This window comes from Sorex araneus, chromosome 5 (assembly GCF_027595985.1).
Source record: "Sorex araneus isolate mSorAra2 chromosome 5, mSorAra2.pri, whole genome shotgun sequence".
Classification (NCBI taxonomy): Eukaryota; Metazoa; Chordata; class Mammalia; order Eulipotyphla; family Soricidae; genus Sorex; species Sorex araneus.
This window is the reverse complement of record NC_073306.1, coordinates 73,615,791-73,904,148: the sequence shown is the minus strand read 5'-3', so window position 1 is coordinate 73,904,148 and position 288,358 is coordinate 73,615,791. Positions and strand designations below refer to the sequence as shown.

Below are 288,358 nucleotides of genomic sequence, written 5' to 3'. Positions count from 1 at the left end.
CTAACTTCTACCAATTTTGAATTGCCTCAACAAGCTTTCACCCTTTGTTCTTTAATTTGTATTCTGTTCTATCCAAGAAATTACGTAGAGATTTTTGAAGTCAACAACCCTGCCATCTACTTTTGTTCCATAGTAGAGTCGGTATTCTGAAGAGAGATTAATCAGCAGAGACTACTATCCAACAGAAAAACACGTGCTACTTTCATAGACTCACAGAACATGATGTTTCACTTAGATTACAGGAGCTCCTAATGAGTTTTGGGATCTTACACACTTGCTCTCCTATAATTCAGTCTCAGCATAGATCCAACATTGCCTTTTAACAATGTAATAAGACAAAATCATTCCCATTTGAAATTTTGCAGAGCTTCTTTCTGTATTTAGAATAATGTTATACTATTTGTCATAGTTATATAATCCCCACCTGCTCTGGGCTAATCTGTCTGCCTATTCTTATCTTCTTTCCTCCACTTGCTTATCTGATGCTTTCCTCCATTTGGTTTTTAATCCCATAATCCTGCCTTATTTTCTTCTGATCCCTTGCCACTGTCTGATACTGCATTGATCAGTTACTTTATTAATTTGTTCATTGGAAACTCCATACGAGCAGGAATATTGTCTGATATTTCTATCCTTGAGCACAAAATCTGATAAACTTCATGTTCTCATTATACGTTTGTTACATTGAATAACTTTATGCAGATAAATTAAAAATATCTATAAGAGACCAGTCATTTTTACTTTTTTTTTAAAAAAGAGGAGTCTTTGTCAAATATAATATTTGGTTTTAAATTATTAATTTGTATTTGTTTAATTATTTAACTTATGTCTTGACAATTATTAAAATCCTATACTCATACATCTCTTAGCAAATAATGAAGGATTTAAAGAGTCTTTGTTCAATGAGTGTTACCTCCAGGGGGAAATCAATCCTTTGACCACTAAGTGAACAGGGCTAGAAAAATCTGACTATAGAAGCAGATCTGACTCTGGGGGACAAGAGCAGACAAGAAACTCAGTCTTCTGGCAGTAGGACTCCCCTGGCATTCGCCTGCTGTTCTGAGAAGACAAAGCAAGACAGGCAGGGCTCAGCTGGAAGACTTAGAGGACAAACAGCAAGAGAGGGGTCAGGCTGCAGCCAGCAAGTCGCTTGACCTGGGGCCAGTGGATGAACATCACGGAAAGGATGGTGACCGCAGTGGAAGCGATAATGTTACAACAAGAGCAACACGTCAGAGAAGTAACTGACAAGTGTAAAAACATGTCTACAGTCTCAGGACATTGATGGCAGGTGATTGGACGGGATTCCGAGAATTGAAACTTTAACCTGGGAGCCTGGGTAATCTCAGCCAGAGTCCTTGGCCTACAGTTTCCTTTGGGATTCTGTTTAACTTTCAGTATCATTCTCAAGGACAAAAATCATCAAAAGAGGATAGGAATTTGTAATCAACAAGCAAGGATTTTTTTTTTTAATTTGTGTCACACCTGGCAATGCTTGGGGCTTACTCCTGGCTGTGTGCTAGGGAATAACACCTGGCAATACTCAGGAAGAACATACGTGGTGTTGGGGAGTAAACTAGGTTTGGTCCTGTGCAAGGCAAGCCTGCACTAAATGCCTAAATGCGTGCATCACTCTCTGGCCCCTCAAAAAGAAAGGACATAAAAGAGCTCTTACAAATACATTTAGGAGTTTGTGGATTCACTTGAATGGGAGGGATGCCTCACTAGAAGAGTAAAAAACTATTTTTTTTTCTTTTTGGATCACACCCGGCAATGCATAGGGGTTACTCCTGGCTCTGCACTCAGGAATTACCCCTGGTGGTGCTCAGGGGACCATATGGGATGCTGGAAATCGAACCCAGATAGTCCGCATGCAAGGCAAACACCCTACCCGCTGTGCTATTGATCCAGCCCCAGAAAACTATTTTTTTTAAAAAACTAGATATGCTATAACTAAAAGAAAAAAATCATTAAGAGACCTGTGTATTTTTACTGGACAGTCTTAACAGTTACTTTGATTTTACAGAAGAAAAAGAAATTGTAAGTTGAAGAGAAAGCAATATAGCATTCCAAAACTCAAGTACATAGAGAAAAAAAAAACCTGAAAATAAGAGTAGAATCCTATTGACTTGTGGGATAATGTGAGGTGATCTATAATCCAGAAAAAACTAGAAAGAAGAGGAAAGAATGTGAAGGAGAAAATATCTGGAAAAAAATCCAAAATGGGGCGCTGTGTTGCTTGGGTCACATCCAGCTCTGCTCAGAACTTACTCCTAGCTTGGTGCCCAGGGATCCCTCCTGGTGGTGCTAAAGAGAAGCCACATATGACATTGGGGATCAAACTGCAGCCAAACATACAAAGCAAGTGATCTAACCTTTGTACTATATCTCTGACCTTAAATTCAGGTTTTAGTAAGACATGTTAACTCATTGATCTAAAATCTTCAATAAATTTTAATCAGAATAAAAATAAAGAAACCCCATTAGGCACATTATAATCAAGGTTCTGAAAACTAAGAATCAAAAGTAAAATCTAAAGAGCAGCTAGAGAGAGAGAAAAGCAAAAGACTCATTCTGCTCTGAAGGAACAAGCCAAAGAAAATGCAATAGCAGGGACAGAGAGATAGTACAGTAGGGAAGGCATTTGTCTTGCATATGATGTACCTGGGTTCAATCCTCAACATTCCATATGGTTCTCCCAGCCCTGCCAGGAATGATTCTAGAGAGAAGAGTCAGGAGTATTCCCTGAGCACAGCTGGGTGTGGACCCAAACAAACAAAAGTACTTTTTTAAAAAAAAACAAAGAAAACACAACATCTCTAACATGCTGAAAATAATAAAAGCTGTTCACTTAAAATTAGAAACTTAGTGAAAATATCCTTCAAAAGTGAAGATAAGTGAGAGAGAGCACAGCAGGTAGGGCGTTCACCTTGCATGCGGCTGACCTGGGTTTGATTTCTCCGTCCCTCTCAGAGATCCCAGCAAGATACAGAAAGTATCCCGTCTCCACGGCAGAGCCCAGTAAGCTACCCATGGCGTATTCGATATGCCCAAAGCAGTAACAACAAGTCTCATAATGGAGACATTACTGGTGCCTGCTCGAACAAATTGATGAGCAATGGGATGACTGTGAAGTGAGAGACAGAGGAATAAAGAGAGGAAAAACATTTTCAAGCAAGCAGCTGATCTGGGATCCATCATAATTAATAAAAATTTAAATTAAATTTGATCAAAAAATTGTCAATTAAACTTAAGTAAAAAAAAGGAAAAAAGGTCAAACCACCATAAATTTTATGTGGTCTCCTGAGCATCTCCAGGAGTGTTTCCTGAACGCAGAGCCAGGAGTAAACATGAGCATCACTGAATATGATCCAATTGCCAACTCCACCCCACCAAAAAAAGAATTTTTAAGTTCAGATCTTCAATTTAGGAGGTGCTGCTTCCTGATAAGACTGCATAAGTTAAAAGTATCATAAATCAAAATTGCATGTAATATACCTAACCTGCTGAACAGCATAATTTAGCCGTAGCCTACATTAGTTATGTTTAGATTACTTATCTTAGCCTGCAGTTGGGGAAAATCATTTTACACAAAATCCTATTTTATAAAAAAGTATTAACCACATAATTTAGTTCATCAAATATTATACTGGAAGTGAAAAAAATCATCTATAGAGCACAGGTTGTTTATGAAACTGAACGTATGTCTGACTGGAAGTTGCAACCAGTATCTAGTGCCCACCATCAGGAGAGTGTTGCATCACAGCTTGTTTGCACAGCTTGGAAAAAAAAAATCAAAACTCAAAATTCAAAACACAGTTTCTTTCACACAAATGTAAAATCAAAATACAATAAGTCAAACTACCATAAATTGGGGACAATTCCTATCCCATTATATTTCCTCTATTGGTCTAAAATATGTTAGTTTTATTAAAATTATATATTCTTCAGAATATACTGTGTCCATATTATGTCACTGCACATATACCAAAACCTCAAAGAGCTATATGCCCTGTTCTTCAGTTTGTCCTTATCAATAACTATTGTTAAATTTCTATATAAATTTAAACTATATGTTAAATTTTTACTTATCTTAAAAGATTTATAAGTTGTTACTATATTGGCTTAAATATTCAGTGGCATTTGGATCAATTAAAGTTGATATTGGAGCAAGCTTGGAAACATCTCAATTTACTCTCTGTTTACTGTGTTTTCCAAATCTAGTATGTAAAATCCTGAAGTCTGGCTTAGCATCTTAACTATCTGCTGTGTTGGATGAAGTGATCCTTCAGAAAAGTCAACACTGCTGTCCCAATGGATATGCCTCAGAATCCCATTTTTGTTTAAAAAAAATTATCTTTTGTTGTTTTTTGCTTGGGAGCCCAAAACCAGTCCTGCTAATGGATTACTTTGGGAGGTCTCAGGCTCTGTATAGGGTGCTGGGAATTGAACCTGGTCAGTGACATGGAGAACAAGTGCCCTACCCATTGTACTGTCATTGTGCCTCAGAATCTCATCAAAATTTCAATTGAAAAAGAGGAATATAGGGGGGCTGGAGTGATAGCACAGCGGGTAGGGCGTTTGCTTTGCACGCGGCCGACCCGGGTTCGATTCCCAGCATCCCATATGGTCCCCTGAGCACCGCCAGGGGTAATTCCTGAGTGCAGAGCCAGGAATGACCCTTGTGCATCGCCAGGTGTGACCCAAAAAGCAAAAAAAAAAAAAAAAAGAAAAAGAGGAATATAGTATGTTAGAGAAGTGGAAAATACTGGCGAAAGGATGAAGAAAATGAAAGCCTTTGAAATTTTTCTTTTAAAATTTCTTTAAGCTTTACTTGCTAAATTTAAAGGACGCATTTCTTTTTAGGAATCAAAGTGTAAGGCACTTGGGAGTTATTTCAACTAGGAAGATGCTGAGAGTCATATTTAAATTGTTGGTAAATATGCTATTTTGGATAGCAAAATCCAAATACTTTGTTGAAATCTCTTGGCTTAACACTTCTACTTCCTCATTAGATTATCTGGAATGGGAATAATGATTTGGGGGGAAAAATGTGTCTTTGATGGGTTTTAAAATACCTTAACATAAGAAATTATATCTTGTAATCTAATTTTTTACATATAAAACTCATATTACATTAAATCTGCAAATGGCATCTTTGGATGAGAATTATAGACAATAATATGCTATATTTCCTAATCAAGTAAATGTTAGTAGTCATTGTATGTCCCCATTAAAAATGTATTTACATTGTACTTTATGTCTGTTGCCGATGTTGTGGATGTCTCCCTTGTACAACAGAACGGTCCTGCTGGTTTTTCACTGGGATGGAAGCTTGCATTCAGACAGGTATTGTGTGAAGAGCCGAGCCAGTGTATTGACGAGTACTGGTGCCTGTTGTTTGTCGTCTATAAGTTGTTCACCTGAATAGAATAGGCAGAACACTGACATGTAATGTGATTTAGAGATTACTGCTAGACCAGAGATGTTACTGACTGGATTCCATGGGATGTCGAAAGACCGTGTGGCTGCCCACCTACGAGATGGTCAGACTTCTTCGTCAAAACCCTGAACAAATGGTTTGAGGCTCTTCGTGTTCCTGGAGCAAGCAGATACCATTGGGCTACACTAGCACATGACAGGGATGAATGGAGACGTTACTGGCGCCTGCTCGAGCAAATCAAAGATCAACGGGATGACAAGTGACAAGTGACATTGTTTCTACTATTATCATCCTATTTTTTGTAGTTGTAGGATTTCTATGTTGTCATATTACAAAACCATTTATTCTTTAATCATACATTAATGTTGGGGAACAGTTATCCCCAACATGCCAGGACACGTTGCATACCGGGTCAGGGAAGGAGCCTGGCTACGGGGCAAAGGAGGATGAGCTTGTGGACAAATCCCTCCAGGAGCAGTTGATCACAGCTCACTTTATTGCCAAATACACACATTTTTTATAGAGGGTCTTGGCTAACAGGAAGTCCAATCACATAGAACTTAAAACTCTTGGCCTATCACCTTTTCCTCTCTGCTTTGTCCTTGGCCCAACCCCTTTCAAGGCTGTGTTTTGCGGCAAGGATGATTTGTTTAAGGTGTATGTGATGGTTTCTCCTATTTTTGGCAGATATGACTAAGGGATGGAGTGAGACTGAAGGCTGGACACATGATGTAGGTACCCTGTTCTGCTATCTCTGCCTAGTTATTCCCTCTTGCAAAGTTCCACTTCAGGGCTGCTTTGCAAGGTTGGGTGTTTTTCACTCCTGTGCTTGCTGCCCTGCTCTACACTTTAGTTTTATTTAGTCTATTCACAAATTATGACTTTAATGTACTCGTTAGTATTTAAGTTTGTGATTTCTTAGCTATTATAGTTGTCTTATACTTTGGGGGGAGTTTTATGGACTTTATTGAGATAAGTAAGCAAAAATCAAGTCTTGTGTGGACCATCTATTCTGAACCATGTAAACTTAGCAGAGAATTTGTCCGTTAACATAATATGTAGTACTGTAGCACTGTTGTCCCATTGTTCATCGATTTGTTCAAGCGGGCACCAGTAACATCTCCATTGTGAGATTTGTTACTGGTTTTTTTTTTTGGCGTATCGAATACACCACGGGTAGCTTGTCAGGCTCTGCCACGCCGGAGGGATACTCTCCGAGAGGGACGGAGGAATCGAACCTGGGTTGGCCACATGTAAGGCAAATGCCCTACTTGCTGTGCTATCACTCCAGTCCTGTATAACATAATATATATAACATAACATAATATATATAATATAAAACAATCCAACAAAATATAATTTTCTGAAACATGTGCCAACTAACATAGAGTCAATCAATTTTCCCTTTCCCAAAATGTTTTAGAAAATGAGTCTTCACTATTCACTCCTCAGTGGAATTGCTTCTTATGATTCATTGTCACTGTCATCCCGTTGTTCATCGATTTACTTGAGCAGGCACCAGTAATGTCTCCATTCATCCCAGCCCTGAGATTTTAGCAGGCTCTCCTTACTTGTTTTTCCCAACAACTGGAGGCTCTTCTCAGGGTCAAGGGAATGAGACCTGTTACTGTTACTGTGTTTGGGACATTAAAATTTTTTCTTTTTATTAAATAAAAATAATTATTTTCAAGTTTTGTGCAAAAATATGGAACAATGACTAGTTTCTTTCAGCTATCATAAACACACAATGTGATTGATACATATACACACATATGTTTTTCTATGTCACTTTTATTTTATTCATTCACTAGTGAGTATACATATTGTTTCCATACCTTAGCTACTATAAATAATGCTGTAGTAAAGATGAGAGTATAGTTATATTTGAAGGACTGTAATTTCATTGACTAATGAGTGTTTCTTTTAAGAAAGGTGTCATGGAACCTATTAAGTAAAGAAACATGGAACAACAACAAAAAAAAAACACTAAAACTGCAAAGAAAGTCCACAAATGATAACTTGTGCTCTTTACCATTATATCTCACACCACAGTGATCCTAAAGCCACATTATTTCCAAAAAATGAAGGACTATGGTACACAGTAACATGTTGGAAACATTTTTAAAAAGCTGGCACTTTTGGGGCCAGGGAGACAGCTCAAAGGACTGGAGAGCATGTTATGCATGCACAAAGCCTTGTATTAAATCCCTGGCACTTAATGCCCTCCAAGCAAAAATACGGGTAGCCCTAGAGGCTTCTGAACACCATCAAGTACAAGTGACTGCTTTTCGAGTACCTCTTGGTCTCATGGTTTAATGCTCAGTAGAGGAGGTATGACTGGGAATAGTCCCCAAGACCCAGAACATAGTTTGGGAACTCCCCGCCACTTCACAAAATCAGTCCTTTTTATATCAATACTGTACTTTACTAGTCTATGCCAAAAAAGGGTAATAAATGTTGAGATGGCTCCAATTTTCTATTTTATACTGAGAGTGATTCAGATGTTAACTATGTTTCCATTCCAATTATAGAAAAATAAGGCAAGCTTTCTGCTCTTACAAAATTATAATATCCAAAGGGAATAAAGACTTAAAGTGTCACTTGTCATCCCGTTGATCTTTGATTTGCTCGAGCAGGCACCAGTAATGTCTCCATCCATCCCTGTCATGTGCTAGTGTATCCCAATGGTATCTACTCGCTCCAGGAACATGGTTTGAACTACTGCTCAAACCATTTGTTCAGGGTTTTGACGAAGAAGTCTGACCATCTCCTAGGTGGGTGGCCACACGATCTTTTGACATCCTGTGGAATCCAGTCAATAACAGCTCTAGTCCAGCAGCCATCTCTAAACTGAATTACATGTCCGGCCCATTTGATTTTCGATGCCTTGGCAAACGAGACAGCATCCCTGATTCTTGATCATCGACAGAGGTCGGAACTCCGGATTCCTTCTCTCACTTGAGTGAGACATTATATTCCTAGCATAGCTCTTTTGATTCCTCTTTGGAATACCCAAACAGCGTTCTAATCCTGTTTTATTAGGGGCCAGTCTCTGTGGCCTATGTTAGTGCAGGAAGAATGGTGGAGTCGAAAAGATGTGCCCAGAGCTGGAAGTTCTTGGTCCTCTTAACAAATTCTTTGATGCTCTTGAAGGTGTTCCACACTGCTCTCTTCCTCCTGCGCAGTTCTGGTGCCAAGTCGTTCCTCATGTTGAGTTCTCGACCCAGGTACACATAGCTGCTGCATTCGGAGATGTTCGTTCTGTTGAGAGCAAATGGAATGTCAGGGACTAGTTTGTCTTTCATGAACATTGTTTGAACACCCTGTTTGGCCAGGGCTTTGATTACTGCTTCAGTCTCAACAGAATCAAAGACCTTCTTTAAATCGATGAATGTTAGACAGAGCAGCACCTTGAACTCTCAAGAAACCTCAATGAGCTTAGTCACCATGTAAATGTGGTCAATTGTGCTGAATTCATTTCGGAACCCGGCTTGCTTGCATGGTTGTCCTTCATCTAGTGTTCTGCCTATTCTGTTTAGGATGACTCGAGTGAACAACTTGTAGACGACGGACAACAGGCAGATTGGGCGATAGTTGCCAATGTCGTGGATGTCTCCCTTCTTGTACAACAGAACAGTCCTGCTGGTTTTCCACTGGGATGGAACTTTGCATACGGACAGGTAGCATGTGAAGAGCTGAGGCAGTGTATTGATGAGTACTGGTGGCAGATTCTTCAGGTGTTCGGGTCTGAACTTGACTGGATCGGGTGCTGTCCTTTGTCTTTGCCGATGAAATGGCGTGTCGGATTTCAGAAGGGAGAACATTGGGAATGATACATTCATCCTTTGTAATTTGGTATTTAGGCAGGTGGACGTGGCTGTCAAAGAGATCCGAGTAGAAGTCGTGAATAATCCTCCTCACTGCCCTTCTGGAAGATGTGATAGATACATCAGGACATCAGAGGGCAGTCATCTTGGTCTTGTAGTTGGAGAAGGACAGGTGAGCATTGCAAATACTTTTCCCAGCGTCTGCCGCATCAGCCAACACTGCTGCTCTTCTCTCTTTGAGGTCTTCCTTTATCACTTCTTTGCACAGCTTTCGAGCTCGGACGTTAGCTTGTGGTTGCCTGAGGCTCGTGCCAAACCACGTTGGCAAATGAGCTCGAGAGTTTCTGAAGACAGGCGTCTGTTTGTGGCTTTGCCACTCTTGGCATTCCTCGTGGAGGTCATGGAGGTGCTGAACCAGTCGACTGTATTCTGCAACATCTTCCCATGTTGCCACAATAGTGCCAAAGAGTTCCCAGTTGGTGGTCATTCTGGAAATTCTCTTCTTAAACTTAAACTTTGCAATCCTTTCTCCCTGCTCTGTGAGGTAGAATTTTGCACGAAGGAGACGGTGGTCCAATCCCTTTTGGAAATTTGAGACATTTGTCAGGCAAAACCGTCGATTGAATATGATGTGGTCAATTTCATTGTGGAACTGTCCACCGGGAGACTCCCATGTCCAATGTTTAGATTCAGCCTTCTGGAACTGTGAGTTACCATGGATGGTCTTGTCGACATGATGAACTCAGACAGTCTCTCACCCTATTTGTTCCATTGTAGGCCATGGATCCCAATATGGAGGTCTTGGTGCAACCTTCTCAGTCCTAGCTTGGCATTAAAATCACCAACAATGGTCTTGTAGAAGGTGTGGTCTTCTTTATAGAACTTCTCCAGCTCCATGTAGAACTTATTAATTTCTTCTTCATCGTAGAGTAGAATTAATATATGTAAATATTTTTTCTTCAATTATTCCTATTTTTTTGTCTATTTTATTTGTTTGTTTTGTTTTTAGGCCACACCCTTAGATGCTCAGGGGTTACTCCTGACTCTGCACTCAGGAATCACTCCTGGTGGGTGCTCAGAAAACCATAAGAGATGCCGAAGATCAAACCTAGATTGGGTGAGTTCAAGGCAAATGCTCCACCCATTGTACTATCATTCCAGCCCCTTCAATGTATTTGAAGTAGTGCAATTCATGGCAGTAGTATTATAATTTTGAGGTTGTGATATTTGTATGTATATAGGTAATTATGATCGGTTCTAATTATATCATAACTTTGTGTGTGTGTGTCTTTTGGGTCACCCCTGGCTATGCTCTGGGGTTACTTCTGGCTTTGCATTCAGGAATTACTCCTGGTGGTGATCACGGAACCATATGGGATGCTGGGGATCAAACCCAGCTTGGCCATATCCAAGGCAAATGCCTTTCCTGCTGTACAATCACTCTGATTTCTTATCTTATATTCTTGAACACCAGAAATTCTCAGCATAGAAGAAAGAAATACTGATGTCAGAGAGATATAGGTTGTATTCTTGGATTTGAATTGGAAGTATGAAGCAAAATTCAGTTCTCATGTCTCATATACTGTATGTCAAACCATGGATTCTGTGGTCAACTGTCTGTCATCAGCCAGTGCACACAGGAAAATGAACAGAATTATTAAGTTTTATGGTGATATTCTGTTAGATTAAATACCCCCCAACTTCAGGTTATTATTATTTTTAATAAGATTCTTTTTTCTGTTTTGGATTAATGAAGCAGAAGCACAAGCTGTGGACTCTCTGTAAATAGTTTTAGTTCTAGTGAGACTGTCCTCAATGAGCATATTAGTCAGGATAGTACATGTTATATTAGTTTGATAATAATTGCACAGAATGATTGCAGGAAGACCAACTCATTTCTATTTCTTATTGACTATTCTTGGTTGATGAAATTCCCATAAGAGCTTATAGTATTAGCTTAAACCATGTGAAACTGCTACTTGAATAGGCAATTTTGTATGATTTTTTCAGAAGACACATTCTAATTAGTTTTTTCTACATATAATACATAAAGTATTTGTGTATTTTCTACATAAATACACAAATACTTTAAATTAATACATCTAATTAGAAGATTAGAACTTGAAAGGCAAAACTTTTTCTGTTCTCATTCTTGCTCTTGCTTTCAACAAAATGGAGACCATTTCCAGAACATCTCCAGACACTTGCCATTCTGTATCTTTCCACTGTTGGGTGGTAAACAATTTAAATAACCCACAAATATGACTTAGGTGGGTTAAAATCATTTCTAAATCATCCTATGTAGAAGAAAACTCTGTCACAAAATGTATTAAAAGTATTGAAGTATTCGATATTGAATTATTGAAGTATTCCTTTTCCCTGTTCCATATTTCTCCCCTTATACTTTCTTGTAAAGGATCTGTAGCTGAGATCCTTTTCAGTAGTAAATGCTTCAACAAACAAAAGCAGCTTGGTCAAAAAGTGTTTTTAAAAAGACCGATTTTGCAAAATTCTGTTCAGTTAAGTGAAATTTCAGTTATCATTCCTTATCCTTAAAAGTAAACACATTTGATTAAATCATGTCAATCAAATGTATTTGCATTCAAGTGTTCTTATGTATCGGTATTCCTGCACGGACTTAAAATTCTATTGACAGAAAATGCCCAATTCCTCACATTATAAAACTCCAAGCAATTTCAGAACATGGTGTACAGCACGGGTTTTTTTTTTGGTTTGTTTTTAGGGTTTATTTTTCTTGCAGGGGGCCAGAGAGGGTGTAATCTAACCAAGGCTGATCTTGTTTTTCCTTTATTCTTTAAGTCAGAAGCAATTCCTTTTTATTTCAGGATTAAGCGGCTGTAACATTGCCATCAGTCGCTGAGGCTCCTGGTTTCAGCATGTCTCCTTGGTTCTCAGCCAGTCCTGCATGTTCAGGTAGCAGCTGTGACTGGGAGTGCCTCTCTAGCCTGCATTCCTTGGCCATGAATTTTGCAGCCGTGTTTATCTGATGAAGACCTCCCCGCACTGAATTGCTCAAGACATTGTCACATAAACCTTAATGAATGATGTGGAAAGATACTGAATATTTTTCCTCCTGGAATGCCAACCAATACTAAATTTCCTACTCCCTGGCTGATCTGATGCTGATCTCGTGAGACCCGTCCTTCAGGCAGCAAATTCTAAGAGGATGCCTGTAGTCTCCTCTGTGATTCTTTTCAGAGAATGTTCACAAGTTCATTTTGTCCAAACTTTGACTCTCACTTCTCTTCAGAAATTATTTACTTCAATTTATGCTCTTAGTCTACAATGAATATTTCCAAATCCAGCAAAGCCCTCTCCCCTGTTCTCAATACCATGGATTTCAGGTAACTTGGAATCTCAAGAAAGTCAAGCAGAGCATGACTTTCTCATTATTTTGTTTGTCTTCATTTTCCTTTTCCAAACCATGTAACAAAAAGTCCGAGAGAGGAGACCCTAGTAAAACCATCCATAGAAAAACAGAAAAGACTAAAACACAAGAAAAAAACAAACCATCGGGACAAAAAAAAACCTTTGTTGCTTTCAGTAATCCAGATAATTTGCCTTAACGTGTTCAGCAGACTCTAAATCATCTGTTGCAATCTATGCCTCCTCTCCTTTCCTCTGCCTGCCCTCTGCTGGAACCCGCAAAGAGATGGCCAGAGCAGGACACTGGAAAGGAATGTGGGGAAAGCAGGGACTTGTCTGACTGCAAAATGAGTTGGTGAGTCTACAACCTAGGACTTGGAAGCTCCTTCCCACACACTTTTGAAAAACTAACAGTCTCCTTATAAGACCCCCTTATTGGTTCAACCACACACAGGGATGTGATTGTGTCTGTCATCATGACATGGGCCTAATGACCTTGTGTGTTCTTCATTTCTGTGACTGTATCATCTCCACAACCATCTAATAGAAGCTAACTGGACAAAACAGTACCCTTTCCTAAACACAAATGCTCTACTGCTCACCAGTCCTTCAAAAGGCTTCACCATCTTCTTATGTAACAAGGACCTGGCAAGACGATCAGATTGGTAATGCAATGCAGGAGATAAGTTTGAAACTCTAGACTGGTTTCCTGTTTTGAAGGACTGCAGGATGTGACTGTGACAGCTGCTGAGGCAGCCCATTTGCCCTTGGAGAGGAGAAGCAAGAGTGTCTGATCACAAGATGACTGACCCTCCCCCCACCACCTCCTGCTAGCGTGGCATGGCCAGTCCCTCCACCCCCTCCTGCTTTTAGGTGCCTAGATGTTATGAAAAAGAGGAGGAAAAACATGTGTTTTTGCCTCTTTTATTATTGAAAGAAGGCACTCTCTGAGGAAACAGAATCCATTAGCTGAGTACATTTCAATATCTATGGTTAATTAATTTAGGCAACTTTAATGTGCTTTTATTATGTAGCCTTTTAAGAGCTGTTCTGGTAAATGTCCATCCCATAAATACTAGCACTACTTTACATGTTTGATATCCTTTTTTGGAAGGGTGACTCTGAACTATTATCCAAATATTAATTTGCACACAACCCTACACAATGTAAATGTGTTTGCTCCTAGTTTAAACATTGTCCAATATAGTTTGCAAATGGGGGAGCTGTTCAACATTTAAGTCAACACATAAGATAGTCTGGTTGCCTTCCCAAACATAATTTTGTAAATTATTTTTCCCATGCTATGAACTGAATATTGATTTCCGTATTGTTCTATAAATACTAGACTGAATTTCTAGATGAAATAGCAGTTAGCCAATAAATCTTTCATGTAAAATGACATTTAAGTTTATCATATGCATTAACATTATTCCAAACTGAGATCTCATAAATTTTTTGGTTTAAAAATGTCTGATGATAACAATGGAGAAATGCTGAGTTCCCATAGCAGTTTTTGAAAGGCAGCATGTCTTGTGTTCTGGGCATATGTTTAACTGAATTATAGCAAATAATCTCTATGATTTCAATTATATCCCCACGTTTTAAACTATCTACCTTATGACTTGACTCTATTGGAAGTCAGCATTTTACAAAGGAAATACTTAGGCATGGAGCAATAGGACAGCAAGTAGAGCAAGGCTAACCCAGGTTCTATTCCTGTCATCCCTTCTGGTTCCATGACAACCACCAAGAGTAATTCCTGATTATAGATCGGGGAGTAACCCTTGAGCATTGCTAGGTGGGTGACCCCTCCCCAAAGGAAAATATTTAAATTTCACTGCTTAAGAGGTTGTTAATTGTGTGATCTCCAGGTGGTTAGGAAAACCCCAGCGGCTCTCTCTCGATGCCTGCATTTGGTGGTCTCGAGCCACTCCCCAAACCCGGGACAGGTGATGCCATGAATGGATAAAGGAGGAAACAAGGGCCAGGCTGGTTGGTGATCAGTTGCCATTTATTCCATTCTCCCCATGCACCTGTTCCAATCTCCCTAAACTCCCTGTTCTAGTCTCATACTGCCCCTCATTCCTGTCTCCTCCAGTCTCTCCCACTCATCTCTCTGCACTCCCACCCACCCTCCTGATCTCTCTTTAGTCTCACCCAACTCCCCTGCATTGGGGGTAGCATATCAAAATATCAAAAGCCTTTCCTGATCGCTGATCAGGCTCAAGGGTGGAAATACCACGTAGGGGTGTTTCTCCTCTGCTTGGTCCAACAACTTAATTAACATCTTAGTTCGGTGCCGGCCGACATTTAAGCACAGAGCCATGTGGGGACGCTCCTTTCCAGCCCTGCGCGAGATCGACCCCAGAGGCAACTGAACCACTTTGGACACGAGCGGCGCCCCCAAAATGCCTCCAAACTGTGTGCTCGGAGCTTCTGGCCCAGGCGCTGCCGGCGAGTGATGCAATTACCAAAAGAATTTTCCCTGGACTTCATATAGAAATCCAAAACCGAGCGGCTGCGGTAGCAGCCGCGCAACCTAATATCTCTTGATTGTCAGCAACGTGTAAATGTTCCTTTTTGGCAGGGCTTACCGTGGGGGGAAACTCCAAACAATGGTACTGAGTTTTTTGTTGAAGGGTAAAAGATTGTAGCGATAGAATTTTAGGCAGAATTTTCCCTGGACTTTATATAGAAACCCAAAACCGCGCGGCCGCGGCAGCCTAATGTCATCTAATCATCAGCAATATGAAATGGTTCCTTTGTAATGGGTTGGACTTTGGGGGGACCATAATAGGGTTAAAGTTTGTAGCGACGTGTAGTTTCTGGCTGTACTTTCCCTGGACTTTATACAGAAATTCAAAGCCGCGAGGCCGCTGCCATGGCCGCGCAACCTATTGTCATTTAATCATCACCAATATGAAATGGTTCCTTTTTAACGGGTCGGACTTTGGTGGGAAATCCTAACAAGAATAGTAAGTCCTTTGCTGAAATATTGAAGGCTACCAAGGTGGTAGCCATCTCTATAGACTGAACTAAGCCATATCCCTACACCGGCTGAGAAGAAATATCCTTCTTTCTCGGGAAGAAACGCAGCGTGGCGTTAACCATAGTATGATGTCCATTAAGCTGATATGGACCTGGTGGTGTGGGAATGGGATACAAGGGAATAAATTATTATGTACTAGGAACAGCGGGACGCTGGTGGAATCTCGAGCCGGGGCCGATACCAGCGTATTACTTTTGGTTCCAGAAACTGCTTGCAGACATTCTACCAGACTATCAACTAAGCCAGAGCCCCATGCTGGCTGATGACGGGAAATAACCATCTTTTTTGGTTTGTTTTCCCTTTGTCAGGCAGCGTGGTGATTACTAAACAGGCATGATCTCGGTGGCGCGGGACGAGGGGGGAAAAAAATAGAAAAGTTATGTAACAAACAGCGGGACTTAATATCTCTACATTCTCTGCAATGGAGAGCCATCAAAAGCTTCCTTGACAGTGGGACTGTCTTCTCTTTTTTGGGGGGAAACCCTAGCAACAATAGTGAGTCATGTGTTGAAACATGGACTGTAACCAAGATAAAGCGTAAAGGAAGTGAAACTTATCACTTACAAGGGTGGGGACTGGGGGGGCGGGAGGGGGCGGGAGGTATAATGGGGTGGTTGGTGATGGAATATGGGCACGGGTGAAGGGAAGGGTGTTTGAGTATTGTATAACTGACATAATCCTGAGAACTATGTAACCCTCCACATGGTGATTCAATAAAATTTAAATAAAAAAAAAATTAACATCTTAGTTCTACATCTTAATGTTAGTTATTTTGTATGGACACAGTAAGAGATACATTAAGCTTTTAGGGTGACTCACCTGGGGAATCTCACTATAGATCTCAGACTACAGTGCTCAGGCCAGATTAATCTTTCTTAACCCTAGCAGAGTCCTAATCCACCTGTTACTTTTTGGATCATGACAGAATTTGTCCATGACCATGCTCTTAACTTATAGTTAAGTATTATGGCACTTTGGCCTGGCCCATTTAAACGCCAGGGTAGCTCACAGTTTGCCCTGGGTCCATCCAGTCCCTGGGTCCAAAAGGACCCTGCTTTTGGAGTGCTAGGAAATAAGGGTAACTGAGCTTAAGTCAAGAGAACAGATGCCCCAGAGTGAATATCATCCGGAGTCAATTAAACCTAAGTTACAAAAACATAGCATTAACTGTCTTCTTGTGTCTATAAAAGAAGAATATTGCTCTGAATTAACTATGCAAAGGACTTAAGGAGAAGAGAAAAGCAAGATAACAGTCTGATTAGGAGACAAAGTGATTGACTGGTTGGGGAAGCAGAGAACAAAGAAAGGTTACAAATAAACACAGAGGAATATGATCACTGTGATGGGAGTAACCCAGTAAACCTAAGCTCCTTATGGCAAGGCTGAAAGGACCAATGTTATCCTACAGTTAATAAAATTAATGTCCACTTAAAATCATTTTAATTAAAAAAGTATATTAAATATATATCAGCATTATGGGCTGGAGCAACAGCACAGTGGTTGGATGTTCGCCTTTCATGTGGCCGCCCCGAGTTTGATTCCTCCGCCCCTCTCGGAGAGCCTGGCAAACTACCTAGAGTATCGAGCCTGCGTGGCAGAGCCTGGCAAGCTACCCGTGCGTATTGGATATGCCAAAAACAGTAACAATAAATCTCTCAATGAGAGACGTTACTGGTGCCCGCTCGAACAAATCGATGAGCAACGGGATGACAGTGACAGTGATCCTATATCAGCATTAACTTATCCATTGTTAGCATATGAATAGCGCCTGGAACCTATCACATGTTAGGTATGCATTGAAAATGTCTTCATTTCGAGCCTCCGCCAGGGCCGGGGCTCTGCTCCGGCCGGCCGGGTTTTCGGCCCGGGTGCCCATGTCTCTGCAGAGCCGGTGGATGTGCAACGAGCGGGAACCAGAGACAGCTTTAGAAATTGGGGTTCCAGCAAATGCTTGCACCCGTGTATGGAGACTGTGAACTAAGCTTTTGCCCCACGCCAGCTAATGGAGGAAATAACCTTCCTTCTTGGTCTCTCTCCCCTCCGGGAGACGGTGTGGTGTCCGACATTTTGTGGGTCCGTTGAGAAGGTATGAACTTTTGGCGCGAGGAAAAAAAAAAAATGTGTGCTTTGAACTTGAAACAGCCGCGGGATACAGGGCCAGCCCCCGCCAGGGCCGGGGCTCTGCTCCGGCCGGCCGGGTTTTCGGCCCGGGTGCCCACGTCTCTGCAGAGCTGGTGGATGTGCAATGAGCGGGAACCAGAGACAGCTTTAGGAATTGGGGTTCCAGCATCTGGCAGAATTTTCCCTGGACTTTATACAGAAATCCAAAACCGCACGTCTGTGCGACTTTACATTTATAATTGCCAGCAATGTGAAACGGTTCCTTTTGAACAGGTCTGACTTGGGGGGGAAACTCCAAATAATAACAGTAAGTTTTTGTTGAAATATTGAATGTTTTTAATGTAGCAGCCAGCTCTCTGGACTGTGAACTAAGCAAAAGCCCCATGCTGGCCAACGCGGCGTGGTGTACACCATACTATGAGGTACTGGAAGGAGGATGAGGGGGAAAAAGGAAAAAAAAAAAAGGGAAAAGGAAAAAGGGAAAGAGAGAGAGAGAGAGAGAGAGAGAGAGAGAGAGTGTTATGTACTTGTAGCAGTGGGGCTACATATATCTTCATTTCCAGCAATGAAAAACTAATTATCAAATGTAGTAGGTCTGTCTCTCTTGCTTGGAAACTCTAACAACTATAGTGAGTTTTGTGTTGAATTATGGAATGTAATCAAGGTAAAGAAAAAATGAAGTGAAATTCATTAGTTATACAGTAGGGGATAGGGGGTGGGGGCGGGGGGTATACTGGGGTTTCTGGTGGTGGAATATGGGCACTGGTGAAGGGATGGGTGTTTGAATATTGTATAACTGACATATAAACCTGAGAACTTTGTAACTTTCCACATGGTGATTTAATAAAAAGTTTAAAAAAAAAAAGAAAATGTCTTCATTTCTTTTCAAATTACAAGAAGAAAACTGAATTTTTTTTGAAGAAAAAGCTTAGATATTTAAAATGTTCATCTCTATAGAAACATTGCATATTTTTAATATATTAATGGAGAAAGAAGCCTATGAAGACTCAAGTACCATGGACCCATGAGTATCACAATATAGCTTATGACAAAATTGTGACAAAAAGGAATAGACATGGTTTTTGTACCCACAGGTCTCATAATCTAATGAATAAAATAAACTTAAAGTAGTTCATAATGTGGTTTCCTTGAAGTTATTTGAAATAGTAGTTATAGCTTGATGCACATAAAGTTTTCTCTATTGTCTGACATTTAACTTATGGATTTTGCCTTGCTCTTCTTGCTTGTATAAGTCAAATTTATACAAAAAGTGGGGTTGCATGTATTTTAATGGTACATAGAGATTTGGTATGACTATATATTTCTTTCAAACATCACTGATATTTGCCATCTAGATATGCAAGTCAAATTGTTCATAGATTATAAGAATACTTCATAAATAAGACCACAAAACAAACTCCAGATACAAGGTATTGATGGTTTAATGAGAAAAATGAGGAATGAGGTCTGAATTCACTTGCTAGAAAAGATTTCTGAATCTTATTAAGGCTTCCAAACTGGAACAATCTTGGTAATACTTTTCTCTTCCTAAAATGTCTCATTTATAAAAGATTCTTTACCCATTTTTCTCAATCACTGTTTCTAATGTTTTAACTGTGACAATCAGAATGTTCTTCTTAACCTAAATCTTTCTTCATAATACTTGGATCCACCTTCATCACACATTTGCTATCAACTGGAGAATAATTTTTTAATATTTCTATTTTAAATAAATTTTACCTGCATTAATTTAATGTGCACACAAAAATGGTTTGAATAAGAAAGACACCATAAGACACTGGGAAGAGAACAGGCTCAGATAAACCTGAGTATGAACCATCTCAGCTTCCTCATTTTACACTGGGATCATTAGCTGTGTTTTTAAAAGTTGCTGTTGTAGGAATTATGTAATATTTGCTAAAGCATTAGGCCCGTCCATGGAATATAATAGATGTTAAGTAAGTACCAATAATGTCATTATTTCCTACATTTAAAAAATTAGTATATAAGAAACACAGACATATTAAATGACGTTGACCAGCATCAGGAAGCTAGAATACACATTTTTCCCGAAAGACTGTACTCTTAGCTTTGATCAAGCCTTATGCAGAATGAGAGGGCAGTATCGAACACAAAGTGCAGAAGTAAAAGATATAGGAAAAAAAATCCCTGACATCTCATGATTTGAATAATCAATATGTATATCTTTTTTGCCTTGTAAGTACAGCTATTTGGTGCACAAACTGGGTCACTCTTTGGGTCACAAATGACAGAGTCCCAACTTGCCCGCATGAAAAAGGAGAATTTATTATCTAGTATAATCCCAAAACAAGATGCAAGGAACTCACCCCGGAGATATCAGGACGCCATGGTAGGCACACTTTTAGATCCCATATTCTCTAATCTGATTTTCCTTGCAGATGACTGTCTCTGTGTCACTGGACTTACTGGTACATAGCAACATGGATCTTTCATTTCATTCTGAGCAGCAATTTTATCAGAGTACTGGGCTTCAGTCTAAAAATCAATCTCAGGCTAGAGCCCACTAGGGCTGAAGTCAGGGTCAATTTAGGTGTTTGGATCAAGTTCATTGATATACTCCTCCTAAAGCCAGTTATGCAACTGGGAAGAAGGGATGATATAATTGAGGGAATTAAGAAAGCATGTGCACTTATCATTAGAAGATTGTTTTCTTCCCCCATAGAGGGAGTTATTGGGTAAGCTAAGAGAATAACTTTGACCTTCTATGAGATGGAACAGAAAATTTAATATTTTCATGGTAGAGTTGGTTGAAAGAGCCAACACCAGGACCTCAGAATATCCGACTAAGATACCCTAAAACCCAAGTGGGCTTGTCATGTGAAATTTTAGCCCAGAAGATAAACTGAATTTATTTTAGTCTCCCAATAGGTTAGCTCAGAGACTACAAGCTTAAGTTTATTTTTATTGTATGCTTTTAGTGAAGAAAGAATGAACATCTGGGTACTATCTTAGATAGAGCAGAACTTTGTCAGTGTATATAAATCATATATATTTAATGTATAATTCATACCTCTCGTTGCTGTTGTTGCAGTGACCTGGGGCCACACATATGCTCGGTTGTCATACTTGCACTCTCAATTATGGTGCTCACAGGAGTTGCACATCTGGTTTAGGTGCTCACATATTCAGCAAAAGTGACTGCCAGAGGCGGGGCACGGGGAACTGCAAATTTTTAGCTGTCGCTCTGGGAGATGAGTTCACTGGGACCACACTTCTAACTGTGGGGCTTGGGCACATCTTGGCTGTTTTGCTTGCTGGGTTTGCTTTGGTGCTCACACATGTGTTCACTGAGGTTGTGCAGCTTCGTTGTGGGGGCTCTCACAACTGTCTATGGTGGACTTGAAGTTTCACGATTTGAGTGCCAGGGGTTCCAGACAACATAGTCTCTAGGACCACATTTGGTTCATATAGGTGCCACTAAGGATTAAACTACTGGTTTTATGCTTTTTCATTTATTTTTACCCCATTCTTTTTATGTTTCTGGGAATTGAACCTATGGCTGTGTACATAAGAGGCCATATGAAAGCAGGCGAATTTTGCCCCTGATTCATCAACTTGGCTCCCAGCAAAAGTCTAAAGTTGGTGATTAGTGTCTGGGCCACTAACTGACATCTTATTTGTATTTTTTTTACTTCAATACCAGCGGAGTAGAGTGGGATTGATACTTAAAGCACAGCTATAAATTGAATTATATAGTGAATAAATGTATCTTAAAGTCTTCCCAAGGGCTACATTAGACACTGAACTGTGTTCCAATTCCAGTACTTTGATTTTTTGTTTGGTTTTGGGGCCACATCCATGATGCTCAGAGTTTACTTCTCGCTCTGCGCTCAAGAATCACTCCTGGAGGTGCTCAGGGATCATATGGGAAGTTGGCAATAGAGCCCAGGTTGGCTGTATGCACGGCAAGTGCCTTACTGGCTGTGCTATGTCTCTGGACCCCTGTCTCCAGTATTCTAATATTCACTTACTATTACATTAGTGGGACAAGCACTGCATTGTATCAGAAATCTAGAGAGCCTGTAAGTAGATGAAAAGTCAGTATTGTAACTTCTTTTTTTTTTTTTTTTTGCTTTTTGGGTCACACCCAGCGATGCTCAGGGGTTACTCCTGGCTCTGCACTCAGGAATTACTCCTGGCAGTGCTTGGGGGACCATATGGGATGCCGGGGATCGAACCCGGGTTGGCCGCGTGCAAGGCAAATGCCCTACCCGCTGTGCTATCACTCCGGCCCCCAGTATTGTAACTTCTTTACTGCAACATCATTATTTCTCCCACTCAAATTGTGTTTCTCCTGTCTTTTGGACCCTCAATTCAAAGTTATCTTGAGTGCTTTCAGGACTTTATTTGTCCAGTGAAATAATCACTTCAGAAGAGATAAATTCCAACTTAATAAAAGACAATGCTATTCAGAGACAAACTAGGCCGGGAGCAGTCAGCAGATTTTTTCTGAATGACTGGCTTGCTTAAACAGGGTTAGTTTCATTTATATAGGTAAGTTGTATGCACAAAAAGAACACATAGTTGTATGTTAGAAAATAAGATTATCATGTTAATTTCTAACAGTTCCATTTAACCAAAAGCAGGTTGGTGTCTAATAGACTTGTTAATAGCTAAAGTAGAAATACTGGTATACTGTATAACTTCAAAGAAATCTCTTGATCTTACAGAATTAATTTAGGCACTTATTTCAGTCTAGGAGGATGTAAATATCAGAGTTTATTTGATTCTCTTATACTAAAAATACTCCTTTATGAAGCATCCAGTCAGTCTGTTACCTCATGCTGCTTCTTCAAGCAATTCATAAATGTGATGGAGTGGACTTGGATTGTGGCCTCACAGATGTTTCCTCAGCTTTTCTCCCCAGGGTTCTTCACAACAAAGCAAGAATCATGGTCTTGTTGACTTCAGCAGCCTCCGGGGTGGCTTCTTATAGGCAGAGCAGACATTTTCCAGCAGAGTAAAACATAAGCTCTGTTGCAAAACGTTGGGTTCACATAGTCATGAGCCTTTCTAGACTACTTTTAATTTCAAAATGTTCTTGTTGTTTCTTTTTTTTTATTTTTGGTTTTGGGTTACTCCTGACTCCACACTCAGGAATCACTCCTGGCGGTGCTCAGAAGACTACAAGGGACGTCAGGGATTGAACCCTGGTCTGCCACATGCAAGGAGTATACCTTCCCCACTGTCTCTCGCTCTGGTCCTGTTCTTGCCTTTTCACAAATCACTTTTTCTTCTTTCTATCTCAAAATTAGAGGCTTTCTACCCTTGTTCAGCAGCAGACCTTTCTATCTTTCACCATCTTAGGAAACTGATTCCATCCATGAGTTAATATTCTCTTTGCATCTTCAATTGCCCCTCTCTGCTGCATCTTTTTCTTGCAAACTGTCTGCTTGAAATATTTCAGATGAAGCAATGTAAGTGGAAGTACTTTTTTACTCTAAAGTGCAATGTACACATGAAATAACACCATTATCCTTTCTTTTTTCTTTACTCCACAATTATCTGATAAACTGTCAATAGAAGGTATTTCTTGAGTTTACTTTCTCACTAACTCATTGTTTAATGTCTTAAAAATGGACCTTTGGGGATGGAGAGATAGTACAGAGGTCAAAAGCGCTTGTCTTACACATGACCAGCCCCACTTCTGTTCACAGTCACTCAGCCCTGGCAGGAGTGATCCCTAAGCACAGAGCCGGGAGTAAACCCCCAAATCAAACAGAAACAAAATTTGAACTTTCTCCTAACATGTTATAACATGTTATTGCTGGGTGACACATTTGGGGAGGGGTCAAATTTTTTATCTTCCAGCCATTGTCCTACTCTTGGTTTGTAGGAGCCATGCTGCTTTGATTTACTTCCAGTATCTTTCTCTCCCATCCTCCTCCCACTTCTTTTTCCTTTGACCTTTGAATGAGAATGATTTCATCATTCTGTATTTGCCCCCCCTCTCTCTCTACACCCTAGGGCTTCCTTTCTTTCATCCTCAGAAACAAACACTTCAGAAACTCTCAGTTAAATTGAGAAGTTTATCATACAAATAATACTAACCACCAAATAGAAATATATTAAACTCTTACCCCATCCTATCTCAGTCACCATGATAATTGGTCACCTAGGTTGAAAACCTTAGTTCCATCTTTTATTCTTCCCTCTCAAGAACTGGCATTTTTCTCTGCCAACTGAAAACACAGTGAGAAGCCTCAAACCCGAAAGAAGACTCTTACCAGAATCAGGTAGGCCATGTCAGAACCCTCATCTCAGATATGCGAAACTAATAATGTTTGTAACTTGTCTTAGGGGAGATAGAAACTTTGCAAGTAGAGGCCAGGAGTGGAAAAAAGATATTATTATGTTCCTTTTTTTTAATTATCTTTTTGATCCTTGAACTATGTGAATGTGCTACACTTAACATTGTATGACTGAAATGTAATCATGAACAATTTTGTAATGCTCTCTCACAGTGATTCAATTAAAAAATAGAAGAAACCTTTCTATCAAGCAAGTCAATAAATAAAAAAAAATAAGCCAAGGGTCTCTGTTAAAGAAAGCTGGTGTTCGAGTGGTGTTATGTTGGAGCATTGTATACCTGAAACTCTATTATTGACAGGAATATAAATCGTTGTGACTAATAAAATTAAAATAATGGGGCCAGTGGAATAGTACAGCTGATAATAATCTTTCATTTGGCACAGGGAATATCCAATTTGATCCCTGGCACTCCTGACCATTGTCAGAAGTGGTCCCTGAGCACAGAGCCAGGAGTAAGCTCCGAGTATTTTCAGGTGCAGCTGGAAAGCAAAGGAAAAATCCTCTTGGAAATAAATTTATGTTTTAATAAGTATGAACTAATAAAGGGAAGATGAGAAATGGTGGAGCAAATAAGAAGTGGTCTGGAAGTCACATAGAGGCAAGGCTTAGGATCTTGGGCTTTTCTCTGGTGTAGAGGTGAGGTTTCTAGGTTTATCTAAACCACTAGAGCAAACACTGCTGTATGCAGTAGAACCAAGCTACAATAATCAAACATAAGAAGATGTCTGTCAAGAAGACAGTGGAGTTGAAAGCTGTGTGCCGAAAGTAGACTATAGACTGAACATGATGGGCACTCAATACCTCTATTGCAAACAACAACATCCAACAGGAGAGAGAACAAAAGGGAATGCCCTGCTGCAGAGGCAGGGTGGGGTGGTGGGTGTTGGGTGGGGGTGGTGGGAGGGATACTGGGATCATTGGTGGAGGAGAACGGGCCTTGGTGGAGGGATGTAAACAAAATGTAAACATGAAAGTTCATAAGTTTATAACTGTACCTCATGGTGATTCACTAATAAAAATTTTTTAAAAAAAGAAGACAGTGGAGGAGGGTGGGAGGGCGTCTTTGGTGGAAGGATACAGTCTCTGACATGGTAGGATTGGAGTTGGCAACATGGTATGTCTGAAATTCTATTGTCAACAACTTTGTAAATGGCCATGTCCAAATAAAAAATTTTTAAGAAAAAATAATGAAATCTAATTTAAATAAGTAAAAATAGGTTGAGGAGATGACACAGGGGGCAGGGGAACATGCTTTGCATGCATGTATGGGATCCTGGTTCAATCTCTGGCACAGCAGGCCCTTTCTAGCCGGGCCTGATAAAGCCCCCCAGTGCTCTGCTTCAGATCCTCCCCAAATATAATAAGAATAGAAATGCATTTTATTATGAAAAACAAGACTATAAGCGTATTTTAGAGATATTGCAAGTTCTATTCCAGACCATCATAATAAAGTGTCTCAATAAAGAGATTCACATGAATTTTTTTGTTTCTCAGTGCATATGAAAGCTCTATTTATATTACACTATAATCTGTTACTTGTGCAATACCTTTATGTCTTAGAAAGTAATGTACATTCCTTAATTAAAGGTGACAGAGCTATGAAGAGAGCACATACTGTTGAAAGAATGGCAACCAATAAGCTTGCGTGATGTAGGGTTGCCTTGAGCCTTATTTTGCAAAGATATAATTACCTATGAAGTGCAATAGAGCAAAGCATAATAAAGCAAGGTATGCTTTGTTTACATAGGGAAAGTTTGTTGACATAGGGAAAGCAATTATTATATTGAAAGAAAATCGCTGATTGGAAGAATAATAACAGAAGTTGACGTGGATGCAAGTGCAATATGAAGATGAGGTGCAGGAGGAGTTTATGAAATTGCTGTTTTCTCTTCTTTGCCACGGTTGTAATAATCCCGATGACAATGTAGCCTATTCTTGCCCATAGTCCTTTCTTTTGACTGTGCATAGGTCTGTCATGAGTTTGCCATGGTCTCGCAGTGAAGCCCTGATGGAGAGTAAAGCCTTTCCCTTTAGCTCCTCTCAGTTACTGGTCTCTATAGAAAGATAGCTCCTGCTGAGGGAGAACTTTTCATTAGATAGCAATCACTGTCCCTCTGCAGTGGAAGCTACAAAGTTATAGCTATTTTCAGATCTAGTTTTGGTCAATTAAACATAACTGTGGACATTAAATTATACTATCCCAGGGCTGGAGCGATAGTACAGCGGGTAGGGCATTTGCCTTGCACGCAGCTGTCCCAGGTTCGATTCCCAGCATTCCATATTGTCCCCCAAACACCACCAGGAGTAATTCCTGAGTGCAGAGCCAGGAATAACCCCTGTGCATTGCTGGTGTGACCCAAAAAGAAAAAATAAATAAATAAAATTATACTATCCCAACCCATAGACCTTCTATGTAATTCTAATCATTTCACTTATTTTTATTTAACACCTATAACGTTTTCTTTGTTGGGCAGCTGATCTTTGCCTATCTACTCATTTTGAACTATTTTGTTATGACTTCAACATTCTTTCTGTTTTTATGCCTTCATAAATGCCACTTCCATTGCCAGAAACACACTTCTCTATTTACTCTTTTTGATGAAAATGAGGTGAGTGGTTTTCTTGATATAACTCTAGGTTCATTGAACTCTCTGACATTCTCTGTATATTGTTCTTTACCATTAGCTTCAAGAACTTCAGGGGACATAGCATACTCATTTTTGATCCTTACTGTTGAAATTCAGAAGACATTTGATGGTTGAGTGAGTATATATACAGTCTGACTGAAATGTTAAAAACAAAAATATTATAGTGCCCTATAATAAATCCTGACCAATGCTTAGGAAAAATGCTTCTCAGAAATATTCTATTTGCTTTGAAAGTACACTAACTTGTAAGAGCTGAAATCTGTCAGAATAATTCTCCATGAGCTTATAGATTTTTTTGGAAACATTTTTTTAAAATGTGTATGTGTGTATGTATGTGCAGTGTAGTCTGTTTTCTGTGTGTGTGTTTCTAACACTCTTCTGGGTGTCCACATACTAAGGCTTTTGAGAATCTTCTGTTTAAAAGTGTTTTATTCTTGACATTCTAAAGAATAAGTGGCAGTCCTCAACTGGATAAATTTATATCCTTATCTCTCCAAAACTACGTTTTTTACACTTTGTGGTTAAGTAACTTACATATCTACAAACATCACTATTTTGGAAGTAACCAAGATACTTCTTTAGTCAGAACCTGAGATTTACATTTCCTTGTTAGAGAGCAAAAGAAATAGCATGTAATCTCTACTACTCTGTAGTTAGATATTTTTCTCATATCTTTCTCAGACATGTCTTTTTAAAAGTTCCGAAGTTTTCAGAAAACAAATTATTAAAAATCTTAGCTAAAAAAATTCACTTTTAACTGAAGGAGTTGATATCATAGAGCTTCTGCTGGGTCAATAGGACACTGAAACAGATTTTAGAATTAGGTTCATTATATTTTATTAATTTACTTTACATGGGAAAAGCAGATAAGATAAATGCTGAGCTCCAGTTACTCTGGCAAGCTTATATAAACATGACTTCATAATAATTTGTTATCAGAGTTCATTGACTTTAATTGTCCTATAGATGCTATTAAGATGTGTGCATTGATTTATCTAGTGTGTTAATAGTTGTTTTTATTAATATCTAAATATATAGTGTGATAATAAACGTTACAATATTGTGTATTGGAAAGTAGAAAGAGGTTTTAGGTGCTCTGAGAAAAATGGCAAATATGTTACAAAATGGATATATTACTTATCTTGATAATTAATAATTTCATGATGTGTCTATCAAAGCATCTTGAACTTGAATATATGTATTTGCATTGTTAAAAAAACAAGATTTATAATAGAATGGATGCATATAAGATTTTAAAATTCAGCTGAGTCTGTTTTGTATAACAAAATAATTTCACTTAACAAATTCCATTAGTTTTTGACATTATGGTCACTTTTTCACAAAAAGCATATCGTAATCACTTAAATGAAAGTGAACATACATATTCTATGATGATGAAACTCACAAGTTTGGATTCAATATATATTTGATGACAGTCTTCACACTACTTTCAATATAGAAAGCACAACTTTTCTAGTAATTTTGTGAAACCTCAGTTCTGTTGCCATTATCTGCAACATTAAAAAAAAATGGGATAGAAATCCTAGAATATTTTCCTACCCTTGAATTTTAGTTACATTGTGGTCACCAACTTGAAAAAACTCTAGATATTTTCCCTTCTCCAAAGAATTTAGTTTAAATAATTCAATTACTTAATTTAATTAATTAATGAAGCCCCTTTAAGCAGGAGATCCCCTGAGGCCTCCTTCTATAATTGCCTCAACTATAATTGCCTCAGATCCTCAACTGGAGATCTATCTAAGCTGTCTTATTTATTTCTAATATAATGCTTTTTCTATTTTATTTGTGCAAAAAAATTTGGGTGGAGAGAGATAATGCTTTTGTGTCTCTCTTTGTTGTCAGTTTCCATTCAAAATGTTACTATTAGGCCAGAGAGATAACTCAGGAGTTGGGGCTACATGCCTTGTATGCAAAGGACCCTGGTTTATAGCAGTGTTTATATACAGTGTTTCTGTATAGCACTGTTTATCCCTGGAAGCCGCTTGAAACACCACAAACAACATTAAACAATCTCCACTCAACCCTCTGAGCTCTGCTTTGCCTCCCTACCCCCAAACTGTAAAGTCCCAAAAGACATGTCTTAAGTATACTAAGTTTATTTCCTATGGAGTCCACACAGCATACATAATATTAAGCAGGTCATAATTATTTTTAGTGTGATGATGATGTGCAATCTGATAAAGTATTACTTAGACATAAATTTTTTGAAGCTCTACTCATGCTATTCATAGTACAGAATAGCTGTATTGGTTGAAGAAGTATTAGGTGAAAGCAGTGATGAACATACTCAAAATAGCCAATTCCCAATGACTCAAAGGACACACATGCCCCTAAGTGCTTATCTGCTTTTGCCTTAGGACAATGTTTCTGCTTTTACAGTTCTAATCAGGGACTGAAAAGACATATATGGAAATCGATTACACCAATTTTCTAAATCGTTATAGTTTTATCAGTGGTAGTGACTCAAAGAGAGACTGTGGGAATGATGGCTAAAATTACTCTTTTTGAGGAACTATTGTGAGGAACTATTGTATGGTTGGGCTTCGGAGCCTGTTAAGATCTGGCCCTGTAGAGCAGAGGGTCCGTGTAGTGTCACTCCTTTTCAGGGGGTAAATGGTCCACCATACCTTGAAATCAGTGTTTATTAAGTGAGCAAACAGGAGTCACCACCACTCCCTGCTATTTGTACCCATGACCTCTACTGTCCTGTTAAACCCATCGCAGCGTTCGCTCACTTTGGGAAACACTTACCTGTAACAGAGCTTGTCTTGGCTGGCATGGTCCAGTTTCAGGGCAGTGGCAGCTTTTGTTTTATTTTGTTTTGTTAGGACACAGAAAAGCCTGGCAAGCTCTCTGTGGCGTATTCAATATGCCAAATACAGTAACAGTAACAATAACAGGTCTCATTCCCTTAACCCTGAAAAAAGCTTCCAATCATTGGGAAAAACAAGTAAGGAGAGGCTGCTAAAATCTCAGGGCTGGGACGAATGAAGATGTTACTGGCACCCACTTAAGCAAATCGATGAACAACAAATGACAGTGATATAGTGATTGTGGAGTTTATGTCTTGATTGTCAATTTATGTTAATAAATGATATTCATAGAATTTTTCCTTTGTATATTATTAGAGAAATTCCTTTTTTCCTGTCAAAATCACCGTGTGAAACTACGACTATATGATTTCTTTATTCACATGAGAAAATTAAATGGTTCGTCTTGATTAAGAGAGACCAGGGCAGCAAGGTTTCAAGACGAAGCAGTTTTCTAAAACTTGTGAATTTAACCTTTCTATCAGTATTCTCTACTATCAGCCTCATCAGCAGAAAAACTGTCAAGCCTGATTTCAGATGAATCATCTTTGGCATTTTCCCCGCTAAACCGCTTACTGGTCACTTCATGGAAATTGCTACTTATCCTCAGTACTATGTAATATTAGCTCAGACGTTATACATAGTACATTATGCCACAGAGTTGGGGGAAAACCACATTGTATATATTAAAAATAAATAAAATAAGTAAAACATCTTCTGAGTTGGCAAGGTATCAATAAACTCAGCAATTTTCTGGTTAAGTCTGAAACCGCAACCTTCTGCTCACTTAGCTGCCAGTGTTCTTCCAAGAGAGATTAGGAAATGTTTGGCTTAGACACAATGTTTCAAAGTACCAAGAATGCCTTTTTTTTGCCAGCTCTATCAATATTTATTTTCTCTTGCTAGACACACATCTTTCTTGATTTTTATGTTTATAAATTTTATCTATAAATACCTTCCTTTCTCTCTCAGAATAATCATGGCCCACTGAGTGCTTGTGTCTTCAAGACAGAATGATAGCATGATTTTGATAAACAGCTGAGAAATAGAGAATGAATAATACCTTGCACAGGCTCTGGTATTGATTCGGTTTCACTCAGATCCACAATCCCTTATTTGTAATTTAGAAATCCAAAGAGTGCTGAAAATCAAGACTTTTTTTTTTATTTGGTTTGGGGGCCACATTTGGCAGTGCTCAGGGTTTATTCCTGGCTCTTTGCTCATGGATCACCCCTGACAGAGTTTGAAGAACCATACGGGGTACTTGGGATTGAAGCCAGGTTGGTCACATATAAGAATACCTACCTACTGTATTATCACTCTAGTCCCTGGAAATCAAGACTTTTTAGTAAACACATTTAATGATTAAAAGTATTTTTATCCTTATTCTACCAATGGTGCTTCACTGAAAGGAAATATTAGTGTTGTCAGATTCCAGGGTACTGCCTGAGACCCACTTGGGAATCTTATGAGAACACATTTATTCATGTTACCTTTCTAAAATCCAAAATAGTCATTTTGAAAGACATCTGAAACCTGATTCTGAATAAGGAATTGTGAACAGTCACTACAAAGTCATAATCAAAGACTTGGAAAATCACTGGGAGTCATCCATAAAACATGGATATTTAATGAAGCATTTCTCAACCAGGGACAAATGACTCACTGCATGCCTCCATTTTATTCCAAGGGAGCCACAGGTGAGAATTGCACAAATGGGTGGGAGGGCTATAGTATGAGGCTAGGGAGCAACCAGTTAGCTTGGAAAAAGGGTTGGAAGGAGATCACAGTCAGAAACAGATTGAAGCACTACTGTGGTTGATCAGATATTATCTCTTACATTGTAACACTTAACCATAACATAGTAATGATTTGCTTTCAATTCACTATTTTCTGATAACTCTCCCTGAGAGAAATTGCCTTTCAAAAAATAACAATTCCTTGTTTTCTGATAATTTACATATATGCTCCTTTAAGAAATTTTTTAAAGTACATGAGTTTGAATAAACTAAAAATTATGTAGAATTCTATTTCTTGAAAATTATCAAAGTTGCTATTATATTTTAGTGGGTTTTTCCCCTATGTATATTTCTAAGTAAAACTGGAATCTACTAAAACATTGTTTTCAGAAGCATTATTATCATGATTTTTAACATCTATTGAGTGTTCCTCAGGTATGGATAGCACCATGATTTAAAAGGGCCTTTCAGTTGTTCACATTTTTAAACGACTAAAAAAAAAATTTGACTTAAACAGATTATTATCCACAATTCCTAACTAAGTCACTCAATTAAAAATATTGATTTATTAGGTTTTCTTTTTAATCTACTAAGATCTCAGAACAAGCAGGCTTATAGGTTTATTGACACAATTAGTAGCAATCTGATAAAATGAAATTCAAAGCTAGAATATCTTGACTTTGGAAGGAAGCAATTTAAGTCTGAACTATTAGAGGCAATGCAGGGATAGGAGCATCGAATTGTGTTGGGAATGAGGAAGTGGAGCATCAACAAAATTCTAATAGATGTTTTGATGGTCACAGTTTGACTACTGATAGAACTGTTAGAACTGTCCATAGTCATTTCCTTCTCTGTCTCTTCTGAGAACATAGGTGTTTCATGTTTTATTTTGCTCTTAATTGCCTACAGTTTTTTCTATGAAAGCAAACATGTGTTATTTGAATTTAATTGACTGTCTGCTTTAGAATATTATGGCATGGAAAATTTATCTTCTTACAGTCTAGTATGTATTGAGATGAGTAGAGTCATTTCTGAACTTTCCCAAATCAGATCTTTGGAAATTCTCTCAGGAAATGTGATCAGCTCAGCCCAGCTAGACTCTTCCCCTAAGTGGGGCTAACAGAGAGAAACTAGAAGCCACCTTAAAGGTAGTAAGACAAAGTCCAACATGTGCTTTTTGGCCATTTGCATTTCTTTTTTGAGGAAATTTCTGTTCATTTCTTCTCCCCAGTTTTTGATGCGTTGGAGGTTTTTTTAATGGATAGATGTGGAGAGTACCATGCTAAATGAAATGAGTCAGAAGGAGAGGGACAGACATAGAAGGACTGCGCTCATTTGTGCAGTAGAGAATAACATCACATAAGGCTGACACTCAAGGACAGTAGATACAAGAGCCAGGAGGATTGCCCCATTACTGGAAGGTTGCTTCATGAGTGGAGGGGAGATGGCAGATGGAATAGAGAAGGGATCACTAAGGAAATGATGGCTGGAGGAATCAGTTGGGATGGTAGATGTGTGCCGAACATGTGGACCAAACATGATGACCTCTCAGTGTCTGTGTTGCAAGCCACAATGCCCAAAAGTAGAGAGAGATTATGGGGAATATTATCTGCCATAGAGGCAGGGGGAGGGTGGTAAAGGAGGGGTATACCGAGGATATTGGTGGTGGGAAATGTGCACTGGTGGAGGGATGAGTGTTTGGTCATTGTGAGATTGTAACCCAAACATGAAATCTTGTTACTATCTCACAGTGATTCAATAAAATGAAAAAAATAAATAAATTAAAAAAAGACAAAGCCCAACAAACTTAACTAGTAGTATTTTACTGTGTGATATTCTTATAAGACGCAAGCACTCTACCTTCAGAATTATTATTTTTATAACATGTAGAACTAACAGAATCTCTTTTGATTTGTGACCAAACTGACTCTACTTTCAGATTGTGTGAACATTGTTGTAATACTTACTAAGCAGTTAGCGGAGCAAATATCGGTTGTGGTAATATTAGTGTTCAGCTAATCTGTTTAACTTAATTAAGCATTTAATTTCCTTCTGGCTTTTTTTTTAAAAAAAAGAAAACAGAAGGTTGGAAACATAGTCTTGAATGATCAAAGACTTTGAGGTTTTTAGTTACTTCCTTTCAGGCTATTGCAAATCATGAATCCTTTAAAAGCTAAACATAAATTAAAGTAAAATAAAAATGATCTAATCTTCCAAAAGGCAGTGGAAATACAATATATTTAAATATATTCATCATATTACTTAGAATATTGTGAATTCATCTTATTCCCAAGATAAATATCATAAGATATAAAATCAGATTGAATACCATATAACATAGTGAAATAAGACCCTAAGGACTGTTCCCCTAAATATTAGTAGTTCATTCCTCATTAGTTGGTATCATCAGTATTTCCTGACAATAGCCAGTCCCTGCTGTTGACATCTCTTACCATCGTAACCATTCCTGCTGCTATTGCAATGAGGTAGACCATATTGTAAAGCTCAAGAATGAATACATCTAAAAATATTATTAAGAATGTCAGAAAAATGCATTGGCAAAAAGTGGATTATAGGTGAAACTTCTCTCTTGGAGATATGTCTTTTGTGGGAACTCATGGATTTTCCATAAAGATAGTATTGTGATATTTCTATCCAACATTCTTGTCTCCCTTCCTTAAATGTTGTGTCTACCATAACATTCCTTTGGGAGAGACTTTCCTTTCTAAAGTTTGTTTAGCCCCCCATTTGTGGGAGAGCCACACCTGATGGTGCTCAAGCATTATTCCTGGCCCTGTACTAAGGCATCACTTCTTGTGGGCTCAAGGGACCTTACATGGTGTTTGGTATGTAACCCAGGTTGGCTGTGTGTGAGGCCAGAGTCCTCTCCACCGTACTCTCTCCAAATTGCAAAGAATTGAAAGAATAAAATATCTCAGGCAAGAAAATTATAAATAATCTGTGAAGCATTTTATACTGCTGCACATATTGATTTGATAAGAGGAACTGTTTCACAATTCTCTGAAAACTTACTAAATGACTGTATATGTAACCTATAGAAACACAAGGTATCATATGTCTTCTAGCTTTCATATAAAAGTTGAACTATACTTAATTAATGTACTAAATATGTATTTAATTATCCATATTACTATTAGAAAAAGATGTATACCTGGGTGCTGAAGATGATGTTTACCAATGTATTTTTTTCTTTGGTGCTAATTTCTCTGAAAATACATGACTTTCAAAAAGATACCATGAAGTTCGTAAAAGATACTAGTTGTGAAAAGTTGGTGAATGAACCTTCTTAAACTTTTCCCTCTCACAACTCCTCTTTGCCTAAAATATGCTCTGCTAGAAACAACTGAGATTCATCACTCTCTGGGTTTTAAATTAATTTTGGCCACTGCATGTTCAAAAACATTGTCAACTTTTTTGCAACGACCACATTAAGTTGCTAGGCTGTGGAAGAGGCTCAAGGGCAGGTGGTGCATCATTAGGCGAGTCCACATTAGTTGGTGGAGCACTTATTGTATTAGGCTCTCAGCAGGGAGCTGCACCTGGGTTTTCTTACTTATAAAATAAGGTTAACAGGAGCATTCATAAAGCAGCTTTAGCATAAGGATTTTTCTCTTACCTCCTCAAACATATCAAACTTCTTTATCTTTTGTCATATGATTCTCATAAACTCCCTCACAGTACTCCACTGTGTAGAATATTTTATATAGTCTTTATTAATACCTTCAAATATCAACTCCTCAGAGAAAGTGATTCCTCAGACAGACATGGTTTGTATTAGTGTATATGCTCAAAGTGCCCATTCTGCTTCATTTCTTGGTCAACAATAGTACTGGTTGCATAAATAAATATATATGTTTGGATCCTGATTTTAATTCAGGAGAAAACCATATGGAGAAGAATTAGAGGAAGAGTCTCATTTGGAGAGAGAGAGAAGTGCCAAGGAACAGGAAGTCACCAAAGAAACGAGTGAGGAAGGAAGATTCTCCAATTCCACTGGCCTCAACTAATTCCACATGAATCAGAGATGAGCCACCTAAAAAAGCCCTTCCCAAATTTCTGATTACAAATTATTGGCAATAAAAATGATTGTTTCACTTTACTGAACTTCAGAGTAATTTGTTATGTGGTAAAAGATAAGTTGAACCAAAGTATGAGAATAGTATAAGCGTAACAGGCAATGCTGAGGCAAGATGATCAAAGAAGTAAATGAATGAAGGGTGAAATACAGACATGTGTAACAGCCGCACCAGAGGCAAGAATTAGGAAGAAAAGTTAATGGAGATGTCTTCATGAAACAATTGAAGGTTGCAAATTTTCTCCCCATTTATGGATAATTCAAATTCCTATTCATAAAATTATCTACTATAATTGTATATTGTATAACGGTGCTGACAAGAAAAAAAACCGGGAGGAAATAATATGACACCATTTTTGAATGACCTTTATCTCAAAAAGTTATGCCTCCATGTTGTTAAACACAGAATATAAGTAACTTAAATTATATTTACTTAAAATGTAGTAAAATTTTCACCAATATGAGGATACTAGGAGGGATACTGGGGACATCAGTGGTGGAAAATGTACTCCGGTGGAGAGCTGGATGTTTGATCATTGCATGACTGAAACTCAATCATGAAAGCTTTGTAACTGTATCTGATGGTGATTCAATTAAAAACCATTTTTTTCACTAATATTCCAAACAAGCACGTTCCCATTTATCAGGGATAGTTGGACACAATCTTGCTGTAATGAAATTTGACTCTATAATCAGTAAATTAAGTTTTTTCCAATCATGAATGGAGTGAGAAAGAGGGGAAAAACATTTTCATTGAAAATCATTAATTAAAGACTGGAGAGATATACATCAGGTAGGGCACTTGTCTGTCATGTGGCTGACCCTGGTTTGATCCCCAGCATCCATATGGTTCCTTGAGCTCTACCAGGAGTAATCCTTAAACACAGAGCCAGGATCAAGTCCTGAGCACTGCTAGGTGTGGCCTAAAAACCAAAAGGGGGAGAAAAGAAAATGATTAATTCAAAAAGATGTAGCACTGTAGCACTGTTGTCCTGTTGTTCATTGATTTGTTTGAGCAGGCACCAGTAACGTCTCCATTGTGAGACTTGTTGTTACTGTTTTTGGCATATCGAATACACCACAGGTAGCTTGCCAGGCTCTGCTGTGTGGGTGGGATACTCTCGGTAGCTTGCTGGGCTCTCTGAGAGGGATGGGGGAATCAAACCCAGGTCAGCCATGTGCAAGGCAAACCCCCTACCTGCTGCTCCAGTATGCACACTAATGTTCATTGCTGTGCTTAATACAATAGCCAGTATATGAAAGCTATCCAAATATCCAAAATAAATATATGAATAAAGAATTTATGGGATATGTTCAAAAAGATGGGACTAGAGCAATAGCACATTGGGTAGGGTATTTGCCTTGCACACGGCCAACCCAGGTTCAATTCCTCTGCCCCTCTCAGAGAGCCCAGCAAGCTACCGAGAGTATCCTGCCAGCACGGCAGAACCTGGCAAACTACCCGTGGCATATTCGCTATGTAAAAAACAGTAACAAATCTCACAATGGAGACGTTACTGGAGCTCACTTGAGCAAATTAATGAACAACAGGAGGACGGTGCAACAGTGCTACATGCAAAAAGATGAAATTTTGCAGTTGTCTGCAACTTGGATAGAACTTGAAGGTATGGTGTGAAGCAAAATAAGTGAGTGGGTGAAGGACAAGTACTGGATGAACTCACTCACCTGTGGTATACAATGGAAGGGAATATTCAGTACAGTAACCAATGATAACAAACCCTAATGGATTACAAAACTAAGATTATCAATGGTGGGAGTGGATGAGTGGGGGCAGTAAAGAATTGCCTAAGGCCAGTAACCTAAGGAGAGTCAGGGATGGTCTTGGGCAATTTGGTAATGATGAGGTGTGGTAATTATACACTTAGACCATAAACCACAAACAGTAACACAATTATAAACATGTTAACTACAACAATACATTTTTTAGAAAAGTCATGGGCCAGAGAGATAGCACAGGGGTGGAGTTGTTTTGCCTTGCATACGGCCAACCCTGGTTTGACTCTTGGTAGTACATGTGGTTCCCTGAGCACCACCCTGAGTACTGCCAGGTGTGGCCATTCCTTCCCCCCACCAAAAAAAAGGAACCAAATGACTCTATTGTCAGGTTTTGCATCATTATCTTTCTCTTCTTGCTCTTCTTCATTATCATCACATCATCATCATCACAGAAGCTGGTAACATTTGCTGAAGGCTCACTCTAACTATTCATTGCAAAACTTCATATGGAAAATGTCATTAAACTTTTACCATTTTAAAGAAAATGTCATTTTCATTTTACAAACATAAAGTGAAGCTTTGCGTATAAAATGGATTGACCGGAATTGTACAGGAGAGTGAGCATTGGATTTGAATGAGAGCTACCTGAATACTATCTTAATTTGTAGGAAGGATAAGAGAACATGTTTCAAATGCTTCAGATCATTTTATTTAATCCTATTAATATTCATATAAAATTGATATTACTCTTCCTACTTTACACATAAGAGTTTAAGCAAATTGTTCAAGATCATATAGCTGTGGCAGACGCAGGGCTCAAACTCAAATCATGACCTATACACCTTCACCCATCCCCTCTGCAATTAACAATCATTTGGTGCAATTGGATTATAGATTTTTGGAAGAGGAAGTAGTATTAATACAACCATCATATTTTATAAAAGTTGAAATAGTTATTATAAAGATAGAATGATGAGAGTAAGAAGAGGTAGATGCCACCCCTTGCTTTAACTCAGTCATCTTCTGAACATTTGAAATGAAGTTTTAACAATAAAAATATGTTACCTGAGAGTTCCTCAAATAGTATGTAGTACAATACTATGTAATGGAATAAATTGGGACATTTGAATGGTAATGTACATAGACTGAGGACATTGCAAAAATGCTAGAAATTTGAGGCAAAAAAGTGGCATGGTAAAATAAGCAGTTTAGAAAGCCAGAACTCATTAGTTTTTAACCTGGTTGTAATGATGTAGACTGATATCAATGGTCTATTACATTGTTCAGAGAAATTAGTAAGAAGTGTAGGAGAAGAGTATAAGAAGAGTTACACAAGTTAAGAAGGGGGAAATATTGCATGTGTGGAAGGAAGTAGGGAGAAGAGTAGGCTGAGTTTTGAAGAGTCAAGAACTCGGGGCTGGAGCAATAGTACAGTGGGTAGGGCTTTTGCCTTGCACGAGGCTGACCTGCGTTTGATTCCCAGCATCCCATATGGTCCTCTGAGCACTGCCAGGGGTGACTCCTGAGTGCAGAGCCAGGAGTAACCCCTATGCATTGCCAGGTGTGACCCAAAAAGCAAAAAAAAAAAAAAAAAAAAACAACTCTTACTGACTGCTCACTGTGTGCTTGTTACTAAAGATAGGCAATTACTATGCCACCTCACTGGAAAAACTTGAGTTTGTTGAATGGTAGAAATGCAGGTTTATATAGAGGCAGATGGATGCTTTGGTATTCATTTAATTCTCTGGCACATGAGCACAAGCGCTATTAATATTTGTGATTACTGTGTATTCAAAAAATACATTTACAAAAAGCTTCACGGCAGCTCTCTCTCCCACCACATCCTGCGTTCAGTGGTCTCACACTGCTTCCCCCATCCCAAGGAGGCGATGGGCAAACGAAGGAGGAAATGACAGTCAGGCTAGTCAGTATCAATTGCAGTTTATTCCAATCTCACCTCCATTCTCCTCTGATTCTCCCTCTGCTTCTGCATCCCCTGATCCCCGTCATCCTCCTGTTGGGTCCTGCTCCTTCAGTCTTCTCTCTCCTGATTCTGCCTCCCCATTCTACTTCATTCTCCTTTTGGATCCCTCAGCCCCCTCTTACAGCCTAGTTAAATCCCAATGCATGAGGGGTTGGGGTAATAATTACACATAGGTGTGTTCATACAATCAACAGAGGTAAAGTCCTTCCCTCCAGGGAAGCTTCTTTTAGGACAGATTCTCATTCAGCAGGATGACCCACCCAAGAGTAGAATCCTATGGGTGTACTTCTCCTCTCCTGGCCAAAAACATATAAATATTCATAATATTCATCACTTTGTATGGACATAGTAAGAGATATATTAAGCTTATAGGATTGCTCTCCTGAGGCCATCTCACGATACATCTCAGACTACAGTGCTCAGGCCAGTTTAGTTTTTCCTAACCCTAGCAGGGTCCTAATCTCATCGTTACTTTTTGGATCATAATAGCATCTGTCCATGGCCATGCTCTTAAATTATAATTAAGTATTGTGGCTGTTTGGCCTGGTCCATTTCGATGCCAGGGTAGCTCACAGCTTGCCCTGGGTCCATTCATTCCCTCGTTGGGAATCTGCTTTGGAGTGCTAGGAACTAAGGGCAATTGAGGCTTAAGTTGAGAAAACAGATATCCAGGAGTGAATATTATTTGGAGTCAATTAATTCCCAAGTTAGAAAAGCATTATATTAACTGACTTCCTGTATCTATACACAAAGGACATTGCTTTCAAGTATACTATGCAAAAGACATAAGGAGAGGAGAAAGGCAATATTTCACTCATGAATACAAGTCAAGTGTCCTTAGAAGAATCTGACCTTACAAGTTAACAGAGTCTGATTAGGGGGGAAAGGTGATAGACTGGTTGAGGCAGAGAGCATAGAGAAGAGTTCACAGAGAAAAACACAGAGGAATGGGAGTGACTCAGGAGCACAGTGATGGGTGTAACCCGATAAACCTAAGCTCCCTGTGGCAAGAGAGAAAGAACAAACCAATGTTATCCTACAATTACTATTAATAAAATACTTCTTGCTGCCACGTTCAATGCTAAAATGTTTTGTCCATGCTGTCATATTTCAGCTTTACAACTTAAGGAACTTGGAATCATAACTCTCACTTTAAACAAATTCAAGTGACTCACCCAAATAAGGTCCCTGGTGAAAAATAAATGGCATACTCAAATAAGAATTTGGAAGAGGACATTTAATTAAGGGTATGGTTTTCTTTTCACTTATTCAACTTTTAAAATTATAGTTTAGGTAATATGATTATAATACTATTAAAAGTTTATGGTATTGAACTTCAAAATTACCATACCCAACCACCTCAAGAATGCCCGTGACCCTCCACTTTTGTCCTTATGTCAACTCTGTTCCAATCTTCATTTCCCCTCACCCTTCCCTATGTCTTTTTAATCAGTTTTGTAATCCAAGGCCAAGGGTGTTTTGTTTGTATAATACTTTCAATTCCTTTGGTTTGTCTCTATATTTCACAGATAAATGAGATAACCCAGTATTTGTCCTTCTCCAAAGGGGATTTTTTTTTGAGGTGTGGGATAAAGAGAACCAACAAAGGATGCAGTAGCATTTTAGAATTAGCAAAGACAAAAAACCATGACCACCATGCAGTACAAATAATTTCAGGAATAATATTAACTAGTTCAAGCTGAGCTGCATCTGATTGGCTCCTTCTTCCTAGAGCATAGAAGTCAGAAATTCTAACTTTGATACTTTCATTTACACCTTCACATCAAATATACATGTGGTAGTTATAAGGTTTATCTGCTCAATTCTTTCAATACTAGAAAACACCCTCTTTTTTGAAATTTTTTTGGTCACATCCGGTGGTGATTAGAGCTTATTCTTGAGTATGTATTCAGGGATCATTCCTGGGGTTTGGGGTGGAGGACTCAGTGTACCATATATGCTGGATTCAAATCCTAGTTGTCCACATGCAAGGAAAGCATCTTTTATTGTCCCCACTCATCCTGCTGTACTATGTTTCTGACCTTCAAAACCTTTCTTGACACATTCTTTCTGTTTTATTATTTATAATGTAATGTGTTTAAAGTAACCTTTGACCTCCTGACCCCAAAATGCCCAAGCATCTAGTAATTTAAGGAGGACTTTAGACCAGAGAATCTGGGACTTAAATATTTTGGATAGTTTTTTTTTTTTTTAGCTCTGAGACCATCAACTTAAAGTAAATAAAATTACTTTACCTCTCTAATCCCTTTCCTCTGTCTCTTATAGTCATTTTGGAATAAATTATTCCATGTAAAACATGTAGTACTATGCCTGGCATCTAATAATCTTCAGTAAATGGAAGAATAGTTGATGCTATTCTACAGTTCCATCTTTTTAATCCTCCATGTTGTTCTCCTAACTAATATACCTCTTTTCATAATAATAAATTACATTAATTTGTTTTAATTAAAAAACATATTTTGAGGGGCCAGATTGATAGTATAGGGGCTTAAGTGTTAGTATAGGGGCTTAAGTGATAGTATAGGGGCTTGCCTTGCTGGCCACTGACCTTGATTGCTTGCCACAGCCTTTGAGTCAAGGTCCATTTGCTTCTCTCCCACAAAGGAGCCTCTGAAATTTGTGCTTAAGTAGTTGTAATTACACCATAATTAGTGACACAGCACCATCAGAACCAAAGCTGAAATTACCAAAGAGGTACTACCAGAAACTGGTTATAGATGAACATGGCTATTTTTAGAACTGTATAAAAGTAGAAAGGAAATAAAAGGAATATCTGTGTTGACCTTTTTATCCTCTGGCCCTTCAATTTCTTACAAGTGCCTCTTATTGACCAGAGTAATAATATTAAAGGAATTACAGATAATACAGTCCTTCAATGTCAGACTTCAATGATCTTAGATCCAAAAAAAGAAAGAGGAACATGAATTTGACAAACTCAACTAGAATCCAGGAAGGTCAGCAGTCAAACTCAAACTTATCTAGTCTAATTCACACCTTTTTGTGTATTACTCTATGACACACATGGTAAGTGGGTAATAAATATTTATTTAATGAATTATTTCATAAATACAAATTGAAGAAGCCTAGATAGAAAGCAATGGATCTTGGACTTAGGAGCTAAAGCTCTGGCTAACCTAGAAACATCTGATCAATAAACCATTGCTTGCCCTATCACCAGACATTCTCATTCTTTGGGTGTCAAAGTAACTCTGCAGTAATGGATTCTCTTTAGAGTATACTTTTTGGTGTCATATTTAATGATTTATATGTGGAAACAACCAGAATTTAGTGTCAAATTGCTTGGTCTTATGTAGTCAATACGTGTGAGGTGAGGATATCCTTGAGCCCTCATGTCGTTTTGGCATTTTCATCCTGGTCCCCCAAAACCCTTCCCCCAAAATAAGTGTGTCTCGTATCTGCTGAAATGAAATAAGACCGGAGCAAGGTCAGCATTCCTTCACCCTGAAGTGGTTTCATCTGAAATAGAATTAAAATGCAGGTACCAGATTTATTATTAATGAAAAAATTACCTCTATCATTTAATATTGATTCATCAAGGAAAATAATAATAATCACAGGTTTTTCAAACAGGTGGAATTTATCTATTTTATTTTTAATTTTATTTTTTATTGAATTGAAAAATGTGAGATACTCAGTTACAAAGCTGTTCATGACCGAGTTTCAGTCATACAATATTCCAACACCCATATCTCCACCAGTATAAAATATACATTTCCTACCACCAATGTCTCCAGTTTCCAGTTTCCCTCCTGCCACCATCCCCACCTCTCTCTCTGTGTCTCTTTTTCTCTCTCACTCTCTCTCTCTCTCCAAATAGGAGGAATTTAAGAATTTAAACATAGAATTAGTTATAGATTTTCTTGGTTTGACCAGAAATCCTACATTATCCATGATGATTACACCTCTGGAGCTTATTTAACACAGAACCTGGCATATATCAAAGTATTCAAAATACATTGAATTATTATTGTGTTTGTGCGGAACCTGGTATGTCACCCTAGAAGGCCATGAGTTGTGTTGGAAAGCAATTAGAAACCTATATGGCTGATGATTCATTGAATAAGGATACGTGGTTTAGTCTTGACTAGGAATTAATCTTCTAAACTGTCTGTTGAAAAGCTGTCAGCGAATATTTACTGAGTATCTATCAGGTGCTGAATAGGTACTCTAAGCAATTTGTCAGGCCATTGCATTATTCACTTCACCTTCATAATAACTCTATAATGATGGGTTTATCATTCACCTTTTTGTTGATGAAGATGAAGAGCTTTTAAACAGCATATTTTAAACAGTATATCCAAGACAACACAACTATAAAAAAAGAGCAAAATCAAACTTCGAGCCAGAAGTTCAGCTTCAAAGACTACACTTAGATCCATACCAGATGCCTCTCTACTGTTCAAGTAATGAATAAAATGGCCCTGCAAAAGCCTTCAAAAAGAATGCCTTGCAGAGTCCCCATTTCAAAGGCTTGTTAGACTGAGACCCTCCTTGCTAAGATAACCAGCTGTGCCTAGGAGGCTCTGAAGGCCCCATCAGTGCTCCTTTCTGCTCCAGAGCTCCTAAAACTGCCCTAGGCACCCATGCCTTATCAATTTGACCCAGAAAGACATACATTCTATATGTTCTTTGCCACTGAAATTCCCAGAATTTCCCCACACTACTTCCTTCTGGGATAGGCTAAAATTTATTATCTTTATTTGATTGGCTCAGAACATCTCATAGTTGATCCAAATTACTATATGAATTTCTTAACCTTCTTATGCGGTGGGTTTAGAATGTTATATACATATATACACCATTTACTTCCCCCACCCCCCCAATTTGGTACATGTCTTCTGCGCACCCCCTCCCAGGGACTAACTAATCTCTAGAAAGCAGAAGTTTTCTGCCTGAAGCAGCCCAGATGATCTCCTGAGAACACTAGGTAGGCCTCTCTCTTTAAGGGCCTTGGTTGCATCAGCCTGACCAGTGGACTTTCTTTCAATGAACTGACTTTGGTCTGTTTGAACCATCTCACTCCTGGTAAATTTTTTACCACAACACTGTTGGACCCAGGGGGTCTGAGTTTGAGCACCTCTTCTGGACCCATCAATGAGCATTTGGTCTACTTTCTACCTGTTTCCCATTATTTTCTTGTACTTGCAGACAGGCACCGAGTATTTTCCCAGCCCATTTCCTCTTCTCTCTCAATTGACAGATGACTCTGTTTTTCACTTCATTCCTATGGTTTCAGAAACTGTGTGGTTGAGGTCTAGTCAGAGGAATGTGAGCAGAGGAACTCTGTGTTGTTTTCTGGCTTGAGCCATTAAGCCTCTTGCACACCATGCTGTATGCTCTTTCCCTTTCTTTCTTCTCAGGGAGGTAAGCCTGATGAAACTAGATGCTAGACTTTGAAGAGTTGGAGTCACAAAATGGAAGAAGGATAATTTCATGTCCACCCCTTCCCATTCCCCCAACACATTTTATTTAAACCCTGTCATTTACAAAGTTGTTCATAATGGTTTGTTACAAGCATTCAATATTCTGACACCAATCCAACCACCGCTGTAACCTTCCCTCCACCATTGTCTCCATTTTCCCAGTGACCCCTCAAGACTGCCCTTGTAGCAGGCTCCAAATAATTTATTTTATATTGCTTGTTACCACTAAATGGCTAACAATGTCACTGTCACTGTCATCCCGTTGCTCATCGATTTGTTGGAGTGGGCACCAGTAATGTCGCTCATTGTGAGACTTATTTGTTACTGTTTTTGGCATATCCAATACGCCATGGGTAGCTTGCAAGGCTCTGCCGCATGGGCTCAATACTCTTGGTAGCTTGCTGGGCTCTCCGAGAGGGGCGGAGGAATTGAACTCGGGTGGGCCGCGTGAAAGGCGAACGCCCTACCGCTGTGCTATCGCTCCAGCTAACAATGATCAAAAAATATTCCCATAGAAGAAACTTTGTGAAAATTGTTGTATCTATCTCCTCATGGGAACATTAAGTCCTTGTCTGAGGGTTTACTGCATTGTTGTTGCAAGTTAAACCTTCTGTGTGAATGTTTTTGTTAGTTGAGATTGGTTGGCTTCTGTGTTACATCCAATCCAATCTGGCGTGCTACTACTGGAATGTTAGTGTTGTAGCATTTAGCAATGTTACTTCAGAAAATCAAGAATATTTATTTAACTGGGCAGAGAGGCTGGAGGCCTGGTGGTAGCTTTGAGGTGTGGAATCAGCTTCCCGGGACCTTGTTAGGGTGGGAGCTCGCCCCCCCAACTCCAGAGAACACCCTGGAGGTCTCAGCTGGGTATAGGTAACTGAGAAAGTTTTGTGGCTAGTTGATCTCTTTCGAGATTTATTTATGAGTCTCTGGAACAAGGGGCATAGATGAGCTTACATGACAGCAGCATGGGTCATGAGTGTGACTGTGGGGGCTTCCAGGAATATGGGGAAGTGATATGAGGTTGCTCATCCCAATTCCGAGAAAGTTCATTTCTTGCACATTGTTAGGAGGTGTCAGAAACCAATCTGAAACATCTATGTTTACATTTAGGTGAACAATAGATAAATTTCTATCATTTTTGTGCCATTGTATGGGTTGGGATTGTTAGCTGCCAGCTTTACCGCTACCTTTACTAACTCTTATGTGAATTTGGCTCATTTAATTGTTCCTACAACTGCCTCTGGCCTTCACTCATACTTTTACTCAGAATTCTTCTCTTGCTAAAACATTCCCCACCTAAAAATTATACAAGACAAACCAAGTCTATGCACCTTCAAATAGCAAAAGGGATAGCTTTTTTTCCATCTTTTCCCCTAAATTAGCTGTAGCATTTTGTTATGTATTCCTTCCAAATGCTCTTATCATAGCTGCAATTTTGGAAATCTTATTTTCACAGTGAGACTATGAGCTCCACAAGGTCAAGGATCATGTTTTTATGCTACTTATATGACTGAAATTATGCTCTGGAAATTTTCAATTGATATTCATAAGGGAAGTGGATTTATCTCTGTATTAGGTTCAGTAAAGTAAATTTTCTTTTAAAAATAAAAGCTCTTTATTGCTCAAGTAAGAAAGCATGTAAACTATAATTTGCTGGAATGGGATTTTTTTTTATTATTATTCATGCCATCAATATATCCATTCTAACACATTTTGACAACTTCTTAGATTATAGGCATGCTTATCAAATTTTAGATAACACAAACTAGGAGAAATAAATAATGCATGAGATTTCAGAGTCAAAACTACACATTGGAATGAAACAGATAACATTGAATAGGGATAGCTACAAATTTGATTTTTGAAAAATAGAACAATTTCATTTTGGAATGACATGGCTAACACTAATTTATACAGGTTTCTATTTAGTTGCAGGGCTGAACCAAGAGAAACAGCTGATCTTAGTCACAGAATCAGGGCACTGAGGTATGAATTAAGGTTACTTATGGTGGGAGTTAGTGGAAGTGGTTGGACCTTAATGTTGGGTAGAGGGGGAAACAAAGTGCCATAATTTTACCAGGCTAAGGGACTGGAACGATAGTACAGCGGGTAGGGCATTTGCCTTGCACTCGGCCAACTGGGGTTCGATTCCTCCGCCCCTCTCAGAAAGCCCGGCAAGCTACCGAGAATATCCTGCCCACACAGCAGAGCCTGAAAAACTACCCATGGCATATTCGATATACCAAAAACAGTAACAAGTCATACAACAGAGACATTACTGGTGCCCACTTGAGCAAATTAATGAACAAAGGGAAGATAGTGCTACAGTGCAGTGCTGAGGTCACAAATAGGTCAGCTTTTACCTGTAGCATTGGAGGGAGTCCCCTGCCAAAGGGCACTACTTATTGATTTCTGACATTAGCCTGGAAGTTTTATCCCAGGATTAGAATCTAATAAGATTTAAAGGTTTGTTATTATTATTTCCTTTTTGTCCTATCCATCAGCACCAGGATCTGAACTATCTTTCAATTCCAAGCCATCCATTTTGAAACTGAACTATGCTGTGTTATCCAAGTCACCCTTGAGACAGGAGATGGGAGAGAAGTCAGATCACATTTTCTCTGGTCCCAGTTGGGGGCATTATTCCAGTGTCCTGGAAACTCTCAAGCTCAAAGGTGGTTGGGAGGGTAGCTTCAAGCAGCAGAGATATCAGGAATGTTTTCAAATATGTGAACGGTGTCTTGTGGAAAAACACTGGCATGCTAGAGAATGCCAGAGACAAAACAAGGGTTTTTAAAGGTCTCCATAAGGAAAGATGAAGTCATGTAGTGTGCTGTTACATGGATGAATCTGGAGAGTATCATGCTGAGTGAAATGAGTCAGAAAGAGAGGAACAGACACAGAATGATCTCACTCATATACTGGCTATGAAGAAACATAGTTGGGGAATAGCTAATGCTAAAAGGCAACAGAAACAGAGCAGGTGAACTGGTCCTTAGTAGGAAGCTTGAGACTTGAGGAGGTGGAGGAAAGGGGGGGAATGAGGAAGGGTTTGGATAGGTCAGGGAAGGGACCACTATGACAATGACAGAAGGAAGTGGTCACTCTGGATGAGGACTGGGTGCTGAAGGGAGGCAAAGTGATATGCATGATACTGGATCAGCAACAGTACTGCAAACCACAGTGCCTGAAATAAAGGGGGGGAAAGGGAAAAAGAAAAAAGTGCCTGCCATAGAGGCAGACCAGGGGTCCACAGGGAAACTCTGGGCATTTGGTGGAGTGGATAGTGTGATAAAGGAATTGGTGTTGGAACATTGTACTCTGGAAACTTAAATCATGAATAACTTCATAATTCACGACGAATCAATATAAATAAATAAATAAAGATTCTAGTAAAGATCCAATGACTGTCTCAGATATTCTAGCTGGAATTGAAGGACACTGGATGGGAAGTAATATGACAAGTTTTCTAAGATCTCATTTAAATAGAATGTTCATAATACAATTGATCCTTAAATTAGAAAGGTACTACAGAATGTCCGAAATGTCCAAAATAATCGTGCCTTAGATTATTTTGGAGTTTCAAAATGTATCTTCATTTTTGAAAGCTATCTACTCTTCATAAAGGGCAAAATCTATATCATCATCATCATCATGATCCCATTGATCGTCGAATTTCTCGAGCAGTCTCACTAACATCTCCATTCGTCCTAGCCATGAGATTTTAGAAGCCTCTCTTTACTCGTCCTTTCCAGTGGTGCCGCATTGGAGGCTCTTTCAGGGTCAGGGGAATGAGACCCATCATTGTTACTGATTTTGGCATATGAATTCACCATGGGGAGTTTGCGAGGCTCTCCCATCGGCACAGGAAATTCTTGATAGCTTGCCAGGTTCTCCCAGAAAGAGAACTAGCCTATAAGAACTAGGCTATAAGCTTCCGGGAGCTTGGTTTTATAGATTCTGGATGTCGGCCGTTGGTGGGATTACATGGCGCCTGGGGCAGTCCCTGGGTGTGACCTCCTAACTAGTGAAAAACGGGGAATCTGGGCGGAAGAGGCCCAGTCCTGATTGAGCAGGCTTGGAGGTCTCAGCTCCGGGTCCCACACACCTGGGGCCCTCTTCCATTTTCTTCATGCATGAGGCTCATCGGAACAAAATCTATATAGATTATTAAATCTGCAGTGTTTGAGTCGAAGGTGGAACAGGAGCTTAATATTAGGAGGGAGAAGCAACTCCTTAGGAGTATGAAAAGACGAATCAAGCACAGTCCAGGAAATTCCAGATTCTGTATAGGTGTGAAGGGAAAGCCAAGAGTGAGGTTGGAAACCCTTTTCCCCAGTGACCACGGGTTACAATGTAACCGACAACAGTGCGTGCTGAGCCCACCACCGTTTCTATTGAGAAACGAACCATGTTCTTTGCCTCCATCCCTGCCTCCGTGTGTCCCGGAAACAAACATGCCTGCTCCGGATTGTTAATGAGGAACATCCTTGCAGTGCTGTGACTTTCTCTCTGTCTGTGTCTGTCTGTCTGTGTCACACTTTTCTAACAGATGGGAAGTAATAGTATTTAACAATCTCTAGTGTCACGAGGGTGGGAAGTCATTTGCAATTCTCGGTAATAAACTCGGGCGCTAAGGCAGTTAGATGATCACTCTATGAACTAGCGGGTGGGAGAGGGTAGTACCAGGTGCTGGAAACCTAAACAATGGCCAGTTGTGCCCCAAGGAGCCTGGAATTGAACTTAGGTCTGCCGCATGCAAGGCAAATGCCTTATCCCCTGTACTCTTTCTCCAGCCCGGGAGCCGTCCAATTCGGCCCCGGGAAGCCCTCCAGACACTCTGTCCACACCACCGAGCGCATCCTAGCCCACGTGAGCGGGGGAGCGGGGAGGCGGTGCACCTGCCCGGGAATACAGGTAAGGGCGGGTGCGCGAAGGTGACTTTGCCCCGCGGTGCCAGTCTCGTGCACACACCTCTCGGCGCTTCTCCGCCCGCCTCCTGGGGGCCCGGGACCCGGCGAGCCTGTGCGGCGGCCAAGCCCGGGGAGGCGCGGTGGGCGCGCGGGCTGCGCCCCGGAGCTCTGGGCATGCTCAGTCGCGCGGGCAGGGCTCCGGGCGCGAGCCGGGCTCCCGCCGCACCGCATTCCCCCGCTGCCCAGGCGAGGCGCCGGCCGCTGCCCGCCCAGGACCCCCGAGCCATGGCCGCGCTGGGCCAGCCCGCCGCCTTTGGCCGGGTCACGCATGCCGTGGTGCGGTCGCCGCCCGAGTCCCTGTGCCGCCACGCGCTGCGGAGCTCGCCGGGCAGCGAGGTGGACTTCGCCCGCGTCGAGCGGCAGCACCAGCTGTACGTGGGCGTGCTGGGCAGCAAGCTGGGGCTGCAGGTGATGGAGCTGCCGGCTGACGAGAGCCTCCCGGACTGCGCGTTCGTGGAGGACGTGGCCGTGGTGTGCGAGGAGACGGCCCTGCTCACCCGGCCCGGGGCGCCCAGCCGCAGGAAGGAGGTAACCGGCCGCGCGGCCCGCCGAGGGGCGCGGCCCGGCCCGCCGTGCCCCGACCTCCCCGGGCTCCATTCAAACTTGTCGTTGGGGAAAGGGGCGAGGGATCGGGGAGGGCACGGGGTAACCGAGAGAGCTAGAAGTTCATTGCGGACGCCTCCCCCCCTCTGCCCCCCCCGCCCCTTCCCCCCGTTACCCCTGCCCGCGGGGAGCCGACTCCCCGGAGCGGGCGGGTGCAGACTCGGGCAGGTGGGTGGGCTGGGGAATCCATCGCACAGGCGCTTTTGTTCCTGGAGATGGACCAGCAGCAAAGAGAGGGCAACTCCAGGGTTTTCCCAGGCAGCGGGCTGTAGGAGGGGGTGCCAGTGCTGACCGGAAGGCCCCCCGCCCCCCCACCCACCGCACCCCGAGTCCTGGCTTGGAGCTGGAAAAGGGCGAGCATGGGGTGTCGGTGCCCTCAGATCCTGGGCGTCCTGAGTTACTTTTTTAGTGGTAGCGAGTGAGTCGCGCAGAAAAGGGACTGGTAAATGAATGGATGGAAAGTGATATGTTGGCGATACTTGGTAAATGTGCACTTACAGTCGAGGGATGAGAAACTGTACTCAGTTGTAGTGTAGGGTGTGTGTGTGTGTGTGTGTGTGTGTGTGTGTGTGTGTGTGTGTGTGTGTGTGTGTAGAAAGGTTTTGCAAATTCCACAATTTGTATTCTTTCTGTATTTTAAAATTCATAGCAGTTTGAGTGTTCTGTTCTCAAGGGATTATGACTACTTTATTGCAGCTTGTGAAAATGGCTGTGAGTGCTGTAAGCATAAGGTAGGATAGTAGGGAGAGACGAATAGAGATAGGATTTTGAAAGCCACCTAGCCTGGGATTCCTTGGGCTGCCCACTAAAAGCCCAGGTTTAAGATTCAGATGCTGTTGACATCAAGTGGCATTTCAAGAGCTGATAGTTTTCTTTAATATTTGGAGATTTAGGGTAACCCTCCCTTTTGTTTTTTCTTCACATTAGCTGTGTCTCATACAGCTTTGGGTTAAAATATATTTTACTGTACATGCTTCACTCCTCGGTTATTAGAACCTTACATGCTCTGAGAGAATACGCATATTCCATTTAATTCCCCTTGTGATATTTAGTGTTTTTCTCGCCCTGTTTGAGCTGAAACCAAAAGTAACAAGTGTCCTTCTTTTAGTCCTTTGAGCTCTTCTGTCTTCCTTCCCTCTCCATCTTTGATTTTGTGAAATGGTCCAGTCGTTTTTCATTTTTGTTTTTTTATCCACATCCAACAGTACTATGGAGAGGGATGGCTTCCTCTTGCTCTCTCCCTTTTTCTCTTTCTCCCAAGTGGTGCCCAGGATACCATGTGGTGCCTGAGATAGCACCAGGCTTCCCTCATACCATCATCCTCTCCAGCCCTTTGAGCTATCTCCCCAACCAGGCCCAGCCTCTAAACTGATGAGCGTTTACAACTTGCCTAATGTGTTGTAGACCAAATGGCAGAACTGAGGTTAGAACTTAAAATAGGTCTCAACAACTCCTTTAAAATGTTACCAATTTGTTGAGGTTTTTAATTTCTTCTCAATTAATTACCTGTCACCCTATTTATTCATTTATATCCGCCTATTCTTATAATAATAACACTTTCCAGATGTTGAACTTTCTTCATACGTAAGCGGATAATGTTCTTTCTCCCAGTGATATCTTGAGGTATGCATTTTAAATTGGCTTCATTCTAATTTTCTTTGTGGCACTTTGCCAAAGACCACATAGAACAGTGGATCAGGAGATCAGATTGAATATAATTTTGTGACCTTTGAGAATTTTCTTTCACCGCAGTTTTATTGCCTCTAAAGGAGCTCTGATAATACTGATTTCATAGTTACTGTCATAAATACTAGTCCATCTAAATTTTATAGAACAGGACAATTAATGAATAGTGGATGTTATTATTCAGTTAGCAATAGGCCAAAGAATTATATTGGGTCATACAAATTATATTGTACGCTGGTGTACGTAGAATGACATTTCCACTCTTCAATGTGAAGGAATCATATTTACACCTTAGCTTGCATCCTAATTGACTTCACAGTGCTGCCTCCCACAAACAAACAAACAAAAAATAACAACAAAAGAAACTTCCAGCAGGAGTTTTAGTCTCCTGCTGCTTTGTGGTGTCTACCCAGAAAGCCTTTGCACATGATCCTGGATCCCAGTAACAGATCTTCCAGCCAGAGAGAGAGAAACACAGACTTGTTGAATGGAGTGTTTTTAGGGAGCAGGGCCAAGTAGGCTGGCTCTCTTTGAAAGCCTTTACAATACTAGTTCGTTCACTGCATTGCTTCGTGTTAGTAAATGCCCGGTGAGGGAATGAACAGATAAATGCATGAAATGATACTAAATGGTACTAAATGTTACTAGCTGATATCACAGCTGGTAATAATTACTTCGAAGCACTCCTTGGATTATTTCACATATTTTATCGACTGCCTCCCTGAATGTGAAATTCCACAAATAATATCACTAATCTCCCTGCCTCCAATCTCCTCACGCTTCGTTCCATTCCCGACACTATAACCAAAATGGACTATAACCTAAATATGGCCCTTTCCATCCTCTGATTAACATTCATCAGGAGTCTCCATTGAATTTAATAAACCCATTGAACTGAACTCTATTTCCCATTTAAACTTCAGCTGTATCTCTGACCGTGCTACAGACGCTTCCTAACCCCATGGCTCCGACAAGGTTCTTTCCCTCAAACTCACCATGCTATTGACTTTTCTCTGTGCAGGCTCAATTTTTGTTTGTCGGGGAGGGGCCCACACCCAGCAGTACCAGGGATCAAACGCAGTTGGCCACAGGCAAGGCAAGCACCTTAACCCCTGTACTGTCTCTCCAGCCCTGCACTCTTATTTATCTGGTTATTTCTATTCATGTTTATGTTCCCAGCATACTATTATGTTTCCAGTCTGCCATTGTGTCAGATTTATAAGTGGATTTCATTAACTTCCCACAGCAGCGAGGACACTATTTTTATTCAGATTTTAAAATTGGTAAAACCTGAGGCATCCAGCAATTATATAAATTGGCCAAGAGTGCAACCAGTGATACTGAAGTTTCTAAATCTCCCTTTTTAAATTCTGAGATATTAGCTGGCACTCTCCCAAGCACAGGATTGATTCTCATTTTTTGAGTTCCTATAATCCTTTGTACTTCTTGTATGATAATTGTCTGTATCCTTCAGTATTATAAAAACTGAGTGCAGATATATGTCAGCATCATTCAAATGTTATTTGTGGTCTTGCACACAGAAGTTATGTAGCAATTATTTTGTGAATAAAGGTGTCCATGACCTTCGGTCAGTTTTATTTTTCCTTCAATGATATATTTGGTGTTTTGCAACAGTTCAAATCAGTAGAGTCCTCAAAATTTTATCATAAATTTGGGTAGTTTATAGTCATTTCTGTCTGCCATTTCCTTTCTCTTTCTCTATTATCAGTCTCTTGTTGTTATTTTTTGTTTTGTTTTTTATAACAAGCCTGAGATGCTATTTCATAATCAAAAACATCTTGTTATAGTTAATGACTGCTTCCCAGGAAGAAAGGACTGAGAACTGGACTCAATGCTTCCTTTCCAGCAGGTCTGACTTTGGGGTGGGGGAAATTCCAAACAATAATAGTGAGTTTTTTGTTGAAATATTGGATGTAATCAAAGTAAAGAGAAAGTAAAGTGAAATTTATCAGCTACACAGGCGGGGCGGGGGGCTGGGGAGTGGGGGGTGGGGGGAGGTCTACTGTGGTTCTTGGTGGTGGAATATGTGCACTGGTGAAGGGATGGGTGTTTGAGCATTGTGTAACTGAGACTTAAGCCTGAAAGCATTGTAACTTTCCACATGGTGATTCAATAAAAAAAAAAAGAAAAAGAAAAGAAAAAGAAATTAACCCCTCTTTGAAAACTCTGTGTTTGCTAGTGTGGGGTCTCCAGGGTAAAACAACTTGTGTGCAGGAAATTTTCAGTTTGTGAAGAAATATGTATATACTAAATATCAGTAAGTAGTGCGGTTTCATGACTGTCTTCAGGAGTATGAATACTCTACTATGTGTAATACTTTGAAGACAAATAAATTAGCCTTGATAATCCAACTTAGTTTTAGAATAAAAAAATAAACTAAATGTTAACATCCTATAAACCAATTCATCAACACTGAAGACAGTTGATAGGGTAAGGATTTTTTCCCTTTTGGTTTTTGGGCCACACCCAGCAGTCCTCAGGTTCTACTCCTGGCTCTACATTCAGGGATCACTTCTGGTAGTGCTCAGGGACCATATGTAGTGTTGGGCAGTGAACTGAGTCAGCCAAGTGCAAGGCAAGTGCCCTACCCAGTGCACTATCCATATGGAATTTTTTAAATTATATTTTTGTGTAAGTTATATTTGCTTATCATAAAAAATCCAAGCATACAAGAGAATATGCAATGATATTCCCTTCCCTCACCCTACTTTTATTCTGACACTTCTTTATAGGAAAACATTAATACCTTTTTTATGAGTTTCCATTCAGAAGGTGACTAAGAAATGATTAACAGATAAAGGTTATTCTATCAGAGTTGTGAAATGCATCCTGTGCCCACCTCCTGCCTTCATAAGCATTTTATCATTTCCCAGGTACTGAGTATTGGGATATTATGTCTTACAGGAAAAACCACATGAACTCGAACTCACAAGGTGATAATGGCTTTAATTATCCTTTCTTGGGATATTTGCATTTTTAGGTACTTAGGAAGAAAGCAGTGTTTAGCACAAGGTCATAAATCCTTGAAGTTGAATTAGGCATTAGGTAGCATGAGGAAATAAATGGAAGGGGTGGATACTATATATTCACATTGAACATCTTTTTCTTTTTAAATTACCTGACTATTCAGACCTACATATTTTGATTCCAGGTTTGTTTTTCAGTTAGAGAAAAGCACAATTACGTTGGCTGCAGAGGCAGAGTGAACAGCAAGGTCATGTACTGTGTTATCTTAGATGGGAACCCAAACAGGAGGTATCATTACTAGCTCTATTTAGAAGATAAGTAAAATGAGTCTCATGGGGTGGTGGTGGTGGAAGAGTTACTGGGAACATTGGTGGTGGAGAATGGGCACTGGTGAAGGGATGGGTACTCGATCATCATATGACAGAAACGTAAGTCTTCAAGTAAGTTTGTAAGTCTGTAACTGCATCTCACAGTGATTCATTAAAAAATTTAAAATATTTTTAAAAACCAAAATGAGTCTCAGATAACTATAGTAACTTGTACAAAGTCATACATGGTTAATAAGTTTATGAAAACTGAGGTTTTCATAGGATGTGAAGGTTACTTTTATTTGACATCAGTTGTGGATAATCATAAAATGACTCTAAATGAATGTGGAATAACTACTCGAATCACATTTTAATTAATGACATAGAATTAAACTAAACTAACAACTAAAAACAGTAATTTTCTTTTACTTCATAAATGAGGGTAGTTGCTTTCACTTAAATCTGAGAAATAATTCAATCAAGTGGTCTAGATGTAAGAACAGTGGTAGACTATAGTCTACAGTCTTTGGCAGTTGTGGAGTTTTTGTATGCAAAAAGCATAACATTAATGCTATTACAATTATTTTGCCTTAGCGTCAATAACAATTAAAATAACAAAATTAAAATGATCTAATTAATTGTCTAGGCACAGCTTATGTATAATTGTGTTGTTTTTTAGCAAACTGGATGATTGCTTTGTAAAATATACATATTGCCTCAAATTTCTGTGTAACTTAGTTAAGAAATTGACCTAAGCCGTGATCAGAAATTACTTTGATTTACCAAGGTGGAAAGTGAATGTGCTGAAGGCCATTCTCATGCAGATTAATAATTCTTGATAAATTGTCCCTTCTTCTTGGTTAGAACAATTGCTCCTTTTCAGAATGTTTCTTTTCCAAGTCTTCTACTTGGCCTTGGAAATAAATACTTAGAAATTGATGTGTCTTGGAAACTGGGATGCATCTAATAACATAATATATTTCCGTGCAGTTGATCTCAAAAGCCTTGAAAATAAAGAACATAATGATTGACTTGTTAGACACTATTAACCAAAAATAATGCTTCCTGCAGAGAGTCCTAGAGTCATTAGAGAGTTGTTATAAGACTAAGAAGGCAGGGATCATATCTCTTTTAATTCAGATATGCTAGAAAAATTTCTTTGCTGCAACCTGAATATTCATGTGCTTTTTGTTGAGGTTTCTTCATATCATGTTTCATGTTAGTAGCATAATTCTTCATTCTCTAAGTCACAACAAAAAAAAAATTCTTGATCACACAGCTTTTTCTCCCAGAAGGGAGCAACATGACGCCCTCCATAGCCAGGCCACCGGACTTCATGCCAGGCTGTTTCACTCGGGGTGCCCCAGAGGGGGCCAGGTGAGAGCCCTCCCCACCCCAAGGGACCCAACCCAAGTAGCCAAAAACCTCCAGAACCCAACTGCCACCACGCTTAAGGCCCCTCCCCACACACTTAGACCGAGCCTCATGCATGAGTAAAGTTCGGCAAAACCCAGGTAATGTGGAACTTTGTGACCTTGAACTCTGGGCTCAACAGGACCAGGAGTGGACATCCTCTGCCCGTTTCTCCCAATCTCCAGTGACCCAGGGGTCACGCCCATCAGCCACCTCCTGCTGGTGCCAGATAATCTTGTCATCGGCCACCATCCAGATCACACGGCTTTTTCTCCCGGAAAGAAGCAACATGACACCCGCCATAGCCATGCCACCGGACTCCATGCCACGCTGTTTCACTCGGGGCGCTCCAGAGTGGGGTGGGTGAGAGCCCTCCCTGCCACGAGGGACCCAGCTGGGGCAGCTGAAAACCTCTACAACCCAACCGCTGCCACACTCAAGGATGCTCCCCACACGCTCAGGCTGAGCCTTACACACGAGTGAACATATTCATTAGACACTCCATTAGACACATCATTAGACACTCCCTACCCATTCTCCCTAAGTACCACACCACATTTGACGGGGTTCAAATAGTAGGCAACAAATCATAGAAGGAAATATATATATATACATATACATATTTTCAAATATATATACAAAATATCACATCACTCAACCTTTAACAACATGTTAGTGGTATCCTAAAGAATGTCATAATGGCCTCTGCCAAAATAGAACAATCTTCACATTGTTTCCTCTATGGATACTTTTTGTAGCATTTTCAGTGGTTTTTCATAACAGACAATACAAAATATATTATTTCGGTTTTTCTTTGGGACAGGGATTGGGACAGGGTTTGGGGCTTGGGATGGAAACATCCTAAATTTGGTGGTGGGAAGGTGTAATGGTGGTGGGATGGGTGTTTGAAGATTAAATGTAATCAAATATTGTGAACTACCTTATAAAATAAAAAAATTAAAAAAAACACACTTAAGACATTTGTTCATATTTTCTCCCCCACCTTTGCATCAAAATAAATCATTGATAACCTATTATGAACTTCAGTATAAATTTTGGAAATGCATAGTTTTAAAGTGATGGTTATTATTTTATGGGTTTTGCTATTAAAATCTGTGACAACTTCAGAAAGTATAATTCTCTGGGCTGGAATGATAGTACAACGGGTAGGGTGCCTGCATTGCATGTGGCCAGCTTAGGTTAAATCCTGGCACCCTAAGCAATTCTCCAAGCCCATCAGAAGTGATCCCTGAGCACAGAGTCAGGAATTAACCCTGAGCATCACCTGGTGTGGTTCCCCCTTTCAAAAATAAATTTTAAAAAGTATGGTTTTCTGACAAAAGATCTGGACATGTTGGTAGAGTTCATTCCCTAATCACGTAATCAAGGAGCATCATTATTGAAGATAAAATAACTGAAATCTTAAAGGGAATGAGAACGGTTTCACTTATATTATCCATAACACAGTAGACTATTCACTCCAAAGAGTCTGAAAATGTTAATTCACCATCCAGAGTTCCATCATAATTGTCAGTTCCACTGACCATTCAAATTAGTCTTCATTGCTTTTCCTAAATTGGTAATTGTATAAAAATAAAAAGAAAGGAAAGGGAGCGGGAGAGGGAAGAGATACCTCACCGCACCGAGCCAGGCACAGGGCCTAGGGCAGCAGCTGTCTCTCCCGCCACCTGAGTTCGGTAGCCTCCAGCCGCTTCCTCCACCCCGGGGAGGTTGATGGCGAAGATGTGGCAGGCGAAGGAAGGAACGGAGCCAAGATGGTTGGTCTCACTTGCAGTTTATTCCAATCTTCCCTCTATACACTCTCCTCTGGAACTCTCCCCCTGCCCCCTCATACAGCTACCTTAAATCTCCCCGTCCCCCAGCAGCCTGGGGAGGTGTGGTTACAATCCATAGGGGGTTTAGTTCTATCTCTTAGGGGAATGCCTTCACTAGGACAGAATCTCTCTTTCAGCAGGAAGACCCACCCAAGGGCAGAGTCCCATGAATGTGTTTCTCTTCTCCTCAGCCAGCAAACATATAAGAATTCATAATATTAATCATTTTGTATGGACACAATAAGAGATGCATTAAAGCTTATAGAATTGCTCTCCTGGGGCCATCTCAATCTCAGACTACAGTGCTCAGGCCAGATCAGTCTTTCCTATCCCTGGCAGGGTCCCAGTCTCATAATTACTATTGGATCATGACAGCATTTGTCTATGATCAAGCTCTTAACTTATAGTTAAGAATTAGGCACTTTGGCCAGGCCCATCTCGATGCCAGGGTAGCATATAACTCACCGCTTGCCCTGGATCCTTCCCGTCCCACGTTGGGGACCCTACTTTGGGGTGCTAGGAACTGAGGGCAACTGAGGCTTAAGTGGAGAAAGCAGATGCCCAGGAGGGAATATCGAGGCCAATTAAGTCTTAAGTTATAAAAACATAATATTGTCTTCTTGTGTCTATACAAAAAAGACATAGCTTTAAAGTAAATTATTCAAAAGGCATAAAGAGGAGAGAAAGGCAATGTTATAATATTCAGTGTCCTAGGAAGTTCTGACCTTACCAATTAACAGAGTTTGATTAAGGGAAGAGCAGATAAACTGGTAGAATTGGTTACAGATAAACAAAAGAATGGGAGTGACTCGGGAGCACTTTGATGGGTGTGACTGATAAACCTAAGCTCCTTGGGCAAGGGGAGCAAGGACGAACCAAAGTCAGGCCTAACATATTTAGAGCTATATTCCAACAGTAATTAGGTATTAAATCATGTCCACGTTCTTAGGCTCATTTCATAGTACAGACATTTTTTGTCCAAAATGGACTAACAGGAACAATCTCAAACTACAAATTCTACTAAACAGATTTGTATATACTGCTACCCTACTTTATTTTATAATTATCAAATAATCTAATAATGTACATTGTCTTTCTGAATCTGATGGTGAGGGAATGGTTGCCTCACATACAAAGAAATAAACATCTTCAGATTTTAGACACTAGTATGTACTCTAGATCATCCAAGCAGAGAAACCAGCACAATAGGGTACAAAGACAAGAACACAAATTTTGAAATATTTAATTTTTCCTGCCAAATCAGCTTAGGCAAATCTTATTTTAGATGAACAAAATAGAGAGATTATAACTTTAACCTAGTTTTATAGTTGGATATTATATTGGTAAGTAGTTGTTCTAGTAAAGATGACTATATTAGTATTTTGCTTGATTTTAATATGTATAAGTAAATAAATTTTTGCCTTCATTAAAGTAATTTTGCCTTAATTCTTTCATTCTTATTTTAAGAAATACTTATTTTCAAATTTGTTTATGGCAGTGATTATGAATGCCAAGATTATATAAAATGACTGCCCTTGAAGATAAAGAAACAATAGTTATATAAATTCTATGTTTATATGTTCATTAATTCTTACTGCAAGCCAGAGCCAGTGTTGGTCTAGGAAAATGGTGATGAATTAAGTACCATTGTTGCTTTCAGAACCTCCAGTCAATCCATTTAGGGAGGCTAACCTATGTCAGATCCTTGCCTAATAAGGAAAGTTTTATCTGATGCTGTTGAAACTCTGGGAGGCATTTCCACACCAAAACTTCAGAAAAGCAATTACAGAGCTAGAAATAACCAGAGTTTGGTCGAGAGGGTCAGCCTTCCAAAAATAGTGAATACCTTGAAGTTGGATGAGGATCATAGTCTAGTTAAGAATAAATATTTCATCCATATTGGAAGTTTGTAGTAGTAAAGTAGTGCCCTCCACCTCAAATCTTTGAGGTTTTTGAGCCCCTGATTTATTAAAATAACCAAACTCTTAACCTTTTTGGCCTAGGCTAGGGGTGTTGGTACCATTTCTAACTATGTGTCTATATTTTCTCCTACCTACCTGTGTGCTCCATAACAATCTAAAACTCCTTATATATTGCTGTGAGCACAGTTTGAGAACAGTAAAGTCGGGGCCGGAGCGATAGCACAGCGGGTAGGGCGTTTGCCTTGCACGGGGCCGACCCGGGTTCGATCTCCGGCATCCCATATGGTCCCCCAAGCACCGCCAGGAGTAATTCCTGAGTGCAAAGCCAGGAGTAACCCCTGAGCATCGCTGGGTGTGACCCAAAAAGCAAAAAAAAAAAAAAAAAAAAAAAAAGAACAGTAAAGTCTACTTCAAGTCTGAGATTCATATCTTGAAGTTGCTGAAATATCTTTTATCTGGACAGTAATTTTAAGAATCACTGTCACTGTCACTGTCATCCCGTTGCTCATCGATTTGTTTGAGCGGGCACCAGTAACATCTCTCATTAAGAGACTTATTTTTACTGTTTTTGGCATATCCAATATGCCACGGGTAGCATGCCAGGCTCTGCCATGCGGGCGTGATACTCTCAGTAGCTTGCCAGGCTCTCCGAGAGGGGCAGAGGAATCGAACATGGGTTGGCTGCGTGAAAGGTGACCGCCCTACTGCTGTGCTATCTCTCCAGCCCCAACTTTAAGAATATTTTATTATACTTAAGGTAATGTGTTTGCAATGGTGTTGAATATAGTCTAGGTAAACAGTCATATTATCATCATTAAAGTAGTCAGTAACTTTTCCCCTTAACCCCAGATGTTCCACATAAAAACATATCAGGCAAACCTGGTATTCCATAATTTATAGTTACTTATAACATTACCCATGTCAGTGACAGGTAAGAGAAAGCAATTTCCTGTTTGATGTTGAAATGTGTTTTAATTCACAAATCTCTGCCTTAGCAATAGATCTTATTGAATCTCACAGTAATTTAAGTGCTGCCTAAACTGAGCAGACAACTGCAGTCATGGATGGAATTTTGAGTGCCCTACAGAAGGCAGCATGATAAAGATACCATCCTGGCTGGATGTCCCTCTTGAAGAGCCCGGCAAGCTACCAAGAGTATCCCACCCACATGGCAGAGCCTGGCAAGCTACCCGGGGCATATTCAATATACCAAAGACAGTACCAACAAGTCTCACAATGGAGACATTACTGGTGCCCGCTCAAGCAAATCAATGAACAATGGGATGGCAGTGCTACGGTGCTACAATGCTACTGGTTGGATATGCACTGGTTTGGAATTTTTGTTAATTAAAATTGATGTCTAACATTCTTTCTACCTTGAGGATGCTGTCCTTTCCTTCTAGAATTCAGGTTGTGTTGGAGTGGAAAGTGAAAGGTAGGAAATAGGTGTTGGGAAATATAGATAGGGATAGGTGTTGGGAAAAACGAAGGAGAAACTGATAGCAATTTACACTAATGAGACAAGATTGAGGCTTGATGAATAGCAAAATAATGCTTTGCACTTAACCCAAGACATTATTTAACTTGGTCTGTTTAATTATCCAATCATATACATTCATGCTTTGCTAATCATAACCCATCACAAAATGAAGTTGAATTTGCTAACTAAAATTATGACCTATTCCAAAGTTCTGCCTGCTCAAACCATTTATAGCATATTAGATGTATAATTTTTCTTATAGGAACTTTTAAATAAAAACCAATAAAAACGCATAAGATCCCTAGACTCACATAATTTCTCCCATCACATATTGCTTACATCAGCATCTGCCAGTTGATGTTTCTGTAGTAAATGTGAATTGATGGTCTGAAGAGATGGAGAGCAAGTGGACACAGGTACTACTATAAATTGTGTTTTCCTTTCTGACTAGAGTCTTTACTTGCCTATGGATGTTTATTCTTCTTTTCCTCCTTTTCTTTGTTGTACTGGCGATGGGAGGTGGGACACATACACTTGGTTGTGGGGCTCTAACACTCAGCTGTGGTAGTCCCCTGAAAGCACATACCATCATTGCAGTGATGCACACATTCTGGCTATAGTGCTTACTGAGAGTTGCTGCGATGCTGACACACATTCTCCCCGTGTTGTGATTCCCTAACTGCTGTAGTTTCCATCATTAATTGCAGTTTTTAATTGCGGTGCTTGGCAGCACTACATGCTTGGCAGTTGCACACTTCATCTGTGGTACATGTGCACATCTAGCTGCCATGCACCAGAGATATGACTCTCCTTCCAGTGCAAAAAGTCCCAAACAACAGAGTCACTAAATGGTACATACAGTGTTTATGGAAGACACTAGGAATCAAACACATGGCCTCAAACCCTTACCATTGACATGGTATTTCTTTTTTGTTGGGGGTCTTACCCAGCTATGCTTAGGGCTTCCTCCTGGCTCTGTGCTCAGGGATCACTCCCTGTGGGCTCAGAGGACCATATTGATGCTGGTGATGGAACCCAGGTTAGCTATGTGCAAAGCAAATGCCCTCTTTGCTTGCTGTACTATTGTTTAGGCACCCATCTTTCTAAGCTCTTCATACATTTGTGCTGACTTCCTTTCCTGTTGCTAAAATTTTGTTCCCAAGTTTTCTAATTGGTACTTTTAATTGTTTTTTTCTCTTTGGGTCACACCCAGTGATGCACAGGGCTTAGTCCTGGCTCTGCACTCAGGAATTCCTCCTGGCAGTGCTCAGGGGACCTTATGGGATGATGGGATTTGAACCTGGGTTGGCTGCGTGCAAGACAAACACCCTACCTGCTGTGCTATTGCTCCAGCCTGGCACTTTTAATTTTTAAAACTGCAGTTAGTTTTCCTAGTAAAGGTGAAAAGTAAAGATAAAAAAATACCCAGTTAAGTATAACTTTTCTGTAGTTAGCTGTGCACAAATTAAGATTATGTTAGTAAGATATTGATGTAGTTCTTAAAACTTGAAGATATACTATGGTAAAGTTAGATTTTTTTTTAAATTTGCTTTGGAACCACTCCTGGTTCTGCCCAGAGCTTACTCCTGGCTCTGCCCTCATGGATCACTCCTAGTGGGCACAGGGGTGCCAGGGATCAAACCCAGGTTGACTGTGTGCAAGGCAAGTCTCTTACCTGTTGTACTATCTGTTCCCTAAATTTAGATATATTTAAAATAAAATCATTTTTAAAATTGATTTGTGTGTTCTGAGTGTGTTCACAAGATAGGAATAGAAGTAAAATGCATTCATTTTTATCCTATAATTTTTGTTTGAGTTAAGAGAGAGCCATTGTTTCAGGAAGAAAGAATATTTATAGTTTGACTTGGAGTCATATTTTAGGGCATTTATCATATAAACAAAATATGTTTGAAATAGAAAAATTTAATCTAGTGCTATATTTTAAGATATACAAGTCACTTTACTCTTACCTTTGATTCAGTTAGAACTTCTTTAATGTAGTTAGAAATTCTTTAACAGGCCTTCTTTAATCACTATTGGAGCCCTGATTCCCCTCTTTCTCTTGCTTTACAAAAGTTGGGAGAGGAATTCTAATCAAAAGGATCCACCAACCCCACGCCCCCTTATTCTTCTCTTACTCTCAAACAGAAAATCTCTAAGGCTTTAAGACTTCCTTTAACTCCATACTTTTTAAAGCCAGCCAAATATATAAGCAGTTTAGAAATGCAAAGAGCACAGCTTTCAGTTAAGACTTTAAAAAAAATCTTTATTGAGGCGCTGTGATTTGCAATATTGTTAACCATAGTTTCATGCATTGATCATTTTAATTTTACACCCTTAACCAGAGTGTCACTTCTCTCCACTAAAGTCATAAAGGCCCCCCACCTCTTCACTCCCCCACCCTGCCCGTAAACTCGGTTCTGTAGACCAACTCTTCAGATCTGTTGCCTTTGGCCATTTGTCGGTCCCTTATAGTGTATCTTTAAATCCCACACTTAAGAGATTATTCTGTATCGATCCCATTCCTTCTGACAGCACTTTACTCAGCATGATACCCTCTTGTTCCATTCATGGACTGGTAATTGCTTGATTTTGTGCAGTCTTCAGCTACATAGTATTAATTGTGTGTATATATACCACGATTTCTTCATTTGTTCAACCATTGGTAGGCATTTTGGTTGTTTCCACATCTTGGCTATTGTACTTAGCATTGCAATGAACATAGATGTGCGTGTACTTTTTGAATTAATGTTTTTTTATGTTTGGAGGTAGATGACAAGAAGTGGTATCACTGCATCTTATGTGAGCTCTATTCTTTTAAGAGAGGTCTCCATTCTGTTTTCCATAGAGGTTGTACCAGCTGATAGTCTTATCAAACAGTGAATATGAAGGTTTCTTTCTTACCCCTACCAACACTGTCTATTTCCAGACTTTTTTGATATAAGACAGTCTCACCAGTGTCAGGTGATACCTCATTTTTGTTTTGATTTACATTTCCCTAACAATGACTGTGCTCAGTGGACCATATGGCATGCCAGGGATTGAACCCTGGTCAGCTGAATGCAAGTAAGTGTCCTACCATTCATTCTGTTATAGCTCTGGTCCTCCTTTTTGATTAATTTTGTGAGTGTATTATAAGTCCTAGATATTAGCCAATCTGATGCAATGAGTGCAAATCTTTTCTTCCATTTATTATGGCATATAGTTTATGTTTCCTTTACCCTGCAGAAAAGTTTTAACTCATTGTAGTTCCATTTATTTGTGTTTTTGTTGTCTTTCCCTCAGTGGTGAATTCATTAAAGAGAGTTTTGAGGTCCATTTCTTGAAGAGTTCTGCCTATGTTTTCTTCAATGTGTTTTATGAATCCTTATCTAATCTTGAGGTCTTTAATCTACTATTCATTAAGTTTTACAACTTGTATGATACATGATTCCAATTTCTTTTTTTTTCTTTTTGCACATGGCTGTCCAGTTTTTCCATGGTTACCAGTTACATAGTTACCCAGGCTAACCACGTATTAAAAAGACTTTCTTCACTCCACTTCAGATACTTAGCTCTTAAGTCATAAACTAACTGCCATATATCTGAGGGTAACTCAGATCTTTCAAATATGTTTTATTGATCTGCTAATTTAACTTTATTCAAGTTCCATGCCGTTTTGATTATTTTTAGTACAATTATTTTTGTAGTACAATTAAAAGTTGGAAAATAATACCTTGCATCTTCTTTTATTTTTCCTTCTTAGAACTGCTTTGGCTATTTGGGGTGTTTTATGTTTCCAAATAAATTTTAGTAGAATTTGCTCCAAGTCCTTGAAGTATATCATTGGAAATTTAATGGGCTCTGTGTTAAATCTGTATCATTCTTTGGGTATGATGGTCATTTCGATAATGTTGACTTGCTCTATGCATGAACAAGGAATGATTTTTCATTTCTCAGTATCTTTTTCTTTTTCTTCCAGCAGTGATTTATATTTTTCATTATATACCTTTTGTTTTACACCTCCATTTTTAAGCTTATCCCTAGATATTTGATGTTTGGGAGCACTGTTTTAAGGGGATTGTACTTTTCAATTTTTTTCTAGTTAATTATCTGCATACATAGAAATGTAGCTGTGCATAGAAATGTACAAATTTCTGCATGTTAACCTTGTAACCTGTTACCTTATATATTAGTTTATTGTTTCTAAAGGTTTTTATGTGGATTTTTTGGGGGGGGGTTCAATGTATATTATCATGTCATCTGCAAATAGTGATAGTTGAACTTTATCTCCGGTATCTTTTCTTGTTTTACTGCTGTGGCCAGAACTTCCAAAACTATGTTTAATAAGTGGTGAAAGTGGACATAATTAACTGGTGCCTGAATCTCAGGAGAAAGGTTTTCAGTTTTTCACCATGAAGTATGATATTGACTGTGGGTTTGTTGTAGATGGCCAATAATATCTTGAGGTATATTCCTTCCTATTCTTATCCTATCCTTATTGTGAATGGATGTTAGCTCTTAAGACAAGGCTTTTTGACTATTTGGTGGGGGCCATTTTTTTTTTATTTGTTTGGGGGCCATTTCTGGCAGTGCTCAGAACTTACTCCTGGCCATTTTTTAAATTTATTGGGGGCCATTCCTGGCAGTGCTCAGGACTTACTCCTGGCTCTACACTCAGGGGTCACCTCTAATAAGGCTCAGGGGACCATATATGGTGCCAGAAATTGACTCAGGTCAGCTGCCCAGGACTTACTTCTGGGCTCTACACACAGGATTCTCCCCTAATGAGGCTCAGGGAACCATTTGTGGTGTTGAGATTCACTCAGGTTAGCTAAGAGCAAGCCAGATGTCCTGCCCTCTGTACTATCACTTCGGCCCCATGACAAGGATTTTTGAAAAGGAGTGTGCGTGTGTGTGTGTATGTGTGTGTGAGTATATGTGTGTGTGTGCATTTGTTCAAATTGCTGCTGTCTAAACCCATAGTGAGATCATGAAATTAATTTAGGTCATAACTAGATTTTATGTTTTTAGAAATGTCAAAGACATGTTAATGTAGTAAGGTAAGTATTATTTCATGAAACATTTCTTTTGTGTATATTTCCACTTGTAGTGTACTAAATAGGTCACTGTCACTGTCATCCCATTGCTCATCGATTTGTTTGAGCGGGCACCAGTAATATCTCTCATTGTGAGACTTATTTGTTACTGTTTTTGGCATATCCAATACACCATGGGTAGCTTGCCAGGCTCTGCCATGCGGGCGTGATACTCCCAGTAGCTTGCTCTGGTCAGCCACGTGAAAGGCAAATGCCCTACCATTGTGCTATTGCTCCAGCCCACTAAATAGGTATATACAATATATATCTGTTTAGTATATACATATACAAATATGTGGATATTTGTATATATACACAGAAATATATACCTATACAAATTTATTTCTTAATTTGGGTGATGGTTTTTTTTAAAAGTATGCTAGATAATAGAGAAATGAAGGAACATGCCAAGCATGCACGCAACTGCAGTTCATTCTGCAGAATCACATGATCTGTGAGCATCTGAACATTGTGGAGTACAGGGGATGACCTGGGAGATATCCAAGAACCTCCTTTAAGAGATCCCCCATCCCCCCAAAAGTGTCTCTTTTCAGCCAGTTTGTGCCACCAGCCTCATTATGGAAATTTTAAAGAAGCATGCTATGTGGTCAGTTGAGTCCTGGGAATCATAGTCAAAATCCCAAATGTTTTTCTGTGCATATGAGGTTACACTTGATTTCTGCTTACCTGAAATTATTTCTTACAGTGATTGTGTCTTAACGAGTTGAATACTTATCCATCCAAGGAAAAAAATAGTATAATTGAGTATCTTTTCTTAGGGGTGGGGGGTGTTACACCCGGTGATTCTCAGGCGTTACTCCTGGCTCTGCATTCAGGAATTACTCCTGGTGTTGCTTGTGGGACTGTATGGGATGCTGGGAATTGAACCTGGGTCGACCACATGCAAGGCAAACACCCTATCCACTATACTACCACTCCAGCCCCAATAATTGGGTATCTTGAGAAAGACTTTGAGCTTCAACATTTACTTCAAAGTGATTTTGCACTATTACTCAAGGACAGTAGAAATGAGGGGTAGGATGACTGGTCTACAGTTAAAAGCTGGCCACAAGTGGGTGGGTGGGGATGGGGGAGAGGGCAGTTAGGTTAGAGAAGGGACCACTATGACAATGATAATTGGAAATGATCACTCTGGACAAGAATTGAGTGCTGAAAGGAGCTGAAGGGATATACATGATAACCTTTCAGTTCCTGTAATGCAAACGATAATGCCCACAAGAAGAGAGAAAGAGAGAGAGAGAGAGAAAGAGAGAGAGAGAGAGAGAGAGAGAGAGAAGTATAGGATTGGGGGGGGAGGCAGGAGGGAAACTGAAGATGTTGATGGTGGAAAATGTACACTGGTAAAGGGACGGCTGTTGCAAAACCTGTGACTAAAACCCAAACACGAACAACTTTGTTAACTGTATCTCTGTGAGATTCAATTAGAAACAAAACAAAAAAACAAAACCCAAAAGTGATCTTGTATCTGTCTTTGGTGACATTCTAAACTAGTTTAAAAGGGTTATATTCAAAGAGGAAAACATGGTTTCCATCCGAATTCTCAACTTTTTTTTGGAATAAATTTGGTGGCAGCAGCATGCTGTGAACCGTTGTGTTCAGAGAACTTACATCCTTCCATCTTCCTAGCAGTAGCCTCCAAGTGGAAGCTGGGATGGTCACTGACCTTAGAAGGCCTCAGGCCTTTGGCTGGGGCCACTCTTGACACCAGGACAGAAACTCAAAACACTTTGTTTTTGTTGTTATGCTTGAAAGAACCCAGAATGTGAAAAAACTCAGAATGCGCTAAAGCACCATTATAACACTAATGTCATTCTCAAACCACAGCCTGAAAGCCTATACAGGATCTTAAAAATCACGGCTTTCACCACTGTTTCCTTCACACTTCTGCAACGCCATTTAAATAGGTGGGAATGCAGTTGTATGTGAGAGTGCCCAAAAGAAATTTAATTTTCTTCCCTAAATAATCCATTTTAACAGTAATTTTTGGTGAGCATGCCCATTAAGTACGAGGCATTGGACTGATGTATAGGCTGGGGTTCATTCTGATCAAATATATGTTAGTAAGAAATTAGTTGGATTTTTGAAAGAGAACACTTGATTATCAATGGTTAACTAGCCTCCTTTCCAGAGATAAGCAGTCTGGCTCTTAGTGTGAAGTATAGACCCATATATACATGTTCTTTTGTCTCTTCCCCTGCCTCGCCCTTGCCAAAGGAGCATGTGTGTTTAAAGCAGTATGTGTCTGTGATGGGAGAAATTGTTTGTAGGAAAAGGGCTTGAAATTGTTCATCTTTGAGCTATGACTGCATGAGGGGAAGAAATGACAATGTGATTGTCATGGTTGTGTTGCTTTTTTGTTTTCGAGCACTGAGCTGGATAACTGAAGCCTCTCATTGGTTTGCAAGAAAAGTGAAGATTGATATTTCTTCTCAACTAGACCCCAGAGAGAAGGGTCTTGGTGAGGGGGAGGCGTAATAAGGATTTAAGTTGGAACATTTTCTTGAGAGTAACTGCAGAAAACAAACAAACAATGATAGATACATGATAGAACTCTGGTGGCCTCACCTCGGCTGAGGGCTCCATTATGATTCAGTACACGCTCTCTGAAACACTTGCCTGCCCTGAGGTCAGCCTGGCGGCTGGAAATTCTGCAAATGTAACAGCTACTGTCCCTTGGCCTGTTTTAAAAACACCCATCCACACAGAGTTTATACACATTCTGAGTCAGGTTTGAGTAAAAGCAGCTTTCCTACAATACCTTCCTTGTGAATCATGCTTGGTAGTAGTGTGGGTCCATGAAAAATAGATTCTCGGGTTACATTATTTTGGTGAACCTCTCGTCAGGAGAGTTTTGTTTTGTTTTAATTTCTGCTTTTTCACTAGGCTCTTTCAGCCTGTTATCACCTCTGTGCTGCCCTCCACTCCTCTGGGTTTTACGCTTGTCTGGAGCTGCCAATGGAGGAGAAGGTGCTGGCGCAGATCCTAGGCCAGCAGCTTAATACTAGGGACCGAGAATTCAGTGCTCTGGGGTCCTGTGGTGCCAGAGCCACCAGGACCACACAGCAGCGCTGGGCTAACCACCAGGACACTAAGAAAATAAGAGATAAAAACGTCTCTTGATGAAGATAAGGTTTCAGTTCAGCAGCTAGCCATCCCTCTGGACATTTGCCCTTGATCAGAAAAGTTGAACATTCCAGGAGCGGAAGCAATAGGACAGCAAGTAGGGGGGTTTGCCTTGCACTTGACCGACCCAGGCTTGTTCCCTGCTGCACAGGGTCCCTTGAGCACCACCAGGTGAGATTTCTGAATGCAAAACCAGGAATAAGTCCGGAGTACTTCTGGGTGTGGTCCAGAAAAGAAAACAAAACAAAACAAAACAAAAACAACACAAAGCACTGTAGCACTGTAGCACTGTCATCCCATTGTTAATAGATTTGCTCCAGTGGGCACCATTAACGTCTCCATTGTGAGGCTTGTTGTTACTGTTTTTCGCATATCAAATACGCCATGGGGAATTGCCATGGCTCTGCCATATAGGTGGGATACTCTCGGTAGCTTGCTGGGCTCTCCAAGAGAGATGGAGGAATCAAACCTGGGTTGGCTGAGTGCAAGGCAAACGCCCTACCCGCAATGCTATCACTCCAGCCTATCATTGTAGGGCAGAATTCACCAAGCGTTGGATTGTTCACAACACAAAAGAAGAATCAGAAATAGTCCTATTTGTTGCATAGCTTGTGTTTTAGATTTGAGAGTTCTAAAATAATTCCATAAAAGTAAATAATAGAAGCATTTCTAACCCTTCAGATTATTCTACCAAATCCTACCAAATACAAACCTTTCATTTTCTCATGGGAAACTGGATTTTTCACCCGTGAGACAAGCCCCCAATCCTGTCCACCCTCAGAGAATTGAAGAATTTGCCAATGTCTTGAATCATGCATTTAGCTTAGCCTTAATATTTGCTGGCAGGGCGCCCTACCATATTCTTTAGCAACCCACGGAGAACACTGGCCTTTACTTGTGAATACAGGAGGGCATGCTGAGAGTCTGGGCAGGAATCCTGGGAATGGCCCGGGCTCCAGGAAGGAAACCCTCTTGATCCTTTGGAGTACAAATCAAGGGTAAATTCTATCATTTCACCCACAGTAACTCTTACTCAATTTCTCAGGAGTCAAATTAAAAGAAAAATTATGAAAAAAACACATAATTATGAAAAAGGATAGGGACACATCTTATTACTATTCTGAAAATAGATGTTAGCATAATCCTTCACGTGTCCTGGTAACATAAATTCCAGGTCAGCAATAGACATAATAGCATAACCCACCATGCAGGCAATCACACTGGTTTCTAGCTATTTGTTTTTATTTCTTGTCCCTTGGTTTTGTTTGGAGGAGAGGGGATACTCATAAAAGTATGCCTGGATCAACCAGGAAGGAGGCTAGAATGACATTCCTGACTTTGAGTCCTAAATCTCTTAATTCCACACCTAAATGTTTGCTTTCCATGATGGTTTTGATGAGTGCTGGGCTCATTATCCTTTCTATTTTTTTTTTTTTAGTTCTTAGAACCAGTGTTACCCAACTCAAGATAAATTAATACATTACCATGCTGTTGTATCTGTTGAAAGGGCTCTGCTTTTTTTTTTTCCTATTCTTTCTCTCTTCCATAGACAAGACTCCTACCTCTGTATACGAGAACCTGTCTTGGCCCAGCTCTGACATCTGGTTCGTAGAATTCACCTGTTTGTCCATCATCACTACACCTTCTCTCAATGCTCAATCTCACCTCCAACTTGTTCCTGTAGCCATACTTTCAGGAAATTCCACCCTGCCCCCACACGTACTGTCAATTACAAGCATGTCTTTGTGTGCTTGTGTCTAGTTTTCAAGGGCATAGATCTTTTCCCATGTAACCTTTTCCAGCTAATAATTTATCATTTATCTATTGTGTGTATACATTTTTAATCTATTCTTCTTGCCAACTTTCTTGTTTCATTACACACTCTTGGAGCAGTCTGGCTATTCTCAGAAGATATTAAAGGGCCCATGGTTCATAGGTCAGGAAGATAACCTCATTATTTTTACTGCCGACCTTGCTTTGATGTGACCCTTGCTCATTTAAGATTCTCAAGATACAAGCTAGTTCTATCAAGTGAGTTCATATTTAGGAGATGGATGGTTTGGGCTCAGGCTATTCTTGGCTCTGTGCTCAGGAGTGACCCCTGGCAGTCCTCGGGAATCATGTGATGCCAGGGCTCAAACTCGATCCCGCTATGCTATCCGGCCTAAAGTAAGTTTATATTTTGACCTTCTTTGCTGCTTTCCTATTTCCAGTATTCTGCTACAGCAAAATATTATTATTGCTGTAGTTGGTTTGTCCCTTTCCTTCCCTTTATAGTTGCTGTGATGACCAGGGGTTGCACACATGTTTGGTTATGATCTCACTGGAAGTTGCACATCTTAGTTGTGCTTGCACATATGCTCATCTTAGATCACACTTCTTTAATTGTGGTGCTCCCACACATTCTAGTTGCTGTGCTCCTTAAGGGTCACTGTGATGCTGAATATGTGCATGTTGGTAATCACACTTCAGGCTATGGTGCTCACATACTTTTACCTGCGACACTTTCACACACTTAGCTGCGGTGTCCCAGTGATCATACTCTCTGTTGTGGCATCATCATTGAAAGAGCAGAACCAGTGGCACTGCTCTCAGTGTATGGAGGTGGCACTGGGGATCAAACTCATGACCTCGTGCTTGCTAGATAGGTGCTTTCTGTCACTAGTCATTCCCTAGATCTATACAACTGACATTTAGCTCTCTATGACAGAAACTCTCTGAAAATTAATGCCACACCATCTGTTGACCTTTTGTACCAGTTTCTCCTATAATCTGGCTGATATATCGGGTCAGAAGTCAGTATATTTTGTTGGAGGGTGAACCCATAAATAGCAAGATCCCATTTACTGAGAACTCTGATGCCATTATTTTTTCTTTTTGCCCACAGTTGGAACTATCCCATCACTAGTCTTGTGTGGAAGGCCATTATACTAAACTGATCTAACAAAGCCTTTTATATTTAAAGTATTTATTGGGTGCAAATCTAGTAGGAAGTTTGTAGTAAGGTGACTTGACTAAGGTATTCCTAAATACCCTTCTCCCCTTCTACCCTTCCCCAAACACACATCTTGTAGCAATAAGCTATCAATTAAATGCTGAATTTTCTGGTTCCATTTAATAAATTTGTTATTGGAACTCTCACTAAATTGATTTTAATGTGATTTAAGTTAAATGATATTTTCTAATGTAAAAATAGTACTATGTTTAATTAAACAGTAAGAAAAAAACAGTGCTTGTTTCAACAGTCAAAATTTTTCATAGATTTTCTGTGTTTTGTGGGAACTTTTAGCAAAAGAAAAATTATTCACATTATTGTAATTCCATATAGTACAAAACCGGAACAAAGGAAATGATGCAGATCCTTTCACAGAAAGGTCATTTGAGTCATTGCAGTGTCCTGAACCATGATGGAAACTTAGAGCTACTGTGGATGCAGAGGCATATTTCTTCAAATTATGACAGAACTTATTTATGTAGTTGTTTTTTCATAAGAATATTTGACTAAAGGAGGGCAATAGGGGGAACTTCACTTGTAAACAACAGTGGGTGGTGCGAGAAGGAAATGAGACTAAAATAAACTAGCTTCTTAGAACCTTTCATTCTTAATAAGAATTCTTGCCATTCTGTATCATTTGGAATAGAGGCAAGGGAGAGAATTAAAAGAGCAGACTTAGCAATGATAAAACATGATTTCTGGTTGGTGATTTGGAATAACAACTTCAAACTAATAGACCTTGAAGCTCTAACTAGAAAAGATGATGAAGATTTAACCTCCTGTTCTTAATTGGTTGATATTTACTGATGAACAAGCAATGCTGCACAAGGTCTTCATGTCTTCTTCAGCTTAATTAGAATAAATGATGACTACATGTTTGGACATAGCTGACTCCTCATTTTGATGATTGATCGTGAAGGAAGAAGATAGTTTTGCAAAAGGAGAAATCTTTCCACTGTTTCTTTCCATAGAACATTGACTTTCTGATGAGGAAATTTAGAGAAGAACAAAGACAGTTCAATGTGTGTTTAACTTTTTGCATAATGCAAAATGACTAACCCTACGATTCCTGGTAACCTAATTTGCATGTTTGGCAAGCTTTAGAACTAGATAAAAATTTAAAGTTAAGATTAGCGGTCATATTACTAGGTCAGTTATTTTATCTGGTCGGAGTATTTTAAGTTATTGTACATAACAGAGACCACTCACATCTGCTATAAGAAACAAGAAATTTAAGGACAAGAGAGATTCACTTGAACCCACAAAAAATTATTAAACTACAAAAAAATAGTCAATTTTGATTCTCATGCACTCTCTTCAATTTATTTCCTTTATTTTACTGCTTACTCATAAGCTTGACTTCCTTTAGTACAGATTTTACCTCCTATCATCATAATTTAGCTGCCATATCAATTTGACTCAGACCTCCAATTTCTCAATTTCTATTCCCAATTGGAGAGTTTTGAAATTTGATGATAATTTTTTCCCCTACTGTTGAAAGATGATCTTTTCTATATTCCTTTACTGAGAACACTTTTTTTTTCATGCCCTCACATAAAGCTTAAGTCTTGCTTCAAGGAAAGTGGAAACTCAGAAGAAAAGAGGAAAATGTCAAGAGAAGAGATGAACAGAAGAGCTGGCTGGAAATGAGATCATACCAACTACCTCCACAGTGGGTATGTTGCTATGATATTTAGCCACAAAGTAGATGATAAAGGAGTAAAGGAGGAGACATGTTAAACAAGGGAGCAAAGACTTTTAAAAAGAGACTTTTGGATATTGGACTCAGAAGTTGGGGGATTTTTACCTTGATGTCTTTGATGTGATATTGCTAAAAGATAGAACAAAAGGTGGACTTGAAACAGAGATGAGCATCTGAGACAAGCTGGTTTTCATCTTTCCTTGTTCTAAAGCCCACTGGTAGACAAGTTCATGAGCAATCTCTGGGGCAGTACAGCTCATCATTAGTGTCTCATTCAAATCAGAAAGCAAGCATCTGGATATTCCATATTTTTTAATTGAGTTGTAATGTTTTGGTTTGCCATTCTCACAAATGGTCGGATTTGTGAGATTCAGATGACATTTTGGGATAAATTAATCTGACTTTCAAAATATTATGTTATTTTCATTGAGCATTTTCCCACTGGGAAGGAGAGAAAACCTTCTCTTTTGCTTTTGTGTCTGTTTGCTGGCTTCTGCTAATTTGATACCCTGTGGTCTGGCCTGTGAAGATACATGTGTCAAGCTTCCTAATTAGTTGGTCTTGGGAACAGGACTTGCTTACCTTTAATAGATTACTAATCTTTTAACCCTTATTTCTTATCATGTGAAAAACCTCTGCTTATTGAACTCCGATGTTCATCCAACTAAACTAAGCTCTTTCTTTAAGCTTTCTTAAAGCTAGAATTATTGGGTCTCTTGTACTTTTGATCAGCAAATACCACTTGGATTGTAATTATTTTTGTGCATGATGGTCTCCCTCAGTAATCTACGAACTCCTTTCCCACATCATCTGTTACATGTTCATTTCTGAACCTCCAGCACTGAGCACAGTGACTGACATACAAAAGGTGCCCAGTGAATGGTAGTTGAGTTGAGACAATTTATCATTAACAGTATTTGGGGGAACCATTCTTCGGGACAGTCTGAAAAGTGGCAAATTTAATATAGTTAAAAGAGTACAGGAGTTGGAGTCAGGCCACTGTGTCCAAGTCCTGAGTGTGTGGTTTTGGTCACGGTGACCTAGTGTGTCAGTTTTTTCATATGAAAAAAAAAGGGTGACAATTATTGACACTTAAGGCTTTTGTGAAGATGAAGTGGAAAAACATGTGAAAGGCCTTGGTAATACTTAAGTACATAATACATAATACAATACATAATATATAATACAAATACATAAGAAGATACCAAAGTTATCATTTTGGAAATTAAAATGAATCCTTTGGTGTGTTCCAAGATAGACTTGTTTTCTGTCGATCTCACTTTATAGCAAGCATGTCATGGATCTAAAATTTATGTTCTTGTGAAAATAATAAGTACAAAACATCAAGTAACATATAGTAGTTACCCAATAGATGAGAGTTACTATTGTGGATATGAATATCACTGTCACTAGAAGAATGTAGTTTTTGCTTGAAAGAAAACCACTGAATATAAAAGAAAGAGTGATTCTTCTGTCTTCATGTATTTCTCTAACCTCTATACACAAACAGGCAACCGATTTTTTGTGTGTGTGCAGTGAGAACTTGAAACTCAGAGAAGAGGAACTGTAAAAATCCCAGAGAACATGCAATCCTCTTGAGCATGCACTTTAATTCTCTTATTTTCAGTGACTGTCAGCAGAGCCCTTGCTGAGGATAATGAAGCTATTAAAAATGTGGACATTTATCAGTGAGGCTTATATGCCACTTTTTTTTGGAAGTTGAGGTGGTGATGGAAGTCTTTCAAGTACTTGATGCCATTGAGCCTTGTTAATTTGTGAAAAGGTTTTGTGCTTGCCCTCTTTTTTTTTAACCATTCTTAATTTTCCAATCCTGCTTTTTGTTGGCTTCAAATGTGCTCACCAGAGTCCTGCCAACTTTAGTTGGAAAGAATGTATTTCCGAGCTTAGCTGGACATCAGTTTTTTTTGGGTCCTGCCCAGACTTTTGACAGAGAAGGTAGTGTTAAGGGGGTTAACGATGTCTAGACAGTAAAATCAGAAACTGTGTAATTTATGTTGTATTACAGACAGCCACTTCCCGGCTTGGAAAAAGGAAACTGGTTTTTATCTAAGGAAGTTACATTAAAAACCAAAGCCCCTGGGCATTCTGACCTATGAAAAGTTGAAGCTTGAATAGCTTTGCATAACATTCTTCAGCCCCTTCAAAGTCAAGAATTTTACTGGGTACAACCAGAGATGAAAAATAAACTTCCAAGTTTCAGGAGACAGTTCATAAAAACCATATAGTGATTTTTGCCTAGTCACTCACAACTGCATAGACCCCTATAAACTCACACAATGCAATTTGTGTGTTGCAAGTCAGTTTCAGAGGCATATTGGAGTGCAGATGAAGGGAACGGCTGATAGCAAAAGAGTTTCACATTGCTTGGAACTGTAAAGAAGATTAAAGATCTAACTCAGGGATAAAAATCAAGTCAGACACCACCTTAAAGAAAAGGCATGCTTTTTTTTTTGACAGTTAATATTTATTTGTTAGAAAAGGCATGCTCTTGACTAAGAAAAATATAGTCGAATTTTCATTTATTTTTATTCATTATACGCATGTGTGTATGCACACATATGCAAAAGATTAAACCCAGGGTCTCACACTCTTGCAGAGCTATATATCTGGCTTAATAGAATAAAACACTTAAACGCTTTAATTATAACACAGTAATTTGTGTTTCTTTTTAGATCTAGGAATTCTCATAAATATCAGATGCTCAATGTTCAATAGTGTGGAACACAAAGGAAAGATAAACTCAGTTGATAGGCAAGGCAAAAATTCTGTGAAACTAAGGTTTTTCTCAAGTCCACAGTGACTTTTCTCTTATAAAATTTGAATATTTTTCCGGATTTTTAAATAAAGATGTTAAATTATTTTTTCAACATTTTAATTAAAGCACTATGATTTACAAAGTTATTCACAGTTAAATTTTAGACATATGATATTGCAGCTGGACCAGAGCGATAGCACAGCGGGTAGCGCATTTGCCTTTCACGCAGCTGACCCGGGTTCGATTCCTCCGTCCCTCTCAGAGAGCCCAGCAAGCTACCAAGAGTATTCCGCTTGCACGGCAGAGCCTGGCAAGCTACCCATGGCGTACTCGATATGCCAAAAACAGTCATAACAAGTCTCACAATGGAGATGTTACTGGTCCCCGATCTAGCAAATCCATGAACTGGACGACAGTGCTACAGTGCTATGATATTGCAGCACCAGTCCCACTACGAGAGTCAACCTTTCTCCACTACTGTTCCCAGGTCCCCTGGTAGAGCCCCCACCCCTCCAGCCTGCCCTCTTCACAGGCACCTCTTTAAGTTTGATTATTAAATTTTGGGTTTCTTAATTTGTTTTGTTGACTCTGTGTTCTGGATATTTGACCTTATCTTCCTTAACTCCACCTTTGTACCTATCTCCCTGACCTGGCCCCCATTACTTCTTATCTGGTTCTTCTACCACTGTCCCCTGCCCCCACACCTTTGATCTTCTTCCCCCCTATACTCTGGGGCCAAAGGTGATCAGGCACCCCCTTTATTTTTTTTTAATTTAATTTCTTTTTAAAAATTTTCAAACTGAAACACCATGAGATACAAACTTTCATGATTAAATTTCAGTCATCAATGATCAATCACCCATCTCTCCATCAGTGCTCATTTTCCGCCACCAGTGTTCCCAGTATCCCTCCTACCACCCCCACCCTAGAGAGAAAGAAGGAAGGCAGGCACCTTCTTTCTTATTTTTTCTCTATTTTTGAACATCCCTCTTTTAAAACACTGCATTGCCTCATCCAGCTATCCTAAACACTACATATAAGTGATATCATCCTGAGTTTATTCTTTTTCTTCTGGCTTACTTCATTTAACATGATGTCTTCCATTTCCATTTATGCTGCCTCAAATTGTATGATTTCCTCATTCCTTACAGCTATGTAGACTTATCTGTCATTGGGCATCTAGGTTAATTCCAAACATTAATTTTCTTTAAGGAAAGTGTAAATTCTTTATGTACAGCTATAGAAGATTATAACAAATGCTCTATCTGAGCTGTTTTATTAGAACACATGCTTTTAAGATATATCGTTTTATTAATTAAACTTTGTTTTTCTGCCATTCTTTTTAAAGTTACTAAAATTTCTTAAGGCTGGAGCGATAGCACAGTGGTTGGGTGTTCGTCTTTCCGGGGGGGGGGGAGAGGGGCCGTGTTCGATTCCTCCGCCCCTCTCGGAGAGCCCGGCAAGCTACAGAGAGTATCTCGCCCTCACAGCAGAGCCTGGCAAGCTACCTGTGGCATATTGGATATGCAAAAAAAAGTAACAAATCTCACAATGAGAGACATTACTGGTGCCCGCTCGAGCAAATCAATGAGCAATGAGATGACAGTGACAGTGAAAACTTCTTAAAATAGTAAGATTCACAACTTCGATTTGTTATCAAACAATTTCATTATCCTTATTAAATAATAAATTCAAAAATTCAGTATAATAATTTTCAGTCAGCTGAACCTGGACCCTAATAGACAATAATTGTTAATTGAACTATAAAATGAAGATAGTTTCAGAAATGTTTGTACTAGTTATTAATATTATATAGTATTAAAAATAGATAAAAGTATAATGTATAGATTTCTAAATTGCCCACAATTTTATTTATGTATATTTATGTATATATAATATACATAAATATGTTTGAAGTGTAGAAATCTCCATAGCAATCAGGTACAAGGATAAAAATTTTTTCAAAATGTATTCCTTTGGCAGATAAATTTGAGATTATATCCACATCACACACCAGGAAAGTTGAAATCACATGCTAGCATGTTCTTCCAGTATGGGCTATTCAGACAGTGGGTTTCTCTAGGTGAGAACCTACATCTTGTACATTTCATCAATTAAGAAGTTATTGATGAAATGGTGAATTATCTATGTAGAAGAGTGCTTTGGTAATCAATGTATACTGGTATATTCGTGTTCTACCACTGCTAATCATGGTAGAAAATAACAGTGAGAAAATTACAGAAATAACCATGGTTACCATTAACAATGGTAACAAAGGTAACAATGGTCTGGAACGATAGCACAGCGGTAGGGCATGGTAGGGCATTTGCCTACCTGGATTCAGGCCGACCTGGGTTCAATTTCTCCATTCCTCTCAGAGAGCCCAGCAAGCTACCGAGAGTATTCCGCCTGAATGGCAGAGCCTGGCAAGCTACCCGTGGCATATTTGATATGCCAAAAACAGTAACAACAAGTCTCACAATGAAGACATTACAGGTGCCCACTCAAGCAAATCGATGAACAACAGGATGACAATGCTACCAATAACAAATGCTACCAATAAAAAATCATTATTAATAAACACATACCATTAGCTCACTTAATCTTTCTAACTCCACTTTCCATTTGATGGTTATTGTGTTTTTTTAGAAGAACAATAAAAATACTAAGAAATTAAGTAACTTGGGGCTGGAGCCATAGCACAGCGGGTAGGCATTTGCTTTGCACGCAGCCAACCTGAGTTCAATTCCTGACATCCCATATGGTCTCCTGCACTGCCAGGAGTAATTCCTAAGTGCAGAGCTAGGAGTAACCCCTGTGCATTGCCAGGTGTGACCCAAAAAGCAAAAAATAAATAAATAAATAAAAATAAGTTAAGTAACTTGACTGAGGTCACTGACATAATAATTTTTTGTGGATTTGGATTTGATTTGTCTTCAATATAAAACCCATTACTCTAAGATTTTGTATTTACCTTTACACTACTTTCTCATCAGAAGCTATTTTTTAACCTATTATTAGTCTGCCCAGTTAGTTCTAAAGGGATCCATAATCATACTCTAAAGCTAAAGGACCTTTAAAAATTGATTTCCCAGTATCTTCTCATTCCAAGTACTTATTTTTTAATGCTGCATAAAGCATTTGTTTTGTTTTGAAGCAAAATATTCTAAAACCTAATGGCTTAGAGCAATGATAAAAATTTTAATTGTTCGTGAATCTGCAATTGGGGCAAGACTTAATAGGGATAGCTCATGATTTTGTTGATACCAACAGTGACTGTTCAGAGAGAAATAGAATAGTTCTCTACACTGTGGCAGTTAATATGGAAAAATCCAAATGATAAGAGCCTGGTACAGTCAAGGCTTTTTAGATCTTTCTTTGCATTTCTATATGAATTTCCCCTGCATTCTTTCCAAAATTACAGCGTCCGGTTTGCCAGATTTTCCACACGTAAGTTCAGCAGCACCAACAGTTAGAGCTAGGGTAGAAGAGGAGGCTGAAAGAGATGAAGAGGGGCAAGGAGAGTCGGGAGGAATCAGGTAGAAGCTCTATTACCCATTTATAATCATTATTTAGCTACTGTAATTTACAAAGTTTTTTGAAGTGAGATGGGAAGAGGGGGCATTGTTTGTTTTGGGGTCCACCTTGGCAGTGCTCAGGTCTTACTCCTGGATATGTTTAGAAATTACTCCTGGAAGATTCAGGGGACTATATGCGATGCTGGGGATTGAACCTGAGTTGAGCACAAGACACACACCTTATCCTCTGTACTGTTACTCTGGCCCTGCAACCTTTTTCTTTAAAAAATTTTTATACCTTGGGTTACATGTTACAGTAGTAATAGAATTCTTATGATTATGATGCACTTAGTATCTCACTTCCAAACCTCTGAAATGTCCAACACTCTTTAAACCTGGTTTTATTTTTTTATTTTTCATTATAAGCAAGGCATTAAAGTCAGCCTACATGCAAAAAAAGAGGGATTAGTGTTCACATTTTGCTGGAGGAATGTCAAATAATTTATGAACTTATTACTTATTTATTTATTTGGGGGGGGGCTCACCTGCTTATGCTCAGGATTTACTCCTGGCTCTGCTCTCACGGGTTACTCCTGGGAGCCTTGGGGGATCAAACCTGCATTGGCCGCATGCAGGGCGCCTACCCATGTACTGTCACTCCGGCTATTTTATTTATTTAGTTATCACTCTGTAATTTACAAACTTGTTCCTAGTACAGTTGTTTCAGGCATCTAATGTTCAGTACCACTCCCACCATTAGTGTGACCTTGGTCCTCCGATATCCCTAGCTTTTCACCCATCCCACAAGTCTGCCCCCTAAGCAGGCCCAAATTTACTTGATATTGTTTGTTACAACAAAATGGCAAAAGGAATTTCAAAAACTAGATCAGTTTATGAACTTCTTTGGAAAGTGCCATGGTACTGTGACGCTTACTTGAGTGGGTCTCTTCTATCTTAACTGTAGGTGTTGGGGCAAGGCCTGGACAGAAATGTGGAAGAATCTAGCCCTCTGCAGTTGTTGCCCTGGTCTCCAGTAGGGACTGCCCTGGCCACCAGTGATAACTTTGGGAAAGAATAGCAAATACTATTTTAAGTTTTATTCTAGAAGAAATTATTATAGTCTGTATTGTCTTTGTGTCCCTTGCCTTTTTTCTCCCAAACATCATAACATCATCCTTTTCTTGAAATTATGATAAGTGGAATTGATGGTATGAGGGTCCAGAACATGATACTTTGTATTTATAGATCATCTTATAAATGTTAGAGTGGTCTATGTAGCCAAGTACATTTTCTGATTTTTAAAAGTATGATGATACTTGATTTGGGGGATTATAGACATGCCTTTCAACTCCTCATTCTGAATCATTTTGTGGTACACAAGCAGCAGTCTTACGGCATATTAGCTCCTTTCCATAAGCAGCTGTTTCCAATTTTTGCAGTCACACCAGGGATCCTGGTGGGATGTGTCACTGCAATGCCAGGTTACGTGGCTAAACTCAGACACAGTCAACTATGACCATCACTAGTGTTTGCTGTGTGCTAGGAGCATGAGATGTTGTTGTTGTTTTCTGTTTTATTATTATTATTATTATTATTATTATTATTATTGAATCACCGTGAGAAACAGTTATAAAGCTTTCATGTTTGAGTTTCAGTCATACAGTGATCGAACACCCATCCTTCCACCAGTGTACATTTTCCACTGTCAATGTCCCATATATTCTACAGGCAGGAAAATCAAGAAACTACAAGAGACAAAGGAATTGAACAATGTTGCATACTACTAGTATGTAGAAAAATTTTGAATTGGGCTTCCTGACTTCCCAGCCCTTGCCTTTGGACTTACATTCAATTATAACCATTGTTCTCATCCGTTTACGCCCTCTCCCAGTACCTTATCATAGTACAGAAAACTCAAGTTTTTTGTAGTACAGAAAACTCACTGTACTGGAGAAAGCTGTCTTTTCAGTGGGGCCATACATACTTTTTCACAATGCACTGTGAAACAATATGCATAGAAGAAAAGGTAGCTCAGATAGAGAAGGGAACACCAAGTAGAGGATGTCGGGAAGACCCATTAGGGTTGGAAGATGCGAGCTGAAAGTAGACTATAGACCAACATGATTGCCACTCAATGCCTCTATTGCAAACTACAACACCCAAAAGGAGAGAGAACAAAGGGGAATTCCCTGCCACAGAGGAAGGGTGGGGTGGTGGGGGATGGTGAGAGGGATACTGGGATCATTGGTAGAGGTGAATGGGCACTGGTGGAGGGATGGGTAAAAGATCACTGTATGAGTAAAATGAAAACACAAAAGTTCATAAGTTTGTAACTGTACATCACTGTGATTCTCTAATAAAAAATTTAAAAAAAAAAGAACAGAATCCAAATAGAAGTCAGAGAGCTTGTGTATTTCTATTTGCATATGGGTCAAATAACACTCTGGGCTTCAGTGGCAGGCACTGTTTAGCACATAACTAATATTTTTTTCCTTGAAAAATTTATGTTTATTAAAACATCGTGATTTACAGAGTTATTCATAATACAGTTGTTTCAGGCATATGGCATTTCAACACCAATTCCACCACCAGTGTGACCTTTTTTCTACCAATGTCCCCAGTTACCTTCCAACCTCCAGTCTTTCCCATTAGCAGGTATATTATACATTTATTTTCTATTACTTGCTCCAAGAAAATGTAAAGAATGGCAAATAGGATTATCAGAAAGTAAATCAAAAAGTGTCAATTTGTAATGATTTATTTTTATATGATTTTAACATATGTAAATAAATTAAAATCAGTTAATATAATATATTGCCTAGCCTCATTTACAGAAATAAGTTTTCAACTATGGCATCTAAATATAAATATATTGAATTAATTTTTATTATGCAATGTATTTATTAATTTATTTGCATGATATATTGCAAAATATAGTGCCTGATATTTACTTTGTACTTGGATTCCCTTATGGTATAGTCTTGTCTTCCCTTCCATTAATAAAAGTATTTTTTAAAAAATCATTGGTAATATATTTTGGAATTTATATGAAATAAGTAAAACCTATGACTATAAATTTTAATAGGAGTGAAAAGAATTAAGAAAAAAGAAAAAGTCTGAATAGGCCTATAAAATTACAAAGGGTTTTATCCTAAGAAATGGAATATTTTTAATATTAGAAAATATATTATAGGGACTGATTAGGTTTCTTATAATGTAGACAAGAGATTGGAAAACAATCTCTCTAGATGTAAAAAAATAAAAAGACTAATAAGGCATAGAGCATCCAATACAAACGAGCTGTTCATCCATTACTAAAAATGTGCAAAATTCCCTAGCAAGCTGGGAGTAAACATATTGTAAACATAGTTTCCATAATCTAGTAGAGGGAAACCATAGTACCATGAGTGAGTGCCATACTCAATGCCACGTGCCAAGAAGTTCGTTCCGTCCTTTAAAGATGCTCTTTTAACTCTTCTTGTAAAGGTGGTTTTGAGGCTATGAATTCCCTAAGATGTTGCACTGCTGGTGTGACCCAGCACTGGAAGGCCCAAGCAGCATGGTATCCTTGGCACTTGCATTGAATCACTGGCCCAGTTGGCTGAGAATTGCCGGATGGGCCCCCAGGCCTCCTGGCATAGCGTGGGAGGCCAAAGCAAATATCACTGAATTCACTATTTAAGTCTCATGACCCAGAGCTTTCTTTCTTGGAGGGATTTTGATTACAGCTTTGATCTCTGTAATTTTGATACATTTGTTGAAGCTATCGATTTTTTTCTGGTTTGGTCATAGAGCATTATTACTGATCCATGACTTATTGCACTGACTGGAACATCTGCAAAATTTTTACCTATTTTTTTTTTATTTTGTAGGGGCAGACTTTCAAATTGCAAAATGCAAACTGGTATTTGGCATCCCTAGCCCTACATTTTAAAAATGCTGTTACATCTTTATTTTAATTTGATAAATCAGAAATACTAATGTGTTTTGGCTTTTTCTTCCATTTAATAGTTGCCTAGTATTTTCTTCCATAGTTCATAGTTTGGAATGTAAATAGCATAGCTAGAGTAGATTGCATAGTTGTTAGCTTTTTGACGTAAATTGTGTTGTTAAGGAAAGTGGAAAATCCTATTGGTGTTCTTTTTGATGGCAAGATTCATTTTGAAGAATGCTACAAAATTTAGAAGTTTGGTGGTTTTAAGTTTTTGTTCATTGTTTCCCAGTTTAATAATTTAGTATAAGCATTTGACACTATCTGCTTGCCTATTTGTTGGTTTGACAATAATACTTGTGAAATTTCTTGTAATTTTGTATATTAAATACTGAATTCTGAAATATCATAATGAAGTTTATAGTCACTGTTTGATGTGTATTATTATGTTGTTATTTTTTAGTATTAAAGACAGCAATCCTACAGATATCGACCAAATACTTGATGTGTTTTCCAGGAAGCATTGAGGGAGGTAAATTTCATATGCAACAGTGAGAAAGACTCTCTCTTCTCCCTCCAGACAAGCTCAAATCCACATGGTTCCCCTGTTGCTCCCTTTCTCTGAATCTGCCAGCTCACAAGCCCTGCCAAGTCCTTGATGTTTTACTTCCTAATTATTATTCTTCTTGGAACCTCAGCATGTCCATGAAAAAAAAAATCAACAAGTGAGATATTTAGGATGTTAAAAACAAAAACAGAAACAAAAAATTGAATATTTTATATAGTTAAAAACAAAAAAACAGTTTGTTACACAAATTTGTATCACACAGTATAGAAATCGGTGTCAGAGAAGGGATTCCACAATTTGTGGAAGAGTCATCCTCTTTGAGCCAAAAAGTTTAAACCATATTAAAATGGAGAATTATAGCATCTGGATTGTTGTCTCATTGGTTTGGTTTTGTAGGAATCTACTCAAGTCTTATGTTTGGGCGGTGGACCCCACCCAATGATGCTCGGGGCTTCCTGATGGGGTTCAGGGGACCATAGTGCATGCTGGAGATTAAACCCAGGTCAGCTGCGTGCAAGGCAAGCACTCTACTTGCTATGCTATTGTTTTGGCCCCTCCACTCAAGTCTTTACTTCATGCGGCTAATTTGTTTTCACTTCACTGTGCCTTAAAGATGCTAAAATGCTAGAATTAGAAGTGAAAAGTTTTGCTGGTTTTGTAGATGTTTAAATAGTAAGCATTTAAATCATCTGAAGGAAAGTAGAGTAGATAAACCAACTTATATAGCAAACTAAAATTCATCTACATTTATTTCTGGAGAATGTTATGTGATACTTTTCCTGGTAAGATTCATATTCTTAATTATGTTTGGTTTACAGTAATATCAAAATAACCACATTTCCTGAGTACAATTCAATTGTGTCATTAAGGATGTGTTATTTCATCATTCCAGGCAGAAGGGAATCCACTGGGGATAAAAACTGGCCATGACTAAAATAAAGAAAAAACAAAATAATCTAGAAGCATCTATAAATCTAGAACAACAGATTTCATAGTTATCTCTGTGTTCTGGGGTTGATTAGTATCTCAGAGGCATTGGTTGGGGAGAAACATTAGAATCATCTCATTGATTAAACAAAGGTTAGTAAAATCTGCTTTATACCATGTTAGGCCGTGGTGAAAAGAAATATGAGAGATGGGGGAGTCAGACACTCACAAAGCCTTTCTTTATTTGTTCATATTCCAGGACAACCCCAAAGAGCTGGACCTCTGCCCTCCAAGAGCTGGCAGTATAAGAGAAAATATAGGAGATTGGATCTAAAAAATGGGAAAACATCCCACATGGTCTTTCTGCAAAGTCATCTGACATTTCCTGAGACTCTTTCAGAAGTGCCTTTTTTTTATGGGTGTATAGCATATTGAACTGTGAAGCTTATCACATTGGGTTAACATAAATAGTACCTGCTAGGTATGTTAGCACAGATCAAGTGCCTGAGGTTGTGGGAAGATATATATCATCCTCTGGAAGTCCTGCTTCCTGCATTCTAAAAGCAGCCGCCTGTGCTGGAGGGGTACTTTAAGATCATCCACCTTACCATGCATGGCTCTTCTGCTCATTTTATGAAGCTATAAATAAGCATAAGGAGGATTGATTATGCCTCCAAACTTCGTCAGGATGGAGGTGCTACCGCCCAGCTTCCCCACCTCCCATCCCCAGTAGCAACACATGGAGAGGTGGCTAAGCGAGTCCTATGTGTCACTGAACAAGGAAGAAGCAGATGCATTTTTAAGCATTATTGTAGAGCTTTTTCAAAATGAGGGTGAGGAAGTTTTCCTGGTCAGTAGACCTAGGGAAAATATTTGAACTAAAGAGTAGTCTAGGAAAGGACAGTGACAAAGATGGTTGTAAATGATCACTTTGGATAAGAGCTGCCTGCTGAAAACAGGTAAAGGAACAAACATAATACCTCTCAGTACTTGTATTGCAATCCATACTGCCAAAGAGAGAAAGAGAGAGAGAGAAAGGGAGAGAGAGAGAGAGAGAGAGGCAGACAGGCAGAGAGGCAGGCAGACAGACAGACAGATAGACAGAGAAAGAGAGACAGAGAGACAGGAGAGACAGAGACAGAGAAACAGAGAGGAGGAAGGTGCCTGCCATAGAGACAGGCTGGTGGGGAGGTGGAAGGGGTCGGGAGTGAAACTGGTGGCGGGAGTGAAACTGATGGCGGGAGTGAAACTGGGGACATTGGTAGTGGGAAATGTACACTGGTGGAGGAATGGGAGTTGGAACACTGTATGACTAAAACCAGACCATGATGAGTTTTGTAACTCTGTATCTCAAGGTCACTCAATAAAAAAGAAAGAAAGAAAGAAAGAAAGAAAGAAAGAAAGAAAGAAAGAAAGAAAGAAAGAAAGAAAGAAAGAAAGAAAGAAAGAAAGAAAGAAAGAAAGAAGGGAGGGAGGGAGGGAGGGAGGGAAAGAAAGAAAGAAAGAAAGAAAGAAAGAAAGAAAGAAAGAAAGAAAGAAAGAAAGAAAGAAAGAAAGAAAGAAAGAAAGAAAGAAAGAAAGAAAGAAAGAAAGAAAGAAAGAAAGAATAGTCTGTGGTATCCTTGAAATTAATGTCTTCTCACTATTGGACCAGAAAGGTAAGGTGATTGCTTGGACCCGACTCTGCAGACCTACCCTCACTATCTTTACATTAATAGGACTCAAAATCTGCATATGTCCACGGGTGTCTTTTCTCACCCCATCCCCAGTTTCTCAGTCTTAACAACTGCTGTCAACTCCAGGACTTGCCCTCTTTGTTTCACTTCCCTTTGTGGGTATCTCTAGCCCTGTGGTCTTCTCTGTTAGCCTATATAATGAGAGGAAGAAGACTTAGGTAGGCAATTATCACCCAACAGCTCCCTAATTCTCTAAGGCTAAAATGCTTTGTCATCCTGCATGAAGCATTGCTTTCTTTGCCGTCTAGGTTAGCAGGAATAAACAGGCAAGCTGCTGACTGTGTTTGTCTGGATTTGTCTAGAGTCGACAGCAGGAAGTAACTGTGGAACAAACTATTCCCGCTACCTTCTCAGATATCCACTAGCTGACCTGGCAGCAACCTTACTATTCCTGGGAAGTATTCACCTCCAAGCAGTCCCATTATTTCATCAATTCCAGGCAGGATGGGGGAGGAAGAAAGGGGGAAGCCGACCTAGTGGTGTTCAATGCTTACTCCTGGTTCTGTGCTCAGTGATCACTTCTATTTGGCTTGACATCGTATGTAGTGCCAGGGATCAAATCCAGGTCTGCTACACTCAAGGCCTTACCCACTTTGCATTTGTTCTTTGTTTTCTTTTATGCTTTTGGGTCACACCTGGCAATGCACAGGGGTTACTCCTGGCTTTGCACTCAGGACTTACTCCTGGTGGTGCTCAGGGAATCATATGGGATGCTGGGAATCGAACCTGGGTCGGCCGCGTGCAAGGCAAACCCCCTACCTGCTGTGCTATCTCTCCAGCCCCTGCATTTATTCTTAAAAGTCTAAAAAGGGGGGCTGGAGCAATAGCACAGCGGGTAGGGTGTTTGCCTTGCACGCGGCCGACCCGGGTTCGATCCCCGGCATCCCATATGGTCCCCCAAGCACTGCCAGGAGTAATTCCTGAGTGCAAAGCCAGAAGAAACCCCTGAGCATCGCTGGGTGTGACGCAAAAAAAAAAAAAAAGAAAAAAAAAAGTCTAAAAAGATAACTTGTCAGGACCTAGGTAGCACAAGGTGTTTGACTTTAATATGGATAGACAAATTTGTGGTAGTAACTGGATTCAGCATTTGATTGCCACAATAGTTTTCATTTTCTTTAAGAGAGTGACATATGGGTTGGTTCCAAGAATAAAGCTTTGGACCTCATTTTCTTGAGTTCATGCCTCTCGTTAATTTTTATATGTCACTTTTAAGAAGGCATTTGACATCTGATGTACCTGAGACTTTTCTTCCTCGTGTAAAATTTTTTTTTGGTGTGGGGGGGATGTTTCATTCGGAAGCACATAGATGTTTATGATGTGGGAGGGGTACAAATGAAAAATTATATTCAAATGTCAAGGGTCCCTGTTTTAACATTTTCTATCCCTTCCATTCTTTTTTCTTCTGCCATATCTTTAGAGAGAAGCAAGTTACTTATACCACATTTGTTTGTTTTTCCAAGAGCAGTTGACAACAGAGTCATGTAAACACATAGCTTAATGATCAGTAAGAAGATAGATGACTTTTCCGGCCTATCCCTCTTGGCTTGCATAGCCTGGCACGACACAAGTATTTTGTAGATGCCATTTCTATATAGAGAGCTCACAGCTGTAGAAGTCTTGCTTGAGTCCAAGTTACCATATGAACCAGTTGGAATAAAATCCCCAAACAAAGTTCCATAACTAGCTTGTTTCTTGTAAGCAGCTAGAAATCTGACGCCTCGTGTAAAATATTTCCGGAAGCGAGCAGATTTTTAAACACGTTGTGGTCCTAATATTCTCTTTCCTTGGTCTCATCTCTTCTACTTTTCCCACCAAGATACCTGGGGGTAAAAAACAATAACCAGAGTGGTGAACTCTGTACCTGCTGCAGAACGAACTACGGTTTAAATGAAAATTGGAGGTTTCAATTATGTTTTATGTAAATGCACCTAGTGTATTCTGTTTGTTGGAGACAAGGAATAGGAAAAACACAAATAGGAAAACTTTCAAAATAAAAGTTTATTGAAGCACCGTGATTTACAAGGTTATTTATAGTTGCAGTTTAGACATATTATGTTCCTGCACCAGTCCCACCACCTGTGTCAACTTCCCTCCACCAATGTTCCCAAGTTCCCGCCACTACCCTTTCACCCCAGCCTGCCATTTTGACAGCTACCTTTTAAGTTTGGTTATAAAAGTTTGTGCCTTGTAATTTCACTCAATTTGACTCTGCTCTATCATTCCTTAATGGGCTGTAGCAATAGCACAGTGGGTAGGGCATTTGCCTTGCACGTGGCCGACCCGGATTCGATTCCTCCGTCCCTCTTGGAGAGCCCAGCAAGCTACCGAGAGTATCCCGCCCATACGACAGAGCCTGGCAAGCTACCTCTGGTGTATTCGATATGCCAAAAACAGTAACAACAAGTCTCACAATGGAGATGTTACTGGTGCTCGCTCAAGCTAATTGATGAGCAACAGGATGGCAGTGATACAGTGATACAGTGATCATTCCTAAACACCACTGATAGACCTGAATCCTATCAACCTTTAGCTCCTGTTGCTTCTCATCTATCTCTTCTCTCTTCCCACCCTCCATTTGATTTCTTCCCTTCTCCTATTCTGGGGCCAAGGGTGATTTAAGAATTCCCTTTTTAAGCCATTGCATTTTCACATCCAGTTTAAATAAGAAAACTTCTTCTTTGGGTTCAGTTTTTGGACCACACATGGCTGTGCTCAGAGGTAACTCCTGGATATATGCATGGGGGAATTACTCCTGGTGGGCCTCTGGATACCATTAGGGATGTTAGAGATTGAAACCTAGGTCAGCTGCTTGCAGGGCATATGCCCTACCTGCTGAACTATCTCTCCAGTCCTTAAATAAGAAAACTTTTAGGACAAGAAACATACTAAAGCTGGTCATTTAGCTCAAAGGTAAAGCACATGTTTTACATGCAGGAGACCTAGGTTCACAATCCCTAGCACAGAAAAAAAAAGTGTTCTGATGATGACAAAGATGATGATAATAATGATGATAATAGCTAATATCATATACTTTCTATATTTCATGTGTGTTAACCAATGTAATTTTCCTAATAAGTTTATAAGGGAAACACTGAAATCACCACAACTGGTAATGAGTGTAATACAAGCACCACAAGAATGGAATATTTTTAGGTGCTACACCCAGCTGTGCTGAGGGCTTACTTCTGACTTTGCACTCAGGGATCACTCCTGTCAGGCTCTGGGAACCAATTGGGGTGTTGGGGATTGGATCAAACCCATGTCAGCTGTATGCAAGGCAAGCACACTACCTGCTCTGTTATCATTCTGATCCCCTGTAGCACTGTAGCACTGTCGTCCTGTTATTCATTGATTTGCTTGAGCAGGCACCAGTAATGTCTCCATTGTGAGACTTGTTACTGTTTTTGGCATATCAAATACGTCACAGGTAGCTTGCCAGGCTCTGATCCCCTAGAGTTGAATTTTTAAAATCTGTATTGTTTGTTGCTGTATTCCCCGTAGAAGTGCCAAATCTAAAATGAATATCCCATTAAAAATATTTGAAAGATTCGAAAATATCTTTCATATAGAGACACTTAGGCATCATATAACTGGGTGAATGTCCTTCACCAACAGAATTCAGTAAATACATAGTGGCTACAAACCTCTTAGCCTAGTCCATAATTTGTTCAGACCACAAGCAACACAAACATTAAAACAAACAATCCACCAAAGTGGATTGAGATGAAGCCTAAATTACTTTGGAAAAATCATAATAACCTCTTGATTTGCCCTCTATCAAGGAAATACTTAATTGATATTAAATTTCAGACCTGTATAATTATTATTGATGGTTTTTATAACTGGAAAACAGTTGTTTTACTGAGAATCCTGCCACTACTTCTTTAGAATTAATTCTCTAATTTAAAGTGTTATGTTTTATGTTTGTGCTCATTGAAGACTAAAAGGACCTAACTTTAATTTAACCGTTTACAAAATATAAATGCCTGAGAGATGTGTGAATAGTCCTAGAGCTTAATAAAGGTGTGGGGTCAAGGAACGCAAACCCATGTCAGTTAAACCAAAATACTTAAGAAAAACCAAGTTATCAGAAGGCTACTAGCTTGCTAAAATAATCCAGTAAAATATAGAAAGAAAAATAAGACAAGATGTGATGGATTGCCTTTGAAAAAAATATAAAATTGAAACATGCAATCCCCCAAATGAGATTTCAGTTTCACTGTTAAAGAATTGCAATGTGAAATGTAACACCTGATTTCATACAGTAGTTAATATGACATGACAGCTCACCTAGAAATGAACTATAAAGAAATTCTTAATTTAAAAATTATATTTTATGAACTCCAATAATTGAAGATATTGAAAGCTTCTTAACAGATCACAAGGGTCACAAGTGAATGTTTTGGTAAAAAGCACGTATGATCCTTTGTGCACCGCCAGGGGTCACTCCTGAGAACAAAGCTAGAAATGAGTTCTGAGCACAGCCGGGAGTGGCCAGAAAAAATGGAAAAAGGAAAGGAAAGGAAAGGGTATAAACTGCCTATAAAATAGTAGGCTAGATACTGTGATAATTTCATTATTGTTTATATAGCTGATGCAGTTCTTACTCTTTGTGTGTTTTTTATGCTAATAAGCTAAGTCCTTCCTAATTTTCCTCCCTCTACTCCATTATAAAGCAGATTTGTCAGAGAAAATTTGAAAAATATATTTTTATCCTGTATCCTAGAATTTATGATTTTTTTCATAAAAAGTAAGTTATATGACTAAGTTAAGTCCTTTAAAAATAATCTAGTCATTTCTAACATACAGAATGTGAACTAAGGAGATAATGGTCCCATTTTTACACTTGAGAAAATAGAAATGGTAGCTAAGGAAAGAAAAAATAAGTAATATAGAGATTTTATGTACTTACGTCTGTTATTACATCATGTGATATAAGTTGACCAGTAATAGTCTACATTTGTATAGAAAAATATTGGTATGTGAGGTTGTCTAATTTATACAATAATCTACCTTAGTAGTCTCATAATTCCTTCACTAAACTGATCCTGATGCATTAATAACTTTTTGTAATTGGGGGGATATTTTTGGTTATTGTGAGTCACATCTGGTGGTTTCCAGGGGTCACAACTGACTTGACGCTCAGGAGTCACTCCTTACAGTTCTCAGGAACTGTGTGGTACCAAGTTTCAAACCCAGAACTTTCACATGCAAATGCCCACTGAGTTATCTCTCAGGTCTAATAACTTTTTATTTAAGCACTAAAGTCCTTTTGTTTCACTGATGAATTCTACCCAACATTTAGGAAAGAAATGACCCAAGTTCTCATAATCTTGCCCAGAAGAGAATTAGAGGAAAAGCTTTCAACTCATTCCATGAAGCTCATTCATTATTAACCTCAAAAGTAAAATAAAATATAAGAAAGAAAGACCAAAGTCTAACCAAAAAAATTAGCTAACATAATATTAGCAACCTGACTCCACCAATGTGTAAAAGAAATTATTTACTATGACTAAGTGGCATTTATTTACAAGATATAAATTCAATACAATAAAAATTTGGAAATCACTCACTGTAAACCCACTTCATGGACAGGCTAAATAAAATCATATTATCATATAAATAACCTCAGATAAAGCATTTGACAGAAATCAACACTCACTATAAAAAATCCTAGCAGGGCTGGAGCTATAGCACAGCGGGTAGGGCGTTTGCCTTGCATGCGGTCAACTGGGTTTGATTTCCAGCATCCTATATGGTCCCCTGAGCACTGCCAGGAGTAATTCCTGAATGCAGAGCCAGGAGTACCCCTGAGCATCGCTAGGTGTGACCCAAAAAGCAAAAAAAAAAAAAAAATCTTAGCAAAAATTGGAGAAAAGAAAATTTCCTCAACATATACCCCAAAAATCCTATAGTATTAGTGAAAGCAAACTGAATATTTTCCTCCTAAAATCAGAAACAAGATTGTTCTCTCTCATCACCACAGTTTAGCATTATCCTAAGTGTCCTAACTAGTTAACTAGTGCAAGACATGAAAAGAAAATAAAAGATACAGTGATTGGAAAGGAAGATATAAACTTCACAGGTAACGTGGCTGTGTACATATAAAAATATGAAAGAATTAACCATATATTAAAAACAAAATCAAAATTCTGAACCTAGTAAGGAATATAGCAAAGTCCCAAAGCACAGTATTAGTATGCAATATCAGTTGTTTGCCTACATACCATTGATGAACAATTTAAAATTTAAAAATTGTATCACTTACAGTGAAAGAAAGAGAAAGGGAAGGAAGGGGGAGGAAGGGAGGGAGGGAGGGAGGGAGGGAGGGAGGGAGGGAAATCATAGGTATAAATCTAACAAAATATGTACTGGATACCTATGTGGAAAATTAAAACAGTGACGAAAGCAAAGAAGTCCTGTAGAGAAATTCCATATTCATGGTTCAGAAGACTCAGTATTGTAAGATGCTAAGAATTCTCTGCTTGACCTATAGATTTGATTTGCGTTCCAGATAAAAATCCTAGCAAGCAATTTTCTCTTCACAAACTGATTCTAAATATGTAAATGAATGAAATCTTAAATAGTCATCTCAATGATGACTAAGAACAAAGTTAGAGCACTCTCAAAATCTGATTTTAAGATAATGTAAAAATGTGGTAATTAAAACGGCATGGTATTGATGAAAGAATAGACACAGATGTATGGAACTAACTAGTTCCATAAATAAATAAATAAATGCACATAAATAGAGTAAACTTATTTTGTTGCAGAAGAGCAAAAGCTGTTTGTCTTTGTCTGCATGGACTCCTGTTGCAAAATACCACAGACAAGTTTGTTTAAACAACAAAATCTGTCTTATACTTCTAGAGGATAGAAATATTGAGATCAGAGTGTAAAATTGAGTTCTGTTTACTTCTTGCCTTACAGATGTCTGCCTTCTCACCACATACACACATGGCCTTTCCTCGGGGCATGCATGTGGAGAGAAAGATCTTTAGTGTCTTTTTGTGTAAGGGTACTAATCTTATCATGAAGACCCCACCCTCAGTTATCTCCTGTTAACTCTGCCTATCTCAAATGCATGTCTCCAAGTAACATCACGTTGGTGTTAAAGCTTCAACAGAGGAAATTTGGGGAGACACAATTCATTCAACAATAAAGAGTAATATTTCTTAATGATGATGGAATGATTATAGATCTATTAACAGAGAGAAAACAATCCAGACATTTTATTTTTTATAAAAACTAGTTTAAAATCATAGACTTAAAATTTTTTTAAAAAAATTAAATTCAGAAGTATAAACTACCTTGGAGAAAAGCATAGGAAAGCTGACAAAAAGTTTTTAGATCCAACACTGCAAATAAGATCCTTGAAAAAATATACGGTAAAAGTAATTTATTAAAATTAAACATTTATGCTCTGTGAAAGAAAAAAACTATTAAGAGAAAATAGCGTTACGTAGTGGGGAGAAATATTTGTAAAACATAAATCTGATATTGATCTTGCGTTCAAAATATATAATGAGCTCAAAACAGTGAGAGAACAACTTAATTAAAAAGTGGGCAAAAGGTCTAAACAGGCTGCTCAGCAATGAAGATATACTATTGGCAGATAAATATGTATGATCTTCAATATCATTTTTTCCATTCTCCTAACCTCATTATTAAGGAATTGCAAATTAAAATGGGTTACTACTACTTACCTGTTTAAAAATGACTAAAATCCAAAAACCTAGATAAGATAAAATGAACCCTATGGTAATCATTAGATACATCATCAGGAATTCATGTCTGATTTGATATAAGTATAGATGTTTACATAAGGAAATATTTTTAGAAATGTGTGTAAACATGAACTAATATATACAAATATATTTATTACTTGTTTACTTAGAGGACATAGAGATAACTATGCCCCACCAACAATAAGCATACCTGTCACTACTGAGATTCTTTTTTCTAATACTCTTCTTCAGTAAAATGAGCCATACTTCTTAGAGAATGAGATTACTCTAGGCAGGAGAGATCAGGAAATATACAAGATGAGCCTGGATTTTCTTACAGTATTATAAGAGAAAGTGTTTTTTTTTTAAATACACATATAAATAAATAAATAAATAAATAAGTAAAATACATGATGATGATGTAAATACAATGATGTCAAAAGGACACAAGAACCAAATGAAATAGTTCCTTGGTTCTAAAGGTGGAACAATTTGAGAAACTGTATCACTGTATGACTGTCATCCTATTGTTCATCAATTTGCTCCAGTGGGCACCATAATGTCTCCATTCGTCCCAGAGGTGAGACTTTAGCAGCCTATCCTTACTTGTCCTTCCAAACGGTGCCGTATTGGAGGCTCTTTCAGGGTCAGGGGAATGAGACCCATTACTGTTACTGTATTTGGCATATCGAGTACGCCATGGGAAGCTTGCCAGGTTCTGCTGTGGATTTAAGGAACCTATCACTGTATCACTCACTGTCATCCCATTGATCATCAATTTGCTCAAGCGGGTGCCCGTAACATCTCCATTCATCCTAGCCCTGAGATTTTAGCAGCCTCTCTTTACTCATTCTTCCCAGCGATGCTGCATTGGAGGGTCTTTCTGGGTAAGGAGAATGAAACCCATCATTGTTACTGTTTTCGGCATATCAAATATGCCATGGAGCGCTTGCCAGGGCTCTGCTATGCGGGCAGGATGCTCTCGGTACCTTGCCAGGTTCTCTGAGAGGGAGAACTAGGCTATAAGCATTGTTTTATAGTCTCTGGATCTTGGTCATTGATGGGATTACATGGCGGCGCCGGGGGGCGGGGGGGTAGTTTGTGGGTGTGACTGTCTAGCTACTGGAAAATGGGGGATTTGGGTGGAGGAGGCCCAGGCCCTATCCCAGCAGACTTGGAGATCTCAGCCCTGGGTCCCGCATACCTGGGTTCCTCTGCCAGTTCCTTCATGTGTGAGGCTTGTCTGAACGTGTGGAGAGGGGCCTTGAGCATGGCTGTGGCTGGGTTCCGGATTTGAGGAACAAAGTAGATAAATATCTTTGAGTCTATACTGATATGGCTGAATAAATAAATGTGGGATAAAAGACAAATTTCTTTGCCAGAGACATGGTAATGGAATAAGGTGCTTATCTTGCATGTGACCAACCCTGGTTCAATCCTTGGTACCATATAAGATCTTCCAGAATTACAACGGCCAGGAATTATGTGCAAACATAAAGCCAGGAATAAGCTCTGAGCACTTTGTGTGACCTAAAAAAAATAATAAAAAAAGAGATTTCTTAAGCATAAAATTTCCAAGTAATTTATAATTCTCTGCTCTCAAGAAGAAAGCAACCCCCCTAACTACCTACCTGCATACATACACACACTCATACACAAAGACAATATTGAGTGTGACTGCATATAGTGACTTCTTTCCAAAGGTACAGTATGGAAAAAAAGGCTAAAAAGCAACTTTATAGTGAACTTGTAGTTGCATCGTCTTAGCTGGGCGATCAGGGAAAGATCAAGTGTGATATTATATGATATTATGTACTTTTTTTATTTAGAGGGAGCGCTCACAGCAGTGCTTGGAGACCAGGTGATGCCAGGGATTGAACTCAGGACTCCTGCATGCAAAGCATGTGCTCCCGCCCTTTGAGACATCTCCTCAGCCCACTGTGGACCTTTGATATAAGATGGAAATAGCATGTCAATTCTGTGATACTCTCCCCCCACAAAAAAAGCATATGCTCAGTCTATTCGAGAGAAAAATAGGCAAATGCAGAGAAGCATTCTATAAAGTATTTGATCAGCATTTCTCAAAATTTTCAAGGCCATTGAAAACAGAAACCAAACAAAAAAGCCAAGATTTTTCTGTTTTCTACGGTCTGAAACACAGTGAAAGCTAAGAAGAACCTAGATGTACACAATGACTAACTGCAATGAAGGGTTCTGGGTGAGATTCTGAAACAGAAAAAGAATGTTAAGTTAAAACGGAGGCAGTCTAGGGGATCAGAGAGATAGTACAATGGCTTAGTCATTTTCTTTGCATGCAGATGACTTGGGTTTGTTCCTTGGAACCTCATATTCCCCTGAGCCCCCCTAAGGAGTAACCCCTAAGCATGAAACTTGGAGTAAGACTGGAGCACCACCTGGTGTGGCCCAAAACCAAAACAAAAAATCTGAGGCACTCTAAGTATGGGCATCAGCTAATAAAATTATCAGTATTCATTCTATAAACAATGTACCATGATAATAAAAGGTGCTAATTATAGAGGAGCATCGCTGGGTGTGACCCAAAAAGAAAAAACAAAACAAAACAAAACAAGAAATTATCAGGGAAGAAAACAAAGCTTCCTGAAACCAATCCACCTGACACTTTTATCTGCTCTTTCAATTTTTTTTTTTTTTGGCTAGACCCTGTGATGCTCAGGGGCTACTCCTGGCCCTGTACTCAGGAATTACTCCTGGCGGTACACAGGGTACCATATGGGAGGCTAGGGGTCGAACCCTAGTTGGCTACATGCAAGACAAGCGCTCTACCCACAATACTATCTCTCTAACCCTTTTATTCACTTTCAATTTGCTCATATGTTATATCTTCTGAATCATAGAGCACAATAATAATAACAAAATGGTGTTTTATAGAAAACCAAATATATTTTTAATGTTTATGTTCAACATTCAGGTAGTGGATATGATATTAGAACACTATATGCATGAACTCTATTATTAACAGGGCTGGAACAATAGCACAGCAGGTAGGGCGTTTGCCTTGCACTCAGCCAACCCGGGTTTGATTCTTTCACCCCTCTTGGAGAGCGCGGCAAGCTACTGAGAGTATCTCGCTCGCACGGCAGAGCTTGGCAAGCTACCCATGGCGTATTCGTTATGCCAAAAAACAGTAACGACAAGTCTCACAATGGAGACTGGTGCCTGCTGGAGCAAATCAATGACCAATGGGATGACAGTGATACAGTGATACAATTATAAAGAAAACTACATTATAGGGAATATATGATAAATGTCTATATATATGATAAATGTCTATATAAATGTCTATATAGACTCTAAGTGTCTATATTAGAGTCTATAAATGTCTATATTTCTGTAAATCTAAAACAAATCTAAAAACATTTAAAAATATTACCCACAAACTCCAGGAAACATGAGTCATAGAATAATTTAGTTTGAATGTTCTCTCCCATGGATTGTGCAAGGCCGCAAAACTCCAATTTCAGTAGGGGTTTTTTTTTCCCTTGAAGAAAAGTGATCACTTTTGCAACATGTTAACTTATGTTTTCCCTGTAAAACTTTCCAAAAGTCGATTGCAAAATATATCTCCAGTGAAGTTTGGACTAGGACTTTCTCAGCCTTTTCTTCCTGTTCAGTGGACATACACCTGGATACAAATGAGTTAGAGAAGAAAGGTGCAGCCAACATGAGGGTGTCTAACAGATCTATGGCTTTTACTCTTTGTCCCTCTCTGACCGTGGTTAATGGTGTCAGAGCGTCACAGCAAGAAAGAGTGGCAATCCTGGTGCTGTGCTTCAACCTTCTGAACCAGGGTCCTTCCCAGTGGGTCTGGACAACGCAGGGAAATGGGAATTGAAAATGGCAGCAGCAGCAGCAGTAGCAGCAGCATTTTTTAACACTGGGAAGGGTTTTTCCAGCATCTGAAGAAATGCTACATTTTCCAACTTGCTTTAGTGAAAACATGAAAGATAAAAACTTTGGTTGATGATCCTAAAAACTTGGGCATTGGGCTGAAATAATAAGTCTTCATGAAATGTGAGGTCTCCCTTGGTATTTGGTCCATAAATCGTGTCCCACTAAGTTTTAGATTATAAAGTTTCTCCATTTCAGACCAAACTAATGGCCTTTCACTCTCTGTTCTTATAAATTATAAACCTCAGATGTTTAAATTATGTAATGAAAATTTTATGAAAAGAAATGTGTTTTTTAAAGTGACCATGAATTTCTCATTTTGTTGAGGTTTATTTTTTTTAATGGGACACAAGAAATATCAACCTTTCATGTTTTCACTTTTGTCCCCAGTGAGAGCGTACCCAAATTGTTAGGGCAAAAGGGGGGAAATGCAAATGCTAGATTCAGGGCACATGCCAGTAGACTAGGGCCAATTTTTTTTTAAGCCAAAGTTGTTCCAGTTGTTGAGATTAGCGTCTGGATGAATCAAATGTATGTTTTTGTGTTTGGTCTTGGATCTTATCTGCCAGAGCAGCAGCAAGTTTAATAACAAATGTGGTTCAAAGAGATGAAGCTGCTATTTCTTCCTCTTATCCTCGTGTTTTCAAAGCGCTCTGTAGACTTGGTTAGTATGCCCATCCTAATCAAACCCTTTGAAAGCTTATCTTCTGCAACCATTTCCTACAGTCTTTCCACAAGGCAGCTATTATTTATAATCATTAGAATGGCATGTGTTGTGCAAATATACTTAAAATTTTAAGATATTTAAGACTATCTTAATAATCTCAGTTTGACATAATATTTGTCTATTTTCAGTTTTTAAAGAAAAGCATTTCACAGTTATTTTGCATACATTGCAGATGAATTCCAAAATTTGCTCTTTAGTTCATAAGAAGAATGACATTTATTGTGCAACTAAGATAGATGCCATTTAGGGGGCATAGATGCAGATTAAATATATGTCATTTAGGAGGCAAAGCAGTGGTTTTGTTGTTTTTGTGTTGGATAATTCCATGGGGATATGGTGCATGGGGAAGTTGATGAAGGAAGAATTTTTATTTTTCTTAAACAGGTTTGTTAATTATTTTTAGTATGAGCACTTTTAACAGTTTAAAATTATTTGCATGTATTGTACAGCATTCAATCATTTTCCCCAGTTTTATAGTTATAATTGACATAAAACATTACATTTATTAAATGTGTATAACTTGGTTTGAAATATAAATATATTTGTTTTGCAATCATCACCATAAGCTTAGTTAGCATCCATCACCTCACAGTTAGAAATTTTTCTTTGATGAGCTTTTTAGTGGTTTGGTGTTTAGTGGTTTCTATCCCATCTTTCCCCATTCTTTTGTCCCCCTCCTTCTCTTTTGTTAGCTTCAGTTCTATTGTAAGAATTCAAAGGGTTGTTTTCATTAGCCAATCCCTTGCTTTGTTTATTTATATTCCAGACATAAGTGAGATCATCTGTGGTTGTCCTTCTCACTCAGCTTATTTTGCTTAACATGACACCCTCCAGATCTTCCCAAGCTAACAAAAGACAAGATTTCATCATTTCACACAGTTGAGTAGTATTCTGTTGTGTCTCTATATACACCATAATTTCTTTTTCCAGTCATCTGTCATCAGACTTCTGGGTAGTTTTCCAGATCTTGTGTATTGTACACAGATACTACACAGATAAGTGTACACATACAATTTCAAATTAATGTTTTTGTATTCTTTCAGGGGGTCAGAAGAAGATTTGTAGCACACCCAGCTTTGTTCAGGATTTGTTTATTCCTGGCTCTTTGCTCTGGAATCACCTAGCATTGCTTAGGGGACCATATGCAGTACCAAGATTTAACCAGGGTTAGCCAAGTAGTTGGGAAATCATCCCTAACAAAAGCCCCAATGTCAGTATAATCCCCAGGTAAAATTTATTTATTTATTTATTTATTTTACTTTTTGAGTCACACCCAGCAATGCTCAGGGGTTACTCCTGGCTCTGTACTCAGGAATTACTCCTGGCAGTGCTCAAGGGACCATATGGGATACTGCAAATTGAACTTGGGTCGGCCTCGTGCAAGGCAAACGCCCTATCCGCTGTGCTATTACTCCAGCCTCCTAGGTAAAATAAATTTAGATAAGGGATAGGACATCAAGCTTGCATCCAGGCAAGAATAGAATACACTGGGGGCAGAAAATGTGGGATCAGGTCAGAAAAGACTAGGAAATTGTCATTTATATTTTAAGGGTACCTAATGACTGACTATATGAAATATCTCAGTTTCTGCTTTTAAAGTAACCTGTTAAATTTTGATGCACCCACTGTTTGTTATGTCTCTATCAACTTAAACAGTAACTCACATGTTGGGAGCTAGGGTGGGGAGCAATATTTAATCAATAAATTGCTGGCCTATGAGTTCACTCATGACTCTTCAGGTAACCCTAAAACTTTGGGTCATTCTCCTTTGTGTTTGTCTCATTGTCTGGGATCAATTCTACTGGATGGATGTTGAGGGACCATTGAATTGACTTGATTGTGGTTAATCACCCCAAATTGGCGACCCCAACATAAATCAAATCACATGCTAAGCAACTGATTTACCCACTGTGCTATTTCTCCAACACCCTTCTATATTCTTGGGGTAGAAGCCAAGGAATAGAATCTCTATGTTATATGGTAGGTATATCTTTTTAGCAGTCTCCATAGTTTCCATAATGTCTATATTCTACAAGAATGTGATTGAACCCAATGATAGTCCCACCAGTATTTAAATGACTATTGCTTTTTTACTGCATACTGCACAGGCTGCTTCCAAGCTTTTTGATATAGGCCATTTTCACAGATGTGAGGTCAGATCAAATAGTTGTTTTGATTTGCATTTCCTAATAACCAGTAAGTAAACAAAGAAAATTTTTAACAAGACTCGGCATCCATTCAGGATAAAAATGTTTTTTCAATCAAACAGTGATAGGAGGAACTTAACTCAAGATAGTAATGGCTATATAAATCAAACCCACAGTCAGCATCGTACTTGGTGAAAAATTGAAAGCCTTCCCTTTTAGAGCAGGCACACAGCAAAGATCACTATTTCACTATTGTTCGATATAGTTTTGGAAATTCTTTCTTGATGATCAGAAAAAAAAATGAGAGGGCTGGAGTGATAGCACAGTGGGTAGGGCGTTTGCCTTGCACAAGGCCAACCTGGGTTCGATTCCCAGCATCCCAGATGGTCCACCAGCACTGCCAGGAGTAATTCCTGAATGCAGAGCCAGGAGTAATCCCTGTGCACCACCAGGTGTGACCCTAAAAGTAAAAATTTAAAAAAGAAAACAATGAAAGGTCTCCAGAATTGAAAAGAAGTTAATTATCACTATTTGCAGTTGACATGATAATATAAAAAATATGTAGAACACCTTACAGACCCACTAAAAACATCTTAGAAAATATAAAACATTGCAGCAAATTAGCAGACTGTAAAAGCAATGCACAAAAATCTGTTTAATTTCTATAGGTAGATAATGAAGTAGAATAGAAAGAAATAAAAATGAAAAATCCCTTTAAATATCCCACTTAAGATAGAGTCCAAAACATAAGATACCTTATAATCAACTTAACAAGAATGTGAAAGACTTATGTCTCCATTCCGCTACTGGAAGAAATAAAATTAGGCACTGGGCAAAAGAAAAAGACTCCATGTTCATGGCTTGGAAGAACAACATTGTCAAAATGATCATCCTACCTAAGTATTACCCAGGTTCAATGAATTATCAATAGCATTCCTCAAGGACTTAAGATAAAGCTGACTGAAATTTGTGTAAAATCATAAAACTACCCAAATAGGTAAAATAAGCAAAAAAAAAAAAAGGTGGAGGATATTGTTTTCCTTGACCTTAAGTTATACTACCAAGCAATAGTAATCAAAACTTTGTGGTACTAGAATAGATGGATTCTCAGAACAATGGAATAAAATTGAGAACAGAGAGATAAAACCTTAGATTTGTGGATAGTGAACCTAAGAACAAAGAGTTGGGTGCTTGAAATGGAACAAAAAATCCAGTCCAATAAATTGTGCTGGGAAAATTGAATAACCGTATGCCAAAAAATAATGAAACTGGATCCATATCTAATGCCAAACACAAAAGTTAATTTAAAATGAATTAAGTATCTCAATATTATACTAGAAAACATAAAACACATCAAAGAAAATATGATCTTAAATAAAATAAATCTTAAATCTCAAATCAAATATAATCTCTTGAGGATATGAAATTCAGAGGTGTCTTCAACAATTTGACTCCTGTGGCAAAAATGCCAAAAATAAACAAATGGAGCTGTATTACATTTTAAAAGACTTGCTTAGAAGATACTTGGGCTAAAATCAAAAGACTCTTTACTGAATAGGATAAAATAATTGCACACAATGTATCCATTAAAGGGCTAATGTTCAAGATTTAAAAGATAATCACAAAGCTGAACAATAAAAAAACAAGAATTCCATCAAAATTGGGGAGAGGAAATGAACACTTCCCAAAGAGGCCATGTAAACAGTAAGTCATCATATAAAAATTACACATTATCACTTCTTATCAGTATAATTCAAACCAAAACAATGAGATATTATCATAAATGAGAGAGAATGGCATATATCAAAAAGACTAGAAACAACCAGTGTTGGTGAACATGTGGTTAGAAGGGAGCCCTTATTCACTTTTGGTGGGAAAGAATATGATTCAGCCTCTATGGAAAAACACTATAGGAATTTTTCAAAAAAATATAAGAATAGAGTTTCCATAAGTCCCAGAAGGTCCATTTTTGACACATATCTCAAGAACAACAAAAAAAGTATATATATATATATATATATATATATATATATATATATAAAATCTTTGTCAAATGTCCCACAACAGATGACTGGATAAAAAATATTGTGGTACTTCAACAGCTAATTAGAGAGAGAGAACAGAAGGGAATGCCCTGCCACAGTGGCAGGGTGGGGTGGGGGGGAGATGGGATTGGGGAGGGTGGGAGGGATGCTGGGTTTACTGGTGGTGGAGAATGGGCACTGGTGAAGAGATGGGTTCCCGAACTTTGTATGAGGGAAGCATAAGCACAAAAGTGTATAAATCTGTAAATGTGCCCTCATGGTGATTCACTAATTAAAAATAAATAAATTAATTAAAAAATATATTGTGGTACTAGATACACAGTGGGATACTTTGCAACTATACTAAAAGACCAAACCTTACAGTGTGCTGTCACTTGGATGGAACTGAAAATATAATGTTAATTAAGCTAAATAAGTCAGAGGGATAAGGATAAATACCAGATGATCTCACTCATCTGTACTGTCTAGAGAAACAACAACAACAAAAAAGGAAATAGACAGTAAGATACAGTTACAAACCCTTGACATTGTATTTCAGAACTAAGATTACTAAGCAGTGCGGGAAGGATTGACGGCCAAGGAAAAGGTAGACTATAAATAACATAAATAGCATAAACACAGAGGTGGGGTCTCTTAGTGGTGGTAAGGTACAGTAACTTTGTACATCAAAGCTATAAATGTTTGTTGGGTGTTTGTCTTTGTTTTAGGGCCACACCTTCCGTGCTCATGACTCACACGCCATGTAGTGCTCAGGGGATCCTATGCAGTGTCAGGGATTGAACCAGGGTTGGTTGCATGCAAAGTACCACCTTAGTCTCTATACTGTCTTTCCAATGCAAAACCATAAATGTTAGAATTATTGAAACCCAGGTTGCCTAAACTATAGTAACAATAAATAAAATCTAGCTTAATTTTTAAGTCAAGATATATTATACTTTTGATAGGGTGCCACACATCAAAATTTAGACATCAGTTGTATAATCCTCTTCCATCATAGTTATCCCTCCACAATGGAATAAAATTTACCTGAATTTTATCTATGCCCCTTAATCTATGCCCCTTCTTTTATAACTTAATCACTAACATCTTTTTCCCAACTAACATAGTGCTTAGATTTATATTTCAGTGTTTGAATATATCCAATTTAAATATCAATTCCATTGCTCATTTTATTTGAGTCATTTCTGGTTTCTTTCGATTAGATGTAGGAGGGATCTTACATCTAGTAGTATAAAACATATTTCCTCGGCCACAGGTGCAAAATATTTTCTCAGATTAAGGTGACAATCTAGGTTATGAGGTGTATGTACTTTTTGAAAGGCACTGTGGTTTATAATATTGCTTATTATAGAGCTTTATGCAAACATTCCAGCACCCCACCCTTCACCTTTACCCTCTACCAATGTTTCAGAGTCCCCACCTGGCTCCTACCCCCTGAACCTCATCCTTAGGAAGCTCAGTTGTGTAGAGCAGTGCTCAGGTTATATTTCAACCGTATTTGTATTCCAACTATAATTAATGCCAAAATATGGTCTCAAAATATTGTTCTTACTAGTTTTCACAAGCATGAATGAAAGCCCCCATTTCATCACATCCACCTCCCACCCCCACTTGATAATTTGCTTTTTTCCGGAATAGTGATTATCAAATGGTATCCCATTGTGGGTTTCATTTTTATAACTCTGGTTATCAGTGGGGTTTGATGCCTTTTAAAGTTTTGAAAGAGCATTTGTATTTTCATTCATTCAAATAAAATAGTTTGAATTCCTCCCATGTGCCAAGTACTTTTTGATTCTCTCTTTCACGTCTTTGAAATGTCTGTACCTATCAATTGTCCATTTTTCCGTGGGTTGTTTTCCTCTTGAGAGTTCTTAATATGATCTGGAAGCATCCTTTGTTTCATCACCAAGTTTGTGACTTTCCTTTTTTACTTCATGGTACTTTTTTTTCCCTTTGTTTTTTTGGGCACACCCAGTGTTACTCAGGGCATTCTCTTGGCTCTGTGCTCAGGGATCACTCCTGGTAGGTAACTTATAGGATGCCAGGGATCAAACCCTGGTCAGTAGAATGCAAGGCAAACACCCTACCCACCGTACTATCACTCCACCCACTTAAATGCTTTTGATGAACAGAAACTTAATGTGTTGCGATCACACTTCTTATGAGCATGTTTCTGAAACTTTAGATTTGGGCCTCAGTGAACTGAGTGCCAGCAACACAGAGCCAAGAATAGGCCCCAAGCACTGCCAGGTAAGACCCCTGAATCAAAACCAAAATATAATAATAATCATCATCACTGTCACTATTATCACTATCATCCTGTTGATCATCAATTTGCTTGAGCAGGCACAGTAACATCTCCATTCATCCTAGACCTGAGATTTTAGCAGCCTCTCTTCACTCGTTCTTCCCAACGGTGCCAGAATTAGAGGTTCTTTCAGGGTCAGGAGAATGAGACCCTTCACTGTTACTGTACTTGGCACATAAATACACCATGGGGAGCTTGCCAGGCTCTCCCATGTGGGCAGGAAGCTCTCGGTAGCTTGCCAGGTTCTCCAAGAGGGAGAACTAGGCTGTAAGATGAACTTGGTTTTATAGTCTCTGGATCTTGGCCATTGATGGGATTACACGGCGCCGCTGGGGGGTAGTTTGTGGGCGTGACCACCTAGCTACTGGGAAATGGGGGATCTGGGCAGAAGAGGCCCAGTCCTGATTCGAGCAGGCTTGGAGATCTCAGCCCCGAGTCCCAAACACCTGGGTTCCTCTACCAGTTCCTTCATGCGTGAGGCTCATCCAAGCATGTGGAGAGTGGCCTTGAGCATGGCTGTGGCTGGGTTCAAGAGGTCTTTGGCTGCCGGGGCTCTGCTCAAGGTGGGGAGGGAAACTCAACCCACCTCTTTCGAGGAGCCCCCGTGAAGACAGCCAGGCACGGGGGTAAGAGACTCTTAATAATCTAAATTTGCATGTAAGGCTTATTAACATTTGAATTATATTTTTATATGTACCATGAAAACACCCAGGGACTGCCCGCGGCGCCATGTAATCCCACCAACAGCCAACATCCAGAGACTCAAAACCAAGCTCCCAGAAGCGACATTGACATTTTATAGCCTACTTCTCCCTCTGGAAGAACCTGGCATGCTACCGAGAGCTTCCTGCATATGCCAAGACCAGTAACAAAGCTGGGTCTCATTCCCCTGACCCTGAAAGGGCCTCCAGTGTGGCATCGTTGGGAAGGATGAGTAAAGAGAGGCTTCTAAAATCTCAGAGCTAGGACGAATTTAGATGTTACTTAGGCCATTCGAGAAATTCGACAATCAACGGGATGATGATGATGATGATGAAAATGAGATCCATCTTCTTTCTTTTAATCTCCACTGTCCCATGTGAAAAACTAACCTACTAGAATCATTATTGAATCAACTCTCTTTCACATTCTGATCTGCCATGCCCTCTATCATGAATTATGATCCTGAATCAGTATGTGGATCTGTTTTTGAATTCTCCCTTCTAATTCATTGTTCTACTTATCTTTCTCTATTCTAATTGAACTGTACCGGTGTACTATCTACTCATTATAAAAGGAAAGGATAATAATTATTTTGGAAGGTAAATGTACAGTGCCTGGCACATGTTACATGTTTTAGTAGGTAATATTTTTTAATATGTTGTTTTAAACAATATTATAAACTATGTAGAGAATTCATAAATATTCAGTAGAAATAACCATTACTTTATGCTTTTGTTCTGAGTTACCTATCTGTTCAGAGACAAAAATTGCACAATGAATTTATTTCATTGGCTTTATCCTCTTCTTGAATAAGTGGGAGAATGTGAAAGATGAATTCTCTATATGCTTTTTGCAGTGGCCTCTTAGAAAGGCTAAATGAAGTAGGCTTGACTTTGGTCCTCTGTACGCTTTATTTTTTTATATTTATATTTATATTTATCACCGTCACTGTCATCCCGTTGCTCATCGATTTGCTCGAGCGGGCACCAGTAACATCTCCATTGTGAGACTTGTTGTTACTGTTTTTGGCATATTGAATATGCCACGGGTAGCTTGCCAGGCTCTGCCGGGCAGGTGAGATACTCTTAGTAGCTTGCCAGGCTCTCTGAGAGCGGCGGAGGAATCCAACCCGGGTTGGCCGTGTGAAAGGCAAATGCCCTGCAGCTGTGCTATCACTCTATTTATATATTTTTTAAATAATGTTTTAGAAGAAAAAAATCTGAAAAATCCCAAAGCCGGCTTGGGAAAGACTACAGTGACAAATATCTATAGCATCCAACTTTCCATACCTTACTTCTCTTTCATATTTCATTTGCTGTAATCCACCGTAGAATCTTTACAAAATAAACCCATTTATTTGATGAAGGAGAGGGGAAAGCCACATTTTAAGTGTTATTGAAAAAAATATTCTTTGCTCTGTTGGTCTTGGACTTCTACAAAATACTTGATTCCAGATGTTAAAGTGTTTTTTCAGAAGCCTCGTTAAAGTGCCAGAACATTAGATTTTTTTTAATGCATTTCCAAATGACAGCTGATTATCACAACACACAGGAATCCAAACTTGCAAAGTTCACCTTTGGGTCAAAAGTGTATCAATTGCTACAAGAAAAAAAAAAAGAAGTTTGAAAGTTCAGGTTCACAGAACTGAACTGGAATCTAGTATCCTTATGAGCTAAAACTATAAGTAAATTTCCTTGCCTGCCTGGTATTCAGGACTCCATTCAGTTTTATAAAGGGTACTGAATTTCGCTGATTATTGATTATAACTTGATAATGATAATAGTCAAATAGCAGGCTGATGTATTTATCCTGTTATAAGGTACATTTTTTATATATTTTATATTTTTTCATTTTATCGACTCTAACTGAAGTATTCACAATGATGAAATTATTTTACATTTTATTCCAGCCACATATTCCTAGGTTATTTTAACAGTGTAACTTCCCTAAAAATTATTATAGCATCTTCCTTCTTTGCACCCTTCTTGAAAGGCTTATCGTTACTTATGGAAATGACTTTGAGCTCTCCCAAGAATGGATGGAAAGGTCTTCTCCATTGTTACTCCACCTCCCTCACCTGCTTGTACAAGAATCAGCAGCATATGTACTCAACATAAGATCAGAAAGAGAAGAAATTAAGGTCAGACCAGAGAGTCACTTCTGGGCTACATTTTATCAATTGAAAGTGAAAGAAGAGAGGAAGATTTTTTTCTGATGGAGGAAATGACTCCATAAATGAATTGGCAATAATGACCAAGAGATGGTAGTCATAGGTAGATGGTCTGGACCTAAATGGAGAAAACATTATGGTTAGTTCAGAGGGATGGGATAGGGGAGGCAGAGGAGACTAATAGATCCTAGAAGGTAAAATTTATGTGGTCTACAAGCAGACCAAATATTTCTGATTTTATTTGTTATCATTTAACAAATGGCATTAGTTCTTCTCACATATTATAACATATAGGAGATCCCTTGCTCAATTAATTCTTATTGTCAGAGAGAATTGAATTAAAAGCATATTTATAGTGAATGAGAGAATATTCTCTCATAATAATGAGATACAATATCACTGTATCACTGACATCCCATTGCTCATTGATTTGCTGAGTGGGCACCAGTAATGTCTCCATTGTGAGACTTGTTACTGTTTTTGGCATATCAAAAACGCCACGGGTAGCTTGCCAGGCTCTGCCATGCAGGCGGGATACTCTCGGTAGCTTGCCAGGTTCTCCAAGAGGGGCAGAGGAGACACAATATTAGCCTTAAAATGTTTAAAATTAAGTTTGTTTTCTCAAAGTCTTTCCCACTGTTGGCACTATGCCCACAATTTGGTGTATGTAGGAATTTGAAACATCAGCCCAGTGACTGTTGCTCTCCCACATCTATAAGCACTACAATGTAATTTATAGAAAAATTTAGATGGAAGCTAAAATGTACCACAATCACACAATCACAATATCCCGTTAATCACCGATTTCTTGGGCGGGCTCAGTAACAGCTCATTTTGTCCTTTCCCTGAGATCTTAGAAGTCTATCTCCACTCAGCCCTCTTAACAATGTTGCACTGGGGGCTCTTCAGGATCAGGGGAATGAGATCCAGCTTGTTACTGGATTTTGCATATGAATACACCATGGGAAACTTGCAAAGCTGTCCCATGGGGGCAGGAAACTCTCAGGAGATTGCCAGTTTCTCCCAGAGGGAGAAGTAGGCTAAAGATATCTTCTGAGAGCTTGCTTTTAAGTCTCTCTGGATGTTGGCCATTGATGGGATTACACACACCTGGGTTCCTCTGCTGGTACCTTCATGCATGAGGCCTGTCCGAACGTGTAGAGAGGAGCCTCCAGCATGGCTGCAGCTAGGTTCCGGTGGTCTTCGGCTGCCGGAAGCTCTGCTTGGGGTGGGAGGGAAGCTGGAGCCCATCCCCTCCGAGGGGCCCAGGGGAAGACAGCCAGGCGTGTGGGCAAGAGACTCTCTGAAAATGTACCAGCACAGAAAATTCCTTTAGGACTGAGTGAGTGGAGGTCCTGTTCTCATTGCCTTTTAACTCCTTTTCCGAGCTATTGATTGGCTTCTTTTAGTGCTGATGTCCTGGTATCATCTAATCTTTCTCTGGTGTCCTTGAAATTCCTCCCTTTCTAAGCAGAAATCATCATGGCCAGAGTACTCCTATGGAATCCTCAGAGCCAGTCTCCATGGGGAGTCTCAGAAAGAGGATGAAGCTCCAGTCTTGCCCTCCAATGGCTCCGCAGTTGTCATCAAGGCAGCTCTTAGGAAATGCAGATGTCTCTTACACAGTTCTTATCTTTAGGACCCAGTGGAATTAATAAACATCTGCCTTCCTGTCATCAAGACTCATATATACACTGAGTAGCCACTTTGGTAAGGGCTGGAATCTGCAAGTGAAAGAAAGACTAATAACAACTGCGCGAGTGGTTAGACACAACATCACTCTCCCCATTCGGTCATTATTCACTTTGTCAATCAAAGGAGAATTCAACTTTCTGAAGGTCCATACTCTTTCAAATTGTTTCTCCAATTGTATAAAAAATGCTTGTGTCCAACTTGACATTACTTCTTGTAGGTTCTGCTTTTAAAATCTTACTTAAGCTACTTATTGCAATTCTTCCAGATGCTTAATGCTTCATTCTAGGTCCTGTGATTCCATTCTCAAAGTAATTGATTTTTAAGGCTATGCAAAAAAAAAAATTTTAAAAAACCCAAATTTGTCTTTCTTGAAACAATTTTTAAGAGCTGTGTGAAGATCTGATACAGACACTTCAGAATAATTTGTTGTGATTTCTTAGATTCTAGTTCCTCTCTGTCACCGTTACCAGTCTGTTTCATGGAGGGTGGTAGCTGAATATTCTCACATGTTCTAAGTCCTTCATCTGATGCTGTGATAACTTGTGGGGCATACCAAGACGGATTCAACTAGCTTTCATCCAGACACAAAGCCAGAGGACCTATGAAGACTATAGTTGGCTAGAGTTGTTCTCAAGACATTATCAGTCCCACAGGTGAAAAGTACTATTTACAACAAATTGACATGGTGCCTTTCTTACACAATTCCCATCCTTTCTACTTACCATTCCTACTTTTTCGTGACTGGTACCAATTGTTCAATGTTAACAGCTTATTCACTTCTTCTGTTATTGTTAGCTCCAGCAAAGTCAATTAGAAATCAAACTGAATATTCTCAGTTATTTGCAATGTTTGGTGGATTTCCAGTTCATTCACTTTTATTTGTTTCTAAATTGTCCCTTTTTATGAAAGTAGTGTACATATTCTGAAATACTTCTCAGCAAATTTTGAAGTAAAATAGATTTCTATATGCAAATATGAAAATATTCTTAGGAGTGATTTTAAAAAAATAGACTATAGCAGCTGAAGAAAAAGTATAGCTGATAGGGTGCTTACTTTGCTTGCCTTGCATGCAGCCTGCCCACCTTTGAACCGTGACATCCCATGTGGTCCCCTGAGCACTGCCAGGAAAAATTTCTGACTACAAGAGTAACTACTGTGTGCAGAGCCAGGAGCAACCCCTGAATATTGGCAGGTGTGGCCCAAACCCAACCAGACAAACAAACAATTAAATTTGTAACAGACTGGAAGTAGCATAAGGATCATAGTGGTGGTGAAGTATAGTAACTGCATCAAATCGTAAACTTTAACCCCATTGTAAACATGTCACCTAAACTATAATAATTACATCTATTTATTTGGGGTTTGGGACCATACCTGCAGTGCTCAGGGTTTACTCCTGGCTCTGTGCTCAGGGATCACTCCTGATACGGCTAAGGGTCCATAATGGTGCCAGGGATCACTCCAACCTCTGTTATAATTGAATTTAATAAGATATTAATTAATTGATTAATTAAGTTTGGGCCCACACCTGGTCATGCTAAGGGCTTACTTCTGGCTTTATGCTCATGGATCACTCCTGTTTTCTATTTTCTTTTTCTTGGTTGGTTACTTTGGATTTTGGGCTATATCCTGCAGTGCTCAGGACTTACTCCTGGTTCACACAAAGGAATCACTTCTGGGGCACTTGGGTGGGGTGGGATGGGCACATATGGTGCCAGAGATTAAACTGAGTTGGCTACTTGAAAGGCAAGCACCTGATCTGCTGTACTATTAACTTGTCCCTTAATAAGATTTTTAAACAGTTTAACAATAACTCACATTCTTTAGACCAACTAAGACTTTTAAAATAAGTAATTTGTAGAACAGAATGAGATAAAATATTGAACAGAAACAATTTTTTAAAAATTTAAACACAAACCAGTATTTCATATGTATTTATAAAATTGCATAAATACCCATAAAGAATAAGAAAAAGAATAATATCAATTAAGAAGTGGTTTCTCTGAGGGAAACACCAGAAATGGAAAGATCTTTCAATTAATCTTTATTATTCAAATATTTTATGCCAGAAAATGTAAGGAAAAAAAGGGGGGGAGAGAAGGATGAAGAGGAAAAGGAAAAGGAGAAGGATAAAGTAAAGCAGCCAAAAAAACAGTTCTTTCAAGGCAGACTTTTTTTTTTGCTCTAACCTTATGTGCCAAAAGCAAAAGAAATATGGAAACATGTCTTTTTTCAATGCCATGAAAATGGTTTTGTTTCATGAATTATTTGTATTACTATTACTCCTTGTAATGGTGAAGTAGTGCAATGAATCTAATACCCAATTTTAAGCTAGAAAATTTGTAGGGAAAAAAAAAAAACCAGAGCTGCCCTTTACTACCTGTGAGTTCACAATTTAAATTCCATTTGAATTCTCTTCAAACTAATGCAGGAAAAATAAGATCCCTAAAGAGGAAGTTGAAGTAGCCAAATAAGGGATGTAAACAAAAGAACTGCTCTCTAAAATTTTATCTAAACATAAAATTGGATGCTCTGGTGTAATTACATAATGCACATACTGACAGAAATGGGATATGTGTTGCATAAAATTTACCAATTTCAAATGTGCAAATTATTGTGTTGAGTAATCTTACATAATCCTTAGGTCAATATTACAAAAAAAAAAAAAGAAAAAGAAACAACAACCTAACAACCAGTTCTTTTAGTTTCAGATTTTAAAAAGCCTCCTTTCAGATATAAATTGAATGGGCAATTATTATTTTTAGTGCTTAAAAATACAGTGGCATCCCCTTGGGAACCAACCCCCAATTAGTAGCAATTATTACCTTATTAAGTGAAAATGATAATCTAAGAAAATCTATTGATTGTTATAAAAAGCAAGATATAATTCAAGCATATTTCCAGATGCCTGTGAATTTCTGGAAAGCTACAGATTTAACTTTCTGCTCTAATAGAGTTTTAAAAGAGGTCAGAGTACATTTTACCATAGTGTCTAGCAATGTGAGTTTATTCAGACCTTTTGGCAGACATTCCTGCACACTCAAGCTAAATCAATGAATCACCCTTTGTTGGCCAGCCCCACTCTTAGTTGCTAAGAGATTTTTCAAGCACACCGACGTTTTATTCTACATGGTCTGGAAAAAAAGGAAAACTACTACATTTTAGAATGGTTCATCTTTCCTAAGTTAGTAATTAAAATTTTGTCATCATTTTAATAGTGGGGCAATGGGAAAGTGTAACCAGAAGATTTTCTACTTTGAAAAACATAGGGGGGAAACTTCCTGTTCCTAACACTTCAGAAATATAAAGGAAATGGAAACATTTAAAAAACTTGACACAGACACCAAAATCAAAATCTCAAGTAGAAAAGTCTAGCCTGTTTTAAAGGAATATAATGTATGTGTATATGTTCTTTTCAAACGAAGTTGACTTTATTTCATCTATTTATTTTAATGGAATGGAGTGATAGCACATTGGGTAGGGCATTTGCCTTGCATGCGGCAACCCGGGTTCAATTCGAGAGTATCCCACCCGCATGGCAGAGCCTGGCAAGCTACCCGTGGCATATTCGATATGCCAAAAACAATAACAACAAGTCTCACAATGGAGATGTTACTGGTGCCCACTTGAGCAAATCGATGAACAACGGAACAACAGTGTTACAGTGCTTTTTATTTTGATAGTCATTAATGAAATATACCATGAATTTTTAATTTCTTTTTTGAATCATAAATGCTATCATTGTAATTTGTCATGTTATCTTAAAACATTGAAAGGAGTTTAATATATAAGATTATTTATTTATTTATTTATTGGGGGTTTGGTTTATACTTAGCAGTCTCAAGACTTATTCCTGGCTCTGTGCTCAGGATCATTCCTGAAACTTCTCAGAGGATCACATGTGGTGCCAGGAATCAAACTAAGGATGACCATGAACAAGACAAGTGCCTTAACCCTTGCACCCCAGTAAAAGAATTTTAGTATAAAAAATTTTAACTTTAATAGAAAATGATGAACTTTTTCACTTTGTTCTTCATGAATATGTAAAGTATATTCTGTTCTGTATGTAACATTCCTAAATATTCCCATTTAAAAAGTATATAGTAGTTGTTTCATTTATGTTCTTTTTGACTTGGTTTTTGACTTGACAATGTCACATTATTGAGAGTCCCACTGTTTTAACAGAATTTATTTCTGTGGTTTTTATTTTTATAAAGTTGTTCATGATTTATTACATTCATTATTCCAACTGCAATCCCACCACCATTGTACCTTCTCACTACCATTATTTTCAATTTTTCTAACCACTCTTCAAACCTATACCAATAGTAGGCCCTAAATAATTTATCTTATATTGCTTGTTATAATTCACTAAAAATAATCAAAAATATTTCCACAGAAAAAAGTGTGTGAATATTGTTATATTTCACCATGGATCCATTAAGCCCTTGTAGAACAGCTTACTAACATGTTGTTACAGGTTAAGCCTTGCGTGTTTATATTTTCTTAATTAAGATTGGTTTTAACAGAATTTAATGCTTCATTCTGATATGAGGAAAGGGATAATTTGGATTATGTATATATAAAGATAATGTTCTATCTAAAAAGCTAGAAAGATTGAATAGAATTTTATCCTAGAAAATTATAAGATCAAAATTCAATAATTTTAAAATTTTGATCTCATAATTTTCTAGGATAAAATTCTATTCAATAAACCTTTCTAGCATTTTAGATAGAACATGGCTTTTGAGGATGGAGAAAGCCCGAGTTAAGATCTGGCTACCCCATGTTCTAGATGGTTGTGATATTGAGCAAGTTATTAACCTTCTTTGAGTTCCAACATCAGCATCTATAAAATAACACAATCATCGGTTGTAGTAATGTACAGTGATGTACAGATGTGGGTAGGGTATTTGCTTTGCCGCCAACCCAGGTTCAGTCCCCAGCACCACACAATTTTCCCCCAGGCCTGCCAGGAGTGATCTCTGAGTTCAGAGCCAGCAGTAATCCCTGAGTACCACCAGATTCTGACCCAAAAACCAAAACCAAAAACCACAATTATGCACAATGCACCTGGAAGTAATGGGATTCAAGTGGCATCACAACCCAGACACATCACGGGTTCTGGATAAATTCTGGTTTATGTCCCCAAAACTATTCAAGGCTAAAATTAATTAGTACTTATTTTATTTCCAATTTCAACAGAGATTGATTTGTGCAAATAGGAGAAAATACGCATCCTTGTTGGAGAGCTTGGGATAAAAGAGCATGAAAAAGTCTTACATTTTAGTCTTTCTTGCAGAGCAACTTGTGATAATTGATTTCTTGCCTCCCTCCTGTTTATAAGGTTCTCTGGTCCTTCTTTTAGGACCTCTGCTCAGATGTGTCATCTCCAGTTTGCTCTTCACTCCTACAAAGCAGGGCTTCATTTCCGGCACTTTAGTTTGATCCATGGGCCAAGTATTTTCCTCAGCCAATGAGGTGCAGTAAATTAACAGCACCTCAGTACCAGCCCTGTCCTGTTCATACAGAACAATACTTTTTTAAGACTTTAAAGTCAACTCAGTTTACAGAAAAGTAAGAAGTGACCCTATTTATATACTTAATCTTCCTAACACCTGTGTTTGTTTAGAGGAAATCTCTCTGTGTCTGTACTAACAAATTGATATCATACAAACTTTATAGAACCAACCACATTGTTTTCATTGTGTTTGTTTTAAATGCCAGGAAAAAAACAAATCTTTTCCTCAGGTATTTGACTTATTTCCCTCTGTAATCTTAGATACAGTTTAAACTCTATTTCTTTTAGGTAATCTTTGTTATTAGAGGCCACATGGGATAAAATGCATTTGGCCTAACTTTTGAATTCAATGAAAGAGAACTACTAGCATCTGTGTTCCAGAATAATATGGGATGGCAGCTGTATAGAACTGATAGAGAAACTTGTAACCCCAATATAATTTTTTGGTTTTTGTTTTGTTTTGTTTCTTTTTGGGTCACACCCAGCAATGCACAGGGGTTACTCCTGGCTCTGCACTCAGGAATTACTCCTGGCGGTGCTCAGGGGACCATATGGGATGCTGAGAATCGAACCCGGGTTGACCACGTGCAAGGCAAATGCCCTACCCGCTGTGCTATTGCTCCAGCCCCAACCCCAATATAATTTTTTAAGAGAAAAAGGAAAGTAATTTTTTTTAAATTGAGTTTGCTTAGGGGGCAGGTGGGAGAGGGGGCATGGGTCATTGGCAGACACAATGACATGACAGTGGGTTTGGAGTTGGAACACTGAATACCAGAAACTCTGACTTAAAAGTAAATCATGGCCCCAAAGTGTAAAAAGAGAGAGAAGGCCTTTTGGAGTTTTGCCATTGTGTTAGCAAAAGAACATATTCGTTCCTACCAAGAAAAAAAAAATAAAGTTGAAAATGACCAGGGGAGGGTTTTGATACTCAGGTTCTCTGAGATTAGATTTTAGTCATTTCTGAGCTTAAAAAAAAGAGAGAAACATGCACAAAGAAAAGAGAACTTGGGCATGATACCTAAAAAGAATATTCCCCAAATAAAATTGGTAAGCCCTGACTTAAATTGCAGTGGGGCTATGCAGTAAGACCATGACATGAAACACTTGTAGCTTTATTCTAGGGTTTTGTTTTTCATTTATAAATTTTGTATTATTCAACTTGAAGGCATAGGAGTGGGGGTGGGGCTAGAGGAAGAAAGAATTTTCCTCACTTTCTAAATCACGGTTCAGTAGTGTGTTATAAAACCCAAGAACGGAAAAACCATTACGTGGAATATAAAGAAATACTTGAGTCTACAATATCATTGAACTCTTGGATTCGGTTTCAGCAGACATGCTCTGTATTCCCACAAGAGTCTGGAAAATGAACTTCTATTCTTTTCTGTCTGGAGTTGCAGTTAGTGTTATTATTTGCTCCATGGCTCAATCCAGGTCAGACTGTCCTGCAGTAATACAGGTGGATGTTCAAACAGGGAATCTGTTGAAAAGATTGCAGAGGAATTGCTTCCCCAAAACAGTTTTGGATGGCAGATTGATGGCAGTCAGCTATGGTAAGGACAAATGAATCTGAGTGATACACTCTAGAATGGGGCTTGCAAGCTTGTCACTTGTAGCCCTATAGACAGATTTTATATACATATAACGGATCATTTTGACCAAGTGGCATCCTCTATGAAGCCTAGCAATGGATTAAATTCCTTATACTTATGAACTGTATAACTGCTTTTAAATTTTCTAATTAGCTTTATGTATGGCATACAATATGTGCTTCTAAAAGGAAAATTCCATAAACATTTTTTCTTATATGTGGGCTTAAAAATATTCTAAAAATTCACTGCTAAAGCCTATTCTTAGAAAGATGACTTATTATATTGAAAGAAACAAGAAGAATATTGCTGTGATTTAAGATACAGATATTGTATTTTGCATTAACCAAAGTGTTTTATTTCTGCAATTATGTTGTTATAATGTACCATGAAAATTCTGCCAAGATTATACATGTACTCACTGTAAGCAATCAACAGGGAAACTATATTTTATGCATCCTACTCACTGAATTATTTTCCTTATAAACAACTTAACATAAAATTGACTGAAACACACATTTAACAAATATGTTCAATTATAGATCAGTGGTCCTAAATAAAATGTGAACTAATTTAATACATAATTCAGGACTTGAGAGAAAGCATCTTTTTCCATCTCAGGACAGATATGATATTTTATTTTATGAATAACTTACTTTCCCCTTAATAAGATTAGAACTTCCCTGAACCACACAATCAGCATTTGGAATCCTTTTGTTCAGATGGGTTCAGTGTTATTTTCACTGAAAAGCAACTTAAATGTTGAAAAATAGATCAACTGGCTTAATACTGTACTTAAAGCGCTGAGAGTTCCAATTGAAATTTTGCAAATGCTTCAGTTCACTGTGCCTGGAAATAAAATTCCTGAACAGTGTTGCTGAGGCTCCACTTACAGATCTGAGCCTTCTGGTACATTTTAAGTTCAGTGTTTTTTTGAATGGTTCTCCTTAGATTTTTCTTGGAAATAACTTTCCTGTTTTGTTTGACTTCTTTTCTATAATTCTATCCAGTAAAATACAGGAGTTTGCATGTCCCTGGGAAAAGTTCCCTCGGGCTTGCTAGGATTACACTCCACATTCATATTCTAGGAGGCCCTCAGGGAAGCCCAGTCCTCTGCCAACACACACAGATACCTTCTTATCACTTGAAACAGACTCCCCTCCATTGGCACACACACAGCTTTCTTAAGAGAGCAGGTAATTTATTGAGGTTAAACTAATATTTGGGGGTCAAAAAACTAGAATTCTGAAAAGACTTTTTTTCATTAGTTCATTGTATTTTCTAGAAATGAAAACTTTCACAAATGAAAAATATGAAAATACTTTTCAGCTGTGTTTACCAGAAAATCCACAAAGCACTTTGACTTATTGTCATAGTCACTCTCAAGAATTCAAAAGCAATCTCCACACAGAGTATCACTTTTGTATGTTTGAAATTGTTTTCTTTTCATTTCAGTGTTCTGGCATTGTACGATATAACTTCAGAAACCCCAGACATTTGCCTACTATATCATTAAAGGGTGTGAATCAACTCTTTGCTTAAATTTTTTGTTTTTCCTTAAGTACCATTATGCTATGGAAAGGGATATAATACAACTAAGAACACTATCTAAAATACAAGGTAGAATTTTAAAATATGGGGAGTAAAATCAGTTTCTGTTCTTGTGACCGACTGTCTATAACACAATTACAGAGAATAATAAATTTCATTCAAAGGTTTTCAACACCACCATTAAGAAATGAACCTGGTAGATATTCTGTCAGTGAGGACCTGAAGATACAGGCAAATCATTCGCTGACGAGAATTATTGTTAAGTTCAGAAAGGAATTCTCTGTTGAGGACCCCATGTGGACAGTATTTGAGTACATAAACAGCTTCATCTATTACATTTTACAGTAGGGGCAACTCAATTCAGTATTGCAGTAAGTAAATCCTCTTTACTTGAGCCTATGTTTTAAAATTTCTGAAAAAATAGGTTGTGAGTTATTTAGACAGCCCTCCCTGGTTATATTTTATAAGTAGTGCCATTAAGCCCAGGATTTTATTATGAAACAGTGACAGAGATACTACAAAATAAGATCACACTTTTTCAGATTAAAAAAAAAACAACTCAGACACAGAGACCAAAAACAAGAGGACCATCATACCCCATAGTTCTTTCTGTTCCTTCAGCTTTTGTATAATCTTAAAATCACATCCAGTCTGGGTAGGAGAGATCTCAAAAAAAGCCAGCATAAGGGCTTTGCCCTTGGTAGACCTCGGTCCAGTCTAAGTCTCAGAACCACCTGCTTCCCAGCCAGAAGTGACCCAAGCAGTACACCAGGAGTTGCCCCTGACCATAAACCCTGTGCCTTCAAACAAACAAAAATCAAACATATGGAGTTCTTTACCTTCATTTTTCATGACTAGATTAAAAAATCAATAAAGCATGTAATGATCTTGGGTAATATTGAGGCCAAGAAAAACAGTTGAGAACAGCACACCCAGACAACTAAATGATTCACTCTCCACCCCTCCCCGATTATTATTACAGGAGAAGAAATAAACAAAATAACTTTAGCTTTAGGACTTTGGTAAGTTGTAGACTTTGTTGTTTTCTTGTTATTACCGGTAGTAAGTTTGTTTAATCAGGCCTTTCCTTATAGACCAAATTAGAATGTTTGACTTTCTGCTATTAATTGCAGAAGAACAAGCATGTATTTCGCCAAAACCAGTATGAGAATCTTCTCTCTTTTAAGTAAAAGATTGCTCTCAGTCTGCAGGAGGCAGGAAGTGGCCAGTCCCGTTGGCCAGTCACATTTTTTAGTGAATTGACAGATTACTTTACCCCAAAAGTAGGAAACAGGTTCCACCTTTCCTTCTTTGCTCAGCAGAGAACACCCTGCTCCTTTGTTTCCTGTTTCCTTGTGAAATGTCTTGGACAGGTGGGTGGAGTGCCGTTGGGATTGGAAATGAAATTTGCCCTTGTCATGGATCAGACTGTGTTTAGTTTTTACTGGGACGTAGGGACCTTACCAGTTTTACACTTCTACTATGACCAGGAAATCTGGGTAAAGCTGATAATACGATCTTTATTTGCCCCCGGTCTTCGTGATTGTCCTGATTCTTTCTAATTAGCCATAAGATAGAGAAAAGAAGAGAAGAGAAACTAATTTGTTTTCTTGGTTTAGGTTTGGGTGTTGGTGTTTGCCCCTGGTGATGGTCAGGGCTGACTACTGCCTCTGTATTCAGGCATCACTCCTGCAAGGACTCAAGGTACCATAGGTGATGCTGGGGATCAAAGCAGGACTGGCCTCCAACAAAGAAATCCCCCTACCCCCTGTACTATCTGTCACTCCATCCCTGAGAGTACTGATATGACTGGCACTTTCAGTCCCCAAGAATAGGATTAGATTCCTGGGGAAGGATTGGACTTGGCCTCACGATAGTACATTCCTTCTTATCCTTTATAAGATATAAAATTGACTAAATAATAAAAGTTCTTATTATTTTAGAAGTTTAAAGCTCTTCTAGTATGTCAAATTCTACTACATATTATTCTGCATTAATTATGTCAGTATAACTGTCATCATAATTTCTGGTATTTTACTTATGGTGACTGTGCTACTTGAAATTTTCTCCTAACCCTCCCAGCTTCCATTCCCTTTAACAGGACCTGAAGTTGTGGGTTTCTCTTAACCATCCTTGTATTATGTATTTTCATACCTTAATTATTCATCCATTCACAAAGAACTAAACGCTTACTCTCATCTCCTATTTGATGGTCACAGCACTGGTCTTGTAATGATGCAACCATCAACATGAACTGAGCTGACAGTCTCTGGTGAAGACACTCATGAAAAGGGAATTTCAGCTAAGCTACTCAGTTGCAGAGCCTGACACAGCATCACATCTTGAGCATCCATCTGATCTGTTCAATATGAATAAATCAGTATGAAGGAAGTGGATCATAATAAGAGTCCTAAAAATTCTCTATGTATGTCTGGATTCCTATACTAAAATTAAGTAGATTATAAATAATATTTAATAAACATTTTTATAAATAGAGCATTATGTTTAGTGCTTTTTTGGGGGAATGGGTGGGGGCACACCCAGCAATGCTCAGAGCTTACTCTTAGCTCTGTGCTCAGGGATCATTCCTGGTGGCCTCGGGGAAACATATGCAGGAAGAGGAATGGAATCTGGGCTGGCTGAATGCAAAGAAAGCAGGCTACCCTCTATACTGTCACTCTGGCCTCAATGCTTAGTGCTTTTTATATATTATTTTGTTCATAACAACTACCCTATCAGGTAAAAACTGTTTAATATTTATTTACAAAAGAGAAAACTCAGTCTCAGAATATTAGGAACCTGCTCAATCAACTAGCAACTCTCAGAACAAGGTTTTATTTATTGTGAAGCAAGATCATTTTTTATTAAAATTTATTTAGAAAGATGTGAAGGGAGGTGGCTGCTTATGTGGCCATGCCATCGATTTACTCAACAATTTGCATGCTGTTCACAGTTATTCTTCCAGCTATTCTGTAAAGATGGGCAAAGAAGACAGAGAGTAATCTCCAGTTTAATCTCTCAGCATCTTCCAGGGGGATCAATGCAAAGACTCACTCTCAGCACAGCAAGAACAGTAAAAAACCAATAGGAAAAGCACAGAGAAGCCCATCATGCTCAATGAGTAAAAACAATGTCACTGAAATCATTTATAAACAACTCTAGTAAATCCTCAGAAATGTCTTTAGTGACACTATGTTGAGGATGTTTGGTCAGTTAAAAAGGGGGGTGGGGCTGGAGCAATAGCACAGTGAGTAGGGCATTTGTCTTGCACACGGCTGACCTGGGTTAGATTCCCAGCATCCCGTGCCAGTAGTAGTTCCTGAGTGCAGAGCCAGAAATAACCCCTGTGCATTGCCAGGTGTGACCCAAAAAGAAAAAGAAAGAAAAAAGCACAGGGAGTCAGCAAAGCACAAAAAAGTATGAGAATTGAAATGAGGAACTACTTCAGTCAAAAATGACAGAAATGAAAAACACGATAGGTGATATAAAAAAGTCAATAGAAGTTCTGAGCAGCAGAATAACAGAAGCTGAACAAAAGATTGAGGAGCTCCAAGATGAGAAGGAAGGAACTGCTACAGCTAGGTAATAGCAGAAGGTGGGAAATAGTCTGAAATGATCAGCATACCAGAGAAACACGAGAGGAGTTCAAGAGTAACAGTATAAGTATAAGAACAGTCATAGTTCCTGAAGAACAGAAAGGCAAATGTGTTGAAGAAACAATAGTTAAAGTAATCATCAATAAAACCTTTTCAGTGGTGAGATTTATGGGCACATAGACGCAAAGAGGCCTAAAAGCTCCCAGTGGAAGAGATTGGTGAGGTTGGGGCCGGAGCGATAGCACAGCAGGTAGGGCGTTTGCCTTGCACGCGGCCGACCCAGGTTCGATCCCCAGCATCCCATATGGTCCCCCAAGCACTGCCAGGAGTAATTCCTGAGTGCAGAACCAGGAGTAACACCTGAGCATCGCTGGGTGTGACCCAAAAAGCAAAAAAAAAAAAAAAAAAAAGAGATTGGTGAGGGGAAGGGGACATTGATGGTGGGATTGGGTGTTTGAACATTATATGCCTGAAAAAACTCTCTAATGAATTTTGTAATACATGGTGTCTCAGTACACATTATTGAAGGGAAAAAAAAAGATGGGAGGGGAGAGAAAGAGAAGTATGTGTTTGAGAGAGAACACAGGCTTTTTCAGAGTAGAAATAAGCAAAGAAACATAGAGATAAGCAAGTGGGATACGTGTTCAGGGGAGAACATGGGCTCGAAAAGTGAGATTTTCAGAACAGGGTTTTAAATGAAGTTGTTTGATATAAAAACTTGTGCACCTGAGCATTTTTAAAGCCTCTTCAAAGGCTATTTGAATTCCTTTTAGTGAATCCTGAGTTAGTGGAACCTTAACAATTGCATCTAATCATTTTTATAGTCTCTTCAAGGCTGTTTGAATTCCTTTTAGTGAATCCTGAGTTAGTGGAACCTTAACAATTAAGCCATCTATCAAGAAACCAAGTATTCTGCATTAAAAGTAGATTAAAAATAGATTTCTCTGGACTGCACTGAAGATATACTTTATTCTATTTTGTCAATTATTAAGTAAGGCATTGATTGTTTAGTGTGGTTATATATATTTATATATAAATATATACATATATTTATATATACACACATTCTATATTCTATATCTACACATACTAGTGCAAGTGCTGCATCCATATAAGTTAAAGAGATAGCAATGGATAGTACATAAAATATTTTCTTACAGTGATATTTTGTGAATTTTTAATATATATGCTTTAAATATACACTGTCACTGTCATCCCATTGCTCATAGATTGCCTGAGCGGATGCCAGTAACATCTCCATTCATCCCTATTGTGTGCTAATGTAGCCCAATGGCATCTGCTCACTGCAGGAACATCAAGAGCACGTTGTTACTGTTTTTGGCAAATCAAACATGTCATGGGTCGCTTGTCAGGCTCTGCCATGCAGGTGGAATATCCTCGGTAGCTTGCTAGGCTCTCTGAGAGGTATGGAAAAATGAGTAGGGAGTGTCGGCCCATGGTCCAGTAATTTGTTCACTTGTATGTGAAGCTCAGCCCAAGCATCTGGGAAGCGGCTTGGAGTATGGCAGCAGTTGGGATGTGGAGGTCAGCTGCCGGGGCTGGGTCCCTTGGGGCAGGGAGGGCTCTCACCTGCCCCCTTCTGGGGCACCCTGAGTGAAAACAGCCTGGCACAGAGTCCGGTGGCATGGTTATGGGAGCCTCATTTTTTGCTCCCTTCCAGGAGAAGCAGCTGTGAGTTCTGGATGGTGGCCGATGAGATAGATTATCTGGCGCTGATAGAAGGTGGCTTATAGGTCACCGGAGACTGGGGGAAGCAGTCCAGAATTCACGGAGGTAATTGCTCTGAACAGTACACATAGAAATAGAATGGGAGAAGACTAAATATCTGTGTGTTCCCCCCGCCCGCCATGTTTTGAATATTTTGAATTAAAGCATTCTAAAGGGAAAGAATGAGCAAAGGCTTAAATTATTTTTTACATAATTATAATTCATTAAGCCAGATTATTTCTGTAATCTCATATACTGTGATATTTGCTGTCTAATTATATAACTATTGCAAATTTTTTCCTGGGGCAATTTATGTTTTAGCAAATAGTATTATTAACAATAGCTAAATGAGAATTTGTTCTAGGCCATTCTTTATACTAAGACTTCTACATGTGTTATTTAATCATCCACAGCAACCTTATCCCTGTTATATAATATCAATTTATTTTTATTACTTTATTGAAATAAAATTGCCATATAACATGTGTTTCAGGTGTGCATCATTAAAAATCAACATGAGTATACACTACATTAAAGTTTACCAGCATTGGGGCTGGAGCGATAGCACAGCTGGTAGGGCGTTTGCTTTGCACGTGGCCAACCCGGGTTCAATTCCCAGCATCCCATATGGTCCCCTAGCACCACCAGGAGTAATTCCTGAATGCATAGCCAGTAGTAACCCCTGTGCATCACTGGGTGTGATCCAAAAAGCCAAAAAAAAAAAAAAAGAGGGCTTAAGTGTCACATCACAGAGACTTGCACACATCCAAAAGAACAAAAGCAAGCAATGTTGACATGGATGTGGGGAGAAAGGGACTCTCCTTCATTGTTGGTGGGATTGCTGACTGGTCCAACCTTTTAGTAAAACAATATGAAAATTACTCATAAAACTAGAAATTGAGCTCCTATTTGACCCAGCAATATCACTTCTGGGAATATACCCTGGGGATCCAAAAACACACAACAGAAACACCATCTGCACTCCTGTGTTCACTGTAGCACTATTCGCCATAGCCAGAATCTAGAAACAACCTGAGTGCCCAAGAACGGACGAATGGATAAAAGAACTATGGCACATCTACACAATGGAATACTATGCAGCTGTTAGGAAAAATGAAGTCATGAAAATGGGTGGACATGGAAAGTATCATACTGAGTGAAATGTGTCAGAATGAGAGGGACAGATATAGAATGATTGCATTCATTTTTGATATGTAAAAATATATATAGTAAAATAATAAGATCCATGGCCAGGAAAACAGGGGTTAGGAGGATTGGTCAATGGTTGGAACTAACCACAGTGTGTGTGAAGATAAGGGTAGTTAAGATAGAGAGGAGACCAGTATGACGATAATAGCTGGGAATGATCACGCTGGACAAGAATCTGAGGGTTAAAAGTAGGTAAGGGATATTCTTGATAACCTTTCAGTATCAATATTGCAAACCACAATGCCCAGAAGGAGAGAGAGAAAGAAAATTTATATATATATATATATATATATATATATATATATAGAGAGAGAGAGAGAGAGAGAGTGTGAAGAAAAGCATTCTGCCATAGAGGCAGGCAGGGGGTGGGAGGAGGGAACCTGGAGACACTGGTGCTGGGAAATGTATATTGGTGGAGGGATGGGTGTTGGAATACTGTTGACTGAAATCCAATCATGAACAGCTTTGTAAGAGTCTATGTCACATGATTCAATTAAAAAGTGAAAAATAAAAAGAAAAACTCAAAACGTTAAAAAAAGAGGGCTTACGGAAAGAAATTGGAGGGGAAAAAAGAGATAGATGGGAAATAAAATGAGGAGGGGGTCCAGGAGATTTGGATAAAAGAGTGATGTAAAGGAGTGGTATAGCTGAATATCCAAACTATAGAGTCAACAACACTGAGAACATGAGATTAAAATTTCATTAACCAAGCTTAAAATCGTGCCTGAGAAGGTGGCATACTGAGGGGTTGGTGGTTGGAGGGAACTTGGGGACACTACTGGATGAAATTTGACAATGGTGGTGCAATTGGTGTTGTAACATTGTTACAACATTGTAACATTGCCTAAAATTCAGTTATTAATAACTTTGTAAATCATGGTGCTTTAATGAAAGATTTTTGAAAGATTAACCTAAGGGTTGGAGATTGAGGTAGGATGATTCCCTGAGCACAGCTGGCCCAGATTCAGTCCCTGGCATCTCATTTAGTCCAGGATGCCTGCCAGGAGTGATCCCTGAGTACAGAGCCAGGAGTAAGCCCTGAGCACACGTATGCCCCCCCCAAATAAAACCCATAAAATAAATAAATAAAACTATTTAAATTCCAGGTGTGTATCAAGAAAATCAACATGTAAGACAGAGCAATAGTATAGCTGATAATTTGATTCCCAGCATCCCATATGGTCCTCTGAGCACTACCAGGAATGAGTCCCAAGTGAAGAGTCGTGAGTAATCCCTTAACATCTCCAGGTGTGCCCCCACCCCACCCTTTGAAAAAAGAAAGAAAATCAAAAAGTGCATTCCCTTTGTCTCAATCCGCACCCCACTCTGCCTTTTCAGGCTTCTTTTTCCCCTTGGGAAACAATTTTTTCTTTTTATTTTTAATTGAATCACTGTGCGATACAATTACACAGCTTTCATGTTGAGTTTCAGTCATACCATGATCAAACACCCATCCCTCCACCAGTGCACCTTCTCCACCACCAATGTCTCCAGCATACACCACCCCCCACCGCCTCTACGGCAGATAATTTCCCCATACTTTCTCTCTACTTTGGGGCATTATGGTTTGCAATATAGATACTGAGACGCTATCATGTTTGGTCCTTTATCAACTTTCAGCACACATCGCCTATCCCAAACGATTTCTCCAACCATCATTGCTAGTGATCCCTTCTCTATTCCAGTTGACTTCTTTCCCAGCTCATGAGACAGACTTCCAACTATGAAGCAGTATTCCTGGCCCTTGTCTCTACTGTCCTTGGGTGTCAGTCTCATGTTATTTTATATTCCACAAATGAGTGTAGTCATTCTATGTCTGTCCCTCTCTTTCTGACTCATTTCATTTAGCATGATACTATTCATGACCATCGACATATAAGCAAACTTCATGGCTTCATCTTTCCTAACAGCTGCATAGTATCCCATAATACCACTTCTGGGAATATATCTGAGAGTGTAAAAAAGCACAATAGAAATGACATCTGCACCTGTATGTTCACTGCAGCACTGTTCACAATAGCCAGAATCTGGAAACAACCTGAGTGCCCAAGAACAGACTGGTTAAAGAAACATTGGTATATCTACACAATGGAATACTATGCAGCTCTTAGGAAAGATGAAATCATGAAATTTCCCCTCTGGAAGCAATAAATCGCCTTACAGTCCAAACATTTACTACTATTTTATTTAATTCATCTGTTTGTTTTCTCTGTGCACCAAATATGAGTGAAATTATGCAGTGTTAGTATTTCTCCAGCAAGCTTATTTTCACTTAGAATAGTACCCTCTAGATCTGTCCATGTTTCAAACATCAGAATTTTGTCTTTCTATAGAGTTGAATAGTATTGTATATCTATATCACCTCTGTTCACCAGTTGATGGGCACTTGATCCACTCATCAGTCAACAGGTTAGTTCCAGTTCCTAGTAATTATACATACATATATAATAAACATAGGATTGCATATATCTCTTTTGTATTTTTTATATAAATGGCCAAAAGTGGGTTAATAGTATCATACAGATTTTGTTTTTAATTATTTTAATGAGGAATCTCATTAAAATTACTGCTTTTCCTAATGGCTCCACTGATGTACATTAAAAGGATTATCTTCTCTCCATACTTTTTCAAGCACATGTTGTTTCTTGTCTTTTGGATAATAGCCATTTTCTTAGTGTGGCTGAGATTATATATCACTGTGAATTGATGATGAACATCTTCTTTTGTCTTAAGATTTTCCACCAATTTTTTAAATCAGGTAATTTTTATTGTTTTCTATTCTAAGAACTTTATTGCATTTTGGACGTTAATCATTTCGTGTATGCATAATGTGCAAATATCTTCTCCCACTCAGTAGGCTATGCTTTTGTTTTGAGGCAAATTTCTTTTACTATGCAGCAGCTTCTTAGTTTGATGTAGTCCCATTGTTTTCTTTGTTTGTTTTCCCTGCCATTGAAATTGTGTTCCCAAACTTCTGTAAGGCTGGTGTCCGGGATTATGTTGTTTTTTTTCTTCTATGTATTTTATGGTTTCACATTTTTCACCCACAACTTTGTTTACTTGCTATTGATTCTTTTACTGAGACACCATGATTTACAAAGTTAGTCATAAGCAATTTCGGACATACAGTGTTACACCACCAGTCCCGCCACTGGCAGGACCTTCCTTGACACCAATATCCCTACGTTCCCTCTTGCATCCCAGTCTGTCTTCTTGACAGCACATTTTTAAGTTTAATTATTATAGTTTGGGCCTCCTGCTTACACTGTTGTTTTATCTGTTGTTGATTTAAATGTACACATATACATTACCTCTAGAAAACCAATGTAACGGAGAGCCCTTATCTGTGTCCCTGTAACCTTTGCCTCTTCTCTCCCTGCTCCCTCTTGATTTCTTTCCTTCCCATTCTATAATCTAGGGCTCAGTGTAATCTTGAGTATACCCCCTTTCATACCTTGCAATCTCTTTTCCTGTTATTCTGTATGCCACAGATAGGTGAGATCATTTGGTATTTTTCTTTCTTTTTCTTTTCAATTTTAATTTTTATAAAGTTGTTCATGATGATTTATTACATTTAATATTCCAGTACCAATCCCACCACCATTGCACCTTCTCACCACCATAATTTCTAATTTTCCCAACCACCACCCAAGCCTGCACCAACAGTAGACCCTAAATAATTTATTTTATATTACTTGTTATGAATAATTAACTAAAAATAAAGGTCTTCTTAGAAGAAAGTGTGTGACGATTGGTGTAACTCAACCTGGAGCCATTAAGCCCTTGTATGAGAGATTTATAAAATATTCCAAGTTAAGCCTGGTGTGGTAATATTTTCTTAATCAAGATTGGTTACCTTCTACACCTTCTACTTATATCCCATCTAATGTGGTGTGCTATGCCTAGTATATCAATGGTGTAGAGTTTTAGATGTCATGCAGCCACACAGTGCTCCAGGAATTCTAGAGTATTTCTCCTTCTTATACTGACTTGATTCACTTAACATGATATCCTTTTTTTACAACCAAGTTGCAGCATGAATCATCATTCCTTGCAGCTGTGTACTATCTGTGTGTGTGTGTGCCTTCCTATCCGCTCTTCTGTTAGTAGACGGATGATTTCATATACTATCTCTTGTGCTAAGCGCTGCATGAACAATGGTACATATATATCCTTTGAATGAAAGTTTTTATATCTTAGGGGTTGATACAAAGAAGTGAAATAGCTGGGTTGTATACTTACTTTTCTTACTTTTCTGAGAAATTCTCATAGGGTTTCCATAGAGATTGAACCACTTTCCCACCAGCAGTGGAAGAGAATTCCTTTTTCACAAGATCTCTGCCAACACAGATTGTTTACAGTATTATCTAATATATGCCATTCACACTGGTGTGACATGATATCGCATTGTCATCTGAATTTAGAGTTCTCTGATGAGCATTTTTCGTGTGTATATTTCATATGTTTTTCTCCTTATGTAAGTGTCCATTTTCTCTCCTCATTTTTCTGATAGAGCTTTAAAATATTTTGTTATCTTTGTCAGTGCTTTATATATCTACTTCCTTCTTTCCACATGTTTTGGTCTGTGTTGGTGGCCTTGATTCTTTTAGCAAAGCTATGGTCACATGTCAGGATTTTCTTTTTAAAGAAATTATATATTTTAGAGAACAAAAGGGAAAGCATCAGCAGAAGCTATTTGTGCTTCCAAATCTCTGTTAATATTGCTACAAAGGTAAAGTTTGCTTATTAATCACCTTGTAGCAGCCATATCCCAAAAGCCCAGAGGTAGATTGCTATGCAATTAAAAATGACCTCCTTAATCAGCTCCCAACTTCTATTAGAGTTAACAGTTATATGAAGCATAACATTTTAAGTAGCAATTAAATAAATTCTAAAGAAAATTTTTCATGCACTGTCAACTTCTTCTCATGCCAACATAGCCACAATCATCAAGAATAAGTATACTGGTTCTTACAGAATAACTTACAGAAATTATTTCTGGACCATTCATTTATCTGTTGAAGAAGAAAATATTTATCCTCATTATTTTATTATAAAAGTAGTCTCTTGGGTTATGAGAAATTATATAATGTTGCCTCAAAGATTGTCAGACGAACCAAGTAATAGTGTTCGTGTGCAGGTTTGAACCTTTTGTTTATCTCCATGAAAGCCTATGGGAATTTCCCAAGCAGCTCAGATAGAGAAGGGACCACCAAGCAAATAATGCTAGGAGGACCTGCTCAGGATAGGAGATACAGGCTGAAAATACACTATAGACTGAAGATGATGGCCACTTAGCACATCTATAGCAAAACATAACACCCAAAAGGAGAGAGAGAGCAAAAGGGAATGCCCTGCCACAGAGGCAGAGTGGGGTGGAGGGGACAAGGTGGGAGGTGGGAGGGATGTTGAGCCCATTGGTGGTAGAAAATGGGCACTGATGGACGGATGAGTAGTCAATAATTGTATGACTGAAAAGCAAGCATGAAAGAGTCTGTACCTGTACCTCACCGTAATTCACTAATAAAAAATTTTAAAAAAAACTTAAAAGAAAAAGAAAGAAGAAAGCCTATAGGAATTTCCCTTTTGGTATAAACAATTAGAAATCTGAATATAACTGTATTACAGTGATTTTAAGACAGTAGCCAATAGGAAGTGAGGACTGTGATCACTGTAGGGAGAGGAAAAATGAAGTGACATCCATCTTCCTGTTCATACTGTTGAGGTAGTCTTCAGACCTCAGGGGAGGGAGGGAGAACAGAACAGTCTAGTAAAGTAACTCAATTGAAAGGACTAAGATTAGAGTTTGGGGAGACCAAGATGGTAAAATATACAGTGCAGTGTACTAGAGATGAAGGAGTTTTCAAAGGTACGATGAATGGCTCCTTTCATCTTTCAGAGTTTGTGCATACATTGTGGATACACAACACTGGAAAAAATAGGTCAGACATTTCTCAGAACAGACAAAAAATAGATACATCTCATATTCCTGTCATTCTTAAAGGAAAGGCTTTGAAAAATTTGAGTGTAGGGTCTTAAAACAGTAATGCCTTTGTAGTGAGGGGAAAGCAGTATAGGAATAAAAAAAAACTTTTCAGAAGTCACAATAACGAGCCCAAAAACAATCCTTAAGAAGCACAAATGAGGGGCCGGAGCGATAGCACAGCAGGTAGGGTGTTTGCCTTGCACGCGGCCGACCCGGGTTCGATCCCCGGCATCCCATATGGTCCCCCAAACACTGCCAGGAGTAATTCCTGAGTGAAAAGCCAGGAGTAACCCCTGTGCATCGCTGGGTGTGACCCAAAAAGCAAAAAAAAAAAAAAAAAGCACAAGTGATCTGAAGTTATTTAAATGCACAGCAAAACAAAAACCAACACTCTAAATAAATACAATAAAATTTACACGGCCTACCCGGGTTCGATTCCTCCACCCCTCTCAGAGAGCCTGGCAAGCTACCTAGAATATCTCTCCCACCTGGCAGAGCCTAGCAAGCTCCCCATGGCATATTGGATATGCCAAAAATAGTAACAACAAGTCTCACAATGGTGACGTTACTGGTGCCCACTCGAGCAAATCGATGAACAACGGGGTGACAGTGACAGTGACAGTGACCCAATGAAAAAGTTTACAGTGGTTGGTGGGAGGTATACGGGAGTTCTTGGTGGTGGAAATGTGCACTGGTGAAGGGATGGGCTTTGATCATTGTATGACTGAGACTTAAACCTGAAAGCTTTGTAATTTTTTTCTTGGTGATTCAATAAAAAAAGGAAAAAAAGAAAAAAAAAGTTTACAGTGTCTGTCAACCTTGGTGAAATCTAGGAAAATCTTAGTAGAGTAGAAATACCTACTCTACTATTATCTACTATTGTCTACTATTAGTAATGATCCCAATTATCTGTCCTTGACCCTTGCAACAGTGTGGTCCATGTCCTGTGACCTTACTATCCATGCATCCATCCCTGTGCAAGTTGTCCCTTCCCCATGAGTATGAGAGAGAGAGAGGATGGGTGGCTGGAGAAAAGAGAAAAGAGAGAAAGCAACTAAATTACACAGGAAAGAGAGCTTGTGTCTTGAACATGTGTCTCACTTGCTTGTCTCTGCTGCCTGTAATCTCTCTTGAACCATTTCCCCTCTTCCTATTCCCTCACATCTTTGTAAGTTTCTATTTTTAAAAAAGTGTACCTTGCTTCACACAAAAAAAAGAATAAAGAGAAGGAGGTTCAGGAGGAGGAAGAGGAGGAGGAGGAGGAGGAGGAACTACAAAAGTACAAAAGAACCTTACATTCAGAATGAAAATGTATCACTGAAAAAGGGAGCATGAATGGTGTATGCAGAACCATTGATGAAGAATCTTGGTCACGGTGGAGTGATAGTACAAACTGAGGGTTACCATCCTGGATTTCCTGTAAATAAAAATGGAGAGTCAGAGGAAATATCTGAATTTAACCTAGTTTTAAATTATTGTGAAATTAGTGAACTTGACTAATTTATCTGTTTTTTTCTGTAAAAATATATGTGCTGTAATTAGAAAATAGTTACATTTTCATAAAACAATTTGCAGCTTTAAAATTTACTACTTACTGCTTAATATCATTGAACTTGGCTTATCATCTTTGAAACAGGGAAAATAATACCAACTTTGTATAAAGTATGCATGACTTCAGGGAATAATTTGTTGAAAGAAGTAAAAAATACTGTATCACTGTCATCCCATTGTTCATCGATTTACTCGAGCGGGCACCAGTAACATCTCTATTACACTCACCCCTGAGATTTTTTACTAGTCTTTCCTTATTAGTCTTTCCCAATGATTGGAGTCTCTTTCAGGGTCAGGGGAATGAGACTATCATTACTGTTTTTGGCATATCGAATACACCATGGGTAGCTTGCCGGGCAGGATACTCTTTGTAGCTTGCTGGACTCTACAAGAGGTATGTCTATATCTTTCACTGTATTTGGGATATGAATACACCATGGAGAGCTTTCAAGGCTCTCCTGTGTGGGTAATAGACTCTTGGTAGCTTATCAGGTTCTCCAAGAGGGAGAACAAGGCTATTAGATGTCGCCAAGCTTCCAGGAGCTTGGTGTTATCGTGTCTGGATGTTGGCCATTACACGGCGCCGGAGTCAGTTTGTGGGTATGACTGCCAAGTTACTGGAATATGGGAGGTCTGGGTGGAGAAGGCCTAGTCCCAATCCGAGCAGGCTTGGAGATCTCAGCCCCGGGTCCCTCACACTTGGGTTCCTCTGCTGGTCCCTTCATGAGTGAGGCTTGTCTGAACTTTATAAAAACTTTATAAGAGAAAATTTCAAATGTGAATATTAGGTAAGCTTAATATTCAGCCTTAGAAAACTTACAGGTATTTTAATGTGCATGATGATTTTAAGGTAAGACTAGTGGGGGGAGAGTAGCTGGAAGGCTTTGCAATTATTTAAGCAACAGGAGTGGGGCCAGGATTGGATTATTGTAGATATACACGTGGGTTCAAGAGCTTTCCAATACTTGGAATTAAGAAAAAATCAAAGATGAATTCCAAGATCTGTGCTTGGTGACTAAGAGAATAGTAATGACATTAACTGAGCTGGAGGTTGGACCCTGCAGATTTGAGGGGAAAATAAATTTTGTTTAGAGCACAAAGATAGTCCCCAAAGAAAATTCAAAGTAGTGTAATGATTAAGATTGAGCTTGTAGATAATCTGAGCAAAAGTTGTGTGAGATCTAAAGACTTTTGCTTCAAGACCTCCCTCACCTGTTCCCTCTCTCCAAGCATCTTTCAATCACAGTTCTATTGATAGCATCTCATAGTTTCCATTGGGAATTATGAAGTCTGGTAATCTCTTCTTGAATCTAAAAAGACAATTTAAATGTATATGTATAATTATGAATTACATATAGTTGATAATATATTAATTCTAAAATTGTGAGCACAACGACTTTATTTTATTTTTAATGATTTGCACCCTCAAGACCATTTCTATTGAGCCAAAACTCTTGGTACGTATAAAAAGACTCCATGACTCCAGTTTAGTCCCTTGCACTGCATATGGTCCCCTGAGAACAGAGCCAGGAGTAAGTCCTGAACAACACTGGGTATGGCCACAAACCACTGTATCACTGTATCACTGTCATCCAGTTGTTCATCAATTTGCTCAAGCAGGTGCCGGGTAACGTCTTCATTTGTTCCTGTCAAGTGCTAATGTAGCCTGGTGGCATATGCTCACTCCAGGAACATGAAAAGCACGTTGTTGTTACTGTTTTTGTCATATCAAATACATCACAGGTAGCTTGTCTGGCTCTGCCGTGAGGGGGAAAAAATAAATAAAATAAAAATAAAGAGGTCATTCTGCCACACATTCCAGGGAAAATTGCATCACTCTCTTCCAGGAGCTTTGTTTTATAGTGTTTGGATCTTGGCTGTTGATGAGATTACATGGGGGGAAGGAGTAGTTTGTGGGTGTGACTGCCAAGGTACTGGAAAACTAGGGATCTGGGTGGAGGAGGCCCAGTCCCGATCCTAGCAGGCTTGGAGATCTCAGCCATGGGTCCCGCATACCTGGCTTCCTCTGTCAGTTCCTTCTTGGGTGAGGCTTGTCCAAAAGTGTAGAGAGTGGCCTTGAGCATGGCTGTAGCTGGGTTCTGAAGGTTTTTGGCTGCCAGGGCTCTGCTTGGGGCGGGGAGGGAAACTCAACCTGCCCCCCTCGGAGGGGGTCCCGGTGAAGACAGCCTGGTGTAGGGGCAGGAGATTCAAACCACTACACCTTAAGAAAGAGAAAATTTCAGATATAGTCCTGCTTTGACCTCTAGGACTGGAGAAGTTTATTTATACTCAAAGGGATGTAGTCTCCCTTTCTGTTTGACTGCTAGCACCACTTCTGATCTAAGCATTCATTATTCTATAAGTTACACATCCTGTGCTAGTTGCTTTTAATATAATTATCCATTCCAGAACTTTACCATGCATATATCAACATCTAGTTTGGGCATGTCTTTGGTGATCAATAAATATTTCTAAAATAATGGTGTGCTTTGCTATTCTTGGCGGCTTATAGAATTATTGTAATTTCATAGCCGTTTATATTGGGCTGTTATTCATTTTTAAAAATTAAATCATGTTATTGTGCTTTCGCATTGGAGATGTTACTGGTGCCCGCTTGAGCAAATCGATGAACAAAGGGACGACAGTGCTACAGTGCTATTGTTGCTTTACCATTCATTTACTTTCCCTCTACTTTGCTTTTTGTATGATTTGCAGTTGGTTTATATGCATTCTCATTAAGGCATTTCAGAGAGGAAGCTTCAAGAAAAAAAAACTTTCAGTACACCTAATCTTGGTAATCTAAAAAGATAAAATCAAATATTTCAGAATCATTTTGTAATCTAGGAAGGGAATTTTATTTTTATTAAGCTTGACTTTGCTATTGAAAACAAACCAAAAACCAATTCTGCTAGGTTATTCCAAACCAGGTTCCCTATGGAATGAAGTACTCCCCAACTCCCCCACTGGAAAGATGTCTGATTAAAAATAAACATTTGCTATCCTGAGCTTGGGGAGACCTATTTATTCTTTCTTACATGAACATAATTGCTTTCCCATTTATTTGATGAAATAGTATTTAAATGGAAACGTTTGTTTGCCTTCATTTTTTCATCATTTCTAATTAACATTTAAATGGAGGAGAAACTATTTAACAAAGTCGGTCATTGCGTAGACTGTGCCTTTTAAACTGCTAATTCTGTAGGATATATGTCTAGCTTCATAAATTTGCAGTATACAACAACATATAAATTTGCAGTGGTTTAACATAAGTAATTCCACGACATTTCATTAGTTATGTCTGTGAAAGGCAAAATTTCATGGATTTAGTCCATTGTATATTATTATTTGTTCTGAGACTAACAAGATTTATAGGGTTTAATTTTGAACCCCAGGATAAATGAAGGGAAGGGAAATCAAAACTTCCCGGGTATTCAGAGGGGGAAAAAAAACCCTTGCTTTCTAACGTCCTCTGAATGGCAGTATTGTTCACTCCCAGTAGTAAGTCCAGGGAAGCAGGACCTTGCCACTCCATACTTAGCCTTGTTTTTATTTTTAAAGAATGTCGGAAAATTGTGGAAATCAATGTTTTTTTCATTCTTCCCCCCCCCCCCTTAATACCTCATGGATTCTGACCTTTTTCTTTAAACTGGTTTAGTATGTGTTTCCTTTCAAATTGGTCGTTGACCCAAAAATAAGTTTGGTTTTCTTTTTCCATGATCCTTTCTAAAGAATTCTGTTAATAGCATACTAAACTGGAATACAAATTTACTGAATAACTGCTTTGAATTCTGGGCGACCTTGAAATAAAGGACACAGAAAGTAATATTGCATTGAATGGAATTGGGCAAGTTGATATAAAGAATAGGAATGTACCAGTGTGGCTGATGTGATCAACGTCTCCTAGTAAGTTTAGTAGCAATTTAATGAAATATGGTTATTCAAGCATAGTAACAGCCTCAATTGAAATGTCTTCTTTGCTCTTTAACATAGTTGTTGGAAGGAGTTGAATTTAACAGAGTGGCTTTCAACAAGCTTCATGAATTTTAAATCCTTTCTAGTCCAAAATGTGGCACATGGCACATAATATAGTCAGCTCTATAATTGGCAGCTTCTTTGGGTATTATGAGATATTAGTTGTCTTCAAGATAATGAGGACTTGGATTCACCAGGCACATTCTGTGTCGGCCTTGTCTGTCCACACAGAACAGAGGACGTTTCTCCATCCAACATTTTTACAGCTGTAAGATTTACCTTCCCTGTGAAATGAGTCAGAAAGAGAGGGACAGACATAGAATGACTGCACTCATTTGTGAATATAAAATATCATAGTATGAGACTAACACCCATGGATGGCAGAGACAAGGGCCAGGAGCATTGTTCCATGATTGGAAGCCTGCCTCAAGTGCTGGGGTAGAAGGCAGCTGGGATAGAGAAGGGATCACTAAGTCAATGATGGGTGGAGGGATTGCTTGGGATGGGAGATGTGTGCTGAAAGTAGATAAAGGACCAAACATGATGGCCTCTCAGTGTCTGTATTGCAAACCATAATGCCCAACAGTAGGGAGAAAATAAAAAGGAAAGTGCCTGCCATAAAGACAGTGGGTGTGGTGGGGTGGGGATGGCAGGAGAGATATTGGAGACATTGGTGGTGGGAAAGGTATACTGGTGGATGGATGGGTGTCTGATCATTGTATGACTGAAACTCAATCATGAAAGCTTTGTAACTGTATCTCCTGGTGATCCAATTAAAAATAAATAAATAAAGTTAAAATTTTTTAAAAATTTACTTTCCCAGCATTTGGTCAAGACTTAAATCTGTTTCATCCCAAAAGAAAATCTGTATTAATATCTCAGAACAAATCATTTGACCAGCTAAATATTTCTTTTTTTTCTCCCCATATAACTGTTTGGTGTATTTTGAAAGAGAATGCCCTATGATTTGTGGCATAGTTTTGTCTCCTCAAAATTTAGCATATATCCTAATTAGTCCTGAAGTATTTCTCTAAATATTTAAGTACCTTATGATGTTCTCAAGTTCTGTTACCACCATAAAAATCTGAATCTTTGCTTAGGGTTTTGTTGAAGTATTCTAAATTTTAGTTCACTTCTACTTTATTGATTTTAGTACAATAAGAAACATTTTTCAGAAGATAATTTTTCAAGGAGTGCACTTTAAAATAGTCTTAATTTAAAGTATAAATTTATTTTTAATTCCCCCTGTAATATTCCACAGTTAATAAATATTTACTGTGTGCTTATAGTACAATATATCAGTTTATGAACAAAATATGTTCTTATAAATAAAAGAAGTTATGTAAGTTTATGGGACAGATTTTTAATAATAGTGTCTACATATGATATTGAAATACAAGATTTTTTTACTTTTATGTTCTGTACTTTAATTTTTTACAGTGAATATGCAGATGTGATGTACTAACTTTTCCACCTCAAGTCTAGAGGGGGTGGGTTTTAAAAAGTCTTCTTAGGGAGTTAATATACATTCCCTGCCATCAAAAGAAAAACATGAACAGGAGTCTAGTTGGTCTCTGGGGTAAGAAGCTAGTTGACAAATACTAAATAATATTAATCACTAAAGAGGCAGTATTTTAGAATTTACTCTAAAGATTTGAAAGAGTTGACTTACTTTTCAACGTTTTTGAAGTACTATCTTGGAAGGAAAAAGTCATAAAAATCTGGCTAAATTTAGTATGTCAGTAAGAAATACATTTTATGGTACATTTACATAGTAATAAATGCACTTAGTTTTGACAGTTTAAACAAAACTGTCCACTGGGGATTTATTTCAAGAATTTAATGTCAGTTTATATGATCATATATTTAGTTCAGATGCACAAAAAACTTTACAAACTATACATAATATCAAAGTTTCTCTTACCAACAAACTGTGTGCTTTGTTAGACTATAAACTTTGTGTATTTTATAATAAGCACATTCCTGTTGTGAAGTGAAATGAAATGCATCTGATCCACAATAAATTTGGTTGAGAGACAAAGGATCTTAGCCAGTTCAATCCTAGTTAAGGGAAACGACAATAAATTTGGGGCTGTGACATTTATGAGAATCTAACTTCATCATGCTCTGTCTCATGAAAAGAGAATTTAGATGGAATTAAGGATGTTGTACTTTGAGAATTACTCAAAGCAAGATATAAAATCCTTTTTATGTTGTAGCTCTTATAAATATTCCTCAAATAAATATTTTCTTTTAAGGCTAGTTCTTAAAATTTCAAAGATAAACTTATTTTTAAAGAAGAAAATCTCTAAGGACAAAAGGTTACCATATTTTTTAAGTAATTTGGGAAAGGGAAAACTCATTAAGTACATGGTAATTAGTTTTCCATAATGTTGATTGGAATGTTTCTATTAAGAAAATATTATTGAGCTATTCCAGCCTCAGCCTCATCTAAGGATGTCCAAATTTGATAACAGTGAAATTACTCACTATTTTTGTTACTATCATATGAGAATATGGACAACTGTCAAAAAACAAGAACAGTTTCTTAAAACTAGTGATTCAGTACAAATTTAATTGGAAATAAGCCTTCACTCATTATCCATAAGTATGCAAATATTTAGCTGATGGTTTTTCACTAACTGATTTTAAAGGAGCCCCAGGAGAAACAAATGTTTGAACATATGACCACGGGTGTATATTTACAAAATCGTTTGCCACACCACTGCCTGAAATCAGAAGGCCACATCTCAGAATGAATAGTTATGTACTAATCCTTACTGAAGTCTGCCTCAATCATATTTAATAAAGGCTCAAATCAAAACAAAAGGAAAATTCTAGGACTAGGAAGAAAAAAAATTAAAAAGAAGAAATACAGAAAAGAAAACATGGCATTTTAAAAACTGCATTGAATATTGTGTTCAAATACTGGGTAATGTGGTATAACCAGAAAACAGAAATTTGTACCAATTGTGAAGAAAGCTTATTTCAATTGCTACAAAACAAATGAATTCACTATACTTCATTTTTTTAAAGAATTTTGTTTTAAGTTTTTATTGAATCACCATGAATTACAAAGTTACAAAACTACAAAGTAATTCCTGATTGAGTTTCAGGCATGCAGTATTCCAACTCCAGTCCCTTCTCCAATGGCCACATCCCTTCATCCATGTTGCCAGTGGCCCCCATCACCCCCACCCCACCCAACTGCCTCTATGGAATGCACGTTTTTCCTTTTTTCCTTTTTTAGGCACTTTTGTTTACAGTACTGTTACTGATGGGGTATTGTACCTATTCCTTAGGCCTCCTCTCACCACCTCACCTCCTCGGAGTGTCCACTTCCCTTGACCTGTGTTTTCTGTGTTTTCTCCGTGACCTTTCCCAACTCCACCCAGTGGTAACCATCCCACTCTCAGTCCTCGTGGTCTTTCTGAAACCTTTGGGCATTTGTTTTTGCTCTACTGCTTTATCTGAAAACAACCTAAATTCCCAAAAACTGGAATTTAGGGACTGGATAAAGAAACTATGGTACAGAGGTATAGATACACAATGAAATACTATTCATCTGTAAGGAAAGATGAAGTCATGCTATTTGCTGTCATGTGGATGGATCTGGAGAGTATTCTGCTGAGTGAAGTGAGTCAGAGTGAGAGGAACAAATACGGAAAGAATTTTTTTTTAATTTAGTCTTACTCATTTCTAGCACATATACAATAGTCATTGGGAGTATACTAATTGTTTTTCAGTTAAATCTTTAGAAAACCTACCAAATAAGTGTATATGAATGTGTTTTAATTAGAACAGTAAGTATTCATTGTGTCCTGCTATAAAAAAAGTGTAAGTGTATGTGAACAAGCTGATATTTCAAATATATTTAAAGATTGTTTTTCCTACTGTCTTGCTTACTCTATTTGCTTAACGAGGTTTGCTCTGTCTTCTGTTCAAGTGATTTACAGTTTCAAAATTGACAGTTTCTGGGGAAAAAAACTTTATATCACTGTCATATTTTATAGCTTCCACAAAATTGAATTTAACAAGAAAATGTGTGTACAAATTGCAGAAAGTATACTTGAAGAACTTGCTATACCTATTATATCCAGAAAGTTCATTGCAGTCTCTACTTCCAAAGCTTTTCTATTGTTATGGTATCTGTACAATTATAATGAATGTATATTAAGTAGTTATTCTTGCTAGAGGGAGATCTTTCCACTGCTACAAACAGCCATTACCTTGCAACTACAATGGAGTAAAAAACAGCCCCTGGGGTTGCTTTCTTGGGAAAATGTCACTAAGAGGAATTGTCAAAGCTGCACTTCATTTCCTTCAAAGTGCGGTATGAGGCCGTTCTAATGCCTCCCAATTTTACATACTGCTGTATGTTATTGACTCTAAAATCGTATTTCCACTTCTGATGACTTCCTAGAAATCTAGGCTACGGATTCTTAAACTTTTTTCACTTGCACCCTCTTTTCACTCAAGAAATACAACATAGGCAAACGCTGCCAGGAACACCTCAGGTTCATTACGTGGTTGATTCTGAATTAACTTTGAGGTTTTGTATGTTCAAAAAGACTTGACTGCTGCCAAATTTTTGTAAACCCCTCAGGTTCAATCGAGTGACCCCAGAGGAGATCACAAGCCACACTTTAAAAAGTTAGGATCTAGACCAGGTTCTCAATATATTGACATCTCTATGTGAATATCTTCGAGGTACTTCAACCACAACATGACCAAAACAGAGGTCTCACAGTTTCTCCCTAGACTGAGTGCATTTCATCTGGTTTTTTTCCAGATCATAATTTAGTACCACCTTCCATTTCATGGATTTCTTCCTTTACCCCTACTTATAAGTGTTGTTATTCCTTTATTCCACTTATAAGTGTTGTTAACTCTCCTTCAGTATAGAACAAAATTTAGTTCATAACCCTTGCCTTATTAATTTTAGCCTCGTACTGTACTTTTCTATTCTGGTATAATTAATCTTGTTTGTACTTTCGGGTCTTTTCATTGACTCCTATTGGAATGCTCTTACTCCCTGGAAGGAACCAGGTTGGTTCTTTCAGTTATTCAGGTCTCAACACAGATACCACATTTCAGAATGGTTCCTCCTAATCTCCCAATCTACAGTAACTGCCGATTCATTTTTTAATCGCATCCTCTGAGATGGATCTCTACATTGTAGCTACCACTATTCTTTTTACTTTGACAACTATCTTTCCTTATCTCTACAAGAATATACAAAGGAATCTTTTCTTTCACTTAGATATTTCTATAAACTAGAACAAGGCCTCATGGTTTTTTACATTTTTTATTTATTTATTTTAGTTTGGGGACCATACCTGGTATCAGGACTGACTCCTAGCTCTCTGCTGAGGGATTACTCCTGGCAAGCTCAAGGGACTGTATGGGGTGCCAGGGGTCAACCGTGGATCAGCCATTTGCAAGGCATTTGCCATACGCACTACACTATCTCTCCAATAATATGCCTTGTTATTTAAAATGCTGGATGGGGACAAAAAGAAAGTACAAGGATTAACATATATGCCTTGCATGTAGCGCCCCCCCCCAACCCTGTTCAATCCCTAATACCACATAGTCCTCCAGAATTGCCAGGTATTACCTAGGAAGTCCTGAGCACCACTAGGGTGACCCAGTACCAGGTACTGAATGACCAGAATCACTATTCAGCAGAAGTTGCTGAATAAATGAATGAATAATTAACACATAAAATTATTGGAGGATGTAAAGAGAAGAGTTATGATAAATAGACTGAGTTGTTTTCTCAGTTGGAGATTTTGTTGGATTTTTTTTTTTGCAGGGTGAGGGCGGTGAGAGGAGATTGCTCATACTCAACAATACACTGGGCTTACTCCTGGCTCTGCACTCAGAGATCACTTCTGTCGGGGCAAGGGTGCCAAGAATTGAGTGGTTGACCATATGCAAGGCAGCAACCTACCCCCTCCTTCAGTTGGAGTTTTTTTTTTTTTTAATTTGAATCATCCTTGAGATACAGTTACAAAGCTTTCATGATTGAGTTTCAGTCAGTCAATGATCAAACACTCATCCCTGCCATTTACCCTTCCTACCACCTATGTCCCCAGTATTCCAGTTGGACTTCTTAAGAAAGAAAAATATAGGTGAAGCGTACTGGTGAAATTACTTGCACGGGAAACCATCATCAACAGTATTGTAAGTCACAGAACCTCAATCAATAAAACAGAAAAAAGAGAGAAATAAAGAAAAGAAACAAAATAAAGGAAGAAAAGAAGGGAGGGACAGAGGGAGGGAGGGAGGAAGGAAGGAAGGAAGGAAGGAAGGAAGGAAGGAAGGAAGGAAGGAAGGAAGGAAGGAAGGAAGGAAGGAAGGAAGGAAGGAAGGGAGGAAGGAAGGGAGGAAGGAAGGAAAGAAAGATTTGTCTATATTATATTACTCCACCTGGTGACTAAGTCTTAGCAAAAACAATGTGGGTATTTTTGCCTGTCTTAATTGCCCTAACCCTTCAGAAGCCATAATACTTTAAGAAATAATATCTGGATTATTACATTGTTTAGCTAGTCATTCCGTAAACTTATTTATAGAGTGTACTAAGGGTCATGCATTTTGTTAACAGAATGTCCTGAGAACATGAGAACACACAGAAAGCATCTCTAACTCAGCTGGAGCCTGTGGTTGGGGTGGAAGCAAGGGTATGTTGGAATTCTTTTAGGGCAACTTAATGCCTCTGATGGATTAGTTGTGTATTGAGCATGTGAACTATTTTCCTTCTTAAAGTCTGCTTACCTTCACAAGTGGCAGCATGCAACTCCTCTGAATTTATATTTCAAGCTCTATGGCTGTTGTTTATTTTGGATGGTACCCATAGTACATTTTTATGCTTCTTAACTTTGAGAGGAAATAGTCAAATTGTTGTTAGGAACCGTTCAGTTCCCCAGTTTTTAAATATGTTGAATTTTAAGAACTGTTGGCATCTGGCACTTTCATTTGGTATTTAGTGATAAAAAAATCGTATTTGGTTTGTTCTCCAAAAACAGAACATCAGTAGCCCTTAGATACTCAGTGTGTATCATCTTTGTTTGTCACCAGAGAAATAGACCACTTGAGTTAGTCCATTATGTGCTTTGAGTGACATAACCAGAAGAGCTCCTGTTTTGTTTTTTATTTAAAAAGCTAAATGTTGCTTCCAGCCTTCTTCCTGGAAACTGTCTTGCTGTGACATCTTTAGGCAAGGGCCTTTAAACAGCTGGAACTTTGTTGTTGTGTCCTCTGCAGATAATGAGAGGGTTCTTTGCCATTAAGCTGTTTCTATTTCCCCTGTGTCCTCTGGTCACATTAGTTTTCTTCTGAAGTTCTTTCCAGCGTTCCTGTTCACATGCCCCCCATATCTGAGAGCTGCTTCACAGATGAGAGTGTTAGAACAATAACACAATTCTGACAAATGGCTCTCTAGTAATTTGCTTTGTCTACAGAATGGGATATCTGGAGTAATATTTAGCTTCATGATTTTTTAACATAATCTGTTTTCTGCAAACACAGTGGTCTTAGTGTTCCACGTGGAATTTGATCAACATATTTGTGTCAAGATAGCAGGCAAGATAGACAGTTAAAGTCACCCCTGAGTTTATTTTATAATTTCTGGAGTGTTAATTCATAGTGTATTCCTAAGAGGAGTAGTCCTCCATTAATATTTTTTCTACTGGAAAAATAATAAGAACTCAGGTTCTTTCCTTTGTTTGTTTTTTATTTTGTTTTTGGATCATACCCATAGAGTTCAAGTCTTATTCCTGGTACTTTGTTCAGAAATAACTCCTGAAGAGTTCTTGAGACCATATAGAGTGCCGGGGACCAATGCAAGTGCTTACCAGTTCCACTGTCTCACTGGCCCCAGAACTTAGATTTTTTTTCCATCTCTCTCCTGCCTTCTTTGATGATGGATGTGTTCTCAGACCAGCACTAGTTCCAAGTACCATATCTAGACATGATGTCCAAAGGAATAAGGTAGTAACTGTTTCTTTTGTTGTTGTTTTGTGGTTTATTGGTTTTTGTGGGGTTTTGTTTTGTTTGTTTTGTTTTGTTTTGTTTTGTCTTGTCTATACAGCCAAGAATCTCTCAGCAAATTTCCTCTCCCTGGCCCAAATTGAGCCATGTGCACCACTGTCTGGCAAGACAAATGGAACTGCCAAAACTAATTTTGACTGAGAGGCACCTAAAGGGATATATAATAATGATTTAATGAGATTATGCTTACAAAATCACTTGACCCAGTGCTTTTATAAAACCACTTACCACAGTGTTTGGCACTTTGAAAGAGATTAAGAAATTTTACTGGGCTGGAGTGATAGCACAGCAGGTAGGGCATTTGCCTTGCACATGGCCAACCCAGATTCAATTCCCAGCATCCCATATAATCCCCCAAGCACCGCCAGGAGTAATTCCTAAGTGCATGAGCCAGGAGTAATCCCTGTGCATTACTGGGTGTGACCCAAAAAGAAAAAAAAAGGAAATTTTACTTACTATTGATGATGGTAAATTGTCTGTGGTATTAAATTATGTTAAGAGCAAGAGTTACAAGTAGTTGAAAGGTAGATTGTAAGATTTTACTGATTTCTAAATTGTATTGAAGCTCAAATCTTTGGGGAGAATAGAGGCCTTTGGTCTGGATCTCATTAGACCATTCTTTTCTTTTTGTTTTGTTTTGTTTGTTTAGAGGGCACACCTGACTGTAGGATAACATAGCCTCAGTAGTTTAGGTTTATTGGGTTACTCCCGTTACAGTACTCCTATTCCTCTTTGTTTATTTGTAGCTTCCTTCTTGGTGTTCTGTTGACTTGTAAATAATGTTTTTCTCTTCTCCTTGAGTCCTTTGCATAGTTTATTCAGAGCAAGTCCTTTTTGTATGGACACAGGAAGACTTAACAAATGTTATGCTTTTGTAACCTGGGAGTCATTTGACTCTACATGATATTTTCCTCCAGGGCATCTGTTCTCTTGACCTAAGCCTCAGCTGCCCTTACTTCCTAGCACCCCCAAAGCACGGTCCCGACGTGGGACAAGAAGGACCCAGGGCAAGCGGTGAGTTGTGTGCTACCCTGGCATCGAGATGGGCCTGGCCAAAGTGCCTAATGCTTAACTAACTATAAGTTAAGAGCTTGATCATGGACAAATGCTGTCATGATCCAAACAGTGATACTAGATTTGGACCCTGCTAGGGTGAGGAATGATTAATCTGGCCTGAGTGCTGTGGTCTGAGCCTGTGGCAAGATGTTGCCAGGAGAGCTGCCTTGCAAGCCTCAATGTATCCCTTGCTATGTCCATACAAAAATAACTAGTATTGAGATGTTAATAAGTTCCTGGACTAAGGAAAAGAAAAAAACCTTAAGAGTGAGGAAGGGCTTTGGAGTGCCCTGCCCTCAGGAAGGGCTTTCTTATGTTGATTTGGCTACCTGGCTGGTTGTAGCCTAGAGGGCAAGGTGGGAGAGACAAGTAGGAGGAGAGAGAGAAGCCAGAGAGAAGTAGCAGTTGAGCAGTAGATCCAGAGAGAGGCCAGAGCTGGGAGTGCGGGAGATGAGGAAGTTTGAAGATTGAATAAACGGTAACTAATCAGCAACCAGCTTGGTCCTCGTTCTTCCTTCGCCTGTCCTTGACCACCGGCCATCCCGATCCAGTCCACACACTGCGGTTCCGGAGCACCGAACGCGGGTGGTGAGACAGAGCCGCCCGGAGAGCCCGCGAGTGCACTCGCCCCTCGGCGTTCTTTAGTTTTTTACACCTGACAATTAATTTGCACTCAGGAATCACTCCTGGAAGACTTGGGGGACCATATGGGATGCCTGAAATCATGCTCTGGTGGCCACATGCAAAACAAGTGCATTACCCACTGTACTATACTGTCTCTCTGCCCCTATATCCTCCTTTTTTTAGGTTATTATTGATCCTTAGACTCAGATAATCATTAATCCAAAATTGACAAAATCCACTTAGTATATAAAGATTATCTGAAATTATGTAGTAGTTAGAAGCCAAATGGTTCTAGCCTACTATCTGTCTTCTCATAGGAAAGTAAGGCATTATGGAAAGTTTATATGGTATAATTATTCTCATTGTTGGCAGGTAATTTTAATTTCTCACACAGATTACACTACTAATAAAGTATAAATATCATAAGTTAGTATTAAATTAATACGCATACCTTGTTTTCTAGAAATAGTTTTTCTCCCACAGAAGAATAATCCTTCTGTTCAGTCCTTCTGTAATTCCAGTCCTTCTGCAATTTTTTTAAATCTATGTTTTGGTTTATCCTATCTTACCTCCATACATATACTGGGATTCTTCTAATTGCATTTTTTAGCACTAGAGTACTTTACTCATGAATAACCATCTGGGGTATTTTCCGTAAACTCTTTGGGGAAAAAATAGAATTTATGAATGCCAGAATTTTTTTTGAGATACAACTCTTAGAAATGTAGAGCTGGAAATGATCTCATTTTTAAGCTCTGCCCCCTCATCTTACAAATATGAAACCAAGATGTTAAATATCTTGGTTAATTTTTAGAACTTGTTACTTGAAATACACCAGTAAGTTTTGAAATCAAAGAAATCAGTGGGGGGAAAGGCAATGGGCATTTACTACTCTGTGGGAAGTGTTTCAAGAGATCTTTTTCATGTAATAGTTATTATTCTAAAAGGGAAATGAAGTAGGTGGTTATAAAATTTTTATTCATGTTGATCATTCTGTAAATAAGGTGACTTCCCAGAATATCCACATAATTAATGACATTTACTTAACTATGATAACTTTTGAAGATTTTTAATATAGTAAATAATTGTATTTATATAGTTAGTCATTATAAGTAGTCACCACAATTTACTATTTTACAATATTGTTAGTGATAGGATTTCATGAGTACAATATTCCAGCACCATTTATTTATAAAAATGTTTGTCTTTATTTAGGTTCAAAAGGTAAAATAGAATCCAAAAACCAAGCATGAGTTCATCTGAGGGCAGAATAATACTGATAGTAGCACCTATTGGGCATATTTGGGTTTTGTTGTTATTCTTGTTTGGGGCCACACCCCAAAATACTCAGGGTTATTCCTGGCTCTGTGTGCAGAAATTACTCCTGATGGTACTGGAGGACATATGCAGCATTGGGATCAAACCAAGGTTGGCTAAATCAAGGCAAGTGCTTTAATCTCTGTACTCTCTCTAGCCCAGTTCAAAACTACTGAGTTTTGAAGACAATATGCCAGACACTGTAAGAGATGCTTAATGCATATCTATTTGTTTCTCATTTGATCTCTGTCAGAAAACATTATCCCATCTCCAAGTTACAGTCACAGAGCTAGTACAGGATAGAGTCTGTTTTCAAAACCCAAATTCTTTCTTCTGCCAGTGATGCCCAGAAGCAGTGGAAGAAGATAAGACTGTGATGAAAATGTGATAGACAAATGAGGGAACAGAAATGAAAGAAGGTAAAAAGAGAGTAGAAGGAAAAAGGTAGGCAAAGGAGACCAGACCTTGAGAAAGAGAGGGAATTCCTTACACTATTTGGGACCACTAGAGTGGTAATGTCTTCAGTGCTGCAGTGATTCCATGTCATCTCGTGGAGCACTGTTTTTTTCCCTTGGAACATCTTATCAGACAAGCTCACTTTCTATTTTATGCAGTTACCTCCAGAGACAATTTCAAAGCAGAAATTGCATGAGAAATCTCCCACATGGTCTGTCAATTTCCAGGAGTGAGAAGGATATCAAATAGGAATAATTTAAATTTAAATGTGTTCTCACTGTAAGTTGGGCTGGAGCGATAACACAGTGGGTAGGGCGTTTGCCTTGCACGTGGCCAACCCGGGTTCGATTCCTCCATCCCTCTCAGAGAGCCTGGCAAGATACCAAGAGTATCTCTCCCGCATGGCAGAGCCTGGCAAGCTACCTGTGGCAAATTTGATATGCCAAAAACAGTAACAACAAGTCTCACAATGGAGATGTTACTGGTGCCTGCTCGTGCAAATCAATGAACAACGGGATGACAGTGATACAGTGATACAGTGTAAGTGCTCTAACTTTACACTGACTTGGTAGAAAGACTGAAATTGTTATTTACTGGAATGCAGGTGAGATCCATCACAGAGTGGTAAAGCACAAAAAAGTGTCCAAGTATAAGAAAACAGTTTTTCTCTTCTGAGTCTATTTTGTACTATAATTGTCACTGGATGCTCACAAGCTGGTTCATGATTAATATTCAAAAAATATTTTTTAAATAACTTGCAAGGTTGGGATTTGAATACATGTCTTTAATCATAACATATATTCTGCAATATTCTGACATTCCCACTGTAGTGATGGTGAATGTGTAATTCCAATCCTCTACATATTTGAACGCTGACTTCGGAAAAGAAATAAGAAAAGAAAAAAGAGAGGAAGTGGGAGAGGAATAATGGGAAAAGAGACAAAGAGACAGGAGAAAAGAAGGGGAAAGAAGCTAATTACCTTGAAACTAGTAACCACTCTTGCAGTAAAGGGCATATGGCTTGGATTTTTAGAAGCAGCAGAGGTAGCCTGAACCTACTATGGCCAGGGAATGAATCTTAGAGTGAATAATAGAAAGAGAAAAGATAGGGGATGGGGAAATGGGAGTATAAGGTGAAACAACTTAAGACAACTTGTAAGGACCAGAGCAATAGTCCAGTAGGGAAGACATTTGCCCTCCATGCAGTCAACCCAGGTTCAATCCCCGGCATCCTATATGGTACCCTGAGCACCACCAGGAGTGATTCCTGAGTGCAGAGCCAGGAGTAACCCCTGAGAATCACCAGGTGTGACCCAAGAAGGCAAAAAAAAAAAAAGACAACATGTAGTACATGTTGCATACAACACTTGTACAGTTGAAAACAAAAGCAAGATTTTAAGTGGTAAGAAAATAAAAATTAGGGGCTGGAGTAATAGCACAGCAGGTAGAACGTTTGCCTTGCACGCGGCCGACCTGGGTTCAATTCCCAGCATCCCATATAGTCCCCTCAGCACTGCCAGGAGTAATTTCTAAGTGCAGAGCCAGGAGTAACCCCTGTGCATTGCCAGATGTGACTAAAAAAAAAAAAAATTATATAGTTAATGTTAAAAGTTAAGAGCATTTCTTTTATTTTATTTCCTATTACTTTGGCTAAACTGACCCATTCAGCTCAGCCTTTGGAACTAATATTGTTTGTTCTGACAGGCCCTTCCACCCTGAGTAATGCTAAGTTCCACTCTGGAAGGTTAGTGTCTTGGTGTGAGGTGGGTGGTTGTTTAGTCTTTTCCCCTCTCTTGAAAGTTCAGTCAACATTAAGCATGGCTGTGTAATCAGAGAACAGGCAGTTTCCTAAAGGCTCATGGTTTAGATCTTACCCTGCAAAAACCCCCACTTCTGTAATTATATGTAGTGTTCTGATTTCCCAAAGAGGGGACTTGTCATGGGTTTATGTAGCAGGGCAACACTGGGCTTTGCCAGCATCCTGGTTTATCTTTCTTGGAAACCTATGCCAAGAGTATATCATTCTCAATAGATAGCCTTCAGGTTCAGTCTCCTTTTTACTCTAGAAATTTCTCTAGGATTAGCATTGGGAATTTAATTCCATATGGTCCTGTAATTCTCAAAATTGTTCAGTTGATGTTTAAATTTTAACCTGTCCAAAACTTAACACTGAAAGCAATAAAATGGCACCAATATTTGTAGTAATGAATCTGTCTTTATGAGTTTGTTTATTAGATGTGCTTATATTTATTGAATAATAAACCTATACACAAAAGTCAGTTTTTTATTGTCAGTGCAACTGTTTTCACTTTAAAGGAAGCAAAAGTTTGGGGATTGGAGAGGTACCCCAGCAGGTAGGGAGTTTCTCTTCCACATGGCCAACCGGGGTTTGACCTCAGATACTGTATATGGTTCCCCAAGCCCTGCCAGAAATGACCCCTGAACAGAGTGAGGAGTAATCCCCGAGCAACACAGGGTGTGGTCCTAAAGCAATAAAATAGAATTTAAAATACATACAATTGCTTATTCTCTAAAAGTTTAATTTAAGAGACACAGGACTTTTAAGAAAATAAAATGTTTCTAAAACTGGTACAAAAAATAGACTCTCCAGTTCTGTTCTCTTTGAATTTTTAAAAGCTGAATGAAGTTACTGGGTTGAGGTATTATATAAAAATTTTATGCATGGTATTGACGAATTCCCATTAGTTAATAAATGTTAAATCACACTGGAAGCAGTGGCATTTATAATAGAAGAAAAGGTAATAGTACCATGTTCTCATTATCCCTCTCCTAAGCTCAATGATTTTTCCATGGACACAGAATCATGCCCACAGAAACAATTGTGTGTTTTCCTGGGTTCTTAGTAGTACAACAAGTCATAGTAATGTTGTTTGGTTTCTTTTATTTTGCTGTAACAACAATTCCACTTCCTGTTACATAAGTCCACCTATTCTGATGTTAAAAGAGGACACTCGTATTTATTACAACATTAAGACCATTTTGTCCATGGAAATAATTTTTTATTGTTCTGAGTCACTCTGGCTTGTGGAACTTTTTTTTCATTCCAGGACAAGGATGAGATGACATATTTGTTTTATTTTGTATCATCTTTACTGTTATTTGATTGTACTAATATCAAGTTTGTTGTTTAAGTAGTTCAATATTTTTATTACTTTAGAAGTTACTCTACTATAGTTATGTCCCCTGAACACATCATTGACAATCCCTGCGTGCTGGGTGTGCTGTATTTTGGGAGAACGACCTGCTTTTCCTACAGTCATGCAGTATTTTTCCCTCTTATGCCTCATTCATGTCTTCTCAGTGTATGTTTTTACTGTGTAGAAAGGTAATACCAACCTGCAGAAGTAGTTGCATTGATTTTTTTGAGCTGCTGGAAAAAACTTAAATTACAGTGTGAACTTTATAGGGCATTTGTAATGCCTTAATTATTTTCTTGTATTAAAATAAGCATTACTAGAAGTGTACCTTAGTTCTGTCCAGGATATCTCTTTGCTCATCAAAGAATTATAACAAGGCTCTGAAATTCATTTTTGATCTAATGGTAATTACTGTAATTGGTAGTCACTTCTAGGAGCCCACATTATTAAAGATGGGCGGACATTTTAACTTTGAGCATCAAGTTAAATAACAGTTCAATATACAGAGAAGCCTTGGGTGTTTGACATCCTAGAAAATATTTGAATAGAAAACAGTTATTGTGTTATGAGGTGAGGTATCAATTCCCTGGTTGTCTTTGAAATTCCTCTCTATTATTAACCAGTGTGTGTGTGAATGATTGATTGATTGATTGATTGATTGCCTGCCTTATTGACTTAAGGTTTAAAATTAGATCTTGTACTTTTTGGCAAAGGTAGGAGGATTTAGTATCCACCTCCCACCTTTCTTGACTCATGGGCCACAACGAGTCACTGCTGCAACTGTGCCCTGTTAGTCAGCTTCAGCGGTGTCGGTGTCATGAGTCTTCCAAGAGAAAAGGAGGCTGCAAGGCTGTACTGCTGGCTTGAACTCAGACAAAATTAACCAGTTCTTTAGCAAATTTCTTCTCTTGCAAATGGTTCTGGCTGGTTCCAATTAAACTACAAATATTCATATGTTTACTTGCATGTGCACAAGGGAGAATCACAAGTTTTAGATGGTTGATTTTCTTGTTAGGAAATAGTAGGATATTAATGTGACTTACTTTATTTTTAACAGGTTGATATGATGAAAGAAGCATTAGAAAAACTTCAGCTCAATATAGTAGAAATGAAAGATGAAAATGCAACCTTGGATGGGGGAGATGTCTTATTCACAGGTATAGTTGTATTTATGTATTTTGTCCAAAAACATTTTTAATATCTGACTCATATAATTGTTTGATGAACATTTTTTTTAATTTCCCAAGGGAAATGCCTAAAAAAGTGCAAAAAAAATATGACCTCCCAAATATCACTTTAATAACTTGGCTATATGTCCTTTCAGTATTTTCTATGCACATATTTGCATATTTTTCACAAGAATGTTGTTCATATACGTATCATTTTGGAGGTAGTACCTACAACAGTGCTGTATATTTTTGCACGTGACACTATATGTAGTTTGTATTTAAAAAATTATTAATGAGACAGAGAGAGAGAGGGAGAAAGACAAGAGAGAGAGAGGGAGAGAAGAGAAGAGAAGTACCTGCCATAGAAGCAGACAGGGAATGGGTGCAGGAGGGAAACTGGGGACATTAATGGTGGGAAATGTACCTCTACATTGGTGAAGGGGCGGGTGTTGGAACATTACATGACTAAAACCCAATCATGAACAACTTTGCAATTGTGTATCTCACTGTGATTCAATTAAAAGAAAAGTTTCAATGTCACTGTCACTGTTATCCCATTGCTCATCGATTTGTTTGAGCTGGCACCAGTAACATCTCTCATTGAGAGACTTATTGTTGCTGTTTTTGGCATATCCAATATGCCACGGGTAGCTTGCCAGGCTCTGCCGTGCGGGCTCCATACTCTCAGTAGCTTGCTGGGCTCTCTGAGAGGGCCGGAGGAATCGAACACGGGTCGGCCGTGTGAAAGGTGAACCCCCAACCACTGTGCTATCGCTCCAGCCCAAAAGAAAAGTTTAAGTCTAAATATAAATAAATAAAAACTAAAAGATTCTTAATTTAAGATGTGTCATTTACAAATGGGGCCAATATTATTATTGATTTTTGAAATCATGTGCTAAAATATGGCTCTTCCAATTCATTCCAGTTAAATTAATAACCAAGGTAATGATGGTTATGAATTCATAAAACTTACTTTCTCAAAAAAATGTAAGTAAAGTAATACCGGTTTCACAGTTATAGCCCTGACAGCAGATACTGGTCCCCAGGGAATGGGAAATATAGCCCAAAGTGGCTTAGGAGCCTATTATTTTAGCTATCTTTAATTTATGGAATTTTGATTTTGCTTTTTATCTTTAATTGATTGAGGTACTTTGTTTTATTGTAAGTGTTGGTTTCACATGTATGCACTTCCAACTCCAGACCCATCACTAGTGGATCACCTCCCTCCCCCAGGCCCCCAAAGCCCCTCCTCTTCACTGTCCCCCTCTCCCCCATCAAACTCAGTTCTGTGAATCAATTTTTCTTTTGTGATTCCTTTGGTCCTTTGTTGCTACCTTGCTGTGTATCTTTAAGCCCCACATATAAGAGAGAGATCATTCTTTTGCTTGGAGAAATCTTGATTTCTTCTCTGGTTTCCTCTTTGATTCAGGTGTTATTTAGCACTCTGTTGTTTAGTTTCCAGATATTTCATCTTTTCCCCCTTTTTTTTTCTTTTTTAAATTGATTTCTACTTTTGTTGGCTTTGTGGTCTGAGAAGACACTTGGTATGATCTCCGTTTTTGTGATTTTGTGTCCCAAGCAAGTTATCTGTCCTGGAGAATGCCCCATGTGTTGTGTAGATAAATGCATATTCAGATTTTTGGGGGATAGAGGGTCCTAAATATGTCTATTAGACTAAATTCTTTCTGTTTCTCATTTAGGGATCTCTCAAAGGCTATATATTAAGTTCCACATACATAAATAAAATATAATTATCTTTGTTTTTATATAAAATAATGTTTATGGTATTTATATATTTATATAATTAATATTCCTAAAGGAGGAGGAGTATTTATCCTGTGATACTAGATAATTTCTTGTACAATATCACCTATAGATAGAGCCACTATGTTACCAAACTCCAAGAAGTCCAATCTTATTATAGGTTGTGTAAATAATAGCCCCTGGAATTGTCACTGTTGTCAACCTAAACTGTCACTGTTCTAGGTACTGGCCTTGCCTTGATGTGGTGTGATTCCCCATTAAACAATAAACACACACACAATATGGATTCCCAGAGACTTGAACTGCATTTGCAGCTCTGATTATATCCAGCAGACTCGAATTCTTTGAATCTGCCTTATGATAAGTTAACTTAGAATAGTCTTTGTGTCTTTTATTCATGACACTTTTCATTCTTTGTTGGCAGCATAGGACAATAGTCTGTTTCTCTTTAAGTAGACTTTTGTCACTTACAAAGAATGTGTTCACAATGCCCAAGTAGGACTCTATGTGTAAACCAATACAAATAAACATTTACAATGCCCCAGAAAGACTGTATATGAAAATCACACTTCCTTAGAATAAAACTACTTTTTTATCCTAATATACACCTTACTTAACAGAAGCAAGTTCTGATAAAAAAAAAACCAGCCCTGTATGCCTCAACATCTGTGCTGCGCAGCCTCTCAGAGCTATGGAACAGCTTCTACAGGGAATCTTTTTCCTTTGTTCAAACATTTTCCACTGCACTTCAAGCCAAATACTTTCCTATCTTCTAATTAGCTACCAAGTATCAGGCTTGCCTTTGACACTACCTGTAAACATTCACTGTAACATAAAAATTAATGTCTTAAAAGTTATTTCAATAGAAGGTGGTATAGCTATATTAAGATCTTGATTCCCTTCTTATCACATTCACAACTACTGTCTGGTCCTGCCTTTTATCTCCTTACTTCTCAGGGATTTTTTTTTCAATTATGGTAAAACATATATGAGATACATTTTACTCTTTTCATCTTTTTGTTTTGCTTTGTTTCGTTTTGATTTTGATTTGGGACTACAGCTGGTGGCTCTCAAGGGCTTACTCCAGGCTCTATGCTTAGAAATCTCACTCTGGCAGGCTCTTGGAACCCTGTGTGGGTGCTGGGGATGGAACCCAGGTTGGTGGTGTGCAAAGCAAGCCAGCTACCCTCCCTACTTTCTCTCTGGTCCCCTTTCAATCATGTCCATGTGTATAGTGTAAGTGGTATTTATTAGATTTACAATATTGTACAGCCATCTTCACCCAGCGTTTGGAATAGGCAGCATTGGGCCAGAAGCAATTGCTTGTATGTTCCAAATGTTCTTCTTCTACTTTCTTCTGTTATTTAGAGCCTCATTAATAGTTGATGGGTAAATTGACAGAAGAAAGTACTTTCCAAATCTAGTTCCACCAAGAAATCTGTCAGATTAACAACTCCTGGCAAAAAAAAAGGGGGGGGGGGTGTCTTAATCCTCTTTCTCTTATGTAGACACTAACTTACCTCTTTTTTTTTTCATGGAATATGGAGCATGTCAGAAAAAGATACATGGGGCCAGAGTGATAGTACAGCTGTAGGTTATTTGCCTTGCATGCGGCTGACTTGGGTTTGATCCCCTGCATCCCAAATGGTCCCCCAAGCACCACCAGGAATAATTCCGGAGTGTATGAGCCAAGAGTGTAACCCCTGAGCATTGCCAGGTATGACCCAAAAAGAAAAAAAAAAGAAGAAAAGAAAGAGATACAAAATTGTTTGCACAGTTTAAGATCAATAACAAAATGAACATTTATTTAGTCCACCACCTGCCTTTAAAATGATGTATTTTGAGAAGTTGTATTGTGGAAGCCCCCACCAGACCCTGTCCCTCTCACCTACCCGAAATAGCACTATCCTTCCTGAATTGAGTGTCAATCATTGCCATCTCTTTCTTTGAGTTTTCCACAATATATCTATTATTAAGCTATATGTTGTTTAGGAGCTGGAGCGATAGCACAGGAGTAGGGCATTCGCATTTCACGTGGCTGACCCGTGTTCGATTCCTCCGCCCCTCTCAGAGAGCCCGGCAAGATACCGAGAGTATCACGCCTGCTTGGCAGAGCCTGGCAAGCTACCCGTGGTGTATTGGATATGCCAAAAACAGTAACGATAAGTCTCACAATGAGAGACATTACTGGTGCCCGCTCAAACATATCGATGAGCAACGGGATGACAGTGACAGTTGTTTAGATTTTCTTGTCCTGTGCGTTATATGATCTAAGTGTAGTTTCTTTGTTTGATTTTCCCGGTTTGGGTCTGAATTGATGAAGGTAGCTATGGTTCATCTATCCTCACTAATATGTGATGTTCATGGTAAAATTGCATGTAGCTCAATGTAATTATTCATTTCAGTGCTGATATGTGTTCTAGTTCTTATTTCAGTGTTTTCCAATTCTTATTTCAGTGTTTTCCAGTTTTTAATTTGTGCCTTCAATGCTATGAATAATCGTGTGTGTGTGTGTGTGTGTGTGTGTGTGTGTGTGCGCGCGTGCGCGCACGCCTTTCCTAGGGACATATACATGTTTCTCTTAAAATAAAACACCAGGGGGAAAAGTTTAAGATGATAAACTCTTTCTGCTTCAAAGATTTTGTCTTTTGATATATTAGGTAGTTACACTGTCTGGTATTAATTATTATTTTTTTTTGTTTTTGACCCATCTTTCTGGGTCTGGGACGAAATCAGACTGGATCATGATAGACTTCTAATTTTAATTACAGTGTTGGATTAAACTGCTAATTTTTTTCAGCCTTTTATTTCTACAATCTATCATTTTTCAATTACCATTCTTTTCAGGCTTCATAAAAAATTATGTTAATCTCATAAAATGTATTAGTGAGAAGCTGAAGAGATAGTCTAAGCTGGTAAGGCACTTGCCTTGCATGTGAGTGACCCAGGGCCTATGTCAATACCACATACGGTCCCCTGAGCCCCGCCAGGAATGATCCCTGAGTAGAGTCAGGAGGAACACCAAGCACAGTTGGATGTGCACCCCCGCTCAAAAATTAATGAATATTCCCTGATTTCCTTACATTTCAAGTTGGAATTTTACCTGTTTGATTTTGAGCACCCGCTGTGCTATTGCTCCAGCCCCATTGAGCTTTCAACTTCTTAATGTAAGCATTTGAGGTTATATAACTTGCCCTCCAGCTGCTGCTTTCATCAAATCTTTTGTCTTTTAATATTAATCTTTTTGTTATCATTAGTTATTAATGATTTCTAATTTCTATTTTGATTTAATTTTACCAACTTATGAATCTGATGACTTTTGAAAAATATATTGGCCATGACCATAAGTGTCTAACTCATTACTCTGAAAATTTATATATAAACAAGACATTTTCTCTATCTTTCCATTGTTAATTCTGTTTCACATAATCAAATATTTGATTGAGAAACTTTATATATTTCATATAGCAAATATGGAGTCTCAGTAAACTGTGCATTGATCATCAAAGTATGTTAAAATCATTTTATGAAAGCCTGATGGTAATTTTATAATAGAGGAATCAGGCCAATACCACTGGAACATACTGATCGTTCTAGCACCATGAAATATGATATTCACATGCTTTGTGATGCAATGCAGTAGAAGTACTGCCATCTCTAATAAAAGAAAATCTTCCCAAAAAATTAGAAATGAGCATGGGATGAAAAAAATCAAAGGTCTGGAAAGCATGCTTCACATGTGAGAGGCCTAGGCTCCATCCCTGGCAATACCTCTCAGCATCATTCAGACTAAAACCCGTGCACTGATCTAGTAGCCCCTGAGCATTGTTAATTGTGTCCCTAAAACAAAAATGAGAAAATTAATCACTGTCTGTCACTGTCACTGTCATCCCATTGCTCATCGATTTGCTCAAGTGGGCCCAGTATGTATTTAAACATGTATACATATACATATTAATGGTACAAAGTACAACTAATCAAATTCAGAATATAGGATAGTCAGTGGGCTGGAGCGATAGCACAGTGGTAGGGTGTTTGCCTTGCACACAGTGGACCTGAGTTTGATTCCTTTGCCCCTCTCAGAGAGCCCAGCAAGCTACCGAGAGTATCTAGCCCTCCCAGCAGAGCCTGGCAAGCTACCTGAGGCATATTCAACATGCCAAAAACAGTAACAAACAAGTCTCACAATACAAACATTACTGGTGCCCACTCAAACAAATTGATGAGCAATGGGATCACAGTGACAGTGACAGGATAGTCAGTAGAATAAGTAACCTAGTTTGTCCTTTAAAAAGAATAAAATGAGGAAGAAAAAAGGGAGCAGACTGGTATAGAAGAAATACTGTAAAAGATATAACATTCGCCCTGAAAAATTTGGGGGGGTTGTTTTTTTTTTAACGAACAAATCCCAAGTTAATTTTATTTTTATTGATTGACATTCTTTGATTTACAATACTGTTATGTTTTTGTTGCCCATAATTCCAACACCACATACATGACCATAATTTTTGAAAAGTTTCAGTTCTAGAACTTTAATTGTTTCTATTAGGAAGAATTTAGGGGATCTAGTCTGCCATGCTTATATTTAAAAGTGCACATTAGAAAAAATAGGCAGTAACAGGCCGGATAGATAGTACGGTGGGTAAGATGCTTGCCTCGCACACAGCCATCCTGGGTTTGATCTCGGGCATCCTATATGGTTCCCTGAGAATTGCCAGGAGTGATACCTGAATGCAAAGTCAGAAGTAACCTTTGAGCATTGCCAGGTATGGCCCCAAAACAAAACAAAAAAAAATGCACAGTTAGATTTTAATTTGTACTTTTTTTTAAATCTCACCTTTTAAATAGAAATAGTATACAAGTCAGTTTTATAAATTGTTCAGTGAATTAGCTTTCTTTAAAATTAATATAAATATAAATCATATATTTTTAAAAACAGACTTATCTGGCAGGGGAAATACTGTGATCACAAAGCTTGTTTTCCCAGGATGAGGCTTATCCATTGGACTCAGCACGTGCTGACCCCCTGCTATTTTCCCCAAATGTGGGAAGCATGACAGCATCATTTGTGGTAGTGGAGGATTGTGTTTACTCTCTCCCCTGGTGAAAAAAAAAAAAAAAAGAATTGCACAAATAATCATTAAACAGTCTTTGTTTTTATAAAGGAAATTTCTCTTTTATTTTAAAAAGAATTAAGTAACTGTTTTGGTGTGTGTGTGTGTCTGTGTGTCTGTGTGTCTGTGTATCTGTGTCTGTGTATGTATTTTTTTAATTGAATCACCATGAGATATGCAGTTATCATGATTGGGTTTCAATCATACAACGTTCCATCACTGACTTTTTTGATAAAGCAAATACTGATTTTGGTAAGTGAAAAACTTCTCCATAACCTACATTTTTATTTTGTATTTAGTGAGTTTTCGTAAAAGATAAAATAATTGTACTGTTACCAAAACAAATCTAGTCTAATCTTCTAATCTTGCCTATCCCGTTGCTCATCGATTTGTTTGAGCGGGCACCAGTAACGTCTGTCATTGAGAGACTTATTGTTACTGTTTTTGGCATATCCAATACACACGGGTAGCTTGCCAGGCTGGATACTCTCGGTAGCTTGCCGGGCTCTCCGAGAGGGGCAGACGAATCAAACTCAAGTCGGCTGCGTGAAAGGCGAAAGCCCAACCGTTGTACTATCGCTCCAGCCCCCAACAAAACAAAACATGAGAAAATTTTTAAATGTTAATATTTCATGAGAGATTTCATTGTCTATGTCAGATCACAGCACAAACCACTGGAAATTCTCATATTTTTACCTAAGCTATTTACATCTTATAAAGGGGTAAATAAAGATTAAAGTTCTAACATTTGTAAGGTCAGTCAAGCAATTTCTTCTTCTATATGGTTAATCTTCTTAAACTGTACCCTAATGCTCTAAGGCAAAACTATACTGATTTCTCAATATTTTTTCATGTTTTATATAATTTATATATTATATTATTTATATATTTTTCAAAGAATGCAGAGACTTGAAAATTCCCCTTTATGTGCTGTTTAACTCCATCTTTCATGACTGTTTTCCTTATTTAAGAGATCACTTTTATTTCACGACTTTCCTTCTAAGAAGAAAAACTGCAGAATTTCACACAAAAAAAATAAGTGAAATATTTGGTTGTCTTAAACTTCTGCGCTTTGTAAAAAGGTATCTTTTCTTGCTTTGATTCTAAATAAATGGATATAGAGCCTTAAAGGCAGCTTTTAGAGCTCAGACACCAGCATTAAACTCACGTTATCCAGATGGTTTCTTGAGTTCTTACATCATTATTTTAGGTAATGGGATTCAACTTAATTAGAATGTCTAGTATTGTTTTTTAAGGGAAAATAAAAGTGAGGCACTATTAACTTTCTTTGCTATCACTTTATTTCTGCTCACAAATAATGTATTTAAGTCTATTGTTTCTGAAACAACTGCTTTATTCTTTTATCACGGTAAAAATATACAGATTTTTTTTGTATTTTGCCATTTTAACCATTTTCAATTCTGTGGTTCAGAGGCATCAACTATCCACACTGTTGTGGAACAAACATCACCACCATGCACCTGCAGCACTCCAAACTTCCCACACTAAAACTCTGTTCTCATTAAACACTAACTCCAGTTCTTGGCGCTCATCATTCTCCATCTGCCGCTAGGAATTTAAAAATGTTTATTTCTGAAAGCAGTAGTTTGAATTTGGATTTGTGGAAAGAACCAAGGACAAGATTCCTCTGTAGAAAGGAAGAATCGTGTGAAGTTTTAAGGTCACTATTCATAAAGAAATACTGGACAGCAACTGGCCGCCCACTCACTCTCTTCCCTGACCTTTATTACAGGCAGAGAATTTTTTGTGGGACTTTCCAAAAGGACCAATCAACGAGGTGCTGAAATCTTGGCTGACACTTTTAAGGTGGGTAAAGGATCATTTATGCCTTACACAGAGTTACTTGCTGAATAAATGCTCATAGGTCAATGAAGTGACATGGCGTAAGTAATGGTATTTAATGTCACCAGCATGCCAAATAAATTCCTCAAATGTTTTGTTGCTAAATGTTTTAGAAATCTGGGCAGGAGTGATAGCACAGTGGGGAGGGCATTTGTCTTGCACGTGGCCGACCCGGGTTCGTTTCCCAGCATCCCATATGGTCCCCCAAGCACCACCAGGATTAATTTCTGAGTGCATGAGCCAGGAGTAACCCCTATGCATTACCAAGTGTGATGCAAAAAACTAAATAAATAAATAAATTTTTAAAAATAAAAAAATAAATGTTTTAGAAATCACCAAGTTCTGATTTCTTATTGCATAGGCTTCATTGGACTCCCACAGTTGCCATGAAGTCATTGTAAATTTCTTTGTTTCTTCACAGCATATAACCCCACAACCACCTGAGTGAGAGGTATTTTTTGGTGAAGTTGATGATTGTTTTATTATATACTCAATTTTCTCTGACATAAAACGTGTATTTTTCAGATCAAAATCAGGAGTCACCTACGCTTACTAACTATGAAAGCTGTGCAAGTTATTCCACGTGAAAATTTCTTTACTTGATTGACTTATATGAATAAATTGGCTTACCAGACTACTTAGGAAGGAATAAAATGCTCAGGAAGCTCTCATCCCCAAGAAGAGTTTGAGACTCAGCCTACAACGCGCTATTCACACACACCCAGAGTAGTGAAGCTGCAAATCAGACAGCCAGCAAAGCTGTTGACACAACCATATGTCTAAGAGGAGGCTTTTATTGGTTTTTTACATTTAATTTTATTTTTATAGTTGCTCACAATAATTCATTATGTTTAATATTCAAACCCCAATCCCACCCAGCACTGCACTTTCTCACCACCATATTTCGAATATTTCCACCCCAAATCCCAAACTGTGCCCCCAAAGCAGAACCAACACCATTAATTTTGTATTGCTTGCTATGAATAATTCGCCAAAAGTGGTCCAATAAAGTTTCCTTAGAGGGAAGTGTATTAAGATTGTTGTATTTCATCCTGGGGCCATTAAGCCCTTGTATAAGAGATTATAGACATGTCTCTTAAACCCCATCAAATGTTGTGCTACTCTTGGTACATCAGTTGTGTAGAGTAGGAAAGGTTGAGCGTCTGCCCAGTCCGGGAATTCTAAAATTTAGAATACAATTATACAGCCAATTCACTCATGGGTGAAGCCTGTCCGAGCCTATGAAGAGCAGCCATGAGCATGGTAGTGATTGAGTTCTGGAGGTTTCCAGCTGCCAGGACTCTGTTGGGGTGGGGAGGGAAACTCGCCTGGCCCTAGGAAGAGGCTTTGTACTTTCTTTATAAGATTGTTCTGCAAAAAGCAAAACATGTGGGTATCTATTTTTATTTTTATTTTTTTTGCTTTTCGGTCACACCCTGCGATGCTCAGGGTTTACTCCTAGCTCTGCACTCAGGAATCACTCCTGGCGGTGCTCAAGGGGACCATATGGGATGCTGGGAATCCAACCCAGGTAGGCTGCATGCAAGGCAAAAGCCCTACCCGCTGTGCTATTGCTCCAGCCCCATGTGGGTATCTAGGTTGTGTTTTTTTTTCCTAGGTATTCAGGATACCTGACAACCTCCAGAGAAGTAGTTGCATTTTTCAGATAGGCTTTAATCAGTATAATTCTTCTGCAATGCCAAAATGCGGTGTTTCTATCATATCCATAGGACTATGCCGTCTCCACAGTCCCAGTAATTGATGCTTTGCATTTGAAGAGTTTCTGCAGCATGGCTGGGCCTAACCTAATTGCAATTGGATCCAGTGAATCTGCACAAAAGGCTCTCAAGGTAAATATATTAATACTACCCCTTCTAAAGGCAGCAGGGGTTAGCAGGGCAGAGGGCGGGGGCTACTGCATGGCTTGTCTAACATTGTCATCGGGGTAAACTTCAGTTGAGGGGGCAAAAAGTGAGTAGGCTGGTACTTGAGCTCTGATGTGCTCTCTCCTTACCTTACATTCATCAGAAACCAGAAACCCCTAAGTATAGGAAGAACTCTTCATGGTGAGCCATTCTTACTCATGGCAAGTTACCCAGAGAGGCCCAGACTCAGAATAATAAAGTGCCAAATTTATCACAGTCACAGCTGTTTCCTCTGTGGAAAAGGAAGACATGTCACTAATAGAGCTTCTCATAATGTTTTCTATCTTATGTCAAGTTGTTGGTACACAGGGGGTGTTATGTTGTTTGCATCCCCCCCCTTTTTTTTAACAGCTGAACAGTTTCCTAATAATCTTTTAGGAAGCCATAATTCAGAAGTACTTAAGAATCTCAGCTTCTTCGTTTGCACTTTGAATGCTTGCGTTTTAGGTTATGGAACTAGAAAGATAGCTCAATAGGCTGGAATACGTGCGTTGCATGCAAGAGACTGTGGTTCAATTTTCAACACCTCCTGGTCTCCAGAACAAGACCAGAAGTGACCCCTGAGCACAGAGCCTGGAGTAGCCCCGAGTACTACTCCTGTACGGCCCAAAAACAAGCGTAAGAATTTAGGACAAAGCTTAATTTCACAGATGAGAACAGTAAAGTTTTGAAAAATTACTTGCCCAGATAGATCAAAAGTGGAAGTTGAAGACACTCCACCGTATAGTGCTTTGAGGTTCAAAGGCACATTTCTTCTCTGAAACTAATAATCCTATGAGAAAAATTGGACTCTCCAGTGAAGCAAAGACCATGTCTGCTTTGCTCACTATGTGCCTTTGTGCTTGGCCTATGGTGGGCCCTGAACAAATTTCTGGTGAATTAATAAAGGAATGAGGAAAGTGGTATTATCTTTATTATGCAATCAATGAGAAAGAGAGATCAAATGACTATTCCATTCACAATACTAATTGGTGACCTGGAATGAATATCCCTTCTTCTTCCTCTCAGACGATTCCCACTCAGTAGAATCCATGACTAAGTAAATAACCAAAGACAGAATTCTGCTTAGGCAGAGAGAGGAAATCCATGTGTCCCAAAGTAGATTTTTCTTTAAGACACAGTGGGTAGTTGTTAGGGGCTATTTGGCTCTGTGCATAAGAATGACCCTGGTGACACTAAGAGGACAGTATGTGGTGTCTGGGATTGCCATGGTGCAAGGCAAGTGCCTTTTTCCCCATGCTATCTCTCTGGCCCTGCCCTTTCCATATTTTCTCTTCTATATCAATACTTAGCTTGGTGCAGTTCCTCTTCTGCTTTATCTACAATTTCTTTAGTCGGCTAAACAAACTCCATTTCACTCCATTTTTCTTAAACTGTATTTTTGGTTGCCTTTTTTAAAAATAATTGTTGACAAATTTGAGTTTGTCTCAAAATTTTATTTGTATCCTTGTGGCCATTTCTGTTTCCTTTACAGTATCTTTTGTTCCACATATCTGGAAGGTCTTATCAACTTTTTTTTAATGCATGTAGGAAAAATGGTGTCATGAAAATAAACATTTGATAAATGATGTCATTCAGGGAATCTCACAAGATTGCTTTTCTTTTTAAGGATTAATTGTGGTGTCTCTTTATGGCAGCTGGGTGGGCCTGATGTATTACAAAATTGATTACAAGTTAAAGATAATATTCTGAGCCTTGGTGTAAATTGGTAATAATAGTCACTTCTGAATAAGAAAATTAGAGAAACTGGGGCTGGAGTGATAGTACAACGGGTAGGGTGTTTGCCTTGCACGCAGCTGGCCTCGGTTCAATTCCCAGCATCCTATATGGTCCCCTGAGCACCGCCAGGAGTAATTCCTGAATGCAGAGTCAGGAGTAACCCCTGTGCATCACCAGGTGTGACCCAAAAAGCAAAAAAAAAAAAAAAGATAAAGACGACTGGGTCCATATACCATTCTGAGTAGACTAAATCCTAATTCAAATAGTCTGGAGAAACTAACATTTAACAAAGAGTTAATATCATGTATCAGTACTACCAGATATGAAACATAGCTTTAACTGCTATTCTGAAGAAAGGATAGAATACTCCAAGGACTACATACTGAGAGAAAGCTTAGAAGAGAAAATGGTACTAAATGTGGATTATAAATCATCCTGAAATTAAGGAGTGTTCCAGGTAGGGACATGATATAAGTGAAGACTGAGCAAGTACATTTGGTGATAAGAGGTGCCACACCCAGCAGTCTTTACTCCCACCTGTGTGCTCTAGTATCATTCCCAGCAGTGTTCGGGGACAATATGTTGTGCTGGAGGCAGCCTCGTGTGAGACAAGCACCTTGTTGGTACTACCTCTGCCAGTACTACCTCTGCAGCCCAACAAAATACATATTTGTGAGAGCCTGGATATAGCTGCTTGGTACAGGCAAATTCTGAAGCTGTAGGAATTTTAAAACAAGGATAAAGATGTTTATCTCAGGGACCTCATTACTCATTGGACTCTAAGCAGAATAGTCAGATTGCCTCAGAGATGTTGAACCATCATTCCCTTTGAAGGAAATGCGGGAAGAAGAAAACAGTAACCAGAAATAAAAAAGATCACTAGTGACCTGGAAAACAGCAGCCAAACCCTGAGCCCATTGTATGTCTTTGCAGTTCACTGCCAGTTCCCCATTTATCTTCCAGTTCCATTTTCAATGGGCCATATTTTTAGAGCATCCTGTGAGGACTTTATAAACTCTCTTCATGTAGAGTTGATTCAAGTTAGTGTTAACGATTGTCACTCTATACTTGAAACTTTCTATCTCTCAAGCTATAAATAATCCTCACTGAAAAGCATTCTTTGGAAATTGTATTTTTTTATCAGCAAATGTGCTTCCTTGAACCATGTGCCTGTGGTGAAGTCAAAGGCCCACCTGCCACGACCCTAGCATCAGAGAGATCTTTTTTATCTTTCAGTGAAGGCAAGTGGACAAAATGTACTGAAAAATAAGATCTCCATGAGCCATGTTCTCTGACCAGAAATAAGTGGTTTGACCAAATTAAAATTTAATGTACTATTATTTTTTAAACAGTTTTGGGGTTCTAATTAGAGCAATCAATAGAATTAGTATTGGGAAAGACCTACTAATTTGGAGCTATGAATTCTGATGTGGACAGGCAAAAAGAGAAATGGATACAAGTATGTCATGTATAGGTAATGTAAGCATATCAATTTTATTTTCTCTATTTCACAGGCTAAAATGCTGAAAACTGGTAAAACTAGCTATTGTAAATAGGTTCTGAGTTCCAGAATCAGATAGTCTGCCCTGATTTTTCCCAATTGTCAGTCTCATGGCAGTCATTCATTTTATAATGCAAAATTTTTTCTAATTACTTTGCTATGACTGGTTTTGGCTGAGCTCCCTATTTCTTCTCTCATCCTAATTTTTGCTGGCTTCCAGAATCTCACCTGTCTCAGGGAAAATGTAAGTCTACCCAGATAAACATTTTTCCCTTGCAACCCTTCTTTTCTAGTCTTGCCTCTAGAGAGAAGCCTCAGAAGTCTAGACTTCTGGAGAAGTTTCTAGAAAGACAACCGGTGCTGGGGTTCTCTCAGGAGGAGAAAGCATTTAAACAGCAGTGAATTGTGCCATTTACTGAAAACTTGATAACTTCCCACATAGATCTCTGTTTGCTAGGGACTTGCTTGCTTCACAGTCTGAAAACTACTATCTACAAAGTTGAGAGCCCAAGGATTTCTGGTAAAATCTTAATGCATTTGAAATCCTTGTAATGGGTTGCAGTCCATTTTGGATTAATGAAATGAGTTATTTGGAAAAGTTATGATGTCTGTCTAGATTGTTGAGTAGTATATTGAGTTCTTTTGGATATATTACATTGAATAGTGGACATGTCTCTTTAAATGAATTTGACTGGAAAGGCTAGCAACTGTCTGCTAAAACATCCAGAATGCCACGAATACAGGGGACCTTGCATACACATTTAACACAGTACATGTAATACAGAGAAGGAAGAAAGGACTTATTATTGCATTTTACAACTGCAATAGCCAATGTATTAGAAGCCAGGTTGTTCTGAATTCCTAAGGATATTTAAAATCCAGTATAATGCAAGAAATGCTATTATCTTAGCAAAATCCATCTTTAAGGAAAAAACGCCCTTTCCCCCCATGCTTTTTCTCCCATGCTTTGTTTCATTTGCTTCTCAGGCCTTTGGGCTACTCCCACCTTCATCCTTACCTCTAGCTATAAAAAAAATTAAACATTAATTAACACGCATGGGCACTATACACCTACTGGGACTCTTACATCCAGAATGCTCGTCTTCTCGAAGAAAATCATCATTCCAGCTGCTGTATAATTGGAACTTCTGTTCACAAACTTAATTCAGGCAAAAGAAGTTGATCTCCAAATAATACATATTCTATTATTTTATGCATTGAACTTTAAACAACAAGCAAAAAACTATGCTGGTCGCAGATAGATCGGGGAATACTTTAGGAAAACAAGAAGTCTATGTATTTTACTACAGTGATAAAGCAAATAGCTCACAAGTATGAGACCTTAAATTTGGTCCCCGGCACTATTGGGAGTATAAGCGGCATTGTTGCAAGTAGACTTTGATTAAGTTACAGAAATAATTTTCCAATAGCTCTAAATATCCAACTCTCAAATTCTTGCTTTACCTTGTGCACAATGCCTCTATTCCAGAGACTAGCAATTTGGTGGTGGTGGGGGGGGGGTATTATATTGTCATTATTGTTCTTTTGGTGCCAGGAATTGACACTAGCTTGTATTGTACATCTTCTTGGCCCCAATAAGAAAAAAAAAAGATAAATTTTGTAGCCCTTGACAAACATCCCAATTCTCTCAATTCCCACTCCCAGCCCTTGTACACCTTAAATATATACATTTTACTGGCTGATGAGGTATCTTGGGCTGGAGCGATAGCACAGCGAGTAGGGCATTTGCCTTGTATACAGCTGACCCAGGTTCGATCCCTCTGCCCCTCTCAGAGAGCCCGGCAAGCTACCGAGAGTATCTCACCCGCATGGCAGAGCCTGGCACACTACCCGTGGTATATTCAATATGCCAAAAACAGTAACAACAAGTTTCACGATGGAGAGAGACCTTACTGGTGCCTGCTCAAGCAAATTGATGAGCAAAGGGATGACAGTGACAGTGACAGTGCTGAGGGACCTCAATGAGGTTGGGAGAGGAAAAGAGAGAAATAGAGTTTTAAATCATTATACACTACATCTCTCTCATCCTTTGTCTAAAATCCAAAACCTACTTTCTCTCCAGCAACCTTCATTAGTTGCATGCTCTCGGTCCCAGGAAAGCAGGTTGCAATTCCTGACCTCAGCACAGACTCCCAGTCATGATTTTTATCTCAGTCCTTTTGTAGCATTAAGTTCTTTGTCATCTGTGAGTGAAGTAGAGAGAAAAGAAGGATGAGGGAGAGCAGAAAGGAAAGATGGAAGGAAGAGAGAGGAAAGGGGAGGGCGGGCGGGAGACTTAGCTGAAAGTTTGAAAGGGGATGAAGCTGCTGCCCTCCCAGTACTCCTGGCCTGCAGTACTGAAGGGCTGGGGTGCTGTGCCATCTGCTGGCAGGGCAGCAGGGGAACCACCTCACTTTCCAACCCCAGCAGAAATGGTTCCATTCGTCCTGCTGGCATGTGTGTGTTTGTGTGTGTGTGTGTGTGTGTGTGTGTGTGCGCGCGCGCGTGTGTGAGGGTGTGTGTCCTTTCTTATATATCACCATGAATTATTATTTTAAAATACTTTTTTTTTTTGCTTTTTGGGTCACACCCAGCGATGCTCAGGGGTTACTCCTGGCTTTGCACTCAGGAATTACTCCAGGCAGTGCTTGGGGGACCATATGGGATGCCGGAGATCAAACCGGGTCGGCCGCGTGCAAGGCAAACACCCTACCCGCTGTGCTATCGCTCCGGCCCCTAAAATACTTTTAATAGAAATACTGAAGTATTTGAGTACTAAATACTAAAATGCTAAAGTACTAAAGTATTGGAATTTCAACCCCAATCCCCAAGCAAAATTGACTAAATAGAAGAAAAGGAAAGTGTGTTTGTTGGGGTTTTGTTTTTGTCATTGTTTTTGTTTTTGAGGGGTGGGAGCTTTCACAAAAAGATAAACAAGAGGGGGGAAATTATTCTTTTCTCTTTTTTTCTCATATTAAGGAACACATTATTTAAGATTTTTCACCATGTCTTTGTGATGTAAATAGAACTGGAAGTGAAATCCCAGGAGACTTGATATTTTATTTTATTTTTTGTGAAACAAGCTAATTTTTATTGAAACTTCCTTAGAAATATAGAAAGAGAAAGAGAGGAAGTACAGTCCAAGGGAGAACTGAGGCTTGAAGAACAAGCCTCGATGACATTTTAAATGAAAGTGCTCATGCATCTTGATGGAAATGTCTTTTAGGTTTCTTGGCTACTTCCTGAAATAGCTAAAATTTCATTTGTAAGATTTCTTGAATGAAAACATGAGCTTCTTGGCATCTAATTTAAATTGCATAACATGTCTCTGTTTTCTGCTTTGAATGACTGGCTCTGTAATAATGGGCACTCAGACGGTGTTTCTCCCGTTCTAACTCAGCTTTAGCATTGATTTTTTTGTCCAAAAATCTCCATATTATTTTATAGATGGACTTATATCAAAAAAGGAAAATGGAAATCTCTTAATGTCTTTTTTCTTTTATTCTTTTTTGGCCTAGAATTTCCTTTAGTGACAACCAGTACAGCAATAGCAAAATCCAAATAGCATAGTGAAAAGCTAGCTACTATTAGCTGGTTGACAGAAATGAAAAATGCTTTGCATTTTCATTTGTGTGGTCACAGGCATTTTGGTGATTCCAATGCAAGTCTATTTTGTTGTTTTTGTTTGGGTCGTTTTGTTTTGTTTGCTTTGTCTGGGGCCACACCTGCTGGTGCTTAGGGGTTACTCCTGGCTCTACACTCAGAAATTATTTCTGACGGTGATCAGGGACCATATGAGATGCCAAGGGTCAAACCCCGGTCAGTTCATGTGGAAGGCAAGTTCCTACTCACTGTGCTATCTTTCCAGCCCCTAATTCATTCTTATATGGTTTCTGTTCCAATTATAGTTCCTAGATCCACAAAATTAAAAAAAAAATATTAACCTACCATGCCTGAATTAAGAAATAAAAACACAAAACCAAACAGTCAGTGAGGATTTAACAGCTGTTTATGCTTCTTTTTTGGCAGCAGTTATCTCATCTGACAATATTCCCAGAGCTGTATGCCAACAATGTTAGGGTGGCCAAGATAAAATGCTTTGGCACAATAGGGCAATAATTAATCTGAGGATGTGAGATCAAACAGCCTTGTGAGTTTCAACCCTAATCCCAAAGCAAAATTGGCTAAGTAGAAGAAAGGGAATGTGTGCTTGTTGGGTTTTTGTTGTTTTGGATTGTCATTGTTTTTGTTTTTGAAGGGTGGGGAGCTTTCAAGAAAAGTTGGATAAGGGGGGGAAATACATTTTTTGTCTTTTGATTTTTGGGGTTTTTTTTTATTTGTTTGTTTTTGGGCCACATTAGGTGATACTTAGGACTTACTCCTGGGTCCTGGGTCTGTTCAGGGATCATCCCTGCAGGCTCCAAGAACTATATGAGGTTCAAGGGTTTGAACCTGGGTCAGCCGCGTGCAAGGCAAATGCCCTACCTGCTGTACTATTGCTTCAGCCCCAGAAAATGCACTTTAAATGCTACTCATTGTACAATGAGATTTTTTTAAAGGTGTTCAACAAATTCTTGGAGTTGTTGTAAATGGGGGTTCAGAAAAGCAAATATTCTTCATAGGAACCTTTCAATATAACATTCTTGCTTACTAAGGATGTTCCTGAAGTTAGTGCTCCTAATGAGAGGTATAGTTTAAAGTCAGGTAAGAGACTTTCTGGAATATACTGCTCTGGGTCTGCTACAGGAAATTCTCACTTTCTGGGTAGATTAAGTACAGGTAGTCACATTTTTTTTTAAATTCTGGTGCACAGGCTAAGTTGAGAGCCTCTGCATTTAAGAATTCCTGCAACTTCCCAAAATGTGTGCCTGAAGAATCAAAGCCCTAGATAACAGAGTTGGTATCACTTTATCGCTGTCATCCCATTGGTCATCAATTTGCTTGAGCGGGTGTCAGTAATGTCTCCATTCGTCCCTGATGCATTCAGGGTCAGGGGAATGAGGCCCTGAACAAAAATATTGTTACTATTTTTGGCATATCAAATATGCCACAGGTAGCTTGCAGGCTCTGCCATGCAACATTCTGCATCGTTCTCTTCTGGGAGCTTTGTTTTATAGTCTCTGGATCTTAGCCATTGATGAAATCACATGGCCCCGGGGGCAGTTTGTGGGTGTGGCTGCTATGCTACTGGAAAACTGGGGATCTGGGTGGAGGAGACCCGGTCCTGATCTGAGGAGTCTTAGAGATCTCAGCCACAGGTCCCCCATACCTGGGTTCCTCTGTCCGTTCCTTCATGGGTGAGGCTCATCTGAGCGTGTCGGGAGTGGCTTTGAGCATGACTGTGGCTGTGTTCTGGAGGTTTTCAGCTGCCAGGGCTCTGCTTGGGGCGGGAACTCAACGCACCCCCCTCTGAGGGAGCCTTGGTGAAGACAATCTGGCACAGGGGCAGGATTCTGCACAGAATTGGTAACAGATATATTCCAACTATCAGTAAAAATAGACAAGGAGGAGCCAGAGAGATAGTCCAGTGGGTAGGGTGCTTTCCTTGCAAGTAGCCAACCTGGAACTGATCCCTGGGCACCCAATATGTCCCCTGTGCAGCACCACCAGGTGTGATTCCTGAGTGAAGAGCCAGAAGAAGCCCTGAAACCAAAAACAAACAAACCAAAAATAGAGAAAGTATTCAAGTTAGCCCTTTGCCATAGAAAGCTAGAAACTCTTTATCTTTATTCTATAGAAAGTTTTAAAATAAGTTTCCTTATGATTTATTATCAATAAATTTTTAATTTGTATCCTTATTTCATAGACCTTTATACTTGGGGATGCATACAAATTCGAGAGATGTAAAGGGCTTCCAAAAGGAAAAATTTAAAGAAGCCCTTCTTTGGGTCTACAATAAGATGGTCAACGTGGCTATGAAAGCAAAGCAGAAAATTTAAATTTAAAACATGCGCCAAATTTGTTATTCCAGTTCTGCCTGCTGCCCTCTACATGTGACCCTTCTCCTCTGCTCAACTTCTCCCCCAGCAAAATAAAGATGGTTCTGTTGCACTAGGCAATAGAAACTTGGTTCCTTCACACTGGATTTTTCACAGTGGGCAGTCAAGGCCCTGTGGTAAGGGTTCTGCAGGTACTTGACAGACAGTAGCAAGCATTGAGTTATAAAACATCAGTGGTGCAGATGGTTCCAAAGTGGCTCACTGTACCCGCCCCCCCACACACACACACTTTCTTGGAGAGACGGGGCATACCTGGGAGTACTCAATGCTTACTCCTGGCTCTGTGCTCCTAGGGATCACTGTGATATAAACGATAGTTCAAAAAATTTTCAAAAAAATACAATGACTAGTGGTTAGGAAAATAGCTCAAAGGGTGGTGCATGCAAGGTATGTGTGAGATACAGAGTGGTGGCCGCCAACACCACTGAACCAAAACCATGGATGCCAAACTCTGCACCGGTCGACTCACACAATTGTGAGTCGAGCACCAAGCCTGAGCAACACTTGGAGACCCTCTGAGTGGTGAGGAGGAAGAAAGGGAGAGAGAGAGAGAGAGAGAGAGAGACAGAGAAAGAATCTAGAATAAGGAATATGTAATACAGAGCAAAAAATGGAACTAAGGTCCAAGATTTAAGTTGGAACCAGCCCAAGCACCAAGGAACAACTGGGGTTTTGTCTGAACATCACTGTATCACTGTCATTCCATTGTTCATCGATTTGCTCGAGCGGGTGCCAGTAACATCTCCATTTGTCCCAGCCCTGATATTTTAGCAGCTTCTCCTTACTTGTTTTTGCCAATGATTGGAGGCTCTTTTCAGGGTCAGGGGAATGAGACCTGTTATTGTTACTGTTACTGTATTTGACATATCGAATTTATCTGAGAATAGTAAAAAAAAGGAGAGGAGAGGGAGAGACACAGGTTCGGCCTCATGCATGAAGGTACCAGCAGAGGAACCCAGGTGTGTGTAATCCCATCAACAGCCAACATCCAGAGAGAGACTTAAAAGCAAGCTCTCAGAAGCGATATCTTTAGCCTACTTCTCCCTCTGGGAGAAACTGGCAATCTTCTGAGAGTTTCCTGCCCACATGGAACAGCCTTGCAAGCTTCCCATGGTGTATTCATATGCAAAATCCAGTAACAAGCTGGATCTCATTCCCCTGACTCTGAAGAGCCTCCAGTGCAACACCGTTAGGAGGGCCGAGTCGAGATAGACTTCTAAGATCTCAGGAAAAGGACGAAATGAGATGTTACTGAGCCCGCCCGAGAAATCGGTGATTAACAGGATTTTGTGATTTCGTGATTCGTGATAGTGAAAAAAAAAAGGCACTCAAAGATTTTTAGCAGAAGTGTAAAAGATGAAGATATTATTTCAGTAAGAGTTTCCAAGCATTAGGCCTGTAATGTTTTATCAGGAGCAAAATTATCTGTCATCAAACTAGTTAGATGCCATCACATAGTCCAGAAATACAAGGGGTTTTGCCGGGGTGGGAAAGGGGAGTTGTGCGGGGAGGAAGTCTGGACCAGAAAAGTAACTATGCAAATGGAAAAGTTAGTATAGAAGTTGAGGTTTTTTAAGAAAGGAACAGAAAATTGAAACAGATGGACTTGAAGGGGGGAAAAAAAGGCAAAATATGTACAGAGCTCCTGCACCAAGAACTGTGCTAGACTCTGGGGACAGTGATGCACGGTTTGATTTCAGAAGTGACTTCCTCAGAAATGAATGCCTTAGGTGGAATCTTTGGAAAAGAATTCACAGTCTCCCTGTGAAAAGAACTCAACTGTTGCCATCTCCTCCTACATAGGAATAAACCATAAGAAAATCGAAAAGCAAAAGTTTGTTTTTTACTGGATTTTACTGACCTAGATTCCCAATTTCGGAACTAAGCTATACTCAGACAAGTTCAGCTGACAACAGCTCAGCTCAACAGCTGATGTGGAAGCTCGCAGGACTCTAATGGAGCTGGCACCCCCTTCAGTTTCCATTGGCAGCATTCATGGCTCATGTGAATTTTGAGTCGTTATCCTTTACCCCTTTCCATTTATTATTTATTATCTTTATCTTCTACTCATGAAACATAAAAAAATAAAAATCACTTTTACATTTGCAAACCCTCCAGCCCTAGGAGTATTCCATTTCTTCTTGGCTGAGTTGAGCTGGCCTATGAGACCCAGGATGATTTCTCTCTCAGAGACTCAAATGGGGCATCACAGCCCGAACTATGTGACACTCTCAGCCATGCCAACACCTGTGTCCTTGATGTTGAAGAGATTAGAAGGGATGTCAGTTGAGCTGGAAGGAGGCTAAATGTGTTTGGGAATACTGTTTCTCTGTGGAAATCACATGTATTAAATGCCTTAGATGTTGATGAGTATCCTATTCCTTGGCTGAAGATTTGTAAAGCATATGGTTTAAAGAACTATAGATGCTAAATTAGAAATGACATTTTAACCAGGAATTATTCTCCCAACTTTTCTTCATACCTGACACATCACTGATTTCAAAAATTATTTGAAAGTAAATTTGTAGGGCCAGAAACTTGCTCAGTGGTCGAGCACCTGCCTTGAGTGTGGAAAGCTCTAGGTTCAGTTCCCAAAAAACTAAGTGGGAGGTGAATAAAAAGAAGAAAATCAATTAAATTTGCTACCACCCTCTGGCAAAACTATCTCACTGGTATCATCCTGTTCCTAATAATTACTTAATTTTTTTCTTCTAAAACGTTAATGAGTCCAGCAATCATAAAGAATATTTCCAAATCTTTTTCTCATTTCATTGTGTGTTGTTATTGTTTAGGCCTGGTGTTACTCAGACACTGGTTATAATGTAAAAGGCAGCTTTATACATAAATTACAACAGCTTTCTGCTTTTTTTGTTTTCTTTTTCTCATTGCACCCCTGCCAACACTGCTTATTTTCAGATTTACTGATAGATGCCATACTCACTTATATGAGGTGATTCTCATTGTAATTTTTATTTGCATTTACCTGATAATAAATAATGGCGAGCACTTTTTCATATACCTGTTGATCATCTGTATTTCTTCTTGAAAGAAGTGTTTTCAGCTATTCTCTCCATTTTTTGATGATGTTGTTTCTTTTGTTGTTTTTAAATTATGTGAGTTATTTATATATCTTGAATGTTATTTCTTCATCAGTTGTATAGTTTGTGGATATTTTCTTCATCAGATATGTGGTTTGTGAATACTTTCTTCCATTTGGTAGGATAACTTTTCATTATAGTGATAATTTTCTTGCCAGTCCAGAAACTTTTTAGTTTTATGGAGACCCATTTATTTTTGCTTTTATTTTCATTCTCAATTTATTCAGATTATTGAAGAGATCTTTGAAGATATTATCATGAAAAGTTCTGCCTGGCTTTCCTCTATATATTCTATGAATTCAATTCTGATACTGAGATTTTTTTAAAACCATTTTGAAATAACTCCTGTATAAGATGTGAGGTAGAAGTTTAATTTTGGTTTTTCACATGTGGCTCACTAGCTTTCCCAGACCGATTATTTTGATGATTTTCTTGCTCTCATTCATACACCCAGTTCCTTTGTCAAAACCTAACTGTCCGTACTTGTAGGGTCTATTTCTGGGGTCTCAAATGGGCCTGAAAAATCTGATTTTATCCTAGCTTAGAATAGAATAATACAGTATTTTGATTACTGTAGCTTTAGAGTATAACCTTAGGTCAGGAAATGCAATGTCTCCCATCTTTTTTTTCAGGATAGTTTCCTGGTTCTATGCAAATTTTGGTAGAGTATTTTCTCTGTCCTTGATTGAAGAATCTCATTAGAATTTGCATAGGAATTACATTGAATCTGTATAAATGCTTTGCTGTAGTATGATCACTTTAATGATTTTTTAAATTTTGATTTATTCTCATTCAAGACTTTAATTTTTTGCCATTCAAGATTACTTTATCATTCAAGACCATTTCCTTTTGACTGTAGTGTTTCATTTAAGAACTCTGATGTGAATATTATAGCGACTCCCTTATATAGAAATTTTTGTTTTTCTCTTGCTTCCTTTAATGTCTGTTTTCCTCCTTGATTCTTGTTACTTTGAATAAAGTGTGTCGTGTTGTTATTCTGTGTGGGTTTATTTTATGTGGAAAGCATCTGTCTTCCTGACTTAGGACATGCCCTCCCCTTCTCAGACTGGGAAACTTCTCTGCTCTAATTTCATCAATGGCAATTCTTCCTCTTTCTTTTCTTTCTGGAATACCTGTGATGCAAATGTTCCTGTGTGCTGTGAAGCAGTATATGTATATGCACATGTGTGTATGTAATACCATGCTGGGGTGGGGGGGTGGTTTTTGTTTTTTCAGTTTTTAGAATTTTTTTTCTCTTTCTTTAGGAGGTGGGATTTGAACCACATTTGTGGTGCTCAAGACTACTCCTTGTGCATTGTTCAAAGATTGCTTCTGATAGCCCTCAGGCAACCATTCAGTGCCACAGAAAGAACATAAACCTCCTGCACCAAAGCATGTACCCCAGCCCATTGAGTTATCTTTCTGGCTTTTTCTTTTCTGATTATTTCCTCTAACTTGTCCTTGAGAGCACTGATTTTATTTTTCACTTCTCACACTCAGCTGCCAAATCCCACCATTGTACTCTAGCTCATTCATTTCTGTTCAGAATTTGAGGGCGGGCTGGAGCGATAGCACAATGGTTGGGTGTTCACCTTTCAAGAGGCCGACCCAAGTTCGATTCCTCCGCCCCTCTCAGAGAGCCCAACAAGCTACCCAGAGTATTGAGCCTGCGCGGCAGAGCCTGGCAAGCTACCCGTGTGTATTCGATATGCCAAAAACAGTAACAATAAGTCTCTCAATGAGAGACGTTACTGGTGCCCACTCAAACAAATCGATGAGCAATGGGATGACAGTGATACAGGACTTAGCCACATTTCCTGTGCTCAGGGTTTACTCCTGATGGCACTCAGGAGACCAATGTGGTCCTGGGGATCAAATCTGGGTCTGCTACATGCAAGGCAAGCACCCTATCTACTATATTTACTCTATGACCATTTGGATTTTTTCCATATTTTCTACAAATTTTCCACTGATTTCTTTGTGTCACTGAATATGAATCCTCAGAGTGTTTAGAAATTTCCACTGTTTTTGAAAATTTTTTGGAGATTTTGTCCCCATGAGGATGAGATGAATTGCTCCACCACTTCCTCATGCCTGTTGCTACTTAAGATCTATGGGTGGAGTCTGAGTAGTTACTAGTGACTTATGTTTGAAAAATTGAATCACTTCCAGTAACTCTGAATTTATGTGGGACAAGATACTTGCTAGAGGTTTGTGGTCACACGTGATGCCCCGTAGCAGATACAGTGCTGAGATTTAGTAAACCCAGACTCTAGCCCAGAGTTGATAGTTCCTAACATTGCATGTCATGCTGACATCAGCCTGGTTTGAGCAATGATAATTGATCATAATCAGAGGACTTCATAGGGCTATGCTTCAGGTCATAAGTGCCCCATGATATCAGGCACTTCTTTTGGGAGGGTCTCTATGGCAGTTGAGGGCTCTGTCTCACCAGATCCTGGTAGCACCCTATCAGCGGAGTATTTACAGTCTGTAGGGAGAAAATCACCTGCCTGGTGACCCAGACTAGATAGGCAGCTGACATCCTTGTCACCATGTACATCTCTGGATTTGAGTGTCCATAACTTAGTAGCTAAAAAGGAAGGCAGGCCGCTTGCTAGCACCAGACAGTAGGCTTGCCAGGCTAAGTCTGTTTACTTGAGCAAATAAGTGTTAGCTGTGACCCCCCCGCTACTGTTAACTTGAGGTAGACATGACTCACCTGGGGAATAGTGACCCACAGCCAGACTTGAAGCAGCATGACGATAGTATGAGCCCTAATGCAAGCTTCCTGTCCTCAGTCACTTGCTTCCTATAATCTCCACTGCTGACACTACTTCTAATTTCTCAGTAGGGTTCCTCTTCTGGGCCCTACCTGGATTCAGTACCATTATTGATGAGACTTTGACGGGTCTCTATTTAATAGTTTGACATTAGCACAGTTATGTTAATTAAACTACATACCAGTGGCATACACCAGTGTCAACGTGTTAATGCCATTTGGGTGTAGACATTTGCCTAAACAATGGGAAAGTTATAGGCAGACTCCTACTAGTTGTTCAGCTTCCAGCTTCCTTTCTGTGTACTTTTTCTAATTCATTTGCTTTCCCACCCACACTCCGTCAAGTATTTGGAACCCAGAATAGGTTAACAGCTAGTAGGTATATTATAGATTACAATAATAGCATTTTTAAATGTGAAGCACATGTTAATTTAATTCAAATTGTCTAAATTAGTTATTCTCATGATTTGTTTACTCAAGAATCATAGCAGGTGTGTATCACATTTAAAATGCATACCAAAAGGGGCCAGGGAGATAGTTTAGCAACTATGGGTGCATGCCTAGCATGGACTGGAGCATGAGTTAGAACCCCAGCATCACATGGTCCCTGAGAACTACCAGGACTCCTAAATACTCCTGGAAGTATGGACCTGGAGTCCCCCAAGTATCATCAAGGTGACCGTAGTGCTTCCCAGCACCACAGAAACCAAGCAGCTATGTATCCAGGTACTCCAGATCTTCTGATACCTGCTTGAAAGCACCCCCAACAACAACAAAAACAGAAAAAGAAAAAAATAAAAACCAATTTCATTTATGACATTTCACTGTATCACTGTCATCTCATTACTCATCGATTTGCTCGAGCGGGCACCAGTAACATCTCCATTGTGAGACTTGTTGTTATGATTTTTGGCATATCGAATATGCCACAGGTAGCTTGCCAGGCTCTGCCCTGCAGGTGGGATACTATTGGTAGCTTGCCAGTCTCTCCGAGAAGGGCGGAGGAATTGAACCTGGGTCAGCCGCATGAAAGGCAAATGCCCTACCCACTATGCTATTGCTCCAGCCCACTTATGATATTTTCTTCAAGAAATTCTTATTCAGGAAAAATGGAAAGGAACTCATAAACCTCCACATAATTCTGTTGCAGGAAACTTATAGATTACACTCCGAGAATCATAGTCAGAAATTCACTAACCATCAATTCCGATATTAGCATTTGAGGAAGGAGGAAGGGAATTCATTCCAAACAGCAATTTCCATTTCCTTGACCAGAAAATACCACCTCATTGCGTTCAGAATGAGTAAAATATTGAGTTAAATAGCATATTGAATAAAATAGCTTTCACTTCAGAGAAGTAGTTGTCATATGAAAGAAAGTCGTGAGAATCCCTCTGGATTATGGAAGTACAAATGCTTATGAAGAGCTAAATTTTCTCTAAAATTGTCTTTTCAGGAAAAAAACCTCATACAAAATAAAAGATGTTTATCATGTGTTAAACATCATCAGCAGAATTGTCAATATTTTGAAAAATGCCAGCACTAATATTTTATTTTAAGTGTTCATGTTACTGCACTTAAGCAGCACACCTAAAGATAATCTATTAACCTGTGTGAATGGTTTAGATTTTTTTAAACAATTAAAAGACTGAGATCCCTGTTTGACATGTTTTATAAGAATACACATGAAAAATAATTGGGTCTCCAAATGATTAGAATTCAGTGGGATCTGAAGTCAGAAGTAGCATGAAAGTATAAGCTGCCTCCTTTCTCCTTTCCCAATTTATGCCCCAAATTGGTAGAAATTATGAAGAGGGCAGAAAAGAGTGGATCTGAATCTCGCCTACATATCAGAGAATTTAAAGATAAATTTTAGGCCAGAGATATAGCTCAGAGGAGTGGAGTCCATCCATTACATGTGAGGCTCCAGCTTTATCCCCTGACACTGCCAGGTATGTCCCTACTGATTCCCAAGCTCCGCCAGGGTAACATGGTGTCCCCCATCACTGCCTAAGCACCACTGTGTGGTTTTGCTCCTAAACTCTGAACCATGGGTCCTGAACTATAGGGTCAAGTATTGTTGGTTTTCACTATCCTGAAAATCCCTCAAAAGGAAGAAAAATATACATGATTATATTTTGTCCTTCTCCAAGGTCAAACATTTTAAAGGTATATAGTTAGAGATTAGGCATCTCTGTATATTTTAGAAGCTTCCTAAATGGTCTTGGTATTTATCCAGAGTTAAGAACCATTGACCTAAACTCCTTCATACATTATGGAATTAAGGTGCAAGGGCCAGAGAGTTGATATTGTTCCTCTTTGTTCCTAAACCAATCTAACATCAATAGAAAAGGCAGAAACTATGTCAGAGGTGTAGGGTCTAGTCTAAACTTTGCAGCGTATGACCTTCATGTGATTTGGGATGAAGCATTTCAATTTCTTCATAACTCTGAATCTCTGAAAAATAGAAGTGAACATAATCATTTCCAAATTCCTGCATAGTTATAGTTTTATGAGTCTTCGTTTTATATGAGAGGACACTTTCTTAGGTGCTCAGAGTTCCTTATCAGCATTCCATCTGACACTAGTCATACTCATGCAGAAGAAAACCAGAATTTCTCCACCCAATTTCAGAATTGTACAACTGAAAATGCAAAGCCAGGTAACTTCCCACGTAAAAGGAGGCAAAGTGGGGTGCTTTCCTTATGAGCCATAGTTTGGTATGATTTACTAACGGTGGGCACTGGTTTCTATGGAAGATATGGGAACAATTGTTTTTCTTTCTTTACTTTTTTCCTTTATTTAAACACCATGGTTTGCAAAGTTGTTCAACTTCGATACAACTGTTACAGGCATTCAGTATTCCAATACGAATCTCACCACCAGTGACCTCCCCTCCACATTGCCCGAATTTTCCCAGCCACCCACCTCCCACGGCTGCCCCCTAAGCAGGCACAAAATAATTTATTTTATACTGCTCATTACAACTAAATGGCTAATGAAAATACCAGAAAATACTCCAACAAAAGAAAATTTTGCTGAAGTGAAAATTCTTATATCTCACCCTGAGGTTGTTATGTTCTTTCTGAGGGTTTGCTGAACTGTTCATTGCTAGTTGAGTCTTCTGTGTCATTGTTATTGTTTATTGGGCTTACTTGGCTTCTATGTTACTTTCCCATCTAATTGGGTGTGCTTTTACTAGGATATAAGTATTGCGGAATTTGGAGGTACACACCTGGGTGGAATTAAAGGGCATGCTGAGCTAAATAAGCCAGAAACAGAAGGACAAATACAGGATGATCTCAATTGTTTGTGGTGGGCAAAACAAATCAAGGATGTGGACAATATGAACCCATAATAAAGTTTGGACACTGTATTACACACTTGGGAGTGACAGACTTGGGGAAGTGAATAGGTTGACTGAATGTACACAGCTGCATAGTTTGAGGTTCTGGAGTGCACGGGTTGTGGCTAGAGTGGGTAACAGTATCCTGCAATAGCTCTCAATAAAAAATACTGGAGGGATTATTATTATCAGTGGAATGGGAGGAAAACAGAACCAGAAGTGCCGTGGAAATAGGAGTAGAGGATCATGGACCTTTCGGTGACAGTGGTGTGTGGTAACTTTGTACTTCAATACCATAAATTAAAACAATACTATAGCTCTATACCTAAACTAAACTAATAAAATTGTTAAGTAAAACTGAGTGCAGGAAAACAGATTTTGTTGAGTGTATACATGTGTGAGAAAAACTCTGAAGAGCCTGCCCTTTTCAGACTTTTTACATAAGCTATCCATAGGAAAAAGGAAAGGAAAGAAAGAAAAGATGGGATGGAAAGAGGAGAAAAAAAGATTCAACTTTATTGAAATGAAACATTAAAATAGATAATTTCCGTAAAATAAAATGCTGAAATTGGCAGGGGGTGGGTTGGCTGTATATATATATATAAAATACAGCAGGAAGGACACTTGCCTTGCATGTGGCTGACCTGGATTTGATTCCTGGCATCCCATATGGTCCCCTTAGCACCTCCAGGAGTAATTCCTGAATGGATAGGGAGGATTAACATTATCAAAATAAATATACTCCCTAAAGCACTATACAGATTTAATGAGGTCTATATAAGAATATCCATGATATTCTTCAAAGAAATAGGCAAAAAACTCCTGAAATTCATATGGAACAATAAAGCTTCGTGAATAGCTAAAGCAACCCGTGGGGGGGGGGGAAATATGCCTGGCATCACTTTCCCCAACTTCAAACTGTACTACAAAGCAGTAGTAATTAAAACAGCATGGTATTGGACTAGAAACAGACCAATAGAACAGAGTTGAATATTCTGTCACAGACTCTCAAATATATGATCACTTAATCTTTGATAAAGGAGTAAAAAATGTGAAGTGGAACAAGGAAACCTCTTCAACAAGTGGTGCTAGAAAAACTGGACAGCTACTTGCAAAAAAAAAAATGAACTCTGACTCTATCTAACCTCTGCCAAGCTCAAAAGTCAGATCAAAGTGCATTAAAGACCTCAATATCAGACCTGGATCCATAAGGTACATGGAGGAAAATGTAGGCAGAATCCTCCATGACATTGAAGCTAAAGACACCTTTAAGGATGAAACAGCACTGACCAAGCAAGTGGAAACAAACATAAACAAATGGGACTACATTAAACTAAAAAGCTTCTGCACCTTCAAAGAAATAGTGACCAAAATACAAAGAGAGCCCACGGAATGAGAATGAATATTTACCCAATACCCATCTGATAGGGGTTAATATCCAGGATACACAAGATACTAGTAGAATTGTACAAGAATAAAACCCCCAATCCCATCCAAAAATGAGGAGAATAAATGAACAGAAGCTTCCTCAAAAAAGAAATAAAAATGGCTAAAAGGCACATGAAAAAATGCTCTACATCGCTCATCATCAGGGAGATGCAAATCAAAACAACGAGATATCGTCTCACACCACAAAGACTGGCACACATCTGAAAGAACAAGAACAGCCAGTGCTGTTGTGGATGTGGGGAGAAAAGAACTCTTTTTCTTTGTTGGTGGGAATGCCATCTGGTCCAGCCTTTATGGAAAACAATGTGAGCATTCGTAAAAAAAACCTAGAAATTTAGCTTCCATATGACCCAGCAATACCACTTCTGGGAATATATCCTGAGGGTGCAAAAGAGCACAGTAGAAATGACATCTGCACCCGTATGTTCATTGCACCATTGTTCACAATAGCCAGAATCTGGAAACAACCCAAGTGCCCAAAAACAGATGACTGGTTAAGTCATCTTAACCAGTACCCATCTTTGGTGGATCTATACAATGGGATATTATGCAGCTGTTAGAAAAGATGAAGTCAAGGGGCTGGAGAGATAGCACAGTGTGTAGGGCGTTTGCCTTGCACGCGGCCGACCTGGGTTCAAATCCCAGCATCCCATATGGTCCCCTGAGCACGGCCAGGGATAATTCCTGAGGCAGAGCCAGGAGTAACCCCTGTGCATCGCCAGGTGTGACCCAAAAAGCAAAAAAAAAAAAAAAAGAAAAGATGAAGTCATGAAATTTGCTTATAAGTGGATGGTCATGGAGAATATCAGACTAAGTGAAATGAGTCAGAAAGAGAGGGACAGACGTTGAATGACTGCACTCATTTGTGGAATATCACTTGTATCACTTGTCATCCGGGTGTTCGTCGATTTGTTTGAGTGGGTGCCAGTAATGTCTCCACTCGTCCCTGTCGCGTGCCAATGCAGCCCAACTTGGCATCTGCTCACTCCAGGAACACAAATAGCCTCAAACCATTTATTCAGGGTCTTGACAAAGAAGTCTGACCGTCTCCTAGGTGGGCAGCCACACGGTCTTTTGACATCCCGTGGAATCCAGTCAGTAAGAGCTCTAGTCCAGCAGTCATCTCTAAATCGCATTATGTGTCCGGCCCATCTGATTTTCGATGCCTTGGCAAACAAGACAGCGTCCCTGATAATTGATCCTCAACGGAGATCAGCACTCCAGATTCCTTCTCTCACATGAGTGAAACATGATACTCTTAGCTCTTTCCATTCCTCTTTGGGATACCCGAATAGCGTTCTCATCCTGTTTTCATAGGCCCAGGTCTCTGAGGCATATGTTAGTGCAGGAAGAATGGTGGAGTCAAAAAGATGTGCCCAGAGCCAGAGTTTCTTTGTCCTCTTAACCACTTCTTCAATGCTCTTGAAGGCGTTCCACGCTGCTCTCTTCCTCCTGCACAGTTCAGGTGCCAGGTAGTTTGTCATGTTGAGTTCTCAACCTAAGTACACATAACTGCTGCATTCGGAGATGTTCATTCCAGTGAGGACAAATGGAACATAAGGAACTCGTCCATTTCTCATGAACATTGTCTTCATAAGATTCAGCTGCAGTCCACTGTTTACAATAGCCAGAATCTGGAAAAAACCCTAGTGCCCTAGAACAGATGACTGGTTGAAGAAACTCTGGTACATCTATACAATGGAATACTATGCAGCTGTTAGAAAGAATGAGGTCATGACATTTGCATATAAGTGGATCAGCATGGAAAGTATCATGCTAAGTGAAATGAGTCAGAAAGAGAGAGACAGACATAGAAAGATTGCACTCATCTGTGGAATATAGAATAATAGACTATAAGACTAACACCCAAGAATAGTAGAAATAAGTACCAGGAGGTTGTCACCATGGCTTGGAGGCTGTTCTCTCATTCTGGGCAACTCAGAGAAGGGAACACCAAGTAAAATGTGGCTGGAGGTCATGTGGGGGAAAGATGATGCGGGCCGAATATAGACTAGAGACTGAACACAATGGCCACTCAGCACCTTTGTTGCAAACCACAACACCTAATCAGAGAGAGAGAACAAAAGGGAATACCCTGCCATAGTGGCAGTGTGGGGTGGGGGGAGACGGGACTGGGGAGGGGGGGAGGGATGTTGGGTTTACTGGTGGTGGAGAATGGGCACTGGTGAAGGGATGGGTTATCAAACTTTGTAAGGGAGAAACATGAGCACAGAAATGTATAAATCTGTAACTGTACCCTCACGTTGACTCACTAATTAAAAATAAACTATTAATTAAAAAAAAAAGATTCAGCTGCAGTCTGACCTTTCCACAGTCATTAATTCCCCTTGTAGAATATCACTGTATCACTGTCATCTTGTTGTTCATCTATTTATTTGAGCAGACGCCAGTAATGTCTCCACTCGTCCCAGCCCTGAGATTTTAGCAGTCTTTCCTTACTCGTTTTTCCCAATGATTGGAGGCTCTTTTCAGGCTCAGGGGATGTGGAATATAACATATGATAATATGAGACTAAACCCAAGGACAGTAGAGATAAGGGCCAGGAAGACTGCTCCACAGTTGAAAGGCTACCTTATGAGCAGGGGTGAAGGCAGATGGGGTAGAGAAGGGATCCAAGTCAATGACTATTGGAGGGATCACTTAGGATGGGAGATGTGTGCTGATAGTAGAGAAAGGACCGAGCATGATGACCTCTCAGTATCTGTATTATAAACCATAATGCCCCAAAGTAGAGAGAGAGTAAGAAGGAAATTGTCTACCATAGAGACAGGGGGTGTGGTCGGATAGGGGAAGGGTACTGGGGACATTGGAAAATGTGCATTGGTAGAGGGATGGGTGTTCGATCATTGTATATCTGAAATTCAAACATGAAAGCCTTGTAACTGTAGCTCACAGTGATTCAATTTTAAAAAATTAAATTTAAAAAATAGAATAAAAAGTCTAGAAAACATAAAAACCAAAAAGGAGTAATTACTGAGTGCATAACCAGGAGTTATCCCTGAGCATTGCGAGGCATTGCCCTTCTCCAGAAAAAAAAATCACAAATTTGAGTTAGCAACCCCTGAAGTGCTTGCAGAAAACTCTCAATAGAGCTCAGGGGATCATACAGTGCCCAGGACTCTTACATGCAAAACACAGGACCTACCTTCCAAAATTCATGAGTTTTTAATGTGTAATTCAGTGAGGTTTTTTTAATTCAATTTTATTTTAAGTACTGTGGTTTACCAAACTTAATGTTAGGGTTTCTTGCATAAGATGTTCCAGTACCACTTCTCCACCAGTGAGTCCACTTCCCTCCACCACTGTCCAGTCTCCACCCCAGGCGATTCCCACCCCATCACCCTCCCCTGTGGTAAACTTCCTGCTGAAGAGCGGTTCTCCATTCCTGCTGCCTTTGGGCATTTCTTATTTGCCCCGACTTGTTTCTTTAAATGTCCTTATGAGAAATCATTCTGTTTCTGTCCCTCTCCTACTGACGGACTGCACTTAACCTATTACTCTCCAGATCTACCCATGTAGCACTAAATTGCATGATTTCATTTTTTTTTCTTGTATCCTAGTACTATTCCATTATACCTATATGTGTACCTTAGTTTCTTCATCCACTTATCTGTTCTTGGACACTTGGGTTATTTACAATTTTTGGCGATTGTGAAAAGTGCTGTAATTAATATAGGTGTGCAACTATCTTCTTAAAATTTAGTTTTGGGCCCTTGGATTAGATGCCAAAAAGTGGATTTTATGAGTCATATGAAAGCTCAAACAGTGATTTTTGACAAATGTGTTCCATTGTTTAAGCTCAATAAAGCTTTAACTTTTCACATTTGAATATTTTATAAGAAGCTTATGTTTTGGCTTGCCCTTCAAGCCTGTGTTCCCTTTGAACACATAGCTCACTGGCCTGTCTCTATATTTCTTGCTTGCTTATTTCCATTCTAGAGAAGCTTTTGTTCTCTCTCAACCACGTACTTCTCCCATTCTCTCCCCTGACATCTTTCTAAATAAGTTTCAATTAAAAACTTTCTTGCTTAACACGAAAGTTCATAAGTTTGTAACTGTATCTCATGGTGATTCACTAATAAAAAATTTTTAAAAAAACTTTCTTCACAGGAAAAAAATCTGTGATAATTTTGTTTGTAATTTTTTAAGCATTATTTCAAAAGAATGTTTGAAGTTAGGTGATTGTTATTTTACTCACTTCACAAAAGCAGAATATGGAGATGTGTAAATTACAGCAAAACAACATAACAAGAAATAAAAGGAGGTGATGGGAGGGGACCTGGGGACACTGGTGCTGGAATATGTACACTGGTAGAGGGATGGGAGTTGGAATACTGTATGACTGAAGTCTAATCGTGAGCAGGTTTGTAAAGTCTATCTCACAGCAATTCAATTTAAAAATTTCTTAAAAGGAATGTAAAAGATATGAGATGTTAATGAATATTAGTGTTGTGGAATATTTAAGTTGGGGACAAGTTTAAGAATATAGTCCATGACAGCTACATGCAAAAAAAGGGGATCAGACCTTTACCTAACACCATGCACAAAAGTAAGATCAAAATGGATTAAAGACCTCAACATCAGACCAGAATCCATCAGGTACATTGAAGACAAGATTGGCAAAACCCTCCATGATATTGAAGCTAAAGGTATCTTTAAAGGAAACACACCATTGGCCAAGCAAGTGGCAACAGATAAAAACAAATGGGACTACCTTAAACTGAGAAGCTTCTGCACCTCAAAAGATACAGTGACCAGAATACGAAGACAGTCTACAGAATGGAAAAGGATATTCACCCAATACCCATCTGATATGGGGTTGATATCAAGGATTTACAAGGCACTGGTTGAACTCCACAAAAAGAAAACATCCAACCCCATCAGAAAATGGGGCGAGGAAATAAACAGAAACTTTCTCAAAGAAGAAATCCAAATGGCCAAAAGACACATGAAAAAATTCTCCTCATCACTAATCATCAGGGAGATGCAGATCAAAACAACAATGAGATACCATCTCACACCACAGAGACTGGCCCACATCTGAAAGAACAAAAGCAACCGTGTTGGCGCGGATGTGGGGAGAAAGGGACTCTCCTTCACTGCTGGTGAAAATGCCGACTGGTTCAGCCCTTTTGGAAAATTCTATGGACGCTTTTCAAAAAATTAGAAATTGAGCTCCCATTTGACCCAGCAATACCACTTCTAGGAATATATCCCAGAGATGCAAAAAAGTATAGTAGAAAGGACATATCAACTTATATGTTCATTACAGCATTGTTTACAATAGCCAGAATCTGGAAAAAAAACAAATGCCTGAGAACAGATGACTGGTTAAAGAAACTTTGGTACATCTACACAATGAAATACTATGCAGCTGTTAGAAAAGATGAAGTCATAAAATTTGCATATAGGTGGATCAACATGGAAAGTATGTTAAGTGAAATAAGTCTGAAACAGAGGGATAGACATAGAAAGATTGCACTCATTTGTGAAATATAAAGTAACAAAATGGGAAACTAACACTCAAGAACAGTAGAGATAATTACCAGGAGGATTACTCAACAGTTTAGAAGCCAGCCTTGTATGCTGGGAAAAAAGGGAGCTCAAATAGAGAAGGGACCACCAAGTAAAGAGTGCTAGGAGGGACCACCAAGTAAGGGGTGCCGTTCGGAATGGGAGATGCGTGCTGAAATTAGACTATAGACTGAACATGATGACCACTTAATATCTCTACTGCAAACCACAACACCCAAAAGGAGAGAAAGAGCAAAAGGGAATGCCCTGCCACAGAGGTGGGGTGGGGTGGGGAAAGGACAGAGTGAGGGTGGTGAGAGTGATGCTGGGACCATTGGTGGTGGAAAATGGGCACTGGTGGAGGGATGGGCACTCAACCACTGTATAACTGAAATGCAAGCACAAAAGTTTATAAGTCTGTAACTGTACCTCATGGTGACTCACCAATAAAAAAAAATTTTAAAGAATATAATCCATGAATACTTATTTCTCCTTTTTTAATCCTAGAACAGATTTTAAGTTTCCAATTAGTCCCTTTACTGTGAAAAGGGAAACCCATCCTCTCTTGGATGTTTGAAAGCATCAAATTTGCAATGCCTTTTTCTAAATATTCAGAATATTTTATATCATCATGTATTCATAAGGGCTGGAGCAATAGCATAGCAGTAGGGTGTTTGCCTTGCACTCGGCCAACCAAGGTTCGATTCCTCCGCTCCTCTCAGTGAGCCCGGCAAGCTACCGAGAGTATCTCGCCCGCATGGTAGAGCCTGGCAAGCTACCTGTGGCTTATTCAACATGCCAAAAACAGTAACAAACAAGTCTCACAATGGAGACGTTACTGGTGCCTGCTTGAGCAAATCGATGGGGGATGACAATGACAGTGACAGTGATGTATTCATAAATTCACTGATGGCTAATTCCCAAATCTTGTTCTCTCTTGAGAAAGCCAAAGTTTACGAATCAAATCTTGAAGTCAGAGCCATACAAGCATTAGCAAAAACAGTGGAGGACAGCTTAAAATAACTTCCTGTGAAAAACCTGATTGCACTGAAATCCAGGGCCAAGTCTTATGACCATATGTAGGGAAATTGTTTAAGCAGCTTCTACCAGTTTATGAGATTCAGTTGTTAAATTTCTGGCAATTTTACTAGCCTCTTGTTAAACACACTTATTATTAAAAATTAAATTATATAGTGTACAATTCTATAAGTTTTGTTAAAGATAATACTTAAAACTCGTCACATTCTAATTACATTACATTTACCCATTGACTGTGCTCTTAATAGTTTTTACATCTATCATAGGTGAATGGTGCTAATGTTAGACAATCACATGCTACCATACATTGCTTCCCAACCTCATATTCAATAATGTTACCTGGATGACATGGAATTGGACACTGTAAGAATTAGTGCATCACAAAAAAAAATGCAATCACTAAAATAGGTCTTGGCTGATTGTTTTATTTAGTGACTTTAGACATAAGAAAGTTGAGAAAATTTTATCATGCTGATTAAGAATTAAGGTATTTCATATGTGTGGCCATTACACTATGAAGAAAGGAAAAGACATTCTTTCAGGATTCTATTGGGTAGTTCAGCAAAAAAGTCACTCATATCATTGTCAAATAATTCTATATGGTTTGTTGTTTGTTTCAATATACCATTGTAGTAAACAACAGTATCAACCAGTAATCATGTTGAAATTACCCTAATTTGTTGATGGCTAGTATAGGTTGGTCTCAGATATGAGATTTCCAATGAGATTCAACATGAAACGTATTGTGTTTGGGGGCCAAGGATAGTACAGCAGGTAGGGTACTTGCCTTGCACACAGCCTACCCAGGATTGATCCCCAGAATCTCATATGGTTCCCAAGTCTGACAGAAGCATAGAGCAAGGAGTAAGTCCTGAGGATCACCAAGTATGCCCCCCGAAAAGCATGAAACTTACAAAGTGTTTAATATTTTGTATTATTATTTATTACATGCTCTCCATCCGGTCACTGTCACTGTCATCCCGTTGCTCATCAATTTGTTTGAGTGGGCACCAATAATGTCTCTCATTGAGAGACTTATTGTTACTGTTTTTGGCATATCCAATACGCACAGGTAGCTTGCCAGGCTCTGCCGCGCAGGCTCAATACTCTCGGTAGCTTGCCAGGCTCTCCGAGAGGGGCGGAGGAATCGAACTCGAGTTGGCCACGTGAAAGGAGAACGCCCAACTGTTGTGCAATAGCTCCAGCAAAATATCAGTAATAATACATATTAAAAGTATTGTGGGTATTTATGCATATATTTTTCCATATTTTCCAGCACATTTATCCTTGGAGCTGTGAATTTCAAAAAACTGAACATAAATTTTTTTTTCCCAACTGCCTAGACCGAAAGTCCTAATAGAGTGATATCACTAGAAAATCAGTGATGGTTTTCTTCATCTTGATTAAAAACAAAAATTCTTTCACATGGGCATTCTTGTGCATCCCACGCCATCCTCTTACAAGTGACCAGGGAAACTGGGGGCAGAAGATTTTGAATGACTCAAAGCAAAGTAATCATAATTATTGCAAAAATTAAATGCATGCTCCACTGATGACATAGTTAAGACATTTGCTCACATGGAGAATACGCATCAATCCACCAACTATAGAGTTAGATGAAAATAGATAGTTAGGGCTAATCTTGGGTATAATTTACCTCAGAATCTGCCCCTTTGATTACATAGAGGTAATTCCTCTTCACCTGCAATAATCTTTCATCACAAAGAGACTGCTCTTCTTTATCTGCTTAGACAATGTGATAGCTCGCTCCAATGAAATCAACTCAGATTGATTCAGTGGTAAAATGGATGATTTCAAATATCAGACTTTACCTGTCTAGAGTGCTTTTAAATTCAAATTCTTCAAAATTAATGTGTTTCATGTTGGAGAGAGATAGTACAGTGGTAGGGCACTTGGGTTGCAGCTGACCTGGGTTTGATCCCCAGCACACAATATGGTCTCCTGAGCCCCACCCAAGGGTGATCTCTGAGGGCAGAGCCAGTAGTAAACCTTGTTGACCCCTTAGCGTGCCCCCTCAAGCCAATAAAAGAATAAATATACCAGTTAAATTATATCCGAAACAATTAGTCTACAGGCTCAGCTAGTAAGCTTTGAGTCTAGTCTTTTAAAGAGTATTGCAGGACTGTACATTGATATAAAAAGGAAAGAGTAGGCATTTGGAGGTTGATTTATCTAGCTATAAATCTCAGATTTTCCTTTTGAAGTGTGAATTTGGAAAAATTGCCAAATTTATCTAAATCTTGATTTTCTCATCTGTAGAAGTGAATGAATAGATGAACAATCTGTAAAATGTAAGATTGTCCAACTTGTTCCATTTTTTTTCTCACTATCCTGTGGCCTAAGGGGGCATGGAAAACCTGAGCATGTTTTCCTTCAAAATCCAAAGGAATTTGCTTTAGATTCTGATAGTTAGGATCATAAATTTAGGGTGTATGTATCTAAGAAAGCATTGCTAAGGTAGCCAGGTAAGCTATTTTCCAGTATATAAGACAAAGTATTTTGTGTAAACACACAAAAATAGGGGCACACCAGGCACAGGGCAGTGGTGCTCTATCTCTCCCACCACCCACGTTTGGTAGTCTCCAGCCGCTTCCCCCACTTCGGGAAGGTTGATGGCGATGATGAGGCAGGCAAAGGAAGGAACGGGAGCCAGGCTGGTTGGTCTCAGCTGCAGTTTATTCCATCCCCATCTTCATTCTCCTCTGATTCTCCTCCTGCTTCTTCCTCCCCCATGCTACTTCATTCTTCTTCTCCTCTGGATCTGGATCTGGATCTGGATGCTTCTCCAGATCTGGCACTGGGACTGGCCCCCAGCCCACTTTTTCAGCCTAGCTAAATCCCCAAGAATGAGGGGTTGGGGCTTACACAGAGGTGTGGTCACAATCAATAGAGGTAAAATTCTTTCCCTCAGGGGATGCTTCTTCTAGGACAGATTCTCTTTCAGCAGGACGACCCGCCTAAGAGGGTCCCATGGGTGTGTTTCTCCTCTCCTTGTCCAACTAACATAAACATATAAGCATTCATAATATCAATCATTTTGTGTGGAGAAAGCAAGAGATGCATTAAACTTATAGAATTGCTCTCCTGGGGTCATCTCGATCTCAGACTACAGTGCTCAGGCCAGATTAGTCTTTCCTATCCCTAGCAGGGTCCTAGTCTCATCGTTGCTTTTGGATCATGACAGCGTTTGTCCATGACCAAGCTCTTAATTTATAGTTAAGCATTAGGCACTTTGGCCAGGCCCATCTCAATGCCAGGGTAGCACATAACTCACTGCTTGCTCTGTATCCATCCCGTCCATTGCCGGGACCCGGCTTTTGGGGGTGCTAGAAAGTAAAGGCAGCTGAGGATTAAGTCGAGAAAGCAGATGCCCAGGAGTGAATAATATTCAAAGCCAATGAAATCCCATGTTACAAAAGCATATTAACAACTGTCTTTCTTTGTCCATACAAAAAGGACATTGCCTTAAACTATTCAAAAGACATAAGGAGAGGAGAAAGGCAATATTAATTTACAATACAAGTTCAGTGTCCTAGAAAGGTCTGACCTTACAAATTAACAGAGTCTGATTAGGGGGAAAAGCTGATTAACTGGTTGGGGAAGAGAGCATAGAAGTGGTTACAGATAGACAAAGGAATGGGAGTGACTCGGGAGCACATTGATGGGTGTGACCCAATATACCTAAGCTCCTTGTGGCAAGGAGAACAGGACATACCAATGTTGTCTTTAAATGTTTAGAGATTATTATCAGATAAACCCAAACTCTTTGTGACAAGGGAGAAAGGACAAACCAATGATATCCTACAGTATTTGATTGTAGAATATTTATATCTGTGATAGGGCTAGTCTCAGAGAATGCTTAGAGAGGAAGATCCCAAAAGGATCCAAGAACTTAAATTTCGGAATCTGTGCTTTAGTCTTAATGTCCTCTCCCTCTTGAAATAAGAACTAGTAAGGACAATGAGTCATCAATCAAGCTTTCCTGCTCCCCAGCTCTCCATAAAGGTCAGAGTGACCCTCCCAAAACAAGGGAGGTTTTACCCAGTGTTTCAGAAACATTTTTAGGGTTCTTTCCAGAAATGGTTAACGTGACTTGTGGTTGAAGATTAAACAAAAGAAATCTTCTCCACATAGTTGTGTGAACCAGATATTCTGAGCAGCCACTCCATATTTGAGAGAGAATTTGTAGAGAAAATGACAGCTAGCTACAAAGAAAATCTCTGGTGTTGAAAATTCACCCAGGCTTAACTGAAAAAAAAAAACTATGAACCTCATTCTTAGATCAGTACAGCCTATCAGTTCAAAAGTGTTTAAAAGACGGTGTCTCTTAGGTTCTGTTCATTTTGATCTGATCCATGAGAAGACTTTATGAGATGAAAATATATCCATTCTCTATTATTATCTATAGATATACTGATTCAACCACTCATCTTTAAAGGGGCTTCCAGGATTTTATGCCAGGTATGTTGTTAGGCTCTCAATAAACTCTTGTCAGGTTTTTGTTTGTGTTTGTGTTTGTTTTGTCTATCCCAGCAGTGCTCAAGGCTTACTCCTGACTCTGCACTCCGAGGTATTCCTGGCAGGCTCAGGGGACAATACAGGCTGCTGAGTTTCAAATCCAGATCAGCTGTGTGCAAGGCAATGCCCTATCCACTGTACTATGGCTCAGGACCTTCAATAAACTCTTGATGGATAATAAAATGAATGAGGAGTTGAGATACTATGGCAATAAAAAATGTGCCTGAGTATCGTATGCCGCCTATCTCAGTAGAAGCTGTAATCTGTTGCTTCTAATGATGGCTTAGTCTCTATATGTTGAGATGGGTAAATACTCTATTTCATAGAATGTTGAAAGTGAGCCCCAACTTATACTTCTGAATATTTCCTAAAGGTTTCTAAATATTTTCCTTATTCTTTTGCCTTATTAGTTAACCTTTAAATCTAAAATTTCCTGTGAAACAACAGGGCTCAGGAATTTTCTTAATAATTGATGTGTAAGACAAAGAAACTATGAGTAACAAGTGGGAAAATGGCTCTGCCTTCCAGTCTTTGGATGAGAAAATTCCCAGAAATGTTGGAAACTGCCGGAAATGCCTGGTTGTTAATCCAACTAGTCAGGCAAATTCTCTTGGGCCGAATGCCAGACATTTCCCACTCTCTTCTGTGACAGCTCCACTGGGGTTTGTGGGTGGGGGGTGGAGGGCCAGTTACTCCAAACCAGCAGCTGTGTAACAGACCGTGAGGCCGTGGGGAGATGGCCAAGATGATTCCCAGCGCCACTTTCTCTCCACAACTGTTGTGTCTTCATCATGAAGGAGGTGCCTGGGACTGAAGTGAGGTTGACTTTCTTTTTACTGCTAGCGTGTCCTCCTTAACTGTCCTGCCTTAGATTATAGATTATGATTTCCTAAAGACAAAGTTCCCTTAGCTCTCCCTTTCTTCTCAGTCATCATTGTTCTTGGCACAAAGGAGAGTGAGTGCTCTGTGCGAAACTGTGGAATGAACCAATTCTAGGAGATCCCAATAATAATAACTCCATCTTACCCAAAAGAGAAAATGAGGAAATGGCAAAAGTCAGAAAGGCATTTAGTATATCAGACTTGACTTCTTGGCTCCAGAATGCCAGAGAGCTGATATTCAGGAGCCTGTTAGGATATAGAACAGTGTATCCTTTGGGAAAAGAATTTGTAGTGATGAGATTTTTCCTGTTTCGCCTTGCGGCACAGTGAGAAACTGACAGGACAGTCCCTGGTATTGAAGCAACACTTTGCACAGAGCTCTCCATCAGTACCAACTCCAAAGCACTTTTTTGGGGAGGAGGGGGTGGGAAATGTGTTGAAACATCCCATAAAACCCAATAGCCACATTTTCAAAATGTTTTAAATGATGATTAATAATGCTCTTAATAAAAATGTGTGTGTGTGTCCTCATCTTTCCTCAACACACACACTCATGTCTTGACCTTCCTCCTGAGGGCCGGAGTTCTTTGAGGCTCTTCCCTGCTGTCAGGCTGTATGATCACATCCTCCTGGGATACCAGCTGTCCCTTTGGACTCAAGGGAGAGGGAAACAGTCTGGAGAGGGACACAGTCTGCTGAATCTTTGTGTGTGTGTTGCCTCTGAGTGATGAGCACTCTGCATTGTGTTTATATGTGTTTCTCCTGAACCCGGCTATAAATAAGTGGCAAGCTGTCTTATTGAGATAGTAACATAAGAGAAAAGAAGCAGTCATTTTGACAGGAAAAGAGAAACCCGTTCTTTGTCCCAAAAGACAGAATCGCTTTTGTTTAGAGTAAGTACCTTTAGCTTTTTCTCAAAAAGCGAGAGCATTTTTTTATTATCTACAGTTGCCACTTTCTCAAGTCTTTTCATTTAGAAAGACCATACCTGACATAACTTTTGTTCTTTCTTTTTTTTCTCCCTTGGTTAAGCAGAACCACTTACTGCTCCAGATGGGCCCTGTTCTCTTATTAAAAGTCATTTCTTCTGGCACATTTTTAACCTGTCTTAAAAATGATAACCATGAGGCCCTGATAAATTAATTGAAAAAGCTTCTCCAGAGGTGGCTTCAGTGATTTTGTTAAGGCATTTATTTTAAGAATAACTCTCTGTAGAATTTATCAGTAAATTACTTTTCACCTAGCATTAAATTATTTTCCCACTAAAGATATTATAATTCCTTCCCTCACAGTAATGAAAAAAAAAATGAAACTATCCTCAAACAATGCTAGATGGGCACAGGCCCTCATGTCAGTCATTGTAAGCATACTCTCACCAGCAGTTAGCACTGTAGCAGTATAGCACTGTCTTCCTGTTGTTCATCGATTTGCTCAAGTGGGCACCAGTAACGTCTCCATTGTGAGACTTGTTGTTACAAATGATAATATAAAGCCCAAGAAGGAAAACAGAGAAACATTAAAGGAGTAGGGAGAACAGTGATTAGAATTTCAAATAAGTGCCATTAACTGAAGAACAATAAATCAAAAACATTGGAACCAAAGAGGCTGGGATATTATTCATTCACAGATGTGGGGGAGCAGGGTGGGGAGACAGCTGTAGTCCAAGGAAAGAAAGCACATCAGGAAGGGGAATATTCCACATCTTCATCATGTCAAAGAAACGGGCCCTTTCGGAGGTAGGCTCTGCCTTGGAGATTTTAGTTTGTTTCCTTCCTGATAAACAAGAAGTCAGCCCTGATAAGGATCCTTGCTAACACTTCCTCTGGAATGTACAGCATTCCATGTTTCGACTTCATAGTCCCCACCGGATACAAATGAGTCAGACTGAGAGGTAGAGATTTTGTCCAGTCTGTTTATGAGACCTTGAATGGTAGAGTCAGGCCTTCAAGGTGTGGTCCTGCATATTTCTTTCTTTTTCAGTTCATTGTATAGTATGAACCATAGGTAGGGTGTTTTTTTTATTGATGTGTAAATGTGCAAAAAATAAATTCATCGTTAGACCTTGAATCAAACTGGAAAACTGACTGGCAGTGATCTACTCTTTATGAATAGTGGGAGTAACCAGGCTTGAATGTAATGAACCAACACTTCCTACCCACAATTCTCCCAGTCATTTAGTAAAGTACATTATGGGGCATACTGGATTTTCTAGACCTTTTTTTGGTGGGGGGGATAATGTATCTTTTGTGAGGGGTTATGCCCAATGGTGCTTAGGGATTACACCTGACTCTGCTCACAGATCACTCCTTGTGGGGCTGGTGAAGCATACGATTGTCAGGAGTAGTACCTGGGTCAGTCATGTGCAAGGCAAGCATCCTACCATCTGTACTTTCTCTCTGGCCAAATTTTGTCTTGTTGTATCTAGGTTTTATCAATGGCATATTGTAACAATTGCTAAACAGACAGTGTTTCAGAGATATTTGTGCAGCTCTCAAATCGCGGGTGTCCCTTTTAGTAAGCCCAGAGAACTCTATTTTCAGTGGACCGGAAGGCATTCTGAACTCTGTTCTAAACCTCCTGCAAGATGACAAATCAGCCCTGACTGCAAATATGAGCTAACAGACTATCTTGGCCAACCTTCAATACTAGACAGTAAGAAAAGATTTCAACAGCATACCATTTCATTCCCTGCACCCAGAAAGTGACATGCTGGTCACTCTGACCTAGAGTGAATCTGACAAGTTATACAAATCTTTACCTTTCTCTTTCTCATAAAGACAAGAAGAAATAAGTGTACTCATTGGGTTTCCAGATTATTTTGCTCTTTTACTAAGTCAGGGATCATAAATCAACAAAGGTCTATGGGTTCACTTCCACATGTACATAATTATTTTCTTTATTTATAGCACGGTGGGTAGGGTGTTTGTCTTGCACATGGCTGACTCAGGTTTGATTCCTCCATCCCTCTCGGAGAGCCCAGCATGCTACTGAGAGTATCCTGCCCACACTGCAAAGCCTGACAAGCACCTTGTGGCATATTCGATATGCCAAAAACAGTAACAAGTCTCACAATGGAGACGTTACTGGTGCCTGCTCGAGCAAATCGATGAACTACAGGACGACAGTGTTACAGTGCAGTGCTATTTTAATGCTTTTAAGTGCTGCATATACCAGTTCATTCCAGACAAACCACTCCCCCCTCTCTTATACACAAAGTCATTTGGGTTAGAATTAACATAAGCAAAAAGATAAGCATTGGCTTTTTGCTCTCAGTCAAATCATATAAATTATATTTATATTTCTGGACATAGATTGTACATTATTTGTCTGAGAAAAATTCATTTAGCCACATATGTGACTAAGCACGCAGCCCATCCCAGCATATTTCTGAGCTTTACTATATATCCTTTTTAAGTAATGAATAAATAAATAAATTTGTTACAGACATATTTGAGGTATTTGTTATTTGCCGAGTGGCTTTTCAAAAATAAAGAGTGAAGGATACTTACATGTATTACTCATTAGTTTGTGCTAGAATGTGTACAAATTACTTCCCATACATGATGTTTTATTTTATTGAAAATTATCTCCAATGTTCCCCACTGAAATGTAGGTATGACATTGGCATCCCATATTTCAGTCAGTTAAGAGAATTGAGGCTTGGAGAGTTTGACTAGCTCAAGGTCATCTAGTTAGATAAATAAAAGCCAAACTTCAGATACAGATTTTTCTGACTCTGAAGCCCATATGCTCCCCACTCTATTAGGCCTAAATCTTCATTCTGGAAACTAGTAGTCCATCTGAGGATAAAGAAAAACTTTATAAAACTATCATATTAAAATGTACCCTAATTTTTAAAACTCTGGAAATATAATAGCAATTTTCTTTAGCATACCCAGACATTGCGAGAGTCTGGCAAGCTCCCCGTGGCATTTTCATATGCCAAAACCAGTAACAATGATGAATCTCATTCCCTGACCCTAAAAGAGCCTCCAATGTGGGGCTGTTGGGAAGGACAGTAAAGAGAGGCTTCTAAAATCTCAGGGCTATGATGAATGGAGACGGTACTGAGACCGCCCGAGAAAATCGACTATCAACAGGATGATGATGATGATGATGATGATACCCAGGCAGAAAGGGCACTAAACTTACATGACTCTTAGATTAGGTATTTTAAAATGTACACAGGCCCTGGAAGAAGGGAGTTGAAGAAACCATCATAGGAATATTTTCTGTACAATTTTCAGCATTTTTCAGGATAAGGATTGATCTTCAAAACTAACTTAAAAGTGAGGCTCAATGGATGCAAATTGAATCTTGTCTGTCTAATCAGCTATCATAAGATAGTAGTAGCTTTTTAATGTTTTACACATTATCTCCTTTTAACTTTCACAACAAACATAAGACCAATAACATCTCAATTTTATAGGTGAGGACCCCAAGAAGACCAAAAGCTCAAATGCACATATTTAATACAAGTTAGAGTTGAGTAAATCTTACTCCAGAATAAGAGCATGCAGTCTCTTCTGATATTGCATTCCTTATATCTTATTGTCCTATGATGCCTTTCTGAGTAGGAAAATGGATTGGACTCTGGCATCTGGTAATATAAATATGGAAAGGTAAAGGGAGATTTGTCTAGAAAGGTAGATTAGAACCAGATTGTGAAAAGGATCTTGTTAAACCATGATATGACATTTCAGCAGATTTCCTCAACACTTTTAAATAACGATGAAGAATGGAAAAGTCAGGCTGTGGATTTATCAGTCGAGCACATGCCTCCCATATATGTGGCCTGAGCTCAATCCCCAGCATCACACACAAACCAAATATTAATACATATTTTAAAAGTCTGCTTGGGGCTGGAGCGATAGCACAGCGGGTAGGGCGTTTGCCTTGCACGCGGCCGACCCAGGTTCTAATCCCAGCATCCCATATGGTCCCCTGAGCACCGCCAGGGGTAATTCCTGAGTGAAGAGCCAGGAGTAACCCCTGTGCATTGCCGGGTGTGACCCAAAAACAAAAACAAACAAACAAAAAAAAAAGTCTGCTTGACTGTGGCTGCCAAATAATTGTTTTTGGTGTCTGGATATTTTTTAGGGGGTAGGGTAGGGCTGATTGTATTAAGGAGGTGAAAATGGATTGTAAATATTTTAAATCCTGTGCAGGACTCACTTTTGTGTGACTTTTTTTAAAAGATTTTTTTAATTGAATCACTGTGAGATAGACTCTTACAAAGCTATTCATGGCATAGAACAACTGCACTCATTTGTGGAATATATAGTATCATAATGGGAGACTAACGCCCAAGGATAGTAGAGATAAGGTCCAGGAGGATCGCTCCACAACTTAGAAGCTGGTCTCATATGCTGGGGGAAAAGGCAGCTCAGATAATGAAGGGACTACCAAGTAAATGATGCTTGGAGCGCTCGCTCAAGATGGAGATGTGTGCTGAAAGTAGACTATGGACTGAACATGATGGCCACTTAGTACCTGTATTGCAAACCACAACACCCTGAAGGAGAGAGAGAGTAAAAGGGAATTCGCCTGCCACAGAGGTGGGGGATGGGGAGTGGGGGAGGATTTCTGGGAACATTGGTGGTGGAGAATGGGCTGTGGAGGAATGGATACTTGATCATTGTATGACTGAAATGTAACCATGAAAGTTTGTAAATTGTAACTGTATCTCATGGTGATTCATTAAAAAAAAATTTTTAAAAACAAACAAAAAAGCTGTTCACGATTAGGTTTCAGCGATACAGTGTTCCAACACCCATTCCTCCACCAGTGTACATTTCCCAACACCAGTGTCCCCAGGTGTGTAACTTTTTTTTTCTTTTTGGGTCACACCCAGTGGTGCTCAGGGGTTACTCCTAGCTCTTCACTCAGGAATTACTCTTGATGGTGCTCGGGGGACCACATGGGATTCTGGGGATCGAACCTGGGTTGGCCCCGTGCAAGGCAAATGCCCTACCCGATATGCTATCGCTCCTGTGTAACATTTTTTAGGTCATTTTATACTGAGGTTCTAATGAACCCATCATTTGATAAATAGACATGCTCAAACCATTATTCTCCCAGTGGGCCCAAGGACCATCTGCCTCAGAATTACCTGGAAATCTTTTAGAATTTAAATTTCCATGCCTCACCTCAAATCTGTCAAACCAGAATTCCTCTGGGTGAGGGCTGGGGACATGAAATTAGCCAATTCTCCCCAGATGATTTTATACTTGTTGAAGTTAGGGTCACACCTGTCAATAGACAGGGAGGTCAATATGTGCATTTAAAGCTTTAAATATAAGAACATGAAGTTTTTTAATTTTTATTTTAGTCACTATGATTTGCAATTTCTCACTACTGTCAATGATAGGATTTCGTGGATGCAACATTCTGTCATTACCATCACTACCCCCCCCACCAGTGTCTGTTTCCCTCCACCATACCCACGTCCCCCTCACAACCCATTCACTTCAATCCCCACCACCACATCTCACTGCCATGGTAAGCTCCATTCTGTAGATAACTTTTTAGATTCCGTTTATTATTTTGGCCATTTATTATTCCCCTGTTCCTTCCTTACATCCCAAAGGTCATTCTGTATTTGTCTCTCTCCTGTGAGTTCACTCAGCATGATACCTCCAGTGTAATCATGGTAGCAGCCAATTGTTTGATTTTTTTCTTTCTTTTTTTTTGTCATGGTTTTTTTATCCAGTGATCTGATGACTATAGACATTTTTAGACATAAAAAAAGAAAACTTTGGGGGCTGGAGTGATAGCACAGCGGGTAGGGCGTTTGCCGGGTTCAAATCCCAGCATCCCATATGGTCCCCTGAGCACCGCCAGGGGTGATTCCTGAGTGCATGAGCCAGGAGTGACCCCTGTGCATTGCTGGATGTGACCCAAAAAGAAAAAAAAAAAAACTTTGTATGAGTGTGTATGATTATTACTATATAATATATGAGATCAATAACCTGGTAATTGATTCTGGTTACAGTTAACAGTTCTTTCTAGGGCAATTTGGCTTATTCAACCAAGGTTATCATCAAAACCACAGCTGGGCACTTTGCGTTTAGTGGCCATCTTTTGCCTTACTGACAGGCCTTCAGAACAAGAGCTAGAAATATTACAGGCAGTTTTTTAAACTTTTCATAAAACGAGGGACAAACACATACCTTTCTTAATTTTTTAAATTTTATTAAAGCACTGTGATTTACAAAGTCATTTACAGTTGAGTTTTAGACAGAATGTTCCTGCACCAATCCCACCACCTGTGTCAACTTCCCGCCCCCGGTGTTCCCAGGTTCCCTCCCGTACCCTGCCCCACCAGCCTTCCCTCCTAACAGTAACTTTTCGGTTCAGTTGTTAAAATTTGGCGCTCATGACTTCAGTGTTGTTGACTCTGTGGTTGGGATGTTTGACTATCTCATTCATTAACGCCACCCATCTACCTGAATCCCTTTGACTCCTGCCTGCCCCACCGCCCCCACATTGCTTCTCATCTATCTCTTCTCCCTGATGCCCCCGCCAACGCCCGCTAAGCTCTATTTCTTTCCTTCTCCTGCCTGTAGTCTGAAGCCAAAGGTAATCTGGGCAGCGCCCCTGCCCACCTACCCATCAAACCATTGCATTCCTTTATCAGGTTGTCTAAATACCACAAGTAAGTGATAATGTCCTGTGGACACATGCTGTTAAGGGAATAAACAACAAGAACTGCTCCTGTGATGCTTCCAAAGAATCAGATTTCCCTCCTCTGGTTCTCCTGGAGGTAATAGACATGCACAGATGACATGACATTCAGAGGCTTCAGGGCAAGTATATATATCCCAGCATGCTGACTTTCCTTCTGCTTGAATGTGTTTAGGCCTGTTTTGTTTCTCATTCTAGATTATGCAACAGATGAGTGACCACCGCTATGACAAACTCACTGTGCCTGATGACATGGCTGCAAACTGTATATATTTAAACATCCCCAGCAAAGGCCATGTCCTGCTGCACCGAACCCCAGAAGAGTATCCAGAAAGTGCAAAGGTAAAAAAGAAACAGAAGCAAAAACAAAAACCTTCCTTGCAGGTCTCTGCTACTGGGTAGGTCTTCCCAGATAGTCTTCTCGTCTGAGGGATTTTTCATGCTGGAGTGATAAATAACAGGGGCTTCTTTTCCCACCTTACACATCAGATCATTCAGAAAGATCTGTATGGTTTAGTGTTCGCTCTTCTCTTTCATGTTATTGGTAACTAATGAATGCATTGTCATTCAGATAATCATGCCTGTTTTTCAAGGCTTTTCAAAATAAGTGCCTGGATTTCTCAAGTCTGTTCTCCGACCCTGATTAAATGTGCCTTCATGCTCTCACATACTGATTAAGCCTAGTAGCCTACAGCTACTTGATCAGCTGTGTAATTCTAATTTTCTAACAAATCTGAGCTGCTCCTCATCAGGTCATTGGATTTCCAGGCAGAGAAGGAATCAAAGAGGTAGATGCGCATAGTCAGGGCTGCAAAAAGGGAACAACCTCCTTGGCAGCAAAGGATCAAGAGGAAAAGAGGAAGGAAGAGAGTGCACTTGGAGTACCCAGCTGGTCCCTGCATCCTGTGTTCCAACAACAACAACAAAAAAATGTTCCTGCAGATGGAATTCTCTGTTGCTCTAGGAAAATCTTCCTTGTCTTTCAAGGAACTCTGCCAGTTACATGTGTATGCTTTAGTGATTTCAATTTAAACCTACCAGGATGGTGTTGTGCCAATTCTGAGATTCTTCCAATGCCCTTAACTTTAAAGGTTTCAAGCACCTTTTCCCCCAATGAACAACATATTTCTACTAAGCATTACAGAAAAGCCTTTATAAATTTTTCATCTTTTTCTTTTAGCAAATTAAGATTTAAATTTAAAAAAAAAATATTTTAGGCCAACTGGGCTGGAGCAATAGTACAGCAGGTAGGGCGTTTGCCTTGCACACGGCTGACCTGGGTTCAATTCCCAGCATTCCATATGGTCCCCCAAGCACCACCAGGAGTAATTCCTGAGTGCATGAGCCAGAAGTAACCCCTGTGTATCACCGGGTGTGACCCAAAAAGCAAAAAAAGCAAAAAAAAAAAACATTTTAGACCACTTTTAAGCATGCAAAATTACATAATTACTAGGCATAGCTCATAATCAGTTGTCACTTTAGCAGATAAATATGGAAAGAAGGGGATATAAATAATTTTTTAGTTTTTAATTTGTATTGTACTTTAGGTAACATGACTACAATACTGTTAAATTCTACAGTTTTGGTATACAGGATGTGTACACCTTCTCCACTACCAAAGCCCTCTACCACCATCCTTATGTCTCCTGTAGTTTGTCTCTCCCTTTCTCCCCACCTTGAGTATAGATCATTTTTTACCTATGATGAAAATTTTAATTTTACCATAACTAAAAACATAGACCTAAGTAAAACATAGGACTCAAGACCCAAAAGGGACTTAACTAGGTCTCAGATGAATCATGAGCTTCATACTTAATGTGCATCCGGATTACTTAAGATACAGTTTCTATACTATGGAGATTTCTCTAAAGAGTATGATTAGAGCTTTCAAATGACTGGAGATCCCACATTTTGGCATCGATGCCCAAAATACAAAAACACATTTGCACACCTAGTAGAATAGCCAGGATATATAAATAGTCCAAATGTCCAAGGACAGGTGAGTGGATTAAGAAATTATTATATATATGTATATATGTGCATATGCATAATGGAAAGTATACAGCTTTAAAGTAACATGAAATCTTGCAGTTTGGCAAAATCCGAATAAAAACAGAGGCATCATTTTAGCTAAGCAAAATAAGTCAGAGAGAAGAAGTCAAATACTTGACGATCTCATTCATGTGTGGTATATAAGGAAACAAAACAAGAAAATAGTACTAAGCAATGACAAAAGTTTGGTCTTGGATTACAAAACTGAGATTAGCAGGCAGTGGGGAGTCGGAGGGAACAAGGTGGATTCGAAGTAATTTAAGGACATTGTTGAAGCATCTTGGGAACCTGGGTGGTAGTGAGCAAAGTAATTGTACATCAAGACCATAAACATTAACATTACTACTTACAATAACAATCAAAATAAAATAATTTCCTGAACTCCCCACTCTTGAATCTATAATATCAACAAGCACCAAACTTACCAAACTCACTTGCAGAAACAGCTCTGAATGGCTCATGGCTCTTCAGCCAGATTGGTCACCTGACAGTCAGGATCCTGAACTGTTTCTAAATTTAGCCTGTGTCCATCAAAAAAGAACAGTGGCATGGTCCTTGTTTGCTAAGGGCTTACCCTGAGTCACCACTGCCAAGTGTGCTACCTGCTCTATCTTACTTAATCCTTACCAGAGCCCGCTAAGGGCTGTTCTTATTGGGGCTATTACTATTATTCCAATTATTTTTTCTTTTTGGGTCATACCCAGCTATGCTTAGGGGTTACTCCTGGCTCTGCACTCAGGAATTACTCCTGGCAGTGCTCAGGGGACCATATGGGATGCTGCGGGCGGAACCCAAGTCGGCCGTGTGCAAGGCAAACGCCCGACCCGCTGTGCTATCGCTCCAGCCCCTATTATTCCAATTTTACAGAGAAGAACCCATAAGGCTCCCAGAGGATGACACTGGACTGATGCAACATTTTAAGTAGTAAATTGACAAAACTGAGATTCAAACCCAATTCCATCAGCATACTTAATTAACCACTGTACTGAAATGCAAGAAAGGAAAGAAGCATGGTAGAGTCTGGGGAAAGGCTCAGTGTGTGGGAGTGCATGCTGCGTAGGCAGAAGCCTTGGGTTTTATCCGAACCTATATTGGCCCCAAGTGCTGGGTGGTGTGTGTGTCTGTGTGTATGTGTCTGTATATCTGTGTTTCTCTGTGCACACACACACACACACACACACACACACAACCTAAACAAAAGAATCTTGAAAAATTGTTTTTAAGCAGTGTGTTTGCAAATGATTATGGTGATTTTTTAAATGCTTGCTTTATAAATCAGAGAAAAATCTGTGAGCTGTTAATTTGAAGCTTTGATGCATGCTATTAGTATCTAAAGATGGTACAGTTCACACCTGTATTGCAAAAGCAGTTTGATCTCAAATACTCCACTTAAATTACATTTTGTCAATTTTTTGAGGAGTGTTGGTAAGGAAAGAAAGATTAAAGTGCAGTAGAGAGGCCTTTAAACTACGGGTTTAAATATTCAACCTGAAAGCCCAGCCACTGTGCTCTTCTATCTCTTAGTCTCGCCATGACAGTGACAGAGAAAAGGAGCAGTACTAATTGCATTTCGTACTCTTCTCTGACACTGAGGTCACAACAGAGAGCGAGTGGGCAACCAGTGTTCTGAACTCGATGCTTGTGCCCATGGGCATGTTGGGGGTGGGGGTGGGAGCTCCATTGTTTGCTTTGATTTGGGGTGTAGCACTGTATCACTGTTATCCCATTGCTCATCAATTTGCTCAAGCGGGTACCAGAAACGTCTCCAGTGTGAGACTTGTTGTTTCCATTTTTGGCATATCGAATACACCACGGGTAGCTTGCCAGGCTCTGCCTTGCGGTAGAAACTCTTGGTAGCTTGCCAGGCTCTCCGAGAGGGGCGGAGAAATCAAACCTGGGTCGGCCACTTTGCAAGGCAAATGCCATACCCACTGTGCTATCGCTCCAGCCCAAAAGCCTAAATTCATAAACTAAATGAATTCTTTATACCAGGTGGTTAAACAGAAAGGAGAAGGTTAGACAAAAACCAACCTATAATTCTCTCTCCCTTTCTTTCCTTCCTGCTGTAGGTTTATGAAAAGCTGAAGGACCATATGCTCATCCCCGTGAGCAATTCTGAACTGGAAAAGGTGGATGGGCTGCTCACATGCAGCTCGATTTTAATTAACAAGAAAGCAGACTCCTGAGCTGTGGGTCCCTCCATTGTAGCTGGCGGGACTGCACTCACCGGGTCAATAACTTTCCACTCCTGTCGTTTTCGTTGACAATCTACTGTGCCACTGTGCTACTAACTGGTTTACAAGTTTCATTCTCTATTTACTTCCCTCCTTCGACACCTCCCCTTCCTCCCCCGGAGGTGGTACCTAAGCTGCGGGTGTGCTGTAGGAATTCAGCAAAGTAGATAATAGAGAGCTACTGAATTGTTGAAATGTGATTAATAATAGTAAGGAAACACTGGTTTTCATGACTGTCTCATCAATGTGAAGATTTTTTAGTTGCCAGACTGTTCCAGAATGTCTCCTTGATCAGTCAGATAAGCTAGGGCTTCTTTCTCTGTTTCATCATTGGTTCCTGGGAAACTTTTTAGCCCACAATCCTCACTCATTCCCTCTTGTTTTCTTCTAAGGTCTGAAAACATTTACTCCTGCTCTTTTTCTCTTGCCTTCCCTACTTCTATTGAATCACCTCAATCTTGGGTAAAACCAGGGTCTTGCCTTGTGGACACCTTCTTGTGGGTCCACCCTGTCATCAGTCCCCTGTGCCTCAGAAATATCTCCGCCACAACCCTCACTCTTCCTCAGAGGTACAAATAGTCCCTCAGCAGAACCATGACTAAAATCAGAGCAGCATTTGAGGGGAGAGTTGACTACATAGAGGCACATCTTGATGGGTTTCATCCCGAGATGGATCTGAAATTTAGAAATTTCAGAAGACATAGGATACCACCTCTGGAATTGCAGGATAATTGCAAGGGGACCATGAACCAAGAAGCTTGAAAATATCCCTGGGATACACCTTCTTAGACTTTATGACATTCCAAGAGCTTTTCCTTCATTGCCAGTAAAGTTCATTCCTTCATTACCATTCCTATACAGAACTTTGAGAACATTCTGGTTTTTTTTTTCAGCTCATTTCTATTCTTTTCTTATTCCCGCATTATGATTCACACTGTTTCCATCTACCCGCTGCTGTTATCCTGGTCTAGCAAAGTTATTTATTTCAAAGGATGCATTACATGTCAAGAATGATTATTGATGGCCTAATATGAGTCAGATGGAGCATGTTCAAGAAGTGATTGACTTGGTGCCTGAAACCAACTGCAGACAGTGGGCAGTTCTGCTTTGAAATGTCCATGAATATTTACTGTGGAATTCAACGAAACCTGATTTTCCCTCTCCAGTCTTCACATTCCAAAACTCTTAAACTAACACAGGTCCCTTACAAAGAAGAATGTTGCTGTGAAGGAAGTGATCATTGTTTTTGACTTGAACTAGAAAGAATCAGCTTTTTAAAATGAAATGGTACTTTCCAAGGGATGATAACTGATCCAGACATGTTATCAAACTTTCTAGTCATCCTCACCTTTCCTGTGTTGCCTGCAGCTGGTTAAGATTGAGAGTTAGGGTGATTAAGAGATACTCCATCAAGACTAGCTCTGCAACCATGTGTGTTCTAATCAGGCATTTTTTTGTTTGGAGACTAAGTGAATGTTACCTTCATCCATTTCAGCTCCCCCTTAGCAGATCAGAATGATAAATTACTGAGGACGCTAGGCTATCTTTAACCACTATCTTTTTCATTTATTTAATGATCTATGCCAGAAGTTGAAGAAATCCTTTCTCCTTGTTGCTTCACTTTAAAATTTATATCACATGCAACTATCTCATTATATGCATCCCGTGAATGAACATAAGGTCTCGGTCACTGTAATATTTCAAACTGTCCCATTATTTCATCTTGACTGAAATAATCTGTTTCTAACAGAGAGAGAATTAATGCTACCCATATGACCAAGATAATAAAGAAAAATCGTCCTCAGCAGTTACTGCCTTCTGTGTTAAATCTAGCCCTTATGCTGACAAAAACAAAAATTCTCCCTCTGTGAGTTTACTATCTCAAAAATAACCATGAGAAAATTATCACAACTAGCTTGCTTTGGATTAATAGTAAAATTAACTGGCATCTAATTCCCAAAATTTTTAGTTCTTCATCCCAAATTAAAGAACCAGTCTCTATTTTGCTTAGTCAATTGCAAGCAAATATATATTTCTTTTGATCAATCTATTCTACAGAAGAGTGGTATTATTGGTTTTGCTTTTTCCCTTGCTTCTTTCCTCTTTCCTTTTTCCTCAAAATATCAATAGAATCTGTGTGCCTCTTATGCAAGGCTCTTATTCTGCACTGCTACATCACATAAGGCTGACTTCTTTCTACTTCCTGTCTGGTATAATATAAAAGTCAGAGATATTTGCAGCCCTGTGGCATTACTACTTCTTCGATGTTCTCATCTGCATCATTTATCATGAAAGAGAAAGATAACACATAGCTTCCCCTCTTGTCTATTACAATTTATAAGAGTAGATAATCTAACAGAAAGTGCTTTGTGGTGTTATAAAAGACATTAGAAAATTTATTTAGATAAAAATTAAGTAATAATTACTTGGTCACAGATTCAATAGAATAAGGAAGGGCAATATAGAGAAAATACATTCTATGACATTATTCTTCAATTATGATGGGTTGCTATAGAAATCAGCAAACAGATCTGATTGTGTGTTGGTTGTTCTTTTAAGTTTCTGTGAAGAGATTACTGCAGCCATCTCTTTATCTCTAAGGGGGAAATAGTCTGTAGATGAGTAATGTGACTTACATAGAGTTGCATGTTAGTCTTTGTAATTACTTACTCTTCAACATTCTACAGAACTCAGACATGATTTCAACATGGTGTTAAAGTTGTGTATTTTGCTTTCCTGGCCATCTTCTTCCAGCCAGTGTGTGGTTGCCTACTCTGTGTGCCAAAACCAGAAATGCCTTTTATGGCCCCTTTAGTCCAGAGAAGTTCTGCACTGATTTTAGTCTCATTCTTTCCTAATCCTACAAGTATACCAATCACAATGGAATAAAGTGTGAATTGTACCGAATCAACAGTGTGTCTCTTTTCTGCAATGAAAACAACTGTGGTGAATGAAGACAATATTTCTTTCCCATCCTATTAGCTAGGGAACCATAGGTACAATCTCTGTAGATCAAATCCCACCAAGAACAGTGGATTGAATGATATTTACGGGACTGGAGAGATAACTGAGTGCATGTTCTACATGCAGAAGGCCCCCAGATTGATTTCTGACACTGTATGGTGCTCTGAGGACCATTAATCCAAGTGTAGACCACCAAGCACTACCATATATGGCCCCCAAAGAAAATAAAGTAGAATAATTTTTAAATAACAACATTTAAAATAAATTTATATTGTAAATTTTTGGGGGGAACTTTTTGGGTCACACCGATGATGCACAGGGGTTGATCCTGGCTTTGCACTTAGGAATTACTCCTGGCGGTGCTCAGGGGACCATATGGGATGTTGGGGATAAAACCCGGGTCGGCTGTATGCAAAGCAAATGCCCTACCCGCTATTAAAATAATTGTAAATGAGATAAAATCAAAGAAATGATAAAAGCAAAAGTAAACTGTCATTCAAAATTTCATCTTCTAGATAGCCACTATTAATATTTTGAAGAATACACACGTATCTACAAGCAGATACAGACTTAAAGATGGAATGATTTTACATATTCACGCTGTTCTGTAACCTGCTTCCTCCACTTCACAATATATTGTGGGCATCTCTCCGTATTAATAAACATAGATCCACATCATCAATTTTAACAGCCCTGACTATTTCATGATGCAGTGTTGAAGCAGGTCTTTCTAATTTATATGGAGTGTTATATCACAGATGTTCATAGTGCTATTTTCTAGCTCTCCAAGCTATCAAAAAATGTAGTTCATAAAGTTGCACTTTATACCCTGAGTTTGTTCCATCTGGTGTCTTTTTATTGTAACCAAAGGATATGTGCAAATGCTCACCAGAGACTCAAATGAGTACAGAAAATTCTGGAGGGAATATTGATTGAGCTACACTATCTCAGCTGGTGCTTCAATCTTCATCATCCCGTTGATCGTCGAATTTCTCGAGTGGTCTCAGCAACCTCTCCATTCGTCCTATCCCTGAGATTTTAGAAGCCTCTCTACTCGGCCTTCCCAACGATGCCATATTGGAGGCTCTTTCAGAGTCAGGGGAATGAGACCCAGCTTGTTGCTGGCTTTGGCATATGAATACACAATGGGAAGCTTGCGAGGCTCTCCCATGTGGGCAGGAAACTCTCAGTAGCTTGTCAGTTTCTCCCAGAGGGAGAAGTTAGGCTATAAGATATCGCTTCTGGGAGCTTGCTTTTAAGTCTCTGGATGTTAGCCATTGATGGGATTACACACACCTGAGTTCCTCTGCTGGTACCTTCATTCGTGAGGCTTGTCCGAAAGTGTGGAGAGGGGCCTTGAGCATAGCTGTGCCTAGGTTCTGGAGGTTTTGGGCCGCTGGAAGCTCTGCTCGGGGTGGGGAGGGAAGCTGGAGCCCATCCCCTCCGTGGGGCCCTGGGGAAGACAGCCAGGCGTGCGGGCAAAAGACTCTCTGCCTTAATACTTGGCATAAATATGGGTTATCAATAAGTTGGCATAAATATGGGAAGCTAGATGCAGCCTGAAGGTCTACTCTGGCCCCATTAAGAAATATAAACCCTAAACCTAAGTGTTAGGGGACAGGTCTCCTCCCAGACAAAAGGGTCGCTCTTTGAAAGAAGAGGCGTCCATGTCCAAGGGAGAAACCCTGAATTTTGAAGGGGAACTGAGGTTACAGAGGAGCAGGGTAAAGAAAGTGGAGAGGAAATGTCCTTTTAACTGTGGTGGAAGCACTTTGGTGGTGGGTGTGATGTGGTAACATTGTACCCCCAAAATTTATAGCACTACACTGTAGCACTGTCATCCCATTGTTCATCAATTTACTCAAGCGGGCACCAGTAACATCTCCATTGTGAAATTTGTTGTTACTGCTTTTGGCATATCGAATACGCCATGGGTAGCTTGTCAGGCTCTGCCATGAGAGCGGGATACTCTCGATAGCTTGCAAGGCTCTCCAAGAGGGACGGAGGAATCGAACCCGGGTTGACCACGTGCAAGGGTGCAAGGCAAATGCCCTACCCATTGTGCTATCGCTCCAGTCCCCCCAAATATATAATATTTATAATCTTGTAAACCAGTGTTACGGTTTCGTGTTCCTAGAGCGAGCAGATGCCATCTAGCACACAACAGGGATGAACGAAGATGTTACTGGCACCCGCTCGAACAAATCGACGAACAACAGGATGACAAGTGATAATCTTGTAAACAAGTGTCACCCCAAGCAGTAATAAGTAGTTTCTTTTTAAAAAGTGATGTCAGGAGCTGGAGCAATAGTACGGTGGGTAGGGCGTTTGCCTTGCATGCGACTGACCCGGGTTCAATCCCCAGCATCCCATGTGGTCCCCCAAGCACCGCCAGGAGTAATTCTTGAGTGCAGAGCCAGAAGTAACCCATGAGCATTGCCGGGTGTGACCCAAAAAGCAAAAAAAGAAAAAAGTGATGTCAAAAAAATAAAATGAAAAGTGGTATCAGAATCAGACATTTTCTTTTAGTCTTCCAATGAGAATGAAGGAAAATCAGAAGGAAAAGAAAATCTCCTCTTGAGGGGATTAAGATTCTGGGAATAGGAATTTGGCTGAATGCAAACAGTAGTTTGAGACAAGTGAGCACACGTGTCCCAGTGCCCACAATCTCTGCCAGGCTCCAAGGTGTGGTTCCTGTCTTTCTCACGCTGACAGCCTACAAGGGCAGGGAAGGAAGCTACCCCAATACACCAGTGATTGTGACACATCATAAGGGAACATAAGACCCACAGAGGAACAAAGCACTTCCTGAGTCAACACAACTCCATGAGGCTTCCTGGTTTGATCTAGACTTGGCAGGATGGCTCCTGCTTCAATAGGTCAAGAGTGGAGTGCAGGCACTGGAGGCAGAGGGAACAGCATGAGCAAAAGGCCTGGGGCTGGGAGGCCTAGCTATATGCCAGGTAACTTCAGGGCCCTGGGAGTTCAAGGGTGACAGTCTCTGTTTTTTCTGGAATTTACATCCAAATAGGAGAAGACATTAAAAGTGTGTGATGAACAGTTAGGCAAGGGCCACTTGGTGGATGGAGGGCAGACAGAGGGGGCAAACAAGACAATTTTACTTGTATAAATCATGAGATAAGTATAAGGGCATTCAATTCAATCAGCTTAACAATTCCTGAACAAATAGCAGTGCTACTACATTATTTTTTAAATAAATAAATAAATAAAAATATAAGGGCATAGTGAGGCAATGTAGACGGGAACATCAGGGCCTCTGCTAAGGTAGAGTATCTTGGACTGAAGTTGATAGCCTGCAAGGGTTAACTCTTGAAAACTTTTGGACTGAAGTTGGTAGCCTGCAAGGGTTAAGTCTTGAAAACTTTTGGAGCATGATACAGCAGCTTTACAGAGGATGATCTGAGACTGATGTCTCTAAGTTTAATTTCCACCGGTGTAATTCAGCATTTAATTTTCTCACCGCCCAACTGGAGCTTGAAAGCTAGACAATTAACTTCCTTGATATTTGGAGAAAATAAAAACAGATGAATAGCACCTTCCTCTAACAACTCTACAGGAACATATTTCGATGCAAATGAGATCAAAGGATTGAAGTTTTCTTTGGAAGAAAGGTGTAATGTAAGTATCATTATCATCATCATTATCCTCATTAACTCCTATCACAGCAAGTCTGATCCATCAAAATGTCATCTTCTATTTGAAACATCAATCAGTGACTCCAGAAATAGCCCAGGATTTTATTGTTAGTGTCTCTAAGCTGCCCTGACAGTTTCCTTGGTGAATTCAAGGTTTCCTTGGTAGCTGCCATGGCTTCTCTGCATGTACTTGCATCGGGAATCTATTGGCAAATCAGAATGCTCCCCATCTCCCTTCCCCCTCCAAAGACTCCCCTCCAACTCAGTGAAATCCGTACTACATATAGCACAAGATAACAGTTATCAGGCCTTTAGTGAACGTGCCTGTGCCAAAAATGGTACTGTCACTATAAATAAATGAAAAATTCAAGCCAGTATGCCAAAGAACCACACAGTAAAATATAGCCAGGGCTGGCTTGTGACATGAATATCTAAAAGTGATGATGGGTGTTTTGGTCTTCGGAAGCCCTCTCTGTTTATAAAAAGAAAGTTTAGTCATTTGGCTATGAATACAAAGAGTGCTGCTTAGGTGAATTAACACGGGCTTAAATTGGTAGTTTGCTTTTTCCTACGCTTAAATATTTAATGGTATTTTCTGGGGTGGAGTAAGGGATGTCCCAGGATTCTTAAGACTTCCTCATGGTTCTGTGCTTAGGGATCACCCCTATGTTTGGAGGGGGCATATGTAATGCCAGGGATTAAATGGGGTTGGCCACATGCAAGGTCAGCCCCTTAGCTTCTGTTCTATCTCTCCAGCCCTCTATTTTTGTTTAAATCTCTGCTCTTAAAGAAGGAAACTTACTAAGTAAGTTAGAACTTTGAAATAGTACTCAGAGAATAGCTGCTTAAAATGGCAAAGTGTTGAAATCTCCTAAAATCTCACGAGGGTATAGAGATGGCATAGCTCCTTGATAGAGGAAAGTTCAGAAACCAAACAAGTTTGATCCAAGAAACAGCAGAGCAATGTCAAAAGATCAGCTCTTCTACTTCTCGAAAGAGCTTTAGGATCAACAGATCCAACAAAAGTCTAAAATTCCAGGGCAGGATATGTACAAAGTCTCTTTTGTTTGAGACTCAAGGTCCAACAGTTAATACTAGGATGGCAACCTGGAGTCTGCTGGTTTTCTAGGCGTGATAATAACTGATGGAGAAGGAAGAGACGCTGTTCCTAAGGCAAGAGGGTAAGAGAACAGGGACTCAAATTAGTCCCCACTCAAATCAAATGAAGAAACGTGAATGTGTCAAGGAATAGGTATTAAAGGTACAAACAGGGAATGGTGAGATGCCTGGAAACCAATGCTTAGTAGCATTCCCAGGCCTAGTGGGCCAGGGACAGAAAACATTTCCCCTGGATCTGGGATGAATAAAGGAGAGAACCCAATTCCACCCAGAGACCAGCCTTCAGAGCAGAGGGCCATTCCCTCAGCCTCTTTTTTGGTGGGGGAGGGGGGTCCACACCTGGTGACACTCGGGTTACTTCTGGCTCTGCATTCAGGAATCACTCCTGGTGGTGGTCGGGAGGACCATTTGGGATGCCGGGGACCGAACCTAGGTCAACTGTGTGCAAGGCAAATGCCCTACCTACTGTACTATTGCTCCGTCCCAGCCTCTATCTTCTTAGGCTGTCATCTGAAGGTGCTTCCCATTGTCTGAATGACCAGCCTTGCAGATGACTCAGCCTCCTGGGGGTACAGAGCTGGCAGACAAGGGCAGAGAATGGGTCTTCTGTCTCAAGTCGGGGATAGTTAGCACAGTGTCACTTTGCAGAAGTCCCTGAACCCACTGGAGTTACTGTCTGCAGCTCTGTCTCTCAAGGTGGCGTGTAAATTCCATTTGGTGGCAAATTCCCCAGACATGTGCTAGCTTTGTCCCTGGTGCTCCCTCTCTCAATGTCAGGAAGTGATTGGAGCAGAATCAGCAGCAGAGCATGAGCCTGCACTGCCTAAGGGTTTGAGAATGTCACATTCCAGACCCATGAGACCTGGACCTCTTAGCAAACACCATGTTAATGCTAAAATTAGAGCTGTCTCAGGCAGTAGTGTTCAAAAACACCTAGTTGCCTTTTTAACAGCATGCCCCGACCTGCTGGTGACATAAAGTTATTTAGGGCTCCCAAGTACCTATTTTCTCTGTGTCCCCTTTTGTTTGTACATACACCCGCTTTGCTAAGTACAAGCTGTTTGGATTCTGTTGTTCCTGGGAATAATATTCAGTCCCGAATAAAATGATGTAAGTTCCTCATTCACGGAAGATTGGGGTGACATTCAAGGACTATATCCAATGGTGGTGGTGGATAGATTATTTTAACTGGTGAAATCCAATATAGATCATTTTGAATTATAGATATAAGTCCACACGTATAACTTTCTGTTCTAGCTTCCTGTCCCAACCTGGTCCACCCCCCTACCCCACTAGGCATTAGCACTGTTTGTGTTCTATTGACTCTTCTTTCCCCACTGCTCCTGTTTCCCTCTGCTCCCACCCAGTCTGCCAAATAGAAAAACATCAACCTCATCCATCCAGATACAGTACTAGACGTTCCACTTCAGCATGGCAGCTTTAGGACTTCTGTGGACTGACTTCCCAGCAAAGCTGATGTAAACTTATTTTGGTTTTTGTTTTATTAAGGGGCCACACCCAGTGATGCTCAGGGATACTCCTGGCTTTGCACTCAGGACTTACTACTGGTGGTACTCGAGAGACCATATGGGATGCTGGGGAGCGAACCCAGGTCTGCCACATGCAAAGCAAGCGCCCTACCCACTGTGCTATCTCTCCAGCCGCCTAATGTAAACATATTTTTTAAAGAAATATTGCAAATTTCTGGAAATAGGAATTTCAAAAAGGGAAGGTACTTGCCTTGCACAAGGCCCACACAGGTTCAATCCCCAGCTCCCAAATATGATCTCCCTGAGCCCCACCAGAAGTGATCCTGAGCACAGAGCTAGGAATAAGCCCTGAGCACAGCTTGAGTGTGGGCCCAGAACCAAAAAATACATATAAATATACATACATACATACACACATAAAATAAAGTGTCTGGAAATGGTTGGACGTATAGATAAGAAGTGAAGAAACATTTATTCAAGAGAATGTCACCCTAAACATGATGGCCACTCAATACCCCTATTGAAAACCACAACATCCAAAAGGAGAGAGAGAGAACAAATTAGAATGCTCTGCCACAGAGGTGGAGTGGGGTGGGGGGATGGGATAGGGTGGTGGGAGAGATACTGGGTTCATAAGTGGTGGAGAATGGACACTGATGGAGGGATGGGCTCTTGAACATTGCATGAGGTAAAAACAAGCACGAAAATGTGTGAATCTGTACTGTACCCTCACTGTGACTCACTAATTAAAAAATAAATAAATTATTTAATAAAAAAAAGAGAATGCCACCAAGATTAGTGTGTCTCTGGCAACTGAACCCACACCCACAGTCTACTCAATGCACAGAGCTCCCCTCTATGGGGAGACGGATGAATATGGGATTTTCTTGCCCCACAGCCCGAGGTAGTGCTGAGCATTGCTCATCCTAGCCCCAGCTACCTGTTCCTAAGACTGATTTCCTTGCAAGCATGGTTGAGGGAAGGCAGGTTCCCCCCCCTCAAGACCCCCAGGCCTGCTCAGGACACCAGCTGCTGCCTTGAGCACTGCTGAAGAAGGTCTACAACAGAGCCTGCCCCAGCTCCTGGGCAGGACGGTCAAGCTCCTGTTAAGCATGAAATGCTTCCATTAGCAGTATTGTAAATCACAGTGCCTAAAATTAAAATGTGTTTAAAAAGACCCAAGGCTGTCTGACACTCAACAAAACAAAGACACCCCTCAAAGTGCTCTATTGCTCCGTCCCCCGGCTCAGAGCCAGGCAGAGTTTTGCCAAGATGGATGGATATACAATGAAGAGCTCCAAATTCCTCAGCTGAGAAGTTACTTCTCTTTCAAAACTGTGAAGGAATTAAAACCTTAGGGTGCTTTCTAAAAGCAGTGCAAGTCCCAATACTGAAAAGCATTGGGACTCAGTGGGTTGGTTCTTTGGGCACTAAAGGGTCCAGCTGTAAGTGTCTCCATTAGAAAGGAAAAAGAAAAAACTGGCTTTAGTTGCAAATGATTTCATCTTGTATATAATTAAAAAAAAACTCAGGAATCCACTTTTTAAAAAAAATTAGAACAAATGAGTCTGGGACATAAAATCAATATTAAAAAAAATCAATTGTGCTGGCATATATTTGCAACAAACAATCCCAAAATGAAAGTCAGAAAACAATTTCATTTATAATTGCATCTAATAGAGTGAACTTTTGTTCGTTTACTAGACATAATATGGCTCTCCTTTTCCAGCTCTTTAATTTCTTTGAGCAATGCTTTCTGATTTTTAGAAATTAGTTTCTAATTTCTAAAACTAATTTCAAACTTTTGCTCTTCATATACCAAAATTGGTCTCCTGAGAGCACACTGCCAGGAATGATTCCTAAAAGTTAGCACAGCTGGGTAGAGCCCAAGAAACTTAAAAACAAACGAACAAACAAACATTAATAAAACAACCCTCATATGAGAAACTTCTTCACAACCATTGAAATAGCTAGAATCAAAACGAGGTAACAAGCAGTGGCTAGAATGAGGAAAAACCTGAGCCCTCATATGCTGTGGATGAGAACAGAAAGTGTAGCTCTCTGGAAGACTGGTCATTTCTCAAACTATTTGTTATCAGAAAACTGTGCAATAGTTCCTCAAACTTACACACTGGAGCTGGATGCTGGAGCGATAGCACAGTGGGTAGAGCATTTGCCTTGCACACAGCCAACCCGGGTTTGATTCCCAACATCTCATATGGTCCCCTGAGCACTGCCAGAAGTAATTCCTGAGTGCAGAACCAGGAGTAACCACTGTTCATTGCTGGGTATGACCCAAAAAGGAAAAAAAAAAAACCTTACACACTGACATACCACATGACTTGTTAGTCCCACTCCAAGGTCCATACTCAAGAGAAATGACAGCTTCTCAGTTTATAAAAGCATGCTTTATAGAAGGACGGAGTGATAGAACAGTAGATAAGGTGCTTGTCTTGCACTTGTCCGCATGTCCGACCTGGGTTCAATCCCAGGCAAGCCATAAAGTCCCCTGAGCCTGACAGGAGTGATACCTGAGCATGGATCTAGGAATAAGCTCTAAGCACTGCCAGATGTGGCCCATTTGAAAACAAAACCAAATCTGTTTTCTAGGGCTAGAGAGCTAGCTCAATTGAGCTAAGACCTTCCTTTGCACGTAGAAGTCTCAGGTTCAGTCCCTGATACCACAGGATCCACCAGCAGGAAGTACCCCCAAGCACAAAGCCAGGATTAGGCCCTGATTACTGGTTACAGCCCTACCCACCCCTCAAAAGGGTCAAGTATGAAGCTCAGTGTGTGTATTTGAGGCCCTGCTTTGTGTTAGATGCCTGCTAAAAAGCAAACAAACAAGCATACTGTATATAAACACTGTTTAAAATGATGAAAGCAACCAACTGGGCACCAATCATGAACTATGAATAAAATGTCTCATATTCATCCATTCAATGAAAGTCTATTCATTGAGTAAAGAATGAGCATTATTCATTCTTCTAAAAAGGATAAATTACTACTATACACTATAACATGGATGAATTTTTTAAAGTTGCTAGGTAAAAGAAACCTATCGTAAAATACATAGTACATGATTCTAGTTTGTTTGAATGTCTATAATAGGAGAATCTTTAGATGTAAAGTAGGCAGACAGTTGTTCTATCTGTGAGTCGGAAAAGGAGAGACAAGTGAGAAAATAAGAGTAAAAACTAATGATAGGGATTTTTTGTTGATGAAATGAGACATTCTAAAATCCATTGGAGAAATGATTGCAAATTTCTGTGAATATGTTTAAAAACACTGACCTTGCATAGAAACGCTTTAAAAGGATGAGTTGTTTTGTATATGAATTATATCTCAATAAAGCTATTTTAATGATAGTAATAATAATCTTTGACCTCTTCATGTCTCAAAGAGTGTTTGGAAACATCAACTGAGAGAATATATGTAGAAATGCTTGGTAGTCTATGCAGAGCTATACGAATGTTATGATCTTGAATGAGATTCATCAGCTTTTCAGCAGCACCTATCAGTAAAAATCTTAGTCTGCTTTTACAAAAACTACCTTAGCCGTACTTAAATTTCCTTTAGCAGTTGAAATTCGTTGTTAGAGTCCAATCCTTGAATTAGTGCTGCATAATAATTTCATAGGGAATGCTTCTCACCATGATTGCCTTTTTAAAGGAGTAAATAGCACTTTTTAATGCTTTTCTAGAACTCGTGTGTATAATTACTATGCATACTGAGCTCATTGTCCATTTTGGACATGCCACATTGCCTGAACAATACTTTGCTAATTTATCATTGGTCCTTTTAACTTCTCCAATTTTGTCATTACCTTTGAGCCACTGTTATACTCTTCAAGCTGGGGAACTTGAATAACTTGAACTTGAACTTGTCTGACTAAGCAAAAATAGATGAAAAGGAAATGTGCTTAGTGCTGAAATGTAGAATACCATTGAAAGAAGTTGGTGCTTAGCCAAATGAGCCTGTGAATGCAGCACTAAAACAGCTTTTTTATTTGCGTGAGGAAATCAAACCCAAAGATGCCCAGCATGCACTCTACCCCATCACATCCCTAGCACCAAAATGGTTTTTTATACCCAAGAAAAGGTGAGGGTGACAGAGTGGGGGGGGCAGGGGGGAATCAAGGTACCCCTTTTGGTGGTGGCATTTTCTTTGATTGACCTGTACTATCTCTTTTTTTTTTTTTTGGAAGGGGGTCACACCCGGTGATGCTCAGGGGTTACTCCTGGTTCATGCACTCAGGAATCACTCTTGGCGGTACCCGGAGGGCCATATGGGATGCTGGGATGCTGGGAATCGAACCCGGGTTGGCCTCAAGCAAGGCAAATGCCCTACCTGCTATACTATCACTCCAGCCCCTCTTTTTGTTGTTTTGTTTTGAGACTATTCCAAGATCAGTGCTTGGCCTCCGGGGTGGGGGTGGGGGATTATCAGGTAGGGGAAGGGGGTCACAGAGAGGATATCACTCTGTTTTGTGGGGGTGATATCACTTTTGGTGGTGTCAGGCAAGGGACCACCTGGTGCTGGAGATGGAACCAGGGACTTGAGCAGACAAAGCATGTATTTCAGCCCATTGAGCTATTTTCCTAGCCCATAAATGGCACTTCCTTTGTTTGTTTCTTTGTTTTGGGGGTCACACCTAGTGGTATTCAGAATCTACTCCCAACTCTGTGCTTGGGTGTCACTCCCAAGGGATTCATGTAGGGCTGGATATGGAGCCTGACACTCCACCGTGAGAAGCGTTCACCCCTTGAGCTGTCTCTCCAGCCCTGGCCTTCTTGCTTTTCCATACATGTGTGTGACTTGGGACTTCAGTCCAATTTCTATTTGGCTTGCAAGCAACTGATATTGTCTTGATCTCTGTCTTTTAATTTTGAAGTTTGTATTTGACAATCAAAGTCTTTTTTCCTTTTTTGAATTTTTAGCTCAGTACACCTGGGCATGAGAGTCCTCAAACCTCACAAGTGCCCTTAAAAGCAGGTAACAGGATGGATTCGACAAAGTCACACAGCTAGTACATGTGGCACTGAGGTTCAAACCCAATTCTGATTGGACAGCATGGCTACTCCTAGGCATTTTTCTATGCAAAACGTTGAAACAGGGGTATTAAGAAACTTTCAGAATTTTTACATCAAGATATCTTCAGAATGTACAAGATTTTCTACCTCTGCTTTCTCATATTAGTGCAGATCTGGGGGTATGTTTTACGTATTTTCCCCCAGGATTCTTATGGTTGAAACCCTACAGCAGGAAAATTCAGACATCCTGGTTTGCCGAGCAGCTTCTGCAGAAAAATCGTGGGGTAACAGCGCCCTCACGTGGTCATGTTCGTTTTCTCATGCAGCCTTTAAGCAAGAACAGAAAACAGCTGCAATTTAGCAGGTGACCCCTATGATATTGTGATCCCTAGGTAAACTGAGTCTTCCTAGAACCTGCCTATGAACCTAGTCTAGGCGGATTTCATATCTAATCTGTTCCAACATGGCTGAAACCAGAAATTGGGTCCAAGTCTACACAGAAGCATTGAAGATCCATAGACATTGGAATCTGTTCATTTCTGACAGCTTCTGACCATGAAAGCCCCCAAAGCCAGCCACACCTCCATTTCTGCCCACTACACCCCACAGAAAACACTATATCTCAAGGAAAGAGTTTGTTCCCTTCCTTTTAAAAGAAATGAGCTGATCTTGAGATATATATATATATATATATGACTACAATTTTTTGTGTACTTAGACACCATGATTTACATACAATTCTGACAATAAGTTTCAGACACTCAGTGTTCCAATTCTGAACCCACCACCAGTGTCAACATCCCTTCACCAAGGTCCCAAGGAGGACACTTCCCAGTCCCCCCACCCTACTCCTTTTCAAACTCATTTTATAAATTTAAATTATAGTGTTCAAGTTCCTGTTACTAACAAGTCTCACAATGGAGATGTTACTGGTGCCCGCTCGAGCAAATTGATGAGCAATGGAATGACAGTGATACAGTGATAGTGTTCAAGTATGTTATTTCCAGTCTGCCTCATCATGCCCCACCCCCATCCCACTTCCTCATTTCTCAGGTAATTACATTCTCAATTGTAACCCAGGACCAATAGTTTGTCATCATCTAATACCTCCCATCTTGAATAGAGAAGGGATCACTAAGAAAATGATGGCTGGAGGAACCAGTTGGGATGGGAGATGTGTGCCGAAAGTAGATAATGAACTAAACATGATGACTTCTCAGTGTCTGTGTTGCAAGCCATAATGCCCTAAAGTAGAGAGAGAGTATGGGGAATATTGTCTGCCATTGAGGCAGGGGGAGGGTGGGAAAGGGGAAATATACCAAGGATATTGGTGGTGGGGAATGTGCACTGGTGGAGGGATGGGTGTTTGATCATTGTGTGATTGTAACCCAAACATGAAAGCTTGTATCTCACGGTGACTCAATAAAATTTTTAAAAAATAAAATAATACCTCCCATCTCCTAAAAGTTAATCATCTAGTATTACTTTGCTGACCATGATACCCTCCAGTTCCATAGCAGTTGCAGCAAACTGCATACTTTCTATATGGGATTAACTCTTATTGGTTATACCTCATGAAAATGTGACATCTTGAGCTGGAGCAGTAACACAGAGGGTAGGGTGTTTGCCTTGCACACGAGTTGCTTGGGTTCGATTCCCAGCATCCCATATGGTCCCCTGACCACCATCAGGAGTAATTCCTGGGTGCAGAGCCAGGAATAACCCCTGTGCCTCACCAGGTATAACCCAAAAAGTGAAAAAAAAAAAGAAAAGGTGACATCTAATGCTTAATTAGTAATGGTATTTTTTTAAGTTTTTATTTTATTGAATCGCCGTGAACAAAATACAAAGCTTTCAGGTTTAAGTCTTAGTCATAAAATGGTTGAACCCCCATCTTTTCACCAGTGAACATGTTCCACCACACACACACACACACACACATACATATAATGACACAATTTTTCCTGGAGCGCGTGGCCACAAATTTTTTTTACTTAATTTTTCCCCGCACAGCAGAGCCTGGCAAGCTACCCGTGCCGTATTTGATATGCCAAAAACAGTAACAACAACATGCTCATGTTCCTGGAGCAAGCAGACACCATTGGGCTACACTAGCACGCAACAGGGACAAATGAAGACATTAATTTGTGCCCACTCGCACAAATCAATGAACAATGGGATGACAGTGATACAGAGATACAGTGATATATGTATATTCCAATATATTTGATCCATTATACACCTGGATATCTCGCTTTTTCAATACACACTTTTCTATATAGAGAGATATAGAGAGATATATTTTATATAGATATATAGATATACAAATATATACCTTTCTATATATACATACCTCTTGGAGAGCCCAGCAAGCTACTGAGAGTATCCTGCCCGCACGGCAGAGCTTGGCAAGCTACCAGTGGCATATTCTATATGCCAAAAACAGTAACGATATGTCTCATTCCCTTGACCCTGACAGAGCCTCCAATTGTTGGGAAAGACGAGTAAGGAGAGGCTGCTAAAGTCTCTGGGCTGAGTGTAATAGAGACGTTACTGGTGCCTACTTGAGTAAATCGACGAACAACGGGATGACAGTGATACAGTGATACCTTTCTATAGATATATCTATATAGATACAGGTATATCTCTCTATAAATAGACCTATGGCAGAGCCTGGCAAGCTACCCGTGGCATATTTGATATGACAAAAACAGTAACAAGTCTCACAATGGAGACGTTACTGATGCCCGCTTGAGCAAATCGATGAGCAACGGGATGGCCATGACCGTGATGACTTATATATCTAGAGAAATATATACATACATACAAACATATATATATATATATATATATATATATATATATATATATATCACTTGTCCCACTACACACGTAGATCCTCTGCAGTCTTCTGAGTAAGGGGACTGGCAGCTCATCGCATCCCCAGTGTCAGTCTGATACTTGACACCGCGCAGTTGCTCAGTAAATATTTCATGACCCAGGAGTGAGCAGCTTTCCTTCTCCCTAAGCTCGAGGCAGGCTTTGTGTTTCACTCAGAACTCATCAAATATCACTTACCTCTGGTCTGAATCGGAGGCAGACTTTTGCAAATTGGTGTCTTTGGCATTCTCTTCAGAAGTGAGAAGTCTTTTGTTATCTTGTCTGTAATTGCCACAATTGTTCAGAGTCTGTGAAACCCCCAGAGACTGCTCAGGAAGGGTAGAGAAGGCTGTCCCGTGAGTGCTGCCTCAGAGAGCCTGTGACAGCTCCTGGAGCCCTTCCAGAAAACAAGGAACATTCTGATTAAATGGAGATTGTCACCCCAGCCAGCCTGCTGGGCTAACAGGAGGCTCATCACAGTGCTGTGTGACAGGTTTCTGGAGCCATTCTGCAGAGTGGGAGACACGTTCAAGTTCATCTGACCTGCTGGAAGTGTCTGCTGTTCAGGAAACATAAGAAAGAGAAGCGAAACCTTTTTATGTTTAGTGTTGTTTTGTTTGGGGGCCACACTCAGTGGTGCTCAGGGCCTAGTTTTGGCTGTGCACTCCGAGATCACTGCTGGTGGGCTCAGGGGACCATACGCTGAGGATTGAACCCAGGTCAGCTGCGTGCAAGGCAAGCACCTTCCCAGCCATACTATTCCCCGGGTCAGCTGTATGCGAGGCAAGCTTCTCGCCAGCCATAGTATCCCCAGAAATCCACTCTCCGGTTTCTGCAGAGCAGTTTTACTGGGAAGGAAGAGCGAGAGCAGCCCCCACCCGGAGAGCCACAGAGGGGGTCCTCTGCTTGGGGAGGGGTCATTCTTAGTGGTGTTTGAGAGAGCACACAGAGCCTGGGCACCCCCTCACAACCATGTGCTTTAACTCTTTGAGCTACCTCCCCCCTATTACGCCCCCCCCCACACCAAAGTATTGGGAACTTTTAAAAGAAGAGGGTGGGAAGTCTGGAGTAAGTCAAGCCCAGAGAGTGGTACCTTTATGAGGAAATTTGGTATTAAGACCTGAGGGTCCATAAGGAGGCACTTCAGCACCAGGAGGACTGTGAGAAAACTGCAGGAATGGAAGAGAAACTGGTCTGCCAACCCCAGCTATTCTCTTCTTTGTCCTTCTAGTAATAAGCCCCTGACATGTTACCTGGCCAAGTGTCAATCTGGCCACACAGCTGGACACTTTCCCCACCTTCCTTAAGGTTAAATAAAGCAAAGTAGTAAATTCTGGCCCACTGAATATAAATGGAAGTGAAATAAACAATTTAGGAGCGATAGAACAGCCGGTAGGGCATTTGCCTTGTACGCGGCTGACCTGGGTTCGATTCCTATGTCCCTCTCAGAGAGCCTGGCAAGCTACTGAGAGTATCCCACCTGCACGGCAGAGCCTGGCAAGCTCCCCATGGCACATTCGATATGCCAAAAACAGTAACAACAAGTCTCACAATGGAGACGTTACTGGTGCCCACTCAAGCAAATCGATGAGCAACGAGATGACAGTGACAGTGACAGTGATCCCTTCCTCTTGTTTTATAAGCTCCTACTTTAATTGTTTGCCCTCTTGTTGAAGCAGCATAGTCTGTTCTTCACTTCCAAAGGGCCTGAGCAGTGCTACATCCCCTGGTCTTCACATTGAACCTTCGGCCTGACCGGCCAACAATCACGGGGGAGGGAACAAAACCTTTTTACTTTGAATTCATGTTAGATTTGAGTTCCACTTCTCAAAATATTAAAAATGGATTGGCCACGTGATATAGTAATTCCAGTTTTGATACTTATCCAATGAATGTAAAAACACCACTTCAGTGGGGCACCTATCGATAGCACAGTGGATCAGGCGTTTGCCTTGCACACGGCCAACCCAGGTTCGATTCCTCCGTCCCTCTCGGAGAGCCTGGCAAACTACCGAGAGTATCCCACCCGCACGGTAAATCCTGGAAAGCTACCCGTGGCATATTCAATATGCCAAAAACAGTAACAAGTCTCACAATGGAGATGTTACTGGTGCCCGCTCAAGCAAATCGATGAACAATGGGATGACTGTGCTACATTGGGTTGCCGAATGATAGTAGAGCTGGTAGCGTGCTTCGCTTGCAATGCAGCCAACCCAGGTTTAATCCCCAGCACCACAAGCCCTTCCAGGAGTGACCCCTTAATAAAGCACCAGGATTAAACCCTGAGCACCTCCAGGTGTCACCCAGAAACCAAAACAATAACAAGAGCAAACAACACTAGTTCAAAAAGACATATGTAGACACCTATATTCTTTGTAATACTATTTACAATAACCAAGATATGAAACAGCCCAAATGTCTAGTGACGGAGGAATGGATAAAGATGTGGCATACACACACTTATACACTCACACATTCACAAAATGTAATTTTCATCAGGCATTTAAAAAGGTGAAATTTTGGGGCTGGAGTGACAGCAAAGCAGGTAGGGCATTTGCCTTGCATGCCACCTACCTAGGTTCGATTCCCAGCATCCCATATGGTCCCAGACGCACTGCCAGGAGTAATTCCTGACTGCATGAGCCAGGAGTAACCCCTGTGCATCGCCGGGTATGACCCAAAAAGAAAGAAAAAAAATTGTCTTTTGAAACCACATGGATGGAAGATAGAGCATTAAACTAAGGGAAAGAGAAAGACATACGGGTGATGTCTCATGGTTGGTCTCATCACCTATGAGAGATAAACAAAACAAATAGGAATAGGTAAAGCTATAGGAGAGCAATTCTTTGACCTTCCCACAGAACAAAGTGCTATACCTGGGGAGGGAGGGGGAGGAGGGACCCAGTAGGAACACTGGTACATTGCCGGCGCATGCACCGTGGTAATATGCATTTTGAGGAGATGTGAAACAGAATCCCTAAAATCATCTAAACCAGCATTATCTCAGGGAAAACAAGAATTCTCCCGTATCCCACACATTACAGCCCCCTAATGTGAGCATCTGCCAAAATCACGACTCTTTATAATAATGCAAAACTAATATGGGTACAGTACCATATGATGATGGGGGCACATCATCACACTAGGTTAAGCTCTCCCGGGCTGCTCGCCTTAGAGCTGTACATGTACCCACATGGGGTTTACACTCTTTAGTTATGGTGCTTACAGTAAGCCAGAGGTCACACACTGGGTTACAGAGGACCAGGATAGCAGACCTACAGGGACCATTCTCAGAACATCTAGACGGCGCCCAGGATTGAACTCTGAGTCTCACACTTTTTCAAAGCAAGAGACATCCTCAGGGCCTGCTACAATATTATTAGCTAGATTACTGAAGTTTATTTAAATATTATCGATAGCACAGCAGGTAGGGTGTTTGCCTTGCATGCAGCCAACCCGGGTTCGATTCCTCCACCCGTCTCAGAGAGCCCGGCAAGCTACCGAAGAGTATCTCACCCGCACAGCACAGTCTGGCAAGCTAACTGTGGCATATTCAATATGCCAAAAACAGTAATAATAAGCCTCACAAGGAGATGTTACTGGTGCCCACTCGAGCAAATCGATGACCAACCGAATGACAGTGATACAGTGATATAGTGATATCTTTTCCATTAAGTTCTTGTTCTGACCCAGAATTGAGCCTGCCCAGCATTCCGCCACAAGTTTCATTATCATTTTTTAATTCTTTTTGCAATTTTTATACATTTTATTTTCATACAGTAGTTCACAATAGTTCATTACAGATAATATTCAAACACCCATCCCACCAGCAAGCATCTTCCCACCACAATAAGAGGGAAATGTGTGAAATTTGTTGTATTTAATTTTGGAGCCATTTAAGCCCGTATATAAGAGAATACAAGCAAGTATGTTAAAACCAAACATATGTGTGCTACTTTTGGTGCAGCAGTGGGCTAGAGTATAAGAAGTCGCACGACCATGAATGCAGCCTCATGCTTCAGAAAATACTTCAGTGTCTCTTTTGGGAGCTTTAGTTTATAGTCTCTGGATCTTGGCCATTAATGAGATTACATGGTGCCAGGGGCAGTTTTTGGGTGTGGCTGCCAAGCTACTGGAAAACTGGGTAGCTGAGTGGAAGAGGCCCAGTCCCGATCCAAGCAAGTTGGGAGATTTCAGCCACTGGGCCCATTCCTCTGTCGGTTCCTTCATGGGTGAGGCTTGTCCGACCATGTGGAGAGTGGCCTAGAGCATGGCTGTGACTGGGTTCTGGGGGTTTTCGGCTGCCAAGGTTCTGCTTGGGGCAGGGAGGGAAACTCAACTCATCCCCCTCCGAGGTGGCCCAGTGAAGACAGCATGGCGTGGGGGCAGGAGATTCTGCCTGAACTTCATTATCATGGCTTTTGTCTTGCAATCTGTAAGCTTTTCAATTCAGCCAGAATTTGACACTTTCAAATAGCCAGTTACTTTACAAAATTTGGCTTTGCTCTATGTTTTCTCGTGACTGGGATCAATTTATATGCATAGTTGGCAAGAATGCTCTCAAACAAGAAATCTAAAACTTGTCTTCAGTGGGGAGCTTACCACAGGCGGGCAATGGGTGGTAGACATGGGGACAATGGTGGAAGGAAACAGCCACTCCAGTGGAGGGTGTGGTGCTGGAATGTTTTATGTGTAAAACCCTACCATTATCGGTTTTGTAAACCATCCTGCCAAAGAGAAAGCATGCCCCCAAACTGACACTATGTTCTTCTCATTGTTTCAAGAGGCTCATCTTGTTGATGTCTTATTCCTGGAGATGTTTATGTCGACCTTGTGGTTAAGTCAGTGTCTTTATCACTACTCTCTTTCCACATGGAGTTATTAGTTTGTTTTAAAAGGAGGCATTTTTAGGAAAAACAGGGGGCTAGGAGGACTGGTCAATGGTTGGAACTAACCACAAGTGTGTGGGGAGCAGAGGGTAACTAAGATAAAGAGACCAGTATGACAATAATAGCTGGACAAGCTCTGAGTGTTAGAAGTAGGTAAGGGGATATTCTAGTTAACCCTTCAGTATCAATATTGCAAACCACAATGTTCAAAAGGAGAGAAAGAGGGAGAGAGAGAGAGAGAGGGAAGGAGGGAGGGAGGAAAAAGCACCTGCCATTTAGGGAGGCAGGGAGTGGGAGAAGGGGTAATGGGAGGAAAACTGGGAACGGGGAACACTGGTGCTGGGAAATGTACACAGGTGGAGGGATGGGTGTTGGAATTCTGTATGACTGAAATCTAATCATGAACAGCTTTGTAAGGGTCTATCCACGGTGATTCAATTCTAAAAAGTTTTTTTTTAAGTAAAAATTTTTAGGGACTGGAGCAATAGCACAGCGGGTTGGGCATTTGTCTTGTACACAGCCAACCTGGGTTCGATTCCCAGCATCCCATATGGTCCCCTGAGCACCGCCAGGGGTAATTCCTGAGTGCAGAGCCAAGTAACCCCTGAGCACCACCGGGTGTGACCCGAAAAACAAAATAAATAAATAAAATAAAATAGAATAAATTTTTAAAAATTTGTCATTCTAATTGGAATACAACTTCTAACATCTTCGTGTGTTTTCTATTTTTTTTTTAACTTTTTTTTCCATTCCTTTCTTCTTGTTACTGCATTGACCAGAGGTCACTCCCTTGGTTGCAGTGCTCAAATGCTTTGATGTGGTGTGTGCACACTTTTGTTGTGGTACCCAAGGTCCCAAATGGCAGGACTTGGCTGGGGAGATAGAATAAAAATTAAGGCACTTGCCTACCACGCATCTGTGGCTATAGCCCTGGTTCAAATTCTAGCACCACTTATGGTCCCCTGGGGACTGCCAGGAGTGACACCCCACCCCTCAAGACACAGAAGTGAGAATAGTCTTCAAGTATCATCAAGTATGGCCCAAACCACCTCCACGTCCCTCCCGCAAAAAAAAAAAAAAAATGTTAGCAGACCTGGAGATAGTTCAGTGGTGGCACACCAGTCTTGTAGGATGAGGCGGCAAGCTGGACACTACATTATTGCCGTTTGTGATCGCCAGCACCACAGTGGATGCTGGTACAGCAGAACCAAGTGTGCGCAACCCTTTGTCATCGTGACAGCTATATCAATAACAAAAGGGAAGGAAACTGAAAATAAAACCAAAGTCCAGGGGGATAGTACAGTGAGGACACATACCTTGTATTCAACAAACCCTGGTTGGATTCCCAGCCTGGCCTCTCCTCCATGCTATTTCAGTTCGCACGTAGGTATGACACCTGGGGAGTCCACTTGCTCAGTGCCAGGATTGTTGACTTACTGGTTAACATCCTTATTTTTGGAGGGCCAGAGTGATAGTATAGCAGGGAAGGCATTTGCTTTCCATATGGCTGACCCGGTTTCAATTCCCAGCATCCCATATGGTCCCCCAGAGCACTTCCAGGAGTAATCCCTGTGGTCAAAGGCAGGAGAAAGTCCTGAGCACTGCCAGGAGTAACCCCTGACTTCAAAGGCAGGAGAAAGTCCTGAGCACTGCTGGGTGTGGCCCCAAAAAATAACAGCAACAACAAAAACCAAATAAACATTTTTGGAATCACTGTGGTTAGAGATGTAAAGAACAATAGGCTCACATTTCTGTGATTTCTCACCTGACAGTTGCCTCCGAGACCACATTACGATGTGCCACACACACACTTACAGTTGTGGGTGCTGAGCCTGGCATCTACCCTCAAGTCTGGCTGGACTTGCTCCTCCTCCTAATCTCTCTCAGTTCCTGTCCCTTCTACTTCCTTCTTTCATCCTTTCATGCAAAAAGAGACTGCAACATGCTAGGTCTAATTTGATGTGCCTAAAAGGGCTTTGTTAAGTGAAAGTACTATACAGAATTTACATTTTATTTTCTTATTTTTCAGTGCAAAAACTAGCCTGCAGGGGTCACAAGCCATCAGTTAAATTGCTGATATCATTTATTTTAGTATCTAAATCATTTATTTAGATATCACTTCTTTAGTTGGGGGATTTTCTTTTTTTCTTTTTTTCCTTTTATTCTGTTTGCATTTCAGGTCACAAGGCCAAGGCTGTTAGTGGTATTTTGTAAATTAGCCAACCTCAAGAAAAGCCTGAGAGAGCCAAGTGGTGATTCTCCTGAGAGACAGTTCTCATCCCGTGACATGCTTCATAGATTTGTGCAGTGAGAAATGACTCAACAACAGAATCACATCTGGCACTCAGATTGTTTGACCTTCTGACTTTTTTTGAGGGTTACTGGGGAGGCCTGGGGACCATTCCTGGTGAGACTCAGCCCTTCTGTATGGGCCTGATGGTTCTGGGCCCCAGTAGTACTCAGGGAACTCCAGCGCCTCATCTGGCAGCACAGGGGTACTAGAGAGCATCATGTAATGCAGGAGACTGAACTTGGGACCTAGTATATGCTTTGAGCTAAATCCCTAGCCCTAATCTTGCCAGTTTGAGTTTGGGGAATTGTATTTAAAACCTCAGTATGTTGGAACCATTGAGATGGTACAGGAGTATATGTGGCCGACCAAGTTTGATCCTCAGCACTGCATATAGTCCCGTGAGCACTGTCAGGAGTGATCCCTGAGCACAGAGCTAGGAGTATCCCCAAAAAAGAATATAACACTCCAAAATAAGGTTATTTAAACACACACACATTCTCTTTCTCTTTCTCTCTCTCTCTCCCTCTCTCTCTCTCTCTCTCTCTCTCTCTCTCTCACACACACACACACACACACACACACACACACACATACACACACACACTGTTTCCTTTTACTTATTTCTATAAGGCTTGCCTCCAGATTGATGGGCGCATAGGCTTCTGACAAAATCTCATATTCAATAAGTCTGAAAGTCTCTCAGATGTCATCTAGGGCACTTCTAAGGTCTCAATAGGAGCTTTTTGTTCCTGAGTTTGGAACTTATTAAGAAATAAGCAAAAGACAAAATAGAGATCAAAATAACACATTTATTACTGATAAAGTTTGGGGGGTGGAAGAGGGGCTGGAGCGATAGCACAGCCGACCTGGGTTCAATTCCCAGCATCCCATATGGTCCCCCGAGCACTGCCAGGAGTGATTCCTGAGTGCATCAGCCAGGAGTAACCCCTGTACATCGCCGGGTGTGACAAAAAAAAAAGTTTGGGGTGGGAGACCGTACTTGTATCTTTTGGCAAATGGGACCTCAGCTTGAGGCACTATGCATAGAAGACAGTGGCTGACCTGTGCCACCCCTGGGGTGCATCATCCACAAGGCAGAGGCGCTGCCCTTCAGAGCAAGCCGGGAGGCACTGGGCTAAATTCCCATTTTTTTTCTCCTAAAGAACTCAATCACACAGCACTCCTAACTTTCCCTCAAAGTCTTCTTGAGGAGAATGTTTACCGGGGACATGTGGTGACCCTATAATCTATTCTGTCTTGCCAGTGTAAGTAAACGCCTCTCTTCCATGCTCTTTCTGGTATTTACCACAAACCTAAGTTGCGATTTGGCATTCACACCTCCTACCCCTGCAGTCACTTCTTCCGTTTACCTCACACCCACTCGTACTCACCCCCAGCTGTAGTCTGAGGGCACAGAGGTGGAGCAGCTTGAGTTAGCATTTCCTCTCAAAGCGTTTCAGTGATACGGCCTGTCCCTTCTTTGTCCTTACATAGATATGTTCTGTTGCCACTTTTCCTTTTTCTGGAACCTCAGGGTCCTTCAGTATCACAGGAATCCACAACAATAAATGGAAAACTTACTCATTGTGTGTGTGTGTGTGTATTTTTTTTCTTCTCAGTCAGTTCCATTTCAATGAGTCACACCATTAGGTAAATACAGAGTTTCCTTTAAACCCTTCATCAGTTACCTGCCACCAAGAGTTCACACTGATTCTGTGGTGTTAAAGCTTCTTCCTTGCTCTGTAAAACTTTTATTCTTGGATTACATATTTTCAGGGTTGATTGCCAACTCCTCCCCTTGTCCTTAGTCTTTCCCTGACCATTGTATGGTGTGTGTGTGTGTGTGTGTGTGTGTGTGTGTGTGTGTGTGTGCAACGTCAGCATCCTGATTCTGCACATAAAAGTCACCTTTCCTGTTTGCTCAGCAACTTGAACCCATTCCAATCTCCTACTGAGTTTCCCTGTTAGTATTTGACATAGCGTGCCTCACTGAATTGTTAAAATTTCCTTCTCTGTTTCGCAGGCACCCGGGGTAAAGGGCATCCCACAGGAAAGAAAGTGAACCTTCAGAGGACCCTTTGAGGACCCAGCAGCCCCCAGTTACAGGGTGGGTGTTTCCCAGTCCATGGCAGCCAGCGCAGCTTCCCGTCGGCTCCCTTTTCGGCTATGCACGTACTGGCCTGCTTCTCTGTCTTTTTCCTTGCCTGGTCTCTTTGTTCTCCTAGATGAAGTTTTGTCCTGTTGTCCTTTGGATTTGCTCCAGGCAGTTCCCGATCCCTAGTGGGGCCTTGGTTAATAATTGAGGAAAGGGAAGACAAAGCACAGAAGTGAGAGAGGCCCGGAGAGGAGGGCTTCTAACATGCCTCAACAGCTCTTTTCCTCTCTTTTCCTGCCATTTCTCCTGGCCAGCTCCTTTCCTCTTTGGCACCACTGTGTCCATTCTGTGTCATCCCCTCCAATAGGCCCTTCGTGGGTCGCGGATGTAAGCACACACACCTTCCTCTCTGTCTTTCCTTTCGGCTTTGTTGGTTTCATGACTCTTGCCATCTGGAGTTACATTAGCTGCGTGTTTGTTCATTGTCTGTTTCTTTCCACTATCGTGTGAGTCCTGTGGCACTCTAACGTCAACATCTTAAATAGTGCTTGGCACATGGTAGAGAAGTTTCGGTGGAATAAATAAATGGAAAAAGAGAGGGAAGGTGAAAGGCATGTCTTCCCTCTCCTTTTTGCCCTATTTAGTTGACTTTCAGATGGAGAGGGTCACAGAAGATGATTCTGTGGCTTTAAAAAGCTCCCAGGGAGACTCTCCAAACAAGAATAGTGAGTTTTGTTGAAATATTGTATGCAATCAAAGTGAAAGTAAAGTGAAATTTATTAGTTACACAGACGGGGGGGGGGCTTAGGGTGGGGGGGCTAGGGGTGTGGGGGGGTTTGGGGTGTGAGGGGGCGGGGTGGAGCTATACTGGGATTCTTGGTGGTGGAATATGAGCACTGGTGAAGGGATGGGTATTCGAGCATTGTATAACTGAGATTTAAACCTGAAAACTTTGTAAATTTGTAACTTTCCACAATAAAAAAAAATAAATAAAAATTAAAAAAAAAAAAAAAGAAATTCACACACACAAAAAAAAATAAAAAGCTCCCAGGAAAAGTGTGAGGCTGAGGGATCAATCCCTCTGCTGCATGTACCAAGACAGTGGATGGTCCCACAGTCTGGGGATCCCTGATGATAAAAACACAGTTACATGACAACAGTGCAGAGGAAAAGGAAGCTGGTCTACTTTCACTGCCCTGCCCCCCTCGCCAGGGCTCCCCCAGATACTCTGCAGGATTCAGAAGGGAAGTTGAGGGAAAGGGGAAGGAAGTGAGAACTTCCTCAAGCTACTTCAAGATGCCAAGGAAGAGCACTGTCTGCACTGTCCCATCCTGAGACAGGATCTTGTCCTGTGCCGACACAGTTCTAACCTATGAGTGGCATTCAGCAAAAGGACAGGCTGAGCTTCTGAATGAACAAGGGAGACATAGTTTGCACAAACAGTTCACCAGCATTTAAGCAGAAGAGGAAAATCTGTTAGATATAAAATGGTCTCATTAGGCCTCAGGAGTGCCGGGCGTCAGTGGGCCAGAGATGACAATGATGCTGCAGCATCAGCCACACACTTTTGTTCTCCCTACCCACTGCATTCACTTATTGCTCTCACCACGGCCTGTCTGGTCACAGGACACAAATGCAATTGCTCCAAGGTCTTGAAAATCAATTTTACAATTCCACAAGGGAGAATCTTATGGATCTAGGTTGAATCAAGTATCCACGCCTTTTCTGATCATCCTTAAAGAAGAGGAGAAATCCAATTCTATAAGCATGCCACCATCCTGATTAGGATTTAATGAAAGAGTGTATGGCTGTGGGTCAACCCAAAGGACATTTGGATCTTATTTACCATCTAGTCAACAGATAGTGTGCTCCAGACTGGTAATATCTGAGAAAGCATTTTCTTTCAAGTGTCCAGATAGTTTCCTTTTGCCTTTTGTTATTAATCTGTGGAAGCACAAGATATTAAAGGCCATCTCTGAAAGACAGGCTGGATCAGTAAGGCATTAAAGATTGGTTTCCAATGTTGAGTAGATCTAGATCAGCAAGCATGGATTACCGACAGAAAAATGTTTAAGGCCCCAGTTGACCTAAGGAAGTAAAAAACTACAGAAATTCAGTGAGCAAGTTCCCATCTTAGTCTTTCACTTATTTGGGGGATGAAATGACGAAAACACTGCTGAAATGTACCTGCTGAATCCCTCCACCCAGCAATACAGGGTAGAGTGTGCCCTGAATGAAACAATAGCACTCCTTTGTCTGGGTTATTGTAATGCAGCTCACACAGCCTTAGACCACCTCACAATTTCTGACTCATTCAAATGACCCACTGGCTCTTTAACCCCGGTGTTTGTGGCACAAGATGAGTGGAGGTGAAATAATCCCTTCCATTTTCTGCATACTTGGTCTTTTGGGGTTGACTGAACTTTAAGCAAACTGCTTCTTTGCTTGGGAAGCCTATTCAGTGGATGGGATTGGGGCTGGGATCCTGGAGGAAGAGGAGTTTGAAATGGTGAGTTAAAGGAGAAAATTCATTCTACACATTAATGCAAGAAGTGGTCCTAATTGTGAACAGGGATATATTTCCATGTATGATGTTTCCTTTAGAGAAATATCCCTACCCATAAGGAGTATAATGTTGACCTATGTCCATCACTGCCTGCCTTGTTGAGAAGTTTGAAGCCAAATAGTTCTGTACTTCTTTTTTTCTTAATTTTTTATTAGTGAATTACCGTGAGGTACAGTTACAAACTTATGAACTTTTGTGTCTGCATTGCAGTCATACAGTGATTATTTACCCATCCCTCCACCAGTGCTCATTCTCCTCCACCAATGTTCCCAGTATACCTCCCACCACCCCCACCCCATCCCCCATCACCCCACTCTGCCTCTGGGACAGGGCATTCCCTTTTGTTCTCTCTCCTTTTGCAATAGAGGTATTGAGTGGCCATCACATTCGGTCCATAGTCTACTTTCGGCATGCATCTTTCAACCCAAATGGGTCCTCCCAACATCCTCTACTTGGTGTTCTCTTCACTATCTCAGCTGCCTTTTCCCCCAGCATGTGAGGCCAGCTTCCATGCCATGGAGCAATCCTCCTGATCCTTATCTCTACTATCCTTGGGTGTTGGTGTCCCATTCTGTTACTTTATTATTTATTTATTACTTTATTTTATTACTTTTTTATATTATTACTTTTATTACTTTATTATTTATTTATTTATTACTTTATTATTTATATTCTACAGATGAGTGTGATCTTTCTATGTCTGTCCTCTTTCTGACTGATTTCATTTAACATGATACTTTCCATGTTGATCCACTCATATGCAAATTTCATGACTTCATCTTTTCTAACAGCTGCATAGTATTCCATTGTGTGATGTACCACAGTTTCTTTAACCAGTCCTCTGTTTGGGGGCACTCCAGTCTTTTCCAGATTTTGGCTATTGTAAACAGTGCTGCAATGAACATACACATGCAGATGTCATTTCTACTATAGCATTTTGTCTCTTCGGGATATATTCCTAGGAGTGGTATTGCTGGGTCAAATGGGAGCTCAATTTCTAATTTTTTGAGAATCGTCTATATTGTTTTCTAAAAGGGCTGGACCAGTCGGCATTCCCACCACAGTCAACTGCTTCTTGACAGGTGAAACTCCATGAAGACTCTCCATGTGACTGAGACTTGAGTCCTGGGAATTTAATATATTCTGGGTTCTTGGTAGGTAAAGATTCTCACCTGAGTTTGGTGGGAACGAATCCTAGGACATAAGTGGTTGTCTTTGGACCTTGGTAATTTCCACTGTGAACGCAGTCCATGATCGAGTGTTGTCACAGGTGAACAGGGCATCTTTGTCACTGAGGAATGTAAGAGAGGAAAAGGGGATCTTCAGGATGTGGGGCTGGTGATTCACAAACTGTGTTCCAGGGAATTATGTGTCTCTGTCCTTGAGATGTATACACACACACACACACACACACACACACACACTCACACACTCATACCATTGCCCAGTCTATAAAATCTAGTCTGGGACCAGGGAGAGATGTCTCTTCGCAATTATGCAGTAATGCATCAATCGCTTTCCATCTTACACCTGGACCAGTGACTTTTGAACTCTAAACTCTACAAATTTGCCTCTTTGTTCCCTAACTCAGAGTAACATCCTTTCCTTTAAGCAATATATGACTCAGATCCAGTTTTCTGAATTGAGAAGAAGATCCTAAGAAATCAAAGTGATGAAAATCAGAGAACATGGAATTGAAAAGGATTGGAAGGGGTTAGGGAGTTGAGAACAGAGAGCTAATTCTTAAATTATTATTCTACTTCTAGGGGCCAGAGCAATATTGCAGTGGGAGGTATATTTGCTTTACACAAGACTATATGAGGTTCAATCCCCTGTACCCCATACGTTTCTCCTGAGCCTGTCATGAGTGATCCCTAAGAGCAGAGCCAGGAGTAAGCATCACCAAGTGTGACCCCCAAACAAAAATAAATAAAGTTTTTAAATAATAAAATATCCTGGGGCTGCAGTACCACCAGCAGGTCAACCTGTATCCATAAGACAAATGCCTCAGCAGCCTGATGGTGACTTCAGGCTTCCTGTTACCCCAAAATTGCTACTGTGCCTTTGGCCAGACACCAACATCTCGGGACCAAGTTTCCAGGACATTAAGTGGCCAAAAGTTAGGTATATGGGAGTCATGCCCACAAACCACTTCCAGCTCAGCTATGCAGCTCCTTTATCTGCCTTGCTTCAGAAACCCATAAATAAATTTGAAAGAGATCAAAAACCGCAGTTAATCTCAGACCCATGCAAGACTGAACAGACCCGGGTAAATTAGCAAGGGGGGGAGGGGAAGGGGGAAGGAAATGTGGGGGAGGGGGAGTGGTGGCAGGTCAGCATGGTGCCTGCCCAAGCAGAGTCCCTGGCAGCCACTTAGGCACTTGCTTCCACAATCCAAAACCACCACCATGCATCTGACCAGACTTCACCTTGGGGCAGGACTCACCAAGATATAATCTGTTGAAAATTCGGGTACGTGGGGCTGGAGTGATAGCACAACGGGTAGGGCATTTGCCTTGCAAGCGGCAGACCCAGGTTCGATTCCCAGCATCCCATGTGGTCCCCCGAGCACCGCCAGGAGTAATTCCTGAGTGCAAAAGCCAGGAGTAACCCCTGAGCATAGCCGGTGTGACCCAAAAAACAAAACAAAACAAAACAAATTCGGGTATGCAGGTTTTGTGACTGAAATCTCCAGGCTTTCTCAGAGTCAGAATGGCCTACCTTTCCTCACATCCTTGTACTTTCAGAAGCCTCAGTAGTCATGTCCACACCCCAAAACTGCCATCCAGCTTAAAAAGCTACTCCAGCCTTACCTTCTTGATAAAATACTGAGTGCCCTGAACAAACATGATGACCTCTTAGTACCTGTATTGCAAACCATAATGCACAAAAGGAGAGAGAGAAATAATAAAGACGCCTTCCAGGGTTGAAGTGATAGCACAGCGGGTAGGGCATTTGCCCTGCACGTGGCCGACCCAGGTTCAATTCCCAGCATCCCATATGGTCCCCTGAGCACTGCCAGGAGTAATTCCTGAGTGCAGAGCAGGAATAACTCCTGTGCATTGCTGGGTGTGACCCAAAAAGAAAAGAGAGAGAGAGAGAGAGAAATGCCTTCCATAGAGGCAGGCTGGGGGTGGAGTATTGGGGGAATGATGGGAGTGAAACAGGGAACATTGGTGGTGGGAAATGTACACTGGTGGAGGGATGGGTTTGGGATGATTCTATGACTGAAACCCAATTGTGAACAACAATTATAATGGTCTATCTCACAGATATTCAATTTTAAAAAATTTTTTTAATTATCTTACTTTTAAAAGACTGGGGTTTGTGTCCATAGTGTGAGGCTTGCTGTTATAGAGTTATATGTTGCTGTTCACATGGCTTCCTGCAGGGCTGCAAGACACATATGTGGCCCTTATAGGGAAGAGAGATCTTGGTCTGGCAGGGTTTGAACTGTACTGTGTCTCACTGCAGAATTCATTGAATAACTCAGATCTTGGAAAATGTATTGATAGTATATCATTAATTCTTTTATAATATAATCTTTTGGAGACTATAATGCTCAATTAAACTCCAGCAAGTAAAGTATGTTTTTCCCTTGAGTAAGTGACCCTTTATCATACCTCAGATAAGCCGAGAGCTGAGTGAAGGGGCGGGGAGGGAATTAACCAAAACAGGCCAGAGAGAGGGCTCAAAGGACTGAGCACAGGCTTTGCGCGCAGGAAGGCTGGGTTTGATCCCCAGCATTGGTTGTTTCTGGAGCACTGTAAAACACAGCAAGAAAAGAAGAAGAAGAAAAAAAGAAGAACAAAATCAAATAAATTCTCCTTCTTGCTGTGGTGGGGATGGGGGCAATGGGGGTGTGAAGCATAGATTGTGAAAAATGAACATGAAGAGAGTCCTGTTTGGAGAGCTGTGTTTGTTAATTAGGATGGCTTTTGCTATGTGAAGGGGAATGAGAGTTATCAGGGACTGTTATTGCCCCACCCGATGCCTCAGAAGCCACTATTTCTTACTTTCCCCTTCGCGAGCTTCAAAGCATGCTTCTCTGAGTGTGACAGTTAGTGCCAGGAGTGTATTCAACCAGGGATGGCTTGCAGCAAACAGATAAATACACCCAGTTTCTTCAGTTATCAAGTAGGAAGGACCATTCTGAATCATGTTAATATCAGCATCGCCCAAGAGAAAACTAAGTCACCTCTGTGATTTTACATTTTCCAGTTGCCACGTTAAAAAAAATAGTTTACCTTGCACATGACTGACCAGAGTTTGATCCCTGGAACCACATATGAACCCCCAAACATTGCAAGGAGTGATCCCTGAGCCAGTAAGCCCTGATAACAGCCACATGTGGTTCCCTCCAAAAGCTAGATAATATCAACAAAATTGATTTTAACAATATATTGTGTTTTAACCCCATCTAGCAAAATGCTGGCATATCCTTTTGATAATGTGGAGGGGAGGTAACAATGTGCTTGTGAGTCAAGCTATAGAAAGAATTTAAAGAAAAAAAGAGTTTGCTAAGAAGGCAAAGTGTAGAGCAAGAGAAACCTTGGGTCAATGGTGAAAGGACACTGCACTGATGATGAGTTTGAAATTGGAACATTGAATGCTTGAAACTGTGTTTCCAACAGCTTTGTAAATCATGGTGCTTAATATATAGAACAAAAATCTAAAAATCTGTATTAGCACAATAATATGTAATTAGTATGAACAAATCAATGCAACTTTTTTATTGCATTAAATGTTAGAATCTGTATTTTACCTTTAAAGCATGTCTCAAATCTGATTAACCACATTTTAGGTGCTCAAGCAGCCACCTGTGACTAGTGATTCTCATGTTGGTCATGGAAGTTCTTACGGTTTCTCAAAGATCCCAAATGGGATTGAACTCCAGTTGCTCAACAGTAATCTCTTTATGAATGAACCCAGTTTGCCTCTCTTCCCCTTTCTGAATGACTTTGCTTCCTTGGATGATCTACCAAATGAAGTACTTGCATTCTAACCCTTGCCTTCAACTCAGTTTCTGAGGCACTCAACCAAATACACAATGGAGCTAAGCCTATAAGCCCTCGTGGCAGCCATATCTTATATTACTTGTAAAATTATTTTTAATTTTGAACTTTTCTTCTGGTTCAATCATGTCTAGACCTTTTGGCAAAGATCAAGTGTGGTCTCTGTCCTTCTGTTATCGGTGCATGAAGTAAATACATGCTAAAAGTAATAGTTGTGGGGCCGGAGCGATAGCACAGCGGGTAGGGTGTTTGCCTTGTACACGGCCGACCCGGGTTCGATCCTCGGCATCCCATATGGTCACCCAAGCACCGCCAGGAGTAATTCCTGAGTGCAAAGCCAGAAGTAACCCCTGAGCATCGCTGGGTGTGACCCAAAAAGCAAAAAAAAAAAAAATGTAATAGTTATGTTATGTGAGCTGACAATTCAGAGAAAAGGACTGTTCATTCATGAATCTGAAAAATGAAGAAGAGGACAGTGTTCCTCCCTTGGAATGAAAATGGTGTTGGCAGTAGAAGCTGTCATCAAGATATATGTGTCCAGCAGAAGGGAACTTTAAGAGGGTCACCATTAGCTATTTGACTGAGTGACAGATAAGCAGTCTAGCACTAACAAACTTAGGGAACCCACTGGATTTCACGTAAGATTTCCCTGGAGATCGTTGTACAAGCCAGATGTTGGTCTTCATGCACTTAACTAATCCAAGAGGACAGAAGCTACCACTATTTTATCTTAAAAGAAAATGTAAATTCTTTTTTAAGCATGGGTATGGACAGTTGGGTGGCAAATAAATTAAGCTCAATATGCTGTCTGAGGCAGGATTTGAGAATTTTCCACTCATGCCTCTAAAAGCAACTAAGAAAAATGATGTCTGGTTGAGATGCAGATGAACTTTGGTACTATTTATAAATTTTCCTAAAAGATATGCCTGCATCTCGGAGTTAAGGCGTGACTTACAGAGATGTCAGGCAACACTAAATATCAAACAGTCCTCTTTGGGTGTAGAGCAGAGATGGGAGAGAAATTTCATGTCAACAAGCTCCTAAATTTCTCTGTTTAAAAACCTGACTTAAGATATCCATATATGTTCACAAACTCTTTTGTTGTGTACTTACCTAATGAGAATCAAAAATTCTTTCCTGCTTATTGTACATTTTTCTCCTTTCTCTCAGGAAGAATGTCACTGTCACTGTCATCCCATTGCTTATCGATTTGCTCGAGCCGGCACCAGTAACATCTCCGTTGTGAGACTTCTTGTTACTGTTTTTGGCACATGGAATACACCACAGGTAGCTTGCCAGGCTCTGCCGTGGGGGCAGGATACTCTCACCGGGCTCTTGCCGGGCTTGCCAGGCTCTCTGAGAGGGGCGGAGAACTAGAACCCAGGTCAGCTGCGTGCAAAGCAAACGCCCTACCCACTGTGCTATAGCTTCAGCCCAGTAAGAATGTAATCTTTGAAAATTTGTCTGTCTTCTTCCAGGTAGTGAAGATATTATCACTACCAAATAAAGGCTAATATATTTCAACTTCATTGAGGCCGACTTAGAAAAGGAACAAAATGTTGTAATAGACTAGTGTGACCTTGTAGCTTTATTTCCTTCCCACCCCAAACCCATATACCTTTCCCAAAACTAAATTTAAAAACTAACAAAAAATCGCAACATTTCATTTTGACTTCTACAACATACTCTACTAAAACTATTATTCTAAGGTCACCAATGATTTTGACTCCTAAAACTTGCATTCTCGGGGCTGGAGTGATAGCACAGCGGGTAGGGCGTTTGCCTTGCACGCGGCCGACCCGGGTTCGATTCCCAGCATCCCATATGGTCCCCTGAGCACCGCCAGGGGTAATTCCTGAGTGCAGAGCCAGGAGTGACCCTTGTGCATCGCCAGGTGTGACCCAAAAAGCAAAAAAAAAAAAAATAAAATAAAAAAAAATAAAACTTGCATTCTCTCCATTCTCATTCTACTTGCATGTTTTACAACATTCAACATATTACGCTATCTTTTCTTTGTTTGCCCCTCTTCAATAAATATTTCTTATTTAGTGCCTATCGTAAACTAACCACCCTGGGAACTTTAGAAGATAAAACAAAGATTTCTGCCTTTGCAAAGAATAGAAGGAGAGAGCAAAGCCATGAGTTTCAGTAAATGATGGTATTTGTGAGAACAGAGAGATCAAACTGCCCCTTTTTTAGAAGCAAAGAAAGAACTTGGGCTTCAGAGGTTGAAGATTATGAGTCAGATACTGGAAGAAGACAGAAACCTGAGAAGCAACATTAGCAAGCAGGAGAGGTGCTTGCTAATGTGATTTTCACCTCAGGGATCCCCCAAACGTGGGGACTGAGGATGTAGCTCAGTGAGAGCAAGCTCACTGTGTGCGTGTGAAGCCATGGGTTTGATCCTGGACACTGCCAAGAGAATGAAAAAGGACCTATCCACAAAGCAAATTATTAAGTATCACCACCTGCCCAGTATGACTGAGTTTCCTCTCTGGATAAAAGGGGACTTCCCGGGGGCTGTATAGTACAATGGGTGGGGCAGACAGTGGGAGAGGCACTTGCTATCGGCCATATGGGATCCCTCTCTGTGTATGAGTTGGGGGGGGAGGGCGGAGGGTTGCTCCTGAGGATTGAACCAACGGGGTCACTGGCTCAATGAGGTGGCTGAGGATACAGTGTTGTTCCTGCCCTGGAATGCTACCTGGGCCCAAGGGGTTCAGAGAGATTATCTAGGCCACCCCAGGCACAGTGACAGCCTCCAGAACTGCACCCAGCTGTGCTCTGGAGGAACACATGATGTTGTGTGTTGAACTGGGGTTGCCTGCATGAAGGACATATACCTTAACCCTGTATTGTATCTCCCACCTTCACTGTTTCTCTTAGAAAGCAAAGCTGATATGTGTTTACATCTTTGCCTGACAAGCTCTACTGATTCTCTAAAACTCACATGGCCATTCTTTCCATTCTCGCACTCCTGCCATCTCTCCATGAGTTCAGGCCTCTATCCACCAACTGCCCTCCTTCTCAAGACTTAGCCTATTCTTCTCACCTGATCTCATATTGTTGCCTAGATCATTCCTTGAGATGCAAGCCAATACGTCATTGACTTTTTCCTAAAACAAAACTTCAGAAATTGGTTATTTTCCTTACCAAAGATCTCCCCGATTATTTACACACTAAGAGACAGTTTCATATGTTAGTCATACCAAGAAAACACCAGCAGAGCCTGGCAAGCTACCCGTGGTGTATTCGATATGCCAAAAACAGTAACAAGTCTCGCAATAGAGATGTTACTGGTGCCCGCTCGAGCAAATCTATGAACAATGGGAGGACAGTGCTACCTAGAAAACACACAATGGAATTTTTTTTCTATCTAAACTAGAAAATACTCCTATTCCTGTTTTAAAAGAGTTGACACACTTCACTACTATAGAAACTACTTGTAGTTGAAATAAACAGCAAAGAGTTTAAGAAACTGCAAATGAGAGCTGGAGCATAGTACAGAGGGTAGAGCGTTTGCCTTGCACACGGGTTCAACCCCTGGCATCCCATATGGGCCCCTGTGCACCGCCAGGAGTAATTCCTGAGTGCAGAGTCAGGAATAGCTCCTGAGCATTGCTGGGTGTGACCCAAAAATGAAAGAAAGAAAGAAAGAAAGAAAGAAAGAAAGAAAGAAAGAAAGAAAGAAAGAAAGAAAGAAAGAAAGAAAGAAAGAAAGAAAGAAAGAAAGAAAGAAGGAAGGAAGGAAGGAAGGAAGGAAGGAAGGAAGGAAGGAAGGAAGGAAGGAAAGAAAGAAAGAAAGAAAGAAAGAAAGAAAGAAAGAAAGAAAGAAAGAAAGAAAGAAAGAAAGAAAGAAAGAAAGAAAGAAAGAAAGAAAGAAAGAAAGAGAGAAAGAGAGAAAGAGAAAGAAAGAAAGAAAGAAAGAAAGAAAGAAAGAAAGAAAGAAAGAAAGAAAGAAAGAAAGAAAGAAAGAAAGAAAGAAAGAAAGAAAGAAAGGAAGGAAGGAAGGAAGGAAGGAAGGAAGGAAGGAAGGAAGGAAGGAAGGAAGGGAGGGAGAGAGAGAAAGAAAGGAAGAAAGAAAGAAAGAAAGAAAGAAAGGAAGGAAGGAAGGAAGGAAGGAAGGAAGGAAGAAAGAAAGAAAGAAAGAAAGAAAGAAAGAAAGAAAGAAAGAAAGAAAGAAAGAAAGAAAGAAAGAAAGAAAGAAAGAAAGAAAGAAAGAAAGAAAGAAAGAAAGAAAGAAAGAAAGAAAGAGAGAAAGAAAGAGCTGCCCAGAGATGACCCAGAGCCGTGGCACGAGAAACAGACCCTCCGCGCCTAAAGACTGATCCTGAGGTCTCCTAACCCATTTTGGCACCAGAGCGGATTCTTGCAGCCATGCATTTTGACTGTGAACTGAGCTACAACCTCCTGCAGCCCTTGGAGAGATTTTTCCCTCTCAACCCCATTTCTGAGCGAAAATGGCGGCAGCGGCAGCAACCAAGTGGTGAGAACCACCCTCTAAGACCCCTCAACCCGGAGGTAGGACTCTCTTTAGTGACGTAGCCTGTAGGTGGTCCTGGGAGAGGGGCCGTTCCCGGCGCGCCTTCCACCCAGAGATGACCCGGAGCCGCGGCACGAGAAGCAGACCCTCCGCGCCTAAAGACTGTGATCCTGAGGTCTCCTAACCCATTTTGGCACCAGAGCGGATTCTTGTAGCCATCCATTTTGACTGTGAACTGAGCTAAAATATTAGAAACCCAAAACTCAAAGTCTTCACTCTCAGCAATGAAGAGAAATTATTAGATGATGCCTATTCAGCAGGCCTGATTGTTGGGGAAAATTTCCAATCAATAATAGTGAGTTCTGGGGCCGGAGCGATAGCACAGCGGGTAGGGCGTTTGCCTTGCACGCAGCCGACCCGGGTTCGATCCCCGGCATCCCATATGGTCCCCCAAGCATCGCCAGGAGTAGTTCCTGAGTGCAAAGCCAGGAGTGACCCCTGAGCATCGCTGGGTGTGACCCAAAAAGCAAAAAAAAAATAAATAAATAATAGTGAGTTCTGTATGGAAATATGGAATGTACTCAAAGTATATAGAGAATAAAGGGAATATCATTAGCTACTTAGATGGGGGGTGGGGTGGGAGGGGGGTGTATTGGGGTTCTTGGTGGTGGAACATGTGCACTGGTGAAGGGATGGGGGTTTAATCAGTATTTGACTGTGACTTAACCTGAAAGCTTTGTAATTTTTTTCTTTCTTTTTTTCACGGTGATTCAATAAAATATTTCTTTTAAAAAAAGAAAGAGAGAAAGAGAAAGAGAGGAAAGAAAGAAAGAAAGAAAGAAAGAAAGAAAGAAAGAAAGAAAGAAAGAAAGAAAGAAAGAAAGAAAGAAAGAAAGAAAGAAAGGAAGGAAGAAAAAGAAAAAGAAGGAAGAGAGGAAGAAAGAAGGAAGAAAGGAAGAGAGGAAGAAAGAAGGAAGGAAGGAAAGAAAGAAAGAAAGAAAGAAAGAAAGAAAGAAAGAAAGAAAGAAAGAAAGAAAGAAAGAAAGAAAGAAAGAAAGAAAGAAAGGAAGGAAGGAAGGAAGGAAGAAAAGAAAGGAAGAAAAGAAAGAAAGAAGGAAGGAAAGAAGGAAAGAAACTGCAAGTGGTTAATAGAGCTAAACTAACTTTGACATCATCTCAGATCATCCAAAATGGGTGGTTTAGGTTTTGGGAACCTGCACCAAGAAGTCTAAAGCTTAGCTTTTTAAACTGTGGGTCATGACCCCATTTTGGGTAATAGAGCTGAATGAAGGTAGAGAATGTGAAGTTTTTATTTTAAAATAAATTCACAATTTGTTGTTAGTAAATATTTAACATGTATGGTTTTTGAAATAATAGGGTTCACATACAAATTTATTGGATAAAAAAATTATTGGATGAAAATGGGTAGCAGTATAATAAATTTAAGACATTCTCAGGGCCGAAGCGATAGTACAGTGTTAGGCATTTTCTTTGCATGTAGCCTACCTGGGTTCAATCCTTGGCATCCCATATGGTCCCCAAACACCCCAGGAGTAGTTCCTTAGTTCAGAGACAGGAGTAATCCCTGAGCATTGCCAGGTATGACCCAAAAAGAAAAAAATAAATGAATAAAAATGAATTCTGGAAAATAAGAAAAATTAAAAGTTTAAGACACTCTGGTCTAAAGCACGTGAAGCTAACTCACTGCCTGGATGTTAAAGAGTTTGCAAGGTGATCCTTACTCTCAGCAACTTAGAGTGACTGATAGAAGTTGAGTTACAACACCCAATCAGAAACCCAGAACTAACTACCATTCCTTAGCAATGATGAGCTTTGCCTCTGTTCTGAAGGTAGGTCCACAAGGTGTGCGCATGTGGATACAGACTAGAGAGAACCAAAATCTATGCCAACTACCTGAGGGCGACATAATTCATTACTGCAAGTAGAGCTGAGAGGCCAAACTGCCGTGTGGTCCAGGGAAATTAAGATCATAGGGCAGAAGAGATAATACAATAAGAAGAGTTCTTGCCTTTCACTGTGTCTGACAGGGTTCCAACCAGGCACTGTGTATGGCCCCTGAACCTTGCCAGGAGTGCAGAGCCAGAAGTATGCCCTGAACATGGCCAACTGTGATCCAAAAAGACAAAACAAAAAAAAATCAATAAGAACGTGACAACAATCATCAGACAGAGGATGAGTTAATGATGACAGTAAAACTCAAGAGTCATAAAAGTCACAATTACAGAAGATACTGTAGCACTGTAATGTAATGGTACATAGTATATGCATTCCATCATTGAGGAAATGTTTTCCTGTTTCTCATCCTTTGTAAGTCATTGTTTCCCAACACTCCATCTTTGCTCCTCTTCCCTTCACATATTTAAGCTTTTTCATTTTTTTATGAGACACCTGGGGACAGAGAAGTTTGGAAACTTGCTTGAACTTGAACAGTAAATGGTAAAGGAATGACTCAAACCTAAGTGTAGACTGAAAACTAGAGAATGAGGTGTGAGTCAGAAACCACAAAGATGGAAGTTAGGATGGAGGATGGGCAGGTGATGGGTTGGGGCCTGTGGGTTAGAGCTAAGACCATGAAGAGTTAGAGTGCTGCATTCTCTCTTTAGCTGCGTCCTGGTATGCCATAGAAATGAGAATAGAGAAAACATACAGCAGTGGATGGGGAGAATGGAAAAAGTTTTCTGACAGATATGTTTTTTATTTTAAAAGTTATATTTCATGTTTTTAATTGTGGTAAGAACTTTTAAAATGATCTATCCTCAAGAAAATTTTAGGTATATAATAAAACATTGCTAACTATCAGCACAATTTGTAAAGCAGATATCTGAAAGAAATATTCATCTCGAGACACACGAAGGAACCTCGGAACCAAGCGGGAGGGCAGACATGCCTCCGGTCTTTGCATTAGGCCACCTTCGCCGTGCCAACCCAGTTGGGAACAGGTGCTGTCCCTCCACCTGTTCTCTGGAAAGCTTCCAGAACTGATTGTAAATGCCAGGTACAGACCAGTAGTGACGACACACACCAGACCTCACAGGATAGGGGGAGAGTTGGTCCCTCACCTCCCCCACCCCAATGGGACCCTAGACACCGCCCACGAACGGCTTCTCTGGCTACTTATCAAATTCCTTAACTGCTGTGATTCCAGAGACACACAAAGGAATCTTGGAACTGAGCGGCTCTTGGTAGAAATCTCTCCAGACCCAATTATTAAAATTTTGAATTCCAAGATTGTGCATCTGACATTATATGCTATTCATAACCAGCAATAGAAAACAACTTGTCTAATGTTGCCTCTTTGGCAGATCTGAGTGTTGGAGGAAAATTCTAAATAATGATGTTGAGACTGGAGTCGAAATATTGAATGTAATCTAAGTAGAGAGAGAATAATGTCAAAATTATTTGCCACACAGGCAGGGGTAGGGGTGGGTAGGTGGGGTATATTTGGTTGTGGTTGGTGGGAAATGTGCACTGGGGAAGGAATGGGTATTTGATCATTGTATGACTGAGACTCAAACACAAAAGCTTTGTAACTGTTCTCACAGTGACTCAATAAACAAATTTTAAAAAAGAAAAGAAATATTCATCTCACATAGCTGAAATTTTGTATTCATCAATTACGATCACGATCACGATATCCCATTAATCACCGATTTCTCGGGCAGGCTCAGTAACATCTCATTTCATCCTTTCCCTGAGATCTTAGAAGTCCATATCGACTCGGCCCTCCTAACGATGATGCACTGGGGGCTCTTCAGGGTCAGGGGAATGAGATCCAGCTTGTTACTGGATTTCGCATATGAATACACCATGGGAAGCTTGCAAGGCTGTCCCATGTGAGACAATTTATCTCAGAAGATTGCCAGTTTCTTCCAGAGGGAGAAGAAGGCTAAAGATATAGCGCAGCCGCTTGCTTTTAAGTCTCTCTCTGGATGTTGGCCATTGATGGGATTACACACACCTGGGTTCCTCTGCCGGCACCTTCACGCATGAGGCCTGTCCGAACGTGTGGAGAGGGACCTCCAGCATGGCCTGTAGCTAGGTTCTGGTGGTCTTCGGCCGCTGGGAGCTCTGCTCAGGGTGTGGAGGGAAGCTGGAGCCCATCCCCTCTGAAGGGATTCATCAATTAACTTTCATTAAATTCATTCAACATGCATTTATTCTTTGGAGCACTCAGCAGTGTTAGGGGGACCATGTGTTTCTGGGGAATCCTGAATACTAGAGCATGCACTCCAGCCCTTTGCTCCATCTCCCCAGCCTTCTAATAAGCCTGCCAGTTTTAGTACATTTTGGCTTCTATTTAAAAAAATTACCACATAATGGCAACTTATAAGCAACAATCAATTTTATTGCACATAGATCCAGAAGTGGTAAGTCTTGAGATCAGGGTACCAGCTCAATCTGATTTTAGCAAGAGCTCTTTTGTGCTCTCTCTCTCTCTCTCTCTCTCTCTCTCTCTCTCTCTCTCTCTCTCTCTCCAGGTGGCAGATTGACAATTTATCATTGTATTCCACATGGCAGAAAGAGGCAGATTGACAACTTTTCATTGTATTCCACATGGCAGAAAGAGCAAATGTGCTAATTTTATTCAAAGGGCTCCAACTGTTTGACCTCATCACTGGACAAAGGCCCAGCTCCTAAGTCTTTCACATTGAGGGTTAGGATTTCAACATACAGCTTTGCTTAAACACAAACCTTCTGTTCATGACACCTGTAAGTCAGACACTAGGAACAGCAGTGGAAAAGTAGACACAAGGCAGGCCTTACTAATCTTGCTAAAAACATATTAACATAAAATATTAAGAAATAAAAATAGTAGGTCTGATATGTCCTGTTCTTGCAGCCGACTCTTCAAAGCAAAACCCTAGTGGAACTGGATTAGAAAAATTAGATAAAAAAGAAAACCACCAACTTCCTCTCCTGCACCAAGTCCCTTCCCCTGTCTCACAGAGACCCATAATGTATAAACACTCTAGTCCTAGGAACATGATCTTCCAAAGGCTTAGAGATGGGAGCTCTGCCAACATCACTGAAACTATGACTCATAAAATGAAAATGGTTGATTTTGAAGAAGGCCAGGCTTCTTCTAGTGGTCACTCCACTTTCTATCCATGGCACCTTGGAGCTACTGCTTTAATTAATATTCCTTGGGGCCAGAGAAATGGTTCTGTGGATAAGGAGTTTGCCTTGCATGCATCCGACTCTGGTTTGATTCCCATGCCCCCATTCTGCTCCCCCACATGCCTCCAGGAGTGAGTGATTCCTAAGCATAGAGCCAGAAATAGGCCTGAACAAAGCTGGATGTGGCCCAAAAAAAGTTACTTTGGACCACTGCCACCTGACCTCAAAATAAAATATTAAATTTCCTAGATTCCTCACTCTGTTTGACCTAGACACTGACCTCCCTCCATAACTCTGACCTATAAAAGATGCAAATTTTCAGTTGAATAAATGAATAAGGTAAGGAATACTGAGAATAGAAGATGGTTGCTGGTGTTGGAAATGAAATGATGGTCAACAACATGGAAAGAACTTTATTTATAGTCATGAAAGAAGACTGAATAATGAGATATGGTCCAGAGAAAAAGTACATGGAGTAGAAGTACTTGCTTTGCACACATGGCCTAGGAGTGTTTAATTCCAGGTACTGCTAATGATCCCCAGGCACCACCAGAAGTGACCCTAAGCACAGACTCAGGGGAAAACTCTGAGCATCTCCAGGAGTGCTCCCATGTCCCCCAAATAATCAGATATATCTGCCACTGACACACACAGTAATCAAACACCTTAACAGATGCACATATTGTAAAGTCTCAGTTTTTGTTGACGTTCAGTAAAGAACATCAGATGCATGTAAAATTATTCTCTATTGTCTGGTGTGCTTGAAATGTCTTTAAGAGCTTTTATAAAAACAGTTTTCCTCCCTTCCCCCCCCCTTTATCATAAGAGCTGATATGGTTGTGAGGAAACAATTCATTCCCTCACACAAATGGACTAAGACTTCAGAAGGAACCTGTGAATACTTATATGGAAAAACAGGAAATACTAATTTCCTTGGACTCTGTACTCAGCTACTGGAAATTTGTGCAAAGGAAATGATCATTTTAAAGAATAAAGGATGGAATGTGTGAATGAAAAAGATTTGTGGGTGTTTTATTTTTCCTTAACAATGACAAACTGGCAATAATATAAATGACATGAATAATTGGAAGAATGCTCACCTTTGTTCCACCGTGGTTATGCTGTGCTCACCTTTGCCAGGTCTCTGTGAGACTCCAGCTAGCATCTCTGCTTCTGCCCATACATGTACAGCCTACTCTCTGCTCAGCAACCAAAATGATCCTTCCAAAAGGAAATGCAATAGCTTCCCCATTCCTTCAAAATGCCCTCCTCGCTGGAGCAATAGCACAGTGGGTAGGTCGTTTGCCTTGCACGCAGCCGACCCGGGTTCGATTCCCAGCATCGCATGTGGTCCCCTGAGCACCGCCAGGGGTGGTTCCTGAGTGCAGAGCCAGGAGTAACCCCTGTGCATTGCCAGGTGTGACCCAAAAAGAAAAAAAATGCCCTCCTTACCCTTGGGGCTACCAACACTGGGTATCAACTTCCACCTCCTGGAATCTGGATTATGATAATCATACCCTAGCTGGGTTTTACCACTTCCTACTTCCTTCCTCTCAGGATATCAGTGAGAGTGTCCTTTTCAAATCATAAATCAGATCCTGATGCTCATCTCCTCAATACCCAACAATGGCTTCCCATCTGACTCAGAGTAAGCCCATATGACTCAGAGCCAAGTCAAGGTAAACTTGTACGGTGTCACACAGGACCTCACCTCCTTCCCAGGCACACTTCATCTTGTTCACTGGAGCTTCTCTCTACGAATAATGTTTTTTGTCCACAAGATTCATTTACTTGCTTCCTTCAAGTGTGAAAACGAATCTGCCCTTCTCCTTGTTAGTCCTTACTAACTCCCCTATTTAAAATTTTTACCACTCTGTGCAACTATATACTACTTCCCTGTTTTATATTTTCTATTAACATTTATTAGTTTCTAAAATAATAATTTATATAACATTTTCAAATGACCTTTTGTCATTATTACACAAACACTACAGGTTTAGCTTCTTTTTTCTTTCTTTCTTCATCTCTGCCTCTCTCCTGCTCTCTCTCTCTCTCTCTTTCCTTCTTCTTGTTTTTGGGTTCTTTTGTTTGGGTTGGTTCATTTTTTGCTTTTTTTCTTCTAGTTTTGAGAATGAAACACAGGGTTCTGTGTGCTCTATCATTTAAGCATATGCTCCCTATAAAAGAAGAACTTTTACTTATTGTGTTCACAGCTGTTTCCCTAGATCCTAGAAAAATGTCGGAAATATTCTTGATGTTCAATAAATATTTTGGAAAAAAAATAATTAGGTAAATTTGGGTTAGAGAAGTTTGAGATTAAGCAATCAGGAAAAGAAATTACTTGGAGGCAAGAGATTTAGCTCAGCACTTGCCTGGAATGTGTATGGTCCTGGATTTGATCCCTGGCACCACAAAATCCCAAATAAAATAGAACAATATTGATGTGATCATATTGAACAAATTGCATCCCTCTTGTTTTGTTTTACTTTTCTTTGCCTTTCTGGAATGCCAGAGTATAGGTCTATCTTTGATATTCTGATCATTTTTGTTTATTTTGGAGCCATATCCCCTGGTTCTAACTCCTGGTGGGACTTAGGGACCCCATGGGGTGCTAGAAATTGAACTCAGGTCAGCTTCATGCAAAGTAAGTTCCCTATCTATTCTACTATCTCTCAGGTCCACTATTCTCACCATTTTTATCTACCAAGTAACTTCAAGTACTGCTAGTTTATTTCTAATTTATTTGGTATTCAGTTTATTTTCTGTGCAACAGTGTTAAGTCAAGGACTCTGTTTTTGAGTTTGAGTTTCTCATCTCCATTACTCATGTTGCTTTGTACAGATATCTATCAATAGTTAGAGAATCTATTTTGAGAATAGTCTTCCCCAATAAAATAGGAGAACTTTTACAGGATAAGGCATCTAGAGCATATTAATGAATACTTGAGATAATGATGGCAGGTGATGTAGATGAAGTGGGGATAAGAGCGCTAGGAGCTTCAAGAGTATCTACCACGTTCCTCTTGACCTACCTCAGTCACCCAGAAAGTGCTTGGGAGGGTCACAATTGACATTGTCCAATACCCACAGGCTTGGACACTGTATCCCACCAGTCCACTCAACAATTGTCAGGCTGTGCCCAAGTCCCACTTGGTCTACATTGCACAAAAATTAATCCCTGCTACCTGCTTTCTCTGGGAACTATGGAATTCAGGTTGAAGTGAAGATTTCTCTTTTCAGGAAAAAGAAAATCAGCCCTAACCTCAGGCCAGGTTCTTTTCGGGTCTCTTGGCTTTCCTCACAGGAAAGGACTTTCAAGAAGGAACCTAATAGTGAAATGGAAGTTCTGTTTAGAGAAAGGAAAGAGAGCAATGTGTTCAAAAGAGACCTTGGGCTTCTCTGGAAGGAGAGCCTAGGGTACCCATAAAGCAAAAGAAAGGAATTACACACCCCAAAGTTAAAATGCTAGTGACCCTCTGAATAGGGAAGCAATCTCGCCTTTCCAGTGTTAGACTTTATAGGTTTTCACCTAAAATTCTCCAACTAGGGGATTTCTGTGTAGGTAAGAGCCTAATGTTGGGGGCATTGTCAGAGGAAAGAGCTTTGAACGTTTGGTGACCCACCATCAAGTTCTCTCGCAGCCTTTGTTTCCCTGGTGTTTCTCTCTGGAGGGGTCCAGGTTTGCCTGGGCAGGAGCTGGCAACAGTTAGAATCTCACATGCCTTAGTTCTGTGTCCACAAAATGGATCTAGCCTTCAATGCTTTTCTCGGACTACTTTTGAGTTAGTGACAGCGTAAATTCTTTGAATTGGTTGATTATTTCCCAAGCACTCACTCTAAGGGGCCCTCCTATCTAACTGCTTCATGATGAACGATAAATTACCGACAATGAGGAAAGTGCCTTCAAGAACCTTCCGTAGATCATTTACTTCTCACAACAACCCTGTGAGATGACCAACACACACACACACACACAGACACATAAATAAGGAAGTATGTGTGCAAACTTTAAACTAGAGATTAAAGTAGTGGCAGTTGTGCGGTTGACGTTTTTCTTTCAAAACTGTTTCATGTCTTAAACATGTGCCTGAATAGGGTGGGGTGAAGAGTGAGTGGGGCGGTGGGGTGGGATAATTAGAAAACTTGACAGCAGTAGGTAAGGGATATTCTTAATGACTTCAGTATCAATATTACAAAGCACAATGCCCAAGGTGGGGGGGGGGGAGAGAGAGAGAGAGAGAGAGAGAGAGAGAGAGAGAGAGAGAGAGAGAGAGAGAGAGAGAGAGAAGCGCCTGTCAAAGAGGCAGGCAAGGGGGGGAGGGGTGATGGGAGGGAAACTGGGGACTGGGGACACTGGTGCTGAGAACTGTATACCGGTGGAGGAATGGGTGTTGGAATAGTGTATGACTGAAATCCAATCATAAGCGGCTTTGTGATGCTCTAAAAAATTTTTTTAATTTATAAAAAAGAAAGAAGAAAACTTGACAGTGCAAAAACAAACAGCAACAGAGAACCCAGCGCAGAGTATGGGAAAAGGGGAGGCACCCAAATGAACGCACAAGTCAGGACTACTCCACCAATGAGCTGCCGGCGCCCGCCCAGCCGAGAAGCGCCCCACCCCCGGAAGCGATTCCTTACGGGGAAAGCAATGCCCCGCCGCAGGCGGAGGATGGGCGAGGCTGGAGGCGGAGCCACGCCTCGGCCGGGAGGGGCGTGCCCAGGCCCGGCTCTCGGAGCCTGGCACTGATTGGCTGTCGCCGGGCCCGGTGGGCGCGCACCAGGCCAGAGTCTCACGGAGGGGCTGTGGATGCGCCTGCGCCTAGTGCGGAGCGGAAAGGAGCGGGGCACCGAGCTGGACTGACGCGACTGCGGCGCCGCCCGCCCCCGGAGCGGAGCCGGAAACGGGCCGGCCGGATCCCCCCCTCCCCAGACCCCTCTGTTTTCAGCGCCGCAAGCCCTTTTCCTTCCCACGGCTCCGCCTCCCGTCCTCCGCCCCTCTTCCGGCGGCCGAAGCCCCTCGGCCTGGGCGGGGCGGGGCCGGCCGCGCTCGCGGACCCGGAAGAGGTGCCCTCAGCCACCTGGGCCATGGAGACCGCTTCGCCGTCCCTCACCGAGGAGGACCTGACCGAAGTGAAGAAGGACGTGAGTTCCAGCAGCCCGGGCCCAGCCGGGCGCCGAGAGCGGGGTGGGGGGGTTGGGGGGGGACACGAAGCGGGCGGGGACAGCGGAAACCCGGAGCGCCAGTTGCAGTCGGAAGAGAACTTGCGGGTTGCTGGCCGGAGCGGAAGGTCCAGACCCCGCGGGATGCGGGGAGCGCCGCGTCCTGGGGACCTGGATGCGAGGGGACCCCGTCTGCCCCGGCGACCTGCCCCTCCGCGGCCTCACGCGCTGAACGCGGGGACTTGCATTTCTGAAAGTTTGCCCCCGGGAGCGTTTCCCCGCGTTCACTCTCCGCATCCCGGTGAACGCACCCCCAGTCCTGCGCCCCGCGCTGCTCCCCGCCGCCCGCGGTCGCATGGTCGCGGCTCCTGGCGGCACCAGATCGGGCCGGGATCGGGCTCCCGAGGAGAGGGGGCAGCGGAGCAGATCTGCGAAACCTCCTTCACCCTCACCCCGGCGGGTGGGGGAAGCTCAGCAGCTGGGAGCACACCCCGGAATTCCCCCCTCGTAAGCAGACGCCCACATATTTAAATTGTGGGGAGTGGGGTGGGGAGTGAGCCCTTGCAGAAACTGTATTTACAGTTGGCAAAGGGCGAAAATAATAATTGAGTAGCTGGCTTGGGTGCGTGCTTGCGAGCTGCGCCTGGTGTTCATGTTTGATTTGTGGAGGGTTAACGGTGTTGGTGTGATGTGCTTAAGTTCTTTTTTTTTTTTCCCACCTTCAGTGCTAGTTCCCTGGTTTTCCGTCTCAGACCAACACGAAGAGCACTAAAAGTTGCTTTCTATTAATTCATCTTAGGAACGAGAGCAGCGTGCAGTGTGTTCTGCCTTGATGCTGTTCTTACACAAAGCCATGGTTGTGGTTCTCTCTCTCTCACACACACATTCACACACACACTCACACACACACGTTGAGTGTGAGTTTTAATATACTGTTCTCATCGCTGCACTTGGTAGGTCTGACTCACCCACAGAAGTCGCTCACCCCAGGAGCCCTGCCTCGGTTTCCTCATTCAGCAGATGTCTGTTGGAGCAAGTATTGAAGCAGGATCGCGTGCTTGGTTTCTCTAGCGTAGCTTTGGGAGAAGTCCTGCGCACTTACTTGGTGGGGGTTGGCGGGGGAAGGTGCCATACGGTTGTTGTTGTTGTTGTTGTTGTTGTTGTTGGCCTGAAAAGATTCTAGTCGAGATAAAACTGAAATTTTGATAACTGCTTTAGAATGAATGAGAGTTGTCTTGTTCAGAATTTGTGCTTTTCCAGGAAAACCATGAACTTGGAGAGCAGGGCCTGTTATGATCCAGAAACTAAGTCCCCGGTTTTACAGTGTTTCCACTTAATCACTCTCACACCTCAAGACTCTTAAGAGTCATTCTTTATTACAGCTGATAAAGCAGAGAGTGTAAGGTTCCAGGTCAGGGTATGAAACATGTAGCAAATACGAATGTGCACAGGCTTTCGGGCCCTTTTTCTTCAGTTCAGATATTGATATTATCCATCACCTTGATTTCAGTTCACAGCTAAAGAGAAATCCATAGCCTTAGGGAATTAAGGGTGTCCCAGAGGTTTGTGAAACTAACCATGTTCATTTTTTCGGTTAGAAACCTTTTTTATCATCATATTTCCAAAATGGTTTATGACTTTAGGAATTTTTTAAATATCATCCATATATTTGAATTTTCTTTTCTCACAACTCAGGATGCTTATTTTTTTCAAATATCTACTGGAAATACACTTTTTTTATTTTTGGTTTTGTTTTTGGGTCACACCCGGCAATGCACAGGGGTTACTCCTGGCTCTGCACTCAGGAATTACTCCTGGTGGTGCTCGGGGGATCATATGGGATGCTGGGGATCGAACCCGGGTTAGCCGGGTACAAGGCAAACGCCCTACTGGCTGTGCTATCGCTCCAGCCCCTGGAAATACATTTTTATACTTTTATGCCCAGTAGTTTTCTCACTTTGTCTGAAATAGAACTTTTTATTATGCTATCCTCAAAGTTGCTTACTGGTTGAGATGTATTCTCTTGTCTAGAAATAGTATACCCATTCTCATAGTAAATTATAGAATATATGACACACTCCTGCTTCTCACTATAGTTCTTCCCCAGCCCCCACCCCTGTTCAGCTGCTTACTTAAGCTTGTTCATTTAATTAGTTCAGTTTTAAAATACGGATTATATGCTGTTGTAGGACTGGTAGTATAGTTAATTCAAACAGTTCAAAAATTTAAAGACACAATTCTTGTTTGAAAAGAGCTCAGTTACTTGGAAGGAAGGAGACAGACTAAAATAATAAATGCAAATCACAGAATAAGTGCAGTGAATTTTACATTCACCCAAAAACTATATGCTTGGCACGCTGCTAAGTACAGAGCATAGTGTTGAACAAGCGTGTCTGGTTCTTACCTGCTTCAAAAAATATAGGTCCTTAGCGTTGAAAACAACTGTATAGTTATAAATTATGGTGGAAACTATGAAGGAGACAAAATGGGTGTTGAGATGGTAGCAGGAGAAATAAGTTGAGATAGGTTGGTGAGTGACATTTTGCTTTTAAACCATCTCAAAAAATATAGCAGAAGGGTAGAATTTGCACAGGAAAGATCTGTGATAGTCAAGACCTGGGGACACTGGGGAAATTAGGAGAATGCAGAGAATGCCTTGAGGTGACATAGAAAAGTAACTGAAGTCAAATCTTGAAAGGTCTGAGATGGTAGTATTTGTATTTTTCTCCAAATTATTAAGTATAGAGCTATTGTAGAGTTGTTAGAGTTTTTTAAGATCTCTCTGAAATTGAGAGCAAAAGTGAGAAGAGGAATTCACACCCTAATTCTAAGAAGGAATTCTTATTATTCATATATTTAACAGATGATTTGGATCAGAGCGAAGGCAATGGTGATGTACAAAAGGGAAAGTCCAGAAATGTATTTGAAATCATTGTCATCGTCCCGTTGATCGTCGAATTTCTCAAGTCTCCATTTGTCCTATCCCTGAGACTTTAGAAGCCTCTCTCTACTGGTCCTTCCCAACAATGCCGCATTGGAGGCTCTTTCAGGGTCAGGGGAATGAGACCCAGCTTGTTTCTGGTTTTGGCATATGAATACACCATGGGGACCTTGCCAGGCTCTCCCATGTGGGCAGGAAACTCTCGGTAGCTTGCCAGTTTCTTCCAGAGGGAGAAGTAGCCTATAAGACATGGTATTTGAAATAGAAAGGATAAAATGTCATGATGTGTTTATGTTTAATGCTAGAGACAGAAAGTAGAATCAGATAGGTTAGTCTATGGAATTGTCAAATCAGCAATCCGCCCTATAGATCTGAAACTCAGAGCAGTCTGAGCTAGAAAACGTAAGCATGTAATTGAATGTATTCACAGAGGAATTGAGACCAGCTTGAGAAAAGGGAGATCACGAGAGATCACTGGAGTTTTTAAAATGTGAGAAGTTAGTCACAGATATGGAAGAAAGTCTGGAGGTATGGTGTCCTCACAGAGAGTCCCACATATACTTGACCTGTCTCCCCCTTTTCAGGAAAAGAAAAATCACTGTTATCCTGAAGCTACTGTCTGCTATAGTCTATACCCCCATCTTACCAGCACCTCTTCTCTCCCCTCCCCCCATCACCAAATCCCTGGGGCTGTGGTATCACTCACTTTGGGAAACAAAAGTGTTTTAGGCTGGGAAGGCTCAGTTGCAATTACGAAGATAGGTGCAAACTAAAAAGTATCAGTTTCAGCCTTAAGAGACCATTGATGACTTTTTGGGGAGGAGGGGGGAAGTTGGGCCACACCCAGTGTCTCATAGGGGTGAGAACTTCCAATTCCTGGAACTGTGCCCAGGAATATTTGGGGGGGGGGGGGGTGGTCGGAATCACGATGAGATATAGTTACAAAGCTTTTGTGTTTGAGTTTCAGTCATACAATGATCCCTCCACCAGTGTACATTTCCAGGAATTATTAATGGTACTCAAGGACTGTAAGGAATGCCAGGATCGAACCTGGGCCCTGGCTTGCAAGATATGTGCCTTAGCCCTGTACTATCTCTTCAGCCCCATTAGTAACTTTAAAAAAAAAAAAAAAGAGGGGCTAGAGCGATAGCACAGTGGGTAGGGCATTTGCCTTGCACGCAGCCAACCCGGGTTCGATTCCTGGCATCCCATTTGGTCCCCCGAGCACCGCCAGGAGTAATTCTTAAGTGTGTTAGCCAGGAGTAACCCCTGTACATTGCCAGGTGTGATCCAAAAATTAAAAAAAAAAAAGAGAGAGAGAGAGAGAGAGAGTAGAGATACAAAATAGGAATTTGGGAAAGAGGAATTAGGTCCTGATAAATAGAAAAGTGAAACGTATAGACAGGGTGCTATAAGGACAGATGAGAGGGGTATATAACTCATTTAGGCAGTGGCTAGGGGGTTCTTAGGTAATGCTATCTTAAAGAGACTGCTAGTGCCCTGAATTTTAAGGGATAAATAGGACCTTTGTATATGAGAAAATAATGTTAATGTTAAGAAGTGTAGTTGCTGACATCATATTAGTATATAAAGTTTCTAGACACACAGAGGTGGTAGATTAAAGAGTGCTGTCCATAGTGTGGACAGGAGTCATATTATGAATGTTTGTTGATGTTTATCACTGTTGGGGAAAGTGTTACCTAAAAGTGGCCCCATTGGGAGGTTTTACTTACAAAGCTTATCTTGAGTAACCACAGATGAATAGTTGTCCAAACCAAATCTCTCTGACAGATTTCAAAGGTCTTATAGAGGCCTCAACTCAGTTCAGTCACTGTATATTGTTCAGATAATCTCAGCAGCACAAGATTTTTCTAAGACTATGTCCTCAGAGCAACTTCTGAGAATGGTGGAAGCAAAGGTTACAGACATTCCAAGGGGCAGAGTTACAATGTATATTATAAGGAAGGGATGAAAAGCCTTCAGTGGCTTGGGTCTGGCTTGTGACTCAGTCGTGAGTCACATTCTCTTAATTGCCTTCTCCAGAAACTACATGAAATTCTCACATGCACTGTCTTATTTTTACAGCTAGAGGACCCACCTGCAAAGTATTTGTCATTGAGTCAGCAAAACCGAAAGTGTGACCAGATTACATAACTTGCCCTAGCTCTCATAGGCATGTGTGACAGATTGAAGATTTGAGCTAAGATTGGTCTGAGTCTAAAACCAAAGTCCAGAGTAATTTTTTTTTATTATTCAACTTTATCTTTATAAAATTGTTTGCAGTAATTTATTACATGCAGTATTCCAACTCCAATCCCACCACCGTTACACCTTCCCACCACCATTATTGTTTCACTACCACCAACATAGCCCACCCCAAAAGCAGATCCTAGATGATTTATTTTGTATTGCTTGTTATGAATAATCTGCCAAAAATGATCAAAAAGATTGCTAACGTTATTACAGGTTGAGCCTTGTGTGCTAATTTTTTATTATTGAGATCAGTTCTAACTTGTCTTTAAACCCAGATTTTGCTCCCTCTCTGGTTCTCTGCAAACGTTTCCTTATTATTTGCAAACCTTACACTTTTTTTTTTTTTAGTTGGAAGTAACCTGGTGTTACTTAAGGGCTACTTCCCTGCTCTATGCTCAGTGGTCATTCCCAGTAGTGCTCAAGGGACCATGTGGTACAGGGGATCGATCCACCTTTGCCACCTGTAAGGCACACTTTAACACATGACTTTCTCGCCAGTCATGTGTTAACTCTCCTGGCTGTAGGGAAATGTATTTTCCTCAACGTGTTATAAAAAGTTTTCTATTCAAACCCATTTTCCTTCCAAGCTTCATCCCGCTTACACGTGCCCTGTTTACCAATTACACAAGATTTCTCAGAATTTACTCACTTAACTTTCATACCCTTAGCTCAAGTGTAATCCCTGTAAATTTCCCATGTGCAAGTATCCCAGTAGATCCTTCCCTGTGATGCGATTATATAACTCCAAGTCTCACAATGGAGATGTTACTGGTGCCTGCTCGAGCAAATCGATGAGCAACGGGATGACAGTGACTTATGATTTTTTAAGGTTCTAAAAAGTAAAATTGAAATACTTTTTTCTTTCAGGCTCTAGAAAATTTGCGTGTATACTTGTGTGAAAAAATTATAGCTGAGAGACATTTTGATCATCTGCGTGCAAAAAAAATACTCAGTAAAGAAGACACTGAAGAAATTTCTTGCCGAACATCTAGTCGAAAAAGGGCTGGAAAGTTGTTAGACTACTTACAAGAAAACCCCAAAGGACTAGATACTCTAGTTGAATCTATTCGAAGAGAGAAAACACAGAATTTCCTAATACAGAAGATTACAGATGAAGTGCTAAAACTTAGAAATATAAAACTAGAACATCTTAAAGGTAAGATATCTTTTTTTTTTCTTTTTGGGTCACACCCGGCGATGCATAGGGGTTACTTCTGGCTCATGCACTCAGGAATTATCCCCTGGCCGTGCTCAGGGACCTTATGGGATGCTGAGAATCGAATTAAAGGTAAGATATCTTTGTTTTTTGTTTTGTTTTGTTTTTTGTTTTGTTTTTTTTTCTTTTTGGGTCACACCCGGCGATGCACAGGGGTTACTCCTGGCTCTGCACTCAGGAATTACTCCTGGCGGTGCTCAGGGGACCATATGGGATGCTGAGGATCGAACCCGGGTTGGCCGCGTGCAAGGCAAACGCCCTACACGCTGTGCTATCGCTCCAGCCCCCAAGGTAAGATATCTTTGATGTCCTAGAGTTACGTTAAATGTAACAGTGCTTTTAAAAAGTAAAATACAGGCTGGTGTGACAGCACATTGGGTAGGGCATTTGCCTTGCACGCAGTCAACCCGGGTTTGATTCCCAGCATCCCATATGGTCCCCTAGCACCGCCAGGAGTAATTCCTGAGTGCAGAGCCAGGAGTAACCCCTGTGCATCACCAGGTGTGACCCGAAAAGCATTAAAAAAAAAAAAAAAGCAAAATACAAAACAAAACCCAGAAATGATCATTCAAAAAGATCATAAATCCTAGTTACATTTATTTTCAATTTTGGCCTTGGAAAAGTAGAATATAGCTTAATATTAGATATTTAGTGGGCTGTGGAGAAGACTCAGTGGACTAAGCATATGCTTGTAGGAATCCTGGGATTGTCACCACTTGGTCCCCTGAGCACCACCAGGAGCAGCCACTGAGCACAGAACTAGAAGTAGACCTGTGAGCTGTCAGGTGTGCCACAAAGAAGAAAAAAAAAAGGGAGGGGCCAGAGAGATAGTACAGTGGGTAGCGTGGTTGCCTTACATGTGCCTGACCCAGGTTTAATGCCCAGCACCAACACCTCCAGGAGTGATCCCTGAGCACAGACCAGGAGTATGCCCTGAGCAAAGCTGGGTGTGACCCAAAAGCAAAATTAAAAGTTATCCAAAGAGGGGCTGGATCGATAGCACAGCAGGTAGGGCGTTTGCCTTGCAAGCAGCCGACCTGGGTTCAATTTCCAGCATCCCATATGGTCCCCCTGAGCATTGCCAGGTGTGACCCAAAAAGAAAAAAAAAAAAAGGTTATCAAAAGAAAATATAATTATTAGAGTATCTTAAGATTCTTGGCAAAAGCAAAATGGGAGTTTTTCAATTGCTATTTGCTATTTAAGTTATGGTTGTGGTTTATGTCATATTTTTAAGTTAAGTTATGGTTATGTCATATTTTTAAATAAGTTGCAAAATGCCCGTGGGCCCCTATTTTTAAGATTTTTCATTGATACCTGCCTACTTTTATTGTAGGACTGAAATGTAGCAGCTGTGAGCCTTTTCCAGATGGAGCCACAAGCAAACTTACTAGATCAAATTCAGATGAGAGTACTTGCTCTGATAAACTGAGACCATCCACTGTTATGTACCACCCAGAAGGAGAATCCAGCACAGCTCCCTTTTTTTCTACTCATTCATCTCTGAATTTGCCCATATCTGAAGTAGGCAGAACTGAAAATGCTTCCTTTTCTTCAACTACGCTTCCGAGACCTGGGGACCCTGGGGCACCTCCTTTGCCACCAGAACTACAGTTAGAAGAAGAAGGAACTTGTGGAAGTTCTAGTGACATGTTTCTTCCCTTAAGATCACGCGCTATTTCTCGGCAATGATGGCTTCCTGCTCTCTTTCTGTTGTTTTTCGTTTCTTGTGCCTCACTTGACTGCTCAGGTCCTACTCCGAATGTGTTGCTTGGGGAATCCTGAGGTGGCAAGAACTGAACCTGGGCCTCCCACGTGCAGAGCATACACGCTAGTGCTCTCTCTCCCAACCAGTGCCTTTTCACTTAAAAATAATGACAAAATGTATGAAAAGATATGAATCTTTTTTATAAAATTGCTATAATTACTTATTAACATTTGATACATGCCTTAAAATGCAATGTAAGCATACTCTGTAAATAGAATTTTTTGGAATAAAATAAGCATAATTTTTAGATATGATAAAATCACGTTGATCGTGTGCTTTTCAAAGTTTTATGTTTTCAGACTTATTTATATGGGGAACACTTCTCAGGCCATGAATAATGCCTCTTCTCGGTGCATTTGTACTAGAAGTTTTATGACCCTTTCCAATCATCTGCAGTAAAATTTCAGAGCTAAGTTGTTTCTATCGGGTCATAAAAGCCAATCACTCACTGATATGAAAACTGTCAGGGCACTAAAAAGAATTTTTTCTTAGCCAATTGAATCCTTCTAATTCAGAGGAACAGCTAATGGATTTTAAGGCACAGAAGACCTTAATTTGCCAAAATACCTTTCTTGTTGTCCTTAATGATTAGTGCTAGTTTATTAAGGTTTTCACATTTTTTGTTTTATCATTTTTTTCATTCCTAGGGTAAATTCTTGGCATCGTCTTATCAAATGTTATCTGATTAAAATATTTTCTCTGAATTTTTAATGCTCTTTTACTGAGAACCATCATACTTAAAGTTGAAATAATAACAAATCTTTGACAGCTCTGTTTTTAACACAATTTGGAACAAGTGAGCTATTAGCTATATTTGTTTTGTTATATAACAAAACAGCTAATTTTTCTTATTTATGAATTTATGCTGTTTTAATTGTAATTTCACCCATTTTCTAATGCCAACTCATACATATTTTCATTATTTTCCAAAAGAGCAGAAATGGGTTTGTGTTACCAGAAATGGAAGTTTTTTTAAAGACAGTGCTGTCATTTAGAAGTTTTAGCTTTAATAGCTAATATCTTAAACACTACCAATTTATCATTCAAATAAATTGACATGTTGACATTAAAAATGTTTCAGAAATGGGTGATTTTTGTGTAAACGTTTTCTAAGGATTATGGATAAACATAGCACCTCTACCATAGCAAAAGAAAATAGTGGCATTTACATTTCAAGAAATTTTGTTAATAGCAGAAGCCAAAATGAGAAGCAGGCTTTTTCATTTCATAATTTCACATTTCATTGATGTGATTACGTGTTTAAAAAAATGTAAAGAAGGCTGTGACTAGTTCAGTGTCAGAGCATATGCCCCATACGTGTGAGATCTTGGGATCAAACCCCAGCACTAACAAACACACAAAAAATCAGCATTTACTTAAAATCTAAGTTGATGATTTAGTTACGCTACAGCACCTGTATTTATAGTTTAAAACAATGAGTTTTCTTTCAAATTGTTGGCTAACTGCAGAGATAATAAAGTTAACGTTTTGATAGATTCATTCTCACTCTCATGAAGTCAAATATGTTTCCTTTTAACACTGAAACAGTCATTGCCAAAAATATTAAAATCACAGACTGACATTGCTTTGATGCCACTGGCTACTAGGATGATAAATGTATAGTGAATCACGGATATATTATCACTTGATATAAAACATCACAACTGAGCTCATTCTTTTACTGCTTTTTGTTTGGTTTGCAGGGGGGGCGGTCACCCGTGGTCTTGCTCAGGGAGATGCATATTGCTAGGATTGTATCTGGGCCATTCATCTGGACATTCATAGAATGTCCTTCTGTCGTCTAAGCTTTTTCCCTGGACCAACTGGGATACATTTATTAAAACTTGATAAGTCTAATGAAGCCAACAGCTTACATTGGGTTCAGTCTTTCTATAAAAGCTTTAACAAACATGTCTACTATCATATCATGGAAAGTTTTCACTGCTCTAAAAATCTCACATCATTCATTCATTGCTCTCTCTTTCCTCCTCAGCCTTGGCAAACAATGATCTTTCGTCAGTAGTTTTGCCTTTTCCAGAATATCATTCATATAGTGGGAATTAAAGTGTTTAGTCTTTCAATCTGATTTTTTCACTTAAAATACATTTAAGTGTCCTCTATGTCTTTTTGAGTGAGCTCACTTTTTTAAGGGGTCATTTCATATTTGCACAACATGTCACTTTTAGTGCCAGATCAAACACTGGAAAATTAGGGGTAAGCCAAAGAGAATGCCCTTTGTTTGGGGATTTGTTTGTTTGTTTCGGGATTTTTGTTCTTTAAAAAATTTTTTTTGTTTGGAAGTCTTTAAATCTGCTTTCATAAAATATTTTTAATTACAATATATCAATTTTCTTGTTTGGTTAATGATTTTTGTCTCTTGTTTAAGGAGGTTTTGCCTCTCTCAGTGCTAGGATGGTAGTTTATGTTTTCATGAAACTTAGTTGTTTTACAGTTCTGATTAAAAACTGATTTGTTATTCACTTAAAAAGTGATTTTTGTGTATACTGTAGAGTGGAATTCAAATGTGATAGCCACTGCCGCTGTCTTACCTAAGCAGGAAGTTTCACGCCTTAGCTTTAGCTTGTGTAACTGGATACCTAAGTATATTGTTCATGGGGACAAGGGGAAGCAAAGCAAGAAGGAAGTTGGTCTGAAGGTGTTAAATGCAACCTTACAAGGGCTTTCTGAAAGGAGAGCTGAATTAAAATACACACTCTACCTTGATAACTTGAGCGCTGCTCCTAAAATCCTAACTTGAAGTTTGCCCTGTGTTGAATTTAATTATCACTTTGTCCTAAACTTTTAAGGAGGCCAGTGACCATACTATACTCCATAGCAATTAGAATGTTGGGCGCAGAGGCCAAGTATCAGAAGTGTATGAAAATTTCCAGACAATTACAATATGCAGCAACATTGGAAACCACCACCCTAATGGATGTCAAGTTCTCTTGCTTGGTGTTTCCACCTGTGAGCTCTTGATTTTGTTTTGTTTTGGGCCACACCCAGCAATGTTCATAGGCCGGAAACCATGTGGTGCCTGGGATTGTACTAGGACTCCCTCAAGCAAAGCATGTTCTCCGGTCTTGGAGCTAGTGCTGTAGCCCTAATGATCGCAGCCTTGAAAGCTGGGTTTTATTGTTTGGGTTTTTTTTTTTTTTTTTTTTTTGGACCATGGGCCTTTATATTTTTGTACTCAGGTTACTCCTGGCCTTATGCTTAAAGATTCCTTCCCATGACATTCACAATTAGTGCCAGATCAAACACTGGAAAATTAGGTGTAAACCAGGAGATCACGTGGTGCCAGGGATCAAGCTTGACCTTCTGCATGCTTTACATGTACTCTCAGGCTGTTGAGCTATTTCTCCAGCCCAGTGGTTTTTTGGTTTTGGTTTGATAGATTAAAATTTCAAGAGAATGGTGGGCTGGAGCAATAGTATAGCGGGTAGTGCATTTACCTGGCAAGCAGCTGATCCAGGTTTGATTCCAGGCATCCTATATGGTCCCCCAAGCACCACCAGCAGTGATTCCTGAGTGCAGAGCCAGGAGTAACCCCTGAACATCACTGAGTATGACACAAAATTACAAATTCTTTAACATTAATATCCAGAACTGAGGCAGAAGAGAGAGATCAAAGAACTAAGTGTGCTTTTCAAAAGTGAGTTACAATTCCCAGTACCCATAAAACCCCAAATACAGAACCAGGTACAGACTTTGAGCACCTACCAGGTGTTGTCCGAACAAAAACAAAAATAAAATTCAGAAATGTTTCATTCCAAGATCAGTTCTTGGATCAATTCAGTCTTTCCATGAGTCCATGTTTTCTTTGTATTCTTTAATAACATAAAGGTAAAAGTGGAGATTACATGGGGTGTCTTTTTCACTCATTAATTCAGTAATTACTGTATTTTTCTAGGTGCCAGAGACAATGTGCTAAAAAAGTTATTTTCTCATGGAGTTAAATTTTAATTTGGAGAGAGAATTAGAAAATAAGCTGAATAACTCTAGGTGTCACGGATAACAACTGGGTGTGGAGAGACTAAGAAAATATTTTGGAAAAAATTCTTGTCACATGACAAGTGACAAGAAAATGTGCTAAAAAAGTTATTTTCTCATAGAATTAAGTTTTAGTTGGGAGAGAGAATTAGAAAATAAGCTGGATAATTCTAGGTGTCATAGATAACAGAACGGGGTATATAGAGACTAAGAAAATAGTTTGGAAAAAAAAGAGCATCAGTAGCATTATTCTGAAAGCCCTCAGAGCAGGTATTTGAGTTGTTATCTAAGTCCTAAGAAGGAACTGGGGCAGGAGTGATAGCACAGCGGGTAGGGCATTTGCCTTGCAGGAGGCCGACCCGGGTTCTAATCCCAGCATCCCATATGGTCCCCTGGGCACTGCCAGGGGTAATTCCTGAGTGAAGAGCCAGGAGTAACCTCTGTGCATCGCCGGGTGTGACCCAAAAACCAAAAAAGTAATAATAAATCCTAAGAAGTAAAGAGCAGCTAGCCTGGAGCATCTTACACCAGGAAGCCAGTGTTCAAAGAAAAATGGGTGGGGGAGTGTGTCCATAAAGGCACAGAAGCCAGTCTGAAGGCACTCCAGCTGGTCAAAGCTGGGATAATTTGAACATCAATATAAATAATGACACCTACCAGGGCTGATCCCTTGACTGCAGAGCCAGGAGTAAGTCCTAAACACTGCTGGATGTGACGCAAAAATAAATAATGTCAATGACTGATTATAACATTGCTAAATAAGAACCACGGGTCAGTGCTAATATAAATCAAAGAATGATGAAGTATGGAGTATTTACATAATCTCAACCTTCCTACAAAACACAATAAAAGGAAGGAAAAAGTTACATTTACCTTAAAGAAGCCTGAGAAAGGGCACTCTGAGCAAAACACATTAAAATCACCAGGACCAAATAAAATTAATCTCAAACATCCTAATATGGTGGAATGAGAACACACCACCACCACCTTCCTATTATTTCCTTCTGAGGATTTGGAGCCTGCATCTAGTCATTGAGGAAAAATCAGGTGAACCCAAATTGAGGCATCTTCTGTGATAAATACCCGGTGAGCAGTTAAATATCAAGGTCATGAAAGTTAAGGACAAATGATTCCATGTTGAAGAGAACAAAAGACATGACTGCTTAAATAGAATCCTTTGGTCTGAATCAATGTAAAGATCATTAAGTGCTTAGAAAATTTCATGAAATATTACAATTGTCCAGGAAAAAAATAATAATAGAACATATATTGCATTTGAATTTTAATTATATTTTAAACTTGAAATGACAAGCTGACTTTTGTTCTGAGCCTCTGGATTTCAAATGGTGATATTTCAAGAGATGGGGAAGGGCTGGAGAGAGAGCTCAGCAGACTGAGAAAGCAGGTACGCATGAGGGTGACTCGCAGTTCTTGGGGATGATATAATAATACAATTCTTGGGGAAACATCAGACACCATGTTAGGAGTTGCAAGAAGCAATCCCCAAGCAGACAACTGAAATTATTCCTTGAGGACTGCTGGGTCTGGCCCCAAAGCCAATAAATAGATTGGGGAAATTGGCAAGGGGAGAGTATGGAGGGTAAGGAGTGAAGAGTTTGGTTTTAGATACACTTTTGTTACTCCATAACACCACCTCAAAACTCAGTAACTCAACCATTTATTTGTTCATGATCCTATAAATTTCTAATTCATAAATTTCATTTCATGTCCATGATTCTACTGGACTTATTGACATGTTTCTACAATGGTTTATCCTCAGATCATTCCTGGAATGTTCTAGGGTTTATCTAGGGTTGGATGACTTCACTCACTTTTACAGTACCATACCGAGTGTGAGCATGCTACCTTGGGAGCTGACTAGAGCTCTTGGTCATAAATGTTGTCTTCAGCAGGCTTTCAGGAACCCTTAACAAGATGATGCAGAACTCTTAAGAGAAAAAAAGTAGAAGCGTTCTTTTTAGTTTAGTTGTTTTGTTTTGTTTTGTTTTGTTTTGTTTTGTTTTGGGGGCACACTCAGTGATGCTCAGGAGTTATTTCTGATTTGCACTTAGCAGTTACTCCTGGTGGTGCTTGGGGGGACCATTGGGGTGCCAGGTACTGGCCATATGCAAGGCCAAGTGCCCTACCTGCTGTACTACAGCCTCCAAAAGAAGTAGAAGCATTCTATATATCACTGCAAGTTTGAGCTCAGCCCACAAAGGGAGAGGAAGGAGATTCTTCTTCCTCTTCATGGAAGGAGTTGCATTCCTACATAGAAATGGCAGGAAATGTTAGTTACCATGGTAGATCATCTACCACAAATGTGTTATATCTGAGAGACTTGTTAGACATCAACATTCATCATCATCATCATCATCATCATCATCATCATCATCATCATCATGCCGTTGATCATTGAATTTCTCGAGTTGGTCTCAGTAGCATCTCCATTCGTCCTAGCCCTGAGATTTAAGAAGCCTCAATGGTGCTTGGCCTGGTCCATTTCCAATGTTGCGGCATTGGAGGCTCTTTCAGGGTCAGGGGAATGAGACCCATCATTGTTACTGGTTTTGGCATATGAATATGCCATGGGGAGTTTGTGAGGCTCTCTCATGTGGGCAAGAAACTCTCCATAACTTGCCATAAATTATAAACTTGCCATACAAAATGTTGCTTCCAGGAGCTTGGTTTTATAGTCTTTGGATGTTGGCCATTGGTGGGATTACCCAGCACCCGGGGTGGCGGGGGGGGGGGGGGGGGGGGGAAGTGGGCAGTCCCTGAGTGTGACTTCCTAGCTACTGGAGAATGGGGAATCTGAGCAGAAGAGGCCCAGTCTTGATCCGAGCAGGCTTGGAGGTCTCAGCCCCGGGTCCCACACACCTGGGTTCCTCTGCTCGTTCCTTCATGCATGAGGCTCGTCCAAACATGTGGAGGGGGGCCTTTAGCATGTCTGTGGCTAGGCTCTGCAGATCTTCGGCCACAGGAGCTCTGCTCAGGGCAGGGAGGGAAACTGAAACCCACCCACTCTGAGGGGCCCAGGGAAGACGGCCAGGCGCAGGGGCAAGAGACTCTCTGCCTCAGGCATTGACATTAGGTACAGTAATTCAGTTCAGGTAACACTTTTGATTATGTGAATGTAGGTTTTATTTATATGTGTCATTCACACCCAGCTTTGGGAATCAAACCCAGCTGTGCTCAGGGCTTACTTCTAGCACTGTGCTCAGGGATTACTCCTGGTAGTGCTTGGGGAACCATTCGTAGTGCCAGGGATTGAACCAGAAATGGCTGCATAAAAGTTTAGTGCCTTGGGGGCTGGAGCAATAGCACAGCAGGTAGGGCGTTTGCCTTGCAGGTGGCCGACCCAGTTTCGAGTCCCAGCATCCCATATGGTCCCCCAGCACTGCCAGGAGTGATTCCTGAGTGCAGAACCAGGAGTAACCCCTGTGCACTGCTGTGTGTGACCCAAAAAGCAAAAAAAAAAAAAAAAAAAAAAAAGTTTAGTGCCTTGCTCCTCGTTCTTCCCCTCCAGGCCAGCAGTGGACCAATTTAAAAGTCACAAATACATAAAATTACAATGTCAATTATAGTAAATAAATAGTTTAACATATTTTATATATTAAAATGAATAGTATATAAAATGCATACTTCTTTTTTTCATTTGAAGCCACACTCGGCTGAGCTTAGTTACTCCTGGCTCAGAAAACATACCTGGCAGGGCCAAGGGATTGAACCTTAGCTTCAGGGCAAGCATCTTACCCTACTGGAAGTACCCTCTTTCCAGCCCCTGAAACTTGCATTCATTTTAAGACATTGTATTTTTTTAAAAAAAGTTTTTTTTCATTTTGGGGGCCACACTTGGTAGCACTTGGGGTTTACTTTTGTCACGACAGAGGGGTGGAAGTGAGGGGATAGGGGGTCTGCTGCATGCAAGACAAGTTTCCCGACCTGCTGTGCTGTCTCTCCAGTCCCTGGTATATCCTTCCCAAAATGGATTTTGCTAATAGGATGCCACATGTATTCCTTTGACCCCTAGAACAGTTGGAGGCTGAGGTTAGATGTGGGCGATCAATTATGTCTGTGTGACTAAGCGCTAATAAAATGACACCAGGCTTAGTAAGCCTCCTTGATTTGCAATACTCTCTGCACACAGTCCCAGAGCTTGACCACAAGAAGTTAGTGCTGTCTACATGTCTGTTGCAAGAAGACAAGGAGAAGCTCTGCATGTAGAAATATCCGGGACTCAAGTACCCCATGCACTACTTCCCTATGCTCACTTTAAGCTGTATCCTTCTCTGTAAAAAGGACAACCACAGGGAAAACAGCTTTCATTGAGCCCAGTAGGTTCTCCTACTACCAAACCTGAGGGAGTTTTGCGGGCTTCCATCCTTTGCACTTCAGAGCCATTCTCTTCAGTCAAATAGGTACTTGGATGAAAATGTTTTCATCTAGACCTGTATCTTCTTAACCTGCTACATTCCAGCATTACTTTTGAGATCTACTGTGACAGGGATTGAGCTGGGAATTAGTAAGTTAAAAACAAATTTAAAAAGGAGGAACCAAGCGCAGCCCAGCTCCACCCCTTTAGGAACACACAGTCCCACCATGCCACAGGGACTGGGAAAGAGGAATAAACCAGTAGCCGAGCCCTGCCTCTTAGGGCCTATCTTCGATATGCAGCAGGATGACAGAAACAGTGACAGGAGTTGGGGGTGGAGGTGGGGGTGGGGGAGGGGACAACTCAATAGCCTAGAGGCAGGTTTTGCATGGGGGGCAGGGGGGCCAATACCAGAACCACACGGTCCCCCAAGTACTAGGAGTACTAGAACTACCGGTTATAGCTCCCAAATAAAATGAAATGCGCCATAGGGATAATAGGGATGTAAAGTAGGGCGCTTGCCTTGCATGTGGCCAATCAAGGTTAGATTTCCTCGCATCCCATACAGTCCTCCAAGCCATGCCAGGAGTGATCTCGGAGCACAGAGCCAGGAGTGCATCCTGAGCACCAGCCAGTGTGGCCCTTAAACCAAAATAAATAAAATGAAATTTTTCCTGGATGCCTTAGCAATGAGTACGCCCTTTCTGAAAGGAAACATAAAAGCAGACAAGTTAAATGAAAAGACACATTTCTGATCCAGTTTGGTGGGTGTTTGAGATCCCAGCAGGATGTCAATCGGAACAATTTAAGAACCAGGTCAAGGCCTAGTGCAGAGATGGGAAGGAAGGTGAGTCGCTGTGAGTTTTCACAACACTATAAGACACAAGAAGAGGCTTTTCTTATGACGGGGAAGGATGGGCGGCGGGTGGACTCCCCGGTGCCATCTGATCTCTCCTTTTACGGTGCAGTCATCGTCTGTCGTTATGGCCATAGTCTTGGTCATCAGGGTTCCATCATCCAAGTCTCCTTGCAGCCTCAAAGTCTCCAAAGTCTCAGTTCTTCTCATCTTCAGCGTCTCATCAGTCGACCTTCTCATCCTCAACATCTAGTCTTCAGCATCTAGTCTCCACTCTTAAGTCTTCTCTTGATGTCTTCTCTATCCCCAAGTTTTTGTCTTCCCCTTCAGTGTAGGGAGCCATTTTACCTTACTGATCTTATCCTATCACCATTTGTTTATCACTAGCTAACGCCCATGCCACACCCTGCATTTCTATTGGGAGTCCCGGCATGCATTCTATACCACCTCCTCCGAGCAGAAAGGTATAAATACTGTAACTGCCATAGAATAAAAGCCTTTTCTTCCTCCTCCGGGCTCTGCGTGTGTTCATTCAGCTGCGAAGGGTTCTCCCTGCTGAACAGGACGAGACCTCCACATTGACCTCCTCACTTCAGTCTCCTGCCTCTCTCTTCCTTCTCTTCCTCAGTCTCTCTCTCTCTCTCTCTCTCTCTCTCTCTCTCTCTCTCTCTCTCTCTCTCTCTCTCTCTCTCTCTCTCTCTATTTCTCTCTCTCTCTCTGTCTCCTGATCTTTAGTCAGCTGCTGTTGTCTTCCTTTTACCCATTGTCTTTTTCCTTTTAGTCTCTTGCCTCTGCCATTCTCTTTTCCTTCTTCGCCCCCAACAATCCCTTACAGCACGGTTATATAGGAATCATGTAGGGTGGGGATACAAAGGTGGGGTTGAGCATTAACAAATCAACAAAGAGAGGTAAAGGCCCCTCCTTCTCAAGGACAAAATCTCATCTAAGTAGATTACTCAATATTCCTAGGAGATCCGTCCAAAGGCGGGATTTCATGCAGGGTGTATTGCTTTCTCCTCAGCTAATAATCCACATAAACAGTCATAATAAATTTTCTTATAATATTTCTAGTGAAATATTAGAGTCTCTTGCCCACGCACCTGGCTGTCTTCCCCAGGGCCCCTCGGAGGGGATGGGCTCCAGCTTCCCTCCCCGCCCCAAGCAGAGCTCCCATGGCCAAAGATCTCTGGAGCCTAGCCACAGCCATGCTCAAGGCCCCTCTACACACGTTCAGACGAGCCTCACTCATGAAGGTACTGGCAGAGGAACCCAGGTGTGAGGGACCCGGGGCTGAGACCTCCAAGCCTGCTTGGATGGGGACTGGGCCTCTTCTGCCCAGATTCCCCATTTTCCAGTAGCTAGGTGATCACACCCAGGGACTGCCCAGCCGGTGCCCTGTAATCCCACCAATGGCCAACATCCAGAGACTTAAAACCAAGCTCCCGGAAGCCGGAAGTAGACATCTTATAGCCTATTTCTCCCTCTGGGAGAACTTGGCAAGTTACAGAGAGTTTCCTGCCCACACGGGAGAGCCTTGCAAACTCCCCATGGTGTATTCAGTAAACACTGAGCAACAGCCATGATTAAGAGTCATACAGAGCAAATCTGATAAATACCAACAACGGAAAGCTGGAGTTTAGAGGACACCCCCCTTCCCCAGGAAGTGTGTGTGGGGCGGAGTTAGGACAACTCAACAGCCTAGAGGCAGGCTTTGCATTCAGGCGCAGGACCCCTTCAACAATGTAGTAACAATGCTGGTCTCATTCCCCTGACCCTGAAAGAGCCTCCAATGCGGCACCGTTGGGAAGAACAATTAAAGAGAGGCTTCTAAAATCTCAGGGCTAGGACAAATGGAGACATTACTGAGACCACTTGAGAAATTCGACGATGGTCAATGGGACGATGATGATGATGATGATGATGTATATTTCTAGTAATAACATTTTGTATGAGAACAGTAAGAGATATATTAAGCTTATAGTTTGGTTCTTCCCGGGGACATCTCACTATATATTCCAGACTATGTATACCAGACCAAAATCCTCAGGTCAGGTTAGTCTTCCTAACCCCAGCAGGCTCCTTATTCAGTTACCTCTTTTTTGGATCATGACATAGTTTGTCCATGACCATGCTCTTAATGTATAGTTAAGTATTATGGTGCTTGGCCTGGTCCATTTTGAAGCCAGGGTAGCTCACAGCTTGTCCTGGGTCCATCAGTCCCTCGTCAGGACCCCGCTCTTCAGCTGCTAGGAATTAAGGGCAACTGAGACTTAAGTCAAGTAAATATGAATACCCAGGAGTAAATATTATTTTGGAGTCAATTAACTCCCACATTACATAGAATTGTCTTCCTGTGTCTACAAAAAGGACATTGCTAAATAAACCATACAAATGACATAAAGGAAAGAGAAAAGCAATGTAGCATTATTAATTGTGCCTTGGTTGCACTGTTGGAGGAGTGGCATTTCAATAAACCCTAAGCTCCTTGTGGAAGCAGCAAGAACAATCAGTATTATCTAACAAGTCATGGTACATATGATAGCCAAGAAGAGATAGTCTGACAAGTATTTTGGTAAAAATTGCAGTAAAATGTTTGTATTACAAATATAATACACTGAGCAACAGCCATGATTAAGAGTCATACAGAGCAAATCTGATAAAGACCAACAATGGAAAGCTGGAGTTTAGAGGACACCCCCCTTCCCCAGGAAGTGTGTGGGGGGCGGAGTTAGGACAACTCAACAGCCTAGAGGCAGGCTTTGCATTCAGGCGCAGGACCCCTTCAATCTCAGCACCACATGGTCCCCCAAGCAGTAGGAGTAGCTAGCCTTAGTACTACCAGTTATAGTCCCAAAATAAAATGAAAGGCCAGAGGGATAGAAGTGTGTGTATGGTGTTTGCCTTGCATGTGGCCACCAAAAATTAGGTTCCCTGTGTAGAGAATGCAATGAAGTGATGCAGTGAAGCCCAGGCAATTTCATCAAAGAGAGGCATATGAGAGTCTACTGGACAAAGTCAAGCCGAAGAGGGCTCAGTCTGCAGCATGTTGGACTCGGCCTCTGGAGCTCTTTCTCAGACTAGAAGTCATTTTTAAAAAAATTTTTTATTAAATCACGGTGAGATAGTTACAAGCTTTCATGTTTGGGTTACAATCACACAATGATCAAACACCCATCCCTTCACCAGTGCACATTCCCCACTACCAATATCCCCTTTATACCCCCCTTTCCCACCCTCCCCCTGCCCCCATGGCAGACAATATTCCCCATACTCTCTCTCTACTTTGGAGCATTATGGTTTGGAATACAGGGACTGAGAGGTTAGTTTGGAAGAGGAAATGCAAAAGGCTCAGGAAGAAATTTTGGGTTTCTCTGGGCAAAAATAAAACGGACTGATAAAGAAAAAGCAAAACTATAAGCCTCTAATAAACCTTACTGAATGCTGAACGCTTGCTAGAGACCACAAACCAGGGTTCCTTAATGAAGTCAGCACAAGACACCGGAGTTTGGCTTTGGACAGGGAAGTGCCTAGGCTAGGGAGCTGGAGCGCCCGGCAGCCGCCAGGGAGCGCCAAGCCTCGCCTCGCCCCGCCCCGCAAACCTGGAGGCGGGGCCATCTGGAAGGCAGGGCCTCTAGGGAGGCGGGGCCACCGGGAGGACGGCGCCATTGGGGAGGCGGGGCCAACGGGGAGGCGGCGCCATCGGGAAGGTGGAGCCATCGATGCGGGCGGGCCCGACACTCGCTTCCGGTTTCCGCCAGAGCCCGGAGTCGTTGCGCGCCGCCGTCATGGCAGCGGAGGAAAAGGACCCTCTGAGCTATTTCGCGGCCTACGGGAGCAGCAGCTCCGGGTCGTCGGGCGAGGAGGAGGACAGCGAGCCCGAGGAGACCCGCGACAGGGCCCCCGATGCGGCGGGGAAGCAGGCGGAGAAGCGGCTGCCGGGCCCCGACGAGCTGTTCCGGAGCGTGGCGCGGCCGGCCTTCCTCTACAACCCGCTCAACAAGCAGATCGACTGGGAGAGGCGCGTGGTCAAGGCGCCCGAGGAGGTGAGACCCCACCCCCCGCCCCCGCGGGTCCCGGCCGAGCCCCCCGCGACCCCCCCCCCGCAGCCACCGCCCCCTCCCGCCCCGGGGAGCCCGGGCCCCCTGCCCCCCGCCGGGTGGGTGCCGGGGCCGGCCCGCAGACGCCCCCACCTCCGAGCTCGGTGCCCCGACCCCGCGCGGCCAGGACTAACGGTGGTGACTCCCCCGCCCCCCGCTGCAGCTGCTCCCCGAGACCCCTTCCCTTTGACGCCGGAGCTACCCGCGCTGCTGCCTCCGCGACAGCGTCTGCCGCAGCCTCCCGGAGGGTCAGCCTTGGCGTAGTAACTGACACTGGATTCTTCTTTTGGTAACTAAAAGTTCTGAGCTTTATTCGTGTAGGAAAAAAAAAAAACCCTTTGGCTTTGCACTTAACAACAGCCTTGTGATTTTTTTTTTTTGGATGAAAAAAATATTGTGTCTTTTAACCTAAAAGGAGAAAAAATATATATTAAAAATTAAATTCAGCCGCAAGTACTGAAACGACCTCTAGGGAGGTGCATGTACAGCCCGACGGTAGGACCGTCGGGTGGTCACGGCGCTTCTTCATGTGTTTGCTTGACAGCCTCCCAAGGAGTTCAGGATTTGGAAGTCCAGCTGTGTGCCACCCCCAGAAACATACTCAGCCGAGCGGAGGCCGCCACCGCCAGAGCTGGACATGGCCATAAAATGGTCTAACATATATGAGGACAATGGCGATGACGCCCCCCAGAATGCTAAGAAAGCCAGGCTCTTACCAGAAGGGGAGGAGACAGTGGAATCTGGTAAGGCCATTCGGACGCCTGCGCAGCTTATGCACCAAGCGTTCGAATGAAACTTGCATCTAGCCAGTTAGCCTGCTGGGATGGTGTTTGGGTGTTAGAGAAGATCCTAAATAACCCAGGCTTTAACGTGGAAGTGGTGTCACAATTCGCAGTGTGGATGGCTTGACTGAGTGAGGGTGCTTTATTAGTAGACCGCTTGATTCATGGATTCCTGTGATTACTGCTGAAGATACTTAGGTAGCACTAGGAAGGTGGTATCTTCCCTTGTGCCAAACATAATATGATTCCGTCTGTTTTTGACCGTAAGAAGTCACATTAATCTCTGCTCTTTATTCCCCTATTCATTCCATCCTTCACACTGCAGCTAGTGTTCACTTTTTTTTTTTTTCTGGTCACATCCATTGATACTCGGGGGTTACTCCTGGCTCTGAACTCAAGAAATTATTCATGGCAGTGCTTGGGAGACCCTATGGGATGCTAGGAATCGAACCCAGATCCTGCTTGTGCAAGGCAAGCTCCTTAAAACTATACTATATCTTTTTTTTGGGGGGGGGTGTCATACTCGGCAATGCATAGGAGTTACCTCCTAGCTTTGCACTCAGGAATTACTCCTGGCAGTGCTCAGGGGACCATATGGGATGCTGGGAATCGAACCTGGTCGGCCAAGTGCAAGGCAAACGCCCTGCCCGCTGTGCTATCGCTCCAGCCCCACCCACTATACTATATCTCAGCCCTTGGTGTTATTGCTAATAATGCAGTACACCTGCTTCAAATGCTTTCTCAGCAAAGTGAAAGCCTTCCATGACAGGCCCTGCTTCTTTCTCCAACTTTTAAAACACTTGAAGATCTTGGAATTCAGAATTGAATAGATCATGCAGTTTGTAGTTTCATGCCTTTCAACATGTTTTACCTTAATCTGGAATGTTCTTCCCACCTTCTTTTGATTAGGAAGCTTCTTTCAAAATGCAACTTAATACCTCCTGTCTTTTCCCTTTTTCTTCTGTCTACGTTGTATGTGTGACTACCGTTCATTGTACTTGAACCTTTTATGTGATTATTTGCTCATAAACCTTTCAAGTTCCTGAAGCAGCGAGGTTTAGGTCCTGTTGTTCATCATACCCATTCAGCGACTAGTTGTTAAGCAACGTGTTTTAGACAACATTTTTATAAAAGTACATACCCATTTTATTAAATATATTTATTTTGTTTGTTGCTTGTTTTGGGGTGGTGTTCAGGCCTTATCCCTGGTTCTGCACTCAGAGATCACTCCTGATGATGCTCGGTGGACTACAAGGGATGCCAGGGACCAAACCCTGGTCAGCCAAGTACAAGGCACATGCTCTGCCTGCTGGACTATTGCTCTTGCCCCATGTTAAATAGATTTTTTGATTTTTCCATAGCACCAGAGAGACCTTCTTTTTAAAATTAAAAAAAAAAATGGGGATATTTTACCACACCCAGCTATGCTTACTCCTTACTTTACACTCAGGGATCACTCTGGGCTCTAGGGACCATATGTGGTGCTGAGGATCAAACCTGAGTCAGCTGCATACAAAGCAAGTGACCTGCTCACTGTACTATCTCTCTAGCCTTTACCTCCTTTTATTTTATTCTGTTTATTTTGTTTGTTTGTTTTGGTTTTTGGGTCACACCCGGCGATGCACAGGGATTACTCCTGGCTCATGCATTCAGGATTTACTCCTGGCAGTGCTCGGGGGACCATATGAGATGCTGGGATTCGAACCCTGGTAGCCACGTGCAAGGCAAGCACCCTACACGCTGTTATTGCTCCAGCCCCTATTTTATTTTATTTTATTTTATTTTATTTTATTTTATTTTATATTATGTTTTGTCCTACCTCCTTTTAAAAATGGTGTGGATAGTTCAATAAAAAAGTAACTAATAGTAACTCTTCCTCCAGTTTTTATTCTTCATACTTTTCATTTTCATCACTGATTTGCCATTGTTGATTTACCAGTGTGGACTAGAAGTCACAGATGAAGGCACATCTTCAGTGTGGCATTATCTTGCACATGCACAATGAAATGGGCATTTATCAAGCCTCATTTTATCACTGTCATCCCGTTGTTCATTGATTTGCTTGAGCGGGCGCCAATAACGTCTCCATCCGTCCCTGTCGCATGTAGCCCGATGTCGTATTGGGGGCTCTTTCAGGATCAGAGGAATGAGGACCGTCCTCGTCCTTGTTACTATTTTTGATATATTAAGTACACCACAAGTAGCTTGCCAGACTCTGCCGTGCGGGTGGGGTACTCTCAGTAGCTTGCTGGACTTTTGGAGAGGGACAGAGGCTTTTGGGGCAGCCTCTAATCGCCTTTACAGGTGTTCCCAGTCTACCGAATGTAAGCTTTTGGTCGACTGGCATGTTGTAATGATCTGCACACTGACAAACACGCACTGCCTGTGTCTCTGGGCAGCACCTGGGACATCTGCGGCCTCAGGTTGATCTCCTTGAGGTTGATGGAGTGCGCCTGGAGGTTGTTGAGCAGCTGGCAGAGCAGGACCGTATCTTGGAGGGTCTGTGCCAGGTCGAACACCTGCGCAGAATCCTCTTACAGCATAGATACATTATATCCCCACCTCATTTTATATTATTAATAAAAAATTGCTTGTGCATAGTCTTTAAATCTTTCAGTTTTTGAAACCAGATAGGTTGTGGGTAAGAGATCTTATATGATATTTACACCTCAGTTTAGACCAAACTCTAAGCTAAGTTTTCTGATTTATTACTCTTAGCAACCTATTACAGGCATTATGCACTACTTGTTCTATTTTACAGTCAAGAAAGCAGTGTCAAATTAAACAGTCTCCCTAAAAAGTTCACACAGCTAGGAAGAGACAGAGTGGCTTCCCAAGAGATGGTTAAGGCGCTTGCCTTGAGCACAACTGGTGGTCTCACCCAGGTTTGATCCCTGGAAATGTATTTGGTCTCTCCAAGCACCGGAGGGGTAATCCAGTTCTGATCAGTTACACCAGGACTTGTGACCCCAAAACAAACCAAAAAAATGAAGAAAAATTTAGATATTTAATATGATGTCTATTAAATTGATGTTTGCTTTTTGTTTTCCAAACTAGATTGCTTGAGAAATCTTGTAGAAAGAGTGGCAGTAAGGGCACTAGAGTTTATATTCAAACTAGGATGCCGTAGGCTGGTGCTCTGCTGTTTTTCTCTGTGTGGAAAAGGCCGGATTCTATAGTAGGACAAAGAAACAGAGAGAACTACATTTTTCTAATTGCCTGTTGAGTTTGGTTAGGAGATGTAAGTATGTGACAAATAAGACTTCTGTATCCAGAGATAATTTCTGTGCTTTTGATCATGATGGTACTACATCAGAAATGAAAGAGATGACGTTTTTGAAAAAGGACCCACTCCAGTGCTTAGCCACTTAAAATCAGATGAACCATGAGGTTAAATGATAATCCTGCTATCTTTAATATTTACTTTGAGGCTAGTTATTGATTATGACTTTTTTGGGGGGGGGCTCTTTGGGTCACACCCAGCCATGCACAGGGGTCACTCCTGGCTCATGCACTCAGGAATTACCCCTGGTGGTGCTCGGGGGATCATATGGGATGCTGGGAATCAAACCCGGGTTGACCATGTGCAAGGCAAATGCTCTACCTGCTGTACTAACACTCCAGCCCCAGACTTTTTTTTTTTTTAACAAGTATATTTTCAGAAGTGATACTGGTATTTTTGAACTCCTGGAAAATCAGTTTCCCCAATTTTTCTCTTTCTATTGCATTTTCTTGAGGTACTGTGATTTACAGTTTTGTTAATGAGAGTTTTGTGCACTCAGTCCTTCCATCACTACACCCTTCCCTCTCCTGCAGTCTCCCAAAAGTCTTCCTGCCCCCCCCAATCTCCTCCTGCCCCAAAGTCATTTTCTTTGAACCAACTCTGGTTCCCAGACATTTTATGCCTCTTTTAAAAAATCTGTATTTCATGAGAATTATACTCTGAAATTACAAAATATTTAGATTATCAAAGTATTTTTTTTCCCTTCCCATTTTTTGACAGGCTACCTGTTTTTTTGCTTTCATTTTTTGTTAGTGCGTTTGTTTTTGAGCCACACCCATCAGTGTTCAGGTCTTACTCCTGGCTCTGCAGTCAGGGATCACTCAGTGATCAGCTTTATGGACCATGTAGGGTACCAAGAATTTAACCCGTGTTGGCCACATTCAGTGCATTTTCCCTGCCCACTGTACTGTCGTTCCAGACACTTGGTCTTTTTTTGGCTGGTTATCTTTTCCCAGATGTTTCTTCTTATTTAGTAGTTGAAAAGTATAATGGTTAGAACAAGACATTATAGATTTTTAAACTTTAAATTCACCATAAAAGTCTAGTTATGGTAACTGCTTTTTAAGGACAATTTAGAAAGCTTGAATTAATACTTTAAACTTACCTCCAGTGACATAAGTTTCATAACAGAAAACTGGTTTTTTCATTAGTGTGCCTGCAGTATTGAACTCTGCTTTACTTTGTAGTGGTGCCAGTAATGGGTCCTGGCCCCATGCATGCAAGATATGTACTTTATTTTGCCACTTACTCACATCTCTATGAAGTAGAAATTTGAGATAAGTGTGAAATAAATCAATAAACATTTCCGTGTTTTCCTGCACCTTAAGGTAGTTCCTTCTTATGTCACTAGGTGGCATTAGCTCTTCTATTCAAATCACCAATGGGATGCTATTTTTCGAAGCTTAGTTTGTGAGTTGTTATTTGGTGAATACTTTTATTTGTAGGGAGCAGTTTAAAAGAAATTTTTCAGGGCCTGGAAGATGGCCTAGCAGGCTAGAGTGCTTCTAGTGCAGGTGTCTGACTTGTCCAACCACAATTTAGGCACCTGCATGGGCCCCCCCAAGCACCACCAGGTGTGGCAGATAACAAAAATTAAAATCTCAGGATCATCTTTTAAATACATACCAATGGTGAATTTTTCAGTAAAGTTAGGAATTATTTTCAATTTTCATATTACCTCTACTAAAAATTATTTCAAAAGTCAATACACTCCACAGGAAAAAAGTCTGTCTTGCTTGACTTTGTGCCATATCACTTGATTTTTAATTCCAACTAAACATGATGTGTACATGATAAAGTACTAATTCAAGTTTAATTTAATTTAATTTCTAAATTCCTGGGTGAGTCATTGATCTGAATATATTTTATCTTTCTGCCTGCATAAATCCATTCTGTTCAGTGATACATACTCATAACAGCATTATGGTTTATATGAAGAAGATTAAAGATGGACTACCTGCTTTTAATACTCCTTATTGTCAGTATTACAAAGGAGATACTGAACATGGTACAGTTTAGTATCTCTTTTGTAATTTAAAGGTTTATGTTTTTTTTTTAAGGTTTATGGTTTAAAAATATATTTCCTCCATAGTTTGTCAACTGATAGGAATAATTTCCCATTTTTTTAAAAAAAGGAAAGCCCTTTATAACATCAAAATATTTTAATTTTTTTTATTTTTTGGCTTTTTGGGTCACACGCGGCAATGCCCAGGGCTGACTCCTGGCTCTGCACTCAGGAATCACTCCTGGCGGTGCTCGGGGGACCATATGGGATGCTGGGAGTTGAACCGGGTCAGCCTCGTGCAAGGCAAACGCCTTACCCACTGTACTATCGCTCCAGCCTTTAACATCAAAATATTTTATAAATTTCTATGATAGTTGCCAAAGTCTTACATGTCCTTTAATTAGAAAAACAGTCAAAAGGTACAGTGAATTTTGTGATATCTTTTAAGTTTACATTTTATAATTCATAGCATCTAGTGCATGTTATTTATTTTAATAAGTTCTTTACATAAAGCCTTTTCAAAGGGAGTTGAGAATCTGTTTTATCAAGTAGTGCTTGGGTTTTTTAAACTTTTTTTTTTCAGTTGAATATGAAACAGTTCACTTTATCAAGTTTATTTGGCATTGTTCCTAGGAATTGGAAATTTTTTGTGGTTGCAGGTAGCTAATAACATTTTAGAAAAATGTAAAGGACACGATTTTAACGTAATATTCTTGTGTATCCTTTCTTGCCTAAGTTCTTCATAGAATGAGTTTTACTATTTCACTTGAATAGTACTAATTCAGATGAATTAGTTCAGAACTAACTCCTTAAGAAAAAATTGAAAATAGGAACTCAGTGAAATAACTCAACACTTTATACTTCCACATATACACTCATGAATATATACATATATATCCCACTGCACTGACCACCAAAGTTCCACTGCCATACTGTCAGATTAATTTCATTCTCAAACTGGAAGGATGGGAGAAGGGTAAGAACAGGAAGGGGTTTTTTTAGGTGGGGCCTAGTGAAGTGGAAGAGACAAAGCAGATATTGAAAGGATGACTGATAGCCATCTTTGACTTCTGTTTAAAAGAATGGAATGTGTAGGACCAGAGCCATAGTACAGTGGATAAGGTGTTTGCCTTGCACATGGCTGACTTGGGTTCAATCCCCGGCATTCCATATGGTATGCCTAGCACTGCTAGGAGTAATTCCTGAGTGCAGAGCCAGATGTAACCCCTGAGAATCACCAGGTGTGACTCAAAAAGAAAAAAAAAAATGGAATATTGTTCTTTTCTACAAAGTATAGATTGTAAATTTCACTTTATTTAAAAAAAATTTATTGAATCACCATGAGATACAGTTATAAAGTTTTCATGATTGAGTTTCAGTCATACAGTGATCAAAGACCTATCCCTACCAGTGCATATTTTCTACTACCAATGTCTCCGGTATCCCTACCGCCACTTCACCCTACCCCTTGCCTCTGTGCTTGCCAGGCAAGCACCTTCACACTCTCTCTAGATTATATATTTTAATATTCATACTATATCATCATCATCATCATCATCATCATCCCATTGATCGTCGATTTTCTCGAGCAGTCTCAGTAACATCTCCATTCATCCTAGCCTTGAGATTTTAGAAACCTATCTTTACTCGTCCTTCCCAACAGTACCATATTGGAGGCTCTTCGGGGTCAGGGGAATGAGACCCATCATTGTTACTGGTTTTGGCATATGAATATGCCACGGGGAGCTTGCCAGGCTCTCCCATGTGGGCAGGAAACTCTCAATAGCTTGCCAGGTTCTCTGAGAGGGAGAACTAGGCTGTAAGATGGCCAAGCTTCCAGGAGTTTGGTTTTATACTATATATTATAAAATAATTGGGGCAGTGTTTTAAGAATAAAGATGATTTTTCACTTTAAGCCATATTAATCTAGCATTAAAAGACCTCTGAATTTTGTGTAATACTGCAATTGAAATTATTTCTTGCACTTTAAAATCAAGAGTTACTTTCCACCTTTTTTCAGCCCAGCCTAGGATGAATGCTGTTACTTATTTCAATTTTAAAAGCAGAGTTTCAAATGTTGTCTGGTATTAAGTGTGCACTTTCATAACTATCCTTGACCTTTCTTTCCTACTTAAAGAAGAAACGTGTCTCCTATCATTTTAAACCCTATACCTCCAAAATTCTCCTTATAAAAAATCTTTCATAAATTTTTAGAAAAAAAGTGGTCATTTAACATTTTGACATAGTTTCAGGTAATAAACAGAATGACTTCAGAAAGAAGAGGACAAATATTGAATGGTCCCACTGGTATATACAAAGAGAGAAAACAAAGGAATAGACCGTTATAGAACAAACCCTTGTAATGCAAGTATTAGAAAACTCAGATTACCAAATAGTAAGGAGGAGAAAGGAGTGAATGAAGAGATGCACAAGAAGTAGAACTTAAGATATTGGGGACTGATGGTGGTAAGGTATGGTAACTACAAAAAAACTAGAAAGGTCCACACTGAAGTATGTTGCCTAGAGCATAATAATAAATTTTAGGAAACATAATGACTATATATATAAAATGACTGAAATACCACAGTGTCTACTTAACATCCATCATTGACAGAAAGCTCAAGGGCCTGGCGTACTTGGGTAGATCCTTGGTGCTGTCAAACGTCACCCAGAAACAACAACAGCCGCACCATACATAAACATTCTTTTCTGTGGGGTAAGAACTTAGAAGCTCTACTTTATTAGCAACTTCCAATATATGCTTATGGTATTAGTAACTATTTAGTCCCTTTTACCCAAAACTTTAAACTGGATTTTTTGTGGTTTTCACTGGGAAACTTTGAAAGAGTTGATAAAAGTGATCATTTTGGCATAAAGTCAATGAAGTTTTGATACCTAACCTTCTAAAATTTACTCATTGAAATTCTTTCTTTTCTATTTGAAGATGATGAAAAAAATGAGCATACTTCTAAAAAGCGCAAAGTAGAACCAGGAGAACCAGCGAAGAAGAGAAAATAGAAAACAACAAATACGATTCTATGGACTTGAAGCTTGTTGAAGTGGTTTTGGGGACAGATTAAGTTGATACTGATAAGTTATTATTACACAACATCTCCATGAAAATACAGGCTAATAAGTATTGCTGCAGGAATTTTACATTTTAGAATTTGTTTTTATTTAAAACTTAGATGTATTTAAAGTTCAGATGGTGATGTGATTGTGAAACTGACGG

At 40.1% G+C, this 288,358-nt stretch overlaps 3 protein-coding genes and 1 non-coding gene across 5 annotated transcripts in view; all 4 read left to right on the top strand.

Moving 5' to 3' along the window:
- Positions 1-49,762: 49,762 nt before the first annotated feature.
- DDAH1 (dimethylarginine dimethylaminohydrolase 1) lies at positions 49,763-211,685 on the top strand. Its single transcript, XM_004603311.2, has 6 exons — positions 49,763-50,185; positions 154,142-154,241; positions 162,885-162,958; positions 164,725-164,844; positions 204,691-204,834; positions 208,614-211,685. The coding sequence occupies exons 1-6, from the start codon at positions 49,772-49,774 to the stop codon at positions 208,728-208,730; spliced, it is 969 nt and encodes a 322-aa protein (XP_004603368.2). The 5' UTR covers positions 49,763-49,771; the 3' UTR covers positions 208,731-211,685.
- LOC129405391 (U1 spliceosomal RNA) lies at positions 160,955-161,120 on the top strand. Its single transcript, XR_008630543.1, has one exon. It is a non-coding gene; the product is annotated as a U1 spliceosomal RNA (small nuclear RNA).
- Positions 211,686-257,213: 45,528 nt separating the features above from the next.
- Positions 257,214-265,982, top strand: BCL10 (BCL10 immune signaling adaptor). Of its 2 annotated transcripts, none has more exons than XM_004603313.2 (3): positions 257,214-257,541; positions 263,621-263,909; positions 265,304-265,982. In XM_004603313.2, exons 1-3 carry the CDS (start codon positions 257,485-257,487, stop codon positions 265,657-265,659), a joined length of 702 nt encoding a protein of 233 aa, XP_004603370.1. In that variant the 5' UTR covers positions 257,214-257,484; the 3' UTR covers positions 265,660-265,982. The 2 variants fall into 2 exon arrangements, with proteins under 2 accessions (XP_004603370.1, XP_054996665.1); XM_055140690.1 differs by lacking the exon at positions 257,214-257,541 and adding an exon at positions 257,639-258,066.
- Positions 265,983-278,677: 12,695 nt separating this feature from the next.
- The window catches only part of C5H1orf52 (chromosome 5 C1orf52 homolog), an 11,274-nt gene continuing 1,593 nt past the window's right edge, over positions 278,678-288,358 (top strand). The window contains exons 1-3 of the mRNA XM_004603314.2: positions 278,678-279,002; positions 279,601-279,799; positions 288,071-288,358. The exon at positions 288,071-288,358 is cut by the window's right edge and continues 1,593 nt beyond it. Coding sequence (XP_004603371.2) covers positions 278,679-279,002; positions 279,601-279,799; positions 288,071-288,144 — 597 coding nt within the window. The 5' untranslated portion in view covers position 278,678 and the 3' untranslated portion in view covers positions 288,145-288,358. The remainder of the gene's footprint in view (positions 279,003-279,600; positions 279,800-288,070) is intronic.

Bases quoted from the DNA above. Each gene is read 5' to 3' on its own strand.
- DDAH1 (XM_004603311.2), top strand. From the start codon at position 49,772: ATGCTCAGTCGCGCGGGCAGGGCTCCGGGCGCGAGCCGGGCTCCCGCC. The intron at 164,845-204,690 runs GTAAATATATTA...TTCTCATTCTAG, and splicing joins CTGCACAAAAGGCTCTCAAG to ATTATGCAACAGATGAGTGA. The intron at 204,835-208,613 runs GTAAAAAAGAAA...TTCCTGCTGTAG, and splicing joins AGTATCCAGAAAGTGCAAAG to GTTTATGAAAAGCTGAAGGA.
- BCL10 (XM_055140690.1), top strand. From the start codon at position 257,704: ATGCGGGGAGCGCCGCGTCCTGGGGACCTGGATGCGAGGGGACCCCGT. The intron at 258,067-263,620 runs GTAAGCAGACGC...TTTTTCTTTCAG, and splicing joins CACCCCGGAATTCCCCCCTC to GCTCTAGAAAATTTGCGTGT. The intron at 263,910-265,303 runs GTAAGATATCTT...CTTTTATTGTAG, and splicing joins AAAACTAGAACATCTTAAAG to GACTGAAATGTAGCAGCTGT.